General features: G+C 46.2%; 1 protein-coding gene and 1 pseudogene across 2 annotated transcripts; one reads left to right on the forward strand and one right to left on the reverse strand.

Moving 5' to 3' along the window:
• Positions 1–27,009: 27,009 nt before the first annotated feature.
• On the reverse strand, positions 27,010–178,764 carry Mvb12b (multivesicular body subunit 12B). 2 transcript variants are annotated; one of them, XM_051185249.1, is made up of 10 exons: positions 178,478–178,764; positions 165,900–166,022; positions 132,369–132,476; positions 125,673–125,769; positions 119,462–119,591; positions 116,373–116,495; positions 95,613–95,707; positions 51,531–51,586; positions 48,586–48,645; positions 27,010–30,510 (listed from the first exon to the last, which is right to left on the reverse strand). In XM_051185249.1, the coding sequence occupies exons 1-10, from the start codon at positions 178,550–178,552 to the stop codon at positions 30,424–30,426; spliced, it is 954 nt and encodes a 317-aa protein (XP_051041206.1). In that variant the 5' UTR covers positions 178,553–178,764; the 3' UTR covers positions 27,010–30,423. The 2 variants fall into 2 exon arrangements, with proteins under 2 accessions (XP_051041206.1, XP_051041207.1); XM_051185250.1 differs by lacking the exons at positions 165,900–166,022; positions 178,478–178,764 and adding an exon at positions 134,749–134,857.
• On the forward strand, positions 82,592–83,159 carry LOC127222800 (60S ribosomal protein L17-like; annotated as a pseudogene).
• Positions 178,765–288,358: the final 109,594 nt, after the last annotated feature.

A 288,358-nucleotide genomic window follows, 5' to 3' on the forward strand; every position in this document is an offset into this window, starting at 1 on the left:
GTTTATATAATTAAAAACCTTAAACACACTCTCAGTTCACAACATTATTTCCTAGATGTCTAACAAGAAGGCCTCATAAACCAGCATGAACTGCTTCTACCACCAAGAAGCAAACCCAAGTTGGAGATGCTTCTACTGAGGAGGTGAAGCGAGTCACCCAGACAGTAGATAGAATAGCTGGGTATCTCTGAACAAGCAAGTTCCTGTTTTGGAGCCTCAGTTTTCTCATCTGTGAAATGGAGACAAGAAAATGTACCTCCCAGAGTGTTGTGGGAGACAGCTATTTCCAGAACAATCAGCAAACAGGAAATGCTTGGTAAGTAGGGACCAGACCACTGTTGTGATATTGTTGCTTATTCATTTTAAAAATTTATTTTTTTGGTGTGCGTGTGTGCGCACGTGCAAGCACACACTCACGTGCATACAACTTTCAGCAGTCAGTTTTTTCCCTCTACCATAATCCCTAGGGATCACACTCATGGCTTCAAGCATGCCTCACCAACTGCCTCATCTCTGCAAAGGCTTACCTTACCAGGTAAGCCATCTTGCAAACCCTCATTATTTTAATAATAATAACAAACATGGATCATGCCCTTAAGATTTACATATTCAATCCTAGCACTTGAGAGGCAGAGGTAGGCCAGTCTCTGTGAGTTAGAGCTTAGCCTGGTCTATAGTGAGTTCCAGGACAGCCAGGGCTACACAGAGGAACCCTTTCTCAAAAAAAAAAAAAAAAGATACTCATGTTCTAGAGAAAGAAGGTGAATGACTCTGTGTGTGTGTGTGTGTGTGTGTGTGTGTGTGTGTGTAATTAGATCTTTTTTTTAAAGTCAAGATTTCATGTATCCCAGGCTAGCCTCAAGCTCAGTATATAGCCAAGGATGATCTTGAAGTTTTGATCTTCCTGCTGATTTCCTCCTGTATACTGGAAATGCAGTCATGCACTACCACATCTGGTTTATGCAGTACTGGGGATTGAACCAAGAGTCTTGTGCATGATAGGCAAGCACTCACCAACTGAGCTACAGCCTTAGCCCTTCCAAGGGTTCTGATTGAGGAGAAAATCCAGAAGGAGGCAAGAGTGTCATGGCTGTAGTGGCTGTCGGAGGTGCCCTTGACTCCTCCTTCCCTGCAGATGGAGTCCCTCCCCCTTAACCCTTATCCTAATCCTGGTGACACTGGGTCCTAAGGCTGGGGTGGGGCAAGCTGGGCAGCTGGCCTCAATTAGCTTGGGAGGCGGGTCTGGACATTGTCATTAGGAGAAAACCAGAGCCCGGCCATAAACTCTAATGAATGCATTAATGGAAGGCTTGTGCGCCTCAAAGGGGGGAAAAAGCAGGTCTAAATAAAGTCATTAACACAGCCCACCTGTGCTCGGCCCTCAGCCGCTATTGTTCAAATAGCCCATTAGTTTCCCTGAGCAGCCTGGCTTGGAAGGCAGCCCTGCCTCTCTGAAGCGGCCGTTTAACTGCATTCATATAATTCAATTAGATTCCTCAGCCCTGGTCCAGAGGCATGGCTGGGCTTTCATCTTGGTAATGACCTGCAGGCCAGAGTGGGGAGCATGGGGTTAAGAGAGGCTTGGACCCTGCCTGTGATTCCATTCACCAGCATCAGAGGACCCTCAAATGCATTTCCTGGGGTGGCACCCTCTAGTCCTCATCTGTCTGGCTCAAGATTTGCACTCAGACCCAGGCATTATCCACCCGGTGTCCAGCCCTACACCTCTGGCTCACTCCCTGATCTACCTTGTCTAAGCCCATCTCTCCTCCCTCCACGAAGCCAGCCCTATTAATAAAGAGTTAAGAAAATTCATTAGAAGTGAGCCTTTTATAGATTCCGTTAAAGCCTTCTTCCTACTTCTGTCACTGAAAAAGGGATAAAAGTCCCTTTATCACTCTACAACTTGTTAATGCCCCACCCCGGGAGCACTTCATCTGTAATAAACATCTTCACAAAATATGCGTCTCCAGGGAGGAGCCGTTAATTTCCTCGAGGCCTCACACATGTGAGGGTTTTTATTGCCTGCAGGTGCTCCTGTGGTATTGCGGGAGCCACTAATAAACCACCAGTAATCTTCAGGTAACCATGGCAGACCAATGGGGCTGTGCACCTGTCCACCAAGGCCCACAAGGCCTGCCTCTCCCTCCTGAGGCCCAGACTTGGTCTGGTCCTGTACCCTAGTCTAACCTGCCCCCAACCTGTCCCTGGAGACGTCTGTCCAACAGGTAAGTTCTCCTTCTCTAATCTCCTTGGTCCACTCACAGAGCCTTGGGAGGGGCTAATTTTCTGTCACCTTCTTCCCCTGACCCCGCTTGCCTGTATTTGCCAGTCCCTCTTATTATTGGCACTGAGGAACTATGATTAAGGATGCACTTAACTTCACATTTTCTTATAATCACTATGGAGGGGAGAGAGAGCTCTTCTCTCTTAAGTGGGGCTCCTGCAAAATGCGGCTTGCATATCTTAAGGGCAATTTCTCAAATGTTACCAATAATTGCTAGAAACATACTCTGTAGCTCAGTCAGTAGGAAAAAAGCTCAGTTACTAAAGGAATACTAAGAAGTTTGCATTTAATAAGTATCACTCTGCTCTTGGGTTCATTCTAGTTTTTGATCACTGAACAAATGGTGAGGTCTGTGCTGGGCGGGTGGGGCTCTGGATGTTGTGGTGAGGCTGCTGTGGATGCCCTTTTATGCCTGCAGGTGTGAGTTGGGGACAGTCCTAGGGTCCTAGGGAGGCCACAGTGAAGAGAGGCAGAGAGGGGCTGTTCAGGCCATGAGCTGAGGGCTTGCAAGATAACTCGTGCAGCCCTTCCCGGGACACGGTGGCTCTAAGGACCAGGTCAGGATGGTTTGACCACTTTTAGATCAAAGTAGTGTGTACTGTTTCTGGACTTGAATTCATTGGTATTTGCTGGGCCCCTCCATGGAGGTGGGGCTCAGAAGGCCATGATGAGATCAGCATGGTGGCTGTTCAGCAGCTCTGTAAATGCTGAGTGTGAATAAGCTTGGAAAAGCCATCTCTGGGAAACCACCCAGCTGAGGACAGAGGAGAGACACCCATGGATTTAGGCTTCATGTGGGGTTACTGTAGCTAGAGAATCATTGAGAAAGAGGAGATCCTTAATAGGATTCTACTATGCTGTTTGCGGGCAGGGACTCTGGAAAGTTTCAGCAGGCCCAGAATCCAGTCAAGCCTGGCAGGCACTAGCCTGGGCTGGGGCATATCAGCATAGGATGTGGTCACCAGGGCCAGGCGTGTTTTGTACTTCTCCCAGCACTCACTGGTGTCCGGTCAGTTGCTCGGTTCACCTCCTGAAGGTGAGGGGTGAGGATGTGGAGAGAGAAGAGTACCCTGGGGCACAGGCTGAGGGCCACACCTGAGCCACCACTGGCCCCTCTGGCCAGCCTTCTCAGCAGGCCAGACACTCACCTTGGCCATGGGGGAGCCTGGCCCTGCATCTGCCCCCTTTCCTGAGGCATGGCTGCCCTCCCCCCTCCCTGGTCAGCAGGAGAGAGAGGTCACTCACCCCTGCCCCACCCCTGCCGGCCAGCCTGGCCTGGCCCAGCCAAGACATAGGAGGGCCAGGGACCCCTGGAGTGGCTTCAGAGGCACACTGGCCATGATGAAAGCCTGAGAGCATGGGGCCCAGCCCAAAGGTTAGAGGAAACAGGATTATTCCGCCTGGGGAGCGGAAGGCCCAGGGGGCAGGGGCCCTGGCTAATGGAGCATACCAGATGCTGGCCAGCTGTTTTCTGTCTCCCTGGAGGCCAAGCAGGACCAAAGGGGTCGTCCTACAGCAGGATGGAGTTAGGGAGGATAGGAGAAGGAACTGGCTAAATGAATGGGTGGAACTGAGGACAGGGTGTAAGAGTGGGATGCCAGCTTGTGGCTGGGTCTTGGGAGCTGAGAAGGGCCTAGGGCCAGAACTCTAAGACTGGTCATTGTGCCCTCTACAGATGTCAAGAAGGGGACACTCAGAAGAGATGATCCTAGAGAACCTACAACCTCCTTTTTTCAGGGATGTGTTGTAAATCAGAATCCAACTGTGCCTATGTCTCTGCCATGGAGATCAAGATGGCCCCTGGCAGGCCTTTGGCCTGAGCTCTCACCCTTTCCACAGGGCCCTCTGAAGGTTCCCTTCTGAGTTCAGTGCAGTAAGAGATGTTTGAGAGACCTCACGTTTCGGGTCTCACAGGGAATCGCTAAGTCAAAGCCTTTGTGGTTAACGCCTCTGAAAAGCTCTGGTGCCCCACCCCACCCACCCTCACTCCAGAGGCCATCCAGATCACTTTAGGAAGGCCTCCAAGACCTGTTCTTCACTCAGAAGTTTACAGGTGCCAGGGTTTGCTGGTTGTACGTGCATAGGACTGTCTAGTGGGGACCCAAACCAGCACTGCCTCTTTAGAATCCTCTTAACGCAGAAGCCCTACAAGACAGGCTAAACCAGACACAGAACCTTCCATGGCTGGCTCCCTCCCTCCATCCGTACCTACTGATTTTACCTACTCTGACTGTCAAGAAAGGACACCAGGGCAAAAGTGTCCCTGTCCCAGCAGACCAACGGCCAGCCATGGATCACCTGCCTCAACAGAGAGCACTGTTTCCTGGCTGGGCTCTGTTTCTAGATAATAGATTCTTAGATCAACTGGTCAATCCATAGACAGACAGACAGACAGAATGATTTAAAAAAAATAGAGCTGTTCTCACTCAACCTTAATTAGCCCATGTAGAAAACAGGGCACCCTCTATGGCAGCTGCCCTCAAACAAACAATTGAAGGGCAGGGTTATAGTGTTAGTCTGTATAGTACTTTTCTTCTGAGCTCTTTGGGATATAACTGAGATTAAAAAAAAAAAAAAAAAAAAAAAAAAAAAGAAAAGAAAGAAAGAAAAATAAAAATAAAAGAAAAGAAAGAAAATTCATCCCTTATGATGTGGAGCATCTTCATGTTTTACTTGATAAATTTGTCTGTCCTATCCAGGGTCCCTTCCCTGGTGGGATGGCCCCTTCTGTGGTGACAGAGACTGCAGTGAGACAGAGGTGCTTGCTCTCAGCCTGCAATGGCATCAGGAGATTGAAGGTGCCCCTTCCCTGTTTCAAAGAGCAGAAAAATGCATCCTTTATAAATATGTTTATTATAACACACACACATATCTAAAACATATAATATAGATATGCAATTGGAGCACTCTCTCTCCAGGGAATTTGTTCTTGGTGGACCTCAGTGCAGTGGTGTGTGTGTGTGTGTGTGTGTGTGTGTGTGTGTGTGTGTGTGTGTGAGAGAGAGAGAGAGAGAGAGAGAGAGAGAGAGAGAGAGAGAGAGAGAGAGAGATAGAGAGAGAGAGAGAGAGAGAGAGATTTTGGTAACATTGCAACTTAAAAACAAAATAAATAGTGCCCAGGGCACAAAGATGAATTTCCTCACTAAACTTCTGGACTCTTAGTGCTTCAGTTACTGTTCACTGGGACACAGGTGGGTTTTTTAGTATTAAACATGGAAAGAAAGGAAAATTCAAATGTGCTAGTTGAGCAGTCTGCCGAATGGCCCTGGGTATATGTACTTCCTTGCAGCAATGCAGTTTCATTTTTAAATTGTTGAGGGATTTTTGAAAAGATTATTTCCAAAAGGGCTGTCCCATTTGCTCAAGAAGGCTTTTCCTTCTCTCTCTTTGGGCCTCTCTCTCTCTCTCTCTCTCTCTCTCTCTCTGAGCACAGACAAAGATGCTGAAGACAGACTATTTGAACTAAGCAAACTATTAAAAAAAAAGCTAACCATTTGTAAGATGGATAAATAGCAACTGAGTCTTCCTATTAGAGTTTCTTAAAAGTATTTTAATGTTTGAGTTTCGGTTTTGTGCACCACTAGCCAAATGTGTAGATGCAGTAATTAACATTTCCAGTTCAAGTCCTGGCCATTTTCTCACAAATTCTTTCTAAACATTTGATGGCTTAAAATTTTTTTTTCTGAAAAAAAAAAAAAGAAAAATTTTTTTTTTCTGGGACCAGGAAAAATATTGCAATGTTGGAAGCTGAACAGTTTCCAAGAAGCAGCCAAGCTCTGATCTTAAGACATTAAGTTTGGTAAAACCCTAGCTCTGGTTCCCACCACTGTCGGCACTCACTACTGGACACACTCAGCAGCAAAGGCAGATGAACAGAGGGGAAGTGTTCTTGTTGCTGAGCACAGAGCATGGCTGCAGCCCAAGCAACTGACTCAGGACCTGTACCAGGCCTGTACCCCATTTCTCATCCTTTCCCACTTCCTCTGAACTCAGATCTCTGATGGGAACCTCAGTGGACCCGGGAGCTTGGAAGACCTCACGATATTGTGTACAGCCCAGTGCTAGTGGTGTCACCAAAGAGTTAACCAGGATGTCCCAGTGCGTAAATGTGGGATAATTGGGAAACAAATTCTACAAACATCTTGAAAGAGGTAAAAGACCTTTGATCTCACCATAGAGAGGCAGACATCACCACGCTGCCGGCCTTTTGGGGCAGGCACACATCTTATACCAGGCTAGAGGATGGTATCTTTCTGAGAAATCAGCCGACACCTAATCCCACAGTCCCTTAATTATCCTAACTGGTTTCGCATGGCCTGAGGCATTTTCCCCAAAGATTAGAGCTGGAGGAGGACTGACACAATAATTAAATATGCAATTTGCCAAGCGTGGGCAATATGGCTTTGAAATCACCTTTGCAGGAAGCTTTACTGCTTGTTCAATGACATGTATATTGCAGGCTTCAGACGTTTATTTAAGCTGTTTTGATTGCCTTAATGGATTAATATGAAGCACCGTCAGTGAGGGGACAAAGACTTGGGGCTGTTTCTAATTTCAAAAATATTGCGCCTGCTTCCTCTGGTGTTGTGACAAAAACAAGTTGTGTGGAACTAAAAGCAACAGGCGGGTCCCACAAATAATGGCTCGCCATAAGAAAGTGCACCTCGTGCATGGTGTCACAGGGAACTTCCATGATGCCAGGCAGGACATTGGCTGGGATGTAGGCAGGCCTGGGTTGCGTGCTTTTGGCACTTGGCACTATTTGGGTGGCATTCTTGAAATGAGCCCATTGTCTGTGTGGAGCAGGATGGCGTTCACATCAGGGCTTGGCAGCATCCAGGAATGTGGAGGAATGTTACTGTCCTTGCTTATAACTCCTGGACATTCCTGGGGGTGGGGGAACACCGAGCCTACTAGCTGGGATTTGAAGAATCTCTATCAGTCCCTGCTGCTAGCATCTGTGGGAGGATCCTGGAAACCTGAGCCTGGAGCAACTAGCTTGTTTTATGTGCTTGGATTCAGGGGAGAATCTGAGCTGGGGACAAGGACTCTGAATGGGAAGGAGACTGCACCCCACTAGTCCTTTCATCAGGCTGGGTGCAGAAGCAGGTCCTGGAGTCTCCTCCCAGGTTGGGGCCAGCTAAGAGGGATGACACCTTGAGAAGGTTCTCCTTGTGGGCAGACCATATACGGGCTTGCAAGGAGATTGGTGTCAAAGCAGGTTAAAGGGCTGGCAGGGAAAGAAGAGACTGGAAAAAGAATCATCAAGATAAATACAGAAAGATCAAAGAGCTGTAGTGGCTCCCCCTGCGGTCTGAGCACTGGGGAAGATCATCTTGAGTTTGAGGCTAATCTGGTCTACATAGTGCATTCCAAGCCAGCCTGGCCTACAGCGGGAGAGCCTGTCTCAGAAAACACAAAACTAGCTAGAGATAAAGAGAGGAAAGAGAGCCTCGTATAGATAGATGTGGTTGCAAGCTCCTGCCTCATGCGAGCAGGGACAGTGGGTTCTTCGCCTTTGAAGGAGAGACAAGGCCTAATTGTCACCACGAAGTCATAACAGCTTGACTTTTCATTCTTTCTGAATGCCCTAATGAGGCTGTGGCCTCGCACTGGGAACTTCACTCCTGAAACCAGCTTTGATAAAGTGGACAGGCCGTCTGGGACGAGTTACTGGGTTCCACTCCTTTCCCTTTTGAACCTTGTGGTGGTTCTTTCATGGCCAGCAGAGTGGGGACAAAGTGTCTGACCTCTGGCCTCAGTTGCACAGGCAATCCTACCTCACAGGACACCCCAGTGTTGGGGGATAGGGTGACCATGGTGATTAACAGTGGGTGAAAAGGGGACTTGGGGTAACTGCATATTCCAATGTCTATGTCCATCAAGCAGGGGCTGCCTGCCTGGTGTAGGCAGCTTAGGAAATCCTAGCAGCCCTTGGGCCGGTTTTGGCTGCAGTCACAGTATTGATGCTGGCAACTACTGTCTGTGGATCTTTCTGCACCAGGCTTGGAGCCAACGGTCTGACAAGGGCCATCGATTACAGCCTCCAAGCAATCATGCCCTTTGGTAGAGGAGAAACAGATTTAGAGAATTATATGGGCTATTGGACAGAGGCAGGAGGTAGAGGCCCCTTGGTTAGAGCTCCAAGTGATTTTCGGGCTCCCGAACACCTCAGTTTTTGGTTGTGCATTGCTCTTGCCTGTATTTGTTTTTTATTAACATCAAGACCATGTCTGTGCCTGTCTTCACCTCTCCATACCTTATGACAGACTACAGCGTCTAGACGCCTCTGAACCCTCACCGGCGTGCAAGACTCTGGAAGAGGTGGCTTCTGAGCTAGCCACACATGGACAGGCAGGAGGCAAGGGAAGGGCCTGTTGCATGCTGCAGCTGTCCCCTGAAGGGATGGCAGCCCAGTGGGCCTTGGCTTTGATCTCTGGTGATTAAAACCAATTCCCTCTGGGTAGGCGGCTACCCCTTTGAGGATGCCCTCCTTCCTGGTCAGCAGACATCCAGCAGATTGTGATTGGTATGTCCAGTCTGGCCTTGATTCCAAGGCAGCTGTGAAGTGCCCAGCTCTGGTCATGGCAACCCTGTCTGTAGCTCAGAAGCCTGCGCCTCTTCTGCTGATTCCAGCTGTTCTCCTCTCATCTTAGACAGCAGCTAGTGTTGTAGGCTTCTCCACTAGGGTCCCACATCCTCCTCGAGGGCAATGTCAGCCTGCTTGCTTGCTTATGCCCCACTGCTGTTACCCAAGAAGGCAGGTGGCAGGGTGCCCATTCCCCTGCCACTGCTGGCCACTCACCTCTTGTCTCTGCAGGCCACTGCTCTGTCGGGAATAACCTGGACTTTCTTGCAGCTTGTGGGAAGCAGGACGCTGGATGAGAGTTGTGAGTGCTCTCTGGAGCATCACTCTGTGTCCAGGAGGCAGTGGGGGTGGGGGTGGATGTGGCTCCTGTGTCATTTTCTCATCTGCACAGATGCATGCGGTGCCCCAGAGTACGGCCACAGTGGTAGAGGGACCCTCTGGATTGGTGTCTAGTTGCTGCTCTCCTGCTGCTTCTGGGGAGGGAGGGTGTGAAGATGTCACACTGGGTGTTTCATGCTTCTGTCTTGGGCGAGCCCACAACAGCTCACGGGCAGACCTCAGGGCGTCTCTGTGAGGAGCAGGAAATCTGGACACATCTTTGAGCACGGCTAGGTCCCTCTATGGGTAGATACCTACAGAAAGAGATGTGAAAAGCGGATATGGGTACGGTGAGAGGGAAGGACTCACTCCATCCTCCGCTTAAATTTTTTCTTTATTTTTGATAACTTCCTATATGTATATAATGGAATATGGTTCTTTCTCCAGCCCTCAATCCCTCCCTCCCCTGTTCCCTCATATCCATCCTCAACATGTCTTCTTCCTAACTTCATCTTTAAAAATTTCCACCAGATTTTGAATATGAAAATATCCAAATACAGAAGAGCTTAAAGAGCATGCTAGACCCTCCCCCCTTGCTGGCCATCTTGTTTTCTACCATTAATCTCTGTAAAAACCCTGGGTCCCAAAATATAAATACTTGTTATGACTCACTTGAAAAAAGATCATGTTCATATAACTTTTATTTATTTTTAAAAATTAAATTCATGTATTTAGTGTGTGCGTGTGTGCGTATGTGTGTAACGTGTGGAGCTCAGAGAATACCTCACAGAAATCAGTTCTTACCTTCTATCATGTGGCTTCTAGGGATGGAGCATAGGTCAGGAGCAAGCTCTCCCACCTGCTGAGCTAAGTCCCTTACATAACTTTAATTATATTGTCACATTATTTTATTATAAGATATTACTGTGTATATTTATAAAAGAAACTCATCATAGGGACATAGATAAGAACATGCAATATGTACATAAATACTTGAACACACAATGCCCCCCCCATGACCATGATCCCAGGCATGAGAGGATGATTTACTATGTATCTTTGGTGGATGAGGGGGAGTTACTACACAGTGAGTGCTCACATGCTGTCGTGGGGAGCTGTCCTCCAAGCCGAATATGTATCGTTGTCATCAGCGTGCCAGTGCCCACTTCAGGTGATGTCCCCCGCACAGTAGGAGGGTTGTGGGAAGGACCATGGCACCCTTACCTCATCTCAGCTGCTCCCACCTGCACCTCCCAGCTATGTGTGTAGCTCGTCCTCACTGCACATGGCCTTGTGGTCACAGGGTATGTTAGAGCATGTGAGTGTGGAGGGTGAACTGAAGGGGAATCTCATCTCTGCAGCCATGGGGAAGTCACCACCTGTACTAGAGTAAGACTTTTGGTGGGAGCAAGCCCAAGAATCGCACTGGTTCCCCAGGTAGGCCTTTGGTAGAATGACATTTTGATTTGTCTTTGGGTGTTCTGCCAGGAGGGCAGAGTCCCTGAAATGTCCCCCATCCCACTCCCTCCATACAAGTAAAGCCGTGGCTGCCCAGGCACTCCGTCTGTGTGTACACGTGTCTACACTCTTTGGAAGTAAGCTGCAGACGCCATCCTTAAACACTTCAGTGTGCTTTTCTATGGGCCAGGGTATCCTCTTAACCACAGACCATTTGAAGAAAATTAACAGCAATCGGAGAGGGAGGAACCCGGGGTTGTTGGGACATCAGTATAGTACCACACTGTGAAATCCTAGGCTTTACAGAGTACTATTCCATGGAAGCCTCCCTTTGGTTTTGGTCTCCTGCTGGGCAGCAGGGGGAAGATCAACACACGCTTGGATTATAGAGTCCGAGCTGGAGAGGCTCACAGAGCTGTGCCCCTGACTGTGAGCAGAAAGGGACCCTCTCCCCCACAGGGCCTGGCCTCGGATTGTTGTTTTAACTCTGCCTTGTCAGAGGAGAGGGGCTGGCGGGAGAGGGGAGCCTTGCAGGGCCTGGACTGGGCTTGATTTCCTGTGAGACTTAGGCTGACTAGGGTCCTGGCTCGCCCGGGACCGTGGACGCTGAGTTTAGACAAGACGCAGCAGTGGCCCCTTCTGTGACCCCTGAAGTGGGACCCCAAAAAGGCACCCAAGCGACCCCTCTCTCAGTTCTGTGTGACAGCCAAGAGCCTGCAGAAGCTCCCACAGCCCTTCCAACCTGGGCAGTGCGGCAGGCAGGGCTGCTCACCTGGCCTCTGTGTGTCCCCCCCCAACAAGTGTCAGCATATGGAGACTACGTGGTGTGCGAATGTGGGCCCACCTGTAAGAAAAATGGAGCAGAGTGTGTACGGTAGTGACCACGTGGGGGGCGTGTCTGAGTGGAGCCTTGTTTAGGAACATGGACCTGCATTCCTGTGTGATATTACCAATAGGCCCCCAAGTCAACTCAACAGATTTTATCCTTGAAAAGGGAGGATCAGACAGCTGGATGCAGGGGTGCTCACCTGTAGCAGGAGGAGCCAGAGCTGAAGCTTTCCCCCTTTGCTACACAGCCAGTTCGAAGTTAGCCTGGGCTATATGAGACCATGGTTTTTGTTTATTTTTTGCAAAAAGGAAAGATAGTTTTGACCAATGCGTGGCATAGGTAGAAAGTTTTCACCGATGTGTGGCATAGGTGGGCCTAGGAAACTTTATGCTAAGTGAAAGAAGGCAGTCATGAAGAGAAACAGCAAGGGACATCAAGGTGTGGTAGCTGGAGAGAGGTAGAATGGCAGCTGTCAGGCCTGTGAGAGAGGGGGAGAGAGAGACAGGGAGGGAGAGAAAGAAAGGGAGAGGCAGGGAGAGAGAGGGAGAGGCAGGGAGAGAGAGGAGGAAAGGACAGAGAAAGAGAGAGAGGGAAAGGGAGGGGGAGAGAGGGAGGGAGGAAGAGGGGGAGAGGGAGACAGAGGGAGAGACAGAGAGAGGGAGAGAGAAAGGGGGAAAGAGAGATGGAGGGAGAGACAGAGAGAGAGAGAGGGAGACAGAGACAGGGAGAGACAGAGATGGAGAGAGAGAGAAAGAGGAGGGGAGAGACAGCAAGCTCAGGGGTTTTGTTTTCCTAGGATGGGTTCTGGAGCTGGATGCTGACAAGATCTGCACAGCCCTAAGAGTGTGCCCAGTGTTACTGAATTATAGTTACTTAGGAGGGAAATTCTGTTACACACATTGAATGGAGCACAATTAAACAAAACAAAACAGGTGAGATTTGGTATATGGCTTCCCGGTTCACTGATGATGGTGCCATCTCCTGCCGCTGTCTCTCAGGTGACATGATGGCTCACCATTGTTCTTCAGTGTCAGAAACACTGCCCTGGAACCAAAGGCAAGGTTTGAGGAGCGTGTGGGTACCTGGTCCTGAGACCCATCCCTTCCGCCTTTGGAAGCTTGTCCCTCCAGCCAGCAACATTGGAGGCATTTTGTCAAAGGCAGGAACCTTGATGAAAAACTGTTTTATGAAATCTGAATTCCCACATGTTTGCACGTTCCAGTTTGTCAGAACGAAGGGCTGTAAATGTTAAGCATGTTGTTTCTTATTGTGCACAGCAGATTTCTTTATGATGACAGTCTTACTTAAAAGTTCATCATAGACTGACTGCAATTCTCTCTCTCTCTCTCTCTCTCTCTCTCTCTCTCTCTCTCTGTGTGTGTGTGTGTGTGTGTGTGTGTGTGTGTGTGTGAGTGTGAGTGTGAAGGGTCCCAGAAGAATTTAAAGAACCATGGGGAGAAACAGCTTTTATTTAAAGATTAAAAAGGCTGAGGCCCAGCCTCTCTTTTGTCAGGGGTGTGTGGCGCCCTTCTGGGGCTCCTGGACATGGAATTTGGCTGGTGATTACTGATGGCAACCAGAGTCTGGGGGAGCTGCTGCCCACTGGCTGGTGCCTTGGTGACATGCTCTGACTCTCTGCCCCTTCTTTGGGTGGCTACTGTCCACACTGACTTCTTTCCCTTTGTAACTCTTCAATGGGGGTTGAGCTCAGCCCGGCTTTCAGTGTGCTGGGGTCTGTGAGAGTGAGAAGGGACATAGAGCTACTCCGCAACTGGCCCTGACTCCCGTTAGGGCTGCTGTTCTCCTGGGCTGAGTGCTTGGAGGGGATGGCGGGGATGCTCCACCCACATCCACAGGCCTGCCTTCTAGCTCTGGGTCTGTCTGACTAGTACTTGTCCAAGAAACTGTACTTGGCTCACTGGGTTGCTGGTGTGGGTGCTCTCCACACAGGAGGTGATTCTGACCCTGATTTGGTGGGTGGAGGATGGGAAAGGAGTCTGCTCTGAGCAGAGCTAAGTGGTCCTGGCCATACCAAGGTAGGTCCCTTTGCAAACTGCGGGAGGTCTGTCCTCCTTAGGAGGAGTGAGTGCCTTTAAGCTCTGTCTGTACTCTTGGCTGAAGCCCCACCCTGCTTCAGTTGTGACTTGGGTTTTGAGCTGGGAAACCAGCTCCTGGTGGCTATACAGGCCTTTGCAAGAAGGGAGATACAGGGGCAGGCATGCAGAGCAGTTTCGTGCTCTCTCTTCCTGGGATGAACTTGGCAGAACTAGGGGAAGCATCTTTTATCACAGTACTCTGTCTTTGGCTGCCACCTCCTCCTCCACTTTCTGTTTTCTCCGTTGGGCATGTAATGTGTTCCTAACCCCAGCAACCTCATGCACCACTACTTTTGTGCACAGATTTTTGGACAAGAGGAGGCTGTCCCTGAGTTATATTGATTCCTTCTGTCCCCATACAGTCCAGAATCACCATCTAGCCAACCATGCAGGACTCCTGTGCCTCTAAAGAAATGCTTTCAAGAAAGACAAGGATGAGGGACAGGAGACATCAGATAGAAAGCCCGATGTCTCAGGCCCTGCCTGGCTCCTGCTACTTCTGTCCTGAACCTCTCCCAGCCACTGCCACCACCACAGACCAAGCTCCACAGCTGAGCCTCTGTAAAGGATAAAGGAGTGTGTTCTTCACTTTTTAAGTTGCACAAAAGCTGTATGCATAATTAATGTGCAATAAACGTGAGCGGCTGGAAATTAACTAAATGAAAAAATGAATATACTTAACTGTGAAAATGTAATTTTGCCTGCCTTCTTTCTGCCTTTCCTCCGCCTCCCTCCCCTTGCCCCTGCCCTTTCACAACTTGTTATATCCCTCCCAGAGACAATACTGTGAAAGGCTCTCCTGCTGACCTTTCTCCAGGGAGCCTCGGCAAAGATTAGTTTTAAGCCACAGTCCCAGGCAGTGACTTGCAGCCCAGGGTACAAGGGTACCCATGAGTCAATGCTAGGGTGGGGTTAGCAGGGTGGGGTTAGCATGGCCCACAATTGGAGTTCTTCCTTGAGGGACCTCATGAACTCTGACTGTTCAAAGCTTTGTTGCATATAATTTTGGAAAATCCATCGTGGTATTTAAAATTTCTAAAATAAATCTGATGCTTAAAAGACCAGAGGACTAAATATACTTACAACTGTTCAAACACAATGCATCATAAACAACAAATCTACTGAGGACTAAATATATTTACAAATCTTTGAACACAATGTGTCATAAACAATGAGGACTAAATATATTTACAAATGGTCAAACATAATGTGTCATAAACAATGAATCTACCATGCATTTATTTTTCTAATTTTTTAAAAAAAGGATAAGACTTTTCTAGGTGGTGAGGTTGACATCCCAGTGGGCAGAGAAGGGACATGGCGACATGTTCTCATGACCATGTGAACCCTCTTAGTAACATATTTGATTTTAAGAAATATCCGCCCACATAAGAGAACATGTGAACAGATATTTTTTTTAAAGAGAGATAATAAGACTCTACCAATAGTTATTTAAAAGTCTGATTTATTGCAGACATGTAACAATAAGTGAAACTATCAAATCCTTGGAAAGAAATCCCTGCTGATCTGCTCTCCCTTTCATGCCTGCTTCTGCTGCCTTTCTGATCCCAGTTGTAGCTGTAGATAATTATCGAACCAGTAGCAGGACGGAGAGAGATGAAACCCACAGCTGCTCGGCTGCTTAGGCAAGCCCGGCGCTTTCTAAGAGTCCTGGTTTGTTGTTGTTTTGTTTTGTTTCCCCCATGTTCTGCTATCTGGTCTCTCTCAAGTCTTTGCAATCAAGGATGGACTTGGATAATCCCATTGCTGGGTTCACTTACAATCAGAAAAGACATATTCCATACAGTCCTCTTGCACTTGTCCTGTAGCTGCCTGATGGCCGGGGACCACAGCCAGCTGTAAATAACCAGGTCCGTGGCTACGGACACCACTGGCTGGCCAGCCATGTCGGCTCCACCACAGTCCAGCTGGCAAAGTCAGCTGCCTCTGTGAACAGGAAGCCGAGGACAGGCAATTGCAGGCAGGTTCGCAACCTTCACAGATCTGCGTGGTTCCTGTCCGTACTCTGCATGAGTACATGGCTGGACTCCACACTCACACTAAACAGTTTCTGAAAGTAGGACCAGAGTTTGCTGGCATTGTCGGGGTCATGCAACACCATCCTCAGACCTCCTTAATTGCAAACAGGGCTCAGGACTCTTCCCAGAGAGATCTCTGTTCCATTTGTATTGATGTCTCCTTTCCTGGGTGACAAGTACGGCCAGTTAGGTACTAGTTAGTACTGGCAGGAAGGCATTTGTTTGCACAGTAATCTGGAGTACCCTGAGATGGAGCTATGGTGACAGTTTTGAGGTTGAGACAGAAAAGCTATAGCTAGGATGCAAGATTACAAACCACAGCCCAAGGACATGGCCTTGATCTACCCAAGAGTTAGTGGTGTTTCTAGAAGTTTGTGCTGTGGGTGATAGAGAAAACACAACAGTACTGCTTGGAAGACATCAAGAAATGGAGCTGCCATCACTGAAAATGGGCTAAAGAAGAGTAATGGTGAACAGATAGTGACTGAATGTTGGTGGTCACATATGAACCTATTTCTTCTTCTTTTTTTTTTTTTTTTTTTGTTTTTTTTGTTTTTTTTGTTTTTTTTGTTTTTTCGAGACAGGGTTTCTCTGTGTAGCTTTGTAAACCAGGCTGGCCTCGAACTCACAGAGTTCGCCAGCCTCTGCCTCCTGAGTGCACCACCACTATCCGGCATGAACCTATTTTAACACCTCTCTTGAATGGAATGGCTTACAGTTTTAGGAGAGATGGAGATGCCACCCCAAGATATATTGTTAAATGAAAAGGCAAGCTACAGAGCTGTGTACCAGCTATGTGCGATGTGTGCTCCAAAAGACACACACCTGTCTGCTGATCTCCACCTTCTAGACAGGAAGGGCATGAGAATTGTCCAAGGCTTACCTGGAGGGCTGGAAGAGGAGGCTGAGGGCAGGGTAACAGTGAGCTGGCTCTTTGTTTCAGAGCCTTTGAGCCACTTGAATGCCTATGTGACAGCAAATAGGTCAACATTTGAAACAAAGATGCAGGTGTACCCAAGCTCTCCTTTCTAGATACTAAGGGCTGAGCAGGTTCTGTGGGCAGACAGTTCTGGGCTTCGGGTCTCCATCTCACAGCCTCAGTTTTCCTCATTCATCAAGTGGAGTGGCACGTAACAACAGTATTCACATCTCTGAGACACAAGCATGGCTCAGGGAAGTTGCTAAATGCTGCTGGGTTTATAAATGACACGTAAATCAATCTGCACATGATAATCCATATATTGACGGGTGTGTCACTTTGGTCTTCCTGGAAGAGACCTGAAAAATAGCTTCATGTGTTCCAATCCAAAGCTGATGTGGCTGAGAGTGGTGTTGTCTGTCTGGGGGACTGTTTCACTGTGTGGTCCATGCTGGGTCTGCAGAATGGGGCTCACAATTATTTTCTGAACTGGTAAATGGTCTTCCGTGTCTCTATATACACAGGCAGGTGACCTAACAGAATTAAGCTTATTGGCTTAATTCCTTTGGGCCTCCTTGGTAAGGGGAGAGCAGCTGGGTGAGTGTTTTAATTAAGCTCTGACACCCAGAAGTCCAAGTCTCGGGTGGTTCCATTGGGCAACGGCTCAGTTTGGGGTTTTGATCAAGTGCGCCTTTAGAGTTCAAAATTCTTCCTGGACAGAAATATGTCATTAGGCATCCAAGATTTCCACTGCAGAAAGAGAGAGAGAGAGAGAACGACTGTATTTTCTCTAGAGAATGACACCATGATTCGATTAGCCCCTTTCCTTGACATTTTGCCCACTTTATTAACTTCTGCTCTGCTTTTAGGCAAGCAACTACTGTTTTACTTCCCTGAAGAAGCCCATAATATTATAATTCAAGTGTCAGGACAGATTAGGTTAAACGAACTGTGTAATTCCCGAAGGAAAACAAACTTCAAAACGGACGCTGTTAGCCTTGTAACATACCATGGATTGCATTAGCGTCCAGCCGGCGAGCCCGTCACCTAATGTGCTAAAGTTGGCTCTGATGTCCCCTTCGCTCTGCAAGGTGAGAAATTACTTAGCTAACAAAATATTCCATTCCCCCCACCCCTCTTTGCATTCTTTCTTTATGAGATCCCGAATTGTGACATTCGCATAGAAAAAAAAGCTCTGCGCTTATTTGTGAAAAATGTATATTAAAACCAAAACCCATCACATGGAGAGAAATCCCAGATGGTTTTATTCACAAGCAGTAGAATTAATGGCCTCTCTTCTCTTTATAAATATTAGAAGCAGATGAGTTCATTAGGATTGTGCTGTAATAAAGAAAACCTGCTTATTCTGACAAGACAGCCACTTATCTAATCTATCTACTAAGTAACAAAGCTACTTCCGGCCTGTGAAACACAGCCAAAGTCATCGGTGTTACCTGGGCTGTTTTGAAATTAATGAAAACCACGCCAATTCCACATTCTGCAAAAGAAAGTCTTCGTGTGGTGGTGGAGGGGAGATGGAATTCAAGGGATTTTTTTTTTTTTTTTTTTTTTTTTTGGAAAATGCGAGTGATTTTGAAAAGCGAGGGTTTTGAAATGTTTACTTTGTGGTGGTTTGAAATTTTTACATCTTTCAACAAAGAGGCCAGAGAAGTGAAAACACGTGAAAAGGCTGTTTAAAAAGCACGATTCAGCAGAAGTTGGGTGAAGCCGCTGAGGGCCCTTTATCTGGGGCAATCTGTGCATGTCATGGGGTGGGGAGGCCCAGAGCTCAGCCTCACTGGCCCACCCCAGCCTGAGGCCTCGGCTCCCGCTTCAAAGCACAGTTAGTGGAGCGTCTTGGGAGGGAATTGGACACCTCACTCTAGGGACCTTTATCCCCAAGACTGTCGCCTGATGTGGTCATCTCGTTAGTCATGGGAAACCCGGAGAATTTCTGTTTGTGCCTCTTTCCACACTTATTAAGCAAGAAGCGGGAGGCTGACATGAGAAACCAAAAGATGTTTGTTGTCCCCTGGGCTGCAGCACAGCCTATCTGTCACTGCAAAGGCCTTACGGAGAAACAGAAATAGTCAACCCTGCCCAGAGTGGGAGAAAGTGAACACTCAGGGCCTCCTTGTCTGACATATCTTGGCTGGCCTCCCATGGAAGGGCATGAGCTCATATAGTCTGAGAAGGGAATGCCTTTGGGGGAACCAAGCCACAGCTTAGGATGAATGGCATGTCACCAGGTTCTGTTGGCCCATTGTGTAGCTCAGACCTTTCCTCCACTTTCCCCAGCCAGGGACCAACAAGAAGCTGTCACGCAGAGCTCAGACACCTGCATGGACCTGTCTCTGCTGTGGAAGAGGGCCAAGATGCAACTCCTCTCTTCTCCTCTCTTCTCTCTTCTCCTCTCCTCTCCCCCCACCCCCGTCTGTCTGTCTGTCTGTCTGTCTGTCTGTCTGTCTGTCTGGTCTATCTGCAGTGCTGGGGTTGGGATCCAGTGTTTTATGCCTGCTAAGCAAGTGCTCCTCCACTGAGTTGTGTCCCACCCCCATAAGTCCAGAAATCCAGTTTCTAAGCATCCTGTAGATCACCAAATACTAGTACCTCCATAGTGGTCCAGAGCCTGCATCTCTCCCAGTACCTCCACATCAGTTCAGAGCCTGCATCTCTCTGGCCATCTTGTCTCGTGTTCTCTTCCTCAAAGTACAGGGCTGTGATGCTCTCCCAGGCCCAGGTGGAATTCTGAGTCGAAAGATCATCAGAGTGCCCCCTCATGTCCCAGTTGCACATGTATCAAACTTCTGGGCAGAATTTTGGGGGAAGCAACAAGTTTGAGCCAAGACCCCATGATTGAAATTCTCCAATAAATCCCTCCCAGCTGAGCCCTAAGGGTCTGCAGCCAGCTTCAGCAAGCAGAGGTGGTGGGGAATTTGCAAACTTCAAACAAGACCTGGGGTTGCAGAGGTGGGGGCGGGGTGTGCTGAGAGAGGAGGCCACCGATCAAGGGCTCAGAGTTAATTAAAGAGACTGTGCCTATACCTATAAACTCAGCCTCTCTATATATTAAAGCTTGCTGCTTGCTTTCTAGAAGGGTCACCTCTCATGGCAAGCCTGGAAGGGGAAGGAGACTCAAGCCACATTGAGAAGGTTTTGCAATCTCTGGAAGGCTCTAGCCAGGTTACTTTTGCCCTTCTCCTAGAAGCTAAGACTGTGTTCAATGCTTTATCAAACACTGAGGATCTACAATCTTCCAAAGCAGGCTTGGGCACATCCCTCAGGATGCATGGGCCACACCTCCCCCATTTGTTGGACAAGGAAAGTGAGGCTCAGAGAGGCAAAGTGATCAACTCAGGAGCATAGTGCAGTACTAAAGACGTCAGGACTAGAGCACCTATCTTTATGTCAATGGCTGGAGAAGGAACCAGCAAAGGACACAGCTACTCTCACCCAGCCCTGCCCCCTTCACTGCCCATGACATTCAATCAGGTGCTGGTGATGCCTGGCCCAGCAGTCCAGGCAGGGCCTCCTTAACCTTCCAACGACAAATGGTTCTCGTTTGAAAGGGAGGTTATAAAAACACTTGCCCAGAGACACTGTCAGGGAACCAAGGATTAATCTCACTTCAGTCAAAAGACCATTCCAAATATTTTTTCTGGGGGTGGGAGGGAGTGGGGGTGGGGAGCAGCCCTATCTGGGAAGGCAGTCAGGCTCCTGGGGTGCTCCTCAGCCTGGGCTCCAGGAGGCAAGTTGTGGTGCAGACCCGCTGGGGCTCAGGTTACTTGTATGTACCTGGTGAGGCTGGGCCCAATCAAGACCACTGCTTTGAGGCACAGGTCCCCACAGCTTGCTTTGCAGGAGGCCTCCATGCTGGCTTGCTTGCTCACACCATGTCCGAGGGCTTGGCTGTGTTTCAGCGCCATTTATGTTGCTGAAGGGAAGGATTAGCCGTCTGGGACATTTTCATTTTCTGGATGGTGTCAAAGGCTGAGTGGTTTTTTTCTGGCCTCTGGAGTAGAGAGGGCCCTGAAGACCAGCTAGGGGAGGGCACTGCTCTTTGTCATTTACCTAGACAAATAGGCCACACACCAAGTCACCCAGAAGCACTGGCTTTTCAGTCTCCAGACTCGGGGAATCTAGGTCCTTCCAAGACTTTGGAGTTCTAGGCATAGACTCTTTGGGTGCAGGCTCTCGGCTATGCTCTCGGCCTGAGGCTTTACTGTAACAGTCCTGTTTAGGAGGGCAGAGAGGTCCTATGCTGTGTTACAGGTTCATCCATACCCTAGAGGGAAAATCCTGAAAGGGCTTTTGTTGAGCCCATTTTCCAACAGGACAAATCAAGGCTCAGGGATGTGCAGGTGGCTTGCCTAAGCCCTGGAAACCAAGAAACAGTGACACATTTCCTTAACCTTTTAAGCATCTTTTCAAAGTAGGGACTGTTAACTCACTGTGTTACTGATGTAGAAGTTATCCAAGCCCCGCCCTGCTGGCAATGGTTGGACTCCCAAGCAGTGAGGACGGGGACTCCACTGTGGGCTGGCCTCTTTCCAAACACACGTCCCCAGCATGCAGACAGTAGATTTGTCTCCCATCTGTTAAAGGAGTCCATGCAGCTCTGCTCTCCCTGTGAGTCTGAGGGCCCTAGATTCATGGAAGCACATGTGAGGTCATGGGATCCAGTGAGGGCTGGCACCAGGCCACACGTGCTTAGCCCAGCAGTCCAGCGTGGCCTGACCAGGCGCAAGCTAGGGCCAGGGCACAGGGGGCTCCATCCAGGCTCCCCCACACCCTTCCGGAGGGTGCTAACAGTCCTCGCTTTATAGAAAAGGACCGGAGACCTACTCCACAGCCACTCACGGGACCTGGTTGTGAAATGCCTCTTCTCTGAGGACCTAAAAGAGGGATTCCTGGTACTGCAGAGACCCACCCTAGAGCCCCCTTGAGGCAGTAGAGTCCTGTGCTGGGGTCCTGCAGCTTTGGGTAAGTCCACTGGATTTCAGTTTAGCTTGAAAGTAGGTTTCAGACAGGATCTGGAACTCTTTGTCAAGACAGGGTGGTGAACAGGAGTGGAGTGTCCATGTGCACAGGTGTGTGTGTGGGAGTCACAGACTTATCTTCCTGCCCACAGTGGAGGGGTCTTTCGGGACCACCTCACTGGTTGCTGTCTTTTTCTGGACACTCCCATTCCACTGCTGTTTGCTTCTTCTTCCTTCTCTTTCTTTTTGAGCTGGGATTAAAGGCGTGCACCACTGACGCCTGGCCTGGTTTTCTTCTTATTAATGCCCCTCAGGAGTGTGGAGCCACAGCTTGTATTTTTAAGATTGGCTTTCATTATTTTAAGTTATACATCTATCTGTGCACATATACAGTGCTTCCGGAGGCCAAAGGCATCAGATACCCTGAAGCTTCAATTACAGATGGTTGTGAGCTGCCTGGTGTGAGTGCTGGGAACTGAACTCGGGTCCTCTGGAAGAACAGCAAGTGCTCTTAATTTCTGAGGCATCTCTCTAGTCCCTAATCCAGTGTTTTCATTAGTATCTATATCTGGAAGAATAAATCCCTCTTTGAAACATGTTTAGGGCTGGGAGTATAGCTCAGAAAAAGTGCCCTTGCCTGGCATTCAACAGGTTTGGGTGACATATATTTACACATGCCAAAGATGGCTCAGTGGGTGAAGATACTTGCTGTCAAACCGATGACTTGAGTGTGACCCCAGGGCCCACATGAAGGGTGGAACTGACTGCTGGACATTGTCCTCTGGCCTCCACATGTGCATTGATGCACTAATGTGTTTCCAGATATGCACAAATAAACATAAAAATATTTTTGGAAAAGCTTAATGTAGACTCTTATTCTTCATTAAGCACTTTAGCACTTTAGAATAACTGTCAAATGCTCGAAGGATTCTTGCATGCATTTTTCCTTTTAGAAATTTTATGTTTTAAGAAAGTTGTATAGTTTTCTGCTGGCTTGAACTGAACATATTAGTTCAAAAAGGCAGCATTTTCACTTTAATTCAATAAACAAATAGTTATCAAGGGCTTATTTTATGCCAAACATGGCTCTGATCATTGGAGTCTAAGCCAAGAGTCATAATTCTTGCTTTTATGAAGCATATGATGGTTTTAGAATGTTAAGGTAACGTAGGATCTTTTCAGGGCTGGAGAGATGGCTCAGCAGGTAAGAGAACTGTCTGCTTTTCCAAAGAACCTGGGTTCAATTCCCAACACTCAAATGACAGCTCACAACCATCTATAACTTCAGTTCCAGGGTATACAATGCCCTCGTCTGGCCTCTATGGGTGCCAGGCATGCAAATAGTGCACAGACATAAATACAGATGACATCCACCTATACTTATAACAATAATGATAAAAATTGGGACATCACTGCTAATTTGGGTATCCCTTGCTTTTATGTGTTCAGAAGTCTTCACAGACAACTTGTACCTTGTTAATTCCTTGATGTATTTATGCCTATTTGAAAGTCTTTCTATTTTATTTCTTGGTCCGTTGACATCTATACAGAGAAGAGCACAGTGAAGGCTGGGTTCATGGGACTGACGGCTACAGGACCTGGTGGGACAGAGACTCCATTTACGGCACAGTTTGTTTCTGATAATCATTTTTGTATCTGACACCCTTCCCATCTCTCTCATTCATTCTAATTGTTGGTTCCTTCTGATTTTCTATGCAGATAATTACACAACAGAGCAGGATGGGGCCTCTTCCCCTCGCATTTGTATTCTGCCTTTCCTTTTTCTTCTTACGGCGTTGGCTTACATCTCCAGTGTATGGTGAGGAAGTGGTGGTAGGTGTACATCTTTGACTTGTCCTTATACTTATCCTGAGGCTGGTACTCACAGAGGCTCCTAAATCAAGGCTCCTTAAATGCATTTGCAGTGGGTGAGTAAACTGTGGCTGTATTTCCTTGAGCAGATTGCCCAGGTCCCTTTCCCAGTATTGGACATTCTTGAACTTAAATCATTTATTTTTATGTACATGAGTGTGTTGTCTGCATGTATGCATATGTATGTTTGTGTCTGGTACCACAGAGGCCAAAAGAGAGCATGGGGTCCCCTGGAACTGCAGTTACAGATGGTTGTGAGCTGCCATATAGATACTGGGAACTGAACCCAACAGTGCTCCTAATTGCTGAGCATCTCTCCAACTTTCACTGAAAATGGAAAAATTTTATTTTATGTGTACGACTGTATTGCTTGCATGTATTATGTGTGTATCTCATATGTACCGGGTGCCCTTGGGGATTAGAGGAAGACATTAGATCCCATAGAAATAGAGTTATAGATGGTTGTGAGTGACTGTGTGTGTGCTGAGAGCAAACCTGAATCTTCTGCCCTTAACTACTGAGGCATCTCTTCAGCACTCGTATTCTTAGGGTGGCCTCTACTTGTCATAATTATTTTTGAATATGCAGGTGAATTCAGTTTTATATAACATTTCACGGAAATTTTTGTACTCAGACTCCAAAGCCAAACAGGCATCTGACTTATGTGTGTTGTCCTTGTTTAATTTAAGATGAACTGAGCCACCTTCTTCCTTCTCCTGTGTCAGAAAGGGCATGCTGTTTCATGTGTTGCTCAGTTCTCCATCAGTTACTATGACAACCACCTGAGTTAATCAACTCATAAAGAGAAAAGATTCTTGGTTCATGTTTTCAGAGGGTTGACACTTTGAGTTTGTGCTGGCACATCCCAACAGGAACATGGCAAAGCAGGGCCTCTTACTTCATGAATGGGAGCAAGAAAGAGAAAGGGGAGGGGCTAGGCTGCCATTGTCTACTCATCTCCCAACAGACCTGCCACCTCCCAAAAGTATGACCCCAGTGAGCAGGCCTGTATGTAGCACGCGGGCCTTTGGGTAACTTTTGGGAGCTACACAGCAGCAGGAGTACACTCAGCCTTATGGTTCCTTATCTATATTTTGAGGGTATGGAAAGAGATCTTTAACAATTGTTTATTTTTCTTATATTTTATTTAATTTGTGATTTGTGTGGGTTTGTGTGTGGGTTTGTGTGTGTGTGTGTGTGTGTGTGTGTGTGTGTGTGAGAGAGAGAGAGAGAGAGAGAGAGAGAGAGAGAGAGAGAGAGAGAGAGAGCATGCACATCTGGGCAGGTGACCTCAATGGCCAGAATCATGTGTCAGATGCCCTGGAGATAGTTACAGGTAGTTGTGGGCTGACATGGCTACTGGGGACTAAACTCAGGTTTTCTGTAAGAATTTATGTGCTCTTAACCTCTAAGCCATCTCTCTAGCCCCATGTTTATTTTTATTATTACTTGTGTTGTTGGGGTTTATTATTATTATTACTATTATTATTATTGTGGTACTGGAGATTGGACCCATGTCCTCACCAGTACTAGGCAGATGCTCTCATTGACTTACATCCTTAGCTCCAATGTTTTAAAGTTTTTATTTTAGTGAGTCTCTCTCTCTCTCTCTCTCTCTCTCTCTGTGTGTGTGTGTGTGTGTGTGTAGGTATGTGTGCCTGTAGAGGTGCCCATAGAGGCCAAAAGGCATTGGACCCTCTGAAGCTGGAGTTACAGGTGGCTGTCAGCTACCCAATGTGATGCTTCCTCACGTTCATTTTCTTTTGAGACAAGGTCTTACCAAATGCTCTAAGCAGTTTAGAATTTGCTATGTATCTCAGGTTGGTTCCAAATTCTTTATCCTCCTACCTTGGTCCTGTTGCTTGGATCCCTTGTTATGGGCAGAGGAAGTTGAGAAGAGGTTAAGAGTAAGGGTGGGGGAGGGGAGGGAGCCAAGCTGTGGGTTTGGAGGATGCAAACCACCACACTGGGGAGTGCTGAAGGCCTGGCTTTAGGCATTGATCTGGCCCACCTGTAGGGTAGGGGCAGCAGGGGGAGGGTCCTGGGGGACCCCTGGGGCTCACTGCCCCCATACAGGTTATTGTTTGGTCTCCTGGGATGGGTGTGGTACAGGAGTTTGAGGAGCTCTCAAGACTTCCAGTGGTAGCTAGGGTTGAATGTCTCAAGCTCCCTCCCACGGACAAAGAGTGTGGGAGATGGGTATATCTCAGGCCATTCAACCTGTGCAGCCTCTGTTCTGTGGCCCCAGTCAGGAGGACACGGAACCTTCTAGGTCTCTGTCTCAGCCTTACCATTCCCGAGGGCTGCTGGCTGGCCACAGGTCCTGAGCCTGAGGGTGGGAGAGGGGAGGTAGGAATACCAGGCCCAGCCTGGGAAGGGTGCTGGCTGATGGCTTTCCTTCACAGCTGTTTTCCCACAACTTTGCAAGGCCAAGAGTTTCCACCCAGAGCCAGGTAGGAAATAACAACCAGAAAACCTAGTCCCTGGCAGGCTCAGGTCAGGTTTTGAGGTTCATTAGCTTTCCGTTGTGCGGTTGTGCGTGCGGCCAAGGAACATCTACAGACAAGGCAGTCATCACCACCACAAGCCTGTGCCGGGCAAACCTTTGAGGCCCATCGCTGGTTTCTTTGGGACACATCAAGACTTTGCAGGGAGGCCACTGAGGGACCCATGGTACCGCTGGAGTCCATCCTTCCCTGGCGTTTCATATCTAGTCACCACTCCCATTGGCCCCACCCACTCTTGTGGCAGGGGAGGAAGTGATGAAGGCATGGTGCCCTCCTCTTGGGATACACCACTGAATGAGAACATCTGGTGTCAGTTCGGTGACATGTGGGTATGTGTGGTAAGCTCAAGTGGCTTGAGGCAGAGAACCTGTGCGGTTGGGGGCCAGATGAAGGAACCGGCAGTCAGAACCAGAACTCAGACCTGGTCCCCCTCAAAGATGTGGGGGAGGGACTTTGCTATGTGGGAAAAAGGCTCAAGAGATAAGAGGCTGGGTTTGGGGAGTGGAGGGTACACATGTGGAGGTACCCTAAGTTTTAGGTAGCTCTAGAGGACAGTGGTGAGTCAAAGGCCACCATTCTAGCTCCTTCCCACTGAGACTGCTGTGTGCTGAGCCGCAGGCAGGCTGTGAGGTAGATCCTAGAGGTAGAGAAATCACAGCCAGGAGGTGGGGAGGCAGAGCACTGGTAATGAAGCTCACAAGGAACCCTGAATGTGTGGGATGCCATCTCTGCAGGTGTTATCCTGTGGTGTGTGAGCAGTTAGGACAGGCTCAAAGCAGAGGATCTGTGTCCCAACTCTCATAGCCAGATGAGCCCTGAGGCCCAGAGACAGGAAGGTGGGAGGCAGGAGATAAAAGAACCGTCTGCATTCTTCAGGGGCCTTGTGTTCACAGCAACTGGGATTTCTCAGGATCTTCAGAGGGTCAAGGATGCTGGTGGTCCTGAAACCCTCAAGTCACCTGCCAGTTTTTTCTAGAAATCTGAAAAGCTAAGGTAGTGATCACCTGGCCTCCAGGAGCCCTGGGAAGCAGGAGGGACAGCTTGCAATTGGATAGAGGGCCTCCCTTGAGGGACACTGACCTCTGGTGGCTTTAAAAATAACAGCAAACTGGGGGAAAGAGGTTAAAACAAACATTTATTTAACAAATTATATTAAGAATACAATCACACAGTGAAACCTCCCTTTGCCAAGAAGTCACCTTGAATAAATACACAGGAAGGCAGCTGTGCCTAAGGTCCTTGTCCCAGAGCCACATAGTGGCCCAGCAGCTCATGAGCCTTTAAAGGGAGACAAAGCCTGGATGGGTGCTGATGGCTGCAGCTGCTCAGCGGTTTACACCTGGAGCAGGGGAAGAAAGGTGGGCCGCCCTGATGTGCTGTGCCTCCTAGAGGGAGCTGGGTACAGGAATGAGGGCCTAGCTTCTTCATTGGGCTCTGGGGGTCAAAGGATGCAAACAAATTTTGTGAGTTCAGCACTTCAAGGCTCGATGCACACCAAGTCCCTTTGCTATGAATGCAGCGAGAGGGTGCTCACAGGCTGTGGTCCCTGGGGTCATGGGTGCAGGACAGGTCTCAGTCTGACCCATGTCCAGAACCCACTGCCATGGTGTGGTGACTCCATAGCAAAACAAAGCCCATCACAGGGTTGGGCACAAAGGCCAGATGGTTGGCCCAGGGGCTTTGGGGTCAGGTTCTGACTCTGCCAAACTTACAGACATGCTTCAGACTCTTCATGTGACAGAGACAAAGAGCACCCAATGCTGGACTTGTTTGGGGGTGACAGGAAATGTGCTTAAGACTGCTAAGTCTAGTGCCCAGTGAAGGAAGAGGGTGTGCTCATATCTCAGTCCCCTTTGTCCTTCTGACTGAGGGGCTTCAGCTTCTTCCTGCAGAATGGCCACATGGCACTGACCACCAGCAAGAACACTGACGGCTCTAACCTGTCCTTTTCCCGAGGCGAGTGGGGTTGACACAGATTCTTCAACTTGGCCTTATAATTTTGCAAGTGAGCCTGGAGCCCACCTCTCCCTGCCTATCACCTGTGTGCCATTTCCAAGGCCCTTAGGAAGGAAGCAACTTTTCAGTGTGGGGGACCGTAGGGTAGGGTGCTGTGCTCTGATTAGCTTTTTCAAGGGAGACGTGTGTGCTTGGCAGGGACAGCGGCAGTCATGGGACATGCTGGTGGGGAGGGGGGAGACCCAAGGCAGAGGCTGCAGCTCTTCGTGTCTCCCAACAACTCTGTGTGCTCATCTCACAGCGGCTAGGGTGTGGTGCAGAAAAGTGTTCCACACCATACACAAAAGGCCACTCGGTGCTGTGAGCCGCAGCCCCACCTCCCAGGTCTGGGCCTGTGCCAAGTGCACACCACCAGTACCTCCGCCAGAAGACAAGAAACCAGGGATTGGGTGCAACCTAAAACCTACCACAGACACCAAGTTGTCCTCAACACTTCAAAAGCTAGAAGCTGTTGATGCTACAACATTCACAGTCAAGGTTATTCTGAAACTACATCTGCAATGTCCCGAGATTGCTCCAGCTCAGAGCACGCATTTGTCCTCTTCCCCATGGCTGGGTCCTGTGGCTGGGTCCCGTGGGGTGTATGAGTGGGCTGCCGAGCCCTCGTCCTTTCTCCAGGGACCTCTTCACTTGGCCTTTTTGACCACTGACAAAGGGTCCACCATTTTAATCTTTGAACTTCCAGGGCCTGTAAAAGCTGCAGGGAAGCCACATTCTCCATCAAAGGAAGTGGGGAGGGCCACCTGGCATCACCTGGTGAGGACAATTTCAAAACTAGGGGGTGGTAAGACAATGTGCACAAGCTTAAGAGGCCGGGAAACCCTGGAGCTTTGTTCCCCAACCTTTCCATTTAACTCAGACTGAGTGGTTGCCCCCTCTGTTGGGCCCCAGGTCACACAGGCGTTACCCCAGCAGCAGTAGACACTTGTGGAGCTGTCTGCGGCACAGTTCATCAGCTCTGTTGAGCACCAGCTTGGCACTAGGTTTTGACCCCACAGGACTCTGGGGCACCGGCAGATGAGCTAACCACCTTTCACAGCCTGTGCTGCCTGGAGGCTGTAGGGCCCAGAGGCAGGGGGTTGATGGGTACCCCAGAGGGTATGCTCAAATCTGAGACAAGGAGGTGAGATGACCATTCGAGACACATAAAAATGAAGTACCATCAGGACGGGGGTGGACCACAAAGGGCCCGAGGAGCTGGAGCTGAGGGGCTGATGGAGGTTGGTGAGGTATTTTTGGCCCTGCCCTGACTCATGCCATCTTGTTGGCTGGTTCTTGCTCCTGGCCCTTCTGCACCCTGTCCACTCAGCTGCCCGTGGCTGTCTCTGGAGCTGTAACTGGAGAGGTTCGTACAGCTGGCATGTAGTTGCCTATGGCCACTGGCCACTGTGCACACCGTCACATCCACAGACACTCGGGACCAATGCCAGACAAACCCTAATAGCCAATATGGCAAAGCAGCATGTCATGGTGAGGCTGAGAGCTGGGACAGCAGTGACCACTGTTTTCATGGCCACAGATGTGGAGTTGAACTTGGCACCTCAGATGGACACCTGTGAAATGTTCTAGCCCAAATTCATAGGCCCAGGACAGAGGAACTTCTCAAAACAGCAGATCACTGGTAGGAGGTGCCTTCTAGACTGTTGGTGGGCCTGGCTGAGAGTTGGTGCCCTTGTACAATGTCCCTGCAGGCAGGGCTGGGCACCACGCCTCTCAGAGCATGCTCTGTGTCTGTTGCCACCAGGTCAGGGCACCGGGCATATGGAGTTGTTGCTGGCAGGTGTAAGCTCCATTAATGAGCCCTTTGTGGGGAGTGGAGCTGTGGCCAGGCACAGCACCCTAGCAGCCAAATCTCCATTCAGGTAGGCACCCAGTCACCTCCACAGAAAGCGGGTTCCCTTCTGTGTGCTCTGGACATCCAGTGTGTGCATTGGGGGAAGAGTCCACAGTTGTCTGGGGTGAAGCAGAGTCCCGTTTTCATCATGAAATGCATGGGCCACTTGAGCTTGTTGAGCAGGGGAACTTGTTCCCGGTAGCCTGGGTCAGAGATGATGAGTACATCTTCAGGGTCTTGTGTGAAGCAGTCAGCCCTGGAGTCTTCCAGGAGGGACAGTGGCTTTGTGGGATTCTTAGAGTGGGTGCTGGAGGGAGCCAGGGGGCATCACTGGGCTTTTGGAGCATATGCCCAGGACCTCATGGGTGACTCCAGGCAGGGAAGGGGTTTTCTTTCTTTGTGGGATAAGTGGTCATCACACAGGTGTGCTAGGAGCCTCTGGTCACTAACAGCACATACATTAGTCACAATTATGAACAACGTTCCCAGGGAGGCAGGAGTCTTCGTCAGGCAAGCTGATGACCATATATGCTCACACAGCTGCCCCGAGTCTCTTGGTCAGTGGGGAGGTCAAGCAGAATGGGTAGGTGGGAGAGGGAGTAGCTCTCACCCCAGCCACCCCATCAGTAGTCTGGGCACCGGGTAGGAGACGTCTTCTCCCCCAGGAGGCTGTGGGCTCCTCAGGACTGGGGGATCTGCTGGCACCGTGTGGGGCTGGGTGGGAGCCGTGCTGCTGCGCTCTGCTCTGTGCGGAAACTGTACTCATACTGCAAGAGGAGGGGAGAGAGAGGCACAGTCAGGCCAGAGGACCCCAGAAAAGGCCCCAGCCGAGCAGAGCTGAACCCTGGGCAGAGTGGCTGCTGAGAACCAGAGCTGGGATAGTATGTCACTGTGGGTGCATATGTGCGCGCATATAAGAGAGAAAGACACAGAGAGGCAGAGAGAGAGGCAGAGGCTGGGGGAGGTGACAATAGGTAAGCAGTTTTCACAGTCCCTGCAGCCTCTGCAGGGTAAGACTTTGGCACCAGCAGTGCACACTTCTGGGGCCAATGGCAAGCTCACATCAGAACTTGTGCCAGGCTGAGAGGCAAGTGTCTTCCTGTCCCTGCTTGTACCTCAAGGAGGGGCCACTGCAAGGCTGTTGAGGGCAGACCGGTGAGTGGACTGCATGATTGACCAGAGGCCTCTTCAGAGTCCTGAAAGTCCTAGCCACTGGGCACACGGGGCACTGTCCAGGACACACCTCAGTGGCCTGGGGGTCTGGAAGGGCTTCTGGGCCATTCTCACCACCCCATACCCCTTGCAAGTGTTCCTCACTGCACCCAGAACCTTCCCTGGGGGGGGGTCCCTGCACAGTCACATAGATGGGCCAAGCAGCTCCCAATGGTGGTGGTGGTTGGCCAGTGTGTGAACTTGCCTTCTGCCAGGCCATGCTGTCATCCTGAGCCAAGAGCCAGTTCTATGGAGGACTATAACTCTTGCACTGGAAACCCCAATTCTGTAGAGGCTGGAAATAAAAGGCTCCAAGTCCAATGAAAAGTCTGAGAAGAAGCCAGTGTCTTGGGTAGGGAGAAGGCTGAGACAGTCGGTGTGGGCGTGGTGAGGTGCTGCAGAGGGGTCCTTATCCTACAGAGATGAAGGGGTCGTGGGAAAGCCTGGGGTGCTCCAATAGGCAGCATTAGGTGAGAGGTTTAGGTTAGTGGTTGCCAAACATGTTCAATAGATCAGAAGTGGTGAGGGGTAGGAGGCCCTGAAAAGGCTTTCCAACAGAAAGCGGCTCTGAGAACTCCACCACTCTGCAGGACACCCACCCAGTACACAGCCTGTGCAGGAGAATGTGGTCAGATCATAGCAGGGGAAGCTGCAGACCCCGGCCAGGCTGTGTGGCACCATGCTCCTGTTGCCAGGCACTGGCCAAACAGGAACCACCACACACCTAAAGAGAGCTGCTGGCAGCGAGGAGCCCATCCCGAGAGAGCGAGAGAGCGAGGGGGGGGGCAGCTGGGAGCTGAGGTTCAGCGTGTGACCAAGAAGCCACTCAGGATAGCACCCATGCAACCCTGTGAGTCCTGCCTCACGGCATCTATTACCAGGATGGGTAAACGGAGAGTGGGCTGGGTACTGCAGGAGAGATGTGGTCTGCTAAATCCCAGAGGTGGCACAGGCCCATCCTTGGCAGCAAGCTTCTTCCACTAAACATCTGGTGGCTATCAGGAGAGCCCATCAGAGCAACCCCACCCCCAATTTCCTACTCTCTAGTGACCTCTGAAGGCACACCATCCCATCAGGGTAACCTAGACCATCAGGCTAAAGGCAGCTGGCTACCCAAAAGGCTTCAGGCAATGGCCAGCACAACACTGCCACCTGGTGGCTGCTCAGGTGTATGTGTGTAAGTGAACAGCAAGCCTTACTCTGCTGGGGGTTGGGGGTGGGTGGGAGAAGGAACATTTGGGGGTGGGGTCAAGATTGCAAAGGCATAAGTTCTATGAAACCTTTCACTCATAGGGTGGTGCCAGAGGGGCCCAGGAACTTTCCATATAGTCCAGGACTCAAGCAAGGGCATATATTGGAACATGGGTCTTTCCCAGGGAAGAATTAACCATGACTGGGCAAATGTGCAGGGGTCTTAATGGTACAGGTGTGAGGGTGGAGGGGCCAGGTGCCATTCCCAACAGTACAAAGGCCTGGAGCATCGGGACACCAGAGAAAGTGCAGTTTGGGGAGAGGACAGGGGTTTAGTTTTCTGGAAGAGGGTCCCCAGGAGAGTTCAGGGGAAGAGGCAGAGAGAGAGAGAGAGAGAGAGAGAGAGAGAGAGAGAGAGAGAGAGAGAGAGAGAGCGCTGGGGCCATAGTGATAAAAGTGCATTCAGACAGGCCTTTATCCTTAGGATGGGGACAGGTAGCCCTTGGGAGCAGGATGCCCAGCCCAGGGACAGTGTGAGAGGCAACACAGATACTCACCTGGGTGCACACCAGCCCCAGCTAGGTGGAATGCAATTCTGACTGCTGGTGGTGGGGTCTGGGATGGATCTAAATGTGTATTTTCAAGTGGCTTCTAGGAGACTGAGAGTCAGCCTGACCAATCCCATGACCAACACAAATCTGGAAGTGAGTGGGAAGGGGAGGGTTGGGAGGGGCCAGAGGCTGTAACTTGGTGGTTGAGTGGATGAGAGTGTACTAGGAAGGAGGGACAAGGAGGGCGGAGTACCCCACTTTGGAAGGCAGGGAAGAGGTGCAGTGCCTCTCAGGTGAGGGGAGGAAAAGCTCGGGTGATGTCAGCAGGGTGAGGGCAGGAGACACAGCCTGCAGTTCTACTGTTCTAGAAGTGCGCTCAGCTGTGCTCGGCTTCCAGGGCGGGAGGGGCCCACAGGACTGTGGGTTCCCTTCATCTGATACTGTCTGCTTGGCTCAGTTCCAGACCATCTAGTCTGAGACAGGCTGGGGCTGGGCACCTGCATGCGGGTGGAACTTTCTGGTCAGTGGGAGGGGGAGCAATTGGTTGACCAGGCAGTAAGGCCCCAGTGGCTGGGAGTAAGAGAGGGCTCTGAGAGGACACAGACCCACCGACCTGCTCAGTTCTGAGTTCTCATTTCTCTTGCACCCTGGCTTGGAGTGTGTGTGTGTGTGTGGGGGGGTTTGCAAGTACACACTTGCCCTTTCCTGCCCTACAGCCCAGGCACATGGAGACCCTGGGGGCTGACACAACACACAGATCCCCTGGTCCCTGCCCTCTCCCTGGAGTATTTCCCTTTTTAGGTTATCTTGGCTAGAAAAAGTCACCACCCCCACACTTGTTTTCCCTAATTCCCCAAATGAAATTTCAACATATGTCCCCAGACATAATCCCCCTTAGGCTTCGGATAACCTTCCCACAGATGATGTCCTCCGCCTGGGATTCCTCGTCCCCAAAATGTTTGCCCAAGAGACTAGGGCGGCTTCTGGAAGCCCTTTCACTCCCTTGGGCAAATAGAGAGTACCTTTGAAGGTGGATTTGAGCCCGGATCTGTTTACTCAAGACATTAGTCTCTGCATAAGGAAAACCTGCACTTGAGTACAAACAGCAAATCCTTTTTGAATTAAAAAAATTTTCAATTAAAAAGCATTTGGTGTGCAAAGCCCAGTTCAGCTGAGCAATGCAGGGCAGTGTGCCCTCTGGTGGACACAGTCGTCACCGCAGCTGTACGGCTGACCTGGCCTAGGAAAGAGATGTCACTGTCAGGGGCTCTATAGGGAACTTTCCCAGGGGCCCCAAGGACCTCTCAGGTAGACATGGATCACAGTTCCCACAAGACCTTGCTCACCACAACACCTGTGCTCTGTTAGTAGGATGAAGTATCATCAGAAAGGCTAGGTCACTGCAGCCTCCAGGAAAAGGGGTAACTAGACATCTCCTGCCACTTACAGGGGGGCTGTGAGAGCCACCAGGGTGATCTGCACAAACCCAGCAGTGCCTGTCCCCAACAGACAGAGATGGGGACAGCGACAGCATTTATGAAAGGCCCTGGCCTGTTTTGTTGGTTGGTAAGGGGAGGCACAGTCTGAAACAGAAATGCTACTACTTTCGGTGGGAGGGTTGGCAAGCACAGGCTGTACCTGCCCCTGGCCCTCCTCCTCTCCTCATCCAGTACCAGTCATACCCACCAGAGGGCTCCAGATAAGAAATGCAGGAAGGTCTCTATCCAGCACCACACTCAACTGGGGAAGGGTTCAACCCCAGAGTCAGCCAGGGTAGTATTGGCCCAGGCCCAGAAAGGCTTTGAAAGCAAGTGCTAAGCTGGCTAGGTGTCCATGCCCACCCCTTGATGGGCTGGAGTTGGGACGTGGGGCCAGGTGACAACCAGAAAAAGGCAGCTTGTATATGCTGCCCCAGGTCACAGAATGTCCTGCAAGGGTACGGACAAGAGCAAGTGTGGGGGACCCAGTAGCGTCTCTAATTAGGGATTAAAGGGCAAATGTTCAAGCACAGAGGTGGTTCCGGGGTGGAGAAGAGTGGAGGGAGGGCTGGGGTGTCAGAAGGCCTAACACTAGGACAGAGGGAGCAGAAGAGGCTACCCCAGGGTACCTAGAGTGCAGCCTAAAACAAAACACTCAATCAAAACAGCATGAGATAGTATTTAAGTTCTCTTCTCTGACAGGGTTTCCCGGTGTAGTCCTGGCTGGCCTGGAATTCTTTGAAGTGCTGGTTAACAGCATGCACCACCATACTTAGCTCAAGCTTTTGTAAAGGTTTTGGAACTCAATCATACTATTCATGAAGATGAGCTTTGTAAATGACTGTGTTGCTCAGAGACGCTGAAAGGCTGGACACAGTAGCTCACCTGCCTGTCAGGCCTCCCTTGGGCCACTCCACCATCCCTCACTGCTCAGGCATTGCCATAGCCTGGGCTCAAACCTGTCTTCCGTTTGTAAATAAGTTCTTAGACCTCAGCCCTTCCTTATCCACAACTCAGTTTCCAGAGAACCTCCATTGTGGAAGGCCTTTTCCCACTCAAGGGGCTCTATGCTCTCCAAGCTGTGTTTGGCCATGGGGTTCAACCCTGAGGAAGGACTGGGGTGGACCTATTGTGGGGTGTGGCCTGCTGTGGGGTGGGCCTGCTGTGGGGTGTGGCCTGCTGTGGGGTGTGGCCTGCTGTGGGGTGTGGCCTGCTGTGGGGTGTGGCCTGCTGTGGGGTGGGCCTGCTGTGGGGTGTGGCCTGCTGTGGGGTGTGGCCTGCTGTGGGGTGTGGCCTGCTGTGGGGTGGGGCCTGCTGCACACAGCTCTCCTGGAAGGAGCTAGCTTAGACTTTGCATCTTCTCTCTAACAAGGACCCCAGGTATTCCACCTGACAGCCAGGGCTGGGAACTCCTAGACACATCCAGTCCTTCAGGCAACTGAAGGGCAAGGCTGAGCGATGGAGAGGGGAAGGACCTCTGTGGTCCATGGCTTGTCCACTTTTCCTACAGGCATCTGTTCCCTAGACAAGGGCGGACAGGGTGAAAGCAAGGTCTGGCAAGAATGTCACAGGCAAACTGGGGGACCTGGACCCCTAACGGGGCAGGGTGTCTAGTAACATGACAGCTAGCACATCGGTCCTGCCCTCTCTCCAAACACCGCCTGACTCCCACAGAGTGACCATTAGCTTTCATGCTTCTCCTGGAGAGAGGTGTACATTTCCCAGCTAGGTAGAGGATTGAGGCTGCCACATCACGGTGATGACAATACCATTGCCAACAAGGACACATCATGGAGGAAGGTGAGAAATCTCTTGTACTCATGACTATTAAAATTTGAGAGTGAAAGATAGGCAGAGAAGTCACACAGTTGAGAAAACGAGACACAAAACATAGCCTTCCTTTGCTGTGGTCTCACAAGGCAGGTATTAATGTGTGTGCACAGGTGTGTGTGTGTGTGTGTGTGTGCACAGGTTTGTGTGTGTGTGTGTGTGTGTGTGCATGTGTGTGTGTGTGTGTGTATGTGGGCCAGCACTCCAGTGGTACTGAATGGAAACCACAGATGTGCCACAGACAGCCTCTGGGCTGCCTAGAATTGAGATGGCATTTCAGAATTCATCTGGACATCTGCAAATATGGCTGTCTGTAATGTCCCTTTTCTCTAGGTCATCCTTCTGGTTTGGGCATGCTCTGTGGAGGACCCATCCCACTCCATCTTTGCTGGATGCTCACCTTTTGTCACCTGTACCTGGCAACTTCTAGTTCATTTTGGGGGATTGCCTCATTTTAACATGTGGGATAAAAGTCCCTTACAGATTTATACCCAGAGAAAAGAAGGACTGGCAAAAACCAACCATTCCCCTTGACTCTGACTTTGCATAAGTAGGTGAGGCTGATGATAGCAACCCTGACAGGTAACACTGCCTTGCTGCCCATCTCTGTTGCAGCTACAATTCCATGGCTCTTTTATTTACATGTTGGGTGCCCCAGGCCACTAGGTAATAACCTCTATGGTGGCCACTCTAAGGAGATACTGCTTTCAATAAATCCTAAAAGTTGGGCAGTAGTTCTCAACCTGTGGGTTGTGATCCCTTCAACAAACCTCTATATCTAAAAATATTTACATTATAATTCATAACAGTAGCAAAATTATGAAGTAGCAATGGAATAATTTTATGGTTGGGAGTCCCCACAGCATGAGGAGCTGTACTAAGGGTCACAGCATTAGGAAGGCTGAGAACCACTAAGGTGGAGGCTCAGCCATTAAGAAAATGCACATCTCTTGCAGGGGAGCTGAGTTTGGTCCCAGAACCCACCCTGAGTGGCTCACAGCTGTTTATAACTCCAGCTCTGTGGGATTGGATTCCCTTTTCTGGCCTGTAAGTGCACCTGCACACACATGGCATCCACACATGCACTTACACATAAAGCAAAATATAGAATCCCAAGGAGAGAGGACCTAGGAACTCAGACTGTTAACACAGTTCACCTCGTTAATACACAGGGAGGAAAAACAGCCACCTCCACAGGTGACCAAAGCCACCACCCATCCAGATGAGAGCCTGCAGGAGAGAGACACATGGCCAGCTCTTGCGGGAGAAAAAGATGAAAACCAACTGAATGTGTGACACTGAGCATAGACAACTGCGACCTAAGAGGCCCAGATCCTGCTGCTGCTGGTGGGGGGGGGGAACAGCTGCTCTGCAAGAGACCAGGCCAGTGTCCGGGCTGCTTGTCAGTGGCGGGTGACAGGGAGTGCTGTATTTTATTGTTTCAAGTCAGGCGATGTTGGCTCTAGAGTCACTACCAAGGCTGGGACCTTTATACATGTGACAGATGAGATGGCACAAGCAAAGGTCCTGCTGACAGGAGCCACAAAGACACAAACCACCCAGGCACATCTTGAAGGAACAGGAGGGGGCTGGGGATGTAGCCTGGCTGTCCCAGTGCTGGCCCAGCACACATCAAGGCCTGGGTTTGATCTCCAGAACTGGGAAGTAAAGAGGGGAGGGAGGACCAGAAGGTGAAAGTCATAAGAGTTCAAGGCCAGCCTTGGCAGCTTGAGACCCTATCTCAAAAGAACAAAAAGAAACACATGAAGACTCTTCAAAGAACACCCTTTGGTTTCCCATTGGCCAATACTCAAAGATTCAGGCAAGCCAGCACATCTGCCCAGGTGGACATGCCATGTAAAATGTCAGCCATCCTATTACCCGTGAGTTCTGTTCAGTTCAGTTCCAACAAAAACAGAGGATGGGGTCTGTGAGATGCTCAGGAGGTAAAGGTGCTTGCTGTCAAGCCTGAGCTCAATCCCCAGGACCTACATGGTGGTAGGCCCCTCATGCTGTCCTCTGACCTCCATATGCACGTACTCAAAATAAACCAAATGTACTAAAAACAAATGGGAGATGGAGTGGTGGCACATGTCTGTAATTCCGTTTCTTGCAAGGCTGAGGCAGGAGACACACACACTCTCCAGGTCATCGTGGAACATACAGCGAGGCCAGGGAGACCCTCTCTCAAAATAAAAATGCAGTTTATACACTTTCCCTTTCTTAAAAGGATGCAAAGTTCAGATGGAATGATCATGCTGCTAATTAAGGACTCTGCGGGAGCATGGAGGCTCCTGAACTAACCCATGGTGTGTGAGAGCAAACACAAAGCAAGAGTTGGAAATGAAGGCACAGGAAAAGCCCCACAGAGCACATGGAAAGATGCAGCGAACATGACACTGAGAAATCATAGAAAAAAGTGACCTGAAAATTGCCTAAACATTAGAAAAAGACAGCTCTAGAGTTTTCTTTCTAGAACATGCCAGAGTACGCAGTTGGTGTTTAATAGTTTAGTATTTTAAAATACAAAATAAGAAAATGTGGTGGTTTATATTGTAAGAATGATGGAAAAACAAAACTCAAAGCTCCTCCCCAGGCCTGAGGTTGCCATCTTTAAAACATAATGAGCTCTTAAAAATGAGAGAGGAGGAGTCTGACTGAGAGGGGAGGGGCCTGACTGAGAGGGGAGGAGCCTGACTGAGAAGGGGAGGAGCCTGATTGAGAGGGGAGGGGTCTGACTGAGAGGGGAGGAGCCTGATTGAGAGGGGAGGAGCCTGATCTCACCTCTATTCCCCCACCCCTGCCATCAGGGAAGCTTTATAAAGTAGATGGCAGTGACCACCAAGCAGTCAACATGCAGAGCCCAGTCAACTATGGAGAGCTCACCCCAAAAGGGACATCTGTATCACACCCCTCCCTTCAAAGCTTTGGGTCTTCAGGAAGAGGGGACTGACAGATCTGTAAGAGCCAGCAGTAGGGGGCTGGAGAGATGGCCCCTGTAGTGAAGAGGATACACTGCTCTCACAGAGAACCTGAGTTCTGTTTCCAGCACTTAAGCTGGGCAACTCACAACTCACAGGAGCCTGTAACTCCAGCTCCAGGGAGTTCCAACACCTCTGATTTCCCTAGGTGCACTAACATGTCTACCCATCCCCATCCCACCACCATGTAATTAAAACATAAATAAGCCAGGTGGTGGTGGCGGCAGCGACAGTGGTGGCGTATGCCTTTGATCCCAGCACTCAGGAGGCAGAGGTAGGCGGATCTCTGAGTTCAAGGCCAGGTTGGTCTACAGGTTAGCTCCAGGATGGTCAGGGCTACACAGAGAAACCTTGTTGAAAACAAAAACAATGGCATATAGTCAGACAGACAGACAGACAGACAGAGCCAAAGGTGCTTGATAACATCAATCAAGAAAGTGGTATTTCCCAGACACCACAAGACAGATGCACATATGAGCACATGGAAACTTGTGGGTCATGGGTTGCATATCAGGCCTCCTACATATCAGATATTTACATTATGATTCATAACAGTGCAAAATTACATCTATGAAGTATCAATGGAAATAATTTTATGTTTGGGGGGGTCACCACAGCCCATATTAAAGGGTAGCAGCATTAGGAAGGCTGAGAACCACTGGCTTAGAGGGTAAAGTGTTTGCTCTGTGAATATGAGAACCTGAGTTTGGATCTCCAGAACTCATAGTGAAGTTTAACAGTGTGCTCCTTGGGGCTCACAGGCCAGGCTAACAAGATAACAAGACAAGACACTCAATGCTGAGCTCTGAACCCTGCGCATACTCTGTGTGGGCGAGTGAAACCACACATGCATGTTCCCTGAGGAGAGGGCAAGGTAGAGAAAGGCAAGGGGTTGAGTATTAAATAAGCTGGAGGAAAACCACTAAGCCAAGAGCACCAACAGGAGAGATGCTAAGAGTGGACAGCCAATGACAACATGGGGACCAGAGTAGGAAACAATGCCAGACATTAAAAGCACAGTGCCCCTGGGCTGGGGATGGGATGTGGAGAAAGCTAGCCTTGTGCTCCCACCCAGGGAGCAAAGACACACACAGAAAATCAAGTTAATTAAGTTACAGGCATTGATAGAGTCACTGGGGATTGACTCCAAAGTCAGCCAGCAGGTGACTGGCTAAGTATGTCAGAGCATGACCATAGACGGGCATGGCATGGGGGGGTGAGGATGCCCCCCACGAAGCCACAGACAACAACCCCCCCAGTGCCAAGCCTGAGGAGCCTCCAAGCTGTTGGCTAGAGGGGGCCATGATACAGGTTATTGCTATTGTCTTTGTTTACTTTCTAGAACTAGAAGAAAACACCCTGTTGCTGAAGGACACAGGACTTGGAGAAATCAAGCTGGACCTGACCCAGAGCCTCACCTCTGAGGATTAGCACTCAGGTAGACAAAGGTGCTATGTGGCTAGCTAGCAAGGGAGAAGTGCAATTCAAAGTCCTACTGAGCTGTAGAGTCTATGCGACACAACAAGGACCAGATGTACCAGAAGGCAATAGTGACACCTGTATTTTGGAGGTAACCAAAGCCTCTTAGTTGGTTCATGAGAGATTCATGCTCATGAGAAATTCATGCCTGATCATGTAAACTTAGGCAAACACCGATAGTTGGTGAGCCCATGGATCCTAGAGGGGAACCTACTATTGTTACTTTCCTAAACAGCATTCTAAATACTTCTCCTTATGACCACAGACAAGTGATCTATCACTCTTCATCCAAGAAGCTGTTTTTCAGAAGCCACAACTGATCAAAATGCAAAGAGCAAAGACCATCTGACTTTGGGGTGTGCATCCCCAACTGATACATATACACAAGCTCTACCCCGCAAAGGTTCAAGGAACACTGCAGATGGCCAGAGCCAGTAAATCAGGATGCCAGCAACAAGACAGTGTCTTTTATTCCAAGCAGGGAGTTGTACCCATTAAATCTCAACAACATGGCTGCTCAAACAAGTCCTGCACAGTGACACCATTAGCTGACATCCCAACGTGAACAGGAGGAAAACAATCTCACATAACACAGCCCCAACACTAGCGAAGAGCGTAGGCAATTAATGGCTGCTGAGAAAGGGAGAACCAGACTTCTTGAGAGATGGGCCCTCTGATAGGTTATCTGATGCCATGTGGTCAGCCAATCCCACGTGGTCAGTCCTAAACACAAAATGTACTAGCAACATTAAATGGATTCTCGTGTGTGTGTGTGTGTGTGTGTGTGTGTGTGTAAGAGAGAGAGAGAGAGAGTTTAACAATAATTGGGGTCATGCAGTTGAAAGGGCATGGTAGAAACACAAGAGAAGCTGGAAAGGGGAATAAAGTGATATAAATACAGTATTCAGGTATAAAATTCTCAAAAAGGTGTTTTTAAAAAGGCAGAGAATGTGGCCATTAGAAGGAATGAGCTGCAGACTGCATTTTGGCCAGTTGTGGCTTCTGTAATAGTCTCCATCTGCCGAGAAAGAAGCTGCTGAGAGCTCCACTTGTCTGTGGGCATAAGCAGAAGCCTTTAGAATGAGGGGGAGTAGGGAGCAGGTTACAGAACTGTGATTGCAGGTGACTGCTCTAATGTTTGTTGTGTGTGTCCAGGGTGGGCAGCAGGGGGTATTAATTTACTCTTTACTCCATGTGTTCCTAACTTTGCATTTTTATGCATGTGTGGTAATTATCTGTTGGGAAAACACAAAATATTGAAAAAGTTGATGCCTGGGCCAGAAGTGATGGCTCTGCTTGGAAAGTGCCAGCCATGCAAACATGAGGGACTGAGTTCAGACCACAATCATCTGTATAAAAGCCAGTATAACCCCTGTGGTGAAGGACAGAGACAGACTAATACCGGGGGCTCACTGGCCAAGCAACCCAGCTGAATCAATGAGCTCCAGGTTCAGCGTAACACATTGTCTCAAAAACTGAGACAGAGGACCAAGGAAGACAGCCAGGTTGACCCCTAGTTTCTGCACACACACACACACACACACACACACACACACACACACACACACACACACACACAGGCATGTGCACACAATCTATTCCACCTGACAAGCTGCTTCAAATAATACCATACCAGCAAGGGCATTGCTGGTCTGGGGCATGAATTGTGGTTGCAGAGCTGTGGTCAGAAGAATGTGGCAGGGTAAACCAAACGCCTCCCACATTCCAGAAGATATCTTTTGTGCCTTTAGAAAACCCACTTACCCCACTCTTTAAGTTCTTTAAATTTTAAAACAATTTTTTCTTTGCAACTGTCAATCATCACATGTATGCTGACAGCTCAGTGTGGGGCACACTATAAGCTGGTGTAGTCAGCTGACTGGCACACCCCTACTTCACCAACGTGCCATCTTTTGGGGTTTCTTTTGTTTTGAGCTGGAATGGTCTCAAGCCAGTGTGAGCTCTAAAAATGTGGGCAGTAGCTGGGGCCTTTGGAGAATATATAGGAGGAAGTAAGAGTCTGTTGTCTTAATTACACTTAGTGCACGAAGTAGGCAGATTTATTTTCCAAGACATTTCACCTTTTTGGCTGAAAATAAAGCCACATTGAAAGGATGCTGGGTGGAGAACCTTGTTTGCATCTTAGTAGAGAGGCGGCCACATAATCTGTTGCAGTTCAAGATGCAACCACTAGATGGTGGAAAGGGATCACATATTTCTATGACTGCAGCTCAACCCTTCAAATCAGTTCACATTCTTAAGCACAAGGAAAGCTTTCCAACAGCAGAAAAGAAGAGAAACTGGGCTGGATCTGAACACTTTGCTGCGATAAAATTGGGGTTTTGCCATTTCATTATGGATGCAAAAACCTGCCTGGCTTTCCTCCGGCAGACCTAGCTCCCCAGTCCACCCTAACCTCCTTCATTTGAAGGGGCCCCAGCAAAGTGGACATCCAGAAGCTGAATTTGAAAATTCTTTTAACTTCATACTGCCAAATGTGTTTCCATTAATTTCACCTTTGAGTCGTGACGTAAATGCTAGCGGAATCAGCCCCAAGCTAAATAAGCAATAAGCCCCATTTTTCAACATGCAAACACATAAAGATGTCAGCTCAAACTGTTTACTAATTAACACTTAAAAAGACACAAATTAGATATGCGTGGCTAAGAGCAATTATAATCAAGACGAATTCCTCTAGTCATTTGGGAACTGGGAAAAAAAGGCCTAATTGCTGGAACCAATGTTTTAAAAACTGAAATCACGCCAGTTAGCAAATATGTTCATTTAAAGAATATCTCACGTGACTACACTCCTGAGGCCCGACTACAAACTCGAGAACAAGGATAATATTTAGGGATAAAATTAAAATTTTAAGCTCTCTTAGATTTATAACTTCTTCATTAAATATGTCTGCAAACAGCAGCCCATAAAAACCTGTAGCAATTAAGTGGTTAAATGAGCGGCCTCCCTTGTCAATTCTAAGGGGGTGATTAATATTAGATGGTCCCTCTGCTAATGAGACTGTCCCTATTTCAGCTTTCAAGTCCTATGAAAATGGAGGCTGGTTTTCCACCATCAAGATAGGCAGGCTAATGAGGGAATCCCTAGCCACAGCCCCATGTGCCCCAAGATGGGTCCTGGGTGAGCTGGTTCACACTGAGCCTGGAGGGACTGGTTTTTCCATTGTCCATGCCCTTCCACTACAGGGAAGGCATACCTTCAAGGCACTGTCTCTTGGCCCGTGAGACCTGGGATGGAGAAGGGTGTGGGGTTGGTCTGGCTGGGGTGAGAGTCCATGGCAGCATAGGTAAGTGGGGGCAAACAGAGGAAGCAGGCAGCTAGGGCAGGGATGTTTTTTGAGGAGGTGACTGGAGAGAGAGTGTGGGGCACACCCACCCTGGCTGTGACAGGGAATCCATCAGACGGAGAAATGGGGGAACTGCTTACAAGGGAAATAAAGAGCTGTGGAGACGAGGAATATTTATATGCCCATCTACTCACTCGGAGAGAAGATGCTTCATCATGGATGGCTGTGGAATTGCATTTTTCCTTTTCCTCAACGGAGCAGCATTTGCTAGGGCGGGGGTGGGGGACAGCATGGCTTTGTGAGGACGGTAGCCCCACACCACCCTCCCTCAGAGGCAAGAAAACAAGATGGAAGACAAGCTGCAACACAGCAGAAAGCCTTGCTGTGACTCCTTGGTCGCCTCCCATGGGAAGGGAAGAAGCAAAATCCACTCTATGACCGTGACCTAATTGACAAGAACCCTGCCAAGAACCTCTGTGAAGCCGGGCAGACAGGAGCTTGTTTCAAATCTCTGAGAGCTGGGAGTGCGGGCCTTCCGGGCTGAGTGACTGTATTAATCATGGTTTCATTCACTTCTCCACCCACGCCGCATTGTCTGCCTGGATGTCGAGGGTTTTGTCTTCTTGGTTGCTGCTCCCTGCCACGGTGCTGCTTGACGGCACGGCACATATTCTGACGGTAACTTTTAAGTGCCACTTTTCTCCCTGTAACTTAAGGGTGCCCAGAGTGACACTACACTATGGGGTTGGTCCATGAGGCCTGTGCTCCAGCTGGGGTTGGAGAGGCAAAGGGACTTGTCTGAGGTCTGAGCATGGTGGTGAATAATCCTATCAGCTCTGTAGGTAGAAGTAGGCAGATCTCTGTGGGTTCAAGACCAGCCAGAGTTACAAACCTTGTCTCAAACAAACAAACAAACAAACAAGCAAATCAAGAACCCCAACTATGGGTACATATGGCATCTAACACCTAACACAGGCAGATCCTGTTCATGATACTGTATCACCTCTATCAACATGTGGTACCTGACCACAGACATTCACATTGCTCACCTGTGCCCTGCCTATAAAAATATCCTGTATCTTCACCATCAACAAATGGCACCTGACCACAGCCACAAAGATTCCCCAATGTCCTGTCCATAATACCATGTCATCTCGGCCATCAGCACAGTGGGAAAGAAATCTGTGGACACCTGGGGTTTGAGTTCGGCTGCCAGTCAGACATGCTGCGTTGTGTTCCCTGTTTACCAGGATAAGCGCTGTACTCTCATGTCCTGCCCATCCACCACCAGGTGCCCTTGTCCCTCCGGCGATGTGTCACTCAGTGTCAGTCCAGGCTGTGGTACCACTAGGGCAAGTGCTAGTATATGTTTTGGTGCTGGCATTTACCTGAGATTCCTTAGCATCATTCCTAACTGTTGTTAGGCTGACAGGTCTAGCAGCTCTGTGGCAGACAGGGCTGGGCTCAGCTTCAGAAAATCCCCATGACTAGCTGGGGTGGCAGGAATGTGTGCTCGGCGAGGTGGTTTGGATGAGAATGGCCACCACAGGCTCATATATTTCAATGCTTGGGCCTTAGTTGGCGAGACAATTTGGGAAGGATTTGGAGTTGTGTCTTATTGGAGGAGGTGTGTCACTGGGGGTGGCCCTGTCTTGCTATTCTGCCATGAGCTTGTGGATCGATGTGAGCTCTCAGCTTGCACTCTAGTGCCAGGCCTGTCTCCTTGCTACCTGTGCTCCCTGCCATGGCGGTCATGGACTAACTCAGAAACTGTAAGCAAGCCAGCAGTTAGATGCATTCTTCTGAAAGTTGCCGTGGTCATGGCTTCTTCTCTTCACAGCAATAGGACAGTGACTAAGACACTCAGCCTGATGTTAGATGGACAGACTGACCAGCTGCCTTCAGGGATGGACACTATTTCTTCAAGCTGAGCCCCCTCAGGACAGGGGGCAGGGATATACTCATGAGGCCACACTTTTCTTGTTTTCAAGGGGACCACCTGCTGATAGCTTCGTCCCTGCCAGGGACTCTGGCTATTCATTTGACCTCAGTGCAGGTTTCTCTTGCAGTATGGCTGGACACCATTTCTGCCCACAGAGGAAGTGCCTTCCCAGACACCTTGTTTCCACTGTGAGGAGCAGCTAGTGGCAGGATCCTAGATGTTCAGGTCTTCAGCCTGTGCTCCAAACTGAAAGGTGGTAATCTGGGCCAGTGAGATGGCTCACTAGGTAAAGAGGCTTGCTGCCAAGCCTGATAACCTGAGTTCTATCTAGCTCTGGAATTCAAGTGATAGAAGAAGAGAACAGATTATCCAATTGTCTTCTGACCTGTACACACTGTGTATCAGGCTCATCTTGTCATGAAATAAATCAATGCCTGCCTTAAATACCCTATATTTTTTGTTTTGTTTGTTTGGGGGGTGTGGCTTAACAAGTATAAAACAGGACTGACAGTGAGCAAAGAACACTTTCAACAGACCCTGGGCTCCTTCACAAGGCCAGCCAGGCCATCAGAAACTGAGAAAGAACCAAACGTCCTGACCCAAACAACACCATGTTAGCTCCCAACGACACCAAAACCTGCTCTAACAGCCAGTTCCAGGCCCAACACCGGACATAGGCCATGGCAGAGGGCTCTTCTCAGGTCCCCGTGTCATAGAAGCAATGCCACGGTCAGGATTAGAAGAGGAACATCAAGCTGCTCCCAGGGAACTCACTGAACTGGCTGCAGAGGATGGCACTGTCCTTCAGAGTATGGGCAGTGATGCCCTAAAAACTATGACATGAAGCACATGGATGGCAAATGTAGGTGACATTCAATTCCTCAGTGACAGATGCTGGGCCACTCATGGTGACCCTTGCTATGCTATGCTTCTATACCCATTTCCCAACACTTGCTGCTCCACCCCTTTCTGCATCTTCCTTAGAGCAACTTCATAATTCAGTAGCAAATACAGGCCTGTTTCCTTCCAAGACTAACAGTGAGAAACAAAATAAGATGGCATCCCTCAGCCGCTGACCAGAATGGGCAGGGCAGACATTGCCTCCTGCCCCTGCCCCAGGAAAAGAGAGACCAGTAGTGACAGGTGCTGGCAATGATGATGCTGCCATCTCTGCAGGTTCAGGCCCTGCTCAAACCCCACCATCTCAGAAGAGCCCCAGTAAGCGTGGCTGCTATTTCCATCACGACCCCATTTGACAGAAAAGGAAACCGAGGCTCAGAAAAGTCAATCAGAAGAGTTGGGATCAAGCCCACAAACTCCTTTCAGAGCTGTCCTGAACACCCAGTGTTGTGTCTTGGGGGAAGCCACACCCCAACTCAGTGATGAGGTGAAGAAAATACACCTTAAGTATATGCTTGGCCAGGTACCAGTCCTTGGAGCAGAGGGAGAACCTACATTTTTGGTTCACATCCTCAGCCTGACAACAGGGTCTTGCCTACTCACAGACCCAGGGCCCAGGTGGACTGGTCTCCCAAGGACCCACTGTCCCCACCAGCTTGGAGATCCCCCTTTGAGGAGCTTCCAGCCACAGGACAAGGCTAGGCCTCAATTTTGCCCCATACAAAGGAGGAAAGAGGTCACCTGGTCACTTGGGATAAGAACAAGATAGCCCCAAATAGGAAATCATTTTTGTAAGAAAAAGATGCTACTGTCAAGGCCAAGGGCAGGGGTGGTTGGGAGGGGTGGAAATTTGGATGCCCCTTTCTGTAGCATCTAATCCCAGCACTGGGTACCTGTTGCCACCAGAGTTTTCTGTCTGTGCACACAACACTGGCTGATACCCTCAGAGACAGGTTCCCCCATTACCCCTACAGAGACCAGGAGGTGGTCTACCAGGCTGCTCCAACTTCTATGTGACCTTGGTCTATCTTGTTCTCCAGCATTGCTGGAGCAGCCACCTTTTCAAAGCCTCCCCTGGGTACCCACAGGCTCCATACCACGTGGAGACCCACCCTATGCTGGCAAAGGCTGTTCACAAGCAGGCAGACTGCAAGACCATTTTAAGGGCAGATATGAAATTCTACACCACATCCAGATTTCTAGCATCCTGGCCAGCCATTTCTCCAGTTGCCAGCAAGCAAGCAAACAAAAGTATAGGTGACAATCATGTTTTTATGATTTACTGAGAATCAAAGACAAAGGGGGAGTTTTTCATCTTGTTTTTGCTTTGACAGGTTTAGGAATTTGTTGTACTGCATTGATTCAATTTTCCTTGATTCCAGCCATCTTTCAATAATGCAGCTTGCTTCTGCTGGCTGGGTACATACGCAAAAACCCCAAGGAACCAAGGATATTGAAATGGCTCTGCCATTTCCATCTGTGAGACAAATGTTCCTCTCTGAGGAGCTCTGGTGGCAGCATGCGGTTGTGGCATTCTTCTGTACATAGAGGGTAGGCACGCTGATGCAGGCCCATGAACAGGGGCAATCCTAGCAGGAGTGGCCTCCTGTGGGACCCCACTCTTTCAGGCCTGTCTCCTCGGAACTTTTCTTTGGACCCTGATCCTGGTGTCTTTCTTATGATGCTCAGATGTCATCAAACCAGCCTGCCAAATTGGGGAGGGGGCCCATCTGGCTAAGTATGAGGGGTGAGGGGCCTAAGTTACTCCTCTGGGTCAAGAGTTGGTCAAATCTGAGATGGTCCTGGTGGCAAATGATGAGAGAGAGGACAGGCATTTGTCATGGTTTGTGGCAAGTGATGAGTGTATTCAAAGTGACTCACTGGTTTTTCCCTCAGAAGGGCTCTTGCATCCACCTTTTCTGGGTCAGAACCCTGATGGAGTGAGCAGTGTTGCATGCCCAGTGTACTTACCTCCTTTTCAATTTCTGCCAGGGACTTGATGGTGATTCCCAAGAGATCAAAAGGCTGCATCTGAAAATAGACCAAATCACCCTTCTTGATGCCTGGAAATGTCCCCTTTCTCTTATGACAGCTGTGATGTTCAAGCTGTCCTTCCCACAGGAATGGACATTGTATTACTCAGTCATTACGAGTTCAGGGAGAAATCAAAAAGTACATGGTGGGCTGAGCCTTCTGTATCACAAGACTCCTTTGTCACACATCCATAGCACTGGTGTGTGTGTGTGTGTGTGTGTGTGTGTGTGTGTGTGTGTGTGTGTGTGTGTGTGTGTGTGTGATGGCCTCCTGGAAGGTGTGCCTGTGGTCATTAGCTTATCTCCTCTCCTGAGGAGAAAGTTAGAGAGACCCATGCTTTTGTGATGGGATATGGGCTGGAAGAGTCTGAAGCAGGAACCAGAGGCCACATTGCCTGCTGTCTCTGCATAGTGGTGGGAGGTCTAAGGACTTCTAAGGGCCTGCAGGATCTAGGGAAAGATCTGGTGGATTTCAGATCTCTTGACAATGACAGAAGAAGGAACTAATCATCCACCAGCTAATGGTTTGCAAGGTCAAGGGTGGCAAAGTGGTACTGTTGCACATTAATAGGGGCTCTCTAATTCTGTGGACAATGGGACATTTCCAGGCAAACTCAGAGCTTAAGAGAGTCAGCTGCAAGTTCCTGGGCTGTAGCACATGCGTCTCGCTGTCTGTGAGGCCACCAATGCAGAATTTTTCCAGGTACACTCATTCTGTGGTATCTAGGAGCAGCAGTAGGCTAGCCTCCTGCAGCCTAGCTGTCAGGTAGAGCCTGAGATCCCAACAGAACCCAGGACTTTGTTGGTTTGGACCCAGAGCCCTGCAGTGGGTGGGGAGCTAGCACCTGTACTGGGCTATAGGGATGTCCTTCATGGCAGGTGGCCAGAGGTTAGCTCTCCAGTCCAAGGCTCTGGATTCCAAACTGGCTGCCTTGTGGTGCAGGATGGGTTAACAGTCTCTATTTATTCAGCATATTTTTAGAGTGTGAGTGAGGACACAACATGTGTAGGTCAGAGGGCAACTTTCAGGAGTTGGTTCTTTCCACCTTGCTGAGGCAGGGTTTCTCTTGTTTCTACTACCTTTGTACTTACTCTAGGCCAGCTGGCTCACAACTCCCACATCTTAGGGATGCTAGGATTACACATGCACAACGCTGTATCTGGCTTTTTAATGTGGGTTCCTGGGATTGAACTCCAGTGATTGGACTTTTGCTTCAAGCCCTTTTACTTGCTGAGGCATCTGGATGCCCTCTCATATTTACTTTAAAAGCCACATTTAAAACCTGTTAAAAGTGGCATGGGTGGGCCCTTCTGGTCTGGCTGCAGGGGGATTAAACAGAAAAGTGTTTGGAAGGGCTTAACACTGGGCTTGGCCTGCATCTGTGGCCTTGAGCATTTGCTGAATTGGCAGTAGCGCATTGTGAGGGCAAACTTGGTATAGGGCCACCAAATTAGGCCCTGAGCTCCTGGGGCCGCTCTACCAGTAGCCACAAAATAGTTTGGCTATGCTGAAGATGCCAGCCTTCATGGTGTGAGGATGGGGCTGCCTGCCCGCCTGGCCCAGGAGCCAGCAGAGGTCCAGCTGTTGCATCATTAGGCTCTAACTATTCCACTAAACTTTCCCAACTGGAGCTGGTGAGCAGGGCAGAGTTGCCTCTCCCAGGGAGCTTGTGGGAGAGGTGCCAGCGTCTCTATGGCAACGCAGCCAAGTGGAGTCTGCGGAAGTTCCTCAGGCTCCCCATGTCACGTCAGGAGCATTTTTCACGATTAAGCTGCTTACCAGAAGGGCTCAGAGGAGGCCTATTATATTTCATAAAAATGGAAACGACAGAGTAGGTCGGATCGCCAGCCGGGTGGTTTTAAACTGGGTCCAAGAAAAACACTGAAGGGGTATTTCACTGGGCCAAACTAGGGCCTTGGTGTTTAGAGATGCCTCAAAGCAATCTTCTACAGGAGGGATAAAAGCCAGAAACAAGTTTACTGACCCAGTGTGGCCCAGGCTTGCGCAGCTGAGAGGACCAAGCACCAGCAGAGGAATGTCTTCAGGAGGGCACAGAGCTCAGTACAGGGCTCTTGCATTGGCAATTTGCATGATCTGGGAACTGACCTTTGCTCTTGGTGGGCTCACCTAGTTCCTCTGTTATTCAAGAGGGCTCAGGGCTCAACCTGAGCAGAGACACAGTAGAATATGCAGTACACACAGAACACTGCAATGATGGTGGGGAACTAGAGCCAATTCCATCACCATGAAAAAAAAAAGCTAAGGCCACGTGTTAGAGCAGCACCAGGAAAGAGGAGGCAGGTGGGCCTGAATTTGATGACAGTCTGATCTATGTTAGTGAGTCCAGGCCAGCCATCGCTATATGAAAAAAAGTCATTAACAATGGTTGTGGTGGTGCATGTTTTAAACCCAGCACTCAAGAGGCAGAAGCAGTGGATCTCTGTGAGTGCAAGGCCAGCTTGGTATACAGAGCTAGCTCTACGCCAGTCAGGCATAGTGAGAGCCGCAAGCAAGCAAGCAAGCAAGCAAGCAAGCAAGCAAGCAAGCAAGCAAACAGCTAGACTGGCCAGGCTCAATTTGGGAAACAAAGTGAGACAAGGCTCAAATGCAGAAACATGGTCCTATAAACACATCTGCTTAGTGTCTCCAGAATCTTGGCCCCTACCTGCTCTTTTCTTCCACTTCTCAAGCATTTGCTAGGTACAGGCCCCAGCTGAAGGGCCCAGAGATGAGCAGAGTGCATCCCAGCTCTTGGTAGTTGGGCAGAAAGGCTTCCCCAGGCTCAGGGGGTTCCAGGGTGCTAAGAGCAGCTCATATAGCACAGGTACTGAGGGACTCAAGTTCAGGAGGGAGAGGGGGAGGGGATCATGCATAACACTTACACTTTCTGGGATGCAGGAAAACTTCTCTGAAATCATAAAAGGCACACCATCCATTGCTGCAAGAGAAGAAAGGATAGGCAAACATTAAGACACCATTGCTGCCCAAGAACCTAACATGTCAGTACAGAGAGGACCAATCAGTCCCTGGCTGGAGGCAGGTACTGCACAATCCAAGTGAGCTACAGAATGGAACAGGGTGGAATCATTCCCAGGGACCACATCCTAGACCACAGCCTACTCAGGGATGCAGACACCTCTCACGGATCTTCTGAGTATAGACAGTGAGGCAGGGATAGTTGATGGGGGGAGTAGCACAGGGCTGGTAAGGAAGTCCTCTCCCACCCCTAGCCCATGCCATAAGTGATGGGAGCCACCAAGGGTCTGTTAGCAGGAAGAAAGTGATGAATGGCTAGGAGGGAACAGAGGTGCATTCTGGGAAGAAGCTAGCAAAAGTGTGTCCATTGTACATTCTGTAGGCTGATCCATCATCTCTCTCGGGCAGTGTTGAGTGCCCATCAGGGTCTCCATGGAAAGACATGTAGTTTGGTGGTAAGGATGACTATGCTTGAGTTTTGGCCTAGACTTGAGGTAAGCATCTGAAATCCTATGAATGAAGCTTGGCTAATGGCTGCAGGGTATGCTATGGGTCTGCAGTGAAGTGTACCAGCAACTTGCTCAGGACCTGGCAGAGTTGGCTCAGTGTATGTGTGGAAGGGGGAACATAGGCTCATGGGTATTGACTACTTGTCAAGGCTTCAGGGCTGAGTCAAGACTTGCCCTGTGTGCTTAAATACAACAGGAGGGGGAAGGGTGTAGGATAAGCAGCCTGTGAATGGGGGAATGCAAGGGTCCAGACACTCAGTTCCTTTCTGTACCACACTCCCTGCAATCTACCTATCTAGATTTCCACTGCCAAACTGGTGGCAATCTTTCCACAGAGAAGGAGTGTGTGATGCAGGGTCACAGTGTGACCGATGGACAAACAATTGGGCTGCTGACTGAGGTGGTGTCTCAAAGAGTCAGGATAGAGCTGAGGTAAAATCCAGCCTACACATCTGACCCTTGGTGTAGGGACCTGCAGCCTGTAGTAAGAGGGTGGCTTGTGGCACCCTCCCCCTCCCATTTCCTAAAATGAAGGTTTCCTTGGTATTCGAATGCTGTGACCAGTTTTCAGGGTTGGGGCAGAAGAGAAGCAGGAGTGGAAAGGAGGGATGGGGTGGAGTCCAGTCCTGGCGTCTGATCTATAAGATGTACCACACAGTGTGTGTTAAGCTGTGTCTGTAATACTGCAGGGAGGGAGAGAACAAAGCAGGGCAGTCCCCTTCTGCAGGACCTCCTCCCGGGCGTGTCTTCCAGTTTCAACAAACACCTGTAGCAGGGACCATCTCCCACTGCAGTTGGGCCCTACAACCTAGAAGAGAAGAGGCTGAGTGCTGGCATGATGTGATACTAGCATGAAGGATGGAAAAAGTCCCGGCACGCAAATACCCTAACACCATGTGGAAACCTATCACAGCAGACACAGGACCATGACTGAAGGATCCTTGGAAAGCCACAAGCTTGTCAGGGAGTGAAGGAGTCCAGTTTCAGAAAGGCCACACTGGCTTCTGCCACTGACCACCCAACGTGAGCTTTAAGTCCCACATGGCTCTTGTGTGCTTTGATGTCAAAGGCTTGCTGGGCCCAGGGCCCTCTCATTACTTCTGATCATTTTGAGATGATGAAACCGAGGCTCCAGAGGTCACACAGGCAGGAGGCAGTGCCCAGGAAGCCCTGACTTATGATGCTTGGACACAGATATTGATCATATCTTCCTACACATGGACACAGGTGTGTGCACAGCGCCGCTCCCACCAGCACACAGGGGCTACTGAAGCTTCTCCATACCCACTTCTACAGTGAAGCCCTCACCTGGAGCCTCATGGGAGCTCTGGGGCCTAGACAGCCGGGAGTGTTCCACACTGTGAGAAACATGAGGGTGCATGATGGCGGTGGCCACAGGACAGTAGTGGCAGATACACTCCTGCCTGCACTGGCAGCAGAGAGGGAAGCCCCTTATGCCCAGCCCTGACTGCAAGAAGCCATTTGGTAAAGTGACTGAGGTCGCTTTGGTAAAGAGGTCTCACTCACAAGAGGAGGCTGGGCAGTCAGACGTTCCTCTTATTTAGAGAACAGATCTTAGTCCACATGGTAGAACCAGAGGGCAAAGCTTAAGAGGAATGAATGGCCAGCACACAGAACCTCCAGGCCATACTTACTGACCAAATGGCATTTAAAGAAGTGTGTGTGTGGTTGGGGGCAAGGCATTGGAGAGATGGCTCAGTGCTTAAAATCTTGCTGAGGACACTGGGTTTCATTCCCAGCACCCACATGGCAGCTGTAACTCCAGTTCCAGAGGATCCAACACCCTCTTCTGGCCTCCATGAGCACTGTACATGGTACACAGACAGGCACGCAGGCAAACATTCACACACCACATAGTAGGGGCTGGTGAGATGGCGGGTAAAGGTGCTTTTGCTTATTGAACAAATCTGACAACTTGAGTTTGAGTCGCAGAATCACAGAAAGGTAGAAAGAGGGAAATGACACCACAAAATTGTCATCTGTCTTCCACAGTGGCAGCATCCACATCCCCCTTCCATGTGACGCAGCCTAGCACTGGAGAGGCAGATTAACCACCTGCTCTGGAGGGGGTCTGGCCTCACCGGTTATGTAAGGAGAAACATGGGATGTTTAAGGGAAATGTGGCCGATAGGGACCTAGTAGGAATGATTGTTAATTGGCTAACAGTGAAATCTGATGAAGGGCCCAGACGTTGACATCTGGGATATATCAGAGCATGGAATTTATCAGGGTCAATGTAACACCTTAGAGTTTAGGTCCAGCTGTACAGGATGAATGGAAGACATGCACAGTAACAAAAGGGGACATGGCTTGGATGATGGCTGGACACACATCAATATGATTTGATTACTGAACATGGCAAGGTCATAGGGCCACAGCATGCCCACAGGATCCAAGTGCCGCTTTGTCTGTTCTGAGCTTGTATGATATTCTCCTATGATCATCCTGAGAACCTTGAAGAGAGGGGGTCATTGTGGGACCCTAAGCTAACTCTAGATGGAAATGCAGAGGCAGACTTAGTTCTGCTGCCCCAGGGAGGTGGGACTCTGCCCAGCAACCCAGTACTGCATTTGACATGGGGAGCAGTCAGGGTAGGGCTTGTATCTGGATAAGAGAAGGTTCGAGGTGGGCATAAGCTCCTATCTGCCAGAAAGCCACAGCCACAGGGAGAAGGGATGGCTGGACCAATGGAGGGAGTTGCCCATTTTCCCCTTGGAAGATACACTGCACAAAGCAAACAGGCAGATCCATTGATACTGGCTGGGGCCTGGGCAGGGTGTGTGTGTTAAAGTTTGGCTGTAGGAGGGAAGGCCCCTTCTGATTCAACAGCATCCATTCTTAGGAGCCTTATCTGGATGGCCTTCTATATTTGAAAATTTGTTGACAAACATAATCCTTAAAAAATGATGGCAAACATTTTTCATGTGATCCCCCAAGATTGCTCATAAATCATTTCTGTCCCCCCCTCACAGGGAGCTCTGTTCCCTTCCTTCCTCCCTCCTTCTCCAGCCAGGGACTATTCTAGAGTGAAGGCATGGATTTCTGCCCTAGATGCCAGCCTCTCACTGACCCTACTCAGGGCCTCTGGAGGAAGTGGTTCACAGGGTCACTGTGCCCTGCCAACCAGCAAGACATAGGGCACGGCTACTCCCTGATCCCATCAAACTGCGTGCATGTCCGTGTCGCAGAATCAGGAATGACACCAGGTATCGGTCCTTTCTCCAGGTAGGGTTCCCAGGGTGACATTAATAAAAAGTTCCTCCAAGCTTGGATGGAAATGGGAAGAAAGATGGAAGGCTCATGGTCCTTCCAAGGTCACTTCTGTGGAAGAGAACAAAAGGGAAGAAAGAAGGGAGGGAGGGAGGGAGGAAGAGAAGGAGGGAGGGAGGGAGAGAGAGGAGAAGGAAGGAAGGAAGGAAGGAAGGAAGGACCCTTGTCCCTTCCCTTGTACAAGGTGGAACCTCTCTGCAGGGAACTTCCTCTTTAGGGAAGTCAAGCACCCACAAGTTCAGGCTGTGACAGAGCTAGGGCTCAAGCTCACCCTGGCCTGTGGTGGAAGGAGGGCTGCTGGCTGTGTCCATGCCGGGTGCCACCACACCTTTGAGCCAGTCTGTAAAATGGGCCTCACGTTACAGTAGCTCAGGAGTAGACTCAACAGACACATTTGGCAACAGCAGTCAGGGCCCTGCTGTGGGGAGAGCACCCTGGCACGGGGGTGGGTGGGGGGATGGGGGCTCCCAATATCTGACTAGAAGCTGTGTCCCTTCAGTGTCAGGCCTCTACCTTCTTCACTTTACTTAGAGAAAAACAAAACAAAACATGGGAGGCAGTTTTAACAAATGCTGATCCATGGACTGAAGCAACAAGGAGCAGATGAAAGTGAGGGAAAGTGAGGATGTGCCGCAGGCTCCGTAGCGCAATTAGCATTCTCCTAAACAAACGAGCGTCAACAGAGCTGTAATTAAGCAGGCCTGTAATTAAGTATATGCCCTTTATCATAACGATCATGCTTAAAAATGGCACGAAGCGCGGAACTGTGTTATTAATGCTGTAATCCCAGACTGAAGAGCGAGTACATAGAAATCTGCATGTCAGGCCTGTCACCGAGAGTGTTTGTAAAATACATTAAAGAAAGAAGGCCCCAAACAATGAGCTCGCTCAACTGTTCTTTTTACAGCCAGGCAGCACAAGTCAAGAGGACTGTGCATGCTTACAGATCCCAAGGTTTAAACAAATAATGCTGTAATCTGCTGCGTGGCCCACCCCCGCGGAAAGCTTTGTTTCATCTTCTTCAGCTGACCCAGACCCTGTCTTTGCTGCTCTCAGGGAAGCAGCCAATTTGCATGCTGTATTTGGTTGGGCATCAGATTGGATTTCTGCTCCCACAGATTGCTCTATGAACCTGTAGGAAGTCTGCCTGGCAAATGGGCCCCCCACTATAGCTCCTGCCTCCTCCCTTTGTGTGGAAACTATCATTTTACTTTTCAAAGCAATCCCTAGAGCTTGCCTTTGATCCCCCATCTTGACACATGCCTCAGGGCTTCTTCAGATTCTGCACAAACCACCCACTGACCAGCTCCCAGCTCCCGAAGGTTGCAGACCCTGGCCTTCACCCAAAGTGGCTCAGAGCAGTCAAATCCATCCCTCCTTGCCATCTCCACAAGAAGAATGGCAAGGACACTTAGATTTCATCTCAATGTGATAAAGAGTCATAGAGCTGTAAAAATTTTACTTTAAAACATGATCCTATTCCCAGCGCCCCGTTCTTACCTGCTTATGGTCGCCACACAGTGTTAGGTGAGCCCAGGTAATGGTACCTGGGTGTCCTCGAGGAGGCATGGCAAACTGGCTTACTGGCAGGTAGTCGTTTATGGAATGGTGGGAGGCACTTAATCTCCTATACATCTACCTATCTGCTAGAGGCTCAGAGCAGTAACTGATCAGTTCCCCGCCCTTCCCTCTCCTTTCCTCTGTGTTCCTAAAGTCCTTTGCAATTTGGGAAGGGAAAAGTGCCAGAAATTCAAGATCTCAAGGCCATTTCCCAAAACTCATTTGCAAACCAAAACACAGGGGCACCCTGCTTTCTGCATGACTACTTAGGAGATATCTTTGGAAGATATTTGTAGATGCCTCCGGAGCTGTCTTCTCTGTGACATTCCAATTGAGTTTACACAAGGCCAACAACTTCCTTCTAGGTCCCCAAAATAATTTGCTTTGCCCTGTTATTCATAAGCCAAGAGGAGCAATTTATCAGTCACTGTTGGAGACTCCTGAGCCCCACACTCAAGAGGAAGAAGAAATGTGGGCACCAGTGTCTGTAATGTGCAATGGTACCCAACTTGTTAGCCATGTGGTTTTCGGTAAGTCACAAGCCCGAGTCAGGGTAACTCTGCCCTGGAGTAATTATGCTGGGGACTCGGAGACAGCAAACATGAGTGAGCTGAGCATGGTAGTCCTACGGCAGCCACTTGATGCATGGTTTTCATATACAAAGCATAGACTGTTTCTTTGGGGATTGAGTTCAGAGCACAACTTCCTACCCGAGTCTTTCTTTCAACTGTAAAAATGATAATATCTGGGCTACTCCTGTTGCAATAAGATAAAAACACAAAGCCCATGTACAAACAAGCTTCTCAGCTGGTTAGGGATGTTATCATTGGCACACACAGGAAAAGGCCCTTCGCAAACTCTAGGCATCCATATTAAACCATCTTACCCATGAGTCCCAGGCAAAGGCCCCCAGAGGCATGGATGCAATATCTGCACTGTACTATGGTATGGCGCACAGGGTACCCAACAGTGCCCTCCCTGGCATCTGCTCTTTCTGCAGTTACAAGTGAACCTTGATCCAGAAATGAAACAAGGTCCTGGTGCAGTCTGGTGGTTAACTATCTCTGTAGCTAGGCTTGTGCTACATCCCCCACGTGAACTAATGAAGGGTCCATATCTTCAGGAGACCTAGTACCATTGAAATACCATTTGCATTGTGGTTTTGATTTCAAATCTAGTCCCATGGGCTTTTCTAGAAGTTCATGGGAAGAAATACCATGAAAGGGAAATCTGGCCCTTCATGAGTTGAGAGGGGAAAAAAAGTCACTTCATCTCATGAATGTGTCACCTCATAAATATTCCTGAAGCTAGCTGGGTGGTGGTAGTGCACACCTTTAATCCCAGCACTTGGGAGGCAGAGGCAGGCAGATCTCTGAGTTTGAGGCCAGCTGGGCTACAGAATGAGCCAATACAGGCTCCAAAGCTACAGAGAAACTGTGTTTTGAAAAAACAAAAGTATAAAAAAATTCTCTTAAAACTTTAAAATCCACATTACAGAATGCACTAGGCTACATCCCACCTTGGAGGCAGCCCACACCATCTCTCTTTGAATGCTGGTTTTGCTCTGCTAAATGAACTTCTGTTTAAAATATCTGTGTCTTGACTGAATTCTTTCTTTCAAGAAAACCAAGACTCCCACCCCATGGCAAGTCCAGCTTTTTGATGTCCCCTGGAAAAGAGTCCTAAAAGGCAGGGAGCACAGCTCAGCGATGGAGGCTGTGCTTAACTACTGCAAGACCCTGGGTTCCACTCCCAACACCACAGGCAGAAACAAAACACAGAACTTCTGTAGAGAAGAAGTCAGAGGCTAATAAACCACGGGTGTTTCCCACTAATGGACATCTTCCAGGTTCTGTTGGACACAGGCAATCTGGATCTCTCTCTCACATAATCATCTCCAGACCCCATCTCTACACAAAATGCCTGGCACTATCACTTCATTTGAGGGCTGACTCCTCCTCCCCACATCCCTAGGACCAAGAGAGGAAGGAGGCCTCCACCCCTGCTCAGAGCAGCCCCTTCTCTAATGCGGATACCTGGTCAGGTGATGGAGGTTCTTGGAGATCTCTGAGAGCAGGAGGGGCAGGGGACTAGAAATCCAGCTAGAACAGTTGCTCTCCTCCGAGGAAAGCCTTTGTAACCTTGTAATGGCTTTGCTCCTAGACCCCTTGCACTTTGCTTAAGGTGAAGACAGTTGTCTCAGGATCACATCCACAGGATTAACAGGGGCCTCTGTGGTCAGTGCTCACACCTGCTGTTCCAAGGCAGAACCTCTGAAGACTGCGAGCAGGAGATGAAGTATGGGGGTGTGGCTGTGCAGCAAGTAAGGCCGAATCGGGACCCGGGGAAGGCCTGTTCTTGAAGAATGAATGAGTCCTCAGGGAGGGGTATAGTATTAAATGAGGCCATTCCCATACAGCCACTTCATTGTCACTGGAGACAAGCTTGGTGGCCACAGGACCACAGAAACATGGACATTGGTTAACTTAGGACAATCTGAGCATCTAAGAAAATGAGGATTGAAACAGATGTGGTGGTACATGCTTGTGATACCAAATTTAGGAGGCTGAGGCAGGAGGATTGAACGTTCAAAACCTGCCTGAGCTACATAGCTAGGCCCTGTCTCAGGAAGGAAAAGGTTAACAAATGAGAACACACTGGTTCATACAGATATAAACTAAACACACACATACAGGCTGAGAGAAAGCCCCTCCCTCTCATCAAATGCCAACCTACAAATCCTGAAGGAAGGATAGTGACAAAGTCTAGTGAGTAAAAGCTGGCGTGCTGAGGGGCAGGCTATTCTCAGTATCCAGAAGCATTCCCCCCTCCCCTGACCTCACGCCATTATGGTAAGGACAGCAGTGACTCACAGTGAAAACCCAGCAAACATCTAGTCAGGGAATCTGTGCTAACCCCAGTGCTTACTCGTGGCAGCTCATGGACTTCCCCGATACCTACCCTGAGGAAGAAGACAGAGTGACTTTGGTGTTATCCCTGCTGATATGCACAACATGCACCAATGCCAATGGAAGCTGAACAAAAATGCCACATGAGCCTAACCCGGCACACACCCCTCTGCAAAGCACTTCTGACATGGATGCCACCACAAAGTGTAACCTGCTTTTCCTCTCCTCCATCAGGGCTTGGCAATGTGACTTGCTTTGGCTAATGGTGTTTCAATGTGTATCTGACACCAGTTTGTCACCTGGGAGTGTACCCTGCCATATATGTAGATGGTCCCATTCACGACCTGTTGACCCACAGAACCCTGAGTGATTGTAACTGTTGGCTAGCTCAAGCCCTAAGTCTTAGGGGAGGTAATAAGACAAGAAAATGACAGAGGACTGCATCTTTGAGGAGAAAAGTCACATAGATTTCTCAGATGCTTTGACATCTTTATGTTGCTCAGTGCCTCTGCACATGGGCTGGTTATGCCAGGTGAGATGCAAGGATTCAGGAGAATGTGTAACAGGAACATCCGAAATGTTGGCTGAGACTCATCTCACAAGGATGAAGCCCAGGAGCTTTCTGGACTGAAGAAGCATCTCAATGTCCCTCTCATCCCAGCTCCACCAATGTCTCTATGACAGATGTGTCTCCAAATTTCATTTAAAATTGAAGAGACTACCTACCCATAGGTCAAACAACACACATCCCAAACAAACAAACAAACAAACTAAAACAAAAAGAACCCCAACAAAACAAAACAAAACAAAAAACCCAAACTACCAAATACCTCCCCAAACCCAAACACAGACCCCAAAGGTAACACCCTAACACCAAGATCTTTCTCTCTGATGACTGGAGTCAGGTCTACCCTTGCTACCCCCATGCTGACCATCCCTATGTCAAGAGTATGGAAGGATGGAGACCTGAACATTAACCATGGCCAGGACGATGTGCCAGTCAAGGTGCACCTCACCCACACAGAGGCATGTGTCCCAGTGAAAATGGTGCAGTAAGCCACAGCCACTCTCCCCACATGGCATTTTAGCAGGTAAGCTCTCTAGGATTCAGTGACAGAGGATGAAAGCAACTTGAGACTGAACCAACGGCAGAAGTGGCATCCACTGTGATCTGAAAACATCATGGGGTGTGCTGGTTTCTATCAAGTCACTGTCTGTGAAGTACAAAGCCATGAGCCACTCAGGTTTAACATTAACCATTAGAGGGCATGTGGGTACCACACACACACACACACACACACACACACACACACACACACACACACACTTTAAATACTGGTTCACTTTGTAGATCTTGCAGAGAAACTAGGTGTGAGGCCACCTCCTGTTTCTGACCGTACCTGTCGCACATATTCCCTGTCACCTGACAGCAATTCATGATCATCTGCCCCCGGACACCTCCCCCACCCCTGGCAAACAATTCAGCTAACCACTCCAACAGCGGAACCTCAGCCTTGAGGTTTGATAACAGTGCCTGTGGAATTACTCTAATTTCTAGAACTGATGAACTTTCACAGGCAACACGAATTGAAATAATGAGCACAGAGATGACAAAGAATTTTCACCCAAGGTTCTTTGAAGTCTCCAGGATAATAAGCACTTGTTCCTTTCTACAATGGGCATATAAAGAGAAATCTAAATAATAATTGCTGTAATTATCCTGAAAATATGCAGAGATTAATGGTGATTATGAAAATCTGTCTAATTGTTCTCTGAAGTCATCGCTGATCAAGTGGTATCTTGAAACGGCCGCTGCCAAGGAACTTTTGACGCTGAACTGCAGGTGGGCAAGGGGACATGTCACTGTGCCTTTCTCCCCATAAGATCTTACCCTGTGTTTATGAAACACAGGGTTTTCTTCACTCCCAACCCCCTGGCCCACATTTTAACTCTTCACACCGGTGCCCTGAAGAGACTCCCCAGACACCCTTAACGGGCTGCTTGGTGCCACTGTGGTTCAAAGCCCTAAGTTCAACTTGTTATTTATTCAAATAATTAATTACTCTTGTATCCATCGAGCAGTTTGTCATGACACATTAATGACTTGATAGACTTCCATGAACTGGTGAACACAGAACAGCAGAGCGTTTTTATCGTCATTTAATTTTAAAACGATCCTGTGTGAAATTATCTCGTTGTGAGTGATGGGCGCATAAAGAACCGACTCAGCAAAGCCCCTTTTGGATCATTGCTTTATTAATGGGTAACGTCAGGGGAATGAAAAATGCTAACATTGTCATATTCTGCTGCTGGGTGGAGACGGATGGTGAGAGAGTGGGCAAGAGCTCTGCACACTCACTGCCATGAGCGGGACTCCCTCCTTCCTCACGCCACCACCAGGACACCCGACTGTCTACAAGCCCAGGCGCCCTATTTTGGAGTTTATGACTCTCGACATCTGTGTGCGTGTGGTCTCTTTTTTCTTAAACTTGGGTTTTCCATGAGTGATATAAAGGCATTCCACTTTATTGCTCTGAACATTAAACATTATTAATCCAATAGAAGAACATTAAAGATATTGCTGTCACCTTTAAATGTGAAATAATATTAGGAGCTTAAAAATGCTGGGTTAGGAGAAAAGATGTTCTTAGCTGCTTCCCAATCTTCAGATGCCCATGATGATAAAACCCCATGTCTACACAGCTCACAGCACAGTGTCTGCTTAAGAGAGATGCCCTGTTCAGCTCAGCTCCTCTTTTCTCTCATCTCCTGAAAACCCTCCTTCCTTGTTTTAGTTGCAAACTTGGGAGCCTTTGCAATGACTTCCCACAGTGCCACCTAAAGCCAGCACACATGGCTGGTGATTCCCACAGAGCAGCCCTGGCTGCTGGAATTGCTGAGCTGCTCTGACAGCTGCAGGCCTGCAGCGGGACACCAGGTCTGTCTTACAAGCTTCCTATTTCTGCTTTGGCTTACTTAGCCAGGAATAGATAGCTTCACCACTTGCTTAAATGTCCAGTGCAGGGGCCTGGGAGCAAAAGGGCCTTCTTCCTATTGCCACACTAGTCACCAGAGCTTAGACCCAAGAGGACGGAAGCAGAGATGGCAGCTGACTTACTAACCAACTGTCTCTGTGCTTCCTGTACTCTTGCTGTTGATGTCAAGAGAGTTCTGTGAGGTTTGCCTTAAGGTATGGGTCACTGTTAGCTGGATGATGCTTACACCCATCTTACAGACTGCACTCAGTAAAGAGCACAGAGGTAACACGTAGATGCTTGGGCAATATATAGAAATGTAGACTGGCTGGGAGCAGGGTTTGGGCAGAGAACATACAACAAAACACATGGTTGCTGGTAGAAACTGAGCTGCCAGAACCTGAGGGCACAGACCAAGGCAGGTTTTTGAGGTGGGGCCAGAGACTAGATGGGCAGTTTGTCTTGTGGAACACCTGAATCCTTCAGATGGACACTGGGGCCAAGTGCCTGTGACATTCCCAGAGATGTCTAATAAGGATGTGGCGAAGCTGCTTCTTGTGGTTGGTGAATCCGAGTGATTCATCTGTGGGCGAGTAGAGCAGAATTGTAGCTTGCAGGAAACAGGAGTACTAAATCCAAAGTCCAAGGCACGTGCCCCAACCAAGGAAGGCACAGCCTCTCAGCAAGGCTAGTCCACATAGCAGTTTGGAATAAGCTGGGCCTGTAGCAGATACCTTGGGAGAGCAGCCTCACTCTTCCATGGTGGTAGGGAGCTAGTGACTTCAGCCCTCAGAGCAAGTGGTGACCCTTTGTCAGAGGCAGCAGCTTTGCCAAGGGTGCTCCTTCCTGGGTGCAGGCGACCTTGGCCAGTCTTACTGCTTTGAAGATGGAGCCTTTATAGCTCACCACCAGTCCAGAAGCATGGTTCCTTCTGAAGTGTGTCGGAAGGCATAGCCCCTTGGATACTCACTAAACATGTAACCCTCAGGCCTGGACCTCAGACTTCACTGGAAGCCTCCAGGTATGTTTGTGTCAGTGCTCCCAGGGATGGGACCTTGAAGGGCCTCTGCACACACAGGCCCTTCGTTACCTGGTCAGGAGGGTCACAGCTGGCAGCTGTGAAACTGCAGCCCTTGTGCCAGGCACAGCCCTCAGTGAGAAGCCAGAGCCAGCCAGGCTCTGGACACCCCTAACGAAAACAAGGCGAGAAGCTTCAAGGTCCTGGCTCCTGAGTACAGCCAATGGGTTACTTCAAGGTTCCAGAACTCTCAGGGGCTGGTCCTCTGAAATTTGCAGTATGAAAAGACCCCAGAAAGAACCCAGGCACTCCCTTGTACACTGTGTTTTTAATTCCAGGGGTTTATAGAAACTTTCCACAGTTGGGGGGGGACCATTAATAAATGCAGACACCTTGTGAATGGTTCTCCAGGAATCCAGACGGGGGTTTTATTTTTTTCTTCCTTCTCTGCATAATTCAAACTGAGCTCTTCATAGTCTGGGGCTGAGGAACGTGAGGCTTCCAACTGGGACTGGAGCCTTTGGTTTCCTCTCTCTGTGCTTCTGTTGGAAATCACTTACAGTCACTTGAAAACCTGCCCTGATGTTTTTAAAGAGGCTCTTTGGTCAGAACAAAGTGAAAGAACACATTTCTGCACAGCCTCCCAGCTTAGAAGGTTCCACATAGGCGAATCCCCACTGTGAGGTTTCCAGAGGCCTCAGGAGCCAAGGAGGATAGACCCGGTAACAGGAAAGCAAGGCCTGATGGGAGACACAAAAGCCCCTGTGGGGAAACACAGAAACCCTAGTGGGAAATGGGACTGTGCTCCAAAACACTTTCTTAAAAGCCCCAGGGGAGGTGGAACATGGTGTCAATCGAGGAGGAGGAGGAACCCCACAGGAGCCAGAACTGAAGAAGAGTCAGATTTCACAGACACTGACACCTGGCACCTCTGGAAACTCTGACAAATTCAGATCCAGGAGGAGTCTGTTCTTTCCTTCCTTCCTTCCTTCCTTCCTTCCTTTTTTCCTTCCTTTCTTTTCTTTTTCCTTTTTTGTTTTTTCGAGACAGGGTTTCTCTGTGGCTTTTGAGCCTGTCCTAGAACTCCCTCTGTAGACCAGGCTGGCCTGGAACTCGCAGAGATCCACCTGCTTCTGCCTCTGCCTCTGGAGTGCTGGGATTAAAGACATGTGCCACCAACGTCAGGCTCCAGGAGTGAGACTGACCCTCCCTGTCCCAGTGTCACCACAATGACACCTGCCACAGAGAGGTTTACAGACTTGCTCCGTGCACCTAGGGAGTAGTGAGGGTGCCAGGTGCAGAGTGTGGCTCTCTTGCTGGCTACACAACTACTTACTTGGGCCAGTGGAAAAACTGTCTCAGCTCAGGCTTGGCACAGACTCCAGAGCTCAGAGACAGGGCTCCAGCTTGGAGAAGGGAGCGAAGTTTAGGGCTCAGCAATGTGGGAAAACAGTGATTCACTTTCTGCTCCATCTTTCTTGTGAAGTGTCTCTTGACAAGCACTCCTGGAAAGCAGTTGCTTTTGCTTGTCCTGAGTCCTGGTGGTGTAGGGGTCAGCTTGTGATTGCGTTTCTCAGTTTGAGGCCATGAAGGCTGCTGGACAAACACAGGTGGCCGAGCACAACCTGTGGCTTCATTTGTGTCCAGAGTGAGGAAAACACAGGTGGCCGTTAAGCAGTCTACATGTAAAACCCCAAATGGCCAGGACAGAGGGTGCATTTCTGCCCACATACCTTTTCTCTTAGAAAAGAATGCTGTGACAAGATGTTTCTATGGCAGTGTGAGGTCTCAATCGTATGAGCATGACACAATGTATGAAAGAGAGGGACAGGGTGCAGTGTCCTTATGTCTGACACATGACTGTTTGGATCTGAGATGGTAACATTCACAGTAGAAGATTCCATTGATGGCAATCTAGAAGGTGGAGGAGTCACAAACTAATTTGTCATCCTGCAAAGGGGCACTGGGGCTCTGCAGAAAGGGTGCTCTTGGGGGGATGTTCACCAGGAGGGAGTGAACCCTTCTCATACTCTGTCCCAGAACCCCCACAAAAGCCTACAGGGAGGTGGAGACAGGAGACACCAGCCATCCTGGTGTACTCGGTGAAGGAGACCTGTTCCAAAATAAGGTGGAGGGTGAGACCCTCAGGTCTCCACAAATGCCATAGTAGGAACACAGCTGCATTCACACATGACTGTTTGCACAGCCACATACACAACACACATCTCTCTCTCACATACACAACACACATCTCTCTCTCACATACACAACACACATCTCTCTCTCACATACACATATCCTGATACTACTATCACAGGGCCAACAGCTAATGCTACTGATGACCTTCTGTGAGGTCGCCACAGAGAACACGGCGTTCTCAGAGGGACACAGGAGAAAGCTGTGCCAGGTACGAGGAGCTCCAAGTAGAAAGTGGCTTTAGAATGTGGAAAGTCCTAAGGGGCTACAGGCAGGGCCCGCCACTGGTGAAGCAGTTTGTCCTTGGAAGGGACCGGTCATGTCTGGGAGAAAGGCTGCATGGGCCTGTCGCAGCGCAGCAGAGGCACTCAGCTGTGCTTCCAGGTTCGAGATGGCTACAGCCTGGTTCAGCAGTAGTCCTTTCCACCACGCCAGGCCTACATCTTGGCACCTCAGACAGGAAGCAGGAGGAGGCTAAGACAGTAAAAACTCTAGCCAAGTATACTGTAAGCTTATTAAAAAATTCAATCCATTTTTATATAAGAAATCTCACAGTTAAAATTATTAACAATGATGTCACCTCTCAAGGAATTCATTTTAGTGAAAACTTATTTAAATAACTTGATAAATGACATCATCTTTTACTTACTGAATCATTCATTCTCAAAGTTCATCAACCTCTGTCCTGTTCCTGTGTTGCTAGGTTTTGTATAAGTCACCTATACTAAAGAGGTTTTTTTTTTTTTAATTTTTATTTCATATTCATTAGTATTTTTGCCTGCATGTATGTCTATGTGAGGGTGTCTGGTCCCCTGAGACTGGAGTTACAGACAGTGTGAGCTGCCATGTGGGTGTTGGGAATTGAACCTGGATCCTCTGGAAGAGCAGTCAGTGCTCTTAACCACTGAACCATCTCTCTCCAGCCCCAAGAGTTGTGTGTTTTGTTTTTAAATGTGGAGATCTGGGGACATTTTATAGAAATATCCTACAAAACACTTGATGTTCAAGACCTTTGCACTTCGTCATCAACTACAGGCACTATTTGGGGCTCAGGACATCACACAGGGTTAAAATGAGGCCCAGTCTCATCATAAACTCAGCCTTACTCTTTTTGGAGACAAAGTTGAACTCTGCAATACAGGTTGGCTTTGAACGTGTGGCAATTCTCCAGACTCAGCCTTTTAAGTGTTGGGTTTATACATTTGGTCCACTATGTCTGGCTTTGTTCTCACTTTTTAAAAAGTTACTTAGAAACTCATATGAATGTGGTGTGTGCATGCAACATGTACACACATGCCTGCAGAGGCCGGAAGAGGGTGATGGGAGCTCTGAGTCACCTGACAAGGGTATTTAGTAGTAACTGAACCCCAGTCCTGTGCAAGATCAGCAAGCATTCTTAACTGAGCCATCTCTCCAGCCTCTGTCTTCACTCTTAACCAACATCTCCTTTGGTCAAGACTAGGAACCTCCTTTCTGTTTTCTGGGCCATCACAGCACCCACTCTGAGACAGACTCACTGGGATGGTAAAAGAGCGGTGAATGGTGCCAAGACAGAAATGAATACTTCCAGGAAAAAGGCCCCCTGGCCTCATGAATCCCTAGCTGAGTAAAAATTACCACCTGAAGGTGAGAGGTGGTGAGGACCCGCCACAGGGGGAGCACCTGGCACAGCCTCTGAGCCTGGGTCTGGGTATTTGCAGCCTTCAGGCAAGCCTTGCCTCAGATGTGTGTAAAACCTTTGGAATCTCACTGGGAAACCTTTTTATTTTCAGGGTAATCTTTGAAGTGTGGAAATGGAAACAGAAAAGCTGTTTCTTGTTCTGGAAAGCTGGAGAGACCCAGGAGGCACTATGGGGTGTGGGGCATCCCTTCCTTGCGCTTGCTAGGTCCCCAATTGTCCTGTGGACCCCTTTTCTTTCCCTCTCTTCCTTGGTCCTATCAGGGCCAGAGAGTCTTCCCTGGGCTGGGAAGCTGGCTAATGTGGGGACAATGCGCACAGTAGGGTACATGGGCATGTAGCATGTGCACTGTGTATGTGTGTGTGCATGTGAGGTGAGTGGTTCCAAGGTGAGGCTGAACCCTAACAGAGGTCAAGTGTGTGTGGTCAACACCTACTCCTCAGAGCCTCTGCCAGGGGCTGTGGAGAAACAGACTCCTCCACAGTCCAAGTGCACAGAGAGGACAGCATCTGTGAAATTTCCAATTTTAGAAGTTAAAATGAAACTCCAAACTTCTGCCAGGCCTGAGAGGCAGAGGCAGAGGATCTCTGAGCTGTGGGGCAGCCTGGTCTACAGAGTGAGTTCCAGGCCAGACTGGCTGACACAGAGAGACTCTGTCTCAAAAGCAAACAAATGCCCACCTCACCTCAAAAAAAAAAAAAAAAAAAAAAAAAAAAAAGCTAAACCAAACCCAAACTGCAAACTTGAGACTTAAGTAGGATAAGACTGACTGGCATTTCCAAGCTCCTTTCTGCCTGTACCAGGTGCTGGCTCACTGCCACCCATTCAAACCTCTCTGGACATACCAATCCTTTCTGCAGGATTGGTCCAGTCTGTGACAAGACACTACAGCAGGCCCAGGTGCTAAGGGTGACAAGGCAGAGATAGGAAACCACATTCAACAAAATGTCCCCAACTCAGCAGAGAGGGAGAGTTTCCTTGTGAATGTCACAGCCAGCAGTACATCACCTTATCGCTGGCCGGGAAGAGGAGATGGCAGGGGCGGCATCTTTATTCTATTTGACAGGGATGACCTGAAGCTTCCTACACTGTTCTGGGGCTGCATTCTAGGGCTCTGAGCAGGTCACTTGTCTCCATGAAGAGCTTAGTTCCAGAATGGCTGGTAAGGAAGCCTTGAAGCTGCCAGGCCTTTCACAGTGCTTTCATTTCTCACAGCAGTTAGCAATTATCCTTGAACTCTCTGCCTGAGACTCTGTATCACTTCAGCTCCCAACCCCCCCCCCCCAAACCCTCACATCACCCCCACCGACTTGCCAGTGAAATCAAAAGCAGAGGCCTCCAGGACACTTGGCTTAACTGGGAGCAAAGGCTGAGCACCTGCCTTGTTCTTTCCAGGTCTGGGTACTGGACAGCTCACCAATCTCCAGGCCCTCCGCCTCAGGCTCTGCTGCCCCAGACCACAATGCTTTGACTGGAAACACAGCTCTGCTCTCAGGCCAAGCTGGGCCACCATCACCCAGCTGTGTACCTGTAGCCAAACAATGCCAGCCTGAGCTCAAGCTAAAGCAGGGACAGGGTCCCCAGAACAGTGCTGTCTCTTTGCTCTTTATGTCCCAGAATAAAGCAGTGACCAGTGGATAGCAGGAGTGACTCATAGTCTACATCAAACCATAGCAACTATACTGAGTCCATTTATTAAATGGGAAAACTGCGTGTGCCTACACACATATGTACCTGCCTGCATGTGTGTATATGCCTACATGTACATACATATAAACGTGTGTGCCAGCCCATAGCCTCAGGTGTGTGCACCTGTCTACATGTGTACACTGCATCATTTTAGCATTTTCCCTTTTCTTGTCTGAACTAGAGAGGGTTGTCTAGTGACAAGACACAGAGGCTTGTCACTACTCCTTCATACTTGTCAACACTCTCTGACACACTGATCTGACACACTGGGCCCTAGGCTAAGCTAGTGGGTTTATCACACTGTAGTACTTACCCATACCTGGCAGAGGCCAAAACAGTGTGGTGTTCAGAATAGTCAGGCTAATGTGTTCCCAGTGCCCTCAATCCCCCACCCACATGGACTTTATAGGCTGGGCAAACAGCATGGCACGTTCACATGGGTAATCTTGCTTTTCATAGTCTTTCCAGAATCTCCCTGTGATGTGTGCTGTGAGCTCTGAACACCTTCAGGCAAATGAGGAGGCAGCAAGTCCCTCCCAGAGACCAGGCCTGGGATCTCTTGTATCTGGGAGGTAGGGAGGCTGGTACCCAGTCTCCTACGCCAGCAGGGTGGGACTCTCACACCACAGCTCCTGGATCCTTCTCTTGATAGTACCTTGACCTTGTCTACCTGAAAGCACCCGGGGGATAGCCTTTGCCACATCCCTCTTCCCATTCTTCTTCAGGGAGAATGGCTGTGGAGCTCTCCTCCAGAGAGGCATCTCCATCCAATGAAGGGCAGCTGCACTGGGAAAGGCTCGATCCCACCAAGGAAAATTTGGTACCAATCTTGCTGGGCTAATCCCCACCCCAGCAGAGTCCCAGCTCAGGGGAATGAGAAAGGGATTCACCATACGGTTTGCCATCCCAAAAGGGGGACATATAGGACAGAGACTGTTTGCATGCCTTCCCTTTGTGGCTAGGCAGCATGGTTGGTCTTCAGCAGAGGACCTAGAGGACGTGTCTGGAATCCTGACTGGTGTTTGTTCAGTTTACCTTTCTGACTCCAGGCCTGAATGAGAGGTGGGTGCTCTTTGAGTCACCGTGACTTACCAGGCAACTGAGTGTAGTCAGTGGATACCAGGCTAGCATGGAAAGCTGTGTGACCACGTGGAGTGTGATTAGCTGTGTGAAGGGACAGGGATAAGTGTGGCACCGGGGATGAAGTGACACTCTAAACATTGTCACACATGTCTATTATTATTGTTTATTTCTGGAATATGAAAGAAGATAGTAAGTACCCCATCTCCTGCAAAGCCTGCTCTGATGCCTGTAAATGACTCACACAGGGAGGGTGATGTTGGGGCAATGTGATGAACAAGCTGTGGGCTGGGACCAGTATAGTTAGTGCCGCTCCCATGGGAAGTGGCAGAGATAACCAGTTCTTCCAGGGACAGCATCTGTCACCCAGTCCAGGCTGTAACATGAACATGACAGTAGAGATCTCACTGAACACTCAGATGCTGGGCTGCAAAAGCCAGGTACATGCTTCATGGTACGTGCTAGCAGCAGGAAGAAAAACATTCCTGGGGACACACAATGAATAGAGGGCACTGTCTTGATTTGCTGTGTGATCTGGGAAAGTCACTAACCTCACTGAATCTCAGTTCCTCATTTGTAAGACAAGGATAATAGGGTTGGAGGAATAAGGGAGTCTACCCATGAAGGTGACTTAGTTCTGTAAACAGGCACAAGTCACTTGTTTCTCTACAGAAAGGCCAACCAGAAAGACAAAAGCTAGATTAATGACATAGTCACCCCATGAGCATAGGGATGCTAGGTGCCTCCTGGGCACAGGTGAGCCCTATTCAGATTCATACAGAGGCCAGTAGCAGGAGACCGAGCAAGTGACTACATCAGCTCAGATTGCAGGCCATCCTTCTGAGACTCCGCAAGGAGGTGCTGTGGCCTTACTGCCATACTAGTGACAGGAAGCCAGGTGATTCCTGATGATGAACCCAGAGGAAGCACTAAGGGGTAAGAGCCTGGACACTCCGCAGGTGTCTGGACTATGTGCCTTTGGCCAGTGAGACTACCCTATGACTTGCCTGGAGCAGCACAGCACCCTCAAACCCCAGAGCTCATGTGTTCAGGAGCCTGGCCCACATGGCTCTGTGCTAGGTTCAGGGGTGCTTCAGTCACTATGGTATTAACAGAATCCTGCTTGTCACCAGACAATGAGGGGCTTCCAAGTAAGCAAGGCTAAAGACCAAAGTCCTAGGAGATGTGAAACAGCTGGTGTTTTACACAAACTTCAGGGACAGAGCTGTCCAGCAATGTGGGTGTCAAAAAGCAAAGATACCACCCAGGGTTGAACACACAGCATCAGTCTGTCCTGCTGGGGCTTGGGAAGGAAGAGAAGCTGTGGAAGGCTTCAAAGGAGCACTCAGAGGAGTGGCCTGAGGAGAATGGTTGCCTGGGGACTAGACCTATCCATGAAGAATGGGAACATGCCTAGGCTAGAGGCCTCCAGGAGGCGGGCAATCACTTGGAAGGGTCCCTGGGACCAAGGGACAACTAACCAGAAGGAAGGTGGAAGGTTTGGAGGAGAGGGAGAGGGCCAGGGCTCACAGCAGCCTGAGCCCTTACAAAGAGTCCCCTGAACCAAGACTGTCTCGGACCCTAAGGCCACTAATGCCACCTGGACCCCAAGGGACACTTCTATCCGGACAGAGGAAAGCTGAAGAGGGCCTGCCATAGGCACAAATCTCACAGCCTAGATGACCCTCAGAGTAACAACCAGAGGCATAGTGTTATAATCCTGTCACTCTTAGTACTTGAGGATAGCCTGGGCTATAAAGTAAGACCCCATACTCTATCCCATCCCTCCCAAAAGAATTCCACAAAACACAATGTGAGAAAACTGACTCAAGGAAAAATAGCATAAAAAGTCAATAATTATGAAAGAAATTGTCCCCCTCCAAATACTCCAGCTGGGCCCCACATGCTTGGAGGGAAAATTTCTCTATTCCCAACCTCGGAAGAACAGACATTACAATATTTTAGAAATATTCCCATACTTGAAAGAAACAGTCCTGACCCTTCAGTCATTCAAAGTGGTATTTTGATAAGCATCAAGCCCAAATCATTTCCATAAATGCTAGAATCCTAACCCAGACAACAGCAGCCCAGAGCTAATGTACCTTTAAAGACTGTCACACTATGCTAAAGCAAGATTTACTTCAGAGTACAACAGCTTCCTAAGTGCAGAATCATCAAAGCAAAGTGATTCATCTCAATAAGCTAAACGAGAGGGAAAAACCACAATACTGTTTTAATACATTCTGACTTTTTAAAATATGAAATTCAAATTAGTGCCTGAATTCAAAGAAAGAAGCCTGAGCAAGGGGAAGGCCCACTCCTTCACCATAACCAGCTCTCCCAGTCACAGCTCTGCACTGGTCTTCACAAGGAAGTTCTAAAGCCAGGAGCCAGTGAGAGGGAGTGCAGCTGTCACTGCTGCCACTTGCTGCTCTGGAAGCTCTTCCCAAGACTGTGAAACAAGAAAAAGAGGAAGCATCAAGTTGTCAGAGACAAAACCATCTGTGTCTACAGAGGATGCTGTAGTCTACCAGGAAGCAGAAGCAAATCATTTTGGAAGTTACAGAAAACAACAAGCAAAGAGGTGGTCAGTTACAAAGTGAGTACTGAAACCCAATACTATGTGTGCATGCACTGAGTGTGTAGTGTACATGTGTGCATGCATGTGAGCACTGAGTGTGTAGTGTACATGTGTGCATGCACGTGAGCACTGAGTGTGTAGTATATGTGTGTGCATGCATATGTGAGCACTGAGTATGTAATGTAAATGTGTGCATGCATGTGAGCACTGAGTGTGTAGTATATGTGTGTGCATGCATATGTGAGCACTGAGTATGTAGTGTACATGTGTGCATGCATATGTGAGCACTGAGTGTGTAATGTAAATGTGTGCATGCATGTGAGCACTGAGTGTGTAGTGTAAATGTGTGCATGCATGTGTGCACTGAGTGTGTAGTGTATGTGTGTGCAATGTATTGTCTGAATGCATATTGTTCATATATGCATAGATGTGCTATAATGTGTATGGTGTGTATATAGTATGTATGTGTGCAAGTACAGGGTAGCATGAGTTGTGTGTACTATGTATTTTGTAGTATGTGGTGTGTATGTGCAGTGTGTGTCTGCATGCATGAAATCACCAGTTAAAACCTAACAGGCAAAGCAATATGTTAACAGCAAGACCCAGATAGGGACTTTTGATCCCTGTGGACTCACTCTTCTGGAAGGAAGGATCATGCACTTTAAAGGTGACATCCCTTCAGAATTAATTTGCAAATTCAATGGTTTTCAAACAAATCTGGAGAGTATTTTCCTTAGAACTTCAAGTTCTAACTGGGTTTTAAAACATGAGCTACAACAGCAAGACAGGAAATGAAAGACATGCTCTGGGGCTGGGAAGATGCTCTTGCTGCTTGTGCAAAGGACCCACATCAGGTATTGACAACCACTTGCAAGTCCAGCTCCTGAGGAATCTATCACCCTCTTCTAACTGCCATGGGTACTACTCTCATTTGCACATACCCACACACAGACACATACACATCATTTAAAAAAAAGTCTTTACAACAAAGGCATATGTTTATAATAAGTAAAGGTGTGGTTACCATTAGGCCGTGTGTCCAAGGCAACATGGCAGGGAAGGGACCACAGAACACAGTGTAAGCTGTGATGGTCATTTAGGGCTCCCTTTCAGATGCCCTGGTTAAAAAGAAAGTATGATGTCATAGCAACACTGATGAGCAATGCATTTTTATTCATGCCACACACAAAAAAGTTGTAGGTGAGTTTTGGAATTAAATATGAAGGGCTGGAGAGATGGCTCAACCATTATAGACTAGGCTCACAACCAAAAATAAAATTAAATGTGGAAAAAAACTACCAGGAGATAGGAAGGTTCTCTTACACACAGTAGCAAAAACACAAAACAGAAAAGAAAACCCAAACCAAAGAACAACATGCAAACTGGAAAAAGCAGCAATGAATGACCCTGGTTCACAAGGAGCTCCTGGTTCCTCAGGAGAGCCCAACCACAAGGACAGGTGTGGGGACCACTGGCCAAGTCAAGAAAGCACAGTCTTTTAGTTACCCAGGAAACATACTCACAGAAAGCCACACTCCCACCTACAGACAGACATATCTTTTAGACATTAACAGCCAGTTGTGAGGCCTTGAGGTGGGACCCCAAAGGGACTTCCTTTTGTGTCTGTGTGAGAAATGTAAATTAATGCTACTAGTATGCTGGGCAGTTGATCATTATTCACTACAGTGATTATACCCATTTCACTTACCCATTCACCTACAGGAATAGTCAAAGTACAGGTGTTGACTCCCCACAGACTTACAAACCCAGGTATAAGTTCTGGCTGTCCTCAAAGGTGACAGGTTTAGGAAATCACCACAGCAGTTCAGAAGTTACAATGTTCCTGCATGCAATTATGATTTAACATGGCACCTTTATGCTTGTTTACATTTCTCCTGACTGAAAATGGTGTTGTGTACCATCTGTGAATGCCTGGGTGCACAAGTTTTGAGAACGCATAATTTCTTATAATAGGGGTGTGTGTGTGTGTGTGTGTGTGTGTGTGTGTGTGTGTGTTTTATGGGAGTTAGCTAGTCAGCAATCAAACAGATGATTATCTACATATGTTTTTGCATTCATGACATATTTGACTTTTTCTTAACTTTTTATAGTCCTAAGGGCTGTGAATTTCATCTGCAGAGGTTTTCCAAACCCTCACAAATCTCAAAGAAAAAAGTTTGCCTATAGGTGGGTTGGTAAAGCTTGAAGCCCAAGCCAGTGTGATTCACAGATCCCTCTCAGAAGCAGGTGAGGACAAGCCTCCATGACAAGGACTGAGAAGCATGATGTGACCACAGACAGACAGTCATAGGAAGGATCAAGCTGTCCACACATGCAATATGGTGGGCACCACGATGTCAGGCTGGGCAACACACAAGGTGAAGTAGCATGGGATCCCAAGCCTGTCCATGGGGGAGGAGAACTACCAGAGTAGATGTGGGTGAACTTTTGGGGTAACAGATATATTCTATACCTTGCTTCTTGAGGTACATTGTCATATAACTTGGCATTCTTCAAAATCCACTGAGCTGTACTTATAAAAGTAATGGATTGTACTATGTGTAAAATTGGACCAGTAAATCAGATTTTAAAATAGCCAGAATGCACAATTACCTTTGCATATAAATGCCAAGCACACCCCCCCCCCAAAAAAAATCAAGGCAGTCTCTAAAACATTGTTTTTCTGAGCAAAGAGATTCTGAGTGGCATTTATTTTTCTTCCCACAATTTCATGTAGTTTTTTTCGGCTTTTGTTTTTAGTAGTGAACATGGGACTCTCATAATTCAGAAAGGAAATGGTTTGCATCTGGTTTTCATCTAACAAAGAGAAAAAAGAATACAAATCTATCTATAAACCATGTGTCTGGCAGAGCCTTATATTGCTTCTTTTGTTTTCTTTTATTTATTTATTTTTTAAGATCAATTTTTGTTACTTTTTAAGTGTGTTGGTATGTGGATATATGAGCACAGGCACCCAGAGAAGCCAGAGGCATCGGGTCTCCCTGTAGCTGAAGTTACAGGCAGCGGTAAGCTACAACATGTGGATGCTGGGAATGGAACCTAGGTCATCTGCTAGAGTAGTATGCACTCTTAACTGCTGAGCCTTCCCTATAGGTGCCGCTTTATCAGGCTCACCCAGGAAGTGAAGGCCAAGCTCAGGAGCACTGAGGGAGCCCATTAGGGCACCTGAGTCCCAGCTCCTACGAAGAGTCTGCTTCAAAGCAGTGAGCAGTGAGGGTGAGGGCAGCTTCCAGGAGGCCTACCTGGTCCAAAGCATCATTTGCATCTAGGAAAACAAACCCTGAAGAAACAAGGCCACATTCTAAAATTAGGAATGAGAACAGCATGCGAACAATGGACACTTGCCCAGATGCTTGGGCTCTGCCTGTCCACCTACCTGAAGGATGGTAGTCTCAGGTACTGAAGGTGTGTCCTTATCTGGAGGTGCTATTTTGGGAGGTGGGGCCTATTTGGAAGACGTTGGTCACTCACTGGAGGTGTGCCTTGGAATCCTTTCCATGCTTCCCTTCCTATCTTCCTCATTACTTCCTGGACACCATGAAGTGCTGTCTCACCCCAGGCCAGTGACAGAACCAGCCAACTACAGAACCCAGTAAATCCTTCTACCTTAAAAGTGTTTCTCTCAGGCATCTGTCACCTGGACCAAGCTCCTGATGCGCTGAAGATAAAGGTTGACGGCGGGAAGGGCTCTAGGTGCTGTCAGTGCAGGTTTTCCATGCCAGGAACCAGTGTCTCATAGCCTGGATTCATGATTTCTCCCAGTTCAGTGACTGGCTTTGTATTTTTCTTACAGCTGAAACTCACGTTTAAAATTCAGAATACCGACCACTTGGGGCTCTACCACACCAATTATGTATCCCACTTCCCTAAAGAGGATGACTGTCCTCATCCACTGCCATGGCAGGATGGAGCCTCCTGCCCCACTGCCCCTGGCTGAGCTGAGACTCTTGCCATGTCTCACAAGAGGATGCAGGAGCCACTGGCCATGCCTTTTGGGTTTTCATTATAAAAACAGCAACAGATAGGGGCTGCTAGGGCCCAGAAGAACAACTTACAACCAACCAATGGGTAATCTGTATGATACATAAAATGGGGTATGGTAAGCTGTGTGAGCTGGGGGGCCATTTGTTACTACAGCATACCTCAGCAAAGACTGACAGATAAATACATTTTAATATTCTGAACAATGGTACCCAGTGTATGTTATTATGGATGAAATAAAAGGCCACTGTATCTACTCTAAAATCACATCCCCACAGCACATACCGTTGAGAAACACTGCAACAGTCAGAGAGAGAGACAGAGAGACAGAGACAGAGAGGGGAGGGGGACAGAAAAAAAAAAAAAGAATCAGCTCTGAGATGAGGAGCCTCCAGAGCCATGAAGGCAAAATCCAGAAAGACCTGAACCTTACTCTAGAACCAGGGTGTCTACCATCAGTTACAGCTGGCCATGCCCTGTGTGCACTACTGCTTTAAAGTGTGCATAGGGACAGGCGGGGTGAATCTGTGGTCAAGGGCATTCACCTCCAAGCCTGAGGGCCTGAGTTTGATCCCCAGAACTCACATAGTAGAACTGATTCCCACAAGTTGTTCTCCTACCTCCAAAGGAGCTCCTGGTATGTGCACACTCCCTCAACACACACACACACACACACACACAAATTTTTTTTTTTTTAATGTTTGTGTCAGTTGTAAGAAAGATGTTAAATTGCTAAGTGTATAGGCAAAGTACTTTTAAGAATCAAGGAACATTGGGAGATTCAGAGAAATCAAAGAGGCCAGTTCCCTGAGCAGGTGGCTTCATTATGAAACCACCCAGCCATTAACTCTTGTTAAAGCAAAATCCAGTGGACTACCTTGTTGACCCCACCGCTAGTCTAGACGTTTGGCACAATGGGTTCCACTCCATGACCTAGAACTTTCAGTCTGGATGTATCATGCTCAATCATTAATGGTCCACTTGTTTGGCTCAGGTATATTACATTTGCATATGCAAATCATTCCTAAATATTCTGTATTATTAATGCTAGCACTAATTACATAATAATAGTTACCAATTTCCACACAGATCAAACTTACAGTTTTGTAGCTATTAGGGAAATTGTGCTTTGTAATTAAGATAACCTTCATTTCCAGATGCTAATTAACTATATAATAATTAGTCTCACTAATGCAAATGAAGGATTTTCATCTTTATTGATAAAGGAGTTACTTCTTATCGGTTAAGGAGCGGTCTCCCAAGAAATCTTGCCGAGAAATGCTTTTCCCTCTAAAGGTTAAAAGGTAAACCCATTTTTATCAGCCTCATTTGCAAATGCAAATGAGGCCTGATTAATCAAGTCGAAGATAAATGTGCTGGTCTTATATCAGGACAGCATGTATAGCTTACTGGGTTTCCCTCTACAAACACAGATAAACAGAAGTGCTGCTCAGCCACAAGACCTCTCCTGGTATTCCTCCCTTTGTTCCCCTCAGGCAACAGGAAGGACCAAGAAACAGTCACGACTTACATCCTGGCCATAGTGGGGATAGGGAGGGGAGAATTTTGTGAGTAAATACACAGGCAAAAAGGAAACCACGTTTGCTTGGATTATTAAGTTTTCTGTGCTGCAACAGAACACAACTGGCACCTCCCATCGTGACTAATGAGAGCTGCCTGGGCGAGAACAGAAGGGCTGACAGCCAGCGAGGCCTCGTTGGCAGGCCCCAGCCAGGGCCTCGCTGCATTCATCATCCGCTAAACCAATCCACCAATTCTGCACCACCATTTGTCATTAATTATGCTAATCAGCACACCATTACTCTCTGATGACACTGTAGCTGTTATTAGCTAGTTATGGCTTTTCAGAAGTACAACGATTGTGTATGCACGGGCTGTGCCTGCATTAGCCTACAGGGAAGAAATGTCCAATTATGAAAAGAAGAAATTTGCTACTATCTTTTTATAACAAACCAATTTAGTAATTAGAATTCTAAGTCTCTGAACTCACACATTTTTTTTCTCCTCTTTCACTTAAAAAATAACTGAAACCCCAAAAATGTTCCTTTCAATAATTCTCTGAAAGAAATGGGGAACAGAGGCTTTTAAAAGTGGGGTTTGGGAAGCCTCCTCCCTGTGTGTGCCCTGGTGACACCTGGTCTCACAAGTGTCCTCCCCTCATGCCTGTGGGTTAGCAGGACTGCTTTACTGTGTATATTTCAGCCATGCTGAACTAAAGATAGAAGCACATCCATGTGACCCTTTGCAGCATGCTCACAGTGGAGCGATGCTGCCCCACAAGGATGTCAGGCTGTGCCTGCCTCACCTGGCAGATGCTCCCACAACAAGGATGGTGACAGCCCCCTTTAGCCCCTTGTTCTTCTTGTTTTCAAATGACCTTGGAGATGAAAGGTTTGGTCAAGTTAGCACCTGCATGTTCCCCACATGGTTTGGGGGAACAAAGAGGCTGTCTCTGGACATCACTATGGACAGCAGTCACGGCACAGCAAGGGAAGGCTGTTTTCTAAAATGTCAGGCCTTGGTAAAAGGATCACACTGACCCCTGGTGTCAGTGGGGCTATGCTGTGGGCACTTGTCCAAAGCAGGTATCAATCCCAACTCTCTGAACTCGGGCTGGGAGTCTTTACCAGTAGTTTGAGAAGCTTCAGCTGGATTAAGAGCTCATTAATATCATCAGAGTAAATGGGCCTATTAAAACATCTTTAAGCAGTATCTGAACATAAATCTCCCTAAACTATATTTAATGACTGTACTTAAGATACATTATATGCAAGTCTTAATGAGACATTAGATAGCATTTTGAAGATTAAAATTAGAGAACCCATATAAAGCCTGTCCACTTAATGTAGCCGTAAGCTATCCCGATGAACGCATTACTACCAAATTATACTGCATTAGAACAAATATTTTTAATCATGTCTGATTTATGCATTCCTTTTTTTGCATAACTTTCATTTTAAAAAATCCACTTGTAGTTTACAAAAGAGTATATGTGAAAGATCTTAAGTTCTGAAAGTACATGAAAGAAGATGGAAACAGAATCTGGGTACTGTAGGATGCAGCTGCTCGAGGTTCCAAATTACATTTCTTCCTGTGCTTTTATGGGTTGTAACCACACAGATTTCCTTCAGATTAGAATGAAAATAGAATTCCACCGAACATACTCTAAAAACTGGAGTCAGCAAAATAAACATGTATCACCAGCGCACCCAGGCACTGTCCCCTACTGCTACTCTCTGACTGTGCCCAGGGCTCCACCCTGCAGGTCCAGAGAACCTGCAGGTCACAACCCTCTATTTGCCTTTGGTTCACCAGAGACTGTGGAGGTGTCAGTGAAGTCCCATCTCCATGCTAGGGTCCTGTTTGCCTCAGGGGTCTCTTTTGAAGACAAGTCAAACTTCAGATGATCTCTACTGTATTTAAAATACTACATAGCTTAATGAGATTTCCTCTTTTTCCAAATTCTGGGATGAAGGGATTCCAGGACCTCAGGCATGCTAGGCAAGTGCTCTGCTACTGAACCACACCCAAACCTAGCCCCAAACAAACAGGGAATATTAATGCAAGAGAAAACCGGCATGACCTTTGAATCAAGGCAGTGACTTGGGGTGGGGGCCCCCTAGGCTGAGTCTGTGAGGTGTCTCAGATCTTGCTGGCAGCAAACCTGAAGAAGGAGATGCTTTGGGACCTGGCCAGGACTGGCTGTCAAGGATGTCACTGGGAGCAAGGATGACTCAGACTCAGACTTGATACAAGCTCAGATGCCTGGCAATAAACTGACACCCTGGAAGATGTGAGAACTAAATCGTTCCTGATGTTTTTCTTCTTCTTGATGCCCTGTACCAAAGTGTGACCACCTTTTATGCAAGCTATTCAATTATGGAAGGCTTCTGGGATTATGCAAATCAAGACAAGTCAAACCTTGACATTTCCTTTAATAGAATGAGATTATGCAGGTCCCCCCCAAAAGAAGAAAGTAACACAATTCAAATACAGCAGTCATTAAAAGAAGACTCCTCCCCCTGCATGAAACTGGAAAGCAGCAAGCCCATTCCCTCTCTCTCTAGATAGCCTCTACCAAAAAGGAACTATTCCATAACACAATTTTGCGTTTTTTAATGGCACAAACGAGAGCATTCTTCATAAATAACAGCTACACTCCGTGTACAGGAGCTCCTTTTTATTAGGGACACAGTGATGAACAATGAGCAATGTGTTCTATTATTCTTTGTCAAATCACAAAACGCTACATTAGAATAACTGTGCTGGTCAATGTAATATAGTAGATTAAATTCAACTTCTGTGGAAAAACCACTGTAAAACAGCATGATAAGAAGGCCATAAAAAATTTAATTTTACTCCAAACTCCATCACAAAAAAAAAAAAAAAAAACGGTGTGAAAAGTAATTTTGCATAATCAGTACACGCCATCTGGAACAATTAACCGATTTCTATAGAAGTATGAGGATCAGTCATATCTGCTTATTAAAGATCAGAAATTATACAAGTAATAAATCCTTGAAAAAACTAAGCGTACTCCCGCCTGTCAACGCTATTTTAACTTCAAATACCGAAGAATGCCTGATAAGGCTGAAAAGAAGAGATTAATATATGCAAATTACATCCAGCATTTAAAATCCCCACAACTGTCTCTGGTTTTCTGTCCCTTATTGCTGCCTTTATGTTTTATTCATACACCAACTCACCTGTCACTTCATAAGCTATAATATTATGGGGGTATTATTAAACAGCATAAAGCCGTGCTTTAATTGGAAAGCTTCATTGCATTTTCCAATTATTTGGAGTAAATTAAAAGCAGATGCACATAGTTTAATAAAGAGTCTAATATCAGTTCCGGGAAATCAAAATTCATTGTCATTACTATGCCGTGATAGTTTTGCAAACTGTACTCAATTTCAGAGGTTTTCAAAAGAAAATCTGTCTATGCAATCTGTTAATTGTCATTCGGTTAATAACTGTTTAAATATCCAAACTACACAGCAGCTTCCTATTAAAAAAATTAACTATAGGCTTCCTGCAAGCAAACAAACAGAGCTAGTGCTCCTGGGCTGGGCTGGACTCTGCAGCCTTGGAGGCACCTTAAAACAATGGGTGGGCTGGGCTGAGACACCAGCACACCACAGCAGCCAGAGCTGGAGGACAAAGAGCAGCAGTTTTGTATTTCTCACAACACAGGGGTTACAGTCCTGCAGATGGCTCTCTCTGGAAAAGGACAGAAGCAGTTATAAATTGTGCTTTCACAGGTCTGTGCTGCTCAGCAAAAAATGAGCTTCCAAAGTTTTACTTGGTACACCCAAAATAAATCCTTTTAATGAGTGAATTAACTGATCCAGGACACAAACATGGGGGGGGGGGAAATCAAAGAAAGCAAATGTGAGCAATTTGTTCTTTAAAAATGGACCTCTTCCTGTAAGCGGCCTGAGGTGACCTGTGAAGATGGTTTGCTACTCTCTCGACCTAGAAAACCCCACGAAATCATGCAAGTCAAGAGGATCGAATCTTTGGGTTCACTTTAAGAACACCTGTGAAACTGCCCAGGCCATCAAGGGCATGCATATCCAAAAAGCCACCAAATACCTGAAAGATGTCACTTTGAGGAAGCAATGGGTGCCATTCCGGCGGTAAAATGGTGAAGTAGGCAGGTGCGCCCAGGCCAAACAGTGGGGCTGGACACAGGGTCGGTGGCCAAAAAAGAGTGCTGAATTTTTGCTGCACATGCTTAAAAATACAGAGAGTAATGCTGAGCTTAAGGGTGCAGACATAGATTCTTTGGTCATTGAACACATCCAGGTGAAGAAAAGCAGCTACAATGCGCAGACAAACTCACAGAGCTCAGATTAACCCGTACATGAGCTCTCCCTGCCACATCGAGATGATCCTCATGGAAAAGGAGCAGATTGTTCCAAAGCCAGAAGAGGAGGTTGCACAGAAGAAAAAGATATCCCAGAAGAAACTGAAGAAACAAAAACTTATGGCACAGGAATAAACTCAGCATAAAATAAATGCAGATAAAGTGAAAAAAAAAAAAAAAGGACCCCAAAGGGCCATTCCTCGACTAGTTCACAGCCCTTAAGTGGAGTGATCTGGGGGCTCTTTGGCATCAGCCAGCCACAGTCCCTACAAGTGGACTGGATGGCCAGGTGAAGAGTTGTGTACAAAACTGCTCTGAGTGACTCTCAAGGACCAGTCTTAAAGGTTAGCCCTGGTGAGGAATCCAGCAGGTGGATGGAGCCCAAAGCTACAAGTTGCAAACACACAAATACATGTAGTGAACGCGTTTACAAATGGAGAGTCAAGAGGTGCGCACCAACTGGTGCGAGTAACCTTTTCCTTTTCGTACTAAGTGACAGACTTTCTCAAATCCTAGGTGTGTAAATTGTAATAGGACCAGCAGTAATTGACTTTTAAACTCTACCTACCACCAGGGCTACAATTAAGAACTGCTGCTCAGCAAAGTTCATAACTTGTAGGCTCTTTTCCCCAATCCAATTAAAACCCAAGTCTTCTGAGAAAGTAAGAGTGTAGGATTTACATCACAGCTCTTGTTTCAAAGGGCAGAGTGGCCAACATCCAATCTGGTAAGGCCAGTCCCCTCCAGGCCAGAAAGAACACAAGAGCTTTCCACCCAATAGCTGAAAACCGTGTTCAGAGATGAAGATAAAAGCAATTCTTGTGCGGTGATCCAAAAAATAGCATCTCTTCCCCCCCAAAATTACTTGTTTTAATAAAGTAGACACACTGTGCCAACTCAACCATTTAATTATCTGCAAAAATGATGAATCAAAACAATAGTTTGCAACAATAAATGACTAACCTCTGATTAAAATGTCTGTCCTCATTAAATCAAAACAAAAGGTACAATATCTTTTTTAAAAAAGTAGCCTGAAGAAATGAGCCATCTCAGCCTCTCTGCCTTGCCTGTAATAGTGATCATGACCTTCTGCCTGGCCATTGGAGGAAGTTGTTGCATATCTTCCCTCAAACTAAAATAACACAGGCAAGGATGGCCTGTATTGGTATTGTGCCCTTAAGAGGACTGTGACATAACTGGCTTGGGTCCAGTGTGGTTCTGTGGCAAGGACAGGGACCTTTTATAATCATTGATATTATTTTGCTAAATGATCTAGGGAGGGGCGTAGTTGGGAAGGAAGGAACTTAAAGACTGGGCTCATATAACATTCTCTCAGGTAAGCCAAGCAGGACCAGAAGGAGGGTGGGTTTGCCCTGCAGGACACTAGACCGCCCCTACCTCACAGCTGCCTTAGCAGCCTGGGGAGGTTGCATAGCATGCCAAGTGACAGCAGGACTTCTGGGCCAGGTAAAGGTTCATATGACAGATACCATTTCTAGAGTGTCCTTTGTGGATGTTATTTTTAATCTGCTAAAGCTAGAAGAGAAAAATGTGATTCAAACCTCCAAATGAGAAAATGGAAACGATGTTACACAATCTGTCTCTATTCATACAACCAGACAGGACAGCATCAAGGCAGGAATGGCTCCAAGACCAGTTCCTCTCGGAATAAGATCATGGATATTGAGTACCTCCTGTATGCCTGGTTTGGGGCTGGGTACTCAACATGCTGGGAAATGAGATATCTTTGTTTCACTCTGCTAGATGAACCCTGAACTTTGGCTGTGAAGACCTCTCTCTCTCTCTCTCTCTCTCTCTCTCTCTCTCTCTCTCTCTCTCTCTCTCTCTCTCTCTCTGTGTGTGTGTGTAGAGGCTGTCCATCTCAGTTTTTTCAGCCAGTCTCTCACTGGCCTGGCACTCTCCACTAGGCTAGGCTGCTGGCCAGTGAGCTCCAGGGGGTCCTGTCTCTGTCCTCCCTCAAACTGCCCCCACTCCCATATTTTTTTTCCCCTGTGGCTGCTGGGGTTTGGTCTCAGGTCCTCACACAAATTCTACTGACTGAACCATCTTCCCAGCTCTGAATGACCCTGAACAAGTACATTAGCCAAAGTCTGGGCTCCTTCCTTAGACCTGGGCAATAAAGCACAAGGCCAAAGTTCTGCAAGAACCAAAAACACCAAGAAGCTCACTGGCCTAAGAGGATGACTCCCTGAGCCTACAAAGGTGCTAATATCTTTGGCAGAAATAGCATGTGTTGGGGACCAGGAGACTCTCAAGACAAAGGACCTTCTCTAAGGACAGACTTCTGCTGGCACTGGATGTATTTCAAGTAAACACACAAGGGAACAAACATAAAAGCCCAGTGTGTTTATTGCCTCTAGGTAGTGAGCAATTAAGGATGCCTACGGGTGTCACCAGAAGCGATGTGTAGGGCCAACAAGGCAAGCTTTACTCTCTCATTCAAGATTATGGATGTTGCCTTGCCAGTGGATCAAGAGATTGCTCATGCTGTAAAGCATGCCAGGCGTGAGAAAGTAGTCAACAACAAAGGCTCTCACCTTGGAGGCGACTTCAGCATCATTCACCATCTCAAAGACGGTGCTAAGACAAATCTGAGTGTGAAGAGCCTCATTCTCTGTGACATGTGATAAATAATTCCATCCCAACACCAGGCTGGAGCACGGAAGGTGCTTTATTTATTTGTTTGTTTGTTTGCTTTAAATTACTAACAAAAGGGCTTAGGATCATCATTGACTATAACCAAAGGAAGGAGCAAGCAGTGGGAATGCAGCAGAGGCATGAAGGAAAGAGGAGACGGGGTGGGGGCTGGGGTAGACTCAGGTGCTCTGGCGGCAGCTTTGCTTATCGGAAGTGGGCTGGGCTTTCTTCTGCGCAGCTGTCAGAAGTTACATGCATTTGTCCCCAGAGAAGGGAGGACCCTGGTGTGAGACACCAGGCAGCTTCTAGCTTATTACCCACACCCATGCAGCTGGTCCTGAGGATGCCTGTGCCATTGCCTGGTAAATCTTAAGACATCAGCCTGAGCCTCACAGCCGGCCAGGCCAGGCCAGGTGGGTGCAGAAAGAGGGCTGGGTGTGTGAGGTGGAGGGGAAATGGGCTGGTGGATCATGGGTCATAGGCAGGGATTCTCCAGAGGTGGCTAGAGCATAGCATCTACAGCTGTCCTCTATTCCTGGCTCTGACACTTCCCTGAAGGGTGGCCCTGGGAAGGCCTGACCTAGAGACTGAGGCTTTGAGGAAGGAGAGTGGCCACTGGTTCAGATGGGAACCCTGCTGGTGGACAGACATAGCAACTCATGGAACAGGTTCATGGTGGGCTTGGGATCACCCACCATCACTTGAAGGTTCACAGACCCAAAAGGGGGCACTGATGCCCAGAGATCTCTAGACAAAGACTTACACAGCACAGCCAGTATAGCCCCACCTACTGATAAAGAGTTGTTGAGGGTGCCTCCTATTCCCCTTACCTGTCCTGGAAAGGGCCTGTGAATGGCTGGGAGGGGCTTAGAGGGTTGTGGTAGTAACAACACTCCTGTGGAGTCTTTGCCTACTGTGTATGGCTCTAATCCTCACCAAAACCCACCCATATCCCCCTTCACATAGGGACACAAAGACAGAAGAACTCACTCCTTGCCCAAGGTCACTTCAAACCAAGTGGGCCCAAGCCCCCCAATCATGGATGACATCATTCCTGATGCCCTTGGGACTTAGAGATCCTTATCAAGCTCATGTTCAAGGCTTTCTCTCCAATGAGATCCTAGAGGATGGGGCCACTGGTGATTAAAAACAGCACAGAGGCCTGATACCAGCATGAATCATTCCGAGCTTGTACACTTTCAAATTTCAGTTTGACAAAGGGAAAGAAACACAGCAATCTGTACTGAACAAGAGCCATGGCCTCAGGGCCTGATGTCCAAACCTGGATTCTAAGCTCAGCCCTGGGCACAACTCTGGGTTAGTCCATCTCTGCAAGCTCCTTTACCACCTAGAAAGGGTTGCCTTGGGAAGGACACTTTAAATCAGTGACACGATACACAAAAAGGGGCACACGGGTGTCCAGCACACACTAAGTCCTGGGGAGGGGTGGGTGCTATTCAATACATTATTTCAATTAACTCAAACCATTTCAATAAAGTAAAACCGACTTTAGCTCCCTAACAGGATCTAAATGAACAAAGATACCTTGGTCATACCCTTTCTCCGTCTCAGCCGATGGATTATTACCGAGAGACATTGATGAAGAATGGAAGACAAAATTGATACACAACCCTTTCCAGACAGCAGCGTCCAGAGCAAACCCTGGCAGAAGTGTCAAGAGCAGATGAGGAGCTGGGATGAAGTGCACACCCTTGGTTACTAGTTATGTTTTGGGCCATGTCTGCAATGTCCTCTGCTGGGAAGGGGATTATGAGGGGACTACCAGACTAAGAAGGCAAACACCTTGGGAGAAAGGAGCACCCAGACTAGCCTTTCCCTGTCAGGGTGGTGTCTGGACAGATTGCCTATGATGTCTAAGGCCTGGAGATACATAGCAGCAGGAGTATCTTGGACCCCCCTGAGCCACACCTGTCTCAGACAACTGCAGCTAATTTTGCCAAACTGACCTGGGAAATGGGCTTCCATTCAGACCTGGTGCTCCTCAGACCCCTGGAGAGGAACTCAGGCCTGAGGTTGATCTGCGAGTCCCTGCCAAGATCCACTCAAGACCCCTTATCTGCCTCACCTACGGATTTAAGGCACTGCTGCCCACGTTCCACCAGGCTTTCAAACCAAACACAGACTGTGGGTGCAGTGGGAAGCAGTCACCTTCTTAAGAGCTCTGAGTACCTGTCACCTCATAATGTTTTTATTTTCCACAATGACGAAAGTGGAATGCGCCTTGGTGTTCCCCCACCTGCAGAGTGCAGGAGTGCACACAAAGGCCTCAGCAGCCATCAGCCACCATCAAGCATTTTTCTTGCAGACACCAAAGGCGCATTTTATAGACGCCGGCAGGCTCTGCCCGCCTGGCACTTCCCTCCTTCCTGCCTCTGAGCCGTCACCCTGTCGCCTCCCCAGAAGGGCCTGTGGGCTGTCTGCCACGGAAAACAGCCCACTTCTAAGTGATGATGCGCGTCAGCATCCTGGCTTCCAGAGGTTCTAGCTGAACTGTGGCAGAGCCTTTACTGCCTGTTTTTCTGGACTGACGGGGGGGGGGGGGACATATTTTCTCTAACATTCAGAATAGACCATTTCAATCAGACTCTGTAAGTGAGAACCAGACCACAGTGAAAGCCATGCTGGGCACATGCCAGTGTGTCCCAAGTCATCACTCCCCACAAATATTTGGGCCCCTCCACAAATCACACCCTGCAGAGAGAATGAATATGGAAAGCACCCATATTCCTACACAGCTTCCTGCCTTGCAAAACACTTTTACCAAGCCCTGAATCCTCCCAGCACTGCAGGATGGGACTGGACAATTCTTTTATTTCCCAGGTGTGAGAGTAACTAGAGCATTGTGTCACCTGTCTGAGCTAGCATAATTCAAGGCTCCAGGGGACAATATTCATGTATGTTGTTCAGTGTACAACCTGGGAGGTTGCTCCCAGCAGCTCTCTCTCTGAAAGCTGGGGTAGCATCATCAAGATTCTGAACATGTGTCCTGTCAGTGAGACAGTGGTCTTGCAGGACACAGCTATGTGCAATGTGTCAGGTTTCAGATCAGTCCAGGCAGGTGAGGTCTGCAGGGTGCAGTCATTAACGGCCTGGGGACATGGGGTGACATGCAAGTTTAACCTGAGAGAAATGAAGGGTCCAAGCTGTGCTTAGGGGAAGCATTTTCCACCCGGGCAGCTGGAAATGAGGGTTAGAAAAGGCTTGGTCAAACAGGAGAGCTGTGGGGGACCTCAGCATGTCCAGGTACCTGCCTGAGCTGGGCCACAAGTCTCTCGAATTGTGGATTCAGAAAATGGGAAGGGGACGCTCCCACACTCAGGGCTGACGTTTCACAGGGCATTGGCCAGCCATGGGCAGGGGTGTCAGGCTCAGTTCTCTGTGGAGTCCTGCGGAGGCACTAGCAGCCACAAAGCTCCAGAAGGCTTGAGCTCTGAGTGCCCTGTGAACGTGCTCTGTGCAGTGTTCATTAACTCCTGTGACATGGCGACCATGGCGAATGTACAAAAGCACATCCAATTAGCCAGGCCTCTGTGAGTATTTGCACTCTTAAATCTTTTTGCATTTCGAAAGGGTTAAAGCTTATTATTAGCATATAATTTACAGTCCTTTCTCCCAGGGAAGGAATAATGCACAGTAAATGCCACATTCATTTTAATAATACATGTTACAGTCTGTGCCCACATCTGCACAAAGGTAAAGGAGACAGATTTTTTTGACATGTCCCACTCTGCCATCTAAACACAGGCTTTTTGTTTCTTAAGTGACGGAAGGTTTAATCAAGAAAGCAGGCAATTCATCAATCGAAACAAGGCAGTGTGCGTGCGTCTGACAGCACACACATGGTTGTGTACAGAGCGAGCCTGGCCACCTGTCAAGCACCCCTTTACATCAGGATGTACAAATACGCTGGGCGATCAATTCCCCATCCGCTTCTGTTCAGCTCTTCTTTTCCATACTGTATTTTTCTTTAGACTCAGTTTCATTGTCAGTCAGGGCAGGGGCAGATGGGTAGACAAGGTGAGCCATGGCCAACATGGGTGACAAAAATTCCTCCCACCTCTACCGCCACCTACTTCCCTCTTGATCTGAGCACTGCTATAAAGCTACACTTGACTGCGTTCAGGAACTTTCCCCACATACTGCACTCTGTGGCTGGGTCAAATTGCCGCTCCCTGCTGCGACCTTCACTGCAAGCCCTTTCTAACTCATCCCAATGAGCATCCCAATAGAGGATAAAGGGAAGCGGGGATAGGAAATGCAACATCACACAGGCCAGGAGAGCATGTCCACCAGAGACAAAGGCCACAGGGACACCAGGAACACAGAGGCAGCACCCTATGGGGTCCCACAAACAGACAGACCACCTTTCCCTTGGTGGTCATCATTAGAGATCTACTCAACCCATGCATGAACTAAAAGGAGACCCACAGCATACGCACAAGTGAAACCATTGCAATCTTGTTATCCTGGCCCTTAATTAACCCTTTGCACCAGTGGCCAAGCTCAGCACACCACACAGGAGATCAGGGCTTCCCTGCTAGCTGAACCTCAGGTCTCTTCTTCCAACCCTGCCAAACTTCACTTAAGGCACGTGACTTACTTTCAATGTTTTGTTTGGGCAATATGGTCTCAGGCTAAAGCTCAGGTTGGCTCAGAGTGTAGCCTCCTAAGTGCTAGAATTACAGGTAAGAGCAATCACATCCAGTTTATTTTTTTACTTTCCCCACTGAGGGGGATGGGGGGGAGGACTAATCACTCCAAATGAAAGGACCTGTGTTTGGGATGGAGCGTTCTGCTTGTGTGGCTGTAGAGGTTTTAAACAAGCAATCCAAGACACAGACTCTTTGCCATAGAACACCCTACCCCCCAAGACACACAGACTCTTCACAGCAAGATGAAGAGCTGCTGGCAGAAATTTTATCCCATTGGATGAATGTATAAATCACAAGTTTCATAATACTGATAATTAAATGTCCATCTTCCAATTTAAATGAGAACTGGATTAAAACTGCATGGAGAAGGGCCGATCCTCAGAAATCATTAATTATTTTTAATTGCTTCGTGCCTTCACAGCCCACGTCAGAGTTCCACAGCTCATCCATAGATCTGTGTTTCAGATAAAATTTTCCTCCTTTCTGCCCTGATGAGGACTTTGCCCCGAGCACCTTCAACCCTCCTTGGTATCAAACATCTTGAAAGGAAGCCGGTTTTTTAAGAGAGTAGCTATGGCGGCTAGGAAGATGGCTTTTCTAACAATCAAAGAGAAGACTAGGGGTTGGTGGGTGCCCCCACAGCGAGCCAGGGCAGGTCTGGGTGTGGCTTTCGCTTTTGTGTGTGGTCAGTGATGCCGATGGGCCCGTGAAGCTGTTGGTGGACAAGGATGAGTCCCCACCTCCACTCAGCACTGTGGTGCCTCTTCAGGGTCTGCATGTAGGGAAGCTTGGGTTTCCTCACTTGCTTAATTTTACTACCATAATCTCTAGTGTTACCTTTTCTTTAAAAAAAAAATATGTTTTTTGGTGTTTAAAAGGCAACCGGAAGGAGGAAAAATATTTTAAAGACACAATTTTGCAAAGCTTGTAACTGCAGCCAACAAAGGCTTGAGCAACCCTGCTTTCTCTGCTGTTTCAGGGTCCTGTTTGTTAAGCACATCTGCCACAAAACTGAAGGAACACCCTGGGATAGGAAAGTGACACCCAACACCCTGTGGCTAAGTCCCCCCTCATGTGAGTCCTCTGCTACAGCCACATCTGTCCTGGTAGATGCCTGGCATAATATTCCACTGCTATGGGCAGGAGGCTGGGAGGAGAATCCAGTGCCCTCACCTACATCTTACAAAGTCTCAAGTGGTGTGGGTCATTTCAGCTGAGGATGGGCACTTTTTCCCAGGGTGGCATGGGCTGTTCTCATCAAACACCATTATTGGCACAGAAAGTTGAGGGTGTGCTATGACTAGGACTATACCCCCATGTAAATAGTTATAATTCCCTTGCCTGTACACAAAGTTGCCTGATGGACCTGCTGCTTTCAATATGTATCTGTGGGACTATTACCCATCTGGGGTATCTTGCAGGCAGAGCAGAACTGAAGCAACAAGCCTGGCTGCAGCCAGATGTGCACATGTAGAGCCACTCGTCACTTGTTTGGCTTCCAGGGGAGCATCCCTGGTGTTGTCCCTGACTTGTGGCGCTCTGGGAAGAAGGGTTATTCTCTGTGATCAGGCAAAAAAGATACCTTTACCTCCCCAAGCAAGCGGTGCTCTTTATCTTAGTGACCAGAGACTCAGAGCCAATCCCAGAACCCACTGCCACACAGCCAGACAGCTGCACCCAACATCCTATCCTACCCCACACACTATCATTTTCTCACATCTATGTTGATTCTGTTGTATGCATTTTGGGCTCTACCTAACAACTCTCACCAGCTGAGCATTGAGAATCCAAACACACTTCCCCAAAACCACAGTTTTCCAAAAGTCTCATCAGAAACCCCCTTCCAGTGAAAATATACATCCTAAACTCTTTGTATGACTGTAGAGGATCTGAGTTTTATCCAAAGAACACTTGGAGTCCAAAAACAATCTTCTTTATCAGAAAGGGACTCCTGAGGTTAACCTTGGAGCCACTGAGGCAGTGTACAACCTATGCAGAGCTGGCCCACCTTTGAGAAGCTCACCCCCATGCTCTGGGCCCTTATTCTCTCAGAGCTGCCTCTCTGGCTAAATAAACTCCAACCCTGCTTCATGTTGGCTCATCCTGAAATCCCTTTTACTTTCAAAGGCAGCTGTGTCCTGTTTTACCTGAGTCTAGCTTCCTAGAAAAACCTAGGAACTTCAGGCAACAGAGCTACTGCTCACAGGGACAAATAGCCAAAATAGAAGACTTTTAGTTAATAAGAGATGCTGGGCTGGAGAGATGGCTCAGTGGCTATGAGCCCCGGCTGCTCTTTCAGAGGACCTGGTTTCAGTTCCCAGCACCCACACTGTGGCTCAGAACCATCTGCAACTCTAGTTCCAGGGGGTCTGGTGCCCTCTTCTGGCCTCTGAGAGCATCAGGCAGCACAAAGTGTGTGTACAAACCTGCATTCAAAACATTCATAGACATAAAATAAAAATAAATAAATCTTTTTAAAAGTAGCTTAAAATAAGATATGCTCAAAAAGAAAAATATTGGTCAGGGAAAGTCTACAGGGCTGGTTGTGGAAGGGTCTAGTCAAATCCACTTGTGGTGCTGAGGCCAAGAGGAGCCTCCAGGGGGCGCAGATCTCAAAGGTGCAGGCAGATGATGGTTATATGTCTATGGCGCTCACTCAAGAAAGGACTGCATGAGAGGGGACATTAGAGAGGCACAGACAATTGCTTGCCCAAAGTAAGTAGAAAACACTTTACACATGTTGGTGTGGCTCTTTCTAGAACTCACATTTTAAAAATGAGATCTCATTGAACATTCAACTATTTTTTTTTCTTACTTGGCAACATTCTGTGTACTTTATTTATGGCTAGCTAAAAAGCCAGGCCACTGGCAGACAGTTTGTAGGACATTCCTGTCCTGGACATGGAGTGGGTGGCAGATTGTGTGACTGCAGACTGAAGGGTTCTCACACTGTGTTTCTGGGCAGAGCAGATGCTGGTTCAGTATCTCTCTCTCTTCCTGCCTGGCAGCACCCTGGATGGTCTGCTGCTGCCATCCAAGCTCTGAGCTAAGGTGTTCTATGTAGGCATCTGGGTGGAACGAGACTGTCTTGGCTCAGGGAAGAGGGATCCACACCACTAGATGCCATTGAACAAAATACTGGAGAGCAAATATGCTCACACCTACCCAACAGGGCTGCTTTTTACATTTCTAGTTACACGGTTCTAATATTCCTTATCTCAGGAGGCCACAAGCTAAACAAATGGCTATCAATATCTTCAGGAACCACAGAGAGCATGCCAGAAGTTTGTATCAAGGGCTGAGCACTGGAAGAATGAGGTGACCTGCTTGGTGGCTGGGAGGAGATAGTTGGATGACCCACGTCATGATTTGCAGAACTCCTACTTGGGGGGGGTCAGCACTGGGCTAGGCTAGTTGGGGCACATGTCACCTTACTGTTTTTAGATTAAACATCTGGAAACCCTTACTTTATGCCAAACTGAAATGTATGTCACTTGGTACCAGACAGTGTCTATGTGGAGGGTCTCTGTGCCCTTGAATCAAATAAGACAGAGGCAGGCAGGCAGCCAGTATGAAAGGATAGAAGGGGGAGGATGAACTCCCCAGATCCCTGGCCAGTTATCATGGTGAGCCTGCAGCCCTTGTGGAGACGCCAGGGCCCCACTTTTGATGCCACGTAAAAGCCTGCTCCTGGCAGAGCTATTTGGTACCTACAACTGCTAGGGAGAAGAGCTGCTTGTGGCCTGGGCTGGAGCCTTACTACCTCTGAAGATAAAATCCCATAGATTGTCATTCACATAATGGGACAGGAAGTTTCTGACCAGCTTCCCCTGTGTCCTGAGGCTGTTACCTTGCTATTGCTAAACCAGCAGCTGAAATGAGCCCAGTCAACACTTCATCAAAGCTGTGTTGAGAAAGCAGCAGTCCAGAGGCAGAGGTAACATTCCTACCACACCACAGCATGTGCCCTGTGGGCCATTTGCTGAGGAAGCATCGACAGCTGGGAAAGCCATCAGAGCTCACAGGAATGGCGGGCGCAGCCCAGTGTCAAAGCTGTGAGATTTGCAAGCTGCAGAAAAGATGTGTGTGAGGGCACCGTCCTTGCAGGGTCTGAGGGGAAAGGACCTGGATTTTACAGTCCTGTGACAAAGCGCTCTGCCACTGAGCATGTGGGAAATAGTCAGCTTTTCTACAAAACAGGCCATCTTTCCACACTTGTTAAGTTCTCCGATGGCCTTTGAAATAGCCATGATACAGAAGCAATGTTCCCCAGGGACACTTCTCTAGACACACACTCACCCTCCCGTCCTGGACCCTGGAGCGCAGCCAGGGCCTAGACTTGGGGCTCCCCACCCCCAGCAGGAGTGTTGCCTAGAAATGGAAGAACCTGCCTTTGCTTCCAGTTCCAAACCTATTAGGCAGTGATCATAACGAGAGAAACAAACACTGACAAGGATCACACCACTGTTGAAGTTCGTCTATTCAGTAACCCGAAGTTGCAATTTTTAGAAAAAAGAGAGAGGAGAGAGGGAGGGAGTGAGATTACCTTTTAAATAACCGATTCATTATGGGACATGAATGAATGTCATGTTCCTGTGTTCAAAATGTCACTCAGCATTAAGGATGTGTGCTGGTAAGTGGCAATGATTTACCACATTCCCCTGACAGACAAACACCGCTGTCCAGGGCCCCAGCGATGGGAGGTGTCTGTGGGTTTCCTGGGTTCTTAGCGGGTCACCCGTATGGCCTCACAGCTCATGAATCTCAGTTATGCAGCAGGCCGCCCTATTTCCCCTCCTTGGTGAAGGTGATGGGGAAACTAGGGCTGGTGAAGTTCCTGCCACAGTAACACTATCCATTTCCAGGCCGAGTTCAGAAACCACAGACACAGACTCTGGGCCAGTGAGGGGGAAGAGGGTGTGTCCCCACTGGACACATGCTAGCTGTGACAAACATGAGGTGAGGACAGGCAGGAACGTGGCAGCTCAGCACTACCGTGTGGGGGTGGGGGGCTGCCTGGACTGGCAGGTGAATGATGTGGTGAGTTACCCCAAACCTTCCCTCAGCCTGAGAAACCCACAGTGCTCCTCATTAGCTTCCAAACATGCATTTGGCCTTTCTCTAAGTTAACACAGAGGAAAGGGAAGGCCATGTTCTGCAGGGAAGGCCTCTGGGGGCAGAGGGTGGGGTGGGGGTGCGGTGAGAAGTGGGAGCATGGAGGTGTCCACAGGCAGAGTTTTGCACTGGCTTGTTACAGTGGCGGTGGCCCACATACCTGAAATGGCATACAGATTGGAGAGCTGGTACTCATAGTCGGCACTGGTGTTGTTTCTGCCTCGGAAGGTAGCTGGCAGTGTTAGTGAGATGTGCCTGAGAGAGACAGGAGAGAAGGTGGTTATAAGGAGTGTGCCGTGGCCCCTAGACTCAGAAAGAACATGATGTCATCTGTAGCTGAACAGCAGTGCGCAGTGGCCAGGGCAGGTGCTTCTGTAGACCTCCACCTCCCTCTCAGGGAACCAGCAGCCATTTTCTTCACCTTTAGAGCATTCCATAGAGACTGGCAGTCTGGCCCGGGCCTCAGTGTGGTATACAGTGCATTAATGTTACCAAAACACTCAGGCTCGGAACAGTGGCTTCCACACCCACCATAGCCAGTGGGATTTTACTATCAGGTCAACCAAGGAGACTAGTGACCTCTGGCAGTGAGCATGACACCTTGCTTTGAGCCACTGTGGCCTGTGCCCACTGGACCAAAAGACACAATAGATGCTCAGGAGCTCACCTTCCCTAAGTCTGCAAAGCTGGCTATGAGCGAGTCAGTGAGCAGAGTGGAATGAGCCTCTGTCAAGGGCAAGTATCCATCAACCCGCTCATGGCTGCCTTCAGCCAAAACTGACAAGGTGAACTACAGTGGTGGGGTACAGAGCCCAGCAGCATGGGGGGCACTGTACCACTAACTTCCTGGATGCCTCAGGGCTGCCTTGGGATTGCTCAGTCACTTATGCTTGGGCTATATATACCTAGCTGTTACTCAAATCGAAGATGTTGGTGGGGTGATCATGTCAGAATTCCTGTTCACCCTTCAAGACCTCACCCAACTGCTTGGATGTTCTTTCTCAGGGCTGACACATGCTCAACAGCAGGGCCAGATCTCAACTTTGCACCATTTGCTAGGACAGTTTCTGTCACAGAGTAAGTATTGAATACTTGTCAACCCAATCAAGTGTTGACCTTAATCCTCTTGGTCCTTCTGTGGCACCAACTGCTGCTGGCTGTCATCACGCTTCTCTGCATGGCGGGTCCCATGCCTCTGTACCATAGAGGGAAGCAGGTGGGTGGAGGAAGAAGGCAGCAGCCACAGCAGCCAGGAACTCACAGGGGAGAAAGGAAGGTGTCTGTTTATATGCATGGGGTGATGAGGGTGTAGGAATGTGGAAACCAGAGAGCGCAAAGACAGACCTAAGTCTTCCAGGAGCCACTCAGCAGACAAATGTTAAAAAGAAATCAAGTTTCTACATTGTTTTGTACCCACTCTTCTCTCAGGAAGGAAGCGGGGATTTGGGGCTGAGGAGAGATGCCGTGCTCAGGTGAGAGGAGACGAGTGTGGGCTTCAGTTTCTAGTATCAGGCACAGGGCGGCCAGCCTCACATGCAATGCCTAATCATCTCCACAGATGTTAACTTACAGGCCCCTCCACAGCAAAACCTGTGAAGTGTGGGAATGAGAGACAGCAGATCCTCACTTCTGGAGGTGATGGGAACTATTATTTAAAGCTGTGCTGCCTTAGAACTTAGACCATCAGACTGGAGAGATGTCACTCAGGCAGGATGGTGGTGTCCTGGCTATGTTTCTGAAGCCAGCAATGCCACTGACTGAGGATCCCTGCCACACACTAGGACAGCAACCCCAACAAGTGACAGCCAGTTAGTGGTCTGGTCCTCTGTGGGTCAAGGGCGTTGCCATCCAGAGTTCACTGGATGTGGGATTTAATCTCACTCAGTGCTGGAGCTGGCGGTGACCTCTGAAAGATGTATCACCTCCCAGCAGACAAAGGCTGTGACGCCGGCAGAGCAGGTGTCACTCACAGGTGGTATGAGTGAACCCTTTAACTTGGTGCAAGCGAGGGTTAACCTTGTCAACATGATGGGATTTAGACTCTCCATGGAAACAAATGTCTGGGCATACCAGGAAGGAGTTTCCAGACTAGGTTGAGGTGGGAAGGTCTGCAAGGTCCCTGATTGACCAAGGTGAAAACAAGCCAAGTGGCAGTGCTTATCTGTGTTCTCTGACTGTGGACACAGTGGCCAGCTGCCTCAGCTGTCCCCATGCCTTCAGCACTATGGCACACTGTACCCTCCCTTCCTGAAGTTGCCTCACTGGCTGTGAGACCCTGCCAGCTTAGCCCAGCCCCCACAATCCACACTCTCCAACCCCAGCTTCAGGTTTTTGTGCCCTTCCCCTCTGGCTTTCACACTTGCTCAGGCATCTGCACTTGCTATTTCTGTCTGCCAGCATACTCTTTCACAGACTGGCTTCTCTGGACAGGCCCCCTCACAGATACCTGCTTTGGCCTCCCTTGGAGAGATGATGCCCTCACCCTGCTTTCTGTGGGACAGAGTTTGAGCTCCATCATTTTTTTTCCCCTAGGACCCCAGTGCTGAGAACAAAGCCCCATACAACAGCACTTGCATACTTCAGGGGAGATCCTGTAAAATTATCTAGGACTTGCTGAATGAATAAATTTGATTTTGACTTGTAATTAGGGATAATTTTGGGAATCTTCCAGCAAGGCTTCCCACTTGCCTCCTTTTCATCCTCAGGACTGGGCTGGTTAATGGTTTGGAAAATGCAGCTCCCTTTGATTCAAGGATAACTTTACATAAACAGTAAATACTTTCCTCATGGCATGGCCTATAAAGCCGATGATATCAAACGATGGGGGGGGGCAGTTGAAGCTACCGTACAACTGTGCACTGAAATAGTTCAAGGTCTTTGTGCAAATCCTAGGCAGTTGCTAGATGGACCAAGCTGGCACCCATAAAAAAAATCTAATTCCCATATTTGAAACTGAAACCTGCCAGCCTCAGGCACGTGCCAAATCAGAGAAGAGGTCATGTCACTGCACTGCAGTAGAGAAGGGAGGGCAGGACCTCAATGGAGCTAGTCTATTTGCTCAGCTCCCCTGCAGCTGGGCCAACGGCTGCATGGCTTCAAATGCCACCAAGATATTCAAGGAGGTGACCATGGCTGGTGCCCACTATGTAATAGGAACAGCAGGATCACTGGAGTGGGCTCCAAAGGGACCACTCTCTAGGTAGACACAGTGGCTGTGGAGACACTCCCTAACAACCAGGAAGCCTAGAGGGCAGGCTGCCCTCTCACTGGGAGTCTTGGGGATCATCAGTCATTAACAACTGCTACTTGATTCAGGTAACAATTTTTCCAACATTGATGGAAAGGTGTCCGGGCAGCCTTCAAGCCCCGGAGAGCTTCTAGCCAGCTTTCCTTCCTCAGGAACTGCCCTGAGGAGACAGGGTTGTACCTGAAAAGCCAGGGCTGGATGCTGCTTCTGGAGCCATTCCATCAGTGCAGAGGGGCTGGTGTTTCTGTAATAGATAAGCATCACACTGCTGCCAACAACAACTCCAACTAAATAGATGCTAAGGGAAATTTCATTCTTGCCCCCAAGTCAATGTGAGGCACCTTGTTCAATTAACATGGCCACTAAGTCTCAGACAGCCCTGTACAAAAGCCCTTCAGTTACAGGTGACATTTTATTATGTGACAGTAGTTGCCAGCACAATTTATTTCCTCTGGTTCTTCTTTTTCCTTGCTAATTTAAGTCTGTATTTTCTCGTGTTGGTTCCAGGTCTGTGTGAATTTTTTAAATGCAACCATCAATCTTGTGGAACCAGTGGTCACAGGGATTGGAGATGTTGCTGCTGGGTAGCAGCAGACCCTGCTGCCTTGTCAAACTGCCGAGGACAGCAGCGAGTGGGCAGAAGCTGACTGGCAGCTGGAGATGGCTGCTATTTTCATGTCATGCCCGCTGTACATACACTGATGGTCCTCTGAAGCAGGGACCTAGGAGTTCCTGAGATTTTGAGTGGGGTACAATGTCACAACACTTTCCACAATATTGAGTTATTTGACTATCCTTAAATAGGACATTAATAAGCACAAACCAAGCCATGTGTGGTAGCTCATAACTATAATCCTAGCATATAGGAATACAGGAGGCTGAAGCAGGAGGGTCACTATGAGCTTTAGGCTAGCCTGGGCTACATAATCAACTCTAGGCCAGTCTTGTAAACAGAACAAAGCAAGAAAACAAAATACAAACTAGCACAAACTATAAAAAATTCAATAAATGGACTTTGAAATAATACAGCTAAAAAATGAACACTGGCTGGGCAGCTAGCTCAGCAGTTAAGAGCACGGTATGTTCTTGCAAGGCACCCACATCAGATGGCTTATAACCACCCATAACTCCAGCTCCAAGGACCACCTGCACTTACATGCACGTACCACATACAGAAACATTCATACACATAATCACAAAGCAATAAAAACAATTATTTTTAAAATAACAATAAACACAAGGCCTGGAGAAAATAGACACAAATTGAGTTCTGTCTTGGGGCATATTCAGAACACTTACTGAAGGGGACTCCCACACAGTGGTGGCTCCCTCCCAGACCAAGGATTAGGCACAAGCCACACCCAAACACCTGTTTACCCAGAGAAATACTTTTTTTATGCTGGGAAGGAAAGTTAAAGCAGCTGCTTTCTGCCTCAGGCAGAAGAACAGCAGCAAATGCCGTTGCAGGTGTAATTTTAAGAGGAGAGGAAGGGGAGGTCTGTGTTAGAGTGGGCTAGGATGCGGTGGTAAAGGAGATAGGGGATGAGGGAGAAGGGGAAGGGGGCAAGGGAAAGGGGGCAGGGGTGTTTGTCCCAGAGGAACAAAGGACTACCTCTGGATAGAGAGAGACAGACATGGCACAGGGAAATGGCAGTTTATATAGGTAAAGGGGAAACAAGTTAGGATGAGGTGTTTAATTTTAATAAGGCATGTTAATTAGGTGAGCCAAAGGGGGCTTCTGATTGCTGGACCTTAGTGGTCAGCCTCAGGAGGAGGAAGTGGCCAAACAGAACAAGCAGATCTCGATGGCTAGCTTTAAGGATGTAATCTAATGGTTTTTTAGCAAGGCAGAGGGAATGGGGAGAAGGGCCAGGCCTGTCAGAGCCATGCTCGCCACGCTGGAGCTGGCTAGCATTCCCTCATTTACAACAAAAGATAACCCAGGGTAGAAATGGCCACAACATTGGAATGACACATCCATAAGGAAAACACAAATAGCAAATTTGCCATGAAAAGACTTAATCATGAGCCAGGAGGTACATGTGAATTTACAGCATAGCACAACCTAAATGGCTGAAATGAAAGAGATGGATACTGTCAACCGTTGGCAAGGTTGTGAGATAACCAGACCCATGAGGCAGCACTGGCAGGAGTAACAGGATACTCATGTCAGAAAGCAGTTTTTGCAAGTTAGCTACACCTATTCACACAACCTAGCTAGTCATAGATCTGTACCCAAGAGAAAGCAATGGAAGTGTGTCTACACAAAGATTTGTTCACAAATGTACATTGGCTTTATTTGCTGTAGTGAAAATACTAAGGTTAAAACCAGGTGACTAGGCTGGGTGACTTGACATGCTATGGAGTCACTCTGTGATCAAAAAGGAACAGACTACTGATATGCAAGGTGGATCAATCTCAGGCTAACTATGTCGAGTAAAACAGGGTAGAAGGGAATATGCACGAGAAGAGAGGGATACTTACAGAGATGCACAAAGGGCTTATGGGGGACACACTTGTGGCCTTGGCTTTGGTAAGGGTCTCACATGTGCACACACACAGCCACACTCAAGCTATGTGAAATGTATACAGCTTACAACGTGGGGATCCCACTTCAGCAAAGTAACAGCACTGTCCTGTGTAAGCAAGGATCTATGCAGCAAAGATGAGGGGGCATGGAATCCCGGAGCAGGCAGCAGGGCCTTCACTCAGTGACAGGAAGAGGACAGGGACTCCACGTCTGGACTATAACAAGCTGTGCCATGAAAACCTTCCTTCTTCCGGTTAAAGACAACAACGAAAGGCACTGCCATCTTTTTCTCTGGCATAAGTGCATTAAAACTGTAGCTGCCAATCCAGCTACTAAAGAGGCCGAGGCAGGAGGATAGTGAGCTATTGGGAAAATAAACAAACACAAAACAACAACAAACAAATGCTCCAGGTGATTCCAAGCTTAGGGACAGGGAGCAGGCAGAGTAAAAAGTCCAGGGCTTATTCGTTCTCTTTGGAAACCCAAGGACAGCAAAGAACATGGGAAATGGTGTGATTTAGATGGAAAACAGAATCTATCTGGAAAGCAGTATGCAATCCCTGACCAGCTCAGTAGCCAGGTGTTGAGGTTGCCCCAGCCTGCAGAGGTACCTGGGGTTCCTTAGCCACTGGCCCAAGCAGGTAGGGACATAGTTTGCTGGAGGTTGGACTTGGGTAACAACTTTGCACTGACTATGAAGGTGCAGGCAAACCTGCAGACAACACTAAGATCACCATAACAGTTTCACAGACACAAAGCAGTGGTCACAGGGGCCTAGGGCTGGGAGAGGGCTGAGTGGGGAAAACTGGCAGAACATTGTGTAGTGGAGCCTCGGCTGGCAGGAACCAGGTCTTTGAGCAGCAAACTGAGGCTGCTTTGATGACTTCCTAATATCGCTAGGGGCAGAATAAGGAGAAGGGATGAGTGTTCTGTAACACAGCTGTAAGGCAGCTCCTAGACTTCTGTGCATAGATGCAGTGTCAAGAGGCCTGAAGGATGCCCAGCTCTTGGACATGCCTGTGGTGTCATCAGCAGTAACCCTGAGGGGGGAGTGGACCCCATTCCTCTCATGCTTTCTACAGCTAATGTTTTCAATGAAACAGTGGCAAGGCCAGGGAAAGGCTCTCAAAGCTGTGGCCAGGGCTCTAAGACATGGCACAGGGGACAGCACTAGTGTTGAAGGGCAGTCTCACCGTCTGGGTCATGCATCTGTGGGACTGTGGGACGTGACCATGGGCAGTGCACGAAGCAGAGTTGAGGACAGAGAAGAATCACACAAAAGCAATAGTAATTGAGTCAAAGTGGTGGTGGGTGTTGGCAAATGGCTAAATGAAATTCCCCTTTACTCATGCAAAACACCACCGGGAAGAAGACGGCTGCGATGCATCGCTTCAGCACCAGGTGTGAGGACGTGCTTAATGAACGCCACTTAATGAAGAAAAAGGCTCTGATAAAACACCTGGTGCAGGAGTCTCAGGGACGGGACCCTCACTGCACCTGCTGGCATTTTAATCAGCACCTTTTGGAGCATTTGTGCTACAAGCTGGTCAACAGTGTCAGAAAGAGGTCCCTGGCCAGTGCCCACACTTGCTGACAGTCTGGGGATCCTTGCTTCTTGAGGACCATATGCTCAGGGGCTGGCTCACTCTGAAGATAATTAAACTGGATCATTTTCATCTGGAAGGACCTGGCCAGCATGCAGATCCCTCTCTCAGACCTCCCAGCCTGGCTCCTCTTCCTAGTTCTCTGAGCACCTACAATGTGACTGAGCTCCACAGGGTCCAGTAAAGCCAGAGACCACTTTTCCTTGGATCCACCTCCTTGGACATGGAGCCCCAAGCTCACCCTTGCTGTCAGCTGTGCTCTTTCTTGTCTTGAGGCTTTGGAGGCCATGTCTGGGAGAAGCCATTTCCATAGTCTGATGTGCCCCATTTCCACACCAGGGAAGGCAAGTGAGTGCTGTAAGCTCACCTCAAATGCTTTCCACACCTGGACAGAGCTGGAATCCCAGGGAGCAGAGCAGTGTGCACACAGGCTGCTCTCACTAACGAGTGGCCACACACTATCCAGCAGTTGGTTATTCGTTTAGGTTTATTTTTATATTTACGTGTGTGTGTGTGTGTGTGTGTGTGTGTGTGTGTGTGTACACACACACGTGCGCCAAAGCATGCATGTTGAGGTCAGAGATCAACCTGTGGGAAACAGTTGCCTTTGAATGCAGCCCAGGGACAGAACTTAGGCTGTCAGGCTTGGTAGCATGTGCCCTTACTCACTGGGCCATCTCACTAGTCCTGTCCATTTGTCTTCACCTGGACTCCTGCTATATTATACACTAAGCACTGTGCTAGTTGCTATGATGGTTTAAGAAGCCAGAGTGAAGCATGTTGTCCCAGTGGGAATCTACTGACCATACACTGAAACACAAACATAAATTTACTACAAAGTGAAAAGCTCTAAAATCCAAAGACTAAAGGACTACAAGGTTGCAGGCTTTGGTTTTAAAACGATAAGGAGTAGGGGCAGTAGCCAACATCTGTTGAGTCTTCTGCATCTGGGAAGGGGGGAAAAGGCTCAAGCTATAAAATAGTTATTTAATATGTCAAAATAACAACTCAAAAGATGTCACATGGTGAGGTACAGGCAATGAAGGAGCTGAGAGGGAGAAGTGGGAGATGGCCGCTGATAAGGAACATGCTGGGGGCTTTGTCCCTGCAAGTACCTGAGACCATGACGGTTACCATTGTTCCATATGCCTCACAACCATCTCTAAATGACCCAGTTTCCTCAGATGGGGACCAAGTGGCTCAGAGGGGTTAAGGAACTTGCCCAAAGTCATATAGTTAAAGAAAATGGCCAGGCTCTCATTGAAACCATGCTCTTTATGTTACACCATTTTACCTTACTGAGGAATTGCAAAACACAAATCCACTCACTTCCATTTGCCTTGATCAATATGACTCCAGTCACCAACAGTGACTTTCCCTCATGGGCCTCCACCAAAGCATAATGCATCGGACAAGCCAGAAAAACGAAAACAAAAGCTGTCATAGGAAGACTAAGGGAATCAGAGCCCCCAAGTTCCTCCTGTGCAGCTTTAAAGTGTGCGCAGCTCGACAGCATATGGCAAATCAATTACTAGTTTAAATCTTAAAACAAAAACATGGCAAATGCAGCACAGAAATAATCAGGTACAATGGTTCGGCTCAGATTACAGCGGCCACTGGAGTTTTGAATACAATTAATCATCGTTCCAGGCAATGGGAAGCCATATTGACACTTATTCCTAATTTGAATATTTAATTAGGGTGAAGTTCTTCATCAAATTATCGCAGAACTGGGAGAAAGCCTGGAAGACTTACACAATTACTACCTTAACCCCTTCCCAGCTGTCTCTGCCTGAAAGCACTCTGGCTCTGAGAGAGGAGGTGGCTGCTGTGCCCTGCCCTGCCCTGGTTCTGAGACTAGGGAGGACTGGAAGACCTAAGACTTTGATAGAAGGAAGCCAAAGAAAGGTTCCCAGGGTGTGAACCCGGCCTGCACTGACCCAACTCTGAGATGAATCCTGAAGAGTTGGGAACTATGAGGTGGGCTGATGGAGCGCCAGCTGCAACAGGTCTACCTACATTCCCTACTAATTCTCACCAGGAGCCTGCAGGGAGATGCCTCTTTTCCCATCTTAGAGGGGGAGAAACCGGCTTGGAGGAGTGCTGAGGATGCCCAAAGAGTTCACTCAGCAGTTCTCAGAGCAGCTTCTGTCTGGCACTGGTCTGACCCCTCAGTTGATCAATGTGGACTCTCAGCCCACTTCTGAAACCTCCTGACCCTTTCAACTTGTATTCATTCTGTAAACCACATGCACATACAAAGATACACAGACATACTTACTGTGTGTGGTGTGATAGGAGAGTTAACATTAGTAATAAGATAGGAAAGAGAGAGTTTGCATTCGCCTTGGCCAACTTACCACAGAAGCAGGTTTATGAAAAATTGCTGTCATTAGAACCATTCAACCTTGTGAGTTTATTGTTACTCAGTAAATTCTGACACTGTGGGAAGACACAAACCTGCTCATCTGTGTCTCTGGCATAGTGTGCTCACAGCACCCACCACACCTGGCTTTTCCTGTATGTTCTGGGGATTGAACTCAGGTCTTTATGTCTGCCTGGCAAGCACTCCATGGACTAAACCATATGTTCAGCACCCAAAACGACTTTGCTTGACATTTCATTATATTCCACACCGGTGATTACACAGCCTAAGGTAAGGAATCTCTCCTCCAAGTCACCTCTACTCACAGCCCTCACTCAGGCTAAAGGCCTCTTCTGAGCTCCATGGAGATGGAAAGCAGCAGTGACAGACTGACAGGGCCACAGTAGCTAATGTCTCTTAACTGATTCAAACGGGCACCATCACCCACTTTTGGAGGCCTCCCACCTCCCTCTGCAACAGTCACTTCAGATACCTCCCTCTGCAATGGTCACTTCAGATACTGCCCAACACCACATAGCTTTTCTCATCACAGCCACCCACCACCAGACCTCCTAAGTCTGATCACAGCAGGAGACCCCTGCTCTGAGCAAGCTCGTGATGGGAGCAAATGGCGTCAGGAACTTTGAAACTTTCCTTTGTATATTACATTAATCCATATAAGAAAATCTCTCTTTTAATGAGGAGTGATGTAGTCACAAACTCTCCAGAGCCATAATTAGAGCAAACTAATTGAAGTTGTGTTTTGACACACTTTCCAAATTCACGGGTGCCGGATGACATATTCACAACACTGCTGCCGCACAACCATGGCGACGGCAAAATCATTAAGCTAATAACGCTTATTTGCATTCTTATCATGCCGGCAGCTCTCCCTTAAATACTGTTTCTACTACTGCTCCTTTACTGTAACTTTCCACTAGACAGTATTAACAGTAATTATTAGTGCTTTAGTGGAATTTTAATGTTAAGAATAACAACGTGCATTAGCATACACTGAATGGCAATGCTGTCTCTTAACCACCACCCATCTGCAGGGTTAGAGACACTCCCTGGGCCCCCAACCCCAGGGTGACCAGTTGCCATCTTTGCAGCATTTGTAACTGCACAGGGTTTGCATCCAGTGAAATATGAACTTTGGGTTCCTCATTTACTGTTTCAAAGGCTTCATGAGAACGTCTTTCTTCTCTCTCTCCTTCTCCCTCTTGGAAGGACAATAAAATGAATTAAATAGGATTTTTTTCCAAGAAGTTAAAAAAAATTCTCAATTTACAATCCTGTCTTTGCCAATAATACTAATGAGTTCCAGGAGGCCAGGCTTTGGCCAGTCTCTGTCACCACCCACTCTCATGGTGATTAAAGGCAGACAGGGGGCAAATCACTTGTGGGTGGAACTGCATGGTGGGGAAAGCTGTTTCTACCAATGTGGAGGCATTGTTTGCCACCAGCAAGGCCAATATTTTGGGTGTTTAACTCAGACGGACAAGACACACACACACACACACACACACACACACACACACACACACACGACTTGACAGTTCTAAATAATGGTTATTAATGACATGCTCTTTGAAAGTGACAAATTACTTCTGAAATTTAGAATCCAAGAGGTACGAAGAGTGATCGTGTTCCACGGAACACGACAGGAAATGACAGTGAAGACACAGAGCTCCCACTGACTAGGGAGTGGGAGGAAGGCAGGGTCCTCTGCTTGGGGGCACTGGCTGTTGTGCAGGGTTGGTGCCCACAGACTGCCCCAGCTGTTCATGTGGACACTGAGGGCACATCCTGGTAGGGACACACACTCTAGTGGTATATTCATCTTTAGTGGGAAACTTGAGGTGCTTGCTGTGCTGTGGGGAGAGCTGGGAGCCACTGACATCCCAGACTCCTTAAGTGTCCTGGGATTAGAAGCAACCCTGGCTTTATTCACTGCCATGAACATTCACAGACCCCAGGATACTGTCAATCCTCCCTGGAGAGGAGTCAAACAGGCAGAGGAAACACTTCCTTACACAGTGGCCAGAGACTACCTATTCCCTCAAAGCCAGATGGTTTCCTGTTGCCTAAAATCCTTGTACCAATCTGCTATTTTTCAAGTCACAATTATGTCCAAAAATAAAAAAGGGGAGCAAGCTTTCAGAGCTGTACAACAGTCTGGTTCACTGTATTTATTCACTGCATTTAAGTTTTTATCACACTTGGATCCTGCAATGCCACACACCTACCTTCCCCATGAAAGAAATGAAGAAAAAGGCCAAGCCTGGGCCTGGGGCTGCCCTTCCATCCCAGATAATCAAGTCTAATCCTATAAACCGAAATATTTAGAGTCTCCAAACCTCGTGGACCCAACTTTTAAAAACCAGGAACACATGGGCACTGCTGGATTTTCATCTCCTTCCAGCTGACATGGCCGCCTTTCTAAATTTCAAGAACAGGCGGCCAAGCCTATAATGAGCCGAATGCACGAGAGCCCAGAGCATGAGAGTAGCCAGGCAGCGCTCAAAACCCCAGACTCTGACCAAGAACCCCAGGTAAGTTTCCTCCTCCAGCCCACTCCATCTTAAGGGCTGTGGAAAACATCTTGGTTAGCAGAATAAAGCTCTGGCAAAGGAGAAGGTGGGATGTGGCCATGGGCTGGACTGTGGTATTTGGTCTGGTGCCAGTTCATACCCGCTGGCTATGGGAAACACTGAGGTAAAGGGCTGAAAAAAACCAGGAGGTCCGAGGCTCCTTGAAGGCAAGCAGGGTATACTTATGGCCCTGAGCTCTAGTGCTGGTTTCTCCTAAGCCTCAGTCTTCGAAGAGGTCAGTCCTCTCTTAAAAGCGGGACTGGATTGTTTACCCTGGGAAAGATGAAAGTTACGAATGCACATGCACACACATGCACAACTACAGACATGCACTTAAGCATTTATATGATGCCTAATACAAGATGCTCAGAAACTCATAGTTGACATGATAACAACTGTATTTATTCTAATAATCACTATTAATACCATTCAACTAGAACGAAAACATATGCTGTTCAAGAAGATATTTGTATTGAATTTTACCCAACCCATAGGCAAAATTCCAACCCAAATAAACTCAGAAGGTTTTCTGAAAGTTACTGAAGGCAAAGGATTTTATTAAATATCCAAATTAATAATTGAAAGCCTGTCTTGAAACAGAGCAGTCTAGCAGGGATGGAGGTGAGACCCCAGGAAGAGTGCTGGCAAATGCTCATTTTAACGATTTCAGATTTCCACTAGAGACCCGGGTGAAATATTCCACAGAGCTACCTGCTCATAGACTGCCAGCTTCCACTCCAAGAAAAGGTAAAACATCCTCCTCTAAGTGACCAAAGTGTGCTGATAAATCTGCCCTGACACACAAAGAACTATTTCCATAATCCTGAAAAAGGTCTTTTTCCAAAGCTGGGAGCTGACAGGTGCACTGAGAGCAGGTCTCAGACAGGACTTGGCATCCATGACCCAGATTTCCAGGACAACCTCCATGCAGAAGCCACAGCTATCACTGTGAGGAACAGGATACTCACTCGCTAAGCCACACAAGCTACAGAGTTCTAGCAAATTTGCAAGCGACAGACACCTTGTTAAAACCTGGTGTGAGGGACTGACAGCCACTGTGACTCAGAGGTAGGAGCCATATTGACTAATAGTCAATTCTTCATTAAACAGAAGCCTTGACTTTCCAAGACGCCATATTAAAAATTAATATCTAAAAGTGTATTGCTCAGCCTAAAGCCATCATTCATGCTGAACAATACCAAACTGCATTCTAATGAAATTTCTCCTTCAAAATTACCCTGACACCAGCACTAAGCTGGGTTTGGCTTCAGAGGTGGCCAAAGACGCTGATCACCACCACCTTACCGGGCAGGTGGCTTTCACAATATTCTCCTAACCATACAGTTGGGAACCCTACAGAAGCAGGGTGGTAGGGCTGTGCGGGGAGAAGGTGACATAGGTATGGTCTCTACTGCCTTTGGCCAGCAGCTACAGCTCAAGGGCACTGCACTGGACCCCTTTAGAATAAATCAGACTGGTGGCATCACGTCCAGCCAGGGGACCGGGGAGGCAAAGTCCAAGCCCTGTAATCCTTGGGAAGTCACTGCCACCCACTTCCCACTCTCATTACTGGTCTGGAGCCTGGAGAAGCTGCCAGTTTAAGACAGGCAGGTATCAGAGGGCTGTCTCAATCAGGCATATCCCAGCTCTCAGTGAAAGCTCAATAAATTCAATAGCCAGGGACCATGTAATCACAGCCTGTGGATAAAGGGGAGCTTGCATGCTGAAGGGAGCTGGCCTATGGGCTGAGATCTGGACTCTGACATACCAGCTGTGGGACACTAGGAAAGCAACCTAACTTCTTTAATCTCCATTTTTTTTCCCAACTTAAAATGAGGCTGACAGCAGTGCCTGCCCCATGAAGCTATTGCTAGGGTGTTTGTTTATTGCTTATAAAGTCTCTGAGACAGAGCCGGCCAGCCCAGCACTGCTGTGTGGATCTCTGCTATTTGAAGCTGGATGACTTGATAGCTATATAGACAATATAACAGATGAAAGGAAGGTGGCGAGTACACACTGACTCCTAGCTCTACACCAGCTCACACTATGCAGGTGCCTGGAACTTAGAGGTCTTAATCCATCTGCAGCTGCACTTCATCCCAAATACTTCCAGTATAAGAGAGATGGCATGGCTGAAAGGTTCAATTCAACGCCAGTACCACCGTCACTGCTGTTTCTGTGTGGCCAGTCTTCTTTGGGGCAACCATAGGCCATGAGAGTGTCCAGCCTAACTCTTAAGGAGGGAAGAGGCTGGCATATGTGAGCTCTCTCATAGTGGCTGCCTGAATGAGTCATGCCTGAACCCCAGAAGCCTCACCCCTGCCCCAGCCTCTTAACAGCCACTGGTCCTCTCTAGGGAATGGTGTAAGGCTCATAGTGGATTCAAACCTCAGAGTAAATGTCTGTGCACCTTGAGCAAAAAAGCTCTACACTGTGGTCTGCACCTCAAAAAGCATGTCATTAAAAAAAAAAAAAATTCAGCACGTCTTTAATTCCAACACTTGGGAGGCAGAGGCAGGCAGATCTTCGTGAGCTTGAGATCAGCCTGGTCTACAGGAGCTAATTCCAGGACAGGCTCCAAAAACTACAAAGAAACCCTGTCTCGAAAAACCAAAAAAGAAAGAAAAAAAAAATCCAGGTGGGTTTCATGTGAAGGAAAGAAAATCTAACTGTAGTGGTGCTGAGCCCCAAGCTCTCTTGACAGGACCAGACAGAGTGCCCATCTACCTCTGTCAGGCTCACTATGGAAGAACCACTCAGACCATGTCATGGCATGTTCACTATTAGCAGGGAGGAACAAGTCCGAGGAACCAACTCTTAGCCTTCCTTGTCTGCTAACCTGACCAGGAGGCAGGGTACACATGGCCCTTCTGCAAATGACGGACTTTACACATAGCATCTCACTCCATCCCTCAAGGCAGCGCCATCCTCTGCTCCCCCCAGTAGAATCTGTCTGACACTTGTATAGGCAAAGGCTTGCATTACCCGTCTTCCACCATGCAGAACAGGGAACATGTACCACCATAAGAAAAGAGACAGCTTCCCGGCCTGAGCCGTGCGGGCCTCTCACTCAAGTCTTGCCTCAACAGGTGAAGTGCAGATACATCTGTGGTGCAAAGATAATCTTGTAATTGAAAACTGACAGAAGGCAGCCAGAAGATTTGAGGCTGTCAGTGAAGACATGAGGATTCCGGCTAGCAACTGAGACTTCAGCTTGCACAGAACTTATTTTGCTAATCGACCAGAACATTTCATGAGGCAGCAAAACTGGGCCCTGGGTCTGGCAGGGAGGCAGGGTCAGGCAGGCAGGATGGTGTATGGCTCACGGGCTGTGACAAAGGATATGACAGCAGCGAGAGTAGGTGGCGTGATTTCCTGTCTCCTGCAGGAAGGGCCATTAACCTTTTAGATGACAGCCCTGGGACCCGAATGATGAAACCCTTTTTGAGGTCAGCAGGATCTATGTTCTCAAAACCTGACACTGACATGCAAAAGTTGTGACTGAATCCTGGTGTCCCCAAGAGGAAGACTAAGTGCATGTGACAGATTTTCTGCCATCAATGCCCCATTTCCCAGAATATCTGTCACAAAATGATAATATCCATGCAAAGAGTTAAGTACAATTATGTCTGTCACTGAGAAACATACTTTGGAAAATGTGACTGACAACTTTCTGGGAGCTGACAAATCACTGGGAGATCCCCAAACATCTAAGCAGCAAGCACTAGACCATAGAGAGGCACGCTCAGCTGACTGACACCTGGGAATGGCTCCTGGTGGGGACCATGGCTGTGACCCACTGCTAGAACACATGTGGTGTACTCTGTGGCTTTTGGTGGGACAGTCCTCTGTCCTAGGGGGTGGGGTGTCCATGAAGGACAGGCAGGCCTGGTAGGTTTGTAAACCATGGTTTACAAACAAGGACTCCTATTCCAGGCCTGCGGGTAGGCAATGTGCACATGTCCCAGTTACTAGGTAACCCCATTCAAGGTCTAGACTGAAATGAATGTTAGTATGCTCAGCACTCTGGGGTCCTGGCCACTTACTTCAGGTAGACAGGATGGGGTCACACAGTAACTGTTGGCTTAAACACACCAATGCTGGGCTGAGACACAGAGTCAGCACCACCGATGCCTGGACATTCTGCAAGGCCTGTCTGTACCCATCCCAAGGATGCCACAGTGGCAGCTCTCTTCCTACTGGAGCCTCTGTCACTGTCAGCGGCACTTGAGTAGAAGGGGAAGTGCCTGCCTGTGGACTCTGGAGAAGGTCTCAGTGGCCAGCACTGAGCTATCCCAATATACTGCTAACCAGGCTACCCCTGGCAAGGTGTCTGTTGAGTCTGAATTTCTAAGGGAGGGATTATGATGGTTGGTTTTAATTCGTCAACTTGACACAATCTAGAAACATGCACCGTACTTGTGGGCTAGGTCACCTGGCCCTGTGCTGTGGCCATGTGCTGTGGCCCTGTGACCATTGGGAGGTCTTTCTTCACATCCACTGCCTTCTACCCCCTGGTTCCCATGGGTGCTGCAGCCATGGACTTACACAGTATTGATCTTATCCGTTGGCACATTTGCTCTCCTTAGTGACTGTGTCATCTGTAGGTTTGAGAAGCTCAACAAGCTGGAGCCAGCAGCCCACCAAGATCCATACCCAGGAAACACAGGGACATTCATTTGTCCACTTGGGGCTCCTGGCACTCTCAACCATGGATCCCTGGAGCTTCTTAAATCTTAGTCTAGGCAGCCATGGAACCTCTCTTTTTAGTGGGGTCACCTATGAGACCCCATGTGTGAGAGGGTTAGGTGCTTTGTCTGTAGGCGAGTCCTCGTTGGTACCTGTGCCCCCAGGTGGTAGCCCTCAGCACAACAGGAAGCACCCCTTCCCCACAAGGCTGGCTCACTTAGCCAAGGCCAGCCCAGAAGAGGGATGGAGAGATAGGACACATCCTCAGCCCTTGGGTCACCCTATCCTTCTGGATAATGTACATGACACAGCTGGACAGGGAACAGAATGATCACTGCTTGGAGGGAAATACAGGCTCCAGGACCTGGACAAAGCGGCTCGCTCCAGAGATCTAAGTAGAAGTTTGCAGGTGAAACCAAGGCTCACTGTACAAAGGGCGAGCTCTGCCAAAGCCATTTAATGCAGCTTTTGACACAAATTCCACTGAACTCGATGCTCAGTTCGCTGGATACTGCATCCTACCCACCCTGAGACCTTCATTCAGGAAGGCAGGGAGGGAGCTCCAGGTCGAATCTCACCACAAATGCCCCTGCAGCAATGGGAAGAAGGCTCAAGTGCGAAAGGGAAGGTCATGCGGCTGGGATGGGGAAGGTGACAACTTGTCACCTGTGAAAAGGTCAGCAAATGCCCCTTTTGTCTAAAGTAAAGTGGGAAATGACAGCTCTCCAAAAAGCTGCTGGGAACACTTTAACTCCAAATGTTGGCAGACCACATGTTCTTGGCTTTTGAGACTGACTCCCCGGCTCAGGAGACAGCTTGTCTGCCACCTACTGCATCTCCCTCTTACTCTGGCTCCCTCCCAGCATGTTGCCTGCCACCTTCTAGGTGGCCAGTAGAGGGCAGCCTGCCACCACACTCCTGGCAGCTATGCTTTGGAGCTTGGATCAGGTGTCCCCACACAATTTACCAGCTCCATGGGAAAATCATGAACTTGCTATACATGTGATGATGTCACCTACATAAAAGCACATGGGGAGAGCTCAAAGGAAATGTAACAAAAGGTTATGAGAATTTGCTCACTGGAAATGGATTTTGTTTTCCCATTATTTTCTACATTCTGCCAATTTCCCACCAGCACTTACTGCTCTTGTGACTGAAACTGCAGTGCTCAGGGATGGGGAGTCACCTGGAGGGGCAGCAACATGAGGTTCTCACTGTTAGAGAAGGCTGTGCTGTGACAATGGGGGACTGCCCACACAGGGGTCATGTGAACACAGGCTCAAGAGGAGTAAACACAAGTGTGGGGAACCAGTCTGACTTAACTCTGGGGCCCATGGCTGGGACACAGAAGGCTGAAAGTCGGGGGGGGGGGGAAAGGGAGGGACTGAGTTTTCAGTTACCATAAAGCTGTCTGTCACTCCCTTATAGAGACCAGCATCTTGAGGAACAAAACAGCATGCTCAACCCTTCCTGTCTTCAATGGAAAACTGAAGTAACTAACAATTCTTTTAAAAAGAAAAAAAAAAAAATCAAAGACTCTGGATAGTAAAAGAATAAAATCTGAGCCAACCCATGAAAGATAAAAACACCAAACCCAGATGACTTAAGAGGCTCACACAGGCACGCACTGCCTGTAAATCAACACCCAGCCAGAGAGGAGAGCTGGGAGAAACACACAGCAGCATTTGCATACAGGAGGTGATCCCCCTGAATGCAGGCTCACTTAACTCAGCCAAATTAGAATACATTTTATATTGACTATTTTGACATTTGTTTTATTTGGCAAGTAAAACAGAACTGATCCAATTTCCTTGCAGCCATTGTAAACCATAAACTGTGCACCAAGGTCATAAAACACACAAGCCTTATAAGCACCGTGTTGTGTTATGCCGCCCTCCATCTCCACCAGCTCCCAGAGCTTGGGTACTATGGGCTGTCTGCTCTGGTTAGGTAACCTGGCTCTCCTGTGACAGGGTGAGCACTCTTCCTGATTCTTTGGGGCCAACAGGGACCCTGCACAGTAAGTGTTTTGTCACCGGAACATTAGGGTCATTAGGAAAGAGGGAATTTCCACTGAGAAAATGCCTCCATCAGACTGGTCTACATGCAAGTCTGTGGGGGCATTTTCTTGACTAATAATAACTGAGGTGTGGGGGTTCAGCCCGCCATGGGAGCAAGCCATGGGAAAAGAACACTCCTCCATGGCCTTTACTTCAGTTTCTTACTCTGTATTCCCTCAATGATGGACTATGAAAGGAAGACACGAGCCACGTAAACTGTCTTCCCCAGGTTGCTTTTGGTCAATGGTTGTTTTCACAACAATAGAAAACAAATTAGAGGGGCTGGAGAGATGGCTCAGCAGTTAAGAGCACCAGCTGCTCTTCCAGAGAACCTGGGTTCAATTTCCAGCACCCATATGGCAGTTCACAACTGTCTGTAACTCCAGTTCCAAGGGATCCAACACCCTCACACAGACATACATGCAAGCAAAACACCAATGCACATAAAATAAAAATAAATGGATTATAGAAAAAAAGAAAACAAAGTAGAATGGCTTCATTCCATGCAATAGGAATTAGCAACCACTTGAGGTGATACCCATTTCTGAGCCCTTCCAGACCACATGTGTCTTTGGGGACTGGCTCTATTTATTCAAGGCAATTGATCCCCAAGGGCTCCACAGCCTCTGGAGTTAACCCAAGCTTGAGCTGACCATGAGCACCAGAGATAAATCTAAGCTGACCTCACCTGGCACAGGCGATGATGACCTGAAATGATGCTGGCAGAAGAATTAATTATTATTACAATAAATGTAATTTCCTGAAAACCTGACACTTTCTAAGGATTTTTAAAATACAGAACAGTACAAATGCATATTTGGCAGTTGAGCTAAATAGGTATAGTTTATTTTTTACAATCTTAGTGCTGTCTTGAGGGTGACAATTGCTTAAGTAAGGACTACTAACATGACAGGAGGGAGACTGGCTTCAACTCAGAGGCACATAGTGAGAAAGCCTAGCACACATGGAGTGTGAGCTGAGAAAGGGACCGTTCCAACCAAAACAAAAGAACAGTGTGCACCAGGCTCAGCTCCCCATTTAAAAACAACGGTTTGTCATTCATAATCTGATTTGGTTGTGATTTTCTATTAGTTAAGGCAACTTCACATTAAAGAGGTTTACTTTGGAAAGTGTTAAATTATTTATTAACAATGAAATTTATAATCATGTTAGTATTTTCTTTCTGTTTCTTAGATATTTTCCTTTAAAATGCTATGGAAGAGTCCCTCCCTGGAAAGAACAAACATCATGGACAGCTGACCAGTCCTGTTGGGTCTCTGAGGAGTTGCTGGCAGAGCTGAGAGGGAATTCTGCCCTCTGGAAGCCAGGGCACTAGCCACCTGGCTGCCACACACACCTGTGTATCTATAAGCTCATTTGAACAGCAAGCCAATTTTTTTGTTTTGTTTAATCTGGTTTGGTTTTTGAGACAGGGTCTCACTATGTAGCCTTGGCTATCTTGGAACTTGCTATGTAGAGCAGGCTGGCCTGGAACTCAAAATCTGCCTAGCTCTGCCCTCTGCCTCCTGAATGCTGGGATTAAGGGTGAGAGATACCACGCCTGTTCTGTTTGACCAACCAAGTTTGAGACATAGCTCCTGCTGTGTTGGGAAACTGTAGCATTCCCACAATATAGAATATTGAGAGACTTTACACAACATGGAACACACAGATTTCTGACTGTAACTTTTTAAGGCCCAAGTTTAGACTTCTGCAAATTTTCAGCTACATTTCAGCAGATGTTAAGTGAGTGTTTTCTAAACACTCAGCAAGGCTCAGCAGGCGCTAAGGTCATGGAATTGCATGGGTGAGATCCTCAACAAAGCCTCACCTGGGAAGGTTTGGGGCTGGGGTGGAAGCGGCTGATGACTGTGAGGGTGTGGTGGGTTGAGACGAGTCGTGGTTTCTTGGCACTCTGCCCATGCGATACCAGATGCCCATGCTGTTCAGTTCCCTGCAGGAGAAAAGAAAAACCTTCAAGACACTGCTGAGCTTGGAGCACTGACCTGAGCCACAAAGCCAATCGTTACCTCATTATGAGCTGTCTCAAACCCTAGGGAGGCTGCTCTCACAGTATAAGACAGGCCCCATCACCTCCCTTCATGGCTTGCGTGACTGCCTAGCATGACTGCAGCTGCGCTATTAGGCAAGCCTTTGTGTTGTAGCCATCTTTACCCACCTGAGCATGCCTGCTTGCTTTGGTTGTACTGCCTTGCCGGTTGGCATGCACACACTCTTTGTTCTACCATCTCACTGGTCTCAAGTACTCACTTCGGTTAGGGTTAGAGTGCCGTGAGCACAGTGGGGAGGGGTCTGGCAGACACATGCTTGATTTATAGAGGATTCTTCAAGTCCACACAACACTTCCAAATGTCAGGATTTGGCCCCTCAGTTGCGAAGATGGCCTCAAACTGGAGACTCACAGCCCACAAACCAGCACAACCAAGAGTCGATGCACACCTTATATGGTGTGATAGCCCCACACTGCACACCTGTGATATGAATGAGGCAAGCTCAGCCTTGGCAATGCAGCAGGATAATTTCTGCCACATGCAAGCCCTCCCTGCTGCCTCTAATGGTGTCTATGGGACTGCAAGCCAAGGGACAGCCTCTCTTCCAAAAATTAAAGACATTTATTCTGTGGGTCTTGGTTGTAGCCTAGGGACTATTTTAAACCAGACCTTGCCTTATCAGAAGAGTGAGCCAGCTGTAGCACCATGAAGTTCACCCATCTCTACCCAGCCACAGGCTGCCCCTTCCAGAGCCCGCCCACTTCAGTGGAGGCTGTGTCCTTTCCAGTCTGAGCTTTCTGCCTCTCTCAGCAAAGTTCAGGCTCTTGTCATGGTGGCACTCAGATTAAATGACTTTGATACTAAATCCTCAACTAATTTCTCTTACTTAAAAACCATGCTATGTTTTCTTCTTAGAGAAGATGTTATAGCCAGGATGAAATAAAAATCATACTTAAGCATTTAAAAAATTATACCAAAGAAGAAAAATTCTAGGTTTGTAAATCAAGGCAGACACTGATTTTAAAAAATCCAGTCTTCAGAATTGTTTAAAACAATAAAAAGAGCAGCTTTTAAAAATAGCTCAGCAGCTAAGAGCATTGGCTGCACCCACATAACTGTCTCATAACTGTCTGTAACTCCAGTTCTAGGGGATCTAATACATTCATACCAGTGCACATAAAATGAAGTTAAATAATTAAAAAATAGTATTGTAATAAGAGATGTAAACAGTAGATGCATACTCTTTAAAAGTGCAGTGGTTAGCTGTACTGTGTGTAAATGGACGCTGTGGGGTGATGTGTGATTTTCTGCTAACTGCTTCCTAACCCTGTAACCTGCCTGCACAGTTAGTTTAACTCAGGATGCAAAGCAGGATTTGCAGGTGTGAGCCCTTCCTTTACTTGTTCATTTTTGGGGCAGGGGATGGAGCTGAGTTTGGTGTACCCTAAGCATGGGCTCTACCACTAATGCCCATCCCAAATCTACCTTGTTGAGAATACATGAATCCACAGCAGAAGAGGCTGATGCAACTTCAGCTGCAAGACCCTAGTCTTAACTGCAGTGAGTGCAATAAGCATCTATTTCTTTTTCTTCATCCAGCCCTGCCCCAGATCCACCCCAGCCTCATCCAGCCCCACCTTCCTGACATTTTACCCCCTGCACATTTTGGCACAGCCACCCCATCCACTATTCTTCCTTGAGCTCTAATGAAGCAGTCCTTATTTCTAGCTGAGGCTGGCCATGGAGGGCATGATCTTTCCCGGGTAACAGTGACCAGAGAGGGGTTCACATGATGGTGATCAGATGAATCAAGACCAAGGACACTGAATTCTATAACTGTGATGGGAACCACAGGAAGGCATACGTTCTTGTCTCTGGACCTGCTCCTAAAGGGCAGCCGGCAGAGGGACAGAAGTGCCATGCCTCCCCAGAGAAAAAAGGTGTCAGATGGGTCCCTCCAGAGGACTGAGGGCAGGAAATCAGGTGTTCTCATTCTCTGAGTTCATACTTCTGCCTGCCTAAGCCTGACCGCTGCGTTAGCCAACAAATGCTTCCTTTTGCTTAAGCCACTCTGGGTGGGGCTTCCTGTCACTTGGGCTCATGGGGGTCCAAATTGAAGTGCTAGGATTTGCCTGGATTTGGAGTTTACAGAACATCTTGGAGCTAGGCCCTGCTCACTTCTGTAGGAGATCAGGCCTTGATGGGCCCAGCCTCCAGCAAATTCCCTGCTGTTAGAAGACATGCATTGTAGGGTCCTGTAATATGTGGGTTTTTTTTTTTTTTTTCTGAATTGCAACCAATGTGCCTAGAATAAAACCCAGGGACCCTATTTCCCTCTGGGCCCAACACGACCCCTGGTGTGGGCGTCTATTCCCAGGGTGTGCCACACTCGCTCTCAATCTGCCCACCCAGTCCAGCCTCTTCACAGCTGGTTCTCCTGTCTCGGAGATCTTTGCTTCGTATCCCTGCCTCCTGTCTTAACTGGAGTAGCCCCAGCTACTCACCACAAAGTCAGTTACATTCCCATCACTGTCTGAAACAACCTTGTTTATCTTCTTGCTCATTGTGCATCTCACTCCAGAGCAGCTTCTCTGTGAGGGCAGGGACTTGTCTCCCCCCACCCCAGTGGCACAAAAAGGATGACCATAAAATGCCCCAGTGTGAGGAGTTGAGGACCACAGTAACATCAGGGCAGCAGGTAAAGGGGAACAGAAGGCCCCAGGATGGAGCTACACCATGAGTTAAGGTAGGCTGAGGGCAGAGTCAGTGATAAGTACCAACACCAAGAGCCATGGATGATGGCCCAGTCTTGTGAGCCAGGCAGACTTCTCAAGTCTTGGGCTCAGGAGTGGCCCAAATAACTCTCAGGGGAGGGAGATCTGTGTGTGGAAATACTGTTGGGACTTACCCAATAAATGTATACTGGGGAGGTGCCTGCTTGGTCCGGCCCATGATGCGGATGTCACAGATGGCAGCTTCGGTTGAATCTCGAGGAATAAATTTAATGCATAGCCTCTTCTTCCTGAAGGCCACCTCCTCTAAGGAAGGGACAGCAGAAAGGTGTGAGTCTGATAGAGATGCCACCTGCTCTCCCCTTTGGGCTGAAGGGATGGGTCACCCTGTCACCTGGAAGAGGAGCTAAGCTCCACTTTTGCCTTTCTTGAGGCCACCAAGGACACTGCCCTGCATCCAGGGCCTGACCCCAGACATGCTGGCCAAGGACGAGCTCCCACAACTACTGCCACAGAGCCACTGCAGCTTCTGTAGGCCACGGCCACAGTATGGACACCCACCAGGACACCCACTGTCAGGCTCCTCTTCTCTTTCACTTTTTTATTATAGGAATCTTCAAGCATACCCCAAGGCGTGAGAACTGGAGGGCAGGGCCGCCAGCCCCTAGTCAGCACACTGGCTCCACTCTTGACACACCTTTAATCTTTCTGTCTGGATATATGGAACAAATCCCCACACTACATACATCATGTCGCCCAGCCCTACCCTGGAAGGGTCTGAATTCAAGTTTCTCAGTCATTGCACAATGCCCTGCCCTGCCTTGTCTAGCTTAGCATCTAGAAGCTGTGTGCTTTGCAGTGGGCTGGCAGGTCCCCAGGATCCCCTTTGCTCTATAACCACTTGCTCCTTGTGGCTCTGTGGCACAGAAAGGCAGGATTTAGGACTGCCCCTGTCCAGTAACATATCAAAGCTGGCTGGCTTTGGCCCAGGTCAGACCTTTCTGGAAGGCAGTGCATGTATAGCCTCCCAGGGCCTATGCACCGAGTTCCATAGCAAGGGCCTGAGACCTGAATAACACCCATGTGCACTGTTCTGGCTGGAGTTTTTTTTTTTTTTTTTTTAAGATGCTTATAGCTAAGAGCCACTCCTTGGTTCTTGGGTTCAAAGCAGCAATTCTCCAAATTCTGCCACTTCTTCTGTCCTGTTGAGTTCAAGTTCTTCTATCTAAAACTGAACTCCTCTTCACTGACTCTTTGGTGCCTTGAGGTAGGTCTTGAGTAGGAATGCATGCAAGTGTGTGGCTCTTCTCTGTCAACTGTCAGCCTGCACACCATGGGCTAGCGCTCTAGCAATGAATGACAGTACCCATCAAGGTGGCTCATTCATGGTTCTGAACTTTTCCTAACAGTGCATGAGTCTTTCAGTTGGATAATGTGGGTTTTTTTTTTAATTAAAATACATCATTTTCCCTTTCTTCCCTCTAGCCCTCCTATATACATCCCTGTTGCTCTTCTAAATTCATGACTCCTGACCTCTTTTTCCTTAATTGTTATTATGTATATGGTCCTAAATATATAGATACAACCTGTTCAGTCTCTATAATATTTCCTGTATGTATACGATTTCAGGGCCCACCATTTGGTAGCAGGTGACAAACTGGAGATGCCCTTCTCTGGAGAAACCTATTTCTTCCACACTCAGCACCTAGTTGCCTGGTGTGGGGTTTGTTTGAGACAGGGTCTCATTATATAGTCTAGATCAGTGTCAAAACTTGCAATCTTCCTGCCTCAGTCTCATTAATGCTGGGATTACAGGTGTGGCCATCACAGCTGGCTTCATCAGTAGGATCTGGGTTGGAACCCCAGCTCTGCCACTGCTGGCCCAGGTACCTTGGAAGTCACTTCAACCCTCTGACCCTCAGTTTTGCTGTCTGTAGAAGGGACCTACCTACATGATGGCCCACTCCAGAGGAATCTGGGTAGATGCAGCGTGGTAACATGATTTCTTGGCCAGTTCTGGGCACACAGTAAGTGCTCAATAGAGAACAGTTAGGAGGGATTGGCAAGCCAGCCCAGTGTGCACTAACAGCTGGGCTTAGGACTGACCCTCAAGTGGCAGAATTTGTAACCATTTATGCATGGTCCTGTTGGAGGCACAAAGGCAGGGGAAGGGTGGTCCTATGAGCCTGGTAGAATCAGCAGTATTGTTGGGTCTTTGTTACATTTTGGGGAAAGAGGGGTGTCTTTTTAAAAAGCTAGGCTGAGCTGGGCAGTGGTGGCTGGTGGCATACAATTTTAATCCCAGCACTTGGTAGGCAGGGGCAGCCAGATCCCTGAGTTCAAGGTCAGCCTGATCTACACAGTGAGTTCCAGGACAGTCAGGGCAACACAGAGAAACCCTGTCTACAAACAAACAAACAAACAAACAGGCAAACAAAAAGTCAGGCTGAAATGCCCAAATCCTATGAGTCCTTTCCCAAAAATAAAAGCAAAGGGCCACATCTTCAAGCTGTAGAAATGTCTGTGATCCACTCAGCAAACATCCTCCTTGTGACAAAGATGGTACCCTGGAGGAAAGGTGTGCCATACAACCCTGTACCTCACACCACTAGCTACCAAGTTCAAGTCCTGAAGGAGATGCACTAGAGACCTCCCCCGAGGTGAACTATGGGGCAGATATCCTGCTAGCCTTTGCCTCAGCTTGGCTCCATGTCTCCATCTGCAGCCAGCTCAGTCAAGGACGGATCCTCTCATTCATTACACATGCTTAAGCAGGCCTCATTTTAAGTAAACATATTATACATAGTCAATAGAAATGTGTTCAGTCATGCTAATGAACACAGGGAGAGTACACAGCACTTTACTAAAACAAACAGTCTTCTAGTGTTTCAGCACTGCATGGACTGCAACAGGCCATATTTTAAATTAATTACAGGGTTCTCATCTTTTTGGCTGACTCCATGAAATAAAGGCTTTAAGTACTCTCAGGAGATCCTGGGCTGACCATGAGGCTTTTGGTCCCCTGGGAAGTCATTGAGAAATGGTCCCTTGACCAGAGGTGTGCTTTTAGACACCTGATAGAGAGCACAGGACCCACTGGACAGCACCTGATACAAACATGGCGGCTTCCCAATCAGACCCACTGGGCCCCCAGCAGTCACAGCACAGGCCCACAACAGGGCCTCCTCACTAAATGAGCTCAACAAACAGGAAATACTGAATGGGAAATCCCTTGTGGCTATGCCATGTATCCATACAAAAGATATTATACATCAATTAGCTGTCAAAAATGAACATCAAGGAAATATTTAAGACTTTGAAAACTCCAGGAAGAAAATGGGAGTAAATACAAATCAACAAGGCCTTTTTAAATTTGTAAGCAGAGAATTCACATATCAAAAGGCAAAGTTTTACAAGCAAACATTTACAAAAGCACTCAGGCTTGCTAATAATAAGGAACAAATTACAAATTAAATACAATTTAAATAGTAAAACAAAGTAAGAGGCAGAGTGCCTGCACTAGGAGATAGTAGGAAATAGAGCTGTTGCTGCTACCAGACAGTGAGGGGCCTTCATGGAGGTCAGACAGCTAGCAAGGCCAACTTGAAAGACCAATATGCTCCAGCAACCTTATAAGGCAGAGAGTGGCCTCCTTTACTGACATATGGGTAAACTGAGCCAGGAGTTTGAGAGGACCTGCTTGGGGTTCACAAGCTCAAGCAGTAGGGCCAGACTGGACATGAGCACAGAGAGACAAGAGGTAAGGGTTGGTTCCAACAGAGGATCCAGAGGTGGACGGGCCCTTCCTTCAGTTGGCTGCTTGGGTTTGGATTCTGTGCAGCAAGGACTTATCCAAAGGTCATTTCCCCAGCCTGGCATGCCAATGTGGAAGAACTACAAGAAATAGGCAGAACTCTGCAGAAAGCACCAGCTGGTGGGGACAGGGAGGTGAGGGCTAGGAAGTCTCCATGACATCGGTGCCTGCTTTGAGGACAACTGTGGTGGTGACAAAAGGACCACAATGGAAAGTGAATATTCTAAGAAGAATTGGACTGTGTGAATTACATGGTATTTGAACTGTATCTTAAACCATTATAAAAAAAAAAATCCCCTGGTACTTAGAAAATCTGTATGTTCAAGGTGCATGTGCAAACATTTGTATGTTCTCTGTGTGTGTGTGCATGAGTATATATAGGTGCATGTGTGTATGTATTCCTGCATGTGTATACATGTGTATATATGTGTCTGTGTACATGCATGTGCATTTGTAGGTGTGTGTGCATATACACATGATTATATGCATGTACACATGTGTTATGTGCATATGTCCACATGTGAAAGCATGTATGTATCAGGTGTATTTATGCACATGTATGTATATATGTATGCACACATGTTTGCATGCATATGCATGTCTATGTGTATGTATGTCCATGTGTGCTTACGTGTGCATCTGTGTTTGTATGTGGGTATGTTCTTGCTCTTGGATAAAATGCAGTCACTGTGTCTTGTTTTTCTCATATACAAAACAGGCCCAATGCCCATCTCTACAGAGATCTCCTAAAGATAAATGACATCGTGAGGGTGAAGCATTTATCATGGGGGCCTTACATGAAACACAGTGAATATCAATGTCCTATTTCATTTTGTTGCTGTGATAAAACACCCTGACCAAAGGGAAGCTGTGGAAGAATTGGTTTATTTGGCTTACAATTCCAGGCTAGAGTCTATCATTAAGGAGAAGCCAAGACAGGAACTCAAAAAGCGAGTCAAGAGCAGAGAGAAACAAGCTTCCTCCAAGTTTACACTCAGCTGGACCCCTCTACCCACACACAGCCCAGGACCTCCTGCCCAGGGAAGGAAGGGTGCCACCCATAATGGGCTGGGTCAGTTAACAAGCATGACAACTTCCCTGCAAGCATGCCCAGAGGCCAATCTGATCCAATGATCCCTCAGCTGAGATGCCCTTCTATGGTGATTCAGGACTATGTCAAAGTGGCAGTTAAAACCAACCAGCACCATGACATTTGCTGGGACACATCACAGCACACAAATGAAAGCAGTCAGTGAGGGATCGGTTGCTTTGCTGAAATAAGTTCCATTGGGGGTGGCCATGGAGACATGGAAGCTGTTCAGTTTGAAATGCAAACAAGAAAACGGCAAGCAAGTAATGGTTCAGGAATGTTCTCACCATGAAAAAAAAAATATATATATATATACACATATATATACATATACATATATATATAAAGTGAATGTAAAAGAATATAGAATTCCATAAAGGAGTTTCACAGATAAAGGGATCTCTGTTCTCTTATTCACTGTCTCACTGCCTTACTGTTGTGGAATAGCTCATGAATAATTATAAATACATCAAGTTAATGTACGCCCAAACAAAGAAGCTCAGATATACTTTACCAGCCCTGCTATTACAACCAGCACCCCAGGACCTCAGCCACTAGCTCTCCAGAATTCTAGCCCTATCCCCTCAGGACCCTGGCCCTATCCCCCTAGGAACCTGGCCCTAGCCCCCCAGGACCCTGGCTCTAGCCCCCCAGGACCCCGGCCCTAGCCTTCCAGAATACCAGCCCTAGCACTCAGGACCCTAGTCAGAGCCCTCTAGAACCACAGGATTCTGATGCAGCTTCTCCATTCCCAGTTCTCTGCTGCTCCCCTCAGTACAATGTTGTTCAGTGGTTAGAACATCTCACCTAATTCATATCTTGTTTTATTTCTCGTCTAATTCAAATCTTGTTTTATTTAAGTTTTGGTTGTTGTTGTTTTGTAATAGACAGGATCTCATGTAGCCCAAGCGGCCTCACATTTGCTATGTAGTGAAGGATGACCTTGACTCCTGATCTTTCTACCCCCACCTTCCAAGTGCTGGGACCACGAGTTTGAGCCACTATACCCAGCTCCAGTTTGATCTTGCATGTCTAACTTGCCGTCTTTCTGGTTCACGTGTCTCATTTGCTCTGTGCACCCCAAACCAGGCACAGAACTGTTTCTTGCAGCCCCCAGGTATCTTTTGGTCTCTGCCCTTCCTCTCTTTTGCTTTAGGGTCTCATGCCAAGCTTGGCTTCAGCTACAGCTGAAGGCAGAGTAAAGCCCAAATATCCCTAAACTCATTGTTCTGTTCTTGAGTGGTCCCAAGCAGCAAGGGCATCATTCTAAGGAAAGTGACTCTGCTCACTTGCAGGCAGGGCCCCATATACTCTTTGGATACACACAGAACCCAGGCAGATGTCACAAGTGGCAGGCTCTCTTCTTCATCAAGAGGACGTCCCATCAAATGTTTCCAGATAAAAACACACAGAAAGTATTTAAAAGTCCACCTGGAAGAGAAGGAGACTGTCCCTGAGGCAAGCATGCTAAGGGCTGACTCACGTGTGTCCACCGTCTCCTGGATAGGGATGAAACCCACAGGCAATGTGTCCTTGACATCGATGAGCTTCATGTCCACCAGCACATTCCCCAAGTGACTCTTGAGAAGAAGAAAAGACACACAGACTATTAATTGGAACTTCTCAGCCAGTTTGAAGTCTTAGCTTTAGGATGGGTATTCAATACAGTGATTGCTGCTGCAGCTTTACCAGAGCAGGTTAATAACAAAGATACCTAATGTTCCCCAGCAATATCCAGGGAATATAGTGTACCTCAGGAAGGGGGGGTTCATCTGTGAAACCTCAAAGCCACTCACTGAGATGTGGCCTTGATGAGCTGGATGAACCCAGTAGACAGAACCCAGCAGAGGGCAGGTGGACATGTGGTCTAGACTCCACCACTTCTCAGGGTCAGCAGGTTTTAAATAGAGGAGGTTCTTGGATGCTTGCAGGAGAGGAGTCTGAAAAGGGACTGAACTGAATAGGGACTGATCACATTTCTAAGGGGTTGTTGGCTGCAGACAGTTTTTAGTTACAAGATGCATTTTACAAAATCCCAAGAATCATAAACTAACAGAATGGCAGCCTAGCCACCTCCGTATCCCATGCCTTCTAAAATGGCTTGCTGGGGGCTCATAAGAGTTCCTATCTAGTGGTGGCAGAGGGGTCCACAGTGCACAGTTTCTGTATAGACATCTTTTGAAGATGGTAGGTGGCACACCATTCTATAATTGCAAGAGAGAATTCTTTACAAACACGCCAGCACTTGCAGCTTTTACTTCACTCTAGAAACGGCTCTCAAGAAATCTTCCAATGCAGGGCTGTTGTGGAGATTACATTCACATTTCAGACTCATCTCAGCCTCATCAGAGCCAGTTAAGGCAAGAAAAATAGGTTCCCAGTCCAAATCTCTCCTGGTAGGATTACAGCAACATGCTGTGTGCCCACTCTGCAGAAGCACTGTCCTCCAAAGCCCCGTTTGAATGCATGCTCAGTTTGCCTGTCCTCAGTCCCAGAAAAATATCTATGGGGTCAGCCAGGCTGTCCTCACAGGGTCCTCTCAAGCCCTTATTCCCCTGCTGCTTAGGGAAGGCATTGCTTCCAACTCTGAGCTTGAGGAACAAAGACTCCACCTCCATCCTGAGAGCACAGGCATCTCCGAAATCTACACAGGGAACTTTTGCTTTCTGAACTAAGCCAGGCACTCTCTCCTTAAGCTCCTTTTAACTTCCTATCAATTTATAATTGGACTCCATGGTGGTTTGAGTAAGATTGGCCCACATAGGCTCATAGATTTGAATGCTTAGTCATCAGGGAGTGGAATTACTTGAAAAGGATTTGGAGGTGTGGCCTTGTTGGAGAAAGCATGTCAATGGGGGTGGGCTTTGAGGTTTCAAAAGCCCATGCCAGGCCTAGCGTCTCTCTCTTAACTAGTGGACCAGGATGCAACTCTCAGTGACTGCTCCAGCACAATGTCTCCCTGTGTGCCACCATGCTCCCTGCCATGATGATAATGAACTACAGACAAGCCCCCAGCTAAATGCCATCTTTTATGAGGTGACTTGACCTTAGTGACTCTTCACAGCAACAGAACATTGACTAGGACAGACACTGTGAGGTATCCATCTACCTACCATCTTCAAAGATATCATTACAGAAACTGCACTGAGAACCCATCTGTACTACTAAATAAGAACCAAAATGACCCCTGCTCCTATTGCTCAACCAAGCTTGCATAGCTCCTGGCACACAGTATGGACTCAATAATTATTGGCTAAACAAATAATGTCTGGTTGTTGCAGAATATTTAACTATGCAAAAATGTGTTGCATTTGTTTATGTTGCAGAATATTTGTTTAACTACATACACATTGTTGCATTTGTTTTATTATATAAAGATGTATTGCTGTTTTACCTTGCCTGCCTAAGGTACCTGATTGGTCTAATAAGAAGCTGAATGGTCAATAGTGAGGGAGGAAGTATAGGTGGGACTCCCAGGCAGGGAGAGTAAGTAGAAGGAGGAATTTAGGCTGTGGAGGAAAGAAAAAGAGATGCCAAGGAGATGAGGGACCAGTCAGACAGACTCGAGGAAGCAGGAAAGTAGAACATGCAGAATGAAAGGTAGAAAGCCCCAAGGTAAAACATAGATGAACAAAAGAGGTTAAATTAAGTTAAAAGAGCCAGTGGGGCAAGCCTAATCTAAGGCTGAGCAATCATACTTAGTAAATCTCAGTATCTCTGAGAGCTGGTTGGTGGCCCAAAGAAAATTCCAACTACATTTGGTGATACACTTTTCAACTGAGTGGGTGCTGGTGACCAGAAACCAAACCAGACTTCCTTGGATGGCAAATTGAAATGGTCACCCAAAGTCTAAAAGTTTATTATTGCTTATTATGGTGCATAAGTAAAACAGGCCTCAGGTGAAATTCAGAAGTCAGACTGGCGTGTGTAGCCTGTGCCCAGCACTTCCGTGACTGTCCCATCAGACACCTGTCCTTTCTCTCAACATCCCTGTGCTTGCCAACAGTTCCGTGTTACCGCAGCTCAGGGCCCAGGGTCAGGAAGACTGTACACACTGAAGTGCAGCATGTGAGGAGCAGGCCCTCTCTAACGTGGAACAGACTTCTGACTATCCAGGAAGGCTAGGTTCTACCAGGAAACTTGGGAACACCACTCACTGCCTTTGTTCCTGAGGCAGCTGCTCTTCCAGTCACCACTGCTTTCTGCATTGAGAAATTAACAACTGGGCGTGTTCTGCTGCCCCATAAATGGATGGGCGACCATCAATATTGTGGCTGAACATCTTCAGTGTGACAAGCAGGACTCGGTAGCCGTCAACTGCAAACCATTTAGCAACCTCACCCTCCCCACTCTGAGAAAATGTCCTAATCATAAAATCATAGCACTGGTGGTGTGGCCATTAAAACAAGCATATGGAATCCCTTCCACACATACAAAATGGGAGACTACTCCATAGAAGCTTCCAGCAATCTGAGTGTGGCTCTCTTCCATGGGGCTGCCCCTCTGTGGGTTATTCTCTCTCTCTCTCCCTCTCTTCCTCTCTCTCTCTCTCTCTCCCTCTCTTCCTCTCTCTCTCTCTCTCTCTCTGCCTCTCTCTTTCTTTTTTTTATACCATAGGCCCATAACACCATTAATTTTTCTGGTTCCTTTCCCTCCCCCACTTGTGCTCTCTTTCATTTCCTCCTCATAAATATGAAGAACGTATTCCCAATCCTTGTTGAGCAAATGATTCATACCAGCAGCCCGATATACACTGACTCAGGGTATTTATATTGTCTCTGGTAGCCAGTAGTTGCTAGTATACTGTAATTATTTTTGACAACTTTGCATTTAAGGTAGCCACAGATAACCAACTTAATATTCAAATGTTCATAAATCCTTCTGTTTAACATCCTCCCTACCTAATCTATGTACATTATTATTACAGGTAATGCAGAAAGTACAGGCCATGAAAAGTGCAATTAATCTCACTCCTTCCCCAGGAAGCAATGTCACTCTAAAGCCAGGTTTCTATATTAATGGCCTGATTGGGGGGAAAAGAATTTAGGATTCCAAGGAAGCTCCCAAACTCCTATGCTTCGAGTCTCAAGTCACCTAATTAAGACTTGGCCTGCTCTCGAGATCCCACACCCTCCCATATGGTTGTAAAATGATAACTCTGCCAACCCTGTGTTCTGACTCTATGTCAGGACAGACAGGCAGTCACCACTGGTTAGCATGTGCCTAGCTCCTGCCTCACGAGAGAATTGGCAAGGGAGCATTGTCGTTGTCAAAATTTGATCCCAAACAAATTCTATGCCCCAATTTGATCACTTGGATGTCCTAATATGAGGATGGAACTGCTAAGTGAGCTTCCCAGCACTGGACACATTCATTCTCTTTCCATAAAAAAAGGTGTACCTAGGCTTCAGTAGGGGATAGGGGCTTCTATGGCTACCCTCCTGGCAGCCTCATACCCTTATGACTTCTAGCACCCAGCTACTACTGATGGACAGCAACATGTTTTCTAGAAGAGCCAGGGACTGAACCCAGGGCACCATGCCTGCTAAGCAAGTGCTCTACCACTAAGCAAGTCCTCAAGCCTCAAAATTGTGTTTTCTATAATCAATTTCAAACTAATGACCCGGTGCTTTCTCTGAATCATAATGGACTTGTTGCTGTCCACATTCCCAGGACTTCAAGAACTCTTCTGCCTAGAAGATCAATACCTCATGGGTTTCAGGAGGAAATGTAGCAAGCCCCAGGATTGTGGCTATCCTCTGAGCACAGGGCTGGGGTGATTTGAGTGAGAAATGTCCTACATAGTGTTGATGATGTGGACACTTGGTCCCCACTCTGTGGGACTCTTAGGGAAGGTTTCAGAGGTGCGCCTTGCTAGCGGAAGTATGTGACTGGGGGCAGCCTTGGAGAGTGGAAAAGCTCACACCACTTTCAGTTCTCCCTCTCCTTCGTGCTTGCCATTGAGGACGTGAGCTCTCAGGTTCCTGCTTTTAACACCACGCCTTCCATTGTGGCCACACCTTATACTTGCAGCCACGCCTCCCTGCCTTGATGGATTTTTATCCCTCTAGAACTATAAGCCAAAATTCACCCCTCCTTCTGTAAGCTGCCTTGGTCATGGTGTTTAATCACAGCAACAGAAAAGTAACTTAGTCAAGGTGCTTGACCAAGTCTTTGGGACTTCCTCCTGAGAGTTTGGCAGCAGTGAACCCATGGCAGTGCACAAGGAGCAGTAGTCAGTGGACAGATCAAAGGCACCAGGAACAAAAAGCAGGCTCCAGGGACAAAGGGCCTGAGGAAGGTGCATGAAGGTGCAATTGTATGAAGGTGCAGCTGCATGAGGGTGCAGCTGCATGAGGGTGCAGCTGCATGAGGGTGCAGCTTCATGAGGATAGTTGATGGGTCTACTGATAACCTCCTGAGCCTCATCTGGTGTGCTGATGCCACCTCAGCCCTACTCTGTGGAGTCTCATCAGGCTACAGTGAGAGCAAAGGATCTGTGCAGACACACCACAACCACTGTGCAGGTGCCTGTGCTGGCTCAACTGCCACCATCCTGGTACTGAATGTACATTCAAAGGCATGATAGAAAAAGATTCTCCATTTCACTAAAAAACTCTGTACTTTACAAACATCAAATGCATTGTTCTTGTAATTAGAGGGGAGCTTAAGGGGAAGACTTCACCCCTCATTCTGAACATGTTAGGAACAATATTCATAACAAAGAATTATCAATGAGCAACAGACAGTGTGTGATCACAGTCCACATTCAGACATTGCTGAAGGGGCAAACCTGGAACTGGCAGTGGAACCCCAGGCTGGAGGGTTATGATGATGGGAAGGGCTGTGATAGAGAGGTTGTGACAGAAAACGAAGCTGGGATGGAGAGGGAGGCTGTGATGGGCAGGACAGGGAGGCTGTGATGGACAGGGAATCTGTGATGGACAGGACAGGGAGGCTGTGATGGACAGGGAATCTGTGATGGACAGGGAGGCTGTGATAGGCAGGACAGAGAGGCTGTGATGGACAGGGAGGCTGTGATGGACAGGGAGGCTGTGATGGACAGGGAGGCTGTGATGGGCAGGGCAGGGAGGCTGTGATGGACAGGGAATCTGTGATGGACAGGGAGACTGTGATGGGCAGGACAGGGAGGCTGTGATGGACAGGGAGGCTGTGATGGGCAGGGAGGCTGTGATGGACAGGGAGGCTGTGATGGGCAGGGCAGGGAGGCTGTGATGGACAGGGAATCTGTGATGGACAGGGAGACTGTGATGGGCAGGACAGGGAGGCTGTGATGGACAGGGAGGCTGTGATGGGCAGGGAGGCTGTGATGAACATGGAGGCTCTGGTGAAGAAGGCCTCTATTGTTCGGCATGTTTTATGTTGTGTGGTTTTTTTGAAACTACAAAATACATTACCATTAAAATTAAATTTATAAATTGGTAAAATATATTTCAAAAAACAAGTATCTGAATTAGAAGAGACAAATTATCTCTGACCCAGAGAGGGGCAGTGACTTCACTACCATGGAGGGAGCATAAGCAGAAGGTCATCTTGGGAGGAAACCATGTACAGTCACAGGTGGGCCTCTCACGGGAGACTCACCAAGACTATTGCCCCTTTTTCTAAAATGCCTCAATGGGAAAGCTCTTGTAGCTTTCTTTAAAGTTTCCTAGTTCATGGGCTCAAGTGTCCAAAACCAGTACAAGAGAATTATACACAGGTGGATACCTCTCTGTAAAAATGGTGACATGTCCCATGTCACACAGAGGCTGTATCATGTTTGGGGACAGGTATGGTGTAGTGGGTGCCAGGGACCCTCCACTGAGCTGATCTGCCCTCTGCGAGCTGCTATTCATTCGAACCACCCTCGGAGACTCTGTTCCATCCACAAGGCCCACTCGCAGGAACAGTAGGCAAATGAGAGAGCAGTGAGAGCATTTTCTGGTCTCCTTTAGAGACAACATCTTAATGGAATTCACTGTGCACTTGGGGACGTGGTTAATAATGTTGTTAATAAATGAAACATGGTGCTGGCTGCCAATTCTACCCTGTTCACTGAAACCACAGATAAATTAATACAGCAATGAACATAAAGCACACACACAAAGAGGAAACCCCAACCAGGAATGTAAATTATTCCTGCCCACTCAGCAAAGGGAACTACCATCAGACTCACATTTTCTTTGGAAAATGATCTCGTGAAACACAGGTATCTGGTAACCTTGGACTTGAATAAGCCGTCCTTCCAGAGGTCAGCATCCACACCATCTGCTGTCTGTGCAACCTGCAGCACAGAAATGAGAAGAGGGTCACAGGTAAGATAAGGCGGGTGTGCGCGGCTTCCCCTGTACCTGTTCCAATTAGCACTGGCCCCAACTCTCCTGGCATCTCATTAGTGCACTGCACTCAGCACAGGAAGAATGTTTCCAAAAGGGAAAAGGGAAGGCTGTGAAAAACACAACTTCTAAAAATACTGTCCCTTGGGAAGCCACTGATTAAAGACACCCTGACAGAAATGGCTCTAATGCGGGAAGAATAGCTTTTGTAATGGACTGTGAAGGGACATTAGGCTGCTGCCACTTACTCAGGGGCAGGCACAGGACACAGGCACAGGAGAAAGCCTGGTGAGGTGGAAATACACCTGTGAGGCATGGTGTGACTTCCTGCCCACAGGGGCCAGAGGGAGGTTCAGTCAGGGGGCTCTGTTGGGCTGGGATGGTGGGTGGGTCAGGAAATTGGCGCTGCACTGCATCTTCTTGGTACAAGCTCCTAAAGTGAAATTCAAGGTCAGAAACTACAAGATAGGAAAATAAACTAGACTCAGTTGATTCCACTTGGAGCCTTACTACAATGCCTCTTCTCAGTTCTCCTTCAGGACGCAATCCAGGGTAACATGAGCCTTTATTTGCCTCACTGAGCATGACATCCGGTCGTGAGTCTGGGCACAAGGAATTGACAAGGGACCTGGAGAGAGGAGCCTGCAACTTCCTGTCTCCGCAGAGTAGCCTGTGCCATCACAAAGTCATGTCAGGAGACCCAGGCAGCAGCTTCACATGGGGCATATCGGGAGGGGGCTTCAAGCAGCCTGTTTTCTGACTGAGCCACAGTTGAGCTTCTAAAATGTACACAGGGAAATGGGCTGAGGAGCTCCTGGCCATCCTGGAAGATGGCTGAAAGTGCTTCTGTTCCCATAAAGCTGTAGGCACCATAAATCGTCAACCTCTGACACACATGCGGAGGTACATCCCCAAGCTCACCCCAGCTGCCATCTTGGAAGCTGCCTCAGAGAAGCTGAAGACTAGCCAACAAGAGGAAACCACTTATTTCTCAAACTGAACAACTGTCAGCAAATCTGAGGGTAAAGAGAAGAAAGGCCATTATGCTGAAGTGGCAAATCTAACCTGAAAGCTCCTGAGGGAGGCTCTGGGAAAGCTCATGGTTAGATGGTGGTGTCAGCTGCTAACCCTAGAAGTCCCTAAAGCAGTAGGCAGGTACATCTCAACCCATTCATACAAAACTACAGGCTAACCTGAACTTCTTCCCCAACTCAAATGAGATAATAGCCTGTGGGTGTAGGGAGGAGGACCACAGTCCTAGGAGCAACAGGCAGTGTGCAATTCAGAGGCACTGAACTTGAAGCCCGGTGGCTTTATTAAGCCCATGTATACATAGTGCAGACATGCTGGCCTCCCCAGGAGTCAGGGGACAGGGTCACGGGGGACACTACAGATGCAAGAGCATTCACTGGTGAGCACCTTCAAAGATGACTCTGTGCTTCTAGATTAAATTTGAGGACACTCAGGCTGATGTGGAGCCAGTCTTTGACACAATGTCACCTCATCGCTCACAAAGCCCTAACTCATCCCATGGGGAGTTAATTGTGACCTCTGGTACAGGGATTCCTTCACCACGCCTGGCATTGAATCTGCCCTTTCAAACACAGGTGATGTATTGTGTGACTAATATGAATCCTCCCCTACCATCTACCATGACTTGATACAAGGAGGCTCAATGGAAACGCGCTAAAGAATAGGTGAGTGAGGCAACTTTTCAACCACAGCCATGGCCCATGCAACTTCCCTAAGCAATACTGCCATCAGGATTGAACCCCCCCACCAAGCTAAGCAGGAGGCTCGCCTGCCCTCTACTTCCCAGCCTACCACTCTACCAGGCACATGCTGTTAACACTGAGGTCACTGCCCCTGGCCTTGTGTCTGCTTCCTGCCTTGACCCCAGCAAGGCTGCTGCTAACCTTAGTACCTCCAGATCTGAAGGAGGCTTGGCTTGTCCTTAGAACCCAAGGATGGAGCCAGAAGGTCCCCCGAGGACACTGTTTCCTTCACGGGTACCCAGTGTTTGCACTGTCACAAGATGTAACTACTGAATAGAAACTTGCAAGAAATTTGTGATACTGCCTTAGGAGGGAGAACTACAAGAATACTCTAATTTGAAAAAGTCAGAGACCTGGAGAAATCAAGTCATGGTAGCAGAATCAGGGGCTCTTCTAGCAGCATGTGATTTCATGCCTTGTTAGATGGTATCGACACATTTCCCACCTGGTAACTATGTCTGGGTGGCATATGAGTTGATTCTAGTCTTCCCCATTGCCAGTATCCACTTTCAGGTGCCTCACATTAGAGCTGCCCAACTCAGGGGAATCCTGAGAGGTGGTGACAGGCACAGCAGGGTGATGAGGGCCTCATAGGCCCAGCCTCCCTCTTCCTTCTCCTGCTTGACCGCAGGAGTCACAGAAGAAAGTGACTGCTAGAGAGCCCAAGCTGCCCTTTGAGCAGTGTCCCAGATACCGGCAGCTAGCAGATATATCTTGATATGAAGGACCAGAGCCAAGTGTGATGCTCCCCTCCTGGCTAGGAACCAGGCAGCGGTCTGCTTATAGTATATTGTTTGTCAGGCACTGGTCTAAGTAAGCCACCTGCAGCTTTTCACTGAAGGGTCCCGACAGCCTAATGACTTGGGTACCCACCCACCCTCCATCCCCATCCTGGTTTAGAGATGCGAACTTAAGTACAGCTGCAGCAGACTTACTCCATGCCATTCAGTGTGCTCAGCTTCAGGGCCAAACCCAGACACCAAGGACTGCTGCCTGGGAAAATGCCTTCAGGACAGTTGACAAACCACAGGAAGGGTTATATCTGGAATGCAGGAAAAGGACCCAAGCAGACAACGAGACAGGGAAAGCCACATTAAGGACTCCCCAGCTATCACTCTGCCGAAGAGAAGAGCTGGGAGCACCCACGAGTTGTTGAAGGCTACAGAGATGGTGACATGTGGAGGCATGGCAGCTCTGAGGGCTTTGCTTTGATGGCAGGGGTGTGAGACTGCACTGTGGTTCAGGGCCTCCTCCAAAGCCCAGGCTGGAGTGTACTTGCCATTGTGCTGTGAGGATGAAGAGGTGGGGCCTAGGAGTCTGCCTAGGCCACATGGGCGCTGCCCTTGGAGAGGGGTTCATGCTGTCACGCATGGATGCTATGGCAGTGGAATGTTCGCCTTATAGCTTTCCTGTGCACTGCCATCATGTGACATCTGCCAGGAAGCCTTCATGGGGCATGGCCCTCCTGGGCTTCCCAGACTCAAGAACCCAGAGCCAAATACACATCCAGTCTGTGGTGTTCTGTTACAGAAGCTGAAAACAGACAGGCACAACACAAATTTTCACACCAAACCACTTCCTTATTTATTTATTCTAAGCAAAATCACTGTCTTGTTTATAGGTAAGGAAACTGAGGCACAGAGTATTGGCTACATACATACAGCAAATCCACAGGATGGCATATGCCCAGGATATGTTATATAGAGGAAAATTAGCTTATCAAGAAGCACATGAGAGGATGTATGTAAAGAGCGCTCACAAGGCAACAGAAAAGGGCACTCGGGCAGGCCAAACGCACCAGCCAGCAATGGTCAAACCATGCAAAAGGTGAGCACTGCTGGAACTGGCGGATCTAAAAGAAGAATTCACTCGGGCTTTCCCAGACTGCTAATGACATTTAAAGCAGGAGCCAGTACACTCAGTGCAAGGATGCCCTGAGAACAGACATACCCATCACTTCTGTGTGACAAGAGGCACAACCAGGGCCAGGTGAGATGCCTTGGCAGGTAAAGACACTTCCTCTTAAACCTGATGGCCTGAGTTTGATCCTTGAGACCTATATAACATATGGAGAAAACAGACTCCCACAAGTTACTCTCTGATCTCCACACACAGAAAGGAATGAAATGAGGAAAGGGGGGAGAGGGAGGGAGGGGGTGGAAGAAAAAGAAAGGAAGGAAGGGAAGGGGAGGGGAAGAGAGGGAGGGGAGAGGAGGGAAAGAAAGGAAAGGGAGGGGAAGGAGAGAGGAGGGGAGGAAAGCGGAAGGGAGGGGACGGATAGTCAGAGCTAGATGAGTTTGGCAACAATGAGAACACACACACGAGTCCCTTGAGCTAGGAGCTCTTTCATGGGGACATGGTCAGGTGTTCATTGTCTACTGGATGATGTTTTTGTTTTTACTCTTTTGGTGTTTTAGTGTTTGGTTCTAAGGAGCCCACCACCCCAGCTTTAGCTTGGCTTGTTGCTAGCCAGTATTATTCTTATCTTAAGTGAACTCTGGGCTTTTCCTGTTCTCTTCTGTAAATCTTACTCTTACTTCATAGTTTGCTGGGTGGCTGGGGGCTGGCCTCTGACTTCCTCCTCTCATTTATTTATCTATTTGTTTGTTTATTTTTGTTTCTCTTTTTTTTGCTTTTCCTTCTATTTCTACATGCTGCCTGCCAGCCCTGCCTATCCTTGCCCCTGCCTTGCTATTGGCCATTTAGCTCTTAATTAAATCATCAGGCACAAGCAACACAGCTTCACAGAGTTAAACAAATGAAGCATAAACAAAGATCACACAGATGAAAATAATATTCTACCACATTTTCCCTTTTTTCCATCTAAAGAAAAAGAAAAGATTTTAACTTTAACATAGTAAAACTATATACAACATAAATAGTTGCCAAGTAAGAATTAATTTACAATATTTTATCCACTGGTAGTTAGCATGTTTAGAGAAAATAATGTGTTATCTATTATATTTTAGTGACTCTAAAGTTTTATACCTAACTTACTTTTTATCATATCCCAAGAAAACTGTAACTATCTAGTCTTTATCAAAGGCACCAGAAGGATATACTATTTTTAAATAAACAAAAAAATGCATTGTAACCAACTTTTAAAAACTCTAGAAATGACAGACATCTGAATGTCTGGACAGTCATCCTAAGTTTCTTTGTAACATTGGGGCATTTATCTTTATTCCACAGGCCCATGGTAGTGGGCTGACTTTTCAACAAAGCAGAAAATTTGAAAGACTGCTCTGCCTATATTGGCAGCTTATCAGTCACTTTTTCTTGTGTCTTGTAGAATGTTTGACAAACTTTTTTATAGTTGGAATTTTGAAGGACTGTCCTGTCTTGTTTTTGGCAAAGTTCAGCAGTCACTTTTTTATGGGTTCTGTTTGTTCAGTTTGTACAGCACACCGTAAACAGTCAAAGGTGAGAGCAATTTCTTTGTCCAGTGGCTAACCTTGTCACAATGAAAGCAAACTCCATAAGGACTTTTTTGTTTGTTTTTCGAGACAGGGTTTCTCTATCTTGTTCTGGAACCTGTCCTGGAACTAGCTCTGTAGACCAGACTAGCTTCGACATAAGGAATTTTTAAAATGTCCATCTCTGAAGTAAATTGGTACTGTCAGGAGCAGATGTGTCTCATTGCTATGGAAATCCCTAAATAACAAACCATTTTAAATGTCATATTTTGTAGGTCTTTGAAAGGTTTGAAGACCATCTATCTAAAATATATGTGTATATGAACTATAAAGTATACCTAGCATGTCTACAAATTTGATTGTTATAGATTACTATTGATCTGTGTTTTTTTGATTATCTTAATTAGTTTATAATAATAGCTTTTAATAACTAAAATTTTATCTTAGATTTTTAAATGAACTGTCTACCTTAAACAAGAACAGAATTATATATACAGTATGTTGTAACAAAAATAACCTTAAATTTGTATCTATACAAAAAATCCTTTAAACAGAGTAGAAATATATATACAGTATGTAGTAACAAAAATTATCTTAAATTTGAATCAATGTACAAAAGTCCTTTAAACAAGAGCAAAAACATATACAATGTAACAAAATTGACTTTGAAATTGTATCCAAAATCCATGCCGACAAAATATGAGATTAATAGTTGTATTTTATTTTTAATATTTTTTATATTGCATTAAATTATAACAAACATCCATGACCCACAAAAGACCACCCCTTTTCTCTTGGGAATGTGGGCACAGTTTTTTTATACTTTTTGTTGAATGTGGGTGAAGGTTTCTTTAGGGGTCCCAGAGAGGAAATTTGAGATAAAGACCAAGTCCTGGGAGGACCAGCAGTAGCCTTTGTTGATAGATATCTGTTAAGTTTTAGGAGACCTTTCTTGATCATACTATATCCATATCAAACTGGAATGCTGGAACTAATCCACAGAAAACAAAAGCAAAACTATTTTTCCAAAGTATTTTTGATTTTTGCTTGACAAATCCATTTTTTGACTTTTTTTTTAAAGTTAAGGCATTTTTTAAATATCTAGACTGGTTTATTTTTACAGTTCCTCTTAATTTTAGGTTTCTTAGCAATTGTCCTTTGTTTTTTAGCAATCAAAAAATTTTAAATCAACACAATAACTAAACAGGATCTAGACTCTGTGTGTTTTTTTAATCTTTACATACCTTTTAAAAATGTTGCTTTTATTTTAAAACTATTTTTATGACTGTCTATATCTATTTTTAAAAGTCTATGCAATTGTAAAGCACACTGGAACCTATTTAGAGGGTTTTTTTTTTGGGGGGGGGAGGAGTCTGGACCTCTTTTACTATATTTTTCTCTTTTCTTGAAAGTACCAGTAAACTTTAGACTGTTAAGTTACTATACCTGGGTCCTCCTCATGTAGCTCTATCAGCTGGCTCTGCCCACTTTGCAGGTCAGAAAAGCCAAGTACAGAGCTCACAGCCCTTTTTGAGGTTTGTGACCAAGAACTGTATTAAACCTTTCTAGCTATGAAAGTTGGGACCTGCATTATCACAAGCAGTTTTTACTCAGCATGTTTTTTTTTTTTTTTTATTTAGCACTGTTGGCTGAACAGCAGCACTGCTGTTTATTTGTTTGTTTGTTTCTCATGTTCTAGATGGATATCTGAGCCCACTTTACCGAGTGATGTTTTTGTTTTTACTCTTTTGGCTTTTTAAGGGGCCCACAACCCAGCTCCCAAGTAAATCACACATGGGGGTTTATTCTTAGCTATGAGTGCCTAGCCTTAGCTTGGCTTGTTGCTAGCCAGCTTTCTTATCTGAAATGAACCTTTTGTCTCTGGGCTTTTCCTGTTCCCTTCTGTAAATCTTATTCTTACTCCATTGACTGCTGTGTAGTTGCATAGTTGACCCCATGTCTCCTCTCCTTGCTCTCTTGCTGTTTTTCTTTTTCGTTTTCCCTTCTATCTATACACTCTGCCTGCCAGCCCCGCCCATCCTCCCTCCTGCCTCGCTATTGGCCATTCAGCTCTTTATTAGGACCACCAGGTGTTTTAGACAGGCACAGTAACACAGCTTCACAGAGTTAAATGAAGCATAAACAAATGTCACACACCTGAATATATTTTACCACAACTGTCCCTTCACTGAGGATGCCTGGCTTCTGAGGCCACACTACTGAGGACAGAGTGCTGAAGGAAACACTGGTCACACTCTTGATGAGGTAAGACACACGATAAAACATACGAACTTGAGTTAATGTAATTCCTCCCATTAAGTTTTTAAAAAGGATGACAGGCAGCAATAGCTCAGCTGGAGATGATCAGGGAGTGGGGGAACCCCTCCGGAGAAGGGGGGGCAGGACACTACCTGTGCCTTCACTAAGGCTCTGCTCTTACAGACAAAGGAGAGTAAGAAAGTGTTAGGGTTACAGGACAACCTAGGAATGATGGCACAGGAGCTCCATTTTTAATAGCCGTGTACAGAAAAGGACCTAGAAACTCATATTAAGTATTGCTTGGCTCTTACAGCAAGGACTGGGGATGTACAGAGATGATACACAGGACAGAGGGACGGCTACCAGGAATGGCTCGGTCAGGAGATGTCAGCAGGGCAAGTACAGGACTGGAGTTTGCAATATCAGAGCCCATGTAAAAGTCACATGGATGTGGAAGCCGGCCTGTTGTTCCTGCTCAGTGCATGGGAGATGGAGGTGGGGATCCCCATAACAAACTGGAAAGACACAGGCCAAAATTGCCAACTCCAGGTTCTGGAGAGACCCTTCTTCAATACCTAAGGTGGAGAGCAATCAAGGACAGAAGAGTGCACTCTAGAATCCACATATATTCACGTGTGTATGTGCACATCTACACACACACCCACACATGTTCCCCCCACAAATGCACACCACACAAAATACATGCAAACATATGCATAATGACAGTGTTTTAATCATTCCTTTGCTTTGCTATCATGTGTTACTTTTTTTTTGTCAATTCCTTTTATAAAAGGAAAAAACAATTGTACACTTTACTTGATGAGGCAAGAAACTAAAAAATGGACTAAAACTTGAGAAAATCCTTGTAAACAAACTGGTGTCCAGCTAAACATCCAAAGTGCAGAGGGACCTGGTCTGAGGAGAAACAAAATATCCAGGATGCTTAGTGCACACCTGCTGTTTCAGCAGGGCTGCCCACAATTCAAAGGTGAGTTTGGCAGCCTGGGAGGGGGAAGGAAGGGAGAGGAGCGGGGTAGCGGAAACTCTGCAGACATTCTAGAGCAACTTCTGGCTGACTCTGTGAAGTTCAAAGGCCTTCAGACATGGCAGCTTAGCTTAGCTCAGGTGGCAGAAGCCTCATATTCTCAGTCAGACAAGGCTGGGTCTGCCAGGAGATGCCCCCTTGTCTGAAATCATAAGCTCTTGACTGCTTTTGCCTCCCGTCATAATTTTATTTTCTGAGTGAAGATCTTAAGTTGGCCACAGACTTTCTGCTGAAATGTCTTATATTTCTCAGAAAAAAAAAAATGAATGGGGTCCTGGAGATGGAGCATTTCTGCCAGCCTCAGGGTTGGTTTCTCTCCCAGGGCCCAGGACACTTCAGCCCTCCCATCCCTTGGCTCCTACCATCCCCTAGTATGGCTTCATATTAGCACGGTTTTGCTATTTGTACTCTGGCTGAAGGAGCTGACATAGCAGAGTCTCTATGAAACCAACAGACAGAACTGGGACTTTTTGGAGTGAGCTGGATCCCAGTTTGAGTTTTGACCCTGATGCTCAAATACATCACTTCTCAAAGCCACAATGACTCATTCCCCCTCATCAGAACCTGGAAAAAATGATTTGTAAGGATTGAATAAACACAGAAAAGCACTTATCTACAATGAGACATAATCAGACCTGTTATAAAAGCTATAATTCAGACAGTAACAAGCACTATGAGGGACATGGCCAAAGTGGAACCCTGCTGGCCCTGTAACCTGGCATGGTCACCATGAAAAATGGTGAGGTAGTTCCTCAAGTATCATCATAGGAATTAGAAGCTCCTCCCCTAACATACACTCAAGAGAACTGAAAACACATGCACACAAAATCATGTACATGAAATAAGTCCCTGAATGGTGGAAACAACACAAATGTCTACTGACTAATGGACATTTTGTAGTTATCCACAGTGGATTATTACTGGGCCACAAAAAGGCATGAACCCCTGGTGTAACAATGATGGAAACACCATGCTAAGTACAACGAGACAGTCACACATGCCCACACACTGTCTAATACGTCCTAAAGGAGACAACCCTTAGGGATAGACGGGAAGGAGATGGTGGTTGTTGGAAGCAGGAGAGGTGGGGCTGGGGGATACAGGGAGGTGTGGGGGAGAGGCTGGGAAGGCAGGAACAATGACCTATGATTAGATATTTGTGATTGTTAGGCAACTGTGAATACTCTAAAACCCACTGAACAGTGCACCCCAAAGAATGAACCACAGCAGGTGTGTGTATTGTGTCTCAATAAAGCCTGTAGCATGAGACAGCACATGGCAGACACTCGTGGCTGGCCATCATCTGGTGTCATTTTATCCAGTGGATACTCTCCCATGCATCTAACCCAAAGTCTTATTAATATACACTCAGATATTTGCCAAATGGCTGGATGAATCATTAAGAAAGTGGAACACACTGCAAGACTGGTGCCTGGCATGGCAGATTCACAGGCGGCTTTTCTCACTCAGGCTCAGGTGTGGGCCATGGCAGCCTCACAGAAAATGGCCTCTTGAGCTCAGCAGGGTAGGAGGAAGCAGAGCCTCAGTCCCAACAGCCACCCCGGAGGTGCTGCAGCCTGTGTGGCCTCAATGCAGCTCCTCCTGGGGCTCAGGAGAGAGGCTGCCAGAAGGGAGGACCTGGCCTGAAGTGTCTGGCTTTTACCACACCCAGACGGCAGAGCCAGGGCTTGGCCCTGGGACTCCACAGAGCTGTGTGGAGGAGCTTGGTGGTGCACAGTGCTCCTCGTGGCTTGTGGGCATGCAAGGGAGGGCCATTCCTCTGGTCATGGAGCATCTGGGGACTCTAAGGGTGAAAGCAAAGACTGCTCAGCCAACAGTATGAAGATACAATGATGGCTGCCACAGAGCAAAAGCTCCATTAAAAAACAAAACAAAACAAAACAAAACAAAAAAAAAACTTAAAGACTTTCAGCAAAAATTAAGAGATCTTTGCTTTAGTAGAAGAAATTATTAAAGTAGAAGTAGATGTGTACAAGGGTTTCAATGAATTTTACTTCTCTGAAAAGAAAAACTTTTCTGTGTTCATGTGTGTGTGCATGACAGGCCAGATGACCACCTCACGTGTTACCCCTCTATTTTTTACTTTTGAAATAGTCTGCTGGCCTGGAACTATCCAAGTATGCCAGCCTAACTGGCCAGAGAACCTCAGAGATCTGCCTATCTCTACCTCCCCGGCACTGGGTTTACTGGGTGAATTACCACACCCAGCTTTTTTTTTTTTTTTTTTTAAAACATGGCATTTGGAGATCAAACTCAAGTCCTCATGCTTCCCCACTGTACTATCTTCCCAGCTCTACAATCAAAAACCCCAAACTTCAAAGATGACACATACTAGCTAGTTTTATGTCAACTTGATACAAACTAGAGTCATTGGAAAGGAGGGAAGCTCAATTAAGAAAATGCCTACTTAAGATTGGCTTTAAGGCATTTTCTTAATAAGTGATTGATGGAGGAAGGCCCAGCCCATTGTGGGTGGGGCTATCCCTGGGCTGGTGGTCCTGGTTCTATAAGAAAGCAGGCTGAACAAGCCATGGGTAACAGGCCAGGAAGCATTGTTCCTCCATGGCTTCTGCATCAGCTCCTGCTCAAGGTTCCTGACTTGCTTCATTTCCTGTTCTGACTTCCTTCAATGACAGATTATGATGTGGAAGTGTAAGCCAAATAAACCCTTTCCTACCCAACTTGCTTTTGGTCATGGTGTTTCATCACAGCAATAGTAGCCTAACTAAGACACCACACAAGCACAGCAGCTCACAACTGTCCAGATGGATCCAGTTCTAGGGACCCATCACACCAGGTATGTAAGTGGTGCACATGTCTGCATGCAGGCAAAATACCCAGACACACAAAATAAATAAATCTTAAAAAAGAAAGAATAGGAAGCAAATCTGGGGCTGGAGAGATGGCTCTGCAGGTAAGAGGACTCCAGTTCAATTCCCAGCACCACATAGTAGCTCACAACTGTCTGTAACTCCAGTTCCAGAGGACTGGCACCCTCACGTAGACATACATGCAGGCAAAAGACCAATGTACATAAAAATAAATAAAATTTTAAGAAAAATAAAAGAAAGCTGGAGACTGATAACACTACGCAAAAGCCACAGGAGAAAATAGCTCTCCTCTGAAGAAAATGCAAATTGAAAATGAGAGTGGCTTCTCTTCACAGAAAATGCCTGACAAAGCTCCATGTCTACTAGAAGAGCTGAGTGGACCTTTTGTACCATGGAGCCCAATCCATCACATTCCTTCAGAGAGCACCTCCCTACACCAGGCAGAAACCCCACAATCCCTTTTCTCCTAGTATGAGAGCTAAGGGTCACTTTTCTTACTTGCCATGATTTTTTTGGTCTGGATTCCAGGTGACTGCTCTGGGGAAGACATGAGTGGAGGTGGAGGTGGAGAGCAAGGGTCATCACCTGTGAGTGGGTCTAGGCATGGGGAGATAGTGATAATGCAGAGGAGGGACAACCTAGGGAAGGGACAGCAGGTACAAGGAAGGCTCTGGTGGCTTGTCCAAGGTATGGGGGCAAGATTTTGTGTCCAGGCGATGGTAAAGGAGGTGGAGACTGGGGCTGGGGAGATGGCTCAATGGTCTGGAACACTGGCTGCTCTTCCAGAGGACATGGGTTTGATTCCCAGCACCCACACAGTGGTTCACAACCATCTGTAACTCCAGTCCCAGGGATCCAATGCCCTCTTATGGCCTCTGTGGGCACCAGGCTCTGGTTTTATTCCTGATACCCACATAATTAGCTCACAGCCATCCTTCACTCTAGTTCTAGGAGATCCGATGCCCTCTTCTGACCTCCAAGGGCACCAGGCATATACATGATACTAATAAATCCGTGTGGACAAACACTCAATATACATAAAAATAAACAGATTTTAAAAGGTTTTAAAAAGTAATAATAAATTTTTTGAACGAAAAAAAAAAAAAAGCGGAAGAGGAGAGAGACTGGCAGGGGGACTTTCCAGTGAGGCTCTAGGCAGAAGCACACATGAGACACACCTGGAGGAGTGACCTGGGACTGAGGAGGGATGGAAGAAGAGAGGAAGAGAGGGAGGAAGAAAGGGAGGGAGGGAAGGGGCTGGCCTTTTGCCAGTTCTTCACTCATGCCTGGAAATGTAAGTTCACACAGGCAGACTATGCCAACTCACTCACCTAGAACCCAGCCTGGGGCCTGCACAAGGTGATCCTGACGACATCGTTGCTAATTAGGCATACAGCCAGCCTCTTCCAGGGCTTGGTGGAATCCCCTTTGAACCCAGGAGGGTGGCTGGTGAGAAGGAACTTGAGGTTGGTCTATGGAGTCTACATTCACAAGTCACACACACCACTCACTGATCCTGAAAACCTTTGGACATCTAGATACCTTCCAAAGAACAAGGAGCAAGCTCTGTCTGTCACCAAATGCTAGGGAGGTCTAACTATTGGACACTGTTCTAAATACAACCAAGCAGCTGTGAAAACCATGTCCTGGGATGAGCGGGAGGCCACACCCCGACAAACACCCCTATATCTAGCGATCCTAGCATTGGCTTTGCATACCCCTCCCTAGGCTTGGAAGTGAGTCTGGTCTGTGTGCTGGCACAGCCTCTTCCCTTACTCCCTTGTGTGGCTTCCCCAGCTCTCTGCTTGGACCACCTGGAGTGCAGAAACCCATCAATTCTGGTCCTGGGCTTCTTGTGGGTTTGAATAAAGAGGCCCTGAAGAGACCCAACAGGAGAAGGCAGCAAGAGGTAAGGGAAGGGAATTAAGAGAAGCTGAACTCATGAGTCACACTCAATGACAGCAAGTGAGAAAGCCAAGGAGATGAACTGGCTGCTGCCTGAGTTACTCTTCTTATTTACTCTATTACTCTGCTCTCAAACCACATTGCCAGCTGTAATTGCATTTCAATTCATGTTTAACACACACATAACTTAGCTGGATGCTGGCATCCAATATCCCAGACACAGAAAGGCAGAACAGAAAAGAGCCAGCTAATTCAGTGAGCATTCGTCATGGGTCTGCTGGAGCCAATGTGTACCCAGGCACTGTGCTGAGTTCCGGGATGCAGGGATGTGGGTGACACAGTTCCCCAGCCTTCTCTTCAGAGGCCTGCTGCCCGGAGACAGCGCACAGGGGAAGGAGTGCTGCATGTGTGAATGCAAGGCTGCAGAGACATCGGTGGCCGAGCACTGAGGAGTTACGTGAAGTTCAAGGGCACAAGAGTGATGGCAGCTCTCAGAGGCCAGGGCAGCCTATCCATCTGGTACACATCTACCCAGTGCAGGACTCCGTTTTGGATTGGGGGCTGTGAATGGGGGGCCTTGGCAGTCGGTGGCTCAGGAGGGATGGGGGGAGGTTGAGAGTGGAGCTGTGCGAAGCTACGAAGATAGTCCTTACCACTGAGGAACAGAGAGCAGAGTGTCTGGGAACTTCCTTAGTGAACAGGCCTGTGCCTCCCCACAATTTCAAAGGGTCACAGAGACCTTGCAAACTTGTCATCCTAAATGATGACCTGAAGGGCAACAAGGTGGGGAATAGGAAACAGTAGGGAAATATGATGAAGTGTTTGGGCTATACATGAACATCAACTTAAAAACAAAACAAAAATCCAGCTCTCGCCTAAGCAAAATGTAGCAAACTATAATCAATAACCACGTGAATACACAGCAGAAATTCAGTATGCAGTAGTGACGCCATTACCAGCATCAACCCTGCTCTCTCAAACAAACTGATTCCTGTCTTTTTGTCAAAGCTTTGGAACAGTCTGGATAATGTGTGGTTCACTTGTTCCTTGGTAGGTGAAGGGGATTGCAGTAGTCATGGCTGTTTGGAGGGACAGAACTGATAGAGATGGTGTGTGTGTGTGTGTGTGTGTGTGTGTGTGTGTGTGTGTGTGTGTGTGTGTATTTATTAGAATGGCTTACAGGCTTTGGTCCAGTTAGTTCAACATTGGCTGTCAACCAACAATAGGCCCAGGAATCCAGTAGTTGTTCAGTCCACAGACTGGATGTCTCAGCTGGACTTCAGTATACACTGGAATCCTGAAGAAGTAGGCTCTAATGCCAGTGAAGGAATGGACTTGCCATTAAGAGTGAGGGCAAGGAGGGAAAGAGAGAGAGAGCTTCCTTCTTCCATGTCCTTTATATAGGCTGCCAATAGAGGGTGTGGCCTAGATTAAAGGTGTAGCATCCCACCTCAAAAGATCCAAATTAAAGGTAGGTCTTCACACTTCAAATGATGCAATCAAGAAAAAAACAAAACAAAAAACTCTCAAAGATGTATCCAGCTTCTTAGATTTTAGTTAATTCCAGATGTAGTCAAGTTGACAACCAAGAATCGCCATCACAGAGGTGTTACCCAAAAGCAGCCTAGGCTGTTCATTTGCTGGAAACAATTCTCTAACAGCTTTGCTGGTTTCTTCCTTGGAAACAGGGATGTATTAGAGCTCTTCACAAACGTAGTGGTGTACACCTGTAATCCCAGCACTTGAGATAAGAAAACAGGAGGAGGAGAAGCTCAAGGCCAACCTTGGCTACCTCAGCTACACAAGACCTTGTCCCAGAGAAACAGAGGGAAGAGGCTGGAGAGCTGCCTCGGTGGTGCAGAGCACTGGCTGTTCTTGCAGAGGACCTGGGTTCAGATCCCAGCACCACACAGTGGCTTACTACCATCTGTAACTCCAATTTCAGGAGCTCTGACACCCTCTTCTAGCCTCTGCAAGAACTTCATGCATGTGGTTTACATATATACATGCAGGAAAAAAAACCATTTATGCATATAAAAAATCCAACAACAAATAGGAGAGATTCTTAAACACATTAAGGCTTTCCATTTTGGTACATTATGTTACACATAAAAGCTACATGTGACCTTCTCACACTAGTTCCAAATCTTCTGGTATTCCAATTTCCCTCTTCTTGGTCTTTATTTTGCTCAGTTTCTTTTTACTATCAGATTTTCTAGTTTACACAAAAATTAACTTCTCAATTAACAATAGTCTCTTTTTTAAATTCTGATTTTTATCCTTGCTTCTTTCTACATATTCCCCTAGACACTTAGGCCATGAGACAATATGAAGTGGTTAGATTCATATGTTGCCAGAGCCCCCAGGAAAAGAGAGCTGAAAAAAGAACTATATATACAGCTATCAGAAATATTACAAACTTAACGATGACCATAAACTCACAGATCCCAGATAAATAACTGGCAGGCACACTAGCCTTAGGAAAACAATAAAAATGTTATATCCAGTGGGTAGGGGTTAAAACAAAACAAAACAAAACAAAACAAATAAATGAAGAAACAAAACCTCAGACCTGGAAGACAGAAGAATCCATATAATGACAACTGAGCCAGGTAGTGGTGGCACACACCTTTAATCCCAGCACTGAGAGGCAGAGGCAAGTAAATATCTGAGTTCAAGGCCAGCCTGATCTACAGAGTGAGTTCTAGGACAATCAGAGCTATTACACAGAGAAACCCTGTCTCCAAAAACATCTTTTTTTTTTTTTTTTTAAAGACCCCTGCAAAACTTAAGTCCAAATAGATCAAAGACCTTAACATGAATCCAGCCGCACTGAACCTCTTAGAAGAGAAAGTGGGAGGTACTCTTGAATGAATTGGCACAGGAGACCACATCTTGAATATAACGCCAGTAGCACAGCCACTGAGATCGACAATTAATAAATGGGACCTCCTCAAACTGAGAAGCTTTTGTAAGGTAAATGACACAGTCAGCAAGACAAAATAGCAGCCCACAGAATGGGAAAATATATTCACCAACCCCACATCTGACAGAGGGCTAATCTCCAAAATATACAAAGAACTCAAGAAGCTAGTCATCAAAACACCAAATAATCCAATTAAAAAGTAGGGTACGGAACTAAATAGACAATTCTCAGTAGAGGAATTTCAAATGGCTGAAAGACACTTAAGAAGTTGTTCAACATCCTTAGCCATCAGGGAAATACAAATCAAAACAACTCTCATATACCATCTTATACCTGTCAGAATGGCTAAAATCAGAAGCACCAATGACAGTTTATGCTGGAGAGGATGTGAAGAAAGGGGAACATTCCTCCATTGTTAAGGGAGTGAAAACTTGCACAGCCATTTTGGAGATCAGTATGGCAGTTTCTCAGGAAAATGGGAATCAGTCTACCTCAAGATCTTGCAATTCCACTCTTAGGCATATACCCAAAGGATGCACATTCATACCACAAGGACATCTTAACTATGTTCATAGCATTATTTGTAATAGCTAGAACCTGGAAGCAACCAAGATGCCCCTCAACTGAGAATGAATAAAGAAAGTACAATGGAGAAAACAAAAACAATGGAATCTTGAAATTCACAAGCAAATGGATGGAACTAGAAGAAACCATCCTGAGTGAGGTAACCCAGTCACAAAAAGACAAGCATGGTATGTACTCATTCATAAGTGGATGTTAGACATGAGCAAAGGATAACCAGCCTACAATCCACAATCCCAGAGAAGCTAGGAAACAAGGAGGACCCTAGGAGAGATAGACATGAACCCCTGGAGAAGGGGAAAGGGACAAGACCTCCTGAGCAAATTGGGAGCACAGCGGGTGGGGGGGTTGTTAGGGGGGGTGGGTAAAGGGGAAGTGGGGAGAACATGAGAGATCAGGAAGGGCGAGTGGGCGGGGGGGGGAGAATAGAGAAGGAGAGAAAGAAAAGAGACACCTTAATAGAGGGAACCATTATGGGTTTAAAGAGAAATCTGGCACTAGGGAAATCTCTAGGGACCTACAAGGATGACCCCAACTAAGAATCTAAGTAATAGTGGAGAAGCTACCTTAAATGCCCTTCCCCATAATGAGATTAGTGACTACCTTAAATGCCATCCTAGAGCCTTCACCAAACAGCTGATGGAAGCAGAAGCAGAGATTCACAGCTAAGCACTGAGCCAAACTCCTAGAATCCAGGTGTAGAGAGGGAGGAGTGATGAGCAAAGGGGTCAAGACCATGCTGGTGAAACCCACAGAGACAGCTGACCTGAGCAAGTGGGAGCTCACAGACCCCAGTCTGGCATCTGGGGAACCAGCATAGGATCGAACTAGGCCCCTTGAATGTGGGTGTCAGTTGGGGGGCCTGAACAGTCTATGTGGCCTCTGACAGTGGAACCAGTGTTTATCCCTGTTGCATGAATGAACTTTGGGATCCCATTCCCTATGGAGGGACACTCTCTCTGCCTAGATACACAGGGGAAGGCCTAGGTCCTGCCTCAAATGATGCCACAGACTTTGATGATTCCCCCATGGAAGGCCTCACCTTCTCTGGGTAATGGATGAGGGTGGGAGGGGTTGTGGGGGAGAGGGAACTGGGATTGGTATGTAAAATAAGATTGTTTCAAATTTAAATAAAAATAAAAATAAATCCCTGATTTTCATAAGAAACAATCCAAGCTGAAAGATAATAAAGCCACACCTCCAACACAGTGAACAGAATTGAGTGAGAATGCTACACCAAAGGGAAACACCTTCAAATAATAGAGATGACATAAAGACTTTATCCAGGCATGCAAAAGATGAAGGAGAGTCACATCACATGAAAACTGGGAACACACAGCAATGAATATAAGATATGGCAATATAAGGATAGCTATAAGGGATTCACTATTAAGTCTTTTTATAAGACAATAAAAATTTAAATAAAAACAGATAGCCCATGCATTATGGGGCTTATTTCATGCATAGAGGAGAAAATGTCCCACAATCATAGCACCAAAGCCAAGAGGGAACACACACTGCTGTGTGAATGGCAGACTGCTACTAAGGAGGCATGGTGTGAGCCCAGAGTAACGAAGAAACAACAAGCAAGCACTGGGCTGGATAGACAGCAGTAAGAGCACTGGCTGCTCCCAGAGGATCTAAGTTCAGCTCCCAGCACACAATCGAGGCTCACAACCATGAGGATCTGGTGCCCAGTTCTGGCCTCCATGGGCACCAGGCACATACATACTGTAGGGAAACACTCATGCATACAAAGTACAAATAAACAAATCCTTTTAAAATCCACATAGTAAGATAACAGAGGAAATAAAACGGGATAAAATAATTTAAAAGATGTGGGGACTGTGAGGTATATAGCTCAATGGTAGAAAATTTACCTGGAACAAAGCTAAGCTCTGAAATGCATTCCCAGCACTAAAAGAAAAAAGGGGAAAAGGAAAGACACCGAGGAAAGATTTTATCAGTTTCTTCTCTGTTGCTGTGATAACTTAAGACAGTTCGTTATGGCTTACAGTTCCAGAGGGTTAGAGTCTGCCACTGTGGGGAGGCTGGCAGCAAGCAGCAGACATGGTATCAGTAGGAAGCTAACGTAGCATCTTTAGACACAAGCACAAAGTAGAGAGAGAATGGACCACAGTCTGCTGCAGTGATGCCCTTCCTCCAGGAAGCCTGTACATCCACCAGCTGGGGACCAAGTGTTTACATACCTGAGCCTATGGGGACATTTCTCACTCAAACCAACAAGAGATGGGGGGCGGGCACAACAGATAACAAAGAGCAAATTAGGTGGAGTAAAACCCAGACACATCAATAACTACTTTAAATAGAAATGATATGAAAAAGAAATAGTCAGTCTGGATAACATACTATTTACAAGATTCCCAGTTTAACTCTAAAGACACAGATTCAAATAGACAGCATGGAAAAGGATGTTCCATGCCAACATTAGTCATAGGAAAGCTACTGTTGTATATTAATATACCCCAACGTGTTCTTCAGAGCAAAAAATATTGGCAAAGTAAAGAGTCACTTATGAGAAGGGTCAACCAAGGAGAACGTTATATCAGTTCTAATATTAATGCACTTAACAACAGAATCTCAAAGTGCTAAAAGCAAGAGCTACATAGAAGACAGACTAGTCCACAATTATGGTCAGAGATTAAGCAGACAGAAAACCAGTGGGACTACAGAAGACAAAAATGACACAATCAACTCACTAGGCCTTGCTAATGCCTGCAGAAAATTCAACTGTGATAAACGAATATACTTTCAGATGTACTAGAATATTTCCCAGGATAGATCACAGTGCGGGCTGTTAGATAATAGGGAGGGAAAGGAGAACACACATCAATCTTTTTCCAACTAAAAGGTCTTTCATAATGCCACACACAGTGGGGAATGAGGTAGTGTCCCTCTGCCAAGGGTTTCCAAGAACACTGGTCCTCACATCTCAAGAAAGCAAGCTTGGTGTCATGGCTAGCATTAGTGGTCAGTGTGACACATGTGGGAAGAGTGAACCTCAAATGGAAAACTGCCTCCATCAGCCTGGCCTCTAAGCACATCCATGGAGCTTTTTCTTAACTGCTCATTGATGTAGGAGGTAGCCTTCCTACCATCCAGCCATGGGCAGTGCCATTTCTGGACAGGTGTAAGCCATTCCTGGGCTCTGTAAGAAAGCAGACTGAGCAAGTCAGGGGGGCAGATCAGTAAGCAACACACCTCCATGTTTCTGCTTCGTTCCTGCCCCTAGTCCTTCCCTAGGTGCCTCTGGTCAAAGTGCTTATACAGCAACAAAAAAGTGCCTGTACACTTGGTTGATATGTGACCTGTACTATGTACAGGTATATGTGACTCAGATTACCATAGGCTTCACAACAGGAGCCACAGAGGCACTGGATGGACAAGTGGTCAGTGTTTGGGATGGGTGACCACAAACAAATGGCTCTGGATGGGAGTAGAGTTGTACCATGCTGTACCTGTATCTGGTGCTGACTGCCTTGGCTGCCTTGACTACCAGAAGGCCTATCGAACATGACAAATAGAGCCTGCAGCCTGTGTACAGTCTGAGATTTGCAGGTTGTTTTTATACTCCATAAAGGTTAAAAGCATAATCATGGGCCACACAGATCACACACAAAAGTTAAAAATATCAAATATCGCTAGGTAGTGGTGACACACATCTTTGAGCCCAGTACTCAGGAGGCAAAAACAGGTGGATCTCAGTGAGTTCAAGGCTAACCTGTCTACAGAGGGAGTTCCAGGACAGGCTCCAAGGCTATACAGAGAAACCCTATTTCAAAAAACCAAAATAAATGAATAAAAAAAAAAAACAAATAAATAAGTCAACTATCAGGCTTACAAGGGAAGGCTTCCAACACTTTCTCTGTGTTCTCTGGCCACATGGAACCAAGGAAGTTGTCAATAGTAGACATGTCAAAAACTCCCCAAACGTGAAAACACAAGAGCATATACTGAAATAAAACACGATCAAGAGAAAAATAAACAGGTATCAGACAGTTTCATGAATGACTTAAAATTCTCTACAACACAATCACATCTAAGGAAGGAACTTGGCCAGTGCAGAGTGCAGAGCTCAGGGGAATCCTCATCATAATGCTTGTATGTGTTGTGGGGTGGAGGGGGAGGCAGTACCAACTCAGTGAGCAGACTCCCCCTTAGACATCAGGTTATTAAAGTCTAAAGATGATAAGAAAAACAATGATAAAAACAGAAAAGAGAAAAAAAATCAATAAAACTAAAACTGGGGCTTTGAGAAAATAAAATTGAAATACTCTAGACATTCTGGAGAGGGGAAAGAAAAGACAAAAAACCAATTATTATTATTGGGAATTTTTAAAAAAGCAACCAACAGATCTTATAAAAACTAAAAACCAAAATAAGATAACATTATGAAAAACTTTATGCCTGGACACTAGAAAACCTAATTGATTGGAAAATGTCTTGTTAGACATACATTTCCAATACTCATCAAGAATAGCTAACACATGGACTGTAGAGATGGCTCAGCAATTTCATTGGCTGCTCTTGCAGAGGACCTGGACTTGGTTACCAAAACTCAAGTTAGGTGGCTAACAATTGCTTGTAACTCCAGTTGTGGGGAGGTTTCAATGTCCTGCAGCCACCTGTATGTACATACACATTCATGCCCACACTATATATATAACTCAGATTCATGTATATATATGTTTATCAAGTGTTACAAACTAGTGCATCTGTGTATATACATACCGGTCTGTGTTGGAGGACTAAGAATTGAACCCAGGGCGCTAGGTGAGACTTCTACTGCTGAGCTACATCGTTAGCATATTACAAACCTTTCTGCATCCTAACCCAGAGAGTTTCCAATGGTAAATCCTACAAATTTAAAGAAAAAAATACCAAATTTACATTCAACATTTCAGAAAACAGTGAAGTGACCCTTCAAGAATACCAGAGTCAGACAAGATATAAGGAGATTATATATATGTATGTATGTATGTATGTATGTATGTATGTATGTATGTATATATATATATATATATCAATCATAACATTTCTGGTCTTTTTTTTTCCTTTTCCAAAGTCTCATGCATGCTATGTAGGTGCTCAATCACTGACTACATAAAACATTTTGTAACACAATTCTAGCAACATGTAAACAGGACAATCTCTTTTGTCCACATGGAATTTACTGTAGGAATTCAAGTCTGATTTAGCTCGCAAATATCAGTGTTTCATTACACCAAGAATTAAAGAAAAGAAATGCCTGACATCGCAGCAGGAACATATAAAACATTCAACAAAATTACCCTTCTATGTAAGACTGAAGCTTTCTGGGAGAGTGTTCCCTGCTACATGGTATCTATAGATAAATCTACAGCCAACACCATATTTAAATGGTCAGACACTGGAGGCTTTCCTCTAAGGTTTGGAACAAGGCAAGGAAATCTGAATTCATAACTGTTAGTCAATAGACACTATATATGCTCGCCACAGCAATACGGCAAGAAAAAAAATTGGTAAAAGCTTATGTAGTAAGGAAGAAATAAAATTTTTATTCATAGACATCATTGTTGTCTATGTACATACTTAAGGAATGTTTTCAAAAGCTGCAAGAACTAATTTAATAGGGATGCAGAAGACCATCAAGCTACAAAAGCCAACTATATTCCTATAAATGAGAATAAAATTAAGTAGCATTTTACAAGAGTATAGAACATATGAGATAATTAAGAATAACTATGACAAAAAGATCTGCACAAATAGAACACTGCAAAAGAAAAGATAGCAGAAATTTAAAAAGATTTAAACACCATATTCACAGACCTAAAGACCCAGAATTACTAATGTGGCCAATACCTGCAAACTGGCCCATATATTAGTACAGCCACAAACATAGTCCAAGCAGGGCATTGTAAACATTGATGTAATGATTCTTAAACTTCTAATACAATTCAAAAGACCTAGGACAAAGAAAGAAACACTGAAGGGAACAGGGTTGAAGACTACACCACTTCAACAATGACCTTTATAAAGCCAAGATCACCAAGAGGCCTGATAGACAGACAGCGCTACAATCAGGCAATTGATTTTAGGTGACAAGGTGGAGGTAATTCACTGAAGAAAGATTACAACACAATAAACAATAGGCTAACAAGTGACCTTTGACACACATGTCAAACCACACGTAAAAATTATCTCCAGTAAGTCACTGCCTTAAACATAAATGCTACAGCCATTCCGGGGCTGGGTGTTAAGCAAAGGAAAAGAATGTGTGTTTGTACACGTTCACAGCGGCTTTGCTCTGGATAACCCAGACTGGGGACAATTCAAACAGCCATCTCAGGTCAGCTGCTACACAGATGTCATGCAGGATGACTCCTTAGACAAGCCAGAATACTGACATTCTCTACAATGTGAGGGCATCGCCAAATAACTATATTACACTGGGCAGGGAAAGGTAGGGGAGGCAGAGAGGGAGAGAGGAAGGGAGGGAGGGAGGGAGGGAGAGAGAGAGAGACAGGAGGAAGGGAGCCAGCAAAAATACTGAGAGAAAACAAAACAAAAACAAAAACAAACAAACAAACAAAAAACCAGATCCCAAAAATTATATGAAAGTCTAGAAACTGGCCTTTGAGGTAGAAATGTGTCAGCATCTCCCCACTGATGGGGACGGGGATGGCAGGGTAGATAACTGAGACTGGGAGGAAACTTGTGGAGGAGGTGATAGTTGCATAGATTTGTGCTCACATTCACTAACCAGTACACTTTAACTATATCAGTTGTGAGAATTTCTTCCCTGGGGAGATGTAAACAACAGGCACTCCTCCTTGTAAGACCCCCACAAACCAAAGCACAGTGCCACCACAGGTCACCCTGGGAGCTGCTGAGTTTTACTGATCTTACTTACAGACCATGGGTGAAGGGAACCCTGAAGCTGTCACCCTGGACAGTCTTCAGCCATTTCTCATTAAAAATCATGGTGCCCAGAGGGAAGGGCCATCCTACCTCCAGTGACCTTTCCTTCAGGGAAGAGGAGGAAATAAAGGCAGACTTTTCTTTTTGAGCTGCCAGCTCACAAAGAATGACATGGAAACTTATTAACTATGAAAGTTTGGCCTTAGCTTAGGCTTGTTTCCAACTAGCTCTTACAACTTAAATTAACTCATTTCTATTAACGTATGTGCTGGCTCGAGGCTTGCTTACCTCATTTACACACTGTCCTTCCTCCGTGTCTGGGTGATGACTCTGCAGTCTTCTTTATCCCAGGGTCCTTCTTCTTCCCAGTGTTCTCTCTGCCCCCAAAACCTTACCTAGCTATTGGTCACTTAGCTTCTTATTAAATCAATCTGAGTGACACTTCTTCACAGTGTACGAGATTATTTCACAATAAAGCAGCCTCAGAAAGAAGAAAATCAGTCAGAAAATGAACAACTATGGATTCCCTTGCCATGGACTTCCTCAATCACATGTTCACATGTGGAGTGGTGATGAACACGATGCTGTGTACCACAGCATTAAGTGCATGTGCAGGAAACACTGTGCTATTAATGAAGGCTGGTAAAGGCGATGAATGTCCTACACTTCACTTGAAAACTAGTAAAATGATACTGGTAGACTTACCGGCTAGAATATCTAATAAAAAGAACAATCCCTGAAAACATTTCAATAAGTCAAAATAGGATCCTAACAAATATTCAGCTAATCTAAAAAAGAAGAGACTAAATGAAATACAAAATATAAAATGGTTTACTTAAGCCCTGAGATATCAAAATCTGCACTAAGTATAAATGGCCTAAGTATACCCATTAAAGGGCTAGAGATTGACAGAGTGCATTTTAGAAAGTGCTATAATCATTATCTTCCCTTAAGAAGTTTGTCTCAAAGCCAGGCAAGGAGGCACATGCCTTTAATTCTAGCACTCAGGAGGTAGAGGCAGGCATGTGATGCCAGCCTGATTTATAAATATAATTTGTATACTGGCTAGTCTTATGTCAACTTGACACAAGCCAAAACCATTTTATAAAAGGGAACTTCAACAGAGAAAATGCCTCCACCAGACTGGCCTGTGGGCAAGCCTGTGGCTTATTTTCTTGACCGATGATGATTGATGTAGGAGGGTACAATTCACTGTGGGCAGAGCAATTCCAGAGCAGGTGGTCCTGGGTGCTACACGAGAGCAGACTGAGTAAGCCAGCAAGCAGCAGTCCTCCATGGCCTCTGCAACAGTTCCTGCTTCCAGGTTCCTGACTTGAGTGCTTGCCCTGGAGGCCTTCAACTATAAATGTAATATGAAAATGTAAGCTAAAGAAACCCTTTCCTTCTCTAGTTGCTTAGGGTCATGATGATGTTTTACTGTAGCAATAGAAACCCTAAAACTATAGACAGGGTGGCTATAAAAGTGCGAAAAGGATTTACAAGTGCTTACTTGAAAGGAATATCTATACTCATACAAAACAATGAAATTAATGACCAAAGTCATCAGTCAATCCACTAAGACACAGTGATCCTAAAGCACCATTCAATGGTCCTGCAAAATACATCTGCAAAGTAAAAACTGACAGAGCTGAAAAGAACCCAAAAGATAAAGCCACAATTATGGTAAGAGCTTCCAACACAGCTCTCTCAAAAACTGGCTAGACCCTCCATAAAAAAAATGAACAGGGTATGGAGCAACACAAGAACACTGTCAACCAAGAGAGTCTACTTGACCTTCAGAGAGCACTTCACCAGCAGCAGAGCATACCTGCTTCACACACCCTGTGACACAGACCACAGGGGTCCTTTAGTGGCTATGAGACCTCTACGGGTTAATAAGAACTAGAATCAGCATTCTTTCTAACCATAATGGAGTCAAACTAGAAATCAATAAGGAAACCCCCTCAGTCTTTGAAACTATGTTTTAAATACTTTATGATCAAGTACATTATCTAAATAAAAACTTAAATGTACTTAAAAGTGTAAATAAAACATGGAAATCTATGAAGCAAGGTAGATTTGGACACAACAACATACTAGAAGTGAGGAAAAGCCACACATGGAGGCTTGCACCTGTAATTCCAGCATTTAGGAGGCTGAGACAGGAGGATCATTGCAAGTTCCAGACAAATGTGAGCTACAAAGTGAAAGCCTGCCTTAAAAAAATCTGGCAGGAGATTATGAATTTTTCAGACCTCATTAGAGAAACTATTTGCAGGAGATGATAATTAACACAGAGACCCACAACTTGTCCACGTAAAGTGTAAAAGACCATGGGATGCTCAGCCTAAACAGGACATCTGTGTCACACCCCTCCTCCCCAAGGCTCAGGGATCAGTGCAGAAAGGGGGCAGATGACTACAAGGACACTGCAGGGCAGCTGTGCACATGAACTCACAGAAGTTGTGACAGCATGCACGAGACCTGGACAAACTCTAGACACACCAAATCCACACATGAAGCAGGGAAGTGTGCACAATGTTTTCCCTCTGGCCAAGGAGATACTGGCAACTGATAACTACCAGGAGAGTAAGGGCCTGCTTTTTCTAAGTGTGTTCTCTGGTAAGTCAATCACTCTCCAGTGGAAGGCCACACATCCAAGAGTATATGGGCAGCACAAATTATACTTGATGAGTTAACTGGAGGGAAAAAAAAAATACTCAAAGGGAAGGCAGAGTGGATCTTGGAGGAGCTTGGGGAGGAAGTGATAGAATAAAAGAATGAAATTCTCAAAGAACAAAACAAAAAGGATACGTCTCAAATCAGACCATTAAGCTTTCACCTTGGGAATACAGAAAATGAACAAAATAAACCCAAAGCAAACAGAAGAAACTAACAACAGAAATCAATGAAATTGAAAGTAAAATATCAATATATGAATATCAATGAAGCAGATGTTTTGAGGAAAATGTCAATAAAATTGATTAACTTCTAGGAAGTATAAGAAAAGAGAAGACATAAATTATCAATACGGAAAAGTCACTACAACCTCTGTAGACATCAAAACATGAGGGAATTCTATGACCATTCCATGCACATTTGATAACTTGGGCAAAACAAACCAATTCCTTGAAGAACACAAGCTGCCAGAATTTACTAAAAACACATCAAAAGCCCTTTGATTATCAAGGAAACTGAATTTTAAATTTTCAAACTTTCAAAAGAGTTAAATCTCCAGACTCAAAAGGCTCACTGGAAATTTTTATCTTACATTGAATGAGTGATTAGCACCAATTGTATAGTCTTTTCTAGAATGTAGAATAAGGGGGGGCATCTGTCTAATCATTCTATGAATCTAGAATTGGTGAACCAGAGAAAAATAGTGTAAAATCAAGGAAATAGCAAATGATATTCCTCGTGAATATGGGTACAGAAATTCTTCAAAAAATTAGCAAAGAGAATTCACCAAGTGTATATCATAACCAATTTGGAATTTATTTTAGGGGTGCAGGCTGTTCAATATTCAATGTAATATGTATATTAACAGAATAAAGAAAAAAACTACATGGTCATATCAATTGAAGTAGAAAAGGTATCAAAGAATTCACCTGTTGGTCACGATATTCTCAGAAAAAAAAAATGAACAAAAACTTCCTAATTTGGTAAAGATATCTATAGTAGGGTCTGTAGTCAACATCTTGATAGTGAATATTTTCCCCTATGATCAACAGAGCAAGGGTAACTAAGTTCACCACCCTGCTTCTCTATCAAGCAAGACCAGGAAATGAAAGACAGGTTAGAGTCCTACAAACATTAACAGTATTCCTATGTAGTAGCAGTCAACATACCAAATTAATGACACAACTCCACCTATAATCATTCAAAGTAAAAACCAGAATACTTGAGGGCCAGTAAGATGGCTCAGTTGAAAAAGATACTTGCTAAGCCTGATGAGCTTGGTTCATCCCTCAGGGACCACATAGTAGAAGGAGAACACACTCCTGCAAGTTACCTCTAACTTCCATACATGCACTATGCTCTCTCTCTCTCTCTCTCTCTCTCTCTCTCTCTCTCTCTCTCTCTCTCTCTCACACACACACACACACACACATATACACACACACTCACACTCAAAAGCAATTTTTAAAAGTACCCACACATAGGTCTACTAAAACATGTGTATATTTATATGTTTAAAAAGTATAAATTGTGAAAGAAATCAAAGAACCAGATACTGTATTATGGATAGGGAATTAGAAAGCTCAATATAAAAGTCAAAGGTGTTCAAATTCTATATAGATTTAACATCAATGCCCTTCAAAACCACAAGGGAGTTTTCTATTGATATAGACAGTACTATTCTAAAAGTTATAGGACAGACAACTCTCACAGCCTTAAAAAACCAACCACCAATTATACAAACAAACAAACAAACATACCTGGGAGGCTGAAGCAGGAGGGTTACATCAAAACTGACAACAAACAGGGTTCCATAGTGGGTTCCAGGCCAGCCAGAGCTACATAGCAAAACCCTGTCTTGAAGAAGGGGAGGAGATGAGGGGACAGATTGTTCTACTGACTTTACATGGTTCACAGCGATATATGGGATGAGCAAAGGAACAGGCAGAACAGAACAGAGAACCACACCCATGTCTACCACTTTTTGCCACAGATTCAAAATGGTGCGTGTTTGGCCTTCCAAAGGGGAAAGGGAGACATTCAATCCAAGTTCTTATATAAAAATTAACTAAGCCAAAAAACTCTGGAAAGTCAATAGTAAAATATTAAATGATCCAATTAAGAAACAACTTAACGAGACCTGCATGGAGACCCACAGATGGGGAATTAGCCTGTGAAGAGCTTGGCACAGCACAGGTCACTAGGAAACATTGGCACCCAGAAAGTGACTGCTGCACACCTGTCAGAGTGGCTGCACAGCGACAATACCTACAACAAGGTCAGGAAAAGACACAGGGGAACTGCATGGCTCACACACCATAAACCACACTGGCGAGTAATTTAGTATTCTCCTAAACACACAACTACTGCACACTGAGCAAATGCTCTCATACCATAGGTATAAAAGTGATGCTCACATAAGAGCCTGCACATGAGCACTACACTTGTGATAGCACCAAACTTAGCAGACGGCCATATCCTTCAGTGGGTGAATAAACAAGCATGGTGCATCCATGTCCTGGGTTACTTATCATTCAAAAGAAACTATTGGCGTATGAGGCTGCTCTCAGAAGAATCACCACAGAATGAGGCTGAAGCTTGGATAAATAAAAGCCAATCTCCAAAGATGGCACAGTGAAATCAACATTATCCATTTCTAGTCAGGCTTCTATTGTGACAAACACCATGACCAAAAGCAACTGGGGAGGAAAAAGTTTATTTTGGCTTACAAATTATAGTCCATCACTGAGAAAAGTTAAGACAGAGCTCAGGAACCTGGAGCAGAACCCAAGGGGTGTGTGTGGGGGGGGGAGTTGCTTACTGGCATGTTCAACCTGCTATCTTATAAAACCTTGGACCACATGCTGGGGAGTGACTCTGCCCACAGTGGGCTGGGCCCACCCACAACAATTATTAATCAAGACAATGCCCCAACAGACTTGTCCACAAGCTGATCTGTTGAGGGTAATTCCTCAATTGAGATTCCCTCCTCCCAAACCACAGGCGCTTGTGTCAAATCAACCAAAAATGAACCAGTGCACTTCAGAACACATATCTCAGGAATCAGGCTCCTGCCACCTAAGATATCAGATAACTGCCAGCCAGACACTACACCGGTGGCACAGAGGCCAGAACCATTTACACAGGATGGGCTGAGGTCTGCTTTCCTGCCTCTGCCTCTGCCTTGCCCACAGAAGCTGAACTGAAAGCCCTTACCCACGCCGCCTTTGCTCTCCAGGCCCCTCTCCACCCTGGCATGTCCCCACCTGGCCTTGTCCAGCAGTAGGACATGCCTGTTCCTCTTGGGAACCATCTTTACAAGAGCAATCCACTCCTGATCCACAGATCACACACCATGTGACTAAACTCAGGGTCCCGGTCCTGAAGCTGTGTTAGAGTTTCCAAACACACCTCAGGGGCAAAGGCACCCTCTTCACTTGATCTTAGACAAAAGGCTGAGAGTGATTGCATTAGTTTTAAAGTGCATACAAATCCTTAATTACCTCACAACTTAAATTTCAAGTTTAAAAAAGAAAAATTAACTTCTCTATCAATCCAAATGAGGCCTTTTTTTTTTTTTTTTTTTAAATAAATCTTAGCAAAAGTGAGCCAGACATTTCTGTGAGCAGAAGGGGGCATCAGAACAGTCATTGTCTGAGCCAGCCTTTGGTGAACCCTGGAAGTGCATGGCTGGGAGCAGGAGAGACCAAAAGAGAACATAGCTCCTCCCAAGCAGCCACAGGAAGCGGCTGTTTCTGACAGACTTCCTGAGACAGCCTTGATGGCCTCTTGCACAATGTCAGTAACTACACTCAATACACCAAGTGCCAAGTGTGTCCTCCTCTCAAGAGCAGGTTTGTCCCCAAACACTTCACAGACGTTTCCCAGATTCAAGCCACAGGAAACCAGGGCCAAGGGCTGGTCATAAGGCCACCTTCCATGTTTTCAGTAAATCTTGGTTTAAAGTATTTTCTATCAAAACAACAGAGTGGTACCTTTATCAAAACCAGCTCGGCTCTGAAAAGAGACCAGCCTGTGAGGAGGGATCAGGGGTGGGGGTGGGGTGGGGGTGGGGTGGGGGGATGGGGACTTCCAAGCCCCCATTTCCTTGGTCAGGCACAGTCCCTTGCCAGCAGGGCCACAAGGTGACAGGGCCCACAGGGGCAAGAAGCCCCTCATCACTCACCTGCTGCAGGTGTGGCACAGGAAGTAGGGCACCTGTGGATCAGAGGTCTCCTGTCCTCTGGCTATGAGGGACAGGGGCCTCCTAACACAACCTGGCCTTTTTGGAGATCCGAGTGACAGTTCCAGTCAGTCCAGAGGGCTGATTGTGGCTCACATGTTCCATTTGATAACTACCACATGCTTCAGAAAAGAGCTTGCTACCCTCCTCCCGAGGGTTTTGATTCCTTAAGCATTATAGAAACACACAAGCTTTCTTGACCCTGCTTCGGCACTGAACAGATGGTTTTGTTTTGTTTTTTAATTTTCCTGCCTTGGTGAGTGACTACTGGCCCCTCATTTGCAGGTTTCCAATTTTAAACTTGTGTGTCCTTTGGATCCCTGAACCCAACCCACAGCCCCGAGAAAAGTTGACTTGTCACAGCATACCCACAGCATCCTGCATCTGATGCTTCAAACATCAGTGACTCTGAAGACACCTGGGATATGTTGGGCATCTATAAATTATACAGGACCAGCAGTTTTGAAGAAAATGTTTTGTTGCCTAATTAGTTTTAACACTATGGAAAGGAAGGGAGACAAGGGCGGGGTGAAGGAGGCTGGCAACTCACATGCTGCCCCATGGAGGCTGCACAGATGTCAGAGGCCACCCCCAAGTACTCAGTAGCAGGAAGGAGTGAGCACCAAACAATGGGACACCCCACACACACCATTCTCTGATGGTGTTGGGCTTCACCAGACAGGCCCTGCTCACTTGTGCCAACTTTCACCCTGGAATCCTTCCCATGTGTGCCCAGGCCAGCTTGATGCCTGCCTGCATTTATGCCAGGGGAAAGAGTTGCTCCTGATAGATATCGGGTCCAGCTACCCCCACCCCACCCCCCACCCTATGCCCACTCTGCCCCTCAGAGGCATCCAAACAGCCCTCTCACTCCACTTCCCTCCCACTTCCTGCCCCCCAGTCTTGCTTCTAAGCCTTTCCCACACTTTTCTGAGACCCACCCCAATCTCTGAGAGAAGATTCCATCAGCCTGTCACTCCAAGACCTGGGCATGTGACTGAGGACAGGGCAGAGCAGCAAGCAGTGCCTAGACAGCCTTTCTATGGCAGTCGGAGGCTCAACACATCCAGTGACTAATGGCAGGAAGCTAGTCAGAGTACCTCACTATGTGAGGGAGGGAGGCAGAGAGGGAGGTAAGGGGTTAATCCTAAACAGACTCTACACGGAGAATGGTCTAGCTTCCAGCTGCCACAGGCTTCCTCATCCTCTGGTCAGTTCTTGGAGCCTTCCCAAAACATTCCTGCCCTTGGGTTGACTTAATAGGGAGCTCCAGATGAAAGAAAGGGAAGTGGGAAGTGTCTCTTCCCACCCTGCCCTCCACACCTTTCCCCTTGAACTCAGGCCCTTGGGAATGATATGCTTAGCTCAAAAGAGGTTAGAGGCCAGAGAAGAGAGAGCGAATACCCTCTCCCAGAAAGAGCTCTTAAAGGAGCCTAGGGAAACGTGCAGGCTCGGTAATTACAGGCAAGCTAGCTTGAGCCTCTTGCCCTGCTCACCTTCCACTAAAATGCATGGTGCAGCATGATGGTGAAATGTGCTTATTAATTTCACTCATTTGACACCACACTCTCCTGCCCTAAGCTAAATGTTAGAAGAAAATGATAGGGATAGATTGTGCTCCTGTCAGGCTTCCTGAGAGTTTCAGAAAGCCAAACTATCAAAGGCCATCTACCGCCCACCAGCCAAACAGTCTGAGTGACCCCAAAGGTACAGACTAAACGCTACAGATACTGATGGACAGAGAAGAGCAGGAAGATGTAAGACCCAAGCCTGGAGCTTGAGCCTCCTGCAAATCGTGCAGGGGGACCCTGGGTGGTCCACAAGCAGACCAGGAGCTCCCAGCCCCAGCCAATGCCATCTCAGACCCAATTCATCAACACACTTTGGCTTCTCAAATCAGGAGCCTTTTTATCAGCTTCCCCAAGAGTTTCCTGGCACAAAGCCATGCCTAATGATTCTATTTTATAGAAGGTTAGACATTCCAAATGGGCTTTGAAGACAGGGGGCCAGCCAGATGCAAGTCTTTGTCAAAAAAGCTCTCTTCCAAGTTTCTCAACACTAGGGAAGGGAAGTTTTCATTTTTCTTGGGTTTGCTGTTGCTGTTTTTGTTGGTCATGGTGGTGGTGTTATTGTTGTTGTAGGTAGTGTTATTGTTGTTGTTGTTGGTGGTGATGTTAGTGGTGGTGGTATCGTTGTTGTTGTTGGTGGTGGTGGTAGTGTTGGTGTTGTTTTTAATGGGTTTCTCTTTCTGCAGCAAGGATCTGATGCAGACTAACTAGAGAGGTTGTCAGTCAGGATTTTGTTCACCTACCCTCTCCTGGGGAACATCTAGAACATCTAGGGTGTTCTTTATTTCAACTAAGTAGAGGTCACGGATGCTGCACACAGACTATGAGGCACAGGCAGCCCATGACAAAGAGTTACCTGATTTATTGGCCCTACACTGGGGAGACTCAGGGCTCTCAATCGTACACTAAGCTAATCACTGCACAGGTTCCAGCTACTTGCAAGGACAGCACACTCAGAACATTTACACCCCTGGGACAATACAAGACAAGCCCCTGGGTCTTTCCTAAATCCTTTTTATGAAACATCAAAACTAGAGGTAACTTTGGAAATCAATGGTTCTAATTAAAAGGTAAAAATTAACAAAAGCCAGGAAATTACCCCATACACCATGACCTTAGCAGGCCCTCTGACTCCTGGACCCCTCTGGCTGTGACTTTCCTCTCTTGAGAGACAAGAGACAAGCTGGCACTATGTCTTACCACATCATAGCCCGTCGGGGCGCGGTTCCGGGAAGCCACTACTCCGACTCCCGTGATGGGGTCCATTGGTGTCTCTGGCAAGGCTTCTGAGAGTTCTTTGACTTCAGGCATGGTTGCTTGGTCCTGGTTTGGTAAAGGAAATGGAGAGCACAAAATTTAAACTCAGTGTTCAATGTGAATGAAGGAGGTCTCCCAGACAGCTAATCCTGGGAACGCTATCCTCTGCGGAGCTCTACATTCCTTACCTTGCCTTATCTGACCCTGAACTCAGATCAAGAATTCACCCACCACACCTCAAGCTGTTAGCATGGAATGCCGAGGGCTCCTATCTGCTCCCAGGAGGTAATTTCCACTCAAACCCAAAAGCACATTTCTGTATATTCCAGGCTGGTCTTGGACTTCTGTCCTCCTGCCTCCACCGCCTGGGTGTGTACATCATATTACAGGTGTGTACATCTAGTTTTATATAGCACTAGAGATGGATTTATGTAGGCCAAACAAGCATGCCATCCACTGAGCTACCTGCCCAGCCCCACATTATTCTTAACTCTACTTCCAACTGCCTGATTTCTGAACGAGGACCACTACTAAATGAGCTACCCCTAGCAAAGTCTCAGAGAAACCTCTGTCCCTCATACAGTGTTCCCATATGGACTAGGCTTCCAAACCTACAGCCTATCCATTCAGCAGAAAACTCAATTAACTCCAAAACCAGAGACAGCATTTGGGGCATGGGCACAGGTGTGAGGGGTTCTGGACTTCACACTTACAAGTTAGGGTCTGAACAAGAAATTAAACCTTGGGGAGCCCCAGCTTTCTCCTAATTGTAAAACGAGGTCTTGATCCACTTCGTAGCAAAAGCTAAGAAAGGGTCCAGAGAGGTTTATGACACACAGAAGGCACCCAGAAAAAAGCAGGCGGACTGGAGGGTTTAAGAGTATACGGATTCTGGCTGGGCGTTGGAGGTGCACGCCTTTAATCCCAGCACTCAGGAGGCAGAGGCAGGTGGATCTCTGTGAGTTTGATGCCAGCCTGGTCTACAGAGCAATTTCCAGGACAGGCTCCAAAGCCACAGAGAAACTCTGTCTCAAAAACAAACAAATAAGCAAACAACAACAACAAAAGACTACATGGATTCTGGCTTGGGCCACAACTGGGAGGCACCATGCACTAGGGGCCGGCCCACTTCTTTGTGTAGTTTAACTGTCCCTGGGTCAAAGGGTGCTTACTCAAAGCTAAGCACTAACAGTGACCCTCATTCTCACTGACCACTTGGATGAAAAGAAGGGAGGTGGAGTCACTGCTCTGTGGTTTGCTGCTTCTGCACGGGACCAGAAGCCAGAAGCTGAGGCTGGTGAAGTATGGAGAGCAGTGGGCCAGCCGCTGCCCCAGAAACCAAATGCAAACAGCAACACCTGATACAGAGTACTGTACTTTTACAACGATAAATTCCACCTCACTCTGAAGCAATCACAGCTGACCCTCTGCAGTGCTTTCAAAGGTGGCTTCAGTTTCAAAAGCAACCAAACAAACATCCTGCCTAAAGAGATAGCAGGAAGCAAGTTCCTGCTCCTCAGCCTATCAAAAAAAGCACTGGCCACTCACAGTGCTGTAGCCTACTGCACAGGAACCACCAAAATGCTACACACAGGTCACCCATTTAGTCAGCAAAGCCCACAAAGCACCCCAGAAACAGACTTGTTTCTAGATAGGGCTTGGCAGTGCCTGGCATCCCTGCCCTCTTAGCCGAGTTACAGCTATATTTTATTTGCTTATACTGAAAATAAGCTTCCAACAGCCTGGCATACCACTATACCCTTTCCTTGGTTCCATTTTCATTTTCTAGCAGGTTTTATCTGTAACAGCACAGGGCTTGTGCCCTCACATCCAGGAGGTTTTAAGCAAATATTTACCAAGTGACTGACTCCACATGCGTGACCCCAATATGGGTTTAGGGTTAAATACCTGCACCTGCCCAATCCAGAGCAAATCACTAAACAAAATGCCTCTGCCCCTGAAAAATCCTGTATTATGGGGAACATAAAAACCACACGGCTGCAGTTTGCAAAATATTGGTACCTGCTGTCGGTTACCAAAAAAATGCTTTGCAATTAACAACTCATTAGCAAAATGTACAAATCCTGCCAGTGTTAAATATCATGCTGTGAATTTAATAAAGAACATGTGAAACAAAAAAAAATCTAAATACTACTGCCTTTACTATCAAAGAGAATGAGGGATGGAGAATGGAAAAGAGAAAAAGAAAGGAGAAGACGGATGGGAAAAGGGTAGGAGGGAAGGAGGGAGACACAGAGAGAGATTAAGTGAGCACATACAAGGAATATCTCATTTGTTGGGAGATACATTGTCTGGTATGGCAATGCACTCCATGATGACAAGGGTTCTCTTGCTTGACACGTGCTGCCAACTGCAGGAAGGTGAGTGCACTTGCAAGGGTTAAGACACTGCTCCCACAATGCACCCAGGGAGGCACCCAGCAGCAGCAAGATGGCTGCAGGCAGCCTCTAACTGAAGCAGACAAAGAGCTTGGCCTCAGAGCCCAGGAGCCCAGCCTGCCCAGCCCACAGCAGGTCTTGCCCAGCCAGCAGTCCATCTCCATGCTCGCCCCGCCTCTCTCCCCTGGTTTCTGAGTTGCTGCTGTGCCCTGGGGATCAAGGCTGCCTTTGTGCCTAGGAGACAAATGGCTGTTCCAGGGGCTGTGGCCTACTTGGTGGTGGGGCATAGCCGCCAACAGCCAAGGAGCCTCTTAATGAGAAAACACCCAAGATATCCATGGCAGAGGCCATCGCTCAAAGTGGCTTGCCCTGAATTACATATTTTCTAACTGCAAATTACTTTTAACAGCATCTCTACCATCACTTCAATTGACCTTCCTAACAAAAGGCCATTTATTAACTTGCACTCCATGTTTCCTCAGGCTGCTTGGAGCCTCCAGTCAGAAGGGAAGGTGCAGGGACAGAACAGTATCCTGCCACCCAGGGTCGTGGGCCAGGCCTCTGCCAGGAAGAAGAGGGGCCATGAATGAGACAAGGGAGCATGTGTTTAAGACCGCCATTGACCTGCCAGGCAGGAGGTGACTGGTAAAACACAAAAGGCCCTTCCTGCAGCAACATTTGTTCTCTCTTACTGCTCCTCAGCCATGTGAACACACCCGATAAGTTGTAGAGAACTCTGCAAGTCGGCTGAAACTCGTCTCAGAGCAGGAGGGCCCACCAAGCTAGCTTTATAAGAGGAAACTGAGGCTTGTTCCCAGGCCCTGGCAGACGGCAGAGGCACCCTCCTCAATCTAGTCTGTGCTATGCTTCACTGCACACAGAGACCAGCATCCTGCCCAAATGGGAAGGCAGTTTCAACACTAATTATATTTTAAAATGCCAAAGTACTTCTTTCTCTGGCCATAGCTCAATAAGTCAAGCTAGGGGGAAGAAAGTACAGAAAGATAAAAGTAACATGGGATTAATTTTCCTCACACCTCAGTTTTGAGATTCAACGTTGCCCTCATAAATAATTTACAACAATAAAAATGAGCTAAGGCCATGTTTGTGTAGGACAGAGGTAAATTCAGGTCTAATGAGGGAGATCTGAGCTCGGCACAGGAGGGAATGGGTTGATCTATGGCCTGGAGTGTGCAGGATCCACAGCACACAGGGGCTCCATTACCAAACACAAGCAGAAGGCTGACCTGGAGGAAGGGAGCCGAGGGGCAAGCCTGTGCCATCCTGCTACAGCTGCAGGAAGGTGTCCACAGGGAAAGCCAGAGTAGATCCCCTAATTGGGTGGCTGAGTCAATCTGAAACCCAGTGGGTCTCAACGCACTTGAGAGTCTTATCTGCTCTTCGTCATGGAGATAGTGACCTTGAGCTGTTCTCCTAATGTCAGTCCCAGTGGCCTTTCCTGAATGGGGGCATGTGATCATTTCCAGGATAAGGGCTACAGAGCCCTGCTCTAGGCATCTGCTCTTGTGTCTCCCTGAAAGATCCCTCCTGCAGACAAGAGTGTGTATGCACACAGCACGAGGTGAAGTGACTCTGGTCTTCCAAGAGAGGGGGTCTTTCCCCCCTCCACATCATACTAGAAGCATTTATGAAGGAGGACTGGCAAGGAGGAGATTTTTGTCCCTCACAGCATGGCACCTCAGCAACTCTGTCATGCCAGACTCACAGAGACATGAGCTTTAACTATGAAGCCCTTTCACAGTGTGGTGGGTGGATGCTGATCAAAGGATTACCCACCATGCACTTACTCCCTTAAAGTCAGCAGTTCTGGGCTTAACTGATGCTGCTCATTGTTTCAAAATCAAAGGAGAAAGTGAGGCTACTGTAGCACAGCTGAAAACTCCAGGCAACTTTGATATCATCTCTGTTTAATTTCCACAGCTTTAGTGAGCCTGAGGTTTATCTCGATTTATCAACTCCAGTCTGAAATCAAAACCTAACTAACAACACACAGTCCCTCCACAGAGGCCCTTCCAGTGATGGGGAGTGGGCCTGGAAGTTTAAAGTGTTTTCCAGGGCAAAGACTACTGGGGCAGGAGCTGCTGCTTTTAAAGGAGGCCCGGGGGCCTCCTGGCCATCCTGGCCTCCCTGCAGAGCATGGGTAAGGCTGGCTCAGAAGCAGCACCAGCACTGCCCACCAGGGCTAAAGGCATCTTATGAAAAGAGTAATTTCAAAGTACAAAGGGGGAGGGGGCAGGTAAAGTGGGCTGACTGTAATTGAAATGGCAAAAATCATTGAGTAAATTAAGTCCCTACAGAAGGATGAAATGTGTTCAGCTTGCTTAGAGTCCAAGCTCAAGGGCACCCAAAACACAAACTGTCTTCATCCTGCTGCTTGTGGGGCAGGAAAGGAAAGGCACAAAGGCAGACTCTCCCCAGTGAACCAGTGAAGTTGCTGCTACAGGCAGGTGTCCTCAGGCAAGGAGGGCTCTGCAACTCTTTCCCAGTGGCAGGGACGGTCTCTGGGACCTCCCAAGCATGAGCACTTTTCTGCAAGGAAGATAAAAGGCACAGACCTATTCTGAGGGGGGTGAACTATGGCCTCTGCATCACACACACACACACACAACACACACACACACACACACACACACACACACACACACACACACACCACAGAACACAGAGGTCGAAGACCTGCCCCATCTAGGGGCTTCAAGCTGAGACTGGGTGATACACAGCAAGCAGGCTACTGGAGAGGGACAGTGCACAGCTGAGGGGCTTCTGCTGGAGAGCCTCACAGAGGACCTTCTCCACCTGCATCTTGGCATGCGGACAGCTAAGTTGGTGACCATCAGAAGTCAAATCCCTGGGCCACTGCCATTGGACAGTCAGAACAGCAGGCCACTGACTATGGAGAGGGCTACTCTAATATTAAGAATGACAACAACTACTTTTCCAAGCTCCCCTAGGTCACAGAATTTTCCAGCTAGAAAACTAACAATGGTGAGCACTTCCTTTTCCTCCAGTGAAGAGCTGAGTTTTTCCTAATGAAAGTCTGGTATACAAATGCATCAATCCAATCAGACCTTTCTCAGATTTATATTAATCACTGAGGAGCACACACAGTTCCCATAAAGCACACGAATGTAGGATGAAGCTCTCAGCGATGCCCAGACAAAGCTGTCAAAGGAACCCAGTTCTGCACAAGCTCTGGAACTCTGCTCCACACATGTCCTGTAACCTAGCTCTGCACATGTCCTGGAACCCAGCTGGAAGAGAGTCCACCAGGACTCAGGTGAGTCTCTTTCTGCCTGGTTTATGATCGCAGCAAATCAGAGCTGATCCTGCCCATTCCCATTAGGTCTAGCCTGGTGGTGCCATATTGGAAGACGCTAATAGAAGGAAAATGCCCAGCAAACAAAATCATCCCAGGAGGTCCCAAGAGCAAGAACCCTTTTCTGTTTAGTGCCATAGTATAAGCAAGTCATACCATTGTCCTGCTGCTGGCATTGTCTGCCAGGTCAGCAGAATGAACTTCACCTGCACAGCCCACTGACACCCCCAACTGGCTCACTTTCACACATCCTCCCACAACTCCCTCCCTAACAGGTCAGATGTCTAAGCAGAGCTAGGATGAGACTCCTACATGCAGTAGCAGGAGTCTTCTGGCTGGTGGCAGCTTGTATGCAGGAGTGTCTCCTGGGAAGCCGCTAAAACCCACAGCCCTGAGCCCTATGCCAGAAACAAGACTCCAGGAGGCTGCCAGGGACTTGGGCAGGGATCCCAGTTGATGCTCAAACAGCTGGTCACCACCTGCAATTCAAGAACCCCATTGCAGGTCCTCATCACACATTTGAAAAGCAAATGATGAATGAATGAAACGAATTGAACTTGAAGGTGACTTTCCATGGAGAAGAATTTCAGAATGAGTGCCCTAGCTTCTCTCTCCCCATCACAGGTCACCCAAGAGTACCAAGATTCTCCACCATCCAACATGTCAGGCACCTCTCCAGTTTTCCCAAAGCTTCTCCAGCTGCCCATCCAGACAAGTGCCATGACCCAGAGCTCTACTATCACCCTTAGCAGGTGGTCTAGTCGTACACATTTGCTCATGTAAACAAGTGTGAACAAAGGTGCATGCACACAGCCTTGCTGCTCAGGCTATACACTTTCCTAATACTGTTCAAACATGTGCTATGTGTACCACAGTGCCATGCTTATACTAGGTGTTCAATACACAGTTTATGTGTAGATAAAGAACGAATAAATGAGGTTCTTGCCTTCTCAAATACTGCTCAACTTTCACTGGACTAAGGAGACTGTATAACACAGCAGAAGCAAACCCCTAGGCAGGGTCACTGATGCCTCAGGACAATCTCAATCCAGAAGTACATATCTGTGGAGGAGAGGAAACCCTGTAGTCTCAGAGTCTTCTAGACTTTTCCAAAAGTGGATCTCAATGCCATGGTGATGGATGAGAGCCTGGCAGGGGCTAAAGGTATCCCAGCTGGCTGCAAGGAGACTATCCTGAGGAACTTGCCCATCAGCAGCTACCTCGCTCCCTACCCTGGTTCTGGATCTGGGCTGAGACTGGTTAATGCAGAGTAGGAGAAGCTCCACAATGCTGAGTGGCAGCAACAGATGAGATGTGAACCCAAGCTGCAAGGAATATCCCAAGGCGAGGGGCTACAAGTAGATGACATCTCTTTTAGAGTGAAGAGCTGTCCCCCTAGAAGACAGAGGGTGGCGGTGGTCCAAGTCTCAATGACATAGACAAAGACACAGTAGTGTGAATACACAGGGATTTCTGGGGACACAGCAAGCAGCAGACAGGCTCTGAAAAAAAAGTTTATGAAATGCCAAAACAAACAAACAAACAAACAAAACCCAACTAAACTCGGTTTTAAAATTGGCACTGCTGCCTATTCCACAGATAAGCAGTGGCGCCAAGGCCAAGGGAAGCCAGTGGTCTGAAGCAAGGCGTGCCAGACTCCAGCTATGTTTCTCCCACCTACACAAATCCCTTCAAGCCTCCCCAGGCCGTCTTATGCTACCAGCTGATGTAGGATGGGCAGTGGAGCACAGTAATGGAGAAGGCACAGCTTTCAAGTCAGACCAGAATGACAGTTAAAGCTCAGACACTCACAGCTGTGTGGTTCTTTGCAAATCACTCAAAACAGGCCTGAGTTCTCACCAAATGAAGTCAGAACACTGGATACATTTTCCCTACAGAATTATTATGTGAATAAAACATCTAGAACTGCACCAGAGGATACAATCAACAGAGTAAAAAGGCAACTCAAAGAATGGAGGAAGATATTTGCCAGCCATAATGTTCACAGCATCTGATGAAGAGTTCTATCCAAATCAACAAAAAAAAAAAAAAAAAAAAAAAAAAAATACAGCTAAATAAGAATCATTTTACTCCTTGTTTTTAGTGGGCAAACAAGAACAAACATCAAACATTTCTCCAAGGGTGAGAGATGCACAGATAATGTGCAGCCCAGGAAAAGATGTTCACTAGGAAGTCCTGGGAAATGCACGTTAAAACCCAAACCATAGTAAAGTATCACGTACCCATTCAGCTGACCACCTACCAAAAGAAAGGGATAACAAACACTGGGAGGAGATGGAGAAATTAGAAACTTTGCTGTTATCGGTGGGAATGTAAATGGCGGCCATAATTTTATGGAGAAAAGTATGCTAACTCTCCAAGGGATTAAAAATAACATTCCCCATATGATCCATTCCTAGCTATCTATATGCCCCAAAGAATCGACATCAGAATCAGGGCAGCCTCATTCAATGGCCAAAATATGATGAATGGGCAAATGAAGTGTAATCAGTACATTCAATCATACATCACTCAGCCCTGGGAAGGAGGGAAAATCTGACCCACACTATAACATGACAAACTATGAAGCTATTGTTCTAAGTTAAATAAGCCAGAAAAATAAGTCAGAAAAAGTTACTCATCACAACATTCTAGCTCCATAAGGCTTCCAACATGGTCATACTCAGAGAGACAGAAAATAGAATGGAAGTTGCCAGGAGCTGTAAGGAAGGGACATGGGGAGTTGTTTAATTATTTCAATTTTGCAAGCCAAAAAAGTTTAACGATTATGGCTGGGCAAATGATTCAGCCTTGAAAATACAAGATGACCTGAGTTCAGCCCCTCCAGAAGCCAGACAGAGGTGGGTGGCTGGCATTGGAGAGATTGCTCAGCTATAAAGAGCACTGGTTGCTCTTCCAAAGGATCTAGGTTCAATTCTAAGCACCTACACGGTAGCTCACAACCATCTGTAACCCCAGTTCCAGGGGCTCTGATATATACTCTTCCATCCTCTATGAGCACCAGGGATGCACACAATACACCAACATGCATGCAAGTAAAACAATCATTCACATGAAATAAATTTTAAAATAAATAAGTATATAAATAAAAAGTCAGAAATGGCAAGACTCGCTTGTAAGCCCAGTGCTGAGGAGACAGATATAAAAGGCTTCCTGGGCAGCCTAGCTTAATTATCATGGACCCAGGCCAATGAGAGACCCTGCCTCAAAAAACAACACAGATGGTTCTGAGGAGTAGTACCTGAAGAAGACCTCTGACCTCCACAGACATGCAAATGTACACAAACACACACAAAGAGAAAAGTTCCATAGATCAGTTGCATAACCATGTGACTAGCTTAACTGCCACCAATCTATACCCTTACCACTAGCTCTGTTGGTAAAGTTGATGTTGTCTCCATTTAATCCTTTTCTAACAGTGTCTGGAAATGAGGTTCTCAAACTTCAGTAGGCATAAGAACACCCAAATGACCTTACTAAGTACACAGGTTCTGGGGTCCCTTTCCTGAACATCCTGCCTCAGTGAAGTCTGGGAAAGAAACGCTGGAGTCTGTATTCCATAAACTCCACAGGCTTATTTGGCTCATTAAGAACTCATTTATGGGGCTGGAGAGATGCTCAGTGGTTAAGAGTACACTGTTCTTGCAGAGGACCCATGGTTTTTGCTGGGTGGCTCACAGCTACCTATAACTCCAGCTCCAAGGGCTGGCCTCCATGACTACCTGCACACATGTAGGTAGAGAGAGAGGGAGAGAGAGAGGGGGGGGGGAGAGAGAATTTAAAATAAAAAAAAAATAAATAAGTTTTAAACTTTTGTATGGGCCAGGAAAATGATTCAAACAGGTTAAGGAACTTGCCACTAAGCCTAATGACCTGAGTTTACTTCCTGGGACCCACATGGTGGGAGGAGATGACTGTCTCCTACTGGTTGTTCTGTGAGCTCCAAACACATGGAAGCTTTGCCCTGCTATCATGCACAAAGATAATCTTTAAAAAGAATCATGTGTTTCTCTCCTTTAATGGACATAAAGGTACTCTTTTGAACATTATGTCAGTATCTAGGTTTTTAAATTTTTTAAAGAATGGATGTGGCATGTGCACACAAAGTCTGTATCTATAGATAAAAAGAACACAGGAACACATTAGTAAAAATCCCAGCAAGAAGGCAACGAGAGGGCCCTCCTTCCTCACAGAAGCTGAGGTACTGAGCTCCTGTGTGTGGCCCTGGGACTTGGTCCCATGGGGCTCTCATATTTCTGCCAGAACAAGCTTAGCATCTCGCCAGGAGTGTGTCAACTAAACCAAACACGGCCCATAGGATGTCCCCAACAAGGGAGGTGATGTCACACACTCTGCTGCTGGTGGCTCTGTTTGCCAGGCAGCTGGAGTAAGGAAATTGACTTAGGCCCCTGCTCTGCAGGAAGCACCGGGAAACCACAATTCCCTGGGGCAGCACAGTAAGGTGAAGGTTGAGGAGAGCCCTGGGGACAGGAAAAGACACAGGAAAGGAAGCAGTTAACTGCAGGCGCCCTACCACAACTGGGAGGCAAAGAAGGCTCTGCTCACCATCAGTGTCCTCAGCCTAACCACATCCAGAAATGCAGTCATTTGTCATCTCCATTGTTCCACTGACTTGACACCCCCATACTCAACCCCAACACCATCATTGTGTGGCTGTGTGGTGCGCTTTGGACACGACGCTTGGAGCACTTCTAACTGGCTATAGCAGAGGGACCCAAGCCACTAGGCTTCTGATCCCCCTGAAGCAGACCTGCCATGAAATGGACAGAAGTTCAATGTTGGGACTCTCCCTTACTTATTAAGCCTTGAGAGGACATTCAGCCATTGTGATTAAATGGCCATGTGGTTCTGTAACACATACAAAAATCAAGATATCCCTGAGTTCTTTTGCTGATGGGGCCTGATCTCAGCAGCGGATCATGTAAGCATCTGCTGAGGGCTGGATCCCACTTAATTTTCACAAGGCTCTCTGCCTCTTTGAAGGGTCAATTATCTTCCTGACTGCTGATCCTTGTGGGGTAAGTATTATTTGTAACCCACTTCTACAATTAAGAAGATGGAGGAGGTTCAAGGAAGGGATAGTGATTTATTAGGGTCACATAGGGTCTAAAGAGTGGGATAGAACCCAACCTAAGCTCTCAAATTCAAGCCGTGTTCACTATGGCACGGCTTGAAGGTCCTTCTTCACTGGGAAGGTCCTTCTTACGCCTGCACAAAGGCACTAAAAAAATAAACTAAGTAAGCAAGTCTGATTACCAAATGCTTAACAGTAACTGCTATCTCGGCTGGGGGGGTGTGGCTCAGTGGTAGAGCTCACCAATATGCACATGTTTGATCCTGAGCCCTGATTCTGCTTTTACTAATAATTTACCACACCATGGCAGGCACTATGTTAAATTTTCCTGTAACACTTCATTTATATTCCACCATAACCCTACAATAGAGTTGTTAGCTTCAGTTTATATACCAGGAAATGGAGACACAGAAAAGTTCATTAGAAAAGCCAGGCCCAGGCCAGGGTCTCATGTTAAAGCCCTTACAGTTAACCTTAATGAAATATTCTTGAAGTGGCCAGGGTCCACCAATATAGGTGCAGCAAAGGTCTTTAAGCTGTATCAGGAAGGGATGGACGAAGAGAATGAGACAAGGTGATTTTATATTCAATGAACCAGCCACTGATCTGTCAATCGACCTCTGCGGGTCTTGGTGACCAGCCCCTCTGCAGAAGCCCTGATTCTCAGCACTCTCTTAAATGTGAGTGTGACACAATTCCTCAAAGCATCCCTGAGTGACTTCCCAGCTGGCAAGAAAGGTGCCACCATCTCTGGTAACTAACCTCGCCTACTCAGAGTTTGTCAGTTAGTATAGGTTTCTCCAGGGCTTATCTTCTAACTTTCCCAAGGCAGCTGATAAGATTTGCTAGCCCTGTTAAAAGGAGATAGTACCCAACCAGCTGTCAGGAAACACTCTCCAAGAAGGCACCGCTAGAGACAAAGGCCCTGAAAGAGGAACCCTGCCTGCTGTCTGCCAATGTGGCTGAAATCCAGGCGCTCTGGGTCTCAAAAGGGGGCAGGGAGAAGGGGCAATGGCCATTTGCCTTGGGCCTGCCTGTTTTCCCTCTTGTCTTGCTGAACAGGTCCTTGGGGATCAGGGGACAGAAGAGAGATAGGCTGATAATTCAGGGACAGTTGTGTGATGAAGACAAAGGGAACAAAGATGCTCCTGGGTCTACCTTATTCACAGTTCCTGTCTCTGAGGATGTGATCCCCTTAGGCCTCATTTTGCCCTGGTCGGAGTTACTGCAAGAAGAGGTTCATCAAAATGCCCACCATGCTTCCTGGATGACTGGTCACCTTGCAGACAGGTGCCCTACAGTTTGGGTACCCCCAGGTAATGATGCCTGAGAGTCAGGTGCACACTCACCCGCACCCACGTGACAGCAGAGAGCCAGACCCCAGACCAAGAGAGTCCAGGGACCTGTCCCCAGCGTGTGCCCCCGGTGGAGACCGTCGCCCCTCACCTGGCTCCACCCTCGGAGCGGGGCTAACACTCGAATCCCCAGCTCACTGCAGCCGCAAGGCCGAGCCGGAGCCCTGCGAGCCTGCAGCACCGCGCTGGGCGGAGGCCGCCCTCCCGGGCCTGTCCCCACGCGGGCCGGGCGCGCAGCCCGGAGGCCCGGGCCCGGCCGGCTCCTCCCGCGCCCGCCCGCCCCCGCCCGTCCTCCCGCGCGGGCCTCACTTAACTGTTCCCCGCTGGGGCGGCGGCGGCTGCGGCGGCGGCGGGTCCCGGCTCCGTCTCACGCAGAAGCAGCTTCTCATCGCCCGGGCGGCGCGGGAGGAGCCGGGCCCGGGGCCCAGGCGGCTGCAGCCGGCGCCGCAGCTCGAGCGCAGCCTCCCCGGGAGCGGCGGCGGCGAGGGGCGGGGCGCGGCCTGGCGGCGGCGGCGGCAGCAACTACGGCAGCGATGGCTCGGGCCGGGGCCGGGGCGGGAGGGGCGCGCAGCCTGCGGCGGAGCCGGGAGCGCACCGCCCTGTGGCCCCCGGCGCCCTCGGTCCCCGCCCCCAATCGGCCTCCGCTCGGCTCCGCTAGGCCTCGCCGTACCCCTTATCCACCGCTCAGCTCCGCCGTAGGTCCCTGGAAGACGCTCCGGCCCCCCAGGCCTGCAGGCCCGGGATGGCCCTTTGCAGGGACGCCCTCCAACCTGGCCCTTGTAGGCTTGACTGGACCCCAGGGCGATCTCCTCCGCTCTCCCCACTGCCCGGCTGACCTAATGCAGTGCAGCTGGGCCTCAGACTGACCCCACGCTCAGAGCAGGTTTCAGCTTGCCCCTCTTGCTGGGCAAATGATTTACCCACAGGGGCCTGGGGGCAAGCCTTAAGGTGGCATCTAGAGTAGGATGCCTGCCTCTGCAGTACCTGAGGAAAGGTACAGGGAGTCAGAATGAAATGGAGCAGGCAGGACCCTCAGGCTGGACAGAAAGGCTGCAACAGGATTTGATCCCTGAACCACCTGCCCCTGCACAGCCAGGCCTGCAGTCCCTGGAGGGTACATGTGCTAAACTGGACCATACACAGTAGTGGGCTTGATTTGCTTGTGCACCAGGACTCGCCGTCACACAACCCAGGCTTTTCCAAGATAGCCAGATCCTGAAGCTAGTGTGCCAAGCAGAAGAGCCTGCAGAGGAAAAGATTCTGTGGGAATGATGTCCAAATGCATTCCAGGCATTTGTGTCACTCAGAAACACCACTGGTCCAAATGGATTTATAACAAGTCCAATCACACCATAAGGGGACAGACAATCTATTATTAAACTGCTACCAGACTGGGTGTGGTGGCAATCACTTTTAATCCCAGCACTCAGGAGGCAGAGGCAGGCAGATCTGTGAGTTTAAGGCCAGCTTTAGACTACATAGTTAGTTCCAGGACAGCCAGGACTTCATAGGAAGACCCTGTTTCCAACAAAAACCTACTACAAGGTAAAAGCAAAGATAATGTATTTCCAGGTTCATCACAACCTCGATACCAAGATCCAAAAAAGAAAGATTACACCAAAAAGAACATAAGAACAGAGGACTGTCCCTAGAGAATTGAATGTATGCGCTTTGATAAAAGGTATCTGCTGTGTAAGGAGGTGACAAAGTACTGTGCATCATCCATCTGTCCACCTTTGAGAGGCTCACAGTGTTAAATCACAGAAGTCTCTGTGATGTCCAGCAGTAAGACAAAAATCTGGCTCATTTGTATAGTCAGCCATTTCCCAGAACCAGCTGGGCAAAGACAATTCTTTTCAAAGCTCATGATTTAACCTCCCATTGCATGAATCACTGCCATAGATGAATATGGTCGTTCTGCTTCCTGAACATAACTCCAGTAGCACAGACAATGCGATCGACAATTAATAAATGGGACCTCCTCAAACTGAGAAGCTTCTGTAATATCAATAGGATAGGTACTTTACATTTTTACATACATTTTTAATTTGTGTGTATAAGAGGTTTGCCTGCATGTATGTATGTGCACCACATGTGTACAATGCCAATAGACACCAAAAAAGGGCATTGGATCTCATGGAATTGGAGTTAAGGCCACCATGTGAGTGCTGGGAACAAAACCCTGGTGCTGTAGAATAATACTTTTCTAACTATGAATATGTATTTCTATTATTTGCTAATAAAATGCTGTTCGGCCAGTTGCCAGGCAGGAAGTTAGGTGAGAAAATCAAACTGAAGACTCAAATGATGAAGGGCAGAGTCAAGAGAGACCCAAGGGGGCACCCAAGAGGACAAGTAAAGCCATGGCCATGTGGAAATACTTAGATGAATAGAAATGGGTTCATTTAAATGTAAGAGCTAGTTAGTAATAAGCCTGAGCTATTGACCAAGCATCTTGTAATTAACATAAGTCATGTGTGTTTATTTGGGACTGGGCAGTCAGGACAAGAAAAGCTCTGCGTCTTCTTATACCTTGAACCTTATTAAGTGCCTCAGGTGTTCTTAGCCTGAGTCATCTCTCCAGCCCCAAGATGGATAATCTAAAAGAACTTAATGAATCTCAGCACCAACGTCTTATAAATGAAAATAAAACAGTAAACTAGAAAGAACATTTAAAGGGTGTTTTGTTGTGTGGTAGTTTGGATTTGGGTTTGGGTTTTAGATTTAGTTTAGTTTTGGATTTTTGAGATGGGGGGAGTCTCAATTTATAGACCAGACTGGCCTAGAACTTACAAAGACCCATCTGTTTGTGCCTCCTGAATACTGGGATTAAAGGCATGTGCCACTATACACCTGGCAAAATCCAAACTTACCATGTCAAGTTTATCTATCAGAAACTATCAACACACACATCTGATGGTGAAACGTTGGAGACATTTTTACTGAAATCAGAAACAAGAGTGTCTGGTAAGATCATTATGAAGACAATACAATAAGAGAAGTAATTGAAATAGACAAATTGAGAAGACAGAACATTTTCATGATTTGTTCATGGCTTGTTTCCCTAGGAATAACTCAATTGACTTTAAACACTACACAATTTATTAAGGTGGACAATCATAAGATAACCCATAAACAGTGGTTGGCTTTCTCTTCTATATGTAGAGACTTCTGGTCTCTCTATCCTAGTGGGAAAAGTAGTTTGGTAGAAGTGATTAGTGAATTTGGTGAAGGGATTAAATCAGGACAGATAGCTCTGAATTCTGTTGTGGATTTGAATTGACTGCAGACAGATTTTTTTTAATTTAATTTATTATTTTACATGTCGATCCCAGTTCCCTCTCCCTCCCTCCTTATTTCCCTCCCTCCCTTTTACCCTCTCTGCCCTCTCACATGCACCCTAACCACCCTCCCCTCCCATCCCCCCACCCCAATTCCATATATAGGGGAATGCCATCCAGTTGGGGTCATGTAGATCTGACAGGTCATGTGGAGTAGGGACTAGGGCTTCTCTTCTGTCTCTAGGTTAAGGCAGTTATCCCTCCATGGGGAATGTGTTCACAAGGTCATTTTGTGCACCAGGGATACATCCTGGCTCCACTGTCTGAGGTCCCTTAGACTGTTCAGTCCTGGCTGAGACCCATATTCAGGGGGCCTGAGTCAGTCCCATGATGGCTTCCCAGATATCAGTCTGGGGTGCTCATTAGCTCCTCCTTGTTCAGGTCAGCTGTCTCTATGTGTTTCTGCAGCCTGGTCTTGTCCTCTCCATCTGCATCTGGGTTCTAGTTCAACTCAGTGTTTATGTATGGGTGTTTGCTCCTGTTTCCAACAGGTATTAGATGAGGGCTCCATGGATAAGTTAGTTGTTGATCTCACTATCCGGGAAGGGCATTCATGGTAGCCTTTCCACGGATGCTCAAATTGTTAGTTGGCGGCAGTCTTGTAGTTCTCTAGACCTTTCTTTGGGTTCAGTTTTATCTTCAAACCAATATTGGCTCCCTCTTTTATGTTCTCTCTCTCTCTCTCTCTCTCTCTCTCTCTCTCTCTCTCTCTCTCTCCCTCTCTCTCTCTCTCTCTCTCTCTCTTGTCTTCTATTCCTATCCGGACTCAATCTTCCTAGTAGCACGTGTTTTCCTCTCCTCCCCCTCGCTTTCTCCTACTTCTCTGTCCATTCGCTACCCCCCCCACTTCCCCCTGTGCTCTGGGGGGACTTGTCCCTTCCCCCTTCTGTGAGGGACTTTATATGAATCTCTTAGAATACACCTTGTATCCTAGTTCCTCTGGTGGTGTGAATTATAAGCTGATGATCGTTTGCTCTAGGTCTAAAATCCATACATGAGCGAGTACATACCATGTTCCTATTTTTGGGACTGGGTTACCTCATTCAGGATGGTTTCTTCAAGTACCATCCATTTGCCTGTGAATTTTAAGATACCATTATTTTTTTCTGCAGAGTAGTATTCTATTGTGTAGATGTGCCACATCTTCATTATCCATTCTTCAATTGAGGGGCATCTAGGTTGCTTCCAGGTTCTTGCTATTACAAATAGTGCTGCCATGAACATAGTTGAACAGATGTCTTTGTTGCATGGATGTGGATCATTTGGGTATATGCCTAAGAGGGGATTGCCAGGTCCTGTGGTAAACTAATTCCCATTTTCCTGAGGAATCGCCATACTGATCTCCAAAATGGCTGTATGAGTTTGCACTCCCACCAGCAGTAGAGGAGTGTTCCCCTTTCTCCACATTCTCTCCAGCATGAGTTGTCATTGGTGTTTCTAATTTTAGCCATTCTTGTAGGAGTAAGATGGTATCTCAAAGTTGTTTTGATTTGCATTTCCCTGATAGCTAAGGATGTTGAGCACTTTCTTAAGTTTCTTTCAGCCTTTTTTATTTCCTCTATTGAGAATTCTTTCTTCAGTTCTATACCCCATTTTTTAATAGGGTTATTTGGTGTTTTGTTGACTAGTTTCTTGAGTTCTTTGTATATTTTAGAGATTTTAGGATTGGTGAAAATCTTTTCCCAGTTGTGGGCTGCTGTTTGGTCTTGTCCACTGTGTCCTTTGCCTTACAGAAGCTTCTAAGTTTGAAAAGGTCCCATTTATTAATTGTTGATCTCAGTGTCTGTGCCCCTGGAGTTATGTTCAGGAAGCGGTCTCCTATACCAATTTGTTCAAGGGTACCTCCCACTTTCTCTTCTAAGAGGTTCAATGTGGCTGGATTGATGTTGAGGTAATATTATTTTCCTTCTCAGGTCTTTGATGGGGTTGAAGACTAGACCGTCACAGTTACTATTGTTTAATATCTTAGCTAAGGCCTATTAGGTATACGAGTTAGACTCTTCATGATAGGACAGCTATCAGAATACTCTCTGTTATTTGCCAATTACCTGTAGCCTGGACATTTAGTGTGTGCTTCTTGCTTGATGATGTTCTTGGTTGTAGTTCCATGTTTTGTGTATGTTATTACCCTTTCTTTCTCCTGGACAATATTTGATAATTGTTCTTATTATACATAGTTTTATATTAGGTTTAGAACCTTCCTTTTTAGGCAAAAAGGGTAAGTGTTATGGGAATTCATTCTGTCAATAACTTTGGGGAACCGGCCTTAAGGCATAGCTTCTTGTCTATGGATGTGATCTCTTAAAAGGAAGGAGATTGAGGTCATGTGCTCTCTTGGGCTTTGAAGATTGGGTCAGGCAGTGTGAAGAGGCATGCAGTTGGTCCCAGCTCTGTGAGTCTGTTCTCCCCCTAGCAACTTTGTGGCTCTTGAATCAGAAGCAGAGTCAGGCAGGTCTTTGGAGCTCACTAGCCATGGATCTAAGCCTTATGAGAGAGCTCCAGGCCCCACTCAGAGACTCTATATCAATAAATAAGGAGGACATCTCATGAAGATCAACACCAAATGTGACTTCTGATCTCCATACTTATCTGCACATACATACACACCCACACACATTAGGAACACAAACACACCCATGCATGCCTGTGTGATGGAAGTTGTCATTCTGTAAATATATTTCTCTTATCGGTTAATGAATAAAGCCCTGTTGGCCAATAGAGAAGCAAGATAGGTGGGACTAGGAGACAAGGAGGATTCTGGGAGATGTAATTGAGAGGAGTCAAAATGTAGGACACAAGAGGAGGAAGAAGTCCGGACCCTCTCTCCAATAAGATAAGAACACGTGGAAATACTTAGATTGATAGAAATGAGTTAATATTTAAGACAGAGCTAGCCAGTAAGAAGCTCTAGCCATTGGACAACAGCTTTATAACTACTAGTCTCTGTGTGTTATTTTGGGACTGACATGACTCTGGGACCAAGCTGGTGGGAAAGTGCTCGTAACTCTACTACACACACACACACACACACACACACACACACCAAGTTATAAAATATATTGCATTTAGTATGTAGATGTCAATTTTACATGTATTTATTTATAGATATTCTGTTTTGTGTAAAGATACTTAGGCCAAACATTGACTTTTAACCTTGGCTATTTCTACATTATTTCTATGTTAAGGTATTCATCTCACTCATGAATATAATACATGTGTTTCACGGGATACTAGCCCTCTTCCTTCAGTGTCCTAATGTGGGAACAGAGCCAATCAAGAGCGCATATCCTGGGACTGAAGAGCTGGCTCAGTAGTTAAGGGCACCTGCCACTCTTGCAGAGGACCCATGTTCAACTTCTAGCACCCATACTAGGCAGCTCACAAATTACCTGAAATTCAGTTCCAGGGATCTTAAGCGTTCTTCTGGCCTCCTCAAGTACCTGCATGCACGTGGTACACACACTCAGGCCCATACACACTCACATGAAAACAAAACAGTGCATGTCCTTGCATTAGGCACTTTTATACTCAGATTGGTCCTCTTCCCTTGCAGGCAGAGGCTTTCTCAGCATCCCCAAATGTCATGATGTCTTTCCCAAGGCAGGAAATGGGAAGTAAAATGTTTCCACAAACTCTCCCAGCAGATCTGATTAAGATTCCATTGGCTAGAAATGGCCACATGACCATGCTCCTCTCAAGGGAGGCTGGGAAATTTTCTTCAAAAGTATGGTCACTTCTTAGAACTACCAAGATGGCCAGGCCATTAAAAAAAAAAAATACTACTTTGTTACCAGAAAAGAAAGCAATTGTGACTTTTTAAAATGTGATAGTAAGTAGTCCTTATAGGGCTGGCAAAATGGCTCAGTGGATAAAGATGCCTGCAGCCAAACTTGATGACCTGGGTTGGATCCTTGATATCTACAGAGTGAAAGGAGAGAGTTGACTTATGTAAATTGTCCTCCAACCTCTCTCTCTCTCTCTCTCTCTCTCTCTCTCTCTCTCTCTCTCTCTCTCTCACACACACACACACACACACACACACACCACATACAATGTTTTTAATCCTGGAGAAAGATTCTAATTAGTTTATCGATTCCAATGGCTACCCTAACCTAATCAAGCCAACTGTGTCAGCTACCTTCAGAGCTGTTGCTAGGACAGTGGGTGGTCCCAGGCAAGCTCACTAATGTTTTGGTTTAGTGTGTATTACAATTGTACCTGTTTTTTTCTTACTACACCCTTCCCCAGATGGCTTTCAAACTCAGGGCCTACCACATCACCTCTCTCCTATCCATCTTCGCATTTATGTGCTGGTTCTGAGGTTCAACCCTCCACAATCTTCCCCACATTCCTGCCCATGCCAGGAAGCTAACCTGCTCTTTCCCTTCATCTTCCCTTCCCTTCCTAGCTCTCTCTCCTCCCCACTGTCTTCTCTCCCTCTCTTCCTTCCTTCCATCTCTCTGTGCTGGTGTCCCTGTGTGAATGGGCAGGTACTACTCTAACTATATGTCCCTTCTATGACCTTTAAACTATGCCAACAAGGCAAGTTGCTAGTCTTCCAATGAAAGACTTCAAACACCCACTTCTCTTTGAAGAAACTGGTCCTAGAAACTCTGAAGCATAGTAGTGTCTTTCAGACCATTTATCTGCATGGGATTCTTGTAAAGCTTAACATTTTGGGGTATTTATTTTTATAAAGCAGTTTTAGGTTTGTAGCAAAGTTGAACACAAACTGCTCTACCCACCCCCGATGTACCCCTGCCCTCACTATGCATGAGACTTCCTACCCACACTGATATGTCATTGTCATCCAAAGTCCAGAACTTACATCAGGGCTCATTCTCAGAGTGTGTGTCCTATGCCTTTGGGTAGATATAATGACTTGTGTCTAGCATTATATTGCATGGTCCTGACCCTGAACATTCATACACTCGTTTTCAACCTTCCCTCCCAAGCTCCTGACAACCACTGACTTTAAAAAAAAATTCTCCAAAATTTCATCTTTTCCAGAATGTCACATAGTTGAAATCTAGACTCACACTCCTCACTTCCATGCACAGAACAGTACAAATGTCACACTGTTGAAATCATGCAGTCTGTAGTATATCTAGATTCACACCCTCACTTCCAGAACAGAAAGCTACTCTGTATCTTTTCATGGCTGGGTAACACTTTCCTTTCTTCCTTTTTAAAATAAACAAACAGAAGTGAAAAAAAATGGTCTTTATTTTTCTCATAGAGAGTTAACAGCTACTGTTATTTTTTCCTAGTAATTTTTTGTTGTTACAAGGTTTAATTTCTAATAAAACATTCACTGAGGGTAGAGAAGGAAAGGCATCCTAGTTTCATTTTTTTAGCAAAATACTCTGATGAAAACCAACTTGAGGAGAAAGGGTATATTTTGTCTCACAGTTATAGATTACAGGAAAGTCACAATGGCAGGAATCAGAAGCATCTATTCACATCACATTCAGAGTCAAATGCAGAGAGAAATGAATGCATGTATGTGTGCTCGCTTGGTTGCACTTTCTCCATTCTTACACAGTTCAGGATGTTCTGCCTAGGGAATGGCACTGCCCACAGTGGGAAGGATCTTCCCACATCCTTTAACTTAATGAAGACAATACCTCACAGCCACAGCCTTACTCTCTTCCCCAGTGGTTGCAGATTGTGTCAAGTTGACAATTAAAACTGAGCATTACAGATGGGAAAGGTTCATCGCTATGTTCTGAGTTATAACTGAAGAGGAGCAAGAAGGCCTGGGGTGCTGTTGCAGTGTGGGTTGACTGCAGAGAGCAATGATGTTCAGAATACTAGAAGCACAGAGTTTGAAAGCTTTGTTTTTCTTTGCCACAAAGTAATGGTAAATATTTGATAGTACCTTTATTTCATTTTTTAATTTTTTTCCACCGAACGATATTCTACTGTCTGGATATTCAAAAGGTTATTTATCCAAGTAGCTCTACACTTTCTGAGGGACATCTGATTGCTCTCCAGTTTTGCCAGTGTCCACTTGCCATTCTTCTCTCAGCCATGTGTCATTATGGCAAGAGTCCCTCTGCAGAACCACGTTGTTGGACTTCCCAAAACTCAGAACTATGAGCCTAGATCGACTCCATTCCCTTTGATTATCCTACCTCAAGTATTTTGTTACAAAAACAGATTAATATGAGTTCCCTTAGGAGAAAGTCCCTCACACAAGCACAAAGTTATTAAAATAAGAGACCCGCCTGACTTCCAATGGGACACCAGATGAATAAGAAGATGCTCCAATTAAAAAAGGAAAACTGGCTTTAAATGTACTCCCACACTGGATGTGTTGAGGGGGATCTGTTGAATGAAATGTGGCAATTTGCCACCAAGCAGCTGCCTGAATGTGGGCGACTGCACATAGCTTTACAGTGGACCAGAGCACAGATCCAGTTTTCTGAGTAAAACGGTACTCAAGAACAACTGTATGGAGCCAGCTAATCTAAATTCCTGCATATCTCTAGCTAGGACACCTAAGCATATCTGTGTCTGTGGTCCACGCTTGTGGGTGAAATATAAGAATGAATCTGCCCTCTTTATGAAAAGAATATTCTCTAGTACCATTGTTCCTCCCAACCCACAAATACTAAGATGTCTTTGTTAAGACTGCATATCTGCTTAAAAGTCACAGTGTGCTCATTTGGTTTCCTTGCAAACAACTCATGGTTGATTTCTAAATTATCTTTAGAATTTACCAGCCCATGAAATGCCAAAGTCTTGGAGTCAGAGCCTCCTTGATAAAGCGTTCATGGTTTCAAATTTTTAACTCTAGCTTTGACCTAGCATTCCTTGAGGCTATGTGTTGTTGTGGAATATTTGACTATGTAAAGATATGTAACATTTGTTTATGCTATGAAATATTACTTTAACTGTGTAAAAGATGTGTTGCATTTGTTTCTGCTGCATTTGTTTAACAATGTAAGGATGTGGTATATTTGTTTATGTTGCATTTGTTTAATTATGTAAAGATGTGGAGCATTTGTTTCACCTTACCTGCCTAAGGCACCTGACAAGTCTAATAAAGAGCTTAACGACCAATAGCTAGGGCTGGTGGGAAGAGAAAATAAATAGGATGAGAAATCTAAGCAGAAGAAGGAGGAGAAAAGGAGGAGGAAGAAAAAGAAGAAGGAGGAAATGAAATAAAGAAAGAAAGGGAGGAAGGAAGGGAGGAAGGAAGGAAGGAAAGAAGGAAGGAAGAAAGAAAGGGAGGAAGGAAGGAAAAGAGGGAGAAAGAGAGGAAGACACCCAGGGCCAGACAGGCAGCAGACAGCTAGCAGAGTAGGACATATTCAAAGAAAGTTAAAAAGACCCAAGGCAAAACATAGATTAAAAAGAAAGGTTAAAATAAGAGCTAAGAAAAGGCTGAGCATTTAAAACTAATAGTAAGTCTCCATGTCATGACTTGGGAGCTGGTTGGTGGCTCCAAAAAGAAAGCCTGCTACAATGTGCTGGCTAGTTTTATGTCAACTTGGCACAAGCTAGAGTCATTTTGGAAGAGGGAACCACAATTGAGAAAATGTCTCCTGAGGGAAAGCCTGTGGTGCATTTTCTTGATGATGGGTATGGGTGGGCCCAGTTCACTGTGGGTGGTGCTACTCCGGAGTGGGTGGTCCCGGGCGCTATAAGAAAGCAGGCTGAGCAAACCACAAGGAGCACATCAGTAAGCAGTGCTCCTCCATGGCCTCTGCATCAGTTCTACCTCCAGCTTCTTGCCTTGAGTTCTTTCCTTGACCTCCCTTCAAGATTGACTGTGATTGGACATGAAACATAAACAAACCCTCTCCAATTTGTTTTTGGTTGTGACATTTTATCATAGCAAAAGAAACCCTAAGACAGGATACAACCTTCAGTATTTGATTTTGTTGTTGTTTCAGGAGGCAGAATTGACCCATCATGTAAAGCTACAAATGACAAATCCAAAAAGGAAAGGAGTTGAAGTATTGTCCCAGTTAGCATTAATTGTCAAGGTTAGTGCCTAGACTCACTTAAGATGGAGTCTCAGTTGAAGGATTACCTCTACCAGATTGGCCTGCGGGCATGTCTGGGGAGATATCTTGACTATGAATTGATACCAGCAATCTCAGCCCACTCTGGGTAGCACTGTTCCCTGTGCATGTTGTGCCAGGCTGTACAGCAGCTTGATAATGGAGCATGACCTGGAAGAATATGATGGAATAAACCCTTTCCTCCCCTAAGTTGCTTCTGGTTAGAGTGTATCATCCCTACAACAAAGAAAGCTAGAAAGATGTCATTTCAGAATCCAGTCACAGCTGGAACTCCCACTGCTCATGATTCAGTTTTCACACAGTAACAGGGGTGGCAACTAAAATATAAATTAGTTCACACAACTGTCTGTGGTAGATACATTCTGTGCTTTCCAGAGTAGCTCTGTGTTGCTTTGTGATTCCTAGACTCCTTTGTATAGATGAAGACCATATGAACACTCTGGCCATGGGATATGAGCATGACAAGTAGGTAGGTAGATAGGTAGATAGATAGATAGATAGATTGATAGATAGATACAGATTGTCAGCCTTTTGCCTAAGATCAAGTGTAGATAGAGTGATATTCAAACTAAGGTGGGTAAATATCAGCTGTGATTTCCTCAGCCCTTCTTTCCCCTCCACTGCTCCTATAGGTGTTGTCTTGAAGCTTTAAGATGTAGCCAAAAGGTGGTGGCATCCTGCACAGTTGAAGAAATCCACCACACATACAAAACTAATGTTAAGAGAGAAATAAATGTCTGTCAGATGAAGCCACAGAGGTGGTCAGGTTTATTTGTTTGGCATCAGAGCCTGACTGGTACACCTTGCTAAAATACCTTCAGTACTGTCTCCTTGTATTTGGGGAAAAAATCCATAAACCTTTTGTTGGCTATGAGGTCTGTACATGGTGACTCCTGTCTACCTCTTAGACTTCTCCTTCTGTCCTCTGCTCCCAGGGTCATGCCATTCCAGGACATTAGCTCTGGATATATATTCAAACATACCAATCTCATCAGGCCATCTCACTCCAGGGCATTTGGATGATCAAGTCTTCCTGCCTGGAATATTCTGCTCCCATATTTCAACTCCCTCTTGTCATTTCAACTTCAACATCACCTCCTTGGATCTGCCTCGCCCATCACCTAAGCAGGAAGCCCTCTCTTGTGGTTCTATTTCATAACATATTAATTTCATCTTGATACTTATGGCTGCTTGTCACTACCTTGTGTATTTCCATTTAATGGCTTGTTTCCAGCATTCACTGTCTTGTCTCTCCTGTGTGCCTAACAGAGCTTTGGGGTACAGTGGGGCTCTATATGCATTCATTGAGTGAATAGATGTATAGGCAAAATGATGTTCCAGATGCTAACTGTGTCTACTGAGCAAAAGGACAGTGTCCCTGATGTGTCACACACTGTATGACAAGCCTTACCCAAATAGTGCCCTACAATAACAATAATAATTTTCTTTGTTCATAAATCTGGTGAGTCACCAGGCTCTGCCAGACCATTCTCAGTTGGGGCCTCTCATAAATTTGTATTCAGATGATGATGTGGGCCCAGGGCATCCTGAAGACCCCATTGTTCAAATGTCTAGCTCTGAGGCTGGTAAAAGCCACTAGTGGGCTCAATGTTAATGCTATGATCTGGCTATGTGACTTTTTTTTTTTTATAAAATTGGATCTGATATTACAGCACCAATCTTTTATTAGACATTATTTTAACTTCCTTTCTATGATAACACAGTGACCAATGGCATCTTAGGGAAGAAAAAGACTTATTTTAGCTTCCATCACTGAGGGAAGTCAGGGAAGGAAGCAGGAGGTAGGAGGTGGAAGGTGAAATGGTGAAGGAATACTGCTTGCTAGCTTGGCCATAGCCTCATGCTTAGCTAGCTTTCTTATATAGCCCCAAACCACCTTCCTAGGGATGGTGCCACCCACAGTGGCCAGGGTCCTCCTGAGTCAATTACTAATCAAGGCAATCCCTCACAGACAGTCCCAAAGGCCAATCTGATCTAGGCAATCCACCAGTCAGGGCTTTCTGTCAGTGCCCTAGGCTGTCCATCAGTCACTAGGGCTTCCTGTCAATGCTCCAGACTGTATCAAGTTGACAAATTTAACTAGCAGTTATCATCTGTATTTCAGACACAGGAAAAGTAGCCCAGACTGAGATATGAACAAGGCTGGTGGCTCTACCTATCAGGACTTTGCTGAACTGAAAAATGTATGATCATCTATTCCATGGTAAATAAGATTCCGGGGCACGATATTGGCTGATGGATGTTTATTCGAGGAGAAAATCACTTACACCAAAAACAGATGACCATTGCAGGTTCCCATTCGAATGATGCCTCCGGATGCTCTCTGTCTCCTACCAGGAAGTAGAGAGCGAGCTGGGGTCCGGATCCCCAGACCTAGTTCCCCACAGGTCACGCCCACACCTGTTCCCACACACAAATGGGTGTGGTCAGTGCAATAGGTGTGGATGGGGTGGATATCTCACTACAATCATCTAGGTCTGGGAATGGAGAAAGCAGAATCCAGGATTTCGCATACTCCAGCTTGGAGGATGAAGCCACAGAAACGTATCCAGGGAAGATAATAAACATCCTTATCTGGACCTGGAAGCAAGTGCCAACTGCACTAGAGACACAGACTAGGCCTGGAAACATAGGTTCTGCTCTGTGTGACCTCACAAATATGCCAATCACACTAGAAACCAGCTACCAAGAGAAAGACCCAATAGGAATAACCAATATGACCTCCTATACCCCAAGTCTTGAGGAACTGTGCATTTGAGCCTGTTTGGTGAGATGAAGGCAGTTGTAATATCACAAACCAAGAGCAGGAAAGGAGAAAAAAGGAACAGGCTGATGTGTGGTAGGGCTAAGAAGTATACCCCACCTCCAAACCAGAGCTGAACAGGCCAGGGCTGAACCTTAGTGTCTATGTGGTTGTTTTGAGGGTGGGGAAAATGAATCAGCAGACAACAGAATTCCTTCTTTCTGGGCCAAGAGCTAAAAGTGACCAATGTCACTGCCTCTTGTCTGTTACTGGTTTTCAAAAAGAACAGAGCAATAACCCAATCAGCTTCACATATCTTAGGGTGGATACATATGGTGGAGAAAGTCTGGGTTAGCTACAACCTTGATTTCACCAGGACTTGGTGAGCTACAAAATAATCTAGGCACTTCTACACAGGAGTTAAATGCTCTCCTGTTTGCATGTAAAGGTGACTTTGCAAACTGCAAAGTAAATTTCATTCGATAATTTTAAATTATATTACACTCTTTACTTACAGGGATATTACACAGCAGATAAAACCATCAGGCTAAGTCAGGTGAAAGAACAGTAGAGGCAGCCAGATGCTTTGGTTTTTTAAAAATATTTTAATATTTTGTAGCTTCCTGATCAAAGGGGTTCAAGTCTCCATTTAGTTCAACCCTTTTCTAACCAAACAACACCCCAGGTTTACTGGGAGCCATCAGTTTCCTCCACTAGTAAGTGGGGATAAAAAGGTTCCCCTTACAGACCTGTCGCTTGGGGTAGAGCATTGCATATGAAACACTGGCCACAGTCTCAGAGGGCAGAAGTGAGGATCCCACCCACTCATAACCCCAGGCTCCAGGGAGCAGGACCTGGATAGAGAGCAAAAAGGGCTGCTATGAGAGCAGCCTGGCCCCGGTGGTGCGGAGAGAAGGGGGCTTCTTTATGGCAACATATCCTCTCCTAGACCCGCTGCCTCCTCAGCGCCCTCCGCACATTCCACGCATGCCCACTGCTTTGCCTCTGTGCCTGCTTTTGTGACAGTTTTCAAGATCCAACAAGCCACTGAATTTACCCTGGAGGCAGCCCAGCCTCAGCAGCTGTCCCAGTGTGACAGCCCCAGCTGGATCCACCCACTGTCCTCTGCTAACACAGATTCTCTGTCTTCTTCCAGCTCTCAAACCCACAGGACCCTTTGTCCTCCCTTCACAAGCCGCCTTGCTGCCTGGTAGCCGCAGATTGTCAGGGCAATTGCCACAGACATATACTGTGGGCGCCCACATTCAATGGGACCAGAAACTAGCAGATTGTTTTCTCTGGCTTAGACTCCAGACCTCTGACATCATCTGACTCACAGGCATACCCATCAGGATGCTGACCAGGTCTCAAGGCAAAAGACAAACCAGACCCCAGAGCCCTAGCAATGGATATTCACAAAGATGGAGCCCCAGCAGGTCTGATGTTCAGATGGACACACACACCTGAAACAGAAACACAGATATCTTTTTAGGGTCACTGAGACCCATGTAACAGCCATATATCCACAGACATTGTCATGAGTTGAACTGCATCCCCTAAATTAACTATCTCAGAGTGTGACAGTATATGGAGACAGAGCACTTAAAGAGGTCATTATGTTAAATGATGTCACAAGGGTAGACCCAACCCTGGTGAGACTGGTGACACAGACACACAGTGTCAACCTAGTGATGTCATGGGGGAAAGATGACCAAGGAGAGTGGCCTTAGGACTTGCAGACACATTGGCTTGGGACTTCTAGCCTTCAGAAGTGTGAGCCATAAGTATCTGTTATTTAAGCCGCCTGCCTGTCTATTTAACTTTGTTAGGGAAGCCTGAGCAAGCAAGCACAGACAAGGAGACCAAGAGTCCTTTGTAGCCACCCCCACCCCCGGGGGCAGTGCCAGACCCATTTGTACCTCACAGCCTCACACAGAGCCGGAGGCAGATTGTCAACCACACATGGAGGAGGAGTCCAGGGCCTGCTAGTGAGCTGCATTCCCCAGAGCACCTTCCTCAGCACCAGAGTGGAATCTGATTAATTTTCCCCATCACTGAGATGCAAGGAGTTTAGCTCCAACCATTTACATGAGGCCTCTCACCCATTCAACAACTCTTTGAGGAAAGTACTTCTAGGAAAAAAAAAAAAAAAACCCTTATTCCAGAGGTAGCAAAATGAAGCTCACAGAGGTTGTATTAGCTTTCAGTTACTGTAACAAAATACCCAAGGCAATCAACTGAAAAGGACAGAGTTTATTTTGGCTCTTGACTTTAGGGGCTTCAGTCAGTTGGATCTGTGTTTGGATCTGTGTTGAGGAATTCATTGTGGAAGGAAGCTGCTCACTTCATGGGAGTCAGGAAGTGGGGTGAGGTGGGGGGGGTGAGGCCATAACCCCCTTTCAAGTGCATCTTCTGGTAAACTAACTTTTTCCCTGAATGACCCTACCTCTTCAAAGTCTGGCCACCTCCTAATGGTTATCAGACCTGCAACCCCCCTGGCCTTTATCCAAACCTCAGCGAGGCCAAATAACTTTGAGCAAATCAAATGACAGGAGGGCATATAGTCAGCAAAATCAGGGCTGGACTGGGGATCCAGGAGGCTTGGGTCAAATCTGCTATGAGAGCTGGGGATAAGATTGGGAGATAAAGGGCCTCCAATGCCTGGTGACAAAGCAACTGAACCAAGATGTCTTCCAGCCAAGTCCTTTGGGCCTGTGATCCCAGCTGATTGAGACTGCAAAACTCAGGGCCCAGAACTAAATGGAGACTTGAACCCCTTTGATCAGGAAGCTACAAAAATATTAAAATATTTTTAAAAAACCAAAGCATCTGGCTGCCTCTACTGTTCTTTCACCTGACTTAGCCTGATGGTTTTATCTGCTGTGTAATATCCCTGTAAGTAAAGAGTGTAATATAATTTAAAATTATCGAATGAATTTTACTTTGCAGTTTGCAAAGTCACCTTTACATGCAAACAGGAGAGCATTTAACTCCTGTGTAGAACTGCCTAGATTATTTTGTAGCTCATATAGACAGATGTAGTTTGCTCTTTCTAGACACAGAATTGCTGTCTCCATTTCATGTCATAATGCACACACATCTCCTAACCCTTGTTAGCCCAGAGACAGAAAGGAAAGTCTTGAAGGAAAAGGTGCCATGGCTGCTATGATCTGTCTCCCCCTTCTTCCTTGAATACTGGGTTTACCAGCAGGGTCTCATGAATGCCAGACATGCATGTTCTACCAGTGAGTTACATCCCCAGTATTCCCAGTCCTCTGCTTACCTTTGTTTTTTGTTATGTTTATTTAGTGTGTGTGTGTGTGTGTGTGTGTGTGTGTGTGTGTGCACCTGTCACAGCTTGTCTGTAGAGGTTAGAGGACATCTCTCATGTGTGAATTATCTCCTTCTACCATGTAGGTCCCATGGATCTAACACAGTCATCAGGTTTGGCAGTAAGTGGTAGCCCACGGCTTTAATCCCAGCACTTGGGAGGCAGAGGAAGGCGGATTTCTGTGAGTTCAAGGCCAGCCTGGTCTACAAGAGCTAGATCCAGGACAGGCTCCAAAACCACAGAGAAACCCTGTCTGGAAAAACAAAAACAACAATAAAAAAAAACCCAAAACAAAAACAAAAATCCAACCAACCAAATAAACAAACAAAATGGCAGAGCCACAACAGGGAAAGGGCTTGGATCCTGAGTGACTGAGTAGAACAGACCCAGTGCCCTTGGCCTCCAATTAACTTTCAAAGTGACAGGTGTATTTTGTAAAGGTATGGAGGCAGTGGTGGTATTGGGTACAGCAGTTGGCTTGTCTCTACTAATCAGCCATTCCTGCCACCAGAGGTAGGGATGTAGGATGTATGTGTCCCTGGCCCCTTGTTTTCTTTCTGTTGTTCAGAAGGCATTCATCAGCCTTCTAGACGAACTTTTTGTCTTTAAAAGGTTCATAATGCCCTCGCCCCTTTAATAAGAGTTTGGAAATATTAACAATGAAGCTCTAATTCCTTCTGAGAATCCTTCCCACCCACTCCCACTGCCACAAAGTTCCCTTGCCAAGGTCTCAAAGGCTGTTACCGGTAAAGATCTCCAATTGAAAACAGAGTCACTCTTTGTTGCATTGATGTTTGTATTGTTTTCCTGGTTTCTATTTTGTTGATTTCAGCCCTCAAATTGATTATTTCCTGGCGTCTACTCCTCCAGGGTGAGTTTGCTTCTTTTTATTCTAAGGCTTTCAGTTGCGCTGTTAATTCTCTTATGTGACTATCCTCTGTTTTCTTCATATGGGCACTTAGTGCAATGAACTTCCCTCGTATCACTGCTTTCAAGGTGTCCCATAAGTTCGGGTCTGTTGTGTCCTCATTCTCGTTGAATATTAGAAAGTCCTTAATTTCTTTCTTTATTTCTTCTTTGACCCAGGTATGATGCAATTGCGCATTGTTCAGTTTCCATGAGTTTGTAGGGTTTCTACGATTTGTGTTGTTGTTGAATTCCAATTTTAAAACATGGTGGTCTGGTAAGATACAGGGGACTATTTCAAGTTTTTTGTATCTGTTGAGGTTTGTTATGTCGCCTAGTATGTGGTTGATTTTAGAGAAGGTTCCATGTGGAGTTGTGTTTGGATGGAATGTTCTATAAATGTCTGTTAAACCCAATTGAGACATAACTTCTATTACTTCTTTTGTTTCTTTGTGGGCCTGTCTAGCTGTGAGAGTGGTGTGCTGAAGTCTTCCACTATAAGTGTGTGAGGTTTTATGTGAGGTTTGAGTTTTAGCAGCATTTCTTTTACGAATATGGGAGCCTTTGTATTTGGGGTATAGATGTTCAGAATTGAGACTTTGTGCTGATGGATTTCTCCTGGGATGAATAAGAAATGACCGTGTTCATCTCTTTTGATTGATTTTGGTTTGAAGTCTAACTTGTTAGATATTAAGATAGTCACACCTGCTTGCTTCTTGGGTCCATTTGATTGGAAGATCTTTTCTCAACCCTTTACCCTGAGGTAATGTCTGTATTTGAAGCTTACATGTGTTTCTTGTATGTAGCAGAATTGTCTTCATATCTATTCTGTTAGCCTGTGTCTTTTTATAGGTGAGTTAAGACCATTAATGTTGAGGGAAAGTAAGGACCATTGATTGTTAATGCTTGTTTGTTTTAGATTTGTTGTTGGCAGTGGTATTGTGAATATATTTGTCCTACTTTACCCCTGGTTTCTGGTGAAGTGGGATTATCTGTTGCCTATGTCTTTGTGAGCATAGTTAACTTCCTTGGGTTGGAGTTTTCCTTCCAAAACTTTCTGTAGGGCTGAATTTGTAGATACATATTGTGAAAATCTGGCTTTGTCATTAAATATCTTGTTTTCTCCATCTATAGTGATTGAGAGGTTTCCTGGGTATAGTAGCCTGGGCTGGCATCTGTGGACTCTTAGTACTTGTAGAACATCTATCCAGGACCTTCTGGCCTTGAGGGTTTCCATGGAGAAGTCAGGTGTAATTTTGATAGGTCTGCCTTTATATGTTACCTGTCCATTTTCCTTCACTGCTCTTAATATTCTTCTTTATTCTGTATGTTAGGTGTTTTGATTATTATATGTCCAGGGGTCTTTTTTTCTTTGGTCCAATCTATTTGGTGTTTGGTGTGCTTCTTGTACTTTCATGGGCATGTCCTTCTTCAGATTAGGAAAGTTTTCTTCAATGATTTTGTTGAATATGTTTTTGGCACCTTTGAGCTGGGCTTCCTCACCTTCCTCTATGCCTATTATTCTTAGGTTTGGCCTTTTCACGGTATCCCACATTTTCTGGATGTTTTGTGTTAAGGATTTTTTGGATTTACGATTTTCTTTGGTTGATGAATCTATTACCTCTAGTTTATCTTCTGCGCCTGAGATTCTCTCTTCCATCTCTTAAATTCTGTTAGTTATGCTTGTGTCTGTAGTTCCCGATCATTTGCCCAGCTTTTCTATTTCCAGCATTCCTTCGGTTTGTGTTTTCTTTATTATCTCTATTTCAGTTTTCACATCTTGAATCATTTCCTTTTCCTGTTTAATTGTTTTTTCTTGGCTTTCTGTACTTTCTTTAAGAACTTTGTTCATTTCTTCCATTTTTTTGACCTATAACTGCCAATGAAATAGAAGCAGTCATTGAAAGCCTTCCAACCAAAAAAAAAAAGCCCAGGGCCAGATGTCTTCAGTGCAGAATCCTACCAGAAATTCAAGGAAGAACTAATACCAAACCAATACTCCTCAAATTGTTCCACATAATAGAAACAGGAGGTTCATTCCAAACTCTTTCTATGAGGCCACAATCACCTTGGTACCCAAGCCTCACAAAGACACAACTAAGAAAGAAAACTACAGACAATTATCCCTGATGAACATTGATGCAAAAATACTCAATAAAATACTGGCAAACCGAATTCAAGAATACATCAGAGAAATCATACACCATGACCAAGTAGGCTTCATCCCTGGGTTTCAGGGATGGTTTAACATACAAAAATCTATCAACATGATCCATCATATAAACAAACTGAAAAAGAAAAACCATATGGTCATCTCCCTAGACTCTGAAAAAGCCTTCCACAAAATTCAACACCCTTTCATGATAAAGGTCTTGGAGAGATCAGGGATAACAGGAACATACCTAAACTTAATAAGAGCAATATACAGTAAACCAACAGCCAATATTGAACTGAATGGGGAGAAGCTTAAGGTGATTCCTCTAAAATCAGGAACATGACAAGACTGCCCTCTCTCTCCGTATCTCTTCAATATTGTACTTGAAGTTCTAGCTAAAGCTATAAAACAACAAAAGGAGATCAAGGGAAAACAAATTGGAAAGGAAGAAGTCAAACTGTCTCTATTTGCAGATGATATGATAGTTTACACATAAGTGACCCAATAAACTCTACCAGGGAACTCGTACAGCTGATAAACACCTTCAGCAAACTACCAGTATACAAGATAAACTCAAAAAAAGTCAGTAGCCCTACTTTATTTAGACAACAAAGAGGCTGAGAAAGAAGTCAGAGAAACATCACCCTTTACAATAGCCACAAACAACATAAAGTATATTGGGGTAATGCTTACCAAACAAGTGAAAGACCTATATAATAAGAACTTTGTGGCTTTAAAGAAAGAAATTAAAGAAGATTCCAGAAAATGGAAAGATCTCCCATGCTCTTGGATAGATAGGATAAACAGTAAAAATGGCAATATTGCCAAAAGCAAAGTACAGATTCAATGCAATCCCCATTAAAATCCCACCACAATTCTTCACTACCTTGAAAGGATAATAATCAACTTTATATGGAAAAACAAAAGACCCAGGATAGCCAAAACAACCATGTACAATAAAAGAACTTCAGAAGGCATCACCATCCCTGACTTTAAGCTCTGCTACAGAGCTATAGTTCTGAAAACAGCCTGGCATTGGCACAAAAATAGACAGGTAGACCAATTAAATTGAATCAAAAATCCTGATATTAACCCACACACCTATGAACACCTGATTTTCGACAAAACAGCTAAAAGTATACAATGGGGGTGGAAAGCATCTTCAACAAATGGTGCTGGCACAAGTGGATGATAGTGTGTAGAAGACCCATGTCTATCACCATGCACAAAACTCAAGTCCAAATGGATCAAAGACCTCAACATCAATCCAGCCACACTGAACCTCTTAGAAGAGAAAGTAGGAGATGCCCTTAAACAAATTGGTATAGGAGACCACTTCTTGAATGTAACTCCACGAGCACAGACACTGAGATCAACAATTAATAAATGGGACCGCCTCAAACTTAGAAGCTTCTGTAAGGCAAAAGACACAGTGGACAAGACCAAATGGCAGCCCACAGACTGGGAAAAGATTTTCACCAATCCTACATCTGACAAAGGGCTGGTGTACAAAATATACCAAGAACTCAAGAAACTAGTCAACAAAACACCAAATAACCCTATAGAACTGAAGAAATAATTCTCAATAGAGGAAATCAAAAAGGCTGAAAGAAACTTAAGAAAGTGCTCAACATCCTTAGCTATCTGGGAAATGCAAATCAAAACAACTTTGAGATACCATCTTACTCCTGCCAGAATGGCTAAAATTAGAAACACCAATGACAACTTATGCTGGAGAGGATGTGGAGAAAGGGGAACACTCCTCCAGTGCTGGTGGGAGTGCAAACTCGTACAGCCATTTTGGAGATCAGTATGGTGATTCCTCAGGAAAATGGGAATTAGTTTACCACAGGACCCAGCATTTTCCCTCTTAGGCATATACCCAAATGATCCACATCCATGCAACAAAGATATGTGCTCAACTATGTTCATAGCAGCATTATTTGTAATAGCAAGAACCTGGAAGCAACCTAGATGCCCCTCAATTGAAGAATGAATAAATGGTACATCTACAAAATGGAATACTACTCTATAGGAAAAAATAATGGAATCTTGAATTTCACAGGCAAATGGATGGAATTTGAAGAAACCATCCTGAATGAGGTAACCCAGTCCCAAAAAGAGGAACATGGTATGTACTCGCTCATATATGGATTTTAGACCTAGAGCAAAGACTCACCAGCCTATAATTCACACCACCAGAGGAACTAGGATACAAGGTGTATTCTAAGAGATTCATATAGAGTCCCTCACAGAAGGGGGAAGGGATAAGTCCCCCAGAGCACATAGGAAGTGGGGGGGGGCAGTGAATGGACAGAGAACTAGGAGAAAGAGAAGGGGAGGAGAGGAAAACACGTGCGACTAGGAAGATTGAGTCGGTGTAGGCATAGAAGACAGGAGAGAGAGAGACAGAGAGACAGAGAGAGAGAGAGAATGAGCATAAAAGAGGGAGCCATTATTGGTTTGAAGAGAAAACTGAATCTAAAAAAAAGGTCCAGAGACCTACAAGACTGACTCCAACTAACAATTTGAGCAACCGTGGAAAGGCTACTATAACTTATCCACCATCATGGAGCCCTCATTTAGTACCTGTTGGAAACAGAAGCAAATACCCATAACTAAACACTAAGTCAAACTAGAATCCAGATGCAGAGGGAGAGAACAAGACCAGGTTGCAGAAACACATAGAGACAGCTGACCTGAACAAGGAGGAGCTAATGGGCCCCCAGGCTGTAGCTTGGAATCCAGCATGGGACTGACTCAGGCCCCCCTGAACATGGGTCTCAGCTAGAAGGACTGAGCAGTCTAAGGGTCCTCAGACAATGGAGCCAGGATGTATCCCTGGTGCACAAAAGCACCTTGAGGACACATCCCCCATGGAGGGATACTGCCTTAACCTAGAGACAGGAGAGAAGTCCTAGTCCCTACTTCAAATGACCTGACTGATTTACATGACCCCACCTGGATGGCATTGTCCTACATGTGGAATTGGGGTGGGGGATGGGATGGGAGGGTGGTCAGGGTGCATGTGAGTGGGGAGAGAGGGTAAGAGGGAGGGAGGGAGGGAGGGAAAGAAAGAGGGAGAGGGAACTGGGATCAACATGTAAGATAAAATAATAATAATAATAATAATAATAATAATAATAAAAGAAAACAGAGTCACCCGTGTCAAACTTGGCAAACACAGCTGAAAGGGTCCATGACAGAAGGACTGCCACACAGGAGTCACAGGATGACAGCAACGACACAAGACAACTTTTAAAACCTCAACTTACTGCACAAGCCACAGGAGGAAACTAGCTACTCCTGCACAAACACTCACTTGATACTGTCAAACACCCAAGCAAACACTGCAGCCCACTGGGTTCCTTGGCAGCTGCTGTCACTCGGTTTCAGTTTACCAGCTCCAACATTAGCATCAAAACAACTTATGCAACTTTCCTCTTTCCCAATAAAACTCAATCATCTCTGATTTGTCTGATTGCTTGCCTGCATATTCTGAGACAGTCTCATGTAGCACAGGTTGCCCTCATGTAGCCCAGGCTGGCCTTAACTCCTAATCTCCCTACCACTATCTCCCAAGCACTGAGATTACAAATCTGTTTCACCATGCTCTCCCCAATCCCAGCCTATCCCATTGTTTTCGGACGCACCAGCAGTTACCCTGGTGTGACATGTATGTTTCAAGTTGCAGTAATAATTGTTCTCTCTTTGGAGACTTTTCTATTATTTCATGTTGAAATCTCTTGTTTCTACATAAATCTTTCTTGTCCCTACCTATAAAATGTGTGGTTGTGTGTGTGTTCTCATGTTTGCATGTGCACATGTACATTCGGGTTCATATCATTCTTTTAAATGGCTGCACAGGCCTGTAGTGGTTTATTTCATGAAGCCCACATCAGTGGATATTTAGCGTTTCATTCATTATTATTATCTCATTATTATTAATTACAAAAGAAAACAAAGATATTTTATTTTGTTAGTCTGTGTGTGTGCGTGTGTGTGCATGTGTGCATGTGTGTTCGTGTATGTGCACGCATGTGCGTGTGTGTTCGTGTGCATGTGCGTGTGTGTTCGTGTGTGCACGTGTGTTCGTGTGTGTGTGCACGTGTGCCTGTGCCCACAGAGGCCAGAAGAGGGCATTGGAACTGCAGTCCCAGGCAGTTGTGAACCACCCAGGCCCTCCGGAATGGCAGCACAGTCACCTGCCACTGACCTGCCTCTTGTGGGCCACACTGAAGAAAACCCCCTCATACAGGCCCAGTGCAAAAGCCCTTCTCCAGGAGAAAGACCAGCAAGCAATTCTTATTTATTCAGCTTTTACTTATTTTTATCCTTCATAGTTGTTGTACCAGTTTGCATTTAAGAGTCCCCACTTCCATGGATCCTCATTGGTATTTAATGTCAAACCTTAATTTTTCAAACCAATCTGATGAGGAAAATATGGTTCATGGCCACTTAATGGTTTATTCCCTTGATTGCTAGTGAAAATAAGCATTCTTCAAGTTTATTGGCCATTTGAGCTTCCTTTTCTATAAATTGACTTTTTTTTTAATCATTTGCTGAGTGTTCTACTGGGCCATTTGTCTTTTTCTTATTGATTTGTTAGAATTCTTTATATATTCTGGATGCTTATCCCTTATCTGCAATATAAATTGCAAATATTTTCTCCCTAGAGATAGCTTTTTCTAGCTTGTTTATGGTGTCTGTTGTCTTTTTGAAGTCTTATGTTTTAATGGTGCACATATATCAATCCCTCTTTTGCACTGCTTGCCTTGGGCCTTTCCGTTTTCAGCTGTGACACTGTGGGTCAGAGTAACAGCAGTCAGGAACACAAGCCTGGGCACAGTGGGGCTTCCCTCGTTCCCTTGTGAGGCCTCAGCTGACTGTGGCTGAGGGTTCAGCTTGAGGCGCAGTGGCAGTGTGGGCAGATGTGGGGAGCAAGTGCTAAGAGGGAGAAGGAAGGTGTCTTTATTCCAAAGGGGAAAGGGAGTTGTACTTCAATGCTGGGGAAGTCAAGCATACAACTTCCGCCCCAAGTTCTTCAGATTCCTGTTCACTCACTGTCAACTGCTTCCTCTTAACTTTCATTCCAGTTTCATTGAATTCTTTAAAACAAGATTTTTATTGCATTATTTATTCTCGTGTGCATATATGTGAGCATATGCATACCATGAAGCATGTGTGGAGGTTGGAGGACAACTTAGGGGGTCAATTCTCTTCTCTTATTATGTAAATCCCTGGAGTTGAACCCAGGTCATCAGGCTGAGCTCTGGTCTCATTGAATTCTTGACCAAACCAAACACTCCTGGTTTTTCTCCATTTAGCGTGGTTCTCTGACTTTCAAAAGAGGGCAAAGAAATAATTGTGGCGTTGTTCTGTGCTGGGTTCTGTGCTCAGCTGTCTTCTGACTCTCTAGGCAGTCAGGATCAGCCAGCTGAGCTGTAGGAACAAAGAATTCCAAAGTCCCAGGGCCTTCCAACTGCCAATGTCTGTTTCCTCTGTGTTGTGTGCTCACAGCTGGCTGTGGCTGGCCGCTTAAGCTTTGTTTCTCTCCCAGGATCCATAGCAGAACTTTTTTTTTTTTCCTATGTGGAACATGTCATTTCAATAGGAAAGGGGACAAGGAAAGCACAGCCTGGCACTGGCAGTCCCCACTTAGGGTGACATGCCACTTCCATTCACTCACATTCCATTGGCCAAAAAGTAAGTGTGGGCTCAACACTGACTTAATGGGACTGGGATATGAGTGACTGATAGCATCACCTAGGAGACTCTACTTCTGGCCACTTCTGTCTCCTACATGTAGAACATGCTCATATTTAGGCAATTCAGTGCTCCATTCAGCAACTAGGTCAAGTACAAATTTAACATCCATCACTCTGCATGATGAATGAAATGCCTTTATTAGAGAAGAATTTGATTGAGTTCTCTCTCTCTCTCTCTCTCTCTCTCTCTGTATGTGTGTATATGTATGTGTGTGCACAAACAACATGCACATGTGTACACATACATGTGGAGGCTGGCAATCAGACTCAGTAGTGTTCTTCTGGAGTGGTCCACCTTTTTTGTTTGCTGAAGGAGATATTTGAATTATTCAAATCCAAGCCTGGGAAGTGGGCTAGAGGCTACGTGCCTCTCAGAAGAGCATTCCCTATTTCCAAAACATCGAACAGTGTCTGGGTTTTCTAGGGGGCCATAGACAGAGCATTCCCCATTTCCAAAACATCAAACAGTGTCTGGGTTTTCTAGGGGGCCATCCATAGACAGAAGATTTCTACATTTGGAGAAGTGTTCCCCCATGAAGGTCTTTGAAGGGTTTACAGAGCAAAGGCATGTTTTCTGGGTTTTTTGATGTTGTTTTAAATTCTCCTTCATGTGGCCCTGTATTAGCACAAGGAAAACGGATAACCTCACATCCTCCATCAGTGGCACTCCATCTTGGATAATGACCTCACAGAAGCTGCATCATGGAGTCCTCCTTCAGTTAATCTTCCACTTCCTATGTCTGTGCCATTCTTGTGACTGGTCTCCTGCTGGATTTGGGCTCATTCACTAGGCTAGGCAGGCTAGCCACTGAGCTTTAGGAATTTGTCTCTGCCTCAGTTCAAAGTTCTATGGAGCAAAGTGACCCAAGCATAACCCACAGCCTGTTATACTGTGGTAAAATAGACCAGAGACACAAGGAAGCTGCTGCCCAGTAGAGGTCCAGAGGCACATCCCAACAGCTCCCTCTCCTGGACAAAGCAACTTTCCCTGATTCAGTTCCCTTCAACACCTCCACCCAGACAAGTGCCATGCCTAGTATTTCCATTTCTTCCATTTTGTCTAAGGCTGAACCATGTGGAAATTCATCTGGGGACCACAAATAGTTGAATACTGGCAATTTCCCACTGGAGAATATGGCCAGTTTGGATGCAGAGCAAATTTCTCAGCTTTTTTTTTTCTATTTATATATATATATATAAAAGGAGGTCCCAGTCTGGAGACTTGTCTCAGCTGTTAAAAGCACTTTTTGACCTTGCAGAAGACCCTGGTTCAGGTCCCAGCACCCACAGGGAAGCTCACAATAATTCCAGGGGCTCTAACTTCCTCTTCATGGGTACCACACACATATGTACTCATACATAAAGCCAGATCCATGCAATACACATTAAATAAAGGTGATAGAGGCCCAAGGGTAGCCTTAAGTCTTGAGAAATCACAATGTCTGGTTGTAATAGCAAGGAGGACATTATGAATGGTTTACTAGTCTCCCTTCTGATATTGTTCAATTCACACTTTTTTTTTTTTTTTTTTTTTTTTTAGTGGTCTCCCTTTCAATGGTGAGGGAATCACACAGAGGTTGAGTATGCAATCCCCAAATCACACAGACAGTATGTTTTTGAGAAGGCAAATGTGACCACTCCTGCTGCCTCCTCAAACTGGGATGGGCATAAGGGTTATCACAGGCTATGGGTGTGCAGGGATAGCTTTCTCTGACTCCTGGCACTCAGCCCCTTAACCCCTTAACAAGTCTTCGCATAGCTTGTCAGTCCCAGGAGAGGACATCTGACTGGTCTGCCAGGGGTCATGGGTTACTAGCCTCACTATGATTGGTTCTAGTGGGGTCATATATTTTTTCCTGGTCAAATGGCTCAGGCAGATGTTATACAATAACAAAATGTGGCTTCAGAGACAGCAGAGTGTCTGGGGAATGGCTTTCATCCCTCATAAATAACAGCATGGAATTATTGAGTTCTAGCTCTGTTGCAGGCATAATGTAGCTCTGTTACACATACTGAGTGCATTTGACCCTCACAACCCTGTGACATCATCTCTAGCCCCACTGTGAAGTGGGCTCAAAGACTAAGGGAGCAATCCTGTTTCACATCTTAAACCCCCTGATTGGGCTCCTGCATGAAAACTGTACTGTGATGTCCAGGGGTACTGACTCCCAAAAGCCTGCAGGAATTTCTCCACCCAGTAACTTCTGTTTGCTGATCTCTCTAAGTCTTCCTCCTGCTCTTTGGCCTCCTGCTTTTTCTGAGGGTCATGAGCCATTCATTCCCCCACACATGCATGTTCACCTTCATTCATTTGCTGCATATTCCTCGAGTGCCAGGTTCTACACACCACGGAGACTCCACTTTCGTGCACTTTATTGTCCAGCAGGGAAGACAGACATTAAACCGATAATGACACTAATAATTATTTCATTGCAATTGTTAGAAATGTTATGAAGAAGTCCAGGGGGGCTCTGAGCATTGACTCAGAGAAGTAACCCAGGAGGGTTGGGACAATGCCACCACAAAAGCAGTACTTAGGGGAAGTTCTGGAAGGGTAGTGAGAATACAAACTGGCTAGAGAAATAAAAGATGGCCGGAGCAGGGGAGGAGGATGGCAAGATAGCGCTTAAAGCAATAACAAGATTCTAAGGCTCAAAGAACTTGGTACGGTGAGCCTGAGCCAGGCAGGAAGGACTAGGCGTGGTTCCACACAACTGGTTCTGTCCTCGAGACAACTCTGCCTGCATCTATGCTTCCAGCCCAGGCTAAGTCTTCTGGAGGCATGGCAGGAACTGGAGCAAGGGGTTGTGGGCATTTTTCTCTGCAGAGCCAGCAGCTGCAAGCAGCTGCTATTCTTTGGCCATTTTCTGGCTCCTGGGTCAGGAGGAGGGAGGCAGCGGAGGACGCGCCTAGCACAATTTTTATATATGTGCAGCCATAATATTTAAGTGTCTTGGCTGTAAGCCTGAGACTAGGTCCCCTGACAGCCAGGCCTTGCTCTGCACGCTCTAACAGCTGTCTGTAAAACCCGTTTATGGAGCTGCCATAAATTTCCCAGATGCTGCAAACCACAGGGCTGGGGACAAAGAGTTGTGGGGAGGGAGGCGTGGGAGAAAACGGTGGCCTCAGCATCTCTCCCAGCTTGTCCTCTGGGCCCCCTAGACTGCCCCTGCCCACCTGGGGCCATCTTACCCTAAATTCTTTTATTGAAGCTGATCTGAACACTGACCCCATGGGGCCTGGCTGGGCAATCCAGCTCAGCACGGATGCAGGCACTCTCAAGATTGCGGCAAAAGGCGCTGTAAATCAGAACTAAGTGTCATGATAGTGATTTGAACTGACACTGTTTTCACCTTGTCCATTTACTGGGAAATATATAACAGGAATAGATTGAGCCTGTCATATTGTACCTGAAAAATACAGCTGTTAGGGGAAGAGAGGCAGGTGGCACCAAGGCAGGGTCCCAGCGGGCAGTGGGGTGCTTAGCAATGTGTGTGTGTGAGGGGGGAACCTTGTCAGCATTCCATTGGACTGAAAGCTTGCCATGACTACAGAGGGCCAGACTCTGCTCTGCAAGGGTTCTTTCAAGGCAGAATTGTCCGACCAGCCTCCCTGATAGCCATGGCCCATTTGCTACAGGGACCCACCTGCCCATCTCTCTCTATTGCTGTGAGGGCCCTACCTCCCCAGGCCACAGAACAGTGTGTGTGTGTGTGTGTGTGTGTGTGTGTGTGTGTGTGTGTGTGTGTGTGTGTGTTGTTTGGGATGGAATTCAGGGCCTCAAAGGCAAGTGTTCTACCATTGAAACACACCCTCAGCCTTAAAAACAAGAAACCATATAATAAAAAGCCTTTTTATTCAGTATATGCATACAGAAAAGCACACAGGTCATAAATACATTGCTTGGTTAATATTTCCAACCAGACAAAAAGAAAATGCCTGCATTCCCAGCTCTCAGACAGAGAAGTCATACCTCCATCCCTAGAAACTCCCAATTGCCCTCTCCCACAGGGGAGGGGACACTATTCTGATGGTTGAAATAGTTTCAGTTTGTACATGGCATTTGAATGAGGTCATTTTGAAATTTCCACCTGCTTTTTGGGTCCCCAACATAAAATAAGAGCCTTTTGTCTTTAACATAAGTCACTGCAGGTGTGGGTTGCAATTCAGCCATAGGTTGCTTGCCTGGCTACAGCTGGGATCTGCACCCTGGAAAAACAATAATACTGACAGTGAAGAGCAGGGCCTGGGAAGATGGCTGGGTTGGTTAAGAAGCTTCCCAAGAGAACAGACTCCTGAATCCATGTGTGTAGGAATGGCTGCGCACCCCTATCATCCTAGCCCAGGAAGTGGAGGTAGAGTATGCTGGAAACAGGAGAATCTCTGGAGCTCACTGGCAAGCCAGTTCAGCCAAACTGAGAAGGTTCAGTACAAGAGTCTGTCTCAAAAAATAAGGTGGAGGGAAACCAAAGATAAAAGTCATAGACATTGGCCTCCATATATACACACACATGCACACACACATGCATACATACACAAAGAGGGAGGGAGGGAGGGAGGAGTAATAAAGAGCAGAAACAACAATGCTGTCTCTCTCTTCTTCTCTGGAAGAATCCAATATGACTCCAGAGGAGAGATAGGCAGGAAGGATTTGGAGCAGGGTGGGACTAGAGTCAGGAAGGGTCAACCAAAAGGCATCAGGGACAGTTCAGGACTGTGGTTGGGAGAGGAGGGTGTGGAGAGTTATGTAAGGGCTCAGGCTCAGAGACAGGGCTGGGTTGAGTATGGTGGTTTGCATAGGAATGATCCTCATAGACTCGTATATTTGAGTGTTTGTCATTAGAAAGTAGTGCTACTTGGCAGGGATTAGGAGGTGTGGCCTGGAGGAAGTATGTCACTGGGGGTGAGCTTTAGGGTTTCCAATGCTCCCACCATGCCCATTCTCTCTCTTTTCCTGCTGCTTGTCGATTCAGACATAGAATTCTCAGCTGTCTTCTTCCAGCACCATGGCTGCCTGTGTGCCACCATGCTAAGACACTTGAGACTCTGGAATCAGAAGGGGATCAGGGACAGGGTAATAATGAAGGATGATCCAAGAGGAGCCCTGAGCTGGAGCAGCACAGAGTAGGAATGGGAGAGAAGATGCAATGGGCCCAAACCTTACGGACCTAGAAGGCCAAGGGCCCAAAGCCCTGTCAAGGCATGGAGGAAGGGATTAATTCTTTGGAGTCTGGGCAAGGCTAACTCCTTTCCCATCTGTTCCTCCTTGGAGCCCCCATGTGGGTCGTTATAGAATATTATTTTAATAGAGCAAAGTTGTGTTACTATTGTTTATGCTGCAGAATATTACTTTATGTAAAGGTGTGTTGCTTTTGTTTATGCTGCATTTGTGTTTAATTATGTAAAGATGTGTTGCATTTGTTTCACCTTGCGTGCCTAAGGCACCTGATTGGTCTAATAAAGAGCTGGACAGCCAATAGCTAGGCAGGTGAGGGATAGGCAGGGCTGCCAGGAAGAGAGAATAAGTAGGAGGAGAAATCTAAGCTGAAGAGGAAGAGAAGACAGAGAGGGAGGAAGGAGAGAAGGAGAGAAGGGACAAACCCTGGTCCAGAAGCCATCAGTCAGCCAGACATAAAGACAGCAAGAAAGTAAGAAAAGGTAAGCTCTGAGGCAAAAGGTAAAGAGAAACAGGTCAATTTAAGTTAAAAGAGATGGTCAGAAATGTGCCTAAGCTAGGCTGAGCATTCAAAACTAGTAAGTATCTGCATCATGGTTTGGGAGCTGATTGATGGCCCCAAAGAAAAAGCCTGATAGAGTGGGCAGCTCTGCCTGCCCAGATCCTCCCAGCTCCACAGCCCAAGTAGGAAACAGGTGGGTGGCCACAGTGCCACCGCAGTCAACCTTCCATCCCATTCTTGGAACCCTGAGCCCCAGCTCTGGGTGGATTCTTATTGTCCCCACCCTTGTCCTTCTTCCGCCAGGCCTGGAGTTCTTCCCTGAATCCATCCTACTGGCTGGACTGGAGTCTCCTGCCTTTAAGGGACAGCCTCGTGAGCAGCCGTCCTCTGAGAAACAGGCTGGACTCTTCTTCCTCCCTTCCTGCACTTGTCCCTGTCTACCCACTCGGACTCTGCATTCTGCTCTCAGCCTTTTGGTACCTGCTCATTAGTGACCATATTGCCTTCCCCCATGGGGCCTTCTGAGGACCCACGCAGTGAGGATATCTGTACCAACCTCATGTAGGTGGTGCTGATTGCTATTTCTGTGGCCTCTTACTATTGAGAACATAGCCATTCAGTCTTCCTGCTACTGACTTCCATTCCATTCTCCGTTTCTCCTCCATATAACCTTTGAGATCCCAGAATGCTTTGAGAAGATGTTTTGTTTGTTTATTTCAGATCCTCCAGGTATATGCTTTGCCCTTTATAGCTCATGGGAATTTCACAGTCAAGCAGAATGTTCCCTGCCCTGCCCTGCCCCTGCCCTTGGGTCTGTTGACTGTGGCAAGGCTAAAAAAAAAAAAAAAAAAAAAAAAAGCCTGGTCCTCCTTTGTGGGGCTCTTATTTCACTGGGCACCAAACGCCCTTCCCTATGCTGGTTTGCAGCTGGAGTCAGACTCAAAGGGCCAGCATGCAGAAGGGATACAGCCCAATGGCTGATGGGAGACTCTGTGGTCCTGATGAAGGGCCTTTATCGACCTCTCTCTGTAGAAGAGGCTGCATTCTTCACAGGCCCGGGGACGGGAGCCCATCTGTCTGGGGCACAGAATGCCAGGAGGCTGGGATTTCTCATCCAAAGGCGACAAGGACTTCACATTGGGAGACATTAGTCTGATGAGTTCCCTGCAAGTGGAGGGACTGTCGGGCATTCATCACAGCCGGGGGGGGAGGCAGTGTTGGGCTCTTGGACCAATCCCCAGGGGTCCATCCTTTCTGGGAACTTCAGAACCTCTCTAGGTCTGAAGACAAGGTTGAAAATCATTCTTGGAGTTCAAGACCTCTCTGTCAGCCTCTGAAGCCTCTGTCAGGGTGGGAGCTCTTCATGAGAACTTGGGCAAGTGGCTCAATGCTCTGAGCCTCAGTTTCCTTGTCTGTAAAATGGTGCAGGAAAGAGACCTCCCTACTGGGGACTGCAGAGCCAAGCAGAGATCCCATGTCTTCTGCCCCACACCAGGCCTAGCATACAGTAGGTGCTCCATAAATGTGTCCCAGCTCTTTCCCTCACTTCATCTTCCTCTACCAGTCTGTTCTCCCTTAGGTGGCTAAACATGGTTCATCCTTCACCCCCAGAGTAAACCAGGCTGCCACTGTGCATGCATGGACAAGTGAGTGGATGGAAGGAGTCCAGTTCTCTGTATATGTGCCCATGTGTGTGCTGGTATGTATGTAAATGTAGAAACTTGAGGATAACCCTCTAGTGTTCCCCAGGCACTGTTCGCTTGTTTTATTTTTAAAGACAGGGTCTCTCAGGGACCTTAGACCTGACAAGTAGGTTCTGCTGGCTGACCATGAGCCCCACAGATCTATCTGTCTACCAGTGCCTACAGCATGTCTAGCTTTTAAAGCTGTGGTCTTGGGACTAGCCTCTGGTCCTCATACTCGATATTACAACAAGCCACCTCCCAGCCCAGAACACTGGCCACATACACTTCACTGCAGGAAAAAAATTGGAGAGAAGGACTGTGTTGTCCTTGACATGTAACAAAATGTTTTTCCCCTATTTTGGTCTCAATCCACTTGTGTACTGAAGGGCTAACAGATATGCTGTAAGGATGACAAGAGATATGGTGCCCAGTTATGATGCCATCTCATTCCTTCCCTTATGATCTTTTACAGCACCCCAGTGCCCTTGGGGTAAAGACCCAGATCCTTTCCGTGGGTCAGCTCAGTAGGTACCATCTCCTCTTTACCCTCTCCCAGTCCCTACCTCCTTTCTCTCTCCTGATGTCTGTCTAGTCTTCCTAAATCCCTCCATGCTACATACAGTCTCTTGTGGCATATCTTCTACCCCCCCCCCATCCCATCCTCCATCATACTGGTCCTTGCCTTCTAGCTCTGGGCTCAAACTCCTGAGTAAAGAACTTCTCTCTTGTGTCTACAATTTTGATGATCCAGTAGGGACCCTGTAGACCTGCTCCTTCACTTCCTACAGGATGGACTTCCAACAAGATGGCTGTCCTTGGGTACCCCACCTATGTTGGGAAGATGGGACTGTCCAGTCCCACAAATAATTCGGCTCATACTGTAGTCCTGTGTAGGCCACAGAGAACTGAGGGCAGTTGATGCTATGCTAGCCATTGGGTTCTGGGGTTAGCTTCCTATCTAGGATCAGTCATCTAGTATGATTTAGGGGCATCAGGCACTAATGCAGCCAGCCTGGGAAACTTTAGCCCCTTCCCTGATAACCACAGTCATTTTGCATGTCCCACCCCATCCCTTGATGGTCTACCTGTGCCTGGGCAAAAATTCATTCCAGTTTCCCCACCTTGCTGACAGCCACTACCTTCTCCCTATTCCTACCTCATAGGGTACTTACCTGTCCCCAAATGAGGAGATAGTGCAGAAGCCCTAGGACTTGCCTTACCACCCCCATTTCCTCAGTTTGTGCTATAAGAGGTCACTGCCTTTGGTATTCACCCATGGCCCAGAGTCAAGGTGACTGCTGAAGTAAACAATGTGGGGGCAGGGCACTGGGGCCAGGTATGTTTTATGGCTCTGCCCAGACTGTTAATGGCTTCTGTGACATTGCTGCTCCAGCACCAGCCGCAGAGCGGTCATCCATCAGGGGGCACCCCCAAGAGCCTCCACTTCCTCTCAGATCATCTGTCCTGAGAGGGAACACTGCCAGGAGACTTGTTCTCTTGGCTAGCGGCTAGAGAGTAGCCAGCATTGCCCACTCCAGCCAGGCTCAGCAAGGACATGGGACTCTAGCCAGAAAATGGCCAGAAGTGTATGCATGTGCACACATGTGTGCCGGTATTCATTCATGCTTGTGCACTCAAATGTCTGTCTTTGAATATGTGTATCCATGAGGACATGTTTGTGTATATGTGTTATGTATGAGCCTGTGAATATTATCATGTGAGTCATTCACCAGTGTTTCTTAAATGTACTATATGATTGTGTGCCTGTAGACATGTCCATGTAATTCTATTTCCCTAACATGTTCTTTGGGAAGCCTGTATGTGTGCCCAGCCATGTGCTTGCCTGTAAGCATCTCTATAAGCATGTGTATGGATGTCATTGAATGTGTCTCTTCATTTAACTAGTGCTAACTGCACTTACCAATGCTCACCTTGTCTTTGGTGCTGAGCTCACACCATTGAATACTCTCTGCTTACATTTCATCAGAGAAACAGAAAAAAAATGAAAAATTTAGTTGTAGGCTGGAGATATAGGTCAGTTGGTAAAGCACTTACCATGAGAGCATTGTGGCCATGTGCTTGGTCCCCAGAAGGAAGCTACATTGAAAAAGCCAGGTGTGGTAGCAGGTGTTTGTAATCCCAGGGCTGGGGAGCTACTGCACGTGGATCCCTGGTGCACAATCCTAGCCTACATTGTCCAACTCCAGGCAAGTGAGAGACCATGTCTCAAAAACCAATGTGGGCACCCTCTGAGAAATGACACTAGAGGTTGCCCTCTGAACTCTACATGCAGAACCATGTACATTGGCACATATATGTATACTGTCATATAAATGAACACATGCAACAACTTAAGCTGGGCCGAGAAAAAGAATTTGGGTGGGAATGGGAATGCTATTTTAACAGAGTGTTCAGAAGAGTCCCCAGTGCAGATGACATCCAGCAAAAGTACACACACATACACACACATGCACACACACACACAGATACACACAGACACACACGCACGTATACACACAGATACACAGACACAGACACACACACAAACACACAGAGACACACATACACATGTACACACACACACGCACACAGACAGACAGACACACATAGACACACACACGTATACATACATACACACACGCATACACACAGAGACACACACGCATTCCTGGGAACCTGGGGGAGGAGCTTGGGGAGAGGACAGATTGAACAGGAGGTGGAGCTAGACCACGATGAGAAGGGCAGGAGGTCAGGGTAAAAGGCTTTGGGCATCTCTGGAAAGCACTTAGGACTGCCTTTAGAAGCCAAGAACTTTAATTAAGAGAATGGCACAACCCAATCAGAGTCGCTCACAGCTGTGTGCGAACAGACCAAAGGCGTGGAAGCCAGGCCCAGTGAGGAGAATGTGGGTGACTAATGGTGGCAGAGAGGTCAAGGTGGTGGTCATGAGGGAGTGACCAGTGGTGGGGCGTGTTACCTGGTTTCCCAGCTTATTTTAAAATGTATTTATTTTATGTATGTGGCAGGCACACACGTGACATGCACGTGTGTGTGACAGTCAGAGGACAATTTTCAGGAGTCTGTCCTCTCCTTCCACCTTGCTGGGGCAGTGTTGTCTTGTTTTTGTGGCTGCCCGGTGTATTTCAGGCTAGCTGGCCTAGTAAGCGCCTGTAGACAATGTTTGTACCCTCCCATCTTGCTGTAGGAGTGTACTGGAATCACAGATGCTCACCATTGCATCCGGCTCTTATTTTTACATGTATTCTGGGGACAGAAACCATATTATCATGATTACACCTCAAACTCTTATCTATCAAGCCATCTCCTCAGCCCTGGCAGCTTTGATTTTTAAAAGAAAATTTTACAGAAAATGTTTAGGTTAATATAATCTTTTCAGCACTTGCTACAATCTCGCAATTTCCCTCTTTTTTTCTTCACCATTATTGGCATCACAAGGTTTCATCATGAAATACTCCAGACTCTAGTCTAGACTCTAGTCTAGGAGCAAAGGTGCTTTACACAGACACAACATCACTGCCACACCCAGAAAGTGGCTGCTGGCTTAGTAACTTCTAAGGCCTAGGTTCACATGCCCCCTGTATCCCAATTCTGTCTTGCTAAGACATGAGGGTATCTTACAAGGCTGTTGGGTACACACACACACACACACACACACACACACACACACACACACAAATGCACACACACACACATACTAAATTGGGTAAAAAAAAAAGGCAGTGGAAATTGGGTGCTATTTTAATAAGCATATTATCAGGGTTCTCTAAAGAGACAGATAGGACAAATATACATATTAAAGGGGGATTTATCAGATTGGCTTTCAGGATGGATCCAGGTATTCCAACAATGTCTGCCTCACACTGGAAAGGCAAAGAATCCAGTTGCTTTGTCCTCAAGGTGCCCAAGACCTAGAGGATTCCTGGAGAGCTGCTCACTGATCTTCCATCTGTTTTGGGATCCCTAAGAAGCCACATCAACAAGATAGATGGACTTGCCAGTAAGAGTGAGGGCAAGCAGGCAAAGGCAAAGTTTCCTTCTTCCATGTCCTTGTATCTGAGCTGCCACCAGAATGTGCCACCCAGATCTATCTATCTATCTATCTATCTATCTATCTATCTATCTATCTACCTACCTACCTACCTATCATCTAATTTTGCTTCAAATAATCTGATGAAGAAAGTCCCTCATCAGAGTGCCCAGCAGCTTGGGGTTTAGTTGATTCCAGATGCAGTGAAGTTGACAACCAAAATTAGTCATCACAAAAATGGAGGACCTGCCAAAAAGTAATAGCTTGAAGGATTTGGCCAAATTCTTAACAGTTTGAACATTGGAAACAATAGCCATCATGGGTTATAGCACACAGAATGAAAAAGTAATCCATAAATCTTCGTCAATATTCCCAGAGAGCACAGAAAAAAGTTCTTCAGAGATAAATGTACAGTACCGATAGAAGAAATGATAAAATTATGGAAATTACCATTTTTCAGTCATCAAAGCAGTATTTGATTCAAGTAATCCTCCCTCATGGACACTAACATCTTTGAGTGAAATCTTAAGGAACTCAATATGGTCACATTATTTTCAAATATATCAGCAAATTATTTTCCTATTTTAAGTAGGGTATCTTCTTTCCCAGGGCAGAATTGGGCAGCTGTCCATAAGCTAAGTGACTGAGAAGTCAGTGTTGCTGACAGTGGACTACAGAGCACAATTTGAACACGAATCCGGCAGGGTCACCCTTGGACTGAACCAGGCATTGATGGAGAATAGTGACTGGCTTCCATATTTGGAACTTGATCAATTTGACAAGAGGTGGTGGTGTTTATTGAGATGGGGAAGAAAAGTAGGTTTCTCACGCTGTCAGGTTATGTTCTAAGTGCCATGCAGGTAGAGTTGTTGAAGAGGCAGCTTGATTTATGAACTTTATGAGTGGTAGCTCATGAGTGTGGTTAGGGATGGAGAAGGGAATTTAGGAGTCATTCATTCCATGTGCCCAGGGCGTGTACCATTATCCCATGATGCTGTTTAGGGAGAGAGTACATACGGCAATGTCCCAAGGTTCAGGCTGTGCCTGGTGCTCAAGAGCAGCTGGAAATAATGGAGGCACCGAAAGAAGACCCCCAAAGCTAGTCAAAGAAGCACTCAGCAACCGACAGCCTGCTAGGATGAAAAGTGAGTGAGGTCAGATCTGACGAGATGGAAAGAGGCCAGTGGAGAGAGGCCAGCTTTCCCTTTCTGGGGCAGGGGAAGCTCCAGGGGATGGGGTGTTGGCACACTGATGGCAGCCATCTCTGAGAGGCAGAAATAGTGGTTGGTAGTGAACATCAAGGGAGAATCGCCAGAGCCATAGTCTCCAGAGGTAACACAGATGCAAGCCATGGTTCTAGAGGTCAGATGCAGGCAAATGGAACCCGTTCAGCTGGAGGGAGTCAACAGTGACATATCTCTGTCTGTGCATTTGTGTCTGCAGTCCAGTGAGCAAAGGATGGGATGTTTTGTGATGTGACTGTCCATGTCACTGAGTGGGTGGGTAGCATATACAGAGTGGGTACATGGACAGGCTAGCATTGTTGGCGTGATATTTCATTGTGCTATTCACAGCATGCAATCAAAACATATGGATTGTTTATCTCTGGGATTTCCCCTGTAGTATTTACATAGTTTGAGCTGCAGTTGACTGTGAACGACTGAAACAGTGTAAAACAAACCCACAGTCTAGGAGGCAGGGGAAGCATGGGGGCGGACTGCGAAAATAAGACCATGTTCAAGTTTTTGCTCTGTCCTAAAAATACTGGGTGGCTTTGGGGACAGGCATTTTAGAAAGATCACTAGGGAGAGTGAAGGTTTCCAGTTAGTATACCAGTTTGTAGGATTCCAGTTAGGATGCCAGCCACTCCCTCTGCAATAATATGGCTTCCAGCTCTCCAGACACACACACACACACACACACACACACACACACACACACACACACACACACCACCACCACCACCACCACCACAACAACAACAACAACACAGACTGGGTGACAAACACACACACACACACACACACACACACCACCACCACCACCACCACCACAACAACAACAACACAGACTGGGTGACAAACACACACACACACACACACACACACACACACCACCACCACCACCACCACAACAACAACAACAACACAGACTGGGTGACAAACACACACACACACACACCACCACCACCACCACCACAACAACAACAACAACAACAACAACACAGACTGGGTGACAAACCATGAAAGCCAATTTTCTCACAGCTCTAGGAGGTGTATCTGGGATAAGGTCAAGGTGCTACTGACTATGATTCCCCGGGTTGTAGACAGCTGCTTTCTGACTGTGTCCTCAGGGCACATGGAGGACTCTAAGTTCCCTTTTTGCTTCAAGCCTTTATCATTTATTACAGAAGTAGCAATTAATATTCTATGTATCTAGGTATATTTGTTATTATGAATTTGGTTGTATATAGAATATATACTGGTTGCTTTATATTCTCAAAAAGGCCCCAGAGAAAGTAATTCCTTCCCACTGGGGCGTCAGTAGTAAGAGCTGCAGCCTCCAGATCTCACACTATTTTAGTTTTCACCTTTGATATAGCACTGAGAAGTGTCCTTTGATGAGTTAACAGCACGTGTTACAAGTCATGTCCTCCCTGAGACCTAAGTTTGCCAGGACATTTTGCAAATCACATCCAGGGGAGAGACAAGAGGCACCTGCTTTTCTCAAGATCCTACCTGCCTTCCTGGCTCTGAGACATATGCATGCCCTATTGTCAGAGAGTTGTTAAATGTGCCCATAGATATAAAAACTAGAAGACTTGTGGGATAGAAGGCACTTTTGGAGACTTCTTAAAAGAAACTTTTTGGAGAACTTTTAAAAGAAACTTTTAGAGAATTTTAAGAAGGAACTTTAAGAGAATTTTTAGAAAGAACTCTAGAAGAATTTTAAGGAGAACATCTAAAGAGAGCTTTTAGAGAAAGGACATTTGAGGAAAAATCTTTAAGAGAGCTTTTGAGAGAGAACGTTTTTGCGAAGAACATTTCTTGAAGAATAAAGAGCCATGAGAGGAATGTGTGTGTTAGCCAGTTTATTTCCTAAGCTGCTTACTGTAAGCCTCCTGCCTGAACCCATGATGCTCCCCACTACACACACACTTTTTCTCCTCCTCTTTCTCCTCTTCCTCCTCTTCTTCTTCTCCTTCCCTGGAACTAGCTCTTGTTGACCAGGCTGGTCTCAAACTCACAGAGATCTCCCTGCCTCTACCTCCCAAGTGCTGGGATTAAAGGCATGCATCACCACCACCCGCCTGTGATACCTTTCTTAGACAAGCACCCAGTCACTAACTCTGGGACTGGAGAGATGGCTCAGTATTTTAGAAACGTGTATTGCTCTTGCAGAGGACCGAGACATGGATCCCAGCACCCATATGGTGGCTCAAACATCTGTAACTCTAGTTCTAGAGAATTTGATGTCCTCTTCTGGAACCCATGGGAACTACATACGTGTAGTATACAGGCCTAAATTCCTGCCCAGTTACCAGCCTGTCAGCTTTTTATTAACCAAGGAGAGTAACATATATTCATAGTATAGAAAAGGATTGTTCCACAGCATTTCTCCCTTTTTGTCTAATTAAAAAGGAAGGCTTTGACATTACTATAGTAAAACTATATATAGCAAAAAGTTATTAAGTAAAAATTACAGTAACAATATCTAATCTGTTTGCATTTGGAAAATTAGAGAAAATAATTATCTTATATTGGTGAGTCTAAAGTTTTGTATCTAATTTACTTTCTGTTATAACGAGGGAAAACTGTAACTATTTAGTCTTCAACACAATCAAAGAGCCTAGCAGGGTGAAATATTACTTTATGACACCCAAAGTTCCTGTGTAACATTCTTGGAACCAACACCGCATTAAATGATAATAAACTTGCATAACCCATTTTGGGGAAACGTAGGTGTAGTTCTCTAGACTATTTCCTGTTGATTGGGGGCACTGGTAATCTTTGAGGGATCCTGAGGAATTTTAGGATAATGGCTAAGTCTTGAATGGAGTAGTCTGTGAAGCTGGACCATCTCAGCCAGAAGCCTTGAAGCTGTTCTAGATGCAGAACTCAGAGGAAACCATTACAGAGATGCTCCAGTGGAAACAGATGATCCAACTGGAGATTTTCCAGGGGGTCTTCCTCAATCAAACCTGATTTTTCTTAACCTGGAATGAATCCAGAGCCTCTCATTTTCTGTGGAAACAAAAGCATAACCTCTCTCCCAAAGTAGCATATCTTTTGATTAAAAAAGTATATATTTGGGTTTTCAAGGTAGGGTTTTTCCTGTATAACAGTCCTGGCCATCCTGGAACTCAACTCAGACCAGGCTGGCCTTGCACTCACAAAGATCCTCCTGCCTTTGCCTCCTGAGTGCTGGGGCTAAAGGTGTGCACCACCAATACCCAGTTTGACTTACATTTTTAAGTCAAGACATTTTTAAAATGTATAGGTTGGTTTAATATGTTAGTTTCATAATCCAGTGTTTTTTTTAGCTGTTATCATTTGTTCATTAACAGTCAACAAATCTAAAGACAGCACTGTAACACACAAGATCCAGATTCTCTTTGTTTTTCCATCTTTATGTGGCTTGTGAAATTATATCCTTAATTACTCTATTTCTTTTATAGGGACTTTTTTATTTTAAAACTATATTATATATATACATACATACATATATATATCCCAAGCCTAAGTACATTTTAAAAACATATTGTGACGCATTTAGAGGCTCTTTTTGTCCGAATGTGCCCTTATTGTGTATCCATAAACTTTTCTGTCTGTGTGAAAAACAACTGTTATGTAACTGAGATCACAGCATACTGGTTCCCTGAGTCTAACCATCATTGTGGAGGTTTGTCCACCACCTGCTCTGAAAGCCATGTTTACCTCCCTAGCTCTGGGAAGTTTCTAGGTCCATGCTGCCACTGGTAACATGATGCTGGCTGCTAATGAATACCATGTAAGTGTTTGGCACCAGGGCCTCTTAAAAGAGCTGCTAGCACCAAGCCAGAAAGTCATCTCTTAAAGGAGCTGCATCTCTGCTTGCCACCAGCGAGCAAAACCCACCAGAGCAAATACAATTACTGAGAAGCTGTGCCTGACTCCATTTTTGTGTGTCTAGCATCATTTTTTAAGCTTTGTCAGGTTTTATGTGAAAATTTTGGCCACACATTGTAATGCCATATGAAGATGGATGTTTCTCTCCCATTCATCAGTTCCCAAATAGCCACTCAGAGTCTGAATGTGAATTATAAATGCTTGGTCAATAGCTCAGGCTTATTATTAACTAGCTCTTAATTTAAATCATCCCATGTCTGTTAATCTATATATTGCCATGTGGCATAACATACATAGAAGATACACACATACAAATATATGCACATGTATTATATAATATATTACAGCTGTGCATATTTGCATATGTAATATAGTTAATTTCAGAGTTCATTTATTAGAATAGAAGCCCTGAGTGACAGAAATAAGAGCAGTACCACAGTTTTTACCTTTTACCTTCTATATTTTAGTAGTTAGCAATATCTCTTCATGATAAAATAGTGTCTGTGGGGCTGGGGAAATGGCTCAGTGGCTAAGAGCACTGGTTTGCTTCTTCAGCTCCTAGCACCTACATGCCAGCCCTTCCACAATTCAGTGCCAGGGAATCTGAGGCCCTCATTGGCCTACTTAGACACCAGGTACACATGTGGTACACAAACGTGCATGCAAGCAAAACATTCATACACATAAAACAAAAGTTTAAAAAATAGTGTTTGTTCTATTTGTGTGATTTACTCTCAAAACCAATGTCAATAACCTGGTGTATATTCTCCACACTTCACACACCTGTATAACACACACACACACACACACACACACACACACACACACATAACTTGCTTATGTGTGTCCTTCCCCCATAATTCACACATCTGCATATCACTGTATTTCACACACACAGGGCTTACTGATCATTATTGAACAAAATGAATCATATTTCATCACTGGCTGAATTTTCTCAACTAGCAATATATGGTGGGAACCTATCCAAGCAAACTTTTTGGTTTTTTTTTTTTCTTCTTCTTTTATGTCTTATTTTTTTCTGTGATATAAACATGCCATGATTTAAACATTCTCTATAGATGAATTCTCTCTAGCTCTTTAGCCACAGTAAAAACTGCTACATTAAACATCTTCATCTATGCTCACATCTGAGAGCTTTTGTTTATTTCTTTGGGAGATTCTTATGAGCAGGGCTATTGGTTGAAGGATTATATATACACACACACGTGTGTGGGGGGGTACAAGCATGCACATATGCATATATGTGTGTGTGTAATTTTAAAAGATTTTTTCCATATTGTTTTCCCAAACCAGGCAGAATTAATTCTATTGTCACGAGTTATCCTTCAATATCTACTTTTTTCCGTTCTCCAGGAATAGGTGTGAATGCTCTTGAATCCTTGCCAGTAGTAAGGGTGAGGAGCACTACCACCTCGTTATTTTAATTTGCATTTCCCTGAGTGGAGAAGCCCCAGCCATATGTTTATTGGCCATTGGGGTTTACTCTTCTCTGAGCCGATTCATGTCCTGGGAACAGTTTTCTGTCCGATGCTTTGTCTTTTTCTTAACAATTTGCAGGAGTGGAAAATTAACCCTTTGTCTGCCACAGGCATCATGAACACATTTTCCTCCAATTTAATGTGTGTCTTTTAATGCTGTTTTTGAAAATCTACAAGTGTTTAGATTTTTATCTAGTGATGGAGCTGCTGAGATTGCCAATGGGTAAAGGAGCTTGCTGGTAAGCCTAACGGCCCAAGTTAAAGCCCCAGGACCCATAGTGGAAGGACACAACCAATTTCCAAAAATTCTCTCATCTCTACACATGCAGAGTGACACACATGAGTGAATAAATGAATGAATAAATGAATGAATGAGGGAATGAATTCTAAAATTAAGATTTATGTAGTACATTCCCTTCCAATAACAACATAGTGCCCAATAAAGGACTGCTGACCTAGATCGTGATAATAAAACCAGAACAAAACATTTGAAAGGCTCTGTGAACATGACCTGAAGCAGGCAGAAATTAGAGACTAGCCCTTGTGAGAAGTGAAACTCACAGCATGAAGTTCTTATCTTACACATTTGTATTTTGGGCAGGCCTTGTGTGGAATTTAGACGGAAATCAGTGTTGTTACTCCTCTAGGGCAGAAAGGAAATCTTGCATAGGAGCACAGGGTGTGCAAACAGAGGAAGCTGGAGAGTGAAGGTGTTCGAAAACCAGAAGGCAGAAGCCATGCATTGGGATGCTTAGAAACCCCACCCAAGCCTCAGGCTGTTTTTGCACTATGAATCCACTTAAGAAACCTCTAGAACCCTAACAAGAACAAAACTAGCTGTACAGAGAGTTTAGCTATTTGTCTACCACAAATGAAGTGCAGCCAAATAAAAACAATTAAGCAGTATAATATTATTTTTAAATCGTATATTTTTATACTAAAATGAAACCTGCTTCAGAAGAACATAAAAAAAAATACAGAATTCACAAAGCTAATTGCTAACAATTTCTGGGTCATGCTCCAAAGTTATTAGGTATATGACAATATGAGATAATATAATCCATATTCAATAGAAAAGGTTATCAGTGGAGATCTCATCTTAGAATTAAGAGAAAAATATTTTAAGGCTGTTGGTATAACTGTGCCCAAGGACATAGAAGGAAGTATGCTAGCAACAAATGATTAAAAAGAAAATGCAAGCAAATAAATACATACGAAATGTCATAGTTAGCTTCATGTGTTAATACATTACAAACCTCAACTGAAGAACTTCCTAGAGCAGACTGGTCTGTGGCTATGTCTTTGAGGCATTTTATTAATTGTTTATTTATTGTGAAATATTACTTTAACTATGTAAAGATGTGTTACATTTGTTTATGTTATGAAATGTTTAACTATGTAAAGATGTGTTACATTTGTTTATGATATGGAATATTTAAGTATGTAAAGATGTGTTACGTTTGTTTATGCAGTATTTAACTTGGTAAGGATGTTGTTGCTGTTTCACTTTGCCTGCCTAAGGCACCTAACTGGTTTAATAAAGAGCTGAATGGCCAATAGCTAGGCAGTAGAGGAATAGGCAGGGCTGATGGGCAGAGAAAATAAGTAGGAGGAGAAATTTAGGAGAGAGAGAGAGAGAGGGAAAAAAAGAGGGAGACATCAGAGGCCAACCAGCCAGGTAGCCACCAGCCATCCAAACATGGAGGAAGCAACAAAGTAGGGCATGCAGAATGAAAGAAAGGTAAAAAGCCCCGGGGCAAAACATAGATGACAAGAAACAGATTAAATTAAGTTATAAGAGCTAGTGGGACAAGTATAAGCCCGATCATTCATAATTAATAAGTCTCCATGTAATGATTTGGGGGCTGGCAGTCTGAGAAAGCCTGCTACATTAATTAGTATAGGAAGAGTTAGTCCACTGTGGGCAGGGTCATCCATAGGCAGGTGGGCCCGTCTGCATAAAAAATGTGGCTGAGCAAGTCAGAGGGAACAAATCAGTAACTGGAGCTCCTCCGTGATTTCTGCTTCAGTTCCTGTCTCAAATTCCTGTCTTGGGTAATTCCTATTCAGATATAAGGTGTACTATGAGGTAAGGAACCAATCCCATTCATTTCCTGACAAAAACTTAGCTGCCTTTTTCATTTTTTTAGTCAAACTTGGTTTTGTGATAAATTCATACATGTATATAATGTATTCTGATGATGCTCTCCCCCATACCCTCGTATCCATCTTCTATTCCCATCACCAGCACCAGCTTTCCTAGCTTCATGAGTTTGATTTGTTTTGTGACCCACTTCGTTTAACCAGGGTCTTTTCCACGAGCATCAGATGGGAGCTATTCCCTGGAACCCAGTGGGGTCCTCAGTGGGTAAGCAAATGGAAGCAATGGCTCCCCCTCTCCCTGAATCTTCCCCTAGTAAACAGTTCAGCAGTGAGAGGCAGGGTCAGGGGCTCCTCCTCCATCCACGCCTGACTGCTAACAGACCTCCAGGCACCCACAGTGCTGTGTGTTCCCTTGGCATTTCATAGTCATTCTTCCTGCCATTTGACTTACCCTTTCCACCTCATCTTCAATATGGTCCTAGAGTCTTGACAGGAAGGTATAACCATCTTGTTGAGGGAGGTACTTATCTGCCCTTTATTCTCAGGGATAGATGATTTTTGCTAGTGTAACTTGTTAACGTTACATCTTCTTACAAAGAAGAAATTCTGTGTTTTGAATGGTGATATATATGTGAGCATGTGAATGAGAGCACACAGGTCTATGTGCATGTGTGCTCTCATCACATGCTCACACAAATATAAACTCTAGTGTGTTTTCCTGGTTTGAAAGAACATTGTAGAAGACAGAGAGATGGTTAAATGCACTCACTGCTCTTGCAGAGGACAGGGGCTCAGTTCCCAGCACATGGTAGATCTGTAATTCCAATTCCAAGTGACACCCTCTTCTGGCCTCCATGGGCACTTCACACACATGGTTCACATACATACAGGAAAAGCGTTCACACATCCCAAATAAAAGTAAAAAAGTCTGAAAAAATAAATACTACTTCTGCATTTGGAAAAAGGTACCTTTTTAATATGTGTTAGGCAAAACAAAACCATTAAAAGCACCTCTGTGAATGTACATTACTTTAAATATATATTCTTGGCCATCCCTGTACATTTATTCACTTACAATAACTTTATGAACACTTTATCTAATAAAAAATGTTGGACATGCATGTAATTCCAGGGCTTGAGAGGCTGTGGCATGAGGGTTGCAAGTTAAGGTCAGTCTGAAATACATAGAGACTCTGTCTTCAAAGGAAAAAAAGAAAACAAAAGGAAAGAAAAGGAGAAAAGGTGGAGGAAGGTGAGGTACTGTAGTTGGAATTACATTCAATTTATTCGTTATGTTGGGAGAAATGATTTTTCTTTGTGAGGTGTGTGTGTGTGTGTGTGTGTGTGTGTGTGCGCGTGTGCACGCATGCGCGCACACACACACGGGGACTAGAGAAAGACTTCAAGTGTCGTTCTTCAGGAGCCATCTACCTGGGATTTTTGAGACAAAGTCTGTCACTTTCCTGGAACTCACTAAGTGGGGTGGGCTTGCACAACCTGGGGACGCACCTGTCTCTGCCTCCCTGAGGCTAAGATCACAAGCTGGCACCACCAAACCTGACCCTTCCATGCAGCTTCCAGGGCTTGAGCTGGGTGCACAGGGAGTGCTCTCCTGACTGTGCCATCTCCCCAGCTCGGAACATCCAGATGCAGAGTATACATCTCTAGTTTATTCACATTATATATTTTAAAACCTGAATACATTTCCACAACTCAATGAGAACCAAGGTGAAGTTGATAACATCTTGTGCATTTCTGTATTCCAACATTTTTTGGAATAATGTAGCACAACTCTTCTCTCAACCAAAGTAACTTGTGTCTTATGTTCAATGACAGTTTCATGCCAGTTTATTTCATTGTCAATATGCCTTGTCTGTTGAAATATCTTACTTTAAAAAAAAAAAAGTCAGGCATGGTGATGCATGCCTTTAATTCAGCACCGGGGAATAGAGGTAGGTGGATTTCTTTAAGTTTGAGGTCAATTGGGGATACTTTAAAAAAGGTCAAAAAGGCTAATTTATGCACATCTAGAGTCTTCCAGATAATCTATAAATCTATAAAGAATAAAATAAATGATGCCTGGAATTCTATACCACTTTATGGTATACTTACTATCAGAGTATTTTCCCATTTTCTGTGTACACAATCATACACTCAGATCTGCACATGTGCATATTTTGTACACATAAATGTGCTCTTGAATTGCCTAATGTACATATTTAAGACATTTATGTGTATCTTACATACATACACACATACATGCACACCTAGATGGACTGACACTAATAAGAATGGGCTTTTAACTACATCATGAGCATCTCTTTCCTTAATACACATCACCGTCACTTTTAGAAAAATGTATAGATTCCTTTGTAAGGGTGCAAAGGATTTATTTAAGAAATCCATTTTTTGTTTGTTTTGAGATGGTATTTCTGTGTAGCCCTGGCTATCCTGGAGTTTGCTATGTAGAACAGGCTGGCCTTGATTTTGATGAGATTAATCAGCTATTTACTCTGTTTCTACAATCTTTTTGAAACACAAATTCTTGATTTAAATGTTTCATATTCTATACTTAGCTTGGTGGTATCATTTAAGACACATTCACCAGGTCCTTGACTCTATAATGACCTCCTTCCTGTCTCTCTAATGTTTTATTCTTTTGCTGTTCATTTGATGATCAGCTGGGATTGATGTGATGTGAGTTAGGAATCAAGAAACTCTTGTTTCCCAAGGACATCAAGTTGACCCAGCACCAGTTCCAGAGGACCTGAGTTTTGTTCCCAGCACCATGGAGGCAGGTCCTTTGGGCTCCTTAGATAAGCCCCCTGGTCTAATCAGAGAATCCTAGGTGCAAGTGAGAGACCCTGTCTCAAAACAACGATGTGGACAGCTCCTGAGGAACACACCAGAGACTGGACTTTGTTCCCCTTGTCCCACCACACACATGTAAGGAAATCACACACTGTGAGTGGGTCTGCTCCCAGGCTTCCTCTGTCCTACTGGTAATTTGTCCTTGTGACAAAACTGCTCTCATTATTGTAGCATTATTAAAAATCTTGCTGTCCGAGTTTTATTCCTCTTCTTCAAATCTTCCTCCATTCTTGGTCACTGGCCTCCTGTTAGACTCCTGTGTTTGGTGTGTGCTTTTCCAACCCCAAGGCCTTTGCATGTGTCCCCTCTGCTGAGACACCCGACTTTCTAGGTTCTTACACGTCATGCTTCACCTCCATTGTCACTTCCTCAGGGAAGCCTCCCCTGCCCCTCCTGGCTAACCACTCCACGGTAGCTCACCTTCCATTTGTAGCGTTGCTTACAATTGGTTTTGCATTTACTCCTGTATTTGACCACATCTCATCTACCAGGCTCCACAGAGGAGAGGGCCATGGTAGCTTTCTTTATTGACGCGCCATCAAAGTTTTTGCATAAGTGAAGAAAAGGGTCCCTTGTTTATGGTGATTTATGAGTACCTGTCCATGTGTACCCTTGCTTGTTTGTATCAGAGCAAAACTTTCAGTGGCTATTCTGGCAGAAATAGCAGCCCACCACCCTCATGGAAGGAGTCTGGTGGACACGGGCCTTCCTCTACCTTTCAACCCCTGTGCTGCCCATGCCTGCTGCCCTTTCCTCACTGAGTGACGAGGAAGACGCAGGTCTCCAGCTGCTGCCCTTGTGCAGTTGTCTGCCAGTTGTGCACGCCGATTACTATGAATGCCACCATCTGGTACGCCACGTGGACATCATAATCTTTTCTTAATTACATTAGCAGTGCAATCAGTTATTGCATTACAAGGCCGGCGATGAGCTTTTAAATCTTGGTGGAAATCATAAATAATTGCACTAAGTACCAGGCGCCAGATGTGTGTGCCAACTTTGGTTGCACTAGATAAATAGTAACCTTACCAGAGTGTTAGACAGCAGGCGATCTGGCCAGCCACAGGGCCACACCACACCTGGGCCTCCACTGCAGGAAGGCACCATCAGCCACTCATGCAGGGCAGGCTGTGGAAGGAGATAGAGGCCCTGGGAAGGTGTGGGTGCCAGTGAAAGAAACTGATTCTTAGGGCCAGAGCCAGCCTGCGTGAGGATGAAATGTTGAGAAAGACAAAGAGCAAATGTGGTATTTGGATGGGGGGAGGGGAGAGAGGGGCGCGCGCGCACACACACACAGAGACTCACACAGAGAGAGTCAAAAAGACAGAGACAGAGACAGACACACACAGAGGGTGAGTGTGTGTGTGTGTGTGTGTGTGTGTGTGAGAGAGAGAGAGAGAGAGAGAGAGAGAGAGAGAGAGAGAGAGAATGGGAGGAGAAAGTATGGCCACAAGCAGCACTGAATGGAAGACAGCTTGAGTGTGGTAGCAACACAGAAAGACAGTGAGCCTCAAAATCTCAAAGGAGCAGCAGGCTGGGGAGCTTAAAGAGCCTCCTTTAAGCTGAAGTCCTGGCAGGGACCCCAGCACCATCTCGGCTGCTGGAGCAAGACCCATGTGACCACAGAGAAGCTGTGGCCAGGCCTAGAAGGCTTCTAATAGGATTCTTCCCTTTTCTCTCCTTGAGTCTAAGAGGGAGGGAGATGTCATGAGAGCCAGAAATGATACTTTCCCTTTGAGAAGGCCATTGCAGAAGCTTCTAATAGATGGGAGGAGACTCAGGGCTAGGGAACTCTTTTGGGAGGAGTGTGTGTGTGTGTGTGTGTGTGTGTGTTTGAGACAATCTCTTAAGTTACAGTGAGCCAGGCCAGAGGATAAGAATGGCATGTGGGAAGGCATAGAGACAGAGAGACACACAGAGAGACGGGGGGGGGGAGATATACATCTAGATAGATAATAGATGATAGATAGTGATATGTAGATGATAGACAGATAGTAGATCAGATAGATGGATGGATAGATAGACAGATAGCTGCAAGCACAGACATGGCTCAGGTGAAGAAAACAAAGGGGGAAAAGAAATGCAGAGCTTTAGGTAAGTAGCTAGTCGAAGGTGTCTCTTCCCATTTATGACATGTCACCCAGATGGACTTTAACAGACCCTGAAAATGCAGAAGCCCCTGAAAATGCAGAAGAGACAAGGAGGGGGTGGGGAGTGGACCAGATATGAACCCGAAGCTGGAAGCAGGTGCACAATGGCACCTGGCTTTCAGGGCAGACAGAGCTGGGTCCACCCTACTTTCTACTAAGGCAGTGCCTCTGAGAGGGGGCTGGCAGAGCCTCTGGACTTGGGACATCAACTGACTGACACTGGTAGATATTGCTGTGCGAGCTAAATTATGAAAAACCTGTCCTTTCCCCATGGCTTACAGTGCTGCCTCCTAGACTGAGAGCAGCGCCCACATTCCTTATTACTCCAGGCCACCATGCAAGGAACTGTGCTCTGAAAAAGCCACCTGCAGAGATGATTATGACACCGTCCAGTGACAGGGCCCTCTTGCTGATTTCTCTTGGGTGCACCCAGAGTATCCTATATCCATGGCATTGTGTCACATTCTTGAATATGAGTGGCAGCATGGTACTGACAGGTATGTGTGAGAAATTCTAGGATGAAAGACGGAGATCAAACATTTAGGTAAATGGAAAATGGCAACTAGGAGGGAAGAAATGAAACCTACATAAGCACTCATTAATAACATCTTGTGAACAATGAGACAAAGCAAGGTGCCGTAGAATAAGGTTAAAATGACAGAAGGAAATATCTAGAGAATACAGAGGGGTTGAAAGGCAAAGAGAATCTGGAAAGGTTGAGTATGGTGGCTCATGGAGACTGAGGCAGGAGGATTGCTATGAGTTCCAGGACAGCTTGGGCTAGAGTAAGACCTGTCTCAAAAACAAAAGCAGAGAGAGAGAGGGGGGGAGGGAGAGAGAGAGAAAGAGAGAGAGAGAGGGGGGAGGGAGAGAGAGAGAATATGAGAGAGAATATTAACAATGGCAATAGATGCTGTAGGACAAAGAATGAACAGAAAGGCACCCTCAAATAAATAATTCAAGAAAATTTCCCCACATTGAAGGATTTTACTTTCTAGAGAGAAAATAAAGATACCAGTCTAATGAAAGCAAAGCCACACAGAAATATCATCGTGAAATTTCAGAACCCCAGAGTAGCAACAATAAAGAGAAGACTCACGAGTAATTAGGAACAAGAGTACTACAGTAGACTGGCACGACTAGGAGCTAGAAGACACAAAGGGGCGACAAAATTCCCAAGGTCAAGTGATTTCCCGCCAACAATTTGAGTCTTCCATCATTGTTGACTATAGGCAAGAATAAGCACATTTTAAGCTGTGCAATTTACAAATAAAGCTGAAGGGATGGAGAAAGGGCCCGTGCTTAGTAGCGATGTCACCTGTCACTCCAGTTCCAGGGGATTTGATGCCCTCTCTGGCATCAAATGTAGCATGCATATATGTACACACAAACACACATAAATTAAAAAAGAATTAAAGTTGAGTTCTACGTTTTCCTTCTGAATATGTTACTAGAAACAGCATATTGGTAAGTGAGGGGGAAATGGAAGAAAAGAGCATACGGAGAGTAGAAAAATCAAAGCAATGATTAACTATGGACAAAACAAAAGCGGTGAAGAAAAAATACACTCCTGCTGGGTGTGGTGGTGCACGCCTTTAGTCCCAGCACTCATGAGGCAGAGGCAGGTAGATCTTTGAGTTCAAGGTCAGTCTGGTCTACAGAGTGAGTTCCAGGACAGCCAGGGATACATAGAGAAATCCTGTCTCAGAACAAAAACACAAAACAAACAAACAACAAAACACAAACACACACACACAAAAACCTCATAGTACACTTCATGGCTCAGCTATAGCCAATATTTTTAGTCTTATTGATGTAAATATTGAATATTCAGTTGGCAAAAAAAAAGTGAAAGAACTGTGTTGTTAAGATGGGAGGAGGAGAAATGTGTGTGTGGTGTCAGAGAACTGAATTCTCATCTTCCCTGCTAGAAAGGCAATAGGTAGATACCACCTTCTACAACGTGGAGCTGGTAGTGTGAACAATTATGATATAGGAAATAAATGGGAGATGAGACACTAAAAGGTGAAGTTAGCTGTATTTGTCAGCTTTCTGTCTCTATAATGAAATACCCAAGCTAACACTTTTATTTGATTCACATTTCTGATGGTTCAAGCTTAAGCTCAAACAAATCTATTTCCCTTTGGGGCTAGAGTGTTGAATCCTTTGTTGTGGTGTGTGTGTAAATTCACCCAAAGCAGGAGCAAGGGAGGAGAAAGATTGGACCCTTGCGGGTTGAAACAAACCCCTCAAAGCCATGTGCACAATAACTCAAGACCTTCCATGAGGTCCTATAAGGCCTACTGACCTTCCACCCTGAGAATCCAGACCTTTGGCCAGCACTCATTAAACCACAGCAATGCTCTCAAGGAGGGACATTGGAAGTGTGGCAAAGATGATGCTTTTTGTCATCGACATTGTGTTGTTTGACTTCTAACCCACTTGCGCATTCTTGGATATAAGTTGAGGAGTTCAAGCTGGTGACATAGAAGTTAGTGGTAGAACATTTGCCCAGTGTGTGGGAGGCCTCGTGTTTGAGCTCTAGCGAGGGCGATGCAGGGGCAAGGAAGAAGGAAATCCTAGCGTGGTCCGGTGTACCGTGAGAGCAAGCACAAAGAGCAGCTTTTACATGGGTCCCTTTCTACCTTTCCTCTCTGGCTGGGTAATCAGGACGGTCAGCAGGGTCAGTCTTATACATCACCGTTCCCTCTGCCACTGTTAGTCTGTTCGTTTCTCAACAAGGATCATGCGTGGGTGGGTTCTTCTCTACCTTTTAATCCTACTTTAAAGTTGATCAGGCACAGGCCCCTGCCACATCTACAGAAAAGCATGGCAGTTTCTGCTGTAAACTTTTAGTCTGGGTTGAGGAGGGAAGCTGGACTCAAGCAGGAGCAGGGGCCTGTGTTTCTTTCTATTCATCTGTAGTTGGACCAGAGCTGACTGAAGGCACTTTTCAAATGAGCCATTGTTATTATTATTATTACATCTCTCACAGTCTGTGACAAACACACAGAATTTGGAGGGCACGCCAGATCCAAACCATTGCAGAGAGTAAAACAGAGGGCTCAAGGCTTGGGTTTTTGTTTATATGTACAACTTGAATTCATTCTCATTGCCTCTCTCTCTCCCTCCCAGCTCCCATCCCCCCTCCATTTGAGGGATTGTTAGGATTATGTTGATGGTAGGATTATTCTTTAACATTTCCTATATTAAAGAATCTAATAAATGGTATTTTTAAAAGCAATATATAACCAAAAGCTATTAGAAATACCAAGATAAATCTGGCAAAAATCACTGTCTTAATGAGATACCTTAACATTATTACATTGTTTAGTCTTTGTCAAATCAAGTAGGCAAAAAAGAAATAAATACATGGAAGAGATGAGTACTTTCACTAATAGGTACTAGGTATGTTTCACATGCTGTAGCTTACTTATAACAGTTTTAACCTGTTCCATTGGTATGTTTCAGGTGCTGTAACCTACTTAGAACACAGTTTTAACCTGTTCTACTGGTATGTTTCACATGCTGTAGACTACTTATAACACACAATTTTAACCTGTTTCATTTAGCCTTTAAGAATGTTAATCTTTTTTCTAACTCACAAAAGTGATTTTTCTCCCTTTTAAATATTAGAAAGCCTAAGTCACAAGAGGGCAACTCCACTATGGAGTATCTTGGACCATGGCTGCAAAAAATAGGCACTTCATACATGTTTACTCCTGTCCAAAAGATACACTTTTTTATTTGAATTTAAATGCAGTGAAATAAAGCATTTTGATTGTCTTGATGGGGTTTAAAGTCACCATGGCAACAAATCTCTAGGCATGTCTGTGAAGCCCTACCCAGGTTAGGTTGAGGATGGATGATCCACCCTAAATATAGGATCCATGGGCTGAGATCCTTGACTGAATACCAGGGAGAAAGTGAGCATCCATCGTTCTCTGCCCTTCCCCCCACTGCAGAACACATGCAGTCGGCTGCTTCACACCCCTGCTGACTGCAGACACATGCAATTCACTGCTTCATACTCCTGCTGACTGCAGACACTTGGGGCTGGCTGCATTACAGTGTTGCTGCAGGCCTTCCCAGTCATGGGAGGCCTCACTCTCAAGCTAGGAGCCAACACAAACTCATCTTTTCTTGAGTTGGTTAGGTAATTTGTTGCAGCAGTGAGAAAATTAACCAATACAACACCCAATTACAAAGTTTAAGCAAAGAGTATAAAAGTGTTTGGGAAATGCAGCAAGTTCACCCCCTAATATTTAAAAACAATGTAACCTCTCTTCCAACTCTGTGGAGGTTTTCATAGAATTTCACAAATTGTTCTAAAATTAACACAGAAACAAATGAAGTGAGGACAAGAAGTCATTTGAATTTCTTATTTATTTTTATTTATTTATTTTGGAGAGGTTAGAAAGATGGTTAAATAGCTAAGAGCAAGGGATAATCTTCCAGGTAACCCAGGTTCCATTCCCAGCACCATCATGGCAGCTCACAATTGTCTAACTCCAGTTACAGGGGATCTGATGCCCTTTTCTGGACTCTAAGGGCAGCACACAGATGTGTAATGGGCAAAACACCCCCACAAAAAAATAATGGAATAAACTTTTTCATTAGAAATTTTTGTTTTTCAAGACAGGGTTTCTCCATGTATCTTTGTAGACCAGGCTGGCCTCAAACTCACAGAGATCTACCTGCCTCTGTTTCCTGTGTGCTGGGATTAAAGGCGTGTGCCGCCACTGGCTTTAATTAAACTTCTTATGATGTCTCTTTATTTATTGTGTGGGTATGAGTGTATATGCTGATGGCAAACATGGAAGTCAGGGGACAGCCTTTGGGAATTGGTCCTCTCCTCCCTACACATGGGTCAGAAGGAGTGAACCCGAGTCCTGGCAGAGAGCTCCTTTACCCATCTCCATCTCACTGCTCCCATCTGTATTTCTTCTAAGATTTACAATTTCATTAAATTAGAGAATGTATTTTTATTAGCATGTACGTTCATGAGTGGGAGAGCATGCCGTGCATTTCTTCCATCAGGTGGATCTTAGACTTGAACTCAGATCCTCAAGTTCTCAGGGTAAATGCCTTTACCAACTGAACCATCTTGTTGGCAGAGGAGTTATTTTTAAATGGTGGGATAATAGTTCCCCAAAAGACAACTAAATTAATATAACTAAGTAGAGTGCAGAAAATCCTGACCACTGAGTTATTGGCCTAAATAAGATACAATGTAAACTGTTGGAGGAAACAGTTTTTTGACTAGCAGTCATGGGATGACTGTCTCATGACAGTCTCCTTCTCGTGGGAAGGAAGTGGAATTACATCCTTATCTCACATTATCCAATGGGCAGAAGTCACAAAAGCAAAAGAATAAAGGAATGGGCCATCAAGATGGCTGAGAAAGGAAGGCGCTTGCTGCTAACCTTGATGACCTGAGTTCAAGCCTGGAGCAGGCACGGTAGAAGGGGAGAACCAGCTCCTACAGTTGTAGTTTCATGTCTTCCACATGTGCGCCATCTCACACACACACACACACAGATAAGATCCACACACAGACACACAACACATACACACAGACATACATGGACACACACATGGACACCAAATGGATACAGACATACACATGAACACACAACACACACAGGGACACACATGAACATCATAAACACATGTAAACACTGACAACATAAGTATGATAAAAATAATTTTTAAAATAGCACAACTGTATCGGAGGAAGTCAAGGGGCCACTCTGGGGTCAGGAGGTGGGAGGCAAGCGGAGCATGAGGCTGAGGCTGAGGCTGTGGCACAGAGCTGAGTGAACTTGACCTACGGCCATGACAATGTGCTGCATGCACTGACAACCCATTTAAGAGCTGAAGGGTGAGGCTCAGGAAACTATCCTGTGAATAGATCTCAGGGAGTGCAGCCAGAGAGATGCCTCAGGGGTTAAGAGCACTGGCTGCTCTTCCAGAGGACCCAGGTTCAATTCTCAGCACCTACACGGAGGTTCACAACTGCCTGTAACTCTAAGATCTGACACCCTCACACAGACATACATGCAGGCAAAACAACAATGTCAAAAAATAAATCAATAAAAATAAATAATGTTTAAAAGTCCATAAGAAGTGAGTTAGATCATCAGGTAGAGGCACTTGGCACCAAGGAACAAGGAATAAAGGGCGAGGGGGCAGGGGAGAGAGGGAAAGGGCAGGGGGTAAGGAAGAGAGGGGAGAGGGAAAGAGAGGACAGAGGACGAGCAGGCAATCACAGAGGAAGAAATGAGGTACTTAGCATCCTATTAAAGATGCTGATTCATTTCTTTGGGGGACTAATTATAAAATACAGCAGAGGTAATTGTTGATCTCTAATTTTTTTTTTCTAAAGTGTGTGTGTCTATGCAATCAGAAGATGAAATCCTGTGGGTCCTGGGGATTGAACTCAAGTCATCAGTCTTGGCAGCAAGTACCTATGTCCACTGAGCCATCTCTACTGCCCTCATCTGCAATTGTTTTCAAGAGCAAACACATCCAGCATTAGGGGGACAGGAGCAGTAGATTCATCCAGGGACAGAGGAATATAGAATGTGACTACAAGTGTGCATGAGCTGGCACTCCTGCTCAGAGGAACTTTGGGCAAGAGCAGGGTGATCAAATGCATGGTCTGCAGCATGCCAGCTGCCCGCCCTTGCTTCTGTCTCAGAGAAAAGAGCACTGGCATGCATTCCTATCCACCTATTTTGTCTCTGTGTAGAATCAAATGCAGCACTTTCTATCCCAGCAAAACCTGGAAGCAATCCCAGTGCCCATCAAACAGAATATGGCCCAGGAAACCACATCTGACCCATTTGCAAGACACTGCAATAGTTGAAGTGAATGCATTGGCCAGCAGCTATTATCAGGAAAAGGTGCACAGATAGAAGCAGAATGGTAAACAACAGCAAAACAAGCCGTATACTCCAAGCTTCCGCACTTCAAAAAGGCGGAAGGGCAAGAGATGTCAGGATGAGGTAGCACCCCTTCTTCTCCTACCCAGAATCCTCCTCAAATACTCCATAGTTTTTCAGGTTTCAAAACACAGACTCTTTCACTGTTTTTCACATACATATTTATGTGTGTGTACACTCCACATAAATGATAACACCCAGAACTAATAATCAAATAGGGATGTTTTAAGATTTATTTTTATGTTTAATTATATGTGCTTGCATGTGCCTGTGTGACTATGTGCATGTGAGTGGAGGTGCCTGTAGAGGGCAGAAGATGGTGTTCTATCCCCCTGAAGTGCCCGGTGTATGCGAGGCACCGGATGCAGGTGCTGGGAACCAAACTCAGGTCCTTTGCAAGAGCAGTACATGCTCTTATCCATGGGGCCATCTCCCTAGGCCTGACAGGGATAGCTTTTTTGTTTTGTGGGGGTTTGTTTTCTTACTATGTAGCTCTGGCTATTCTGGAACTTATTATGTAGACTAAGCTGGTCTCGAACTCACAGAGATCCTCCTTCCAAACACTGGGATTAATGCTGTGTGCCACCATACCAATCTTGTTTTGTTTGTTTGCTTTCTTGCTTGTTTATAATTAGGTTTGTAGGCTAGACTGAAGTTCAGTGACCTTGGGGTGAGGAAGCCAGACATTAAATACATAATTAATTTAGAGAAGTTTTAAAACAAGTGTATTAAATGTCTACCCAAGAATAACTTGGACAACATCAGGAGCAGTGGCCCTCAGAGTTCTCAACATCTGGGGACAAGTACATACTTATTAACTTCAGACTTTGGTAACTCAAGCATACAATATTTAATTTATCCATACTCTCTGAAAGTAGAGAAATAAATGTTGAATGTTAGGGGCTAGAGAGGTGGCTCAGCTGTTAAGATCACTAGCTGCACTTATAGAGGACCCAGATGCCATCTTGTGACTTATAATTGTCTGTAACTCCAGTCCCAGGGGATAAAACACCCTTTTCTGACCTCCACATCTATTACATATATATGATACACATAATATGTATGGTAAAACATCCATATCCATAAGATATAAATAAGGGTTAAATTGAAGGAAAAAAAAAAAAAAAGCTGAGCTGGGTGGTGGCGCACGCCTTTAATCCCAGCACTCAGCTCAGGAGGCAGAGACAGGCAGATTACTGTGAGTTCAAAGTCAGCCTGGTCTACAGAGTGAGATCCAGGACAGCTAGGGCTACACAGCACAGTGAAACCCTGTCTTGAAAAACAAAACAATAACAAAAAGTTCAAGCCAACTGGGAAGAAGAAGCTGAAGGAAAGGAGCAAAGAAAAGCAACATAGCAAACAGGAAGCCAAAAACAGGTAAAGAGTGGTGTTCAGTGACAAGGCAGAACTGACAAGGAAGATGCAAGGACCCCGAACGTGTGTGCTCCTACCAACAAGCTCAAAATATGTAAAGCAAAAGTTTACTAGCATTGTAAGGGCAGTGAGAAACCAAAACCCCCAAGGGAGACGTGTGAAGTTCTCTCTCCTTTATATGTCAGCAGGTGGGGTGTAAGCAAACAGGGAGAAGAAGATTCATGTAACACCATTAGTAGGCAGGGAGTCACAGCTAGAGCTGACAACTTTCTTTAGGTAAACATATGGAGTCAATGAATAACCATTTTAAAACATCAAGGAAATTTCCCTTAAAGCTGATACTCTTAACTTGAGCTGTGAAAATGCAACCACAGTGAGGGACATTTAAATGAGTGTGCAAGCTTACAGATAAAGACATGTCCTTCCAGCTATGGAGGTGTCTGATGGAGCCAGAGGGATGAAATGGCACTGGGAGATTAAGAACAGAGGAACAGACAAAAGAGAGGAAATCTTCCCACCCAGCAAGGCACACATGAAGGCAGAGGGATGGACTGCTGTGGCACACGCTGTAAACATGAAGGCAGAGGGATAGACTTGTGTCACATTCTGTAAACATGCATGAAGGCAGAGGGATGGACTGCTGTGGCACATGCTGTAAACACGCATCACATGAAGGCAGAGGGATAGACTTGTGTCACATTCTGTAAACATGCATGAAGGCTGAGGGATGGACTGCTGTGTCATGTGCTGTAAAGGTGAGGATGGAGAGAAGGTACTGGATTGCTGCAGTCGCCAATCCTTAGTGAAATAATGGAATTAGACAATGATGACTCTTGGCATTCCCAAACTGTGCTGGTTGACATGATACACTCACCAACGGGAACACACAGCTTCCTGTGGGGAGCATCCTGGTGCACAAACCTGAACTTCATCAAACTTCTCTACTGACTAGCTACACCACGGGACAGAGCCATGTGTTGAGGGATGCTAAGGGGAAGCAATTAGGGAACCTCTAAATGTGTGGGGTCTGTGTGAAACAAGAAATCCAATTTCAAGGGGCAAAGGAGAGAGATGCTTGTATGTAGAAATAGACTTGGGCACCGCACAGCCATTATTTGGATCCTAATTAAAACAAACTAAAAAAAAAAAAAAATGGTGCTGGTACCAGAGTTCTTGCCTGGCATGAATGAGGCCTTGGGTTCCATCCCCAGCATTGAAAATAATGCAAACATAAAATTATGGTAGCATCTGAAGGAATTTTAAATGTTATGTATTTATTTGCTTATTATGATGAATGTGTGTGCATGGGTTTGCATGGAACAGCATGCTTATAGAAGTGAGGGAAACATGGAGCCAGTTCTCTCTACTTTTCTGTGGGTTCTAGGGATTGAATTCAGGTTGCCAGGGTTACACAGCAATCACCTTTACCTGCTGAGCCATCTCACCTGTGCAGAAATGTTTTTATTGATCGGAGGGCTTATTGTTATTTTTAAGACTAATGATGTTCTTATGGTTTAAAAGAGTCCTGATCTCTTCAAGATTCATGCCAAAATATTTATGGGTGGAAATTAGATGATGTCAGGATGCATGAAGACTTGATACTATCATCTGTCAATCAAAATATGTAAAGATATCATTCCACTTAGGGAGTGTTTGGAGGTAAAAATGAATCAAGATTGTTCATAATTGGATAATTGCTGAAGCTGAGCCATGACTGTGAGAGGCTGGCAAATTCCACGGTCTATCCCTTTGTACATGCTTGACATTCTCCCAAATAAAATGATGAAAGGGGAGTAAACAATGATGGAGTTAGGTGTTACTTGTGTGAGGAAAATATAAAATTAGATCTCTGTCATGGTTTCTATAAAGAGGGGCTCTAAATGGATTGAAAACTAAAAATAAATGGCAAAATCTTGAAACTTTTGGAAATAAACCAGGCACACTGGTTTATGAGATTGGAGTAGGAGAGGTTGGCTAAGTAAGAGAGTAAAAGTGCTCACCATAAAGGCAAACACCAATAGCTTTACATAAAAATAAAATATTTACACGCAATTAAATGTGCCTTTAATCGAAAGAAAGACAAACTGTGGTCTGGAAAAACTCACTTGCACTAAAAACATTAGTGTCCACAATATGTAATGATCTTTTACAAATCAATAAGAAGGAAATGGGGAGATGGGAGAGGATCTAGATAGAGAATTAAGAAAAACTTGAATAGTAAATAAATACTTGGGAAATTGGGTCATTGTCAGTGGTGTTTTGATGACATGACCTCATTATGTAGCAGGAATGTATAACCTGACATATAACTACCCACATCCATACATCTACCCTTTGTGCCCAAGAAGACATAAGAAGGGATTGTTATCATGAGTTGTATGTAATAGAGTTGTATGTAATTGTGTAAATAGTGCAGAGGGTAAGTGGGAAAACACACAACAAAGTCTCAGCAATGAGTGTAATCTATGTGTAGATTCATAGATGTTTAAGGACCATACTGTGCTCACTCACCAAAGTGCTTGCTATGCAAGCACAAGGCTCTGAGTTTGAGCCCCAGAGACAGCATATACAAGCCTGGTATTGTGGCACACACTTGTAGCCCCAGGGATGGAGAGGTAAGACAGGTGGATCCCTAGGGTTCTCTGGCAAGCTTGCTTAGCTGAATTAGTAAGCTCTAGGCCAGTGAGAGACCCTACCTCAAAAAGCACAGTGGGGCTGAGGATGGGTCAGTTGGGAGTGTGTTTGATGCACAGAATGTCCAGAACCCAGTAAAAGCCAGGTGGGTGTGGCAGCCCAGTCATAACTCCAGAGCTCAGAAAGTGGAGAACAGACTCCCGGGTCAAGCTTCCTAGCCAGACTAGCAGAGGGAGCAAGCTCTGAGTTCACTTGAGAGACCTTAGTGAACAAGGCCAAGAACAGTGAAGGAAGACCCCTGACTCCAGTCTCCGGTCTCCGAATGCATGCACACACAGACACATGAAAAACCAAAGGTGGACAGCTGGTCTCCATGAGCATGTGCACACAGACCCCCACAAATATGCACCCACGTACATACTGAGGGTTGTGCACATCGCCCAACCTGTGCTTCTGTGGTAAGCCTCTCAAACAGATGTGTGGTGCCCTCAGGGGAATGAGGTGGCAAATAGATGAGGGGGCAGGGGACTTGATCATGGTGCAATGTGATCAGTTGTTAATCTAGTGAAATGGGTAAGTATTATGCCATTTCCATACTTTTTCATACATTTGAAATGCTTCTATCCTTTTTTAAAAGAAAACACATCGGTTTAAAATCCTCAAAACATTACCTTGTCACACATTAACTAACTACTGCATGGTTTTTCTATCTGGAAACCCTGGGTAATTAACTGAAAAATACTTAGAACTAATAAGAAATAGCACATGTCCCCTGTGGTTGGACTATAGAGGAATCTCACTTCCCGCTCTTTGGAATTGTTTGTATTTTCAAAATGATGAACATGTATTTCTTTATACTCAGAAAACAATTGGGAGAGTGAATAAAAATACCTAATAAAGTTTAGTATGAAGACAGAAATAAATTAATAAAATTAATGAGAAGAATTGATGAAGTTGGAATAAAGCCACAATCCAGAAAGCAGCCCAAATTATTAATCAGAAGTGTACAGATTCATATGAGTAGAACCTTTATAGCTAGACACAAAGGGAGACTTAAATAAATGGAGAGTGACCAAGAAAGGTCCTAAGGCGTGGAGTTCATACTCTGCAGATGTTAATTATCCTCAGATGAATCTCAGTGTTGTCAAAATCCCAAATAAGGGGCCGACCACTCAGCAGGTAATGGTGCTGCCCCCAGCCTAATGATCTGAGTTTGATCCCAGAGTACACATACACACACACACATACATGCACACACCCATATAAACACTCATTCACACACTCTCACACAAATGCACACTCACTCACACACCCTCACACACATGCATGAACACAAATGCACAATCACACCCTCACACACATATACACACACTCACATACTCTCACACACATACATGCACACACACATATACACACTCATTCACACACACTCACATGCATGCACACATATACACACTCACACACATGAATGCACACACATATGCACACTCACACACATTCACACACACATGCACACAATCACACACTCACACACATCCACGTACACACATATGCACACTCACACAATTCACAAACACATGCATGAACACACATGCATACTCACACGCATGGATGCACACACATATACACACTCATTCACACACATTCATGCATGCATCTATGCACATACACATACACATGCACTCATAGTCACACACACACAAATAATAATGATAATTAATAATAATAATTTAAATCCTAATAGCATACCAGAGGTTTCTAAAATGCACCTGGAGGAAATCAAAAAAGATTAAAACAATGGAAAAATCTATCCAGAAGGGTGATTAATAATAGACTTGTTCTACATGGGTAGGAGCACAGCTTTTTGAAGTTCATTATATCTTGTATTACAAAATTGAAGCACATTAATTATACAAAACATAATTAACAAAATGTGGAGAATGTAAAACTTGTATGACTCCACCCACCAGAATCTGTCACTGTTAATATTTTGGAGTTTAACTAGATTCCTGGTAATAACCCTATGAGGGCTCTGTGTGTGTGTGTGTGTGTGTGTAAGAATATGTGTCCCCAGTGCATATATACCAGGAATGAATTCATTCTGATCATTCTCTCTCTCCATCTCTCTCTGTACATGTGTGGGGCATATGTACATGTCTGTGTGCATATATGAACATGTGTGTTAGAATGGAAGTCAGTGTTGGGTATTGTCCTTAATCTTTCTCTTTGTTATTTTTTGAGACAGGGTCTCTCTGAATCTGGAGTTCATTGATTTGGATGGGCTGGTAAGCCAATGGACTCCAAGGACCCTCTTGTCTCCTCCCCCAACACCAGCCTTGGGAAACAGATTTGTGCCTGGTCTATTTCTCTGTGGATCCTGAGATATGAGGATCAGGCTTGGGCAGCAGCTATTTTACCCACTGGACCATCTTCCCAGGAGTCTTCTCATCTTTATAAAGAAACCCTTCATAGTCCTACTGCAGCTGGGGTCTGTGGTGATGTTCATGGCCCATGTTACCACAGGGGGTCATAGGAACCACTTGTGTTGAAATCTAGGGCTATGCTGAGCTGGCCCCACCCTTCACTGGTCCTGGGATAACTGGCCCCACCCTTGATAGACGCCGCTGCAGGAAAGCTGGTTCTGCCCCTCATGGGAGAGATGGCGTCAACTCACACCACCAGCATGGGAGAGCTGGCCCTAATGACATGGGCCTAAGAGAGCTGGCTCCGAGCCTCACTTCCTCACGGCCCCGTCCAACCCGCTCAGTTACCGCCCAGACCCACACCCTGGCCTTGGGTTGGTCCACCCTAACATCTACTCCAGTTTGACCAGTTGGGATAAACAGAGGGTCTGGTCCTGCAGAACAATAGCCGCAGGATCTCCAAGACTCGGGAGGAGTTTTGGTGAGGGTCTAGTGATGATGGTACGCCAGAGGCCTAGGATCAGACCAATGCCAGGAACATTTGCCAGTGGGGCGGTTGGACGAAAGGGTACAATGTGTGACACACCGCAGCTCCCAATGCCACTAGGACAAGTGAAGTGGTGTTAGAGAGGCAGGAAAGACAGGGGATTGAAGAGGGCTTTTGTTTTGTTTCAACATTGTTTTTTACTAATTTAAAAAAATTGAGAGTTCTCTTGGGAGGGACACTGTAGTGGTGAGGGGAGGGTATGGAGTTGCAGGGAGGAAAGTGGGATTGGGGTGCATAATGTGAAATTCCCTAAGAACCAATAAAGAAACAATTTATATAAAAAAGAAACCCTTTATACTTTACGGTGATTAACAAAGACATTTTCTGTATTCTAGATATTTTCTGGCAGAAATTCTGGTTCCAAGTCACACAGACTCTGGTACATCTTTAAATATTCTGAACCCAAATGAGTGGTCTAGAAAGGACCCAGAACTTTCTGTTTTTCTTTATAAATTTGTATGTGACTTTATATGCATGTGACATCAGTGGCCAGATGAGGGTGCTGGATCTTCTAGAGCTGAGTTACCGGCAATTGAGAGCTGCCTGATGTGGGTGCTGGAAACTATGGTGATGTAGAAGAGAGCAGTGGTCATCTTTGCAGCCCATATCCAGCACTTTAATGAGGCCCCACAGTGGCCCATCCCAAAGCAAGATTAAGAACCAGATGTGGAAAGAATTACGTCTTCACAAAAGACTTCATCGAATCCAGCTACTGTACCATATAATTCACCCAGTTCAAATGTATACTTATCAGCCCCTTAGCATGGTAGGTTGTTCACCCGTCTTATTAAGGGTATTTTTAAGGGCTGGGGAAATGGTTCAACTACTGCATAAGCTCTAGGATGTCTCTATATAATGCATTCACATGTGTGAGGACAGGCACATGTAGAAATTGGGGGCAACCTCTTTCCATTTTATTTGGAACAGGGTCTCTTATTTTACTACTGTGCACTCCAGGCTAGCTAGCCTTGTTCTATTTCTGCCTCCTCTGGAACTACGTGAGAGTGGTGTTAATACCTCATGTGGCCTTTACACGAATTGTGGGGATTTGAACTCCAGCTCTTGTGCTTGTGTGGCAAGTGCTTTATTCACTGAGCCATCTCCCCAGCCCTGCTTTAGAATTTAGACAGAGCTGTTACATGCTGCCCCCTGCTGATTACTGCTCTTGTTCTTTTTTTTTCAAGACTGCTTTGACTACCAAAGATGCCATCATGCCATCTTCATAATATGAGTTACACAGAATCTTTCCTGATTTTGTGGTTTCTTGGGACACGGTTTTTGAAACTAATGTACAGATGTTTGTAGTTGCTGTTTTTTGTTATTTTTAGTGTAATTGGGGAGCTGGGGAGATGACTCTGGGTTAAAGTACATGCTACACAGAATGGAATGGAGATGTGTATTTTATCCCTTTGACCTATATAAAAGGCCAGCACTATGATGGTGTGTGCTGAGAATCTCAGCCCTGGGGTGGTGGACACAGGAAAATCTCTGGGGCTTGCTAGCCAGACAGTCTTCTTTAACAGGGGAGTCCAGGCCAGTGAGCAAGGACTTGTCTCAAAACACAAACTTGGGGGGGGGGAATTGCTGGAACAATGGCTCAGTGATTCAGAGCACTGACTACTCTTCCAGGGAACCCAGGTTCAGTTCCCAGAACATAAATGTCAGCTCACAACAATCTGTGGTTGTGATGTCAGGGAACACAATATGTTCTTCTCACCTCTAAAAGTTCTGCATGCACATACCACACAGACATACATGCAGGAAAAATTAAATAAAATTAAAAAAAAACACACAAGATGGATGGCACCTGAAAAATGACCTGAGGCTGACCTCTGGCTTCCATATTCATCTGTATAAGCATGCATGCACGTACACATGCAAGCACTCACACACGCACATACATGCACACATGCATACATGCACACACATACACATACATATGCACAAGAACATGTACACACAGGCTTTTGCCATCTCAAGGCCGTGAAAACATTGCCCTATATAACTATAGTTTCATTTCCTTGTAAAAATATCCCCACATGGGATTTGTGTTGATGCATGTAGGGTAGGATTCAGGCCTTCCCCATGATGTCCCAGTAATCCACAGTCCTATGATTGCATGCATGTCCTCTCCTCCACAGGCAAGCCATCTCTGTCATGCTGGACTATGGAGTTTCAGTCTGTACTCTGACCTTCCTGCACACACACAACTTTGGCACTGCTTTCTTAGAATCACCTCACATTTTTTTGTTATCTGGCAAACTCTTCTCTCAGACTTCTCAGCATTCAAAACCACTGAGGTTAGTGAGACAGCTCAGCAGGTAAGGGTGCTCACTGTGCAGCCTGAGGACCTGAGTTCGAGCCCCAGAACCCATGTAAAGGAGAGAGACTCCTGCGGGCTGTCCTCTGACCCCCTACACACATCTGCATACACACATGCAAAATAAATACATGAATGTTCGTTGGTTTCTTAGTTCAATTTGTCCATTTTAAATGGAATCTTGGACTCTGCTGATTTTTATTTAACAACACTGTCATCATTTTAGTGGACACTCATTACATTTGTAAATTAATTTTAGGAAATGTATAGCTTCCTTCATATTCAGTCTCTCTATCCAAGAATACAAAGTAACCTTTCACAGGCATCCTCTGTGCTCAGCTATTATTACACATTTATTTTTGTCATAAAATACTTGGTATTTGGGGGGGTTGGTTATTTTAATTTAATAGCTTTTCATGCTCTTGGACAATTTTATAGTTTATAATAGTTTTTCAGTTTGGCCCTTCTGTATCACAGCTAGACAGTCATAGCATCTGCAGATAAAGATAATTTAACACCCCCACCTTTTTTATTTTTATTCCTGTAATGTCTTTCTTTAATTACACTGGTGATTTCTTGAGAACAATGCTAAATAATAGCCCAATGGACTGATATTGGACATTTTTGTTTTATTCTGACTTTAATGGAAATGCTTTTAGTGTTTTTCCCATTAAGCACTAAGCATAAATTATTTTTTACTAATAAAAATATCAACTAAACATCAACCCAGCTTGTAGAAAGAGATGAATCTATTTCATATGCTAAAGAAATAACTATCCTTTCCTGTTTTATTAAATGCTTTAAAAATTAAGAATAGTTATTGAATTGTGTCAAATGCTTTCTCAGGGTTTGTGGAAATGTCCTCAGATCATTCTCTTTAGACCTATTAATGTGATGAATTATATTAATAGACATTTCCCTGCTTTTTACTCTGAAAATTTTCAAATGTGCATCAATGGTGAGAGAAGGCAAATATGAGCAAGGGTCTACCTCCTGGCCATGTCCTGTGGGACACAGGGCTGTGCTGGCTGGTGATGTGGTTCCTGCTTGAGTCTCAAAATCCATGTGATAACCTGATCTTGACACATTGAGTCTTTCTTGGGACATGCAGGATGTTCTTCCCCCACACAGTGGCTTTTTCTTACTTGGATTGTAGGTGCGGCACTTTTGTGTTTGCGTCTGCTTGTCTGTCTGTGCACCGATATGCGTGCAGTACCCTCAGAGGCTGAAGAGACAGCAGTAGTGGGTTGTGAGCCCGCATGTGGGCGATGGGAAAGAGCCTCGGTTCTCTGCCAGAGCAGTAAGTACTGTCAGCCACAGAGCCAGCTCTCCAGGCCCTTGTTGGCTGTTTTAATTTGGGCTCTTATTATATTCGTAAATATATGTGATATGAATTTGTATGTGTGACCAGTCTTGGTCAAGACCCAGGATCAAATAACTTTGTGCAAGTAAAGTAATCTGAATTGTTTTGTAAAATGTCGACACTGGGACAGTTTATGTAGTGCTGGGATTATTTGCCCCTTAAAAATATGTAGAATTCCCTTGGAGGTTGTCTGGAATGAATTAGTTTTTTGAAACTGTAGAGAGATCTGCAACACAATTTCTACCTCTGTTACCTCTGTGGTAACACATCTGTTTATCATTTCTTTCTCTTCTGAAGTCAGTTTTGATAATCTTTTTGTAACTAAAATTTCAATTTCTTCTAGTTTTTTGCTTTGAAGTTGAGCCAAATATCACTTGCAAGTGTTATCATTGTTCCTCTACTAATGTTTATTTTCTAATTGCCATTTTCATTTGGTGTACTTTTCCTCTGTTTTGGGGAAAGAAATCACCTTTGATATTCTCCCTTCAGAGGAAAATAAAGACTATGGGAATCTGCTCTGATGGTTTTGAAAAGACCATCTCTTGATTTCAAAGCCAGATAGGAGCTATGCAAAACAGGAAAATTGTAGACCAACTTTGCTTATAGATATAGAATCAAAAATCTTTAAAAATTTTTGCTGAACAAATATGGTAATTTGTACTGGTAATCTGTACACACATATATGTACTAATATATTATATTAAAGGAATGGAAGGATATCCAACATCAGATAAAAGCTCTACTTATATCAGCACATTAATAAAGAGAATAAAAGAAGAACATGATAACCTTAATAATCAGAAGATATAGGAAAAAGCATTTGGCAATGTTCAGTACCTTTTTCTGTTTTGTTTACCAAATCAGGGTTTCTCTGTGCAGCCCTGGCAGTCCTGGAACTCATTCTGTAGACCAGGCTGGCATTGAACTCACAAAGATCTGCCTGCCTTCACCTCCCAAGTGCTGGAATTAAAGGCTTGTGCCACCACCACCTGGCTAGTTCAATACTTCTTTTATGGTAAAAAATAAGAGCTGGCAAGATGGTTGAGTGAGTAAAGGCACCTGCTGTCAAGTTCAAGCATTTGAGTTCATTCCCTGGGACCCTCATGTTGCAAGGAAAGAACTGACTCCCAAGAGTTGTCTTCTGATCTAAACACACACACTAAATAAATAAATGCAAAAATTAAAATTAAAAGTTGGAACAGAAAGATATACCTATTTGACAAAGTTTATATAATTCAAGGCAAGTGATACACATAACATATACTTGAGATAGTTTTAAGACCTCAGTATCCCTTAATAATGATTGATTGATTGATTGATATGTGTAATTGGCTACCATAATCTCATAGGGAGTGCCACTATTAGGAGGTGTGGCTTTGTTGGAGTGGGTATAGCCTTTTGGAGGAAGTGTGTCACTGTGGGGGTGGGCTTTGAGGTTTCCTATGCTCAGGGTACCACCTTGTGTGCCAGTTGACTTCCTGTTGCCTGCAAGATGTGGGACTCTCAATTGTCTCTCCAGTACCATGTTTACCTGCACATCATCATGCTCCCCAACTGACTCTCTGAAACTGTAAGCAAGCCAGGAAGCAGCTCCCCTCCTTGGCCTCTGCATCACTCCTGCCTCTGGGATCCAGCCTTGTTTGAGTTCCTGTCCTGATTTCCTTCAGTGATGAACAGCAATATGGAAGTATAAACCAAATAAACCCTTTCCTCCCCATCTTGCTCTTTGGTCATGTTTTGTCACAAAAATAGAAATACTAACTAAGACAATATGGTATTAGAGATATTACTAATATTGTGAGGAATGCAGGAAGATTATGAGGTCTGGAAGGGATATCCTATAACTATCATTAAGTATTCATATGATTTTAATATCGATGGGTGCAGGTAAGACATAGATGAGCTGTCAAAATAAGTGTGAGGATGCAGTGAAGATACAAAATCACCTTATTAAGTTCTACAGCAACAAGCAAATAGGAAGTCAAACTAAAAAGTGATTGATATGATATGCAGTTGTAAAGAAATCACAATAAAAGAAATTCTTAAAAAAATGCAATGAATACAAATACCATCATCCCAACAAAAAAGGGGGGGCACAAGTATTTGAGAATTAAGCTAAGAACATATAAGACCTCTAGGACTTGAACTTTCAAGTGTGAATAAATTTACAGCCCTGGTTAAGTAGGTGACTAGGTCAGCTCTCTCAAGACTCATAAATTCAGTGAATCAGTCTCATAGTGACAGCTGTGTAAAAGGGTACACATATGTACACAAATTCAAACACTTGTGTGTGTAATTTGCTGGATCCACTCCAAATAAATAAATAAATAAATCCACCAAAAGTCAGCAAAGAACTAAATTTAAAAGACGAGAAAGGGAATATAGAGCCAAATGTTAAAATTGTGGGGATAGGGTGATAACTCAATCAGTAAAATGCTCACTTCACAAATCCAATCCCCAGAATTCACATGAGGGTATGGTAGCACATGCTTGTAATCCCAGTGCTGGAGAGATGGATACAGGAGGACCCCTGAGGCTCACTGGCCAGCCAGTATGGTCTAATCTGTGAGTTCCAGCCAATGAGACATCCTGTTTCAGAAGAGTGGATAGCATTCCTGGGGGTGATGTCCTCTGGCTTCCATTCTCTCTCTCTCTCTCTCTCTCTCTCTCTCTCTCTCTCTCTCTCTCTCTACATCTCCCCCATTCCTCTCATCAAAACAAATAACCAACACTGGCATATGAATTTGCAAATACAGAAAATGAAACCAAATAGAAAATTGGAGAATATATCCATGTCACACAGGTATGGAATAAAGGAAATTAGTGGGAGAGGGTGGGTTGTTTTGCAGAATTTAATCTCCTGAGAAAATTATAACCAGATCAGTGTTTAGCCTTATGGATAAGGAAACCTTTGAACACATTAAAGATTTAAATGTGAATGTTAAAAATGCCATGGTTAGTAGGGAAAAGAAGGGAGTGCATCGGCAGACAGAGGGGAAGGAAACTGCTTATCCCCCCCAACTTTAAAAGCACACACTGTGACCCTGAACTTGATTACATCAAAATGAAGAAATCCTACTTAACAAAGAAATAACATGGGCCAATTAAGAGTCAGATGATAGGAATAGGATTTTTATTTTTTTCTCAAAATCCAAAGCTGACGGGGATTCACACCTAGAACACAAAAAGAACTCAGCTAAGGGACAAGGAGAGGACATCAGGGTCCAGCAGAAAAATGGGCAAGCGGCATGACAGGCAATTTACAGAAAAGGAAACCCCAAAAGCTAATGAGCAGTTGAAGCGATGCTCAAACTCATTAACAGTCCAAGGAATGCAAATTAAAACCAGACGTCACTTTGCACCTTCAGACTGGCAAAAACTCCACAGCCTGGAAATACCAATTAATGCAAAACTGAGGGAACTAGGGTTCCTCACATGGGCTGATGGGAGTGTAAATTGGTAAGGACTCTGTGTGTGTGTGTGTATGATCCCACACTTCTTATGCAAATTATGCACATAAGGACTCAGAGGACTCAAAGGGAATTCTACAAGGCTGGTGTTGGTTTGTTGGAGAGCAGAGAGGTACAACCTGGAGTGACCTCACTATCATGAAGCAGAAGTTCCTGTGACGACAGAACCACACAGATAGATCTAGCCAGCAGAAAGACAACTGAAATACAAGAAAACGGCAGTGTGGCAGTTTGCTGCTAGCATGAATTATCAGCACACGTGCACATCATTGGCCATGTGTGTCTGTGTCTTCACTGACCCCCAAGGAACTCACTAGTAGGATGGGTGTTCTATGCAGCATGGAGATAGTCTAGACTTCTCTGGACTATTTCATGACCCAGCATGGGAGAATTAGTATACCAGAGGGCAAATCCACAGATAACTGTTTTCTGTTTCAGGTCCCCCTTTGTCCTATTGCAATAGAACAAAGTGTGTGGCTGGGGTCATAGTTGTTGTAAAGAGCTTGCTAAGCATGAAGCCCTTGATCCTCAGCACAGCAGGAACTGGGTGTGGTGACACACATGCCTGTATATCAGCACTAAGGAGGTAGAAGTGGGAGGACCAGGAGTTCAAAGTCATCTTCAGCAAGTTCAAGGCCAGCTGGGGTGCTTGAGATCCTGTTAGCCTCTTTCTCAAACAAGCAAAAGAATCTACTCACCAAGTCCATGACAATATGCCCTGTGCCCAAGGCTTGTCTCTCTTTTGTAGCACAGGTGGCATGCCACACATGAAAGCAGGAACCAAGGCCACTGTGATTGTGAAAGGGAAGATCACCCTGTGGGGGCAAGGAGGTCCCCAGAGCAGTAGCTTCTATTCTACCTGGTGGGAAGGAACCAGATGCTAGGGCCACATGTGAGCTGCAGGGTGCATCTGATGGCTTCTCTGGTCTCCACAAAGGGTGGCTTTGTCAGTTCTTACTAGAATTGAGCACTATCAGGGGGGAATTTTTCCAAATAACTACCTTTTGGAGATGCGCTCTTTGAAGGCAAGCCAATATCACACCTGTGGACATATGCAATCACTTTGCTAATCCCCTGATGCAGCTGGCACTCAGGCCCCATCTGTGGGATGCCCATCACTTCCAGCACCCATTTCTCCATGAGAGCCTGGAAGGCCAGGTTTTCTCTGCCCCAGGATGAGGATTCTAAGAACTTCTTTGGAACAGCAGTTTCTATGCCAACCAATTCTCCTCACCCACCAGACAAGCCCTTTTTCAGGAAACTAGCTGTCCCTAAATGTTCCTTCACAGTACTACACAGAGAGAGAGAGAGAGAGAGAGAGAGACAGAGACAGAGACAGAGACAGAGACAGAGACAAGGACAGAGAGAGACAGAGAGACAGAGAAGAATCTGACTCTGAAAAACCAAAATGCAGGTTGGAGAGATGGATCAGCAGTCAAAAGCACTGACTGCTCTTCCAGAGAATCTGAGTTTAATTCCCAGCACCCATATGGCAGCTCACACTTGTCTGTAACTCCAGTTCCAAGGCTCTGATACCTTCTCACATACATACATGCAGGCAGAACACCAATGAGTACAAAAAAACAAGCAAAGCAAAAACAAAATGCTTGCCCATGGACACTTACGACACTTATGGAAGCCACAGACCCATACGAGCCCCATGGCACATCCAAATCTATATAGACCCTCACAATACGTGAGTGTACAGGAGCCTGCAAGCTCACATGACTGCCTGAAGGTGCACAAAACAAAACAAAAACAAAAAAACCCTGCAGGTGGTACACACACCGGCTGTCTCCTACCCTAAAGCTGCCCCTCTGATCACCTCTCCACCTTCTGGGATCACCACTCCTTCCTCTCAGATTCCCAATGTCAAAGTTATCCTTGACTTCTCTCTCGTAGTCTAATCTATCAGAAAAACCTGCTTCAGAGAGTGTCTCAGGGCACGGTGTTGGACCCCTTTAATTACAACACTCTGAAAGCAGAGGCAGGCAGATCTCTGAGTTCAAGGCTCAGAGAAACCTTGTATGGACCACCCCTCAACAGCTGCAGTCAACCTCTTTCCACCCTTTCCACTCTGCAGGGTCTGTAGCACCATTGCCAATGACAAGATTATTTCAGGAACCTTATTTCTGTTTTGCCTTTTGGAGACAGAGGCTCATGTATCCCAGAACATACCTGGCTTTGAACTCAAACTAGGATTACAGACATGTGCCACCATGCCCAGTTCTGATTTCTCCCATACTCTGCCTACCCTCAGAGTCGGTTCTTAGGGCACAGATCGATGGAGGTGGGGGGCGTGCGTCTGTGGGGAGTCTCCCTTCCCTCTCTCCTGCTGCTGGTATTTTCAAAGCACCCCCAGTGCCCTGTGGTTTGCAGACCTCTCACTCCGATCTCTCATTATCTTCATGTGACCTTTTCCTCTGTGTGTCCCTCTGGCTATTTTCATAAAGAAGACACCAGCCACCCGTCACAGTCCAGTGAGAGCCACAAGACTCTGGGATGGCCTTCTGTTAATCAATTACTTATGTAATGACCCTGTTCCCCAATAGGGTGTTGACTCTTAAGATAATTGGGATGGGGCCGCTGGAGGAGCCCACAGCAATCCCCATGGCACTAGTTCATAGTTTCCAAGGGTTTCTTCAATGCCATTGCTTCATCACTTTTCTCCTTGCTGTGATGGCGTACCAGGCAAAGCACCTTAGGGAGGAAGGCAGGGTTCAGTTTGGCTTCTGGTTAGGGGGGCGGTCCGCCCGGGGGGGGGGGCGGGGGGGGGGGGGGCTTCCCCCCCAACAGGGGGGGGGCGGGCCCCCCCCCCCCCCCCCGCCCCCCCCCCCCCCCCCCCCCCCCCCCCCTATGGCCCCCCCCCCCCCGACTTGCATTCCAAGCCCCCCCCACAGGAACTGGTTTTGGCTTTCTTCTCTGACTGACTGGCATAGGTGTGCTCTTTGAGGTTCTGAGTGGAAGACTGAGAAAATGCCTCAGAAACACATATTGCACATGTACATGTTCACACCACTGCACACACACACATGTATAAGCCACATGGCTACACACACAAGTTTGTGCAACATGGAAACACACTTGCAAATGAACATTCACACATGCATGAACACAAAGGCACACACAGGCACATGTGACACACATATGCATCTACATGCAAAGATTTTACTTATCCTGTGTTGCTGCTTAGAAAATCACTCTGATCTTGGTGAGAAAACAAGGCTACCCCGCATGCTCATGAGCCCTATGGGCTCAGAATTCATAGCACCCAGAACTTCCTCTTAGAGAATCATGTTTAAAAAACATCTTCCCTTACCCATCTAGCAGCTAAATGGGGCTGGCTTGAATGACTGGGCACTCATCAGATTTCTCTCTGTCTCTCTCTTTCTCTCTTTCTCTCTCTCACTCTCTCTCTCTTCCTCCCTCCCTCCCCCTTATCCTAAATTTTGGTGTGCTCTCTCAAGGACCCTTTTCTTATGGTGGTCTCTGAGCTTACTCTAAGAACAACTGTTCCATGAACAAGCCAGGGACTGCATGGCCTCTGTGACTTACCTGAAATACCACGATGGCATTTTGGGCACACACACAAGTGAGTCTCAGCCCACCCACACTCAAGGAGAAGAGGACATAGATCTCTTGATCAGGGAACTGTGGAAGAATTTTCAAACATAATTTAAAATAACCACATATGCACACACAGGAGTGCTTTCCCCCACACACACATTGATATACAAATTACACACTGTATGCACATAGGTGAACACACACTTCTATTCTGAGAGCAGATATACACAAACATATGTGTACATGAATCCCATGCAGAACAATCATACAAGTGTGCCTGCTCTCTCTCTCTCTCTCTCTCTCTCTCTCTCTCTCTCTCTCTCTCTCGCACCCACTCACACACACACACACACACACACACACACACACACACACAGAGCTGCTGCAAACCCTGCCCCAGTAAATACACAGATGGTCCCCAAGCCACACGTTTTTTGTTTTTTGTTTTCCAATCCCGGGCTCCTCCCTGGCTGAGCTGGGCTGGGACAGGTGGAGCAGTAGCTAGTGTGGGGTGTACTTCCTTCCTCAAGCCCTCTCCCTGGCTTGCGGCAGGGGCCTGGCAAGAAAGAAAACAAATAACCTTGCGGGGTTTAAATAAGCAAAGTTTTGTGCAAAGCAGAGGTTAATGTACTTTATTGTTCAATGTCATGTTCCTAGTGGATTGGTGGAGGGAAAAATGTGATTAATTGCCTCGAAGCCCACGGATCTACAATTATTTGGTTGTTGTGAACAAATAAAGGACTTCAGTATCCATCATATTCAAATGAGGCGGCAGAATAAATGATGGCGGGCCGGGTAGGAACAAAACCGAGGCGTGTTCCTGCAGGATGGAAGGCGACTGGCGCCTTGTCAACCAGACGCTGGCTGGATGGTGGTGGGAGCCGAACCCGTCAGTCTCTGTACCGCCAGCGAGGGCCGGGCTGACCCCGCAGGGGCTGCAGTTAATTCATGTCACCCTTCGCACCTCCAGCCTGCGTGGTAGGAAGAGCAGGCGCCAATTCCCTAATAAAGACTTGTTTTGCAACGAGGCCGGATTGGGGCGGGGGCACAGATCTTCATTAGAGCCCCTTTTCTGGGCCACGCTCGTTACAGAGCACAGGTACTGGCTAAATGTGTCCGATCATTCATCATGATTTTGCCCTCCACTTTGTCACAGCGTGGGGATTTAAGGAAGATAGATGGTACGAGATGTTGTCTCCTCCGCAGACGCTTTCTGCTCTGGTAAGTGTGTCCGAGGCAGAATTATTTCGCCACTTTATTATTTCCTAGTGAGTGTTTGTCAGAGCGTCGCCTCTTGGAAGGAGCGAGTTGTTTCCTGTCACTCAGGGATGTCGCGTGAGCTGTGATGCTTGGCTGGGTTCACCAGCCAGCTGGAACTCAGGCTGGGTCCCCAGGCAGGGCTGTGGGGGGTCCTGGGAGGCTGGGCTACAGGGTGAATGTCAAATACAACAGAACTGCAAGCCCAGGCTTTGGGAAAAGGAGGGGCTCCGGGGTTTTGTACAAACTGAATTGGGTCAGGGGAAGTCCTGGGGATGTTTGTGGGCCTGGCCTGGCTAAAGGCCAGGGTGCCGGGTGGGGAGCTGTTCAAATCAGTGTCCAAAATGCTGTGTGAGCCTGGCCTTGAGTTGAGCCAGCTGGAGAAAATGTGGGCAAGGCGGAGGCTTCCGGGCTGCCCATAGACAGAGGGAAGTACAGTTCATCTTGCTGGCACCATAGGAGTTCTCTGCCCCGACCAGGCAGCAGAGGGCCAAATGGTGACCCACAGGGACCTCAGCTGCAGGGCAATGACTGGAAATTAATGATGAAGGCTGGCAGGCTTGGAAGATGGCTAAGTTGGTCAAGTTCTTGCCATGCAAGCACAAGACCCCGAGTTTAGATCCTCACCAGCCGTGCAAAAAGCCAGGTAGTCTCAGCGATGGAGAGGTAGGAGTAGGAGCCTCCCCAGGACTTGCTGACCAGTGAGCTCTGAGTTCAGTGAGAGACCTTGTCTCAAAGTAAAGTGAAGAGCAATTGGGGAAGATATCTGATATCAACCTCTGGCTGTCATGTACTCACATGCAGTATACATACACACCTGCACATGTATGTGTGCACACTCACAAAGCAGGAGAGCTGATCACAGCCTGAAGCCAGAGCCCAGAGTCTTGCACTTGGACGATTGGAAAGTGATTTCCTTCCCTAGCGCTGAGTAAATCGCCCCAGGTGGAAGGTGGGACATCTGGGGTCCCTGGCAGCTCCTTTGCTTCTCTTCCTCCCTCGTATTCACTCTTTAGGAGTCTCCCAGCTGCTTCCATCTAACTGGAGGGTCAGTGATCCTCAGCCACACAGGCACCCAGGGCACATGGCAGTGGAAGGCCCTGCCTTACCTTTCTTTCCTTCAGGACAGGCTGCTCCGAGCAGTGAGTCCAGAATGGACAATCCTTGGAGGCTCTGGGGAAACAGGGAGAGCAGGTCAGGGACCCAGGAAGGGCGTGGTGCCTTTCTGTTTCCAAAAGGTCACTCACTATCAGAGTGAGTCCCCGCTACCTGCTCAATGTCCCCTCTTCCTCCTCCTCAAAGCAACTCCAGAAATGGACCAAGAGTATAATTGGTGGGGGGGGGGGTCAGGGAGGCCTGGGCTCAAAACCTTTGCTTGGTGTAATGTTTTTGAGCCTCAGTTTCCCCAGCTGTTAGAAGGGCACATGTTGTAGATGTACTTTCAACTCAGGTATCCCCTCTCAAACTGTTTTCTCTTGGGTTCCGTGGGCCTGTCTGGCTCTGGCCAGTCTATGAAACCAGGCTTTCTGGCTGGTGTCTAGACACCTCAGCCACTCCTTGGTGTGGAAAGCCCTATAGCAAACAAATTCCCCACAATGCACCTGACCTCCAGTTGCTTCAATCCAACCTGGCTGACTTGGAGCACAAAACTGGACCATTATGAGCTCACAGGCTGGTAGGGGAGGAGAGACACAAGCCACTCCTCACCCAAACCTAGGCCACCACTAGGGGCCTCTGAGGTCTTGCTCCCAAGCCAGAGGTCCAGTGGCTGGTGCTGTGCACCCAGTACCTTAGGGTCCACCACACTCCTTGCAGTCCCAACCCCTCTTTGCAGCTGAGAAAACTAAATCTCTGCAAATGAACTAGGGCACTGATGGTGATATAGCTGACATTCATGGCATGTGGAGTCCTCTCCGGGCATATTTAAGGGTCATACTTGCCTTCTGGGCTGGGCAGAGTTGCTATTTGGCTCATTGGTGGAGAGCCATGATGGACACCTATTACTTCCAATGAGGGTTTGGTTCATTTGCCTTTTTCTTTGCTTTGCTACTCACTTGTGGAGGTGTCTCAAACTCACAGCTCCACATCTTCTAGTAATCACTCAAGAGGAACCTCCAACCAAACCTGTGATTCCTTGTAGTTTGATGTTCTGTTTGCCTTTGCTTTCTGGGTTTGTTCATATGGTTTTCTTTTATACCTTGCCTACCATTAATTCACTCACCCATTCATTACTTCATGTACCCATTTGCTAGTTCACTCATTCATCAATCCACTCACTCATTTATCAATTCTCTCATTCATTAACTTGTTCAGCCTCTCATTTGTTCATTCAACAATCACTAAAGACACATGTCTTCTGTGGAAGCTTTGTGCAGCCAAACCAAACCCAGCATGTGATGAGAGCTAGAGACAGGGCCTGACACAATTCCCTGCCACATGGCCTGAAAATAGAGCATCTGGCAAGGCCATTGTGAGACTGTAGACCTTAGGGTTGTAGACTTCAGCTGGCCAGCGGAGAGTGAGACCAGCACTAGGCACCATGAAGAAGCCCTCATGTTCTACTCTGGACTGGACTCACTCACCATCACCAGCCCTGGGGTTCCAGCCTGCTCCCCGCCCTTCTCCCTTCTTTACTGTTCTGCAGCCGGGTGATTGTCCTTGAGCACAGTTCTGATGATACTATTTTGCTTCAGTTCAGTGACTGAGCTGAGGAGAGGACTCAGTAGTTAAATGCTGGCTACCAAAGCATGGTTCCCTGAGTTCAAAATCCAGGAAGAAAATAAAAGCTAGGCATGGCTGCATGCACTTGTCATGACAGCACTGGAAAGATGCAGGGAGATCCATGAGGTTCGCTGGCCAGTAGCCTACCGTGGTGGTTTGAATTAGAGTGGTTCCTACAGGCTCCTATGTTTGGATGCTTTGTCCTCAGAGAGTGGCACTATTTGAAAGGATTAGGAGGTGGGCTCTTGTTGGAGGAAATATGTCACTGGGGGTGTAGCTTTGAGGTTTCAGAAGTCAATACCAGATCCAGTGTCTGTCTGTCTGTCTCTCTCTCTCGCTCTCTCTCTCTCTCTGCAGATTGGGATGTAGCTCCAGCTACTGCTCCAGTGCCATGACTGTCACCATACTTCCCATAATAATAATAACGGACTAAACCTCTGAAACTGTAAACAAGTCCCCAATTAAATGCTTTCTCTTATAAGAGTTTCCTTGATCGCAGTGTCTTTTCACAACAATAGATCAGTGACTAAGACACCTAATTAGTAAGCTCTAGGTCAATGAGCTGCCTTGTCTCAATAAACAAGGTGTAAGCCAGCGAGATGGCTCAGCAGATAAAGGTATTTACTTGCAAGCTTGCTGATCTGAATTTGACCCCCAGGATCCACATGGTGGAAGGAGAGAACTGACTCCTGAAAGTTGTTCTCTGATCTCAACACACAGGCCATGGCACTCGAGTACCCTCTCTCCGCAATAACTAACTAGATAAATACACATATTAGAAAAGACTTTAATAAACCAAGATGGATAGTTTCTGAGGAAAGACACACCCAAGGCTGAGCTCTGGACTAAACACACAGACACAGACATGCACATACACACTGTGTTCCTAATACCTGCCCACTTTAAGCCTAAACCTTGAACTTGCTATTCAAGGTATTTCCTGGCCCAGCACCACTATGCCCATTACTGACAGCTATAGCATCTGAACCTGCGTTCATGTTCTCATTACCTTCATTTCCTCATCTGTACAGCAGTGATGAGGAGGTGTCCACTCATTGTTACAGATGGACCTTCCTCAAGGACAGCAGTCCCAATGTTGACCCCATGTACTCTTCCTGTCATGTGGTGGAGGCTGCGTTCCCTCCTAGACTCAAGTGGACTTTGGTTATTGCCTAGATTATAAATGCTTACAACTAGATCACAAAATGTCATGCACTTTTGTTTGGCTCCTTGAGATTCCCTCTCTTGGGATTCAGTGGCCAAACCCAAAAAAAAGCCCATCACAGATGTCCTGTACAGTCTGTGCCAACCTGCTGACTATAGGAATGCATCATGTCGATAGAGGTCTACTCCAGGGGATACCCCATGGAATTGACATGGAGCCTTGAGCACAGTAAATCCCCGGAGCCATCATCAGCACGACAGTTGGGAAGCTTGTCACCCTGCCAAAGATAGCCGAGATGCCAGTCCCATAGAGTCCTTGTGAGAAAATGAAGTAGGCCAGTTTGTCGTGACAATTGAACATACAAGTGTCTTCCACAAGACATCTGCTCCTCAATATCCTGGAGGCTGCAGGTCTGAGAACAGTTAGTGTAGACAGTTCCTTCTGAGTCCTCTCTTTATGGCTGTGACTAGCTATGTCCCCTTCCCAGTGTCTCCCACAGCCCTCTTCTGGATATGTCCTTAGCTCGTTTTCATAGCAAGACAATGATATTGGATTAGGCCTTATTTTAAAGGCACTCAAACTTTAAAGATATTGAGTATAGTTACAGTCCCATCCTGAGAAGTTAAGAGTCCAGATGTCTGCACACAAGTTGCAGTAGGGGACAGTTTAGCTGGTATCAATAAGGACAGTTTATAAAACACTCTGAACAGTTTCTGCTCATGGAAAATTCTCAGTCATTGTCAGCCAATGTTCCCATGCTAACTGCCAGCCCCACTGCCTCTGTCTCTACTTCTGTCACCTTACTTTAGCTCTGGGTGACTGTCTCAGGTCCCACTCCTACCTGGTCTCCACTCACCCCAGGGCTAAAGGGCCTCAGACATGGGTTCTATGGGGGACAGGGAGACTTGACTTCTAGTTTTCAATCTGAGACTTTGTTTTGTTTTACAATATAGAGATAGGGTGTATTTTATCTTTCTGGTTATAAAAATGATGTGTTCTCAGTTTGTAAAACCTGTACAGCACTTTTTCTTTTAAAAAGAAAGCAAAAAAATAACCTTAAATGAATATACTGAGTTTTGTATTGTTTTTAAGGCAGGTTTCATGTAGCTCAGTCTGGTCTCAAACTTACTCTATAGCCAAGGATGACCTTGGATTTCTGATCCTGCCCTTGCTGCCACCTTTCGGATGTTGGGATTTTAAGCAGGTACCTTCACCTCTTGTTTAAGGGAGTGCTTGGGATCAAACCCGGGACTTAAGGCTGTTAGGCAAGCAGTTTACCAACCGAATCACATCCCCAGCCACAGTGAATAAGTGTAAATGTCATGGCTTATGTCTCTCTGGAATTTTTCATAATTGTGAAATGTAATATGTATATGATGCTTTCCCCCAGTGATTCTGAGATTGTAGCTTGCACCTGAGGCCTACCTGCACAGCTCCAAAGGAAAGAGGAATTGTATTATGAAATGGTCAAGGAAACTACATAGAATGTACGAGCACTTGATAAGGGATGTTTGTATGCTGTGTGAAGATATATTACCGTGATCAGTTTAATAAAGAGCTGAATGTCCAATAGCTAGGCAGGAGATATAGGGGAGACTTCCCGGCAGAGAGGAAAGAAGTAGGAGATGAAAATAGGCACATGTCAGATTCCAATGCAACATGGAGGCAGACAGACATACAAAAGGGAAGAAAGGTAAAGATCCACAAGGCAAAATATAGATTAATATAATTGTGTTAATGTGTTTTGTAAGAGCTTTCATAATAAATAAGTCTCCATGTAGTTATTTGGGAGCTGGCTGGTAGGACAGAAAAAGACTCATAAGCACTGGCTACCTGAAACTGAGCTCCAAGTTCAACTCCAGAACTCATGGGAAAATCCAGACGCTGTGGTAAGCATCTGTACTCCTAGAGCTCCCGTGGTGGGAGAGAAAATAAAGACAATAGAATCGGTTAGAAACTCTAAGGTCAGCTAAGTCTTGAGTACTCAGAAAAGTAGCAGAAGTGAGACCCCCTGTCTCAAGCGGGTGGGGGAACTAACTTCTAAACACTGTCATCTGACTTCCACACAGGTGTGTGTACACCCACACTCACAGACATCATGCACAAAGCAAGGGAGAAAGGAAAGGACAGGAGGGGGAGGGCTATACATTATAAAACGAGAGCCTGTGAGCACTAGGCTTGGATGGGGTTGTGTTATTTTGGGCCTGGGACCTTGCTGTGTTGTGCCAGATGATCTTGAGCGCCCATGCTCCAAGGGGCTGCTGCTGCTGGACCTGCTGCCACTGCCTCCTGAGCATCCCAGATGGTAAGTGCCCTGTTTTATGTTCTTTGTTTAACAAAGCCTGTCCATCATTCCACATCAACAAACGCATGATGCTGCTACGATTTTAATTGCTGTATAGTATTCCTTCAAACTGATATCTCACAGGGAAGTCATTCCCCAGCTATTGTGCAGGACAGTTGAAGGTCTTTGGCGTTCACGCACGAGTCTCCAGCCTGGAGCAAAGTGAGTGCTGGGATAGTTGGTGTATATTCATCTCTCAGTAGTGGCCAAAGTCCCCCCTCCCCTGTGACTTTGCCACCATGCATTTAGACTGAGCTTTTCAAAGTCCCCAACGCAGTGTGCTTCAGGCCCTGCCTGGATGGCCCAGACCCCCATTCTTTCATCTTTATCATGCCCTCTGCTTCTTGGTTCTTGGCTGTAATTTGATCTTCACATGCAAGCTTTCTCACCTCAAGACCTTTCCACCATCTTCACCACACTCACTACTCAAACACCCTCTCCAGGAAGCCTTCCATGACTTAGCCCTCCTCAGGTGAGCTCCACTGATCTTTCTGGGAACACTTAGCTTTACCATCAGGGTAAGTCAGGGAATTGCCAGTAGTTAACCATTCTGAAATTACACAGTGGGCAATTTCTGGTGGTTAACCTAATATAGACCCATCACGACACCCCTTCAGTGTTGAAGTGATGACATTTGGGACAGGGACCTAGCTGCAATATTATCTCAGCACTGTACCCAAATTCAGACAGCATCTTCTGTCAATATTAGTGAATAAATGAAGCTCCGAGTCTGATTGAACTTGAGACCATAAATGCCTCAGCACAGTCTATGCCACCATGGGGGAAGGCCCTAGTCAAGGGACATGGACAAAGAGGGGTTCAAGGCTGGGTGCACATCACTGCCATAACTTCCAACCTAGTTTCTGCAGGACTGTGCCCAGTCTCACTTTGAAGTGGCCAATGGCAGCTGGGCCCCTCTAGATGGAGAGACCAGGCCGAGGACACGGGAGAGGTCTGGGTGCTCCCTCTTGCCAGTCTCCTCCCATGACCTAGGCTTGTAGCACTGTGTGCTCGTGGCCACACGGTGGCAGTGTTGGCACCGACTGGGCTCTGGGAGGCACAGGAAGCCCCAGCCAACTCCTGAAAGATGCCTTCAGAGGCCGCTGTGTAGTGTGCATGCTGCTTGCACAAAAGGGTATGTGTGCTGGGTGGCATTCGAGGGTGCCCCATGTCTGTAATTATAGATGGAAAAGTCTGGAGTGGTCTTGTGCACTGGTACACATGCATGTTTGGATATCTGAATGTGATTTTATGTCTGTGTGGGTGTTTTTAACAGTGAGTGTGGCTTTCAATCTGTGTAACTATATGAGTGAAGGACTCCCACAGGGGGAGAGTGTTTGGTGTGTAAAAACACCATGGTGCTGATGCGCACATGTGGGTTAAGTGTGTTTTTGGGAAAGAGGAGGAGGCAGCTTGAGGCTGTATATATCCGGATGTCGGTTTACACCAATGCCAGGATTCTTGTAGCTCTGTCTCTCCTTGCCTGGACCCCACCCTCCATAGACAGCTGTGCTGATTCTGACTCTCAGAACCTCACTGGCTGCAAATACCCTAAGACATTCCATTCCCATCTTCCCCATCCACACCTCTCTCTGGGCCCCTCCCTCCAGCCACTGATGCCTGCAACAGCAGGGCTTCTCCTACCGCAGCTTTAGGACTCTGAGTGCACAAGTGCACATAGTGGGACAACAGCCTCCAGCTGGCATGCAGCAGGCCTACCCCAGGCCCCCTCCTGGAAAGAGATACCCTTGTCCCTGGGGTCCTGAGTCCTTCCACAGAGCTGATTTCAGTGTGTGGATATGTGCCTTATCCTCACCTGGTGGTGTCGAAACAGCTCTGCCTGTCTCCTCAGACCTCAAAGTGGGACTAGGTCTCAGATTCAGTGGCCCAAACCTTGGGAGGATGTGAGGATGACACTAGCTCCTTCTCCTAGCAACCTGCACAGGCATATCATAGCTCCCTCCCAGCCAGCTCCCTCCCCCTGCCAGGCGAGGGCCCAGAGTGGCATGTCTGGCCATGTCTGGCCACCCTTCCCCCATGGTTATTAATAATTGGGTATTAGGCAAGAGGCACTATCGATTCTGGCGCGGGCAGCTCCAGGTCGAGGTAATTTATGGAAACACTGGTGTCCCTGGTGATAAATAATGAGGTGACCGTGAGGATGGGTCACTAGTGAGCGGCCTCCATCCTCTACTCTGTCCACTAACACACTAGCTCATAAATGGAGGAGGGAGCCAGCAACCCAGCAAGCTGGAAAGACAAAGGATGATTTGGTGATGTGAGCCTCCAGAAGACAAGGGGAAGCAGAGACGCGGCTCCGTGGGTCCAGGTGGTAGGAGCTGGTGGGAAATAGAAGGAAGTTATAGAGAGCAGAATGGCAGACAGGACATAGAAAGGCGTGGGGACAAGAAGCCATAAGGGGAGAGATGGGTGGGAAAGGGATGAAAGACAGACAAGGCAGAAGAGAATGAGGCTAGCCAGGGTGGGGACAGCAAGGACAGAGACAAAGGAAGAGGACTGGAGCAATGGAGGTCAGCCACTCCCGGAGAGGCGCGTGCACAGGGTCTGTGCTATGCTCTCACCTGGGAGCCTGCTGGATCATCTCTCCAGCCCTAGGAGAGTCGCCAGCCTGTGTGCACTGGGGGAGCCTTCGGATCTCCTGGACCATGATGCATAACCTTAAACAGCTCACTTTGTCTTTCTAGGGGACGCTCACCTTCCCAACTGGGAGAATGAACCATCAACGTCACTGCACTTGGGACCCGATGCCAGGCCTCAGGGTGTGCAGATCAGTGCATAACAATGGCATGTGGTGCTGATGGAGTCATGTCCTTCTTGTGACTCTAACTCTACTGAGTAGACAGAATGCCCAGTTAGCAGCAGGCTGAGTGGCTTCAGGAGCTCCTGAAGAGGTGAGGTATGGTTTGGGCCTGGACTTAAATAGGTGGGAGGGGCATTCCCAGGGTAGAAACATGACATGATGGTATTTTTCAAGGCTGGAAGGAAGGCCACCAGGGACTGGATTAGGGCCTCTAGTGTACCCACCCACCCCCATACTCATATACAGAGTCACCAGCTTTAACTTGGTTATTTCTAAGGCCGAAGAGCTCACTACCTAATTCTGGGAATGTCCTTTCTCACAATTACCCTTCAACTCCAATTTGCTCCTCCCTCCATTGCCCCCTCCTGATCTCATCGGGTAGCCACCTTGCTTGGCTATTGTAGACAATGCTTCTAGTCTGGCTGGTCATCCTGCCTTGGGAAGAGGCAGGGGTAGGGACTGCTCCTTCCCTCTGGGTCCACAGAGCTCACTTTGGAAAACCCGGAGCCTGGGGACAGATGCCAGGTGCTGCCTCCTTTCCCATGTTGGCCATCTTCCCTGGATGGAAAAGAATACCAAGGCCAGTCTGCAGCTGACCTGAGGAGGACATATATTCTGTGTCCCCTGGGTGGGGTCTTGGTCCTGCTATCTACTGATCAGGTGACTGTGCACAGGGTCCCAGTGTCCTCTAGGGTCCCAGAGTTATGTACAAGGTGTCTAGAACCAGAGGAAGATGCAGTATGGTTCTTCTCTCAGGATCCCTCCCCCCCCACACACACCACACACACATACACACACTCACACATACACACACCACACATACACACACACTCACACACATACACACACACCACACACACACACATACACACACACACAACACACACACACACCACACACATACACACATGCACACACACATACACACACACTCACACACACATACGCACACTCACACACACACACTCACACACACATACACACACTCACACATACACACACACATACACACACGCACACAAACACACACATACACACATATACATACACACACATACACACACACACACACACACACACACACATACTCTGACTTTTCCTACCCTCCCTGGGTAGGCTAGGTTTCTCCTTCATGTCTAGGACTCATGTTTAAGAACCTACAATGATCTTGACATGGCCCTGTGTCCTGGTTCTGAGCCACACTGCTCAACATTCCCCTCATGCCCAACCCTATCCTAACCCTATGGGACCCTCCCACACTTACACCAGTAAGAACTCAAGTGGTCTAGGACATCATGTTGGTAGTTCCCTGTACCCATCAATCTCTTGTGTTCCTTTTGTGTGAAAGTTTGCTCCCAGAGACCTCCCATGACCTCTTGGCTTCGTATGCTGACTACCCTGGAGGTCAAAGTACAGGACCATCTGATAGAGGCTCTTTTTGGCAGCTGCTCTCTTGGGATTATGGCTTTCTATTAGAGGCTTCTGGGCCATTCCTTGCTGTCCCATTCTAGAATCTTCATTGAGCTAGTAAAGTTAACCAGGACTACTGCTATTCCTGAACTCAGCAGCTAATTAACATTTTGTTTTGTCTCCCCACTTTTTAGCTACCCAAGGGGGTGGAGCTGAGAGGATGATGTCATGGCCACATACCCTGGGAACCATCTTATAAAGGATGAACCGAGGCAACCGTTAAAAAAGCACTGCATCTCTTGCTCGTGGGACTGGGGCTATCCTGTAGGGAGTGGATGGGCTCAGAGGCCTTCAGACCTTATACCTGTGTGGCTAGGAGGAGCACTTGAGAGCAGGTTTGAGACAGAGACACCGTCTTGATTAGTTTAGTATGGGTGAGGAAGGCATACACCCTGTAGGGAGATGGGGAAGTGGGTGGATCTACACAGCTGGAGGCTCTGTCTCTATGGAATCAGGACAGCCCAACACAGAACAGCCATCTGTGCTAGGAACAGTCAGTGGGGTTAGCAGGGCGGGCCTCGTGTTCAGGATGCTGGAGGAGATGCACTCTTGGGTGTTTGTTGCATCCCAGTGTTCAGCCCAGAGCCACCAGGCTTGGCAGAGTCTGGCACCAACCAGACACAGGGAGGAGATGAGCTAGAGCTGAGAGAAGGTCAAGGGCTGGGAGGTGTGGAGGAGGTGAGCTGGGGCCTTATGCAAAGACTGGAGACTGTGGAGCTGGGAGGAGGGACATCCATCACTGCTTCCAGGTGAGCCAAAGAGACCTGTCAGCGGGCTGTGGTTGGGGATGAAGAAGCATGGAAGTAGACATCAATTAGGGGACCTGTGTGTGTCTTTCTCTCCAAATAGTCCCCTAATGCTAGCAAGGCTGGAACTACCTGCTTCTGACCAGAACAGCTAGCTAGGGGTAAGCCAAAACCTGGCGCTCTGCCACTGAGCTAAACACCAGTCCTCCCCGACATCTTTAGATGTTTTGCCTAGAAGCAAAGCCTGTGCCCATGTGCCATAACTGGGGTTCCCCAGGGTCTCCAGAGCCCTTTCTGGTTCCTCAAGTATCAGGGTCATCTCAGGGACTTGCCCTTGTCTTCCCAAGGCCAACTGGCTGGTGACAGAGGCAGAGAGGCTTCCCAGCAGGTGTGTGGGACTCTGCTCTGGGTCCTACAGCCCAGCTTGGTGGTCTCTGGCACACAGGAGATTCCTCCTCAGTTTGCTGGACCTACCTTCCTCAAAGCCTGTGCAGCCATCTCCTCAGCTCCTCCAAGTTCCCCCAGCCACCCCCTGCCCCCAGCTCAGCCCTCTCTGTGTCCCTGCACTGGTTGCTCTCCAGAACTCTCTGTCTCTCTCCTGCAGAGGAACCGTGCCCCATGCAGGGCCTGGCTCCAAGACGGCCTTTGGTCACTGGTCACCCTGGTCACCACGGGTTGAATGCTGAAAGAACAAACAGGATACCTATGGCCCTCCAGGCCAGGTTGGACATGGGGGAACTGACTGAGCGGCTGCCGCTGGTGGGCCCCATGCCCCTCCCAGGCCCTCAGCATCGCCCCCACCCCCAACGGCTTTGTTCCCGACCTCAAACCACAGGGAGAATAAAGTTTGTGAAATATTAGTTTAATAAGACATGCGACTACTATTAAGGATCCAAGGGTTCTTATTTATTATTCATGGGGCCGTGTGATTTAGGGGCGAGTGGGTCCGCAGAGGCTCTGCTTGGCCGCCTCTTCAGCAGCCAACCCTCCCCACTGCAACCCGCCTTCCACCAGCCCCTCCCCCTACACTTGCTCACACTGCAGTGCTCACAGGGACCCTCCACCCTCACCTGGTGTGGAGTGGAGGACAAGATGGCCGCAGGTCTTCCCTGTCTGTCTCAGCGGGGGACGTTCCTTCTTCTGTCTCCTTTTTAGGGTCCTGAGACCTCTGATAGGTAGGTGAGGCAGGTCTAGGGCAGATTGGGAGAGGGGGCTAGGCTATTCCTGCGCTAATTTGCTGAGTGACCTTGGGAAGGTGTCTTGCCTTCTCTATCTTAGGCTCTCTCTAAAGTCAAAGCCTGGGTGGATCATCTGAAAGTTTCTTGTCAGGAAGGAAACGTGCAGGTGTCTCATGTGTTGTTTGTGTACAAGATCTTCCTAGAGGCACAAAATCCATCATGGCATCTCAGTGCCACCGCATTTCCTTTCTGGGATTTCATTGTCAGCTTCCTCTCATGCTCCCAAATGCAGAGCCTCTGTTCTGACTTCTTTGGTCATACTTTAGAGTTGCTCACTCTTGAACTTTGTAGAAGCAAAGTCAGATGACTTTATAAAATGTGATTTTCAACAGTTCCCTCCTTTTTTATTTTGAGCAACACTCCATGGTATGACTGGCAAGCTGTGAATCCACTCACCTCCCGTGAGCACGCAGGCTTCTGGTCCACTCCCCACCTGTGACCACACAGGCTCATGAATGACAGCTACTTTTTTTTGTTGTTATTTGATTTTAAATTTCTCTGCATTGCTAAGACTCCAACCCATAATCCTGAATATTACTCTCTATCATGGAGCTATCCACCAGCACCCATGTTGGTTATTTTTAAAATTTTCTTTTTCTTTTTATATGTGTACGCTTGTTTGCGTGTTTATGCATCATGTGTGTGATTTCCCAAGAAGTCCAGAAAAGGGCATCTGATCTCTGGAGCTGGAGTTAAAGGGGGCACAGGCAACCTGGTGTGAGTGCTGGGAAACGAACTATTCTACAAAAGGAAGAACAACATGCACTCCTAGCCACCGACCCATCACCAGCCCCTGAGCCTGATTTTTAAAGTAAGCTTCAAGGGCAGGGGAGATGGCTCAGGGGGTAACAGCACTGACTGCTCTTGCAGAGGACCTAGGTTCAGTTCCCAGCATCTGTGTGGTGGCTCACAACTATCTGTAACTCCAGTTCCAGGGGATCTGGTGCCCTCTCCTGGCCTCTATGAACAACTGCAGTCATGTACACATTCCAGGCACAGGCATATACATAACTTTAAAATAATAGAAACAAATCTCTATATATGCACATACATATATGTATACAATACACATATAAGTATGCATACATATATGTGTTGTATATATATTGAAACAGTACCCAAATCATCATATTTGCAGTCTCATCAGCAAAGTTTACAGCTCTGTGGTTGTTCCTCATACTTGCCAACACTTGATACTGTTGGACTTTTTAATTTTAGCCATTCCCTTGGGTGCATTGGTGCTTCGTGGGATTTTAATTTGTGATTTGCTAAAGCTACTGGTCACTCTTGTGGTTTGGGGGAATTCCTGTATTTTCTATTATGATCTGTTATTTCCTGTTTGGGTTGTCATCTTGATTTTACTTTTATTCACAGGACAGGAATGAAAGCCTGAAGCTGGGAGATGGCTCAGTGGATAAACTGCTCACCATGAAGACCTCACCAGCTGAGTTTGGATCCACAGAACTCGTGTAAAGCTGGGCACAAGGGCACGGGCGCTCCTCCAGTGACACTGGGCACGGGCGCTCCTCCAGTGACGCTGGACACCAGCGCTCCTCCAGCGACACTGGGCATGGGAACTCCTCCAGTGACAGGAGCACGGGTGCTCCTCCAGTGACGGGGGGGGGGGGGCGGGCGCTCCTCCAGTGACAGGAGCACGGGCGCTCCTCCAGTGACAGGAGCATGGGCGCTCCTCCAGTGACGGGGCACGGGCGCTCCTCCAGTGACGGGGTGGGGGGAGCATGGGCGCTCCTCCAGTGACAGGGGGGGGCACGGGCACTCCTCCAGTGACGGGGCATGGGCACTCCTCCAGTGACAGGAGCACGGGCGCTCCTCCAGTGACGCTGGACATGGATGCTCCTCCAGTGATGCGAGGCAGGGGTGGACCCTCCAGTGCTTTTGCCTTTTATTCTGTTTCTCTGTTCGTTCATCCAGTTGTCCAGTGTGACTGAAGACTTTGTTTTTCACAGTGAGTAGAGGAAGGAGGAAAGAAAGAAAGGCAAGAAGAAAGACGGGGTGGGGCTGAGGGGGGAAGAAAGTGATAGACTGGGGTGAGGAAGAGTAGGTGACAGAGTGGGTCCTCTGGGTACCCAACTGTATCGGACTCGCCTTTCCTTTCCCAGCCATCTGACTTCATGCCAGGCCACATGCTCTTTATTACATCTCCTTTACAGAGATTTTAGAAATCAGGCAGAATAAATTCAACACTTCCTTTTAATACTGACTGGGTTATTGTTGGTTCTCTGCTTTCTCGTATCAGTTTGAGAGCCAACCTGCCAATGATTCATAGAAAATGTTTGACATATTGGTTGGGACCCAAGTTTTCCATAAGTCACACTGGGCGGGCCTTGGGAGGCTCTCTGTCCCCCCCTCCATGTCTGGCCACCCCCAACTATGTTTCCTGCCAATATTCCTCTGCAACCGCAGTCCTTCCCAGCAGCCCAGAGGGTGAAGTTGAGCACCTGGAAGCCAAAGTCATCCCAGAGCCTGGTGAGAAAGAGTTCAGCTTAGTCCTGGGGTCATTACCACAGCAGTGAGGGCAGTTGTAGAGGATCCCACATGTCATGAAAATAGTGATATTTAAATGTTGTGATGCCTGGGGTTCACCTCAAAATAAGACTGAGAGTGAGTGGTAATACAGAAACAAAATTGGTTATGAGCTAAGCATAGAAGTTGTGTGTGGGCATAGAGGACTCAATACAAGTCACCCCATCCTGGGGGCATTTTATGATGCACACTTACAACATACATCCTTATTTCTGCCCCCAGCCTTGCCTGACCCCATTGCACTCTGGTTACTGACATGCTCTTTGCTATCTACAGCTTCTTCAGTGGCTTCTCTGTCCCCCTGCACTCTGGAGCAGACCTTGCTGAGCAGGTGGTTTTGTCTAGGCTGCCCCTGATATGGGGTTGGCAGGTGGGTTTCACCTCACCTTAAATGATTTCTGAAGTGATTGACTTCCAGCAGCTGCCACCTGCAGCCCCGGGGCAGGGCCCTGGGCCAGCCCTGAGCAGCAATGGAGGGCTGGATGAAGATGGAAGACTGAGCCCTGCACTCACATCACTGGTGGCCCAAGTCCCTGTTCTATCTTGCCCTGTCAAGGCCCCACCCAGCTCCCCAGGAACACACTGCTTATTCCACCGTAGAGCCTGCCTTTCAGGTGCCTCTGCAGCCTGTTTGCCTTTTCACCAAAACTCACTTCTCTGTCAACCTTCTTAAAACAGTTCCCATGTGCTGCCCTGTGAGCCCAAGCCCCAGTGAAGGCCTTGAGTGGGGCATAGGCGCTGCCACCAAACCACTTTCAAAGGAGAGGGACCTTCCTAGACAAAAGATGCTTAGAAGGAAGCCAGCCAACCATGCCTTGCTCATGGATCCCCTCCCCCACAGCATCCCTTCTCATCTCCCCATGTGGGGATACCTAAAAAAGATGGGGAACCTACTCAAATGGACAAGGATGGGCACAGGAATAGGGTGTCTGCTTAGGCTGGCCACCCACTCCCACCCACACCCCACTCACTGTAGCTACAGTGGTTTGTACAAAGGCAAAGGCAAGAGAAGAGGGTCCAAAACAAGGGCGGCAGCGGGACAAAAGGTGCAGCCCCTGCACGTGGGGCTGGCAGTGTGCAGAGTAAATGTCCAGGCTTAAGAGATGCATGCCAGACTGACAGTTTACAGCCAGTGCCAGTGGTCCAGGCTGAGTAGTCGCTGAGCCCTGGCCTGAGCCCCTAGCCTCTTCATCTTCAAGTATGGTGTAGGGGGAACAGCACCCACCCTCAGCCCCAACCAAACCCCCTCCCTGCAAGACTAGCCCCTTCGCTGGAGGAAGGCAGGCTGGAGGAAGGCAGGCTGGAGGAAGGCAGGCTGGAGGAAGGCAGGCTGGAGGAAGGCAGGCTGGAGGAAGGCAGGCTGGAGGAAGGCAGGCTGGAGGAAGGCAGGCTGGAGGAAGGCAGGCTGGAGGAAGGCAGGCTGGAGGAAGGCAGGCTGGAGGAAGGCAGGCTGCAGACAGTGCCACTGCTGGAGAGGGGAGTTGAATATTCAGTATCTGGGGAGACAATAAAAGTCCTAGGAAGAACCTGGCTAAGGCAATTACCTCTGCATAAATGCATATATTATTCATCCGTGGCTTTGAATATATAAATAATACTGATACAATTTGCATGCGTTAAAAGGGGATGTAATTACCCACGGATGCCTGTGAGCGCCTGGTACCCACTGGCCACGTCCTGGGCCTGCTGCCCTGCCCCTGGAGGCTCACCTTTGCCCTTTCCAGAGGCAGACTATGCTTTGTATAGGTGACTGCAGTGACTAGGAGGCTGTGGTGCCTCTGGCAGTTCTGTTGGACTGTGCTTTTTGGTGACCTTGGGGACTCTTCTTGCATTCCAACTCCATCTGAAAACTTTGGACCCTTTTTAATAAGATCATTATAATTGTCCCTTTTAAAAATCACATCGTCTTGGGCTATGGAATCAATGCTTGTTCATCATGCATAATTTGGAGAATGAACAAATTTGAAAATGAAAAATAGAATTTGTTTAGACCCCCCCCCCCACTGCCCTGACTTGACCACAGTGCATGTGTCTCCTGGCTAGCCTTGTCCATTTCTAACAAACTTAGGATCATATTATACATAAAGGTTTGCAGTCCACTTTTATCTTTTATGCCACATCATCAGCAGATGAAGAAATATAAAAGACTAACAAGTAGAAAAAGATCTCAACCTTTCTAGTAATTAAAGAAAATAAAAATTATATTCACACTGAGGCACACATTTTTATTTATCACACTGACAGATTTAAAATAATGATTCTAACCACTGCTGGTATACACATGTAGGAAGGGGCTCCCCAGCTACAGGAAGAGCCAAAATCAGGGAGCCTTTTCTGAAGGATATTTTAGCAGTATATGTCAAGAGGCTTAAAAGTATGCATGCCTTTGGCCTCTGAAAATCTAGCCCTTAGAGTTTTAGCTGTCTACCAGAGAGAAGAGTCTCTCCAGCCACACATAACAATTAGAAACAACTTTAAGAATTCAGGGGTGGAAATTAGTGAGGTCTCTTATGACCTGGGGATACATCTGCAGCTCCTATAGCAGATTGTGGAGGGTGTTTACATGTAGATGAGTTTGCACACACATAGACACACATGTACAAATAGACACACAGAGACCCATACACACAAAAATGCATGCACACACAGAAACACAGACACACACAGATGTGCATGAACACATATACAGAGACACACACAGGTGTGTGTGCACACATACACAGACACACACAGATGTGCATGAACACACAGAGACACACACACACAGATGTGCATGCATACATATACACACACAGTCACTATTCAGCATATATAACCAAAGGTAATGATTATGTTGGGATTTCTAGCTGAAAAGGGTTTCTTTTGTTTTGTTTTGCTTTGTTTTTGTTGTTCTAAATTTCTCTCCCTATTAAAATGTGACTCGATGAAAGGAATAAAATGACAGAAGGGGCTGGGGAGATGGTGGGGTGAATGGGTAAAGCACCTGCTGCAGAAGCATGGAGACCAGAGTTTGGATCCCCAAGCTAGAGCCCTAACACCTACGTAAAAGTCAGCAGCACCTGGTGAGCTGCCTGCCCCCTAAGGCAGCTGTCCCAGTAATGAGTTTCCTGCATTCCTCTGACCTTCAAAGTGCCAGCCCAGCTTCAAGGGGTGTATATAGACAGAGATCATCATTTCTTGTGGCTTGTCACATCTTGGGGATGGGCCATAGAGATCAGTGACATCTCTCATCCTTGAGTCTCACACCATCTCACTGATGTGGTCACTCAGACTGGATTTCCTCTGATAGATTACAGCAGAAAACAAACAAAACGACAAGCCAACCTCCTGATGGAGAGAGTAGAGCTCTGGCCTGAATAGAGACCTAACATCCCAGGTAGCTGGTTCTAGCCCTAGGAAGGTGGGCTCTCCCTAAGCCATGCTAAAGAGCTAGAGTAATTAATTAGTCCTTCAAGGAGATACTGTACTTTTCCTTCCCAGAATCCTCCTGCACAGTGTAGAACCCTATAGTGCCATGCAGGGCCACAAGTCTGCCCACTTTTCTGAATTATTCAGAAAGAGGTTATTTTCCATTCCTTTTTTTTTTTCTAAGCATGCCTTCATTAACGTTTTGGGCTGCTTGTCTGTAAAATGCCTGACTTCAGTGGCAGCTTAAACAGTACACGTTCCCTTTCTCCTTTCTCCTCCAGGCAGCTGACGAGGTTTTACAGCTTGCCTGCCCCGAGGTTTTCATTTTAAACTCTAACAAAACTCTACTAGCATTTCCATTTGAGTCCATTCTTAAATTCTTTTATTAATGAGACCAAGAACACCCCCCTCCCCCATACATTCCTGTTCTGTTGCAGCAGCTTTCCTTACAGGAAACAGGTCTCAGTAACTACAATTCCCACAATGCAGCTCTTCCTTCCTCCCCTGCAGCTCTTTCTGGGTCTCTCGAGAGAGCCTCCCTGATGGGAACTGTAGTTCAGACAGGCTCAGGGATGGGAGAATGATGATGGTTGGGGAATCAAAACCGGTCCCACCTAGTCTCAGCTAACTAGGTGTGGCTTCCTTCTTCACCACAGGAGACCCCAGGGATCCAGGGGAAGGATGAGAAGTAGATCCCTCCCACATCTTTTCCTCATCTGTCCAATCAGATCTGTTAATAGCGTTATCCTTGTATTCCAGGGACCCGCAGGTCTTGACCCTTGGTCCCAGGCTGTTAAAGCGGCCACTCTTCCAAACTCACGGCGGTGTGAAGTTAGGATGCCTCTAGACAGCCTTGGGTTCATTGTGAGAGCTGGTCTAATTCCTCCAGTGCTCTGGATGCTGTGTTCAAATCTACCCCATAGTTTAACCACAATAATCTGGTGAGAGGGGAAAATATCAGCCAGCTTCACAGATGGGTATTGGGAAACTGGGAAAAATCACCCAGCTATCAGGTGACAGCTGGGGCTTGAGAGCAGGTGTCAGAGCTCAGTGTCCATAGCCTCTGACCCTTCTAATCATAAAATGAGGTAAATTTGTATGATGCAGAATTATTTTTATTTTTGCAATCATTTTTTACTTATCATTTACATGTGTGTACATGTGCATGCTACCTCGTACATGTGGAGGTAAGAGGGTCTCCAGGGGTCAGTTTCTCCCATCCACCATGTTCTGGTGATGGAACTCAGGACTTAATGCTTAGCCTCATGCTTAGCCTCAAGTGCGTTTACCCATTGAGCCATCTTGCACCAATCTAACCATTTAAAAGTGAGCCATTCTGCAGCAATTTATTGCATTATCGATGTAAAGTCACCATCTCTATCTGGTTTTCAAGCATTTTCAAGCTCCCAGTAATAATAAAACCTCAAGCTCATGAGCTGGCACTGTGGGCTCCCCCTGCCCACAGTTGTGAGTTCTCCTTAGTGTTCTAGAAATACCATCTTTATTGTTGGCTTTGAAGTCAAGGGACAGAGATTGGTGAACCCTGGCTGACTCTCTGCTTGCCTTCTGCCTGTCCCTGACAGGCAGGTCAGTCAGTCCTGCTCTCAGTGTGAGCCAGAAACTGGAGTGCTGTGCTCTGCACTCCTCCTCCATGAGTCTTCATTACCACACCTGCCTCAGTTTCCTACAGCATTGCCTGCCATTGTCATAGTTAGGATTTCTACTGCTGTGATGAAACACCATCACCAAAAGCAAGTTGGGGAGGAAAGGCTTTATTTGGCTTACACTTCCACATCATAGTGCATCATTGATAGAAGTCAGGACAGGAACCTGGAAGCAGCAGCTGATGCAGAGGCCATGGAGGGGTGCTGCTTCCTGGCTTGCTCCCCATGGCTTGTTCAGCCCGCTTTATAGAACCCAGAGCCATCAGCCCAGGGATGACACCACCTACAATGGTCTGGGCTCTCCCTCATCAATCATAATTATGAAAATGCTCTGGAGTTGGATCTTATGGAGGCATTTTCTCAACTGAGATTTCCTCCTTTCAGATAACTCTAGCTAGTTCCAAGTTGACATAAAAACTAGCCAATGCAATTGACCCATTTACACCTTCAAAACCTGTACCACCTGGGTGACTCTTACATTACCATGTTCTGCTGCCAGCAAAAGGTACAACTTTGATCACCTCCAGGATACAATTTCTATGTTCTGACTTTCAGGAAACACTTCCCAGAAGATCCCACTTCGGAGATGCTGGTTTCTTGTTAGTCACAGCCAATTCTTCAGCTCCAGCTGACAGACACCACAGATTCTTCACACAAATGGCTTGATAGACTCTTTGCTTCCCTCTGAAACTTCACAAGCCAGGCCTCCATCTGCACTGCTCTCAACATTCTTATCTCACAAGCTCCCACAGAACAGCTCACCAAGATTTCGACACTCAGTGACTTCTAGCCCAAAGTTTCAAAGTCCTTTCACAGTCCTCCGCTAACAACATGGTCAGGTGCGTCACAGCAATACCCCACTCCTGGTACCAAAATCTATATTAGCCAGGGTTAAACTTCTCCCTCTCCACTTCATGAATTAATGACTAATTCTTCACTGGTGTGCCTGGTCATTTGAGTTTTAATTAATTCCAGATGTAGTCAAGTTGACCACCAAGAATAGCCATTACAGCCATTTGGGTGGGACCATGGTTCTTGGCCATTCCTGCTGTCACCTGTACTTCCAGAGCCCGAGCCTGGTTCTCGCTCTTGATCTGAATGACTCCTGTCACCCATAGACCTCCCAGAACCATGAGGCTTCAGGGCCATGATACTGGCTTTAGGGTACTCAGCTGGCACTGAGGCCTTCTGGTACCAACTTCATCACTCATGCCCATGGCATGGGCAAAACTCTGCTCAGCTACAGCCATGTACTCATGCCATCACACCTCTTACCAGTGCCGTCACCCTGCGTACAGAACCAATGTCACACTTCCTTCCATGGTGTGCCTTGTATTTCAGAGAGTGGGAAGCCCAGTTCACCAGCCATACCAATCCAGGTTAATGCCACTCTGCAGGAAGTTCCTTCTACTTCCTGTACTGGAAGTCCCCAACCCATCTCTTGACATCTTTCCTGGGTGAAGGGCAAATCCAGTAAACTCATGTTGTCTCCACCTGTGTGTGAACTGTGTATGTAGTGGTGTCCACACACTTGTGCTTAATTGTGTACACTTGTCTTGGGATCAGCCTGGGCTGCACAGGATGTCTCAGACAGCACACACTCACTTTCTACAATTCTGAAGTCAAATTCCAGACATACTCAGATTCTGCTGAGGGCTCTCTTCCTCAATTGCAGGCAGCCATCCCTCATTGGGCCCTCACCTACCCTTGATTTTTCCTTTGTGTACATGGGAGGTAGGGATGGGGAAGAGGAAGATAGGGAATATTCCTTGTCTCATCCTTTTACAAAAACACCAGACCTGTTAGATTAAAGCCCCATACTTCATTACTTCCTAAAGGCTGTAACTCAAAATACAATCATATTGTGTATGTGTGTAGGGGTGGGGAGGTTAGATCTTCAACATAAATGGTGGGGCGTGTCACAGTTCAGTTCACAGCAATGTATGTGTGTGCATGCGTGCATGTGTATGTTGTTCGAGTGCTTGCGTGCGTGCGTGGGCATATGTCTGTGTCTATTCCAAGTTCATGTCTATTTCTGTATAGAGGTGTCACAGTTCAGTTCACAGCAATGTGTGTGTGTGTGTGAGTGTGTGTGTGTGTGAGTGTGTGTGTGTGTGTGTGTGTGTAAAAGAATGTGTCTGTTCCAGGTTCATGTCTGTGTGTCTGTCTGCACTTGGGTCCCTGTGTCTTGTACAGCTGAGCTGAGAGGGTGAGTAAGCAGTGAGGATCCGAACCTGCCAATCACCCCCTCCCACCTGAGGTTGAGGGAGGCAAGCTGGGGCACCAGCGGAAGCAAGCGTGGGCTCTTCTCTGCCGATCAAGATCTATAAATAAGGTTGTCTCCCTGGCATGTTCCACACCACACGCGGCTCTTTAATAAAAATTGGCTGAGATTTGTGGATAAGCCTGAAGCAAAGTCAATGCTTGGTGTCAATCCCACGCTAAGAGGGGCCTTCAGGGGTCAAGCTGCTTCCTGTATATGATGCCCCATCAAAGATATGTCAGCCTGATGCTAAGCAGCTCCCAGAGTGCAGGGAGACACCCAGCTCTGATGGGACTTGGGACTCACGTCAGGGTTCTCAGCTGTGGTATCAGGAAGGTGAGGGAGGAGTGAGGGGTCACATGTCACCCTCTCTAGGGGCCCCAGCTTCTCCTCAGATGCTGTGACGATCACAGCATCCCCACCCCTGTGAGCAGCAAGAAGGGCGGGAAGTCACAGCCCCTTCCTCTCTCCTGTCCCCAAAGGGCATCTGTCCTGAGGAAGCCAGTGCTCCATCTGGATCTCTGCTCCTCACCAGGCAGAAATCACAAACGGAATCTGAAGCGAGGGCTCAGAAGGGTCACCAGCTTCCTGGGCTCCACTGGTGCTGGAAGGTCAGGGTGTGTGCGGCAGCAGGTGGGTTCTGTCCAGCCTCGGCCTCTGGGTGAGGATGAGCATCTAATAGGCATGCTGGCCACACTCAGTGAGGCAGAAAGAGGGGAAATCAAACGAAGTTTGGTTTAATTAAGTATCAGGGAAGATTTATGCAACTTCCTCTCTCTGTCATAAATATTAATGAGGGCAGCCTGTAAGCTCTCTACCATCCACTAGCTTGGTAGAGGACAGGCTGGTGATGGGGAGGTTTGCACCCCCCCGCCCAGTTCCCATATCCACTCACATGCACATACATGCACGAGCATAAGCACATGCATGGCGTACGTGCACACACACACATACACACACACACTCAGCACCCTTGGTACCTGGCAAGGTGTTGGTTTGGAAGTCCCCTGACACAATACACATGTAACCACTTGGTAATGAGGCCCAGAAGAAGAGAAAACCTAACCCATTGTTCAGGGCTCCCCTTGACCAGCTTGGCCAAACTCCTTTTAAGGATGAGTCAGCTGTAGTCTGAGAGGCAGGATTGTGGGGAGGGAGGCTAATCAAGGCAACATGGGAACTGGGTTGGAGGTGTGAATGAGATACAAGCAGGAGACACATCAGGATGGCCACCAGGGCAACTGGCATGAGTCTGACAGAGGCAAGACTGGCTGAGCAAGGCTGGGTCTTCCAGCAAAAGCCAGTGGAAGGCAGCTTTAACAGTCAGGGTACCCTAGAGAAACAGAGGCAGTAGTGTGTGTATGTGTGTGTGTGTGTGTGTGTGTGTGTGTGTGTGAGAGAGAGAGAGAGAGAGAGAGAGAGAGAGAGAGAGAGAGATTAAGAGAGGGGCAACAAATAGCTCATGATAAGGAATTGGCTTAAATGCTTGTGGAGGCTGGGAAGTCCTAAGATTCATGGCCCAAAGACTGCAGCCCCCAGGGACTGATGAGACAAAGTCAGTCTGAACACTGGCAGACTAGTGGTTCTGGAAGGGCCAATGCAGAGGCCAAGTCTGAGGCAGGAAAAGATCCCCTCAGCTCAAGCAGATAGGCAGGAGGTTTCTCCTTTCATGAGAGCCTGGACAGAGTGTTTGCATGGTTGCAAAGAAGCACCGTGGGAGGTCCAGGGCTTGCAGCTCTGACATGTACATGGGCCCATGAGCACCACATTCTATTGCCTAAAGGATTCAAAGAACCTGAGGCAGAGCCAGGTCTAAGACAGCTGGCCATTTTCCCATCTCTCTGTCATATCTTCTAACCCTTCAGGCCTCCCAGAACACCTCCCATCCCCAGGCTATGGACTCCAGGCCAGGTCAGAAGGTCACACTTGGTCTACCTTCTCTCCTGCATCTTTGTAGTCTCAGCTTCCTTCACTCCACACCCCTCGCTGCCAGCATCTGCTCCTATTGTCATCTTGAGTGGTTCCTCAAAGCTGCCTCTGCACTGGGGAGGACTGTGGGAATGCAACGGGCCAGAACTGGCCAGGACAGAAAGTCTGTCTGTCCTTTCTATAGCCCACAGCCCTGACCTATGGAATTGCAAGATCCCTTCTCAGTGTGGCAGCTGCCTGTGTGGGGAACACACTTGGAATTTGGAGCAAGGTGGGCTAGAGACCCTTCCTTGCTCATCCATCTGTCAAGTGGTGCCATGGTACCTTAGTCAACATACCACCTTACCTTCTACCCCCCTCCCCAAGATGTGTGTCTATCATCAGCCAAGAATGCAAGACTATCTGAGGGTCTAGACCCAAGCCCCAGCATGCCCTCTGTTGTTCTATCTGAACTCACAAAATACAAGTACAGGGGCTGCAGAGATGGCTCAGTTGTTAAGAGCACATACTATTTTTACAGATGATTTGAGTTGGCTTCTCATACCCACATCTGGCAGCCCACAATTGCCTGTGATACTAGCTTCTGGAGAATCCAGTGCCCTCTTCTGGTTCCTGTGGGTACTGCACTCACATGCATGGTTTGGTAGCCTGTGAGCCTACACACAAATTTGAAAATCATAATAAAATACTTCTCTAAAAAGCACAAATGCAAAGATAGTCACTTAGAATTTCAGAGCAGTGGTGTAGAGCTGTGTCTACCTGGCCATGGCCTTAAGAAATGCCCCTCCTTATCTGTGCTTATCCCACATGTTTTGGGGGTGGGATGGGAAGAAGGAAAAGCCACAGATAAACACAGACCGTTCTTCTCATGTAGCTGTTATACTCAAGACAAGGCTCATGTAATTTAATTGGGGATAATGAAAAAATGGTGACCATTAGTGGTGATTGGGGTTGGAGATCCAAATTAGCCTCTCTCAAATGCAAAACAAATCCCAGCTCCAGTCTTGTAATGAAATACATTTTTAAAACATCACCTTGCACTAAACATTTATATGTATATTGTATTATTATTTTTTCTGTTACTGTGCTAAAATGCCATGACCAAAAAGCAACCTGAGGAAAAAAAGAGGTTATTTTGGCTTGCGGTTCCAGAGGGACAGAGACTGAAATAGTGGAGAAGACATGATACGGTGACAGCAGGAAGCTGCCTGGTCGAATTTCACCCACATGAAAGAAGGAAGTGGGGTGAGGTATACACCCCCAAAGCCCACCTTCAGTGACTGCTTCCTCGGGCGAGCTCCCCCATGGATTCCCATGACCTTCCCAAACAGTGACATCAACTGTTCAAATACATGAGCCCACAGGGGACATTTCTCATTCAGAACACTACATGTGTGTACAGAGATAGACATAACAGATTGTTAAAATTTGTACCATCTATCAATATACCTTCCCTTATTACCAACGGGACACTTTGCGTTATTTCTGTGGAATTTTGGGGAATAGTTTCTGTCTTCTGGGAGTTGAGGAGCTCTTGTGTGGAAACACCTAACCTATACCAGCCTAATTTTTTATTTTTAATAATTAGGCAGACATTGATTGGTTCAAGGTTCTTCTCAGACACTTTCTGGAAGCATTATCCCCCCCCCCCACTTTCTGAGCCTCATGACTCTCACTAACTGCATGAAATACCTAAATTCATTTTCACTCAATATATTAGACTGTAAGTTGATGCTGAGACAGGCTGTGCCAGGCATGTTCTTTTGGGCTTCATACCTTTTAAAGAGTCTGGCACAGGATAGATGCTTAACATGCAACCACTGAACATAATTAAGGTGGAATTTGGCTGGCATCTCTGTGAAATAAATGACTAATAGTGAATCCATGTGTCAAAGGTTCATGTGTTTTTAAGTTCCCTAGATTCTCTGCTTCTCCATGTTTTTCTGAGGTCAGTTTGTACCTTTCAACTGAGAAATTTCATCTTTTTATATTTAGGGTTATTATAGCCATACAAGGCCTAACTTCTGGTATTTTGTTCGCCTTAAGTTTGCTTTGGATGTCCTTTGTTCTAGTTTCCCTTGTTATTTGTCTTTGTGGCTTGGTGGTTTGCTCTACAGATAAGCTTTGGGTGTTTCTATTTCTCTCTTGAGTATCTAGCAGTGGGTTTTATGGTTTCATGTGTTTTTTATTGTGATAACTGTCTTTTGCTTTAGGATGTAGGATTCCTTTAAGCATCTTTGGTAAAACTGGTATATGCAATAGAATGGGCAACCTGGAGCATAATATACTCTGTGAGATAACAAGATGCAGAAAGACAATCATGTGTTCTCTCTCGCATGTAAAGCTTAAAACGACATCCTGCATATAGAATAGTGATTGTAGAAGTTGAGGTGGGGGGGAATGAACAAACAGAGAGAAGCTGGACTTGACCAGTATACACTGTGTATATGTGTTGGACTATTACACTGAACATTATTAATTTATACAGTTTGCACATGTTAATGACAATAAAGCATTTCAAAATGAAATAAGCCAATGAGAAATCATTTTAAATATGCACCAGACTGACAAAAATCTAGATGCTTGACAACACTGGCTTGACGGGAGAAAACTGGAAGCTTGGGTTCAGCCGATAGGAGTGAAGCAAGTCATAAGGCCTAGGGGCATGTCTATAGAGCATGTCACTGGGCATTTCTATTCTCACATGCTTTAGAGCATTACTCGTGAATCTGTGTTTCACAGTCCGTTAAAAAGTCATGAGACACAAGGCATAGTGGTTACCACCTGAGTATTGCTGTGCAACAAACCACCTTTATATGCATGGCTTGAAACAACTATTGCTTATTGTTGGTCACATGTGCACTGGCTGCTGTCATCTTGGGGCAGCAGGCAGAAAGCATGTGTGATAGAGGGGGGGCTAATCGGAAATGGCATAGTCTTTTGAAATCTCAAGCCCACCCCCAATGTAACACTTCCTTCAACAAGGCCACAGCTCATAATCCTTCCCAAACAATTCCACCAACTGGGAGCCATTCTCATTTTAACTACCACAGGTGTCTGCGTTACCATAGAGCCAAAAAGATTCATGCCCACCAAAAATCTGACTGAACTGAATCCACCTTACCTAGCTCAGCTATGAAGTTAGTAGACTGAATGATGATGGTGTAAAAATTAAAAAATGAAACTACAGATCCAATTTCAACCCTGTTGAAAGCCAAAAATCAACCCTGTTGTTCATAAAATCATCCTTAAAAAGCAACTGATTCATTCAAGATTTTAAGAATTACTTACATGTAAGGAAGATTGACAAAATACATGGTAACAGAAGAAACAACAACAAAAGGATTGGAATCAAATCAAATTCAACATTCTTCACTAGTTTTAAAAGCCTTGTCATTGTTAGTGGCTGGAGAGATGGCTCGTAGGTTAAAGGGATCTTGTTGCTCTTCTAGAGGTCCCAGGTTCTATTCCCAGCACTCACATGTTGACTCTGCTCTCAGTAACTCCAGTCACAGGGGATCAAATGACCTCCTCAGACACCAGGTAGTACACAAACAAATGTGCATAAGTAAAATTAATAACATAATAGTAAAAAATGTGGTAGAGGCACCTAGCCTTGGCCTCTGGCCTCCAAGTGTATGCGCACATACATGCATGCATACCTGTGTGCACACTCAAACACACCTGCACCCCACATACAAAGTAAAATACAATAAAAATAACAGTAGGATTGCACTTGCAGGGTCACGATAAAGGCATTCACTCTAAAAACAAAGCAAGCATGGCAACTTCTACATTTATTTAGCTCCCCCCCCATGCAATACAATATATGGGGAGTTAAAAGACTTAGTTACCAGACAGAAGAATAATTAAGTCTCTATCCTGCTCACTTTATACAACCACAGACCCAGAAAACATAAAAAATACCAACCAAAAGCTCCCTATATAAACAAACAATCAAATGTTAGGCACATACTCAAAAATCAATAGTTTTGCCTACATGCTGGCCATAACAAGTCGCAAGATGCAACAGGAATTAGATTCTATTTACAATACACCATAAATGTTCAGCAGTAACCTTGAACAAAAACAAACAAACAAACAAAAAATCTGTGCTGAGATTCTAGATAGAAAACATCACAAGCCTTTGTATTTTTAAAACTTAAAAAATGTATTAAATGTTTTTGTTTATTTTACATATCAACCACAGTTTCCATTCTCTCCTCTACTCCAGTTCCCTCCCCACCTCCTTGTACCCCCTTCTACCCTCAGAAAGGGTAAGGCCTCCTATGGGATTCAACAAAGCATGGTGTATCAAGTAGAGGCAGGACCAAGTTCCTCTCCCCAACATCAGGGTTGAGCAAGGCATCCCACCATGGGGAAACAGGCTCTAAAATGCCAGCTCAAACCTGGGACAGATGGTGGTCCCACTGCTAGGGGCCCCATAAACAGACCAAGCCACACAGCTGCCACCCACATGTAGAGGGCCTAGGTCAGTCCCATGCCAGTTCCATATCTGTCAGTCTAAAGGTCAAATTAGCTGTGGGTTTCCCCACCATGATCTTGGTGCTTCCATCCTTGCTCATATAATCCCTCCTCCCTCTCTTTGACTGGACTCTTGGAGGTCTGGTACTTGGCTGAGGATCTCTGCATCTGCTTCCACCAGTTACTGGTTGTGGTTTCTATGATGACAATTAAGGCAGTCGCCAATCTGATTACAGAAGGCCAGTTCATGAACCCACTCCACTATTGCTAGAAGTCTTAGCTGGGGTCATCCTTGTGGATTCCTGGGAGTTTCCTGGTATTAGGTTTCTCCCTAACCCCATAATGGCCCCCTTTAATTGTTCTCCTTCTCCATCCCTCCCCCAACTCTGCCATCCTAATATGTCATGTTTCTACCCTCCATCCATTCCCCTCTACTCCCCAGCCCCAGTTTACCCAGGAGATCTCACCTATTTCCCCTTCCTAGGGCTATCCATGAGTTCCTCTCATGGTCCTGTTTGTGTTCTGATAAGTAAAGCTTGCCTGGAGATCAGAGGGTGGAGCTAGCCATTAGTTAACCATAGAGGTCTGGAGGTCTGTACAGAGAGGAGACAGTAAGTATCAACACAGGGTGGAGACAGGAAGTGATAAGGCATGGACGGGATCTTGGCTGTATTGGTCTGAGACTTGGGAGAGGTTGGAAGTGACTGGCTGCTCCTTTGCTTCTCTATCTTTCAGCTTTTACTCCGATGTCTGACTCTGGGTTTTTATTAATAGACTCATTAGGAACACGATTCAGTCCTCCTTGTTATCTTGCTTCTCTGAGGCTTTAGATTGTAGCCTGGTTATCCTTTGCTTTATATCTAATATCCACTTATAAGTGAGGACATACTGTGTTTGTCTTTCTGGGTCTGGTTACCTCACTCAGGATGGATGTTTTTTTTTTTCTAGTTCCATCCATGTGCCTGCAAATTTCATGATGTCATGTTTTTTGTTTTAGTTTTTACTGCTGAGTAATACTCCATTGTGTAAATGTACCACATTTTCTTTATCCATTTTTGGATGAGAGGCATCTAGGTTGCTTCCAGGTTCCGGCTATTATGAATAATGCTGCTATGAACATAGATGAACAAGTGTTCTTGTGGTATGATTGAGCATCCTTTGGGTATATGCCCGAGTGGTATCTCTGGGTCTTGAGGTAGACTGATTCCCAATTTTCTGAGAAATGGTCATATTGATTTCTAAAGTGGCTGCACAACTTTGCACTCCCATCAGCAGTAGAGGAGTATTTGAATTACTCCACATCCTCTCCAACATAAGCTGTCATCAGTGTTTGTGATCTTAGTCATTTTGACAGATACAAGATGGTGTCTCAGAGTCATTTTTATTTACATTTCCATGATGACTAAGGATGTTGAGCAATTCTTTACCTGTCTTTTGACATTTGAGATTCTTCTGTTGAGAATTCTCTATTTAGATCTGTACCACATTTTTGGATTCTTTGGTATTTTTGATATCTAGCTTCTTGAGTTTTTAATATATTTTGGCGATTAGCACTCTGCCAGATGTGGGGTTGGTGAAGATTTTTTCCCCCATTCTGTGGGCTGCCCTTTTGTCTTGTTGACCATGTCCTTTGCCTTACAGAAGCTTTTCAGTTTCAGGAGGTCTCATTCAGTATCACTCTCAGTGTCTGTGCTACTGGTGTTATATTCAGGAAGGTGCTCTCCTGTGCCAGTGTGTTCAAGGCCAATTCCCACTTACTCGTCTATCAGCTTCAGTGTAACTGGCTTTATGTTGATGTCTTTGATATACTTGGACTTGAGTTTTGTGCATGGTGATAGATATACTTTCTTTTTTCCATTATATAGCTTTGGCTTCTTTGTCAAAAACCATGTGTTCATACATGTGTGGATTTATGTCAAGGTCTTTAATTGGATTGCATTGATCTAAGTGTCTGTTTTTTTTATGACAAAACCAAGCTGTTTTTATTATTATAACTCTATAGTAGAGCTTGAAGTCAGGAATGGTGATACCTCTGGAAGTTCCTTTATTGTACAGGATTGTTTTAGCTATCCTGAGCTTTTTATTTTTCCATATGAGATTGAGTATTGTTCTTTTGAGGTCTATGAAGAATTGTGTTGGGATTTTGATGGGGATTACACTGAATCTGTAGATTGCTTTTGGTAAGATTGCCATTTTTACTTTGCTAATCCTATCTATTCAAGAGCGTGGGAGATCTTCCCATCTTCTGATAGTTTCTTCAATTTATTTCTTCAAAGTCTTGAAGTTCTTGCCATAGAGATCTTTCACTTATTTGGTTAGAGTTACCATAAGATATTTTATATTATTTGTGGCTATTGTAAATGGTATTGTGTCTCTGATTTCTTTTGTCTTATTGTTCTAGCTAGTACTTCCAGTACTATTTGAATAGATATGGAAAAAGTGGACAGCCTTATCTTGTTCCTGATTTTATTGGAATTGCCTTGAGTTTCTCTCCATTTAATTTGATGTTGACTGTTGGCTTGCTGTATATTGCTTTTATTATGTTTAGGTATGTTACATATATCTCTGATCTCTCCAAGACCTTTATCATGAGGGTTGCTGGATTTTGTCAAAGGCTTTTTCAGCATCTAATGAGATGATCATGTGGGTTTTTTTTTTTTCTTTCAGTTTGTTTATACGGTGGATTACATTGACAAGCTTTCATATGTTGAACCATCCCTGCATCTCTGAGCTGAAGCCTACTTGATCATGGTAGATGATTTTCTTGATGTATTCTTGGATTCAGTTTGCCAAGTATTTTACTTAATATTTTTACATCAATGTTCATGTGTAATTATCTTTCTTTGTATGGTTTGGGTATCAGAGTAACTGTAGCCTCATAAAAAGAGTTTGGCAATGTTTTCTTTGTTTCTATTATGTGGAACAATTTGAGGAGTATTGGTATTAGCTCTTCTTTGAAATTCTGGTAGAATTCTGTGCTAAAACTTGGCCCTGGGCATCTTTTTTTTGGTGGTGGTGGTGGGGACTTTTAATGACTGCTTCTATTTCCTTGGGTGTTATAGGTCTATTAAATTGTTTATCTGGTTTTAATTTATTTTGATATGTGGTGCTTATCCAGAAAATTGTTCATTTCTTTCAGATTTTTCCAATTTTGTGGAGTACAGGCTTTAGAAGTATGACCTAATGATTATCCGGATGTCCTCAGTGTCTGTTGTTATGTCCCCCTTTTTCATTTCTGATTTTGTTAATTTGGATAGTCTTTCTCAAGTTCCCATTAGTTTGGGTAAGGGTTTGCCTATCTTGTTGATTTTCTCAAAGGACCAACTCTTTATTTCATTGATTTTTTGTATTGTCCTCTTTGTTTCTATTTTATTGATTTCAGCCCTCCGTTGATTATTTCCTGTCATCTACTCCTCTTGGGTGAGTTTGCTTCTTTTTTGTTCTAGGGCTTTCAGATGTGTTGTTAAGTTGCTAGTGTGAGATTTCTCCAAATTCTTTATGTATGCACTCAGTGCTTTGAACTTCCTCTTAGCACTGCTTTCTTAGGGTCCCCATAAGTTTGGTTATGTTGTACATTCATATTCATTGAATTTTAGGAAGTCTTTAATTTCTTTCATATTTATTCCTTGACCCAGTGGTGATTCAGTTAAGTGTTGCTCTGTAATTTGTGGTGTTGTTGAATTCTAACTTTAAAATGGTGATCCAATAAAATATAGGGGTTTATTCCATTTTTTTGTATGTATTGAGATTTGCTTTGTGATGGAGTATGTGTCAATTTTAGAGAAGGTTTCATGAGATGCTAAAAATAAATATATTCTTCCATGTTTGGGTGAAATGCTCTGTAGATGTCATTTAAGTCCATTTGAGTAATAACATCTGTTAGTTACCATATTTCTCTGTTAAGTTTTTGTGTGACAGATCTGTCCATTGGTGAGAGTGCAGTATTGACATCTCCCAGTATTAGTGTGTGTGGTTTGATGTGTGATTTAAGCTTTAGTAATGTTTCTTTTACAAATGTGGGTTCCCTTGTATTTGAGGTGACTTCATCTTGA

The sequence above is a fragment of the Phodopus roborovskii genome, unplaced genomic scaffold, assembly GCF_943737965.1.
Source record: "Phodopus roborovskii unplaced genomic scaffold, PHOROB, whole genome shotgun sequence".
NCBI lineage: Eukaryota > Metazoa > Chordata > Mammalia > Rodentia > Cricetidae > Phodopus > Phodopus roborovskii.

What these genes read in the sequence shown, in the direction of transcription:
- Mvb12b (XM_051185249.1), bottom strand. Translation starts at nt 178,552, where the DNA reads ATGAGAAGCTGCTTCTGCGTGAGACGGAGCCGGGACCCGCCGCCGCCG. An exon ending in CCAGCCCCAAACCTTCCCAG is followed by an intron (nt 95,708 to 116,372) that starts GTGAGGCTTTGT and finishes TGTCTCTCTCAG; the next exon opens with GCACATCTCACTAACACTGC. An exon ending in TTTCCTGCATCCCAGAAAGT is followed by an intron (nt 48,646 to 51,530) that starts GTAAGTGTTATG and finishes GTCTATTTTCAG; the next exon opens with ATGCAGCCTTTTGATCTCTT.